This window comes from Homo sapiens, chromosome 21 (genome assembly GCF_000001405.40).
Source record: "Homo sapiens chromosome 21, GRCh38.p14 Primary Assembly".
In the NCBI taxonomy this organism is placed as follows: Eukaryota; Metazoa; Chordata; class Mammalia; order Primates; family Hominidae; genus Homo; species Homo sapiens.
Window position 1 is genome coordinate 32,050,278 of NC_000021.9, and position 240,159 is coordinate 32,290,436.

General features: G+C 42.9%; 1 protein-coding gene and 2 long non-coding RNA genes across 6 annotated transcripts, besides 7 other annotated features; 1 reads left to right on the forward strand and 2 right to left on the reverse strand.

Moving 5' to 3' along the window:
• Window positions 1–30,203: 30,203 nt before the first annotated feature.
• Window positions 30,204–36,018, reverse strand: LINC00159 (long intergenic non-protein coding RNA 159). The gene is made up of 2 exons (NR_038033.1): window positions 35,927–36,018; window positions 30,204–30,240 (listed from the first exon to the last, which is right to left on the reverse strand). It is a non-coding gene; the product is annotated as a long intergenic non-protein coding RNA 159 (long non-coding RNA).
• Window positions 83,877–84,378: an enhancer, noted in NCBI's record as "H3K4me1 hESC enhancer chr21:33506465-33506966 (GRCh37/hg19 assembly coordinates)". NCBI's record gives its function as "activates a minimal SCP1, AML or CMV promoter by ChIP-STARR-seq in primed H9 embryonic stem cells {active_cell/tissue: H9 hESC(primed)}" and the evidence as "EXISTENCE:reporter gene assay evidence [ECO:0000049][PMID:30033119]".
• Window positions 85,157–85,206: an enhancer, noted in NCBI's record as "active region_18358". NCBI's record gives its function as "activates an Ori minimal core promoter by ATAC-STARR-seq in GM12878 lymphoblastoid cells {active_cell/tissue: GM12878}" and the evidence as "EXISTENCE:reporter gene assay evidence [ECO:0000049][PMID:35858748]".
• Window positions 85,757–86,016: an enhancer, noted in NCBI's record as "active region_18359". NCBI's record gives its function as "activates an Ori minimal core promoter by ATAC-STARR-seq in GM12878 lymphoblastoid cells {active_cell/tissue: GM12878}" and the evidence as "EXISTENCE:reporter gene assay evidence [ECO:0000049][PMID:35858748]".
• MIS18A (MIS18 kinetochore protein A) lies at window positions 104,405–228,772 on the reverse strand. Of its 4 annotated transcripts, none has more exons than XR_002958619.2 (5): window positions 228,404–228,772; window positions 224,553–224,619; window positions 220,130–220,252; window positions 194,845–197,054; window positions 104,405–106,225 (listed from the first exon to the last, which is right to left on the reverse strand). XR_002958619.2 is itself a non-coding variant. In XM_017028400.2 (5 exons), exons 1-5 carry the CDS (start codon window positions 228,735–228,737, stop codon window positions 194,855–194,857), a joined length of 705 nt encoding a protein of 234 aa, XP_016883889.1. In that variant the 5' UTR covers window positions 228,738–228,772; the 3' UTR covers window positions 193,939–194,854. The 4 variants fall into 4 exon arrangements, 3 of the variants coding, with proteins under 3 accessions (XP_016883889.1, XP_016883890.1, NP_061817.1); XM_017028400.2 differs by lacking the exon at window positions 104,405–106,225 and having other exon boundaries at window positions 193,939–194,924; window positions 196,944–197,054; XM_017028401.2 differs by lacking the exon at window positions 104,405–106,225 and having other exon boundaries at window positions 194,893–194,924; window positions 196,948–197,054.
• Window positions 228,021–228,522: an enhancer, noted in NCBI's record as "H3K27ac hESC enhancer chr21:33650609-33651110 (GRCh37/hg19 assembly coordinates)". NCBI's record gives its function as "activates a minimal SCP1, AML or CMV promoter by ChIP-STARR-seq in primed H9 embryonic stem cells {active_cell/tissue: H9 hESC(primed)}" and the evidence as "EXISTENCE:reporter gene assay evidence [ECO:0000049][PMID:30033119]".
• Window positions 228,523–229,022: an enhancer, noted in NCBI's record as "H3K27ac hESC enhancer chr21:33651111-33651610 (GRCh37/hg19 assembly coordinates)". NCBI's record gives its function as "activates a minimal SCP1, AML or CMV promoter by ChIP-STARR-seq in primed H9 embryonic stem cells {active_cell/tissue: H9 hESC(primed)}" and the evidence as "EXISTENCE:reporter gene assay evidence [ECO:0000049][PMID:30033119]".
• Window positions 228,523–229,185: a biological region, named in NCBI's record as "H3K27ac hESC enhancer GRCh37_chr21:33651111-33651610".
• On the forward strand, window positions 228,928–230,722 carry MIS18A-AS1 (MIS18A antisense RNA 1). Its single transcript, NR_046576.1, has one exon. It is a non-coding gene; the product is annotated as an MIS18A antisense RNA 1 (long non-coding RNA).
• Window positions 228,966–229,185: an enhancer, noted in NCBI's record as "active region_18360". NCBI's record gives its function as "activates an Ori minimal core promoter by ATAC-STARR-seq in GM12878 lymphoblastoid cells {active_cell/tissue: GM12878}" and the evidence as "EXISTENCE:reporter gene assay evidence [ECO:0000049][PMID:35858748]".

Sequence of the window (240,159 nt, forward strand, 5' to 3'; positions counted from 1 at the left end):
CTGGGGCTGAGCTGAGCTGGGTGTCATGCCGGTCACCTATAGAGGCAGGCACCACCAGCTCAGGTGGGATTGTCAATAAAGCCAATTCTCTAATGACCTTCACAGATGGGCCCAGGAGAAGTGAGACTGAAACATCCCAGGCTAGGCAGACACTTGGCAATACCAGGAAGTCGGCTGATCCTATCTTCTAGGCTCTTGGATATTCCTTTTCCATTGTCCTCATGTGCCTGGAGCTTCCATGCCGCCTCCTGGCTGGCCAGAGGCCTCTGGTTGATCATCCATCTGAGCCTGACTTCTCCCTCCTGGGCTTGTTTAAAAATAGTACTTTCCCCTGCTCCTTCCTCTCACGAGGCCCCTATTCCTGGATACTTATCAGCTGGGCCTTGGATGAAGATAAACTGATAGATTCATACTTTATGGAGTGGCTGACAGCCCTCAGGAACACGTGCTTGAGGGTAGCACACCCCAGCTCCACTGGCACAGAAGCAGCTGTGCTTGGGATCTTTCCAGATCTTGCCCTATGTATCCTTCATCTGTATGTTTATTTATATATTTTAAAATATCCTTTGTAATACACTGGTGAATATAAGTGTTTCTCTGAGTTCTGTGAGCAGTCGTAGCAATTTAATCAAACTCAAGGAGGGGGTCATGGAACCCCAATTTATAGCCAGTGAATCAAAAAGCACAGGCAAAATAACCTGGGGCTTGTGATTGCCCCAGAAGCAGAGGGCAGCCTTGTGGGACTGAGCCCTCACCCTATGGGGTCTGTCTTATGCTAGCTCCAGGTAGATGGCATCGGAACTGAACTGGAGGACACCAGTTGGTGTCTTGTTGCAGAATGGATTGCGTCCTTGGTGTGTGGGGAAAACCACACACACATTTGATCACAGAAGTCTTCTGTGTTTGTTGTTGTGGAGTGAGAGCAGAGGAAAACCAGATTGAGTTTCCCCCCATCAATTTCTAACCTCAGTTCCCCCTCAGTTAGACATAGTGACCCAACACACATTTCTATCAACAAGTAGATACAGAGGCACAGTGACCCAACGCACACATTTCAATAAATAGGTAGATGTTGGGCATAGTGAAGCAACATACACATTTCTTATGCACCTTATACACATATTCATCATGTACCTAGCCTGCTTGGGCTGCTATAACAAAATACCCAGGTGGCTGGAGTGGCTTATTGATATGGTTTGGCTCTGTGTCCCTACCCAAATCTCATCTTGAATTGTAATCCCCACATGTCAAGGGAGGGACCTGGTGGGAGGTGATTGGATCATGGGGACAGTTTCCCCCATGCTGTTCTTGTGACGGTGAGTGAGTTCTCACAAGATCTGATGGTTTTGTAAGTGTTTGGCAGTTCCTCCTTTGCTCTCTTTTCCTCCTGCCTTGTGAAGAAAGTTCTTGCTTCTCCTTCACCTTCCACCATGATTGTAAGTTTCCTGAGGCCTCCCCAGCTGTGCAGAACTATGAGTTAATTAAACCTCCTTTATTTATAAAGTACCCAGTCTCAGGTATTCCTTATAGCAGTGTGAAAACGGACTAATACACTTACAAATAGCATAATTAATTTCTCACGGTTTTGGGGACTGAGAAGTCCAAGATCAAGGTACCAGCAGATTCTGTGTCTGGTGAGGGCCTGCTTCCTTGTTCATAGATGGTGCTTTCTAGTTGTGTCCTCACATGGTGGAAGGGGAAAACTCTGTTCTCTTTAGTCCTTTATAAGGGCACTAATCCCACTGATGAGGGCCCCACCCTCATGACCTAATTACCTCCCAAAGGTTATACTTGTTAATTCCATCACACTGGGGATTAGGCTTAGGCTTTACCATATGAATTTTGGGGGCAACAAACATTCAGACCATAGCATATCATAAATGTACAGTTCAATGAATCACCATAAAATGAATACACTCATGTAACCACAATCCAGGTGAATAAATGGAACCTTATCATTATCTTCAGCCTTCCTCCCCACCTCCACTCTGTGATCGCTACCCCTTCCTTCTCCCATGACTTCTAACACCACAGATTAGTGTCTGAACATAAGGTATTTGTCTTGTTTTGAGTCTGGCATCCTTCCCCCTATGTCATGTTTTGGCTTGGAGCAGTCATTCATTCAGTCACTTAAGTATTCCATATATGAATATATCACTATTTGTCTATTCATTCACTTGCTAATGGATATTTGGGTTGTTTCATCTTTCAGCTTTCAATAAATAATGCAGCTATGAACATTCTTGCTTATGTCTTTCCATAAACCTATATACAGGTGTGACTTTAGTAGATACTACCAAACAGTTTTCCAAAAGGGTGTACAGTTTTTCCCTTCTAGCAGCGTGTGAGAGTTCCAGTTGCTCCATATCCTTCAATAAATGATATTGTCAGTCTTTTTAAATGTAGCTTTTCTGATGGGTAAGGATGGTTTTTCTTATGGTTTTAATTTGCATTTGTCTGCTGAATAGTGAGGCTCCACATCTTCTTGTTTGTTTTTATGTTTATTAGGGTAGCCTCTTTTATGAAGTGCCTGATCCATTTTCTTACCCATCATTTTCCTTTGGATTGTCTTTTTGCTATTGTTTAAGTAGAAGGGTTCTTTATACAAGTCCTTCCTTACATCTTATCCTACACTGTGGCTTTCCACTCTCTCTCTTTTGTTGAGACAGGGTCTCACTATGTTTCCCAGGCTGGTTTTGAACTCCTGAGCTCAAGCAATCCTCCCACCTCAGCCTCTTTTCCACTCTCTTAATAGTGTTTATTGATGAACAGAAACTCAGTTTTTGTAAAATCCAGTAAATCAGTATTTTCCACTGTGGTTATTGTTTTAGGTGTCTTGTTTAAGAAAATTTTGCTTATTCCTAGCTCAGGAAGACATTTCCCTGTTGTATTTCTAGGATTGTTATTGTTTTGGTGTTGACATTTAGGTCTACAATTGACATGGAATTGATTTCTGTGTATGATGCGAGGTACCTGGCAAGAGAAATATTTTTCCTTAGGAATAACCAGTTGACTTGGAATCATCGATGGAAAAGCTCACATTTCTCCTCTGTTCTGAGGTGTGGATTTTTTTTTTTTTTTTGATGGATTTTCTCTCTTGTCACCTAGGCTGGAGTGCAATGGCACGGTCTCGGCTCACTGCAACCTCTGCCTCCTGGGTTCAAGGAATTCTCCTGCCTCGGCCTCCCGAGTAGCTGGGATTTTAGGTGCCTGCCACCACGCCTAGCTAATTTTTGTATTTTTAGTAGAGATGGAGTTTCACCATGTTGGCAAGGCTGGTCTCGAACTCCTGACCTCAGGTGATCTTGGCCTCCCAAAGTGCTTGGATTACAGGCATGAGCCACCACACCCAGCTGGATCTTTTTTTATAAATCAAAAACAAGTGTTTATATATATGTGATTCTGTTCCTGGATGTTCCATCATTAGATTTGCCTCTGTGCCAGTAACATGCTACCTTAATTACTGTAGCTTAATAATAAGTCTTGATTGACAGTACGGTAAGTTCCTAGGGTAACTCTTTGTTCTTGTTCTTCAAGGTTGTCTTGACTTTTCTTAAACTTTTGAACTTCTTTACACATTTTAGAATCAGCTTATGAATTTTCACAAATATCTACCTAGATTTTGATTTTTGGTTGCATTTAATCTACACTTTCATTGCATTAATTCATTTGGGGAGAATAGATATCTTTATGCTATTGACTCTTCCAATCTACAATATAACATATACCTTCATTTATTTAGACCTTCTTAATAATATTTTATGTTTTTCTATGTGGAGGTCTTATATATCTTTTGTTATATTTATTCCTATGTATTTAATATATTTGATCCTATCATCAATGGTACAGTTTAAAATATTTATTTTCTAATTATTTATTACTAGTATATAAGTACTATTGATTATTGATTTTTTAAAATAATGATCTAGTATTCAGTAAAATCTAAATTTACTTCCAAAAATATTCTGGGCGTCTGGATTTGTTTCCTAGGCTGCTACAACAAAGTATCACAAACTTGGTGGCTTAAAACAACACACATTTATTCTCTCACAGTTGTAGAGGCCAGAAGCCCCCAAACCAGGTGTTGACAGAGCCACACTTCCTCTGAGGGCTCTGGGGGAACATCCTTCCTTGCCTCTTCCAGCTTCTGGTGGCCCCAGGAGTTCCTTGGCTTGTGGAAGCCTCACTCCTGTCTCTTCCTCTGTTTTCACGTGGCTGCTTCTACGTACCTCTGTGTCTCAAACCTCCCTCTCCTTTCTCTTATAAGGATACTCATCAGTGGGTTTAGGCCCATCCTACATCCAGGCTGATCTCATTTTGAGATCCACAACTTGCTTCCCTCAGCAAAGATACTATTTCCAAAGAAGGCTACATTCACAGGTACAGGGAGTTAGGACTTGGATGTAGATACGGCCAATTGAGAGATACAATTCAACACACAGTAGCATCCAAGCAAATATATGTATTTGCTCTGTTCTTCACCCAAGTGGTCACTGTTCCATACCTTGCTTTCATTCACTTAGCAATGTGCCTCCAAGATTGTTCTGTATCACCCGGGAGGCGGAGCTTGCAGTAAGCGGAGATCGTGCCACTGCACTCCAGCCTGGGCGACAGAGGGAGACTCCGTCTCAAAAAAAAAAAAAGATTGTTCTGTATCACCCCTTCAAGAGTTCTGCATTCTCTCAAAGGCTGCACAGCATTGCACGGGGCGGAATACCACATTTTAGGGGACCCGTCCTCTATTGCTGGAAATTTGGGAGAGAGCAGAGCCTTAGAGCCCATCCAGCCATATTCAGGCCAGTGGCCTTCCCTGGATAGGTGCTTCAGTGTCTGTCCCCAGGCTCCTCCTCTGTAAAGCAGATGGTTGGGGAGATGATCACAGCCTACTTTCTGGCTGCCAGGTATTCGGGTCTACTCCTCCTAAATGATTCTTCCTGTATGTTTTACGTGGGGGTCGAGGGGATAGGAGAGGGTGGCCCTGACTTCCCCTGCTCCCTGACGGGGTCACAGATTGATGGTGGTTTGCATGTGTGGGAGGGAAGTGTGAGAAGAGGCAGAGGATCTTGATGCATTTGATGAAAGCCAGAGAAGAGGGCTGAGGAAGCTTTCTGAATGAGGTCCAGATGGCTGAACACTCAGGCACCAACTGCCACGTCCAAACCAAGGGCTTGGGGTGTTGGATGGAGCAAGTGTCCAGATGTCTGCTGCTTGCAGCATTGCCCCCTCTGAGAAGCAAAGCAGGATTGTCCCCAGCCTTCAGAAGTTCTGGCTTGCTTTTCGACTTCTTGCCTTTGCTTTTATAATCCTCTCAGCGACCTCCATGACTTACTAAGGTTTCTGAAATAAAAACCAGATGCCTGATGTCTTAGGCCTATGAAAGCTTTCCTAAAACTCCTTCTGAGCTGCTAAAGTCTCAGGCTGCTAGTGACTCGGAGGTGCTCAAAAACTCTGCAGCAAAAAGCAAGTGTCATAATATTATTCTCTAGCCTGGGTTAATTATAGTGATTTTTCTCTATTCAAGGCAGCTAGAAAATCCTCTGTGGCATGCAAAGATCTAGGTTGCTGGGATCTGGGTGCATCTTGCATTTATTGTCTTCCCTCTAGCTTTGGTTTTCTCAGCCTCCAGGGAGAGGCCACTGTCTTTCTACCTTTAGGTTACCTCAGGCTAGGTTTGTACAGACACCTATCCATCTCACTGTAAGCCACTCTGACCTCATCCACTGGCAGAGCTAGCAAATTCCAGAGCTTTAATAGGGGACTGATCAGCATAGGGTGCAGCAACGTATGTCCAAAGTGTCTTCCCCAACTTGTCCTTCTCACCTGGAAATGGTTCCTTTTTATTTGTAAGAGCAAAGTTTTCAGACACCAAAACCATCAGCCAAGGCGTGGGGGGTACACATGGCAGAGAGTCTGGGGCCAGGAGACTTACTTACCTTCTGGCCTGGGCTCAGCATGAAAGTTCTCGATCTTAGCCTCCACCAATACAGACATTGACTTTCTGAGCCCCAGTTTACCCATATAATTATTCAACCACAGGCTGAGGCTCCAGAGGGGAATCAGGAACAGCCCAAACTCTAAAAAGGCTCGCCGTTTAGGACGGGAGGCAAACACTCACACAAGGGTTCGAAGGCATTTTAGGTGCTTCGACAGAAGTACATAGGGGTGACCATGAAAACACAGTGGGGGAAAACTCAGTTCTCTCTGTCTGGGGAGACACACAAGACACAAGTGCAATTATGTTGAAAGGTGAGGCCAAGCGCAGTGGCTCACTCCTGTAATCCCAGCACTTTGGGAGGTTGAGGCAGGTGGATCATGAGGTCAGGAATTCGAGACCAGCCTGGCCAATATGGTGAAACCCTGTCTCTACTAGAAATACAAAAATTAGCCGGGCGTGGTGGCGCAGCCCTGTAATCCCAGCTACTTGGGAGTTTGAGGCAGAAGAATCGCTTGAACCCAGGAAGTGGAGGTTACAGTGAGCTGAGATCACTCCACTGCACTACAGCCTGGGCGACAAGAGCGAGACTCCACTCAAAAAAAAAAAAAAAAGAAAGAAAGGTGAGAGGGCATTTACCCAGTGACAGGAAGGGGAGGACATTCTTGGAAGGGACGGATGAGCAAAACCCAGAACTGTGAAGAGCCTGGCAGGCCTGGGAAACTGCAGGAGGCTTAGCATGGCTGGAGCAAGGGGCACAACAGGCAATGTGGGGAGGGAGGCGGGGCCAGGGGAGGGGCTTCGACACCACTCTTAGGGCAGAGGCTGTCACCCAGGGACGATTTCGCCATGCCTGAAGACGTCTTTGACTATCACTTCCAGGGAGTTGGAATGCTACTGGCATCTAATAGGTGAAGGTCAGGGATTCTGTTAAACGCACAGAACAGCCCCTACAACAAAGAATTATTCAGCCCCATATATCAATAGCGCCGAGGTTGAGAACCTTACTGTATTAGTCCGTTCTCACACTGCTACTAAAGACATACCCGAGACTGGGTAATTTACAAAGAAAAGAGATTTAATGGACTCACAGTTCCACATGGCTGGGGAGGCCTCACAATCATGGCAGAAGATGAAGGAACAGCAAAGGGACTTCTTACATGGCAGTGGGCAGGAAAGCTTGTGCAGGGGAATTCTCATTTATAAAACCATCAGATCTTGTGAAACTTATTCACTTCTTCTATAACAGTAGGGGGGAACTGCCCCATCATTCAATTATCTTCACCTGGTCCCGCCCTTGACACACGAGGATTATTAAAATTTAAGGTGAGATTTGGGTGGGGACACAGCCAAACCATATCACTTATTCTCAGGGTAATGGGGACTGCTGGGGGGTTTTAAGCTGGGGATTGGCGCTCCCAGCTTTTTTCTTAGGAAGATGACTGTAGTAGCACCACAGCACATAATCAGAGGGGAAAACCCTGGCAGAAGGAAGATCATTTCAGGCAGGAGCTGTTATGCCTTCAGGTAGGAGTTGCCCAACTGCGACCCATGGTCCAAATCTGGCTTGTCATCTGTTTTTGCAGGTCTACAAGCTAAGAGTGCATTTTACATTTTTTAGTGGTTGAACAAAATCAAAAGAAGAATAATGTGTCACGTAAAAATTATATAAAATTCAACTTTCAATGTTCATACATAGTTTTATTGGAACTCAGCCACTCTTATTTATTTACACATTATTTAGAGCTGTTTTTGCCCTACAGTGATAGAATTGAGTAGTTGCAACAGAGACTGCATGGCCTGTAAAGCCTAAAATATTTACTATTTGGCCCTTTATAGAGGAAGTTGGTCAGCCCCTGACTTAAACCAAGGCAACAGAGGTGAAGATGACAGAAAGATATAGGCCCAGGAGTGATGTAAGAGGAGTACCATTAATGGACTTGGCCAGTGATTGATTATGGGGTGAGGAAAGGAGATCATTTTCTAGCTTGGGAGCTTTGGTAAGAGAGAAAAAAGAGCCAGGTTTTAGGATTTAAAGACAGGTTGGCTAGGTGAAGTGGCTCATGCCTGTAGTCCCAGTAATTTGGGAGGCAAAGGCAGATAGATTGCTTGAGCCCAGGAGTTCGTGATCTGCCTGGGCAACATGGAGAGACCTGGTCTTTACAAAAAATACAAAAATTATCTGGGTGTGGTGGCATGTGCTTGTAGTCCCAGCTACTCAGGAGGCTGAGACAGGAGGATCACTTGAGCCCAGGAGGTTGAGGCTGCAGTGAGTTGTGATCGTGCCATTGCACTTCTGCCCAGATGGCAGAGCAAGACCCTGTCTCAAAAAAATACAATAAAGACTTAGGTTTTGGACATGTTGGGTTTGAAGTAACTGTGAGATGACTAGGCCAACCTATAAAAGGAAAACCAAAGCTAGTGGGAAGACAATAAATGCAAGATGCTCCCAGATCCCAGCAACCTTAATCCTTGCATGCCATAGAGGATTTTCTAGCTGCCTTGAATAGAGAAAAATCACTATAATTAACCCAGGCTAGAGAATAATATTATGACACTTGCTTTTTGCAGCAGAGTTTTTGAGCACCTCTGAGTCACCAGCAGCCTGGGACTTCAGTGGCTCAGAAGGAGTTTCAGAAAAGTATTCACAGGCCTAACCCATACACAGGACTGGGGCATAGGAAAGACGCACAGGTTGGAAATGAATATTAACAAATCTTCAGCCTGTGGAGTTGAGATGAAGCCAGGACAGCACATGACATGGCCTAAGACAATGGGTTGTCCTTGTGTAGGTAACAGCACCCTGGAGGAATCTTTTGAAAGCTTTGGCTTTCTCCTCAGAACAATAACACACTCAAAAATCGTCATATGGCTTCTGGTTCTGGAATCATGGGTTTCACGAAGTCCTGGACTCAAAATTAAGAACTTTTGACCTAGAATGAATTTATGAGTCAAAGGAAGGCCAAGCACAGGTAGATGGGCACATCAACATGCAAGGCATGGGCAGAGGGAGGGAGCCCACGTAGGAGACTGAGAGGGGCTGGATGGAAAGAGAGGAAGAGGGCAGAGGGAGGGAGCCCATGTAGGAGACTGAGAGGGGCTGGATGGAAAGAGAGGAAGAGAACAGAGGTGCTCTAAAAACCAAGCAAAGAAAAGCATGTGCCAAGAATGGATGGAAGGATCAACGGTGTTCTAGCTGCAGAGAATTAAGCCACATGGGCTGATGAGAGTCTACTGGGGATTTAAGCGTGGTGGTCATGGGTAAGCTTTGCCTGAACCTCTCTGGGGAAGGGGGAGGTGGAGACAGGGTAGGCTAACAACTGAGTGGGAAGTGAGGTGGAAGAGACATGAGTGCAGGCTCTTTTTTCAGGGGTTTGGGTATGAGGAAAGAGGAAGACTCCAGCAGGAGTAGTGGAAGGTGTGCAAAGAGCTGAAGGACGGACAGTTAGAGTGTACAGCTCATATTGTCTTAATCCCAGAAAGACTTGAGTTGTATAATATTTTGCCAATTACCAGCTGTATTAGTCTGTTTCCACGCTGCTGATAAAGACATACCTGAGACTGGGCAATTTATTAAAAAAAAAAGGTTTAATTGGACTCACAGTTCCACATGGCTGTGGAGGCCTCACAATCATGGCAGAAGGCAAGGAGGAGTAAGTCATGTCTTACATGGATGGTGGCAGGCAAAAAGATTGAGAGCTTGTGCAGGGAAACTCCCAGTTTTTAAAAGATCAAACCTCATGAGGCTCATTCACTGTTATGAGAGCAGCGCAGGAAAGACCCATCCCCATAATTCAATCACCTCCCCCCAGGTTCCTCCCATGACACATGGAATTGTGGGAGTTACAATTCAAGATGAGATTTGTGGGGGGACACAGCAAAACCTTATCACCAGCCAACAGGGAGAGACTGAAAAGACAGTAGAGAGCAGAGAGAACTGAAGAACACAATTTTGGTCCTAAGGAAGATGGTACAGGCAGGTGCTGTGGTGGGGGGAGTCGGCAGGTCAAGAGGTTTCATTACTGTCCCCGAACCCCAGTTCCCACATTCCCCTTTCCCTATCAGGCAACACCTCACCTGCCAGACTGACTTCAGCTGAATGTCTGTGGGCTACTCTGGTCATTCCTGCCAATTTGGGATAGACACTGATCTGGCTGGAAATGGTTTTTGAACTTGCATCCAAAACACATAGCCTAATTTGAATCTCACCAGAGAAGTCTGGCTCCAAAGCAATATTTGAACTCAAATTTATTGCTGCTATTAGCTCTTTCTAAGAGAATCATAAGTAGATGTTGATATTTTAATGACAGTTATGTCACTGGCTGGCATATTTAAAAGTAGTCATTTTAAGATGTTTCAACAGATCAGTCATGCACTGTGTCAAATGAGAGGTGCAAATTAGCAGTAAAATATATAACAAACTGTCCCTTTATAGGTATTGCCGAATTTGAGAAATCCAATAGAGGGGATATAAATTACTGTGACTGATACATTAGCAGTCCATCAGTCTGCATATCCAGAGAATCTGCTAACATATTCCTATAAATACTGAGTGTGGGAGAATGCTCTTCTGGTGATTCCCAGTGAACTGCACCTCCCAGAACTCACTTTAAATTTGGCCTTGCCTGGGCCTGCTTTAATGAGTCAAGTGTGTGGCAGAAGTGATACTGGGCCAATTCTAGATCTACATCTTTTTTTTTTTCTTTTTCATTTTTAGAGCCAACATCTTGCTCTGTTGTCCAGGCTGGAGTGCAGTGGCATGATGACAGCTCACTGCAGCTTCCCCTGCCTGGGCTCAAGTGATCCTCCCACCTCAGCCCATTGAGTAATTGAGACTATAGGCTCATGCCACCCCACCCAGCTAACTTTTGTATTTTTTTATAGAGATGGGATTTCGCCATGTTGCCCAGGCTGGTCTTAAACTCCTGGGCTCAAGTGATCCTCCCCCGACGGCCTCCCAAAGTGCAGGGATTATAAATGTGAGCCACTGTGCCCAGCCCGTGTCTTTCAAAGGCCCAACAGCATCTGCTTTTGTCCTCTGGGGGAAGCCAGCTGCCATGTAAGAAGTCCAGCTACCCTGAGATGTCATGCCAGGAGGAAAGCCCACACTCACCATGTGAAGAGGCCACAGCGGGAGAATCAAGGAACTACCCACTTCACACTGGGCAACCGTGACAGCCGAGGCCCCAGCTGATTACCCAGGTTGAGCCATTCTAGCCAGCTCTAGCTGGTCAATCTACCCAGGTTGACACCACGTGGAGCAAGACAAGCTCTCCCCATTGAACTCTTCCCAGATTGCAACATCTGGAGGGAATAATAAAATGATGGCTTAAGCCACTAAATTTTGAGTATATTGTTAGAGTATATTGTTTTGTAGCAATAAGTATGAGCATATTGTTTGAGTATGAGTATGGGTATTATGAGTATTAGGTATGAGTATTATGTTTGAGTATATTGTTTTGCAGCAATAGGTAACAGAAACATGGCGCTTTCTGGCATGTTTTGCTTGTTTGTTTGTGGAGTTGGGGTCTCACTATGTTGCCCAGGCTGGTCTTGAACTCCTGGCCTCAAGCAATCCTCCTGCCTCAGCTTCCTGAGTAGCTGAAACTATAGGTATGAGCCACTGCACCCAGCATTTGGTACATTTTAAATATGCAGAATGGGAGAGAGTCATGTACATGAAATGTTTGGAAAGGATTAGTCCATGAAGCTGGATCAGTTGGTTAGCCTGTGGTGGCGATGGGAGGGATAAAGTTAGATCTTTCACTTCAATCTAGATGAAAATTAATTCCAAATAATATTTGCACAACACTTCTGAAAAATGCTGTAAGACATGTCAGCCTGTATTTTCATCAGCTTTTAGTTTACTTCTGGGGATTTGGGAGTGGAAAGGGAGTGGGGGCATAAATAATGTATGTTCATTGCATAAAAATTCAAAAGTCCAGATGAGCAAAGAAGGAGAAAAATAAAAATTATCCATAATCTCATCACATAGAGGTAACCACTGTTAGCATTTTTGTTTATATTCTTTCATGGTTTTTCCATATATTAATAATCATAAAAAATAGGCTCGTATTGTATAATTGTTGTAACCTATTTTGTTTTACTTGACACCATATCACGAACATCTTTGAATGTCCATCAATAATGCATGTGTTATGAATGCATAATATTACATCGAATAGATGTTCCATAATTTGCTCAACAAATTCCTTACTGCTGGATGTTGAGGCTGGTTCCAATTTTCCTCGTAGGTAAATCTTAATGTACATACAGAATTATTTCCTTAGAATAAATTCCAAAAAGTGGAATTGCTTAGTAAATAAGTTTGCATATAGTGAAGGCTTTTCAATACAAAATTTCAAATTACTCTCAAAAGTGATCAGCCTTCTTGGTAATATAAGAGAATTACTTTCTCCCCCTTACATGGTCTTACATGTAGTTAATATTACTTTTTTTTTCCTTCGGTTTTCAAAGAAGGCACTACTGTTTGACAATTGTTATGAGTGTTTGGCTAAGGCACATGTGTTTCAACTCCAAATAACCAAACGCCAAGTCAGAGTGGTTGTGGGGGCGGGGCATGCATCTAGTAAACATTTTAGGTTTTGAGATCCAAGAGGCACAATTGAGAACATTATGTAGGTATTTATATAAGAATGCAAAAATGTAAAACACCTAGATGCCTCACAGTTACTTCAAACCCAACATGCCCAAAACCTAAGTCTTTATTTTATTAACTCATAACTTCTTAACTCCTAACTGTACAAAAACCAGTGGTGAGTCCGTTTGCCCACAAGCCATAGCTCACTGACTGCTGCTCTAAGCGGTTGCTCCTTCTGCTTGAAGCACTTCACTGGATAATTTTTACAAGTCAGGGTAGTGAGTCCATGTTGGGTAACGCTTAGGGTACAACTGTCCACAAAAGTCCCTTATGGAGGAATTTACTAGAATCCTAGGTTGCCATCATTTGGTGAACTTTATTTTGTATGACCTCTTAAAGAATATCCCAGCCATGGCATGGGTATATGGGTGGGTGGTGTGCAGGAAGAGTCACGTAAATATTCACAGCTACGCAGCATCCAACTTGCAGAGTCCCCTGTGCTTATCACCTTGCTGTTAGGAGATGGGGGCTCATGTAAGATTTTGTGTGTTTTACATTATAAAAATTGTTTTTTTTTCTTATTAAAGAAGTACTACATACTTGTAAAAAGTACAAAGAGTGTTAATACACTCACCCTGCTGACAGAACCTCTACTAATATTTTGGTTAATTTCCTTTTAAGTGCCTGTGTGATAGAAAGAGAGAGAGATAGGGAGAGATAGAGAGAGAAAGAGAGAGACTCCAAAACAGACATCATATTTGTATACAGTGTGGCATAAGTTTATTCACTTAGCGTTAGCTATGAATGTCATTGGCTAATTCATATCCCATCATGAGGAAGTAGCTTTTTCAAGTGAATTCCCAGCTGATGGGCATTTGGGCCTTTACTAGTCTTCCAGTGTTATAAATAATGCTATAGGAAATATCTTTAAATGCAGGTCTTCGTTCATGTTTTTATGTCTTTTATTATTTCCTTTGAATAGGTTCCAAAAGTGGGGGTTACAGCTCACAGAGTAGGAGTGTACTTGATATCTTTTATACATATTTCTACTTTACTTTGTTTTTCCAGAAAGGCTGCCGTCATTTAGAGCAGTGTACTAGTGTGATCATTATCACATCTTTAGGATAATATAATTTTCAAAATATTTGCTAATTTTGACAGGTTGAGTGATATTTTATTGTTGGTTTAAATTATATTGATTTAATTTCTAGCTTTTTAAAAACTATTTTCTTATGTGTTTTATTTGTATTTCTTTTGTGAAATATGTATTCAGATTCTTTTTTCCATTTTGTTGTTTTCCCCCCATTTTCTTATTGTTTTGTAAGAATTCTGTAAATATTCATAATATGAGCCATATTGCATATGTACCTACTGTATATGGTGTAAACTGTGTTGCAAACATTTTGTGATTTGCCTTTTAATTTTGCTTTGGATGTCTTTCTGGCATGCAGAAGTTTTGTATTTTTATGTAGCCAAATCTAGCAAGCTTTTTCTTTTTGACTCCTTTTCTTACTTTCATGTTTGGGAGGTTCATCTGTGGGATCATCCCCTAATCCATAGCACCTTTGAAGTTTCGTTTTTAATGGCTTCATGTTTTACATTTAATTCTTTAAGCCATCTGGAATTAATTTTGGTCTAGGTTGAAGTGAAGGATATAACTTTATCCCCCCAGCCTCCCAAAGCTAACCATCTGACCTGGCTCTATTGACTAATCCTTTCCAAACTCCTAATGTGCATGACTTTCTCCCACTCTGCAGTATTGGACTGGGGGAGGGGGAGGGAGAAAGAGAGAGGAGGAGGAGGAGGAAGGGGAGAGATTCTTTAGTCACACACCAAAGTTGCACAGCTGTAGGTGCTGCAGAGACTTTTGTCCCTAACTGTGTGATCACATGTGATCCCTAACGATGCACTGAAGGGCGCTGCTGACTCCAGAACTTCAATGCTTAGTGGAGCAACAAGCAATTGGCCAAGGCCGTTTCTGACCCCAACTCCAAGTCCTCTGACACAACTCAGATTTAAGCTGAATTATCAACCTAGGTTGGGGAGAGGTGGCAAGTGTCTTTGTCTCTCAAGCACTCGCATAAGTTCCAGAGTGCTTCGTTGAAGAATGGCGCTGGACCTTCTAGGAGGAGATGCTCCCTTCAGCCACCTCCCCCAACTATGTGTGGAAACAGATCCTGTTACCCAGAAATTTTCAGAGATGTGTCTTATCATCTGTCTCCCAGAGACCAGAGCCTTGGCCACCACCCTGGCTGGCTATGAACTCCCCTTGCTGGTTTCCACTCTGCCATATTATTCATTTAAATACTTACTGTGTGGACAATGTGGGATCTCAACCATGACACACAGCCCCTCCCTGTCCTCCAGGAATTCACAGTCTGAAATTGCTTGTGGCCAATAGACATTTTACTTGTACGCTATGCTAGAGGATGAATAGCAGGGGCTGTCTCCTTGGGACTGCAACCCTGGACCTACCTGCTAAACCTAAACATAGACTAAACCAGCATTTCCTAAGTACCTATGATGTACGTGGGCATGAGGGATTGGGGAAGAATGAGTGCATACACTTTATGCATATGTTTATTTATAAATATTATTACAATTATACTCGTTCTTATTTTGTATATAGATGAACAGAATCATGTATAAAGTCTTTCTGGGCTAGGTTTCTAAGGCATTGCCAAGTTAAGTAGGTACCTGCTCAAAATCACCCTGGGAAATGGCAGCCCTGGGGGTCAACCCTGAAGCAACCTGCTCTCCCAGGCTCGTGGTCCTTCCTCATGATGGATCAGTGCGTCTGACCCATCATCACTCCCCCTTTCATCCCATCCTCTAACGTATCCATCGCCATGCACCAGGCGCCAGCCTTTGCGTGTCCTAACTCTGAAGACCTCATTCAGATGTCTTCTCTTTCCTTTCAGTTATTTTGCTGTTTCCTCACATCCACCAGCATGACCGCCCATCCCCAAAGAGCTCCTTCTCCCTATACATTTACATTTGCCTTTGCGCAATGATGATATTTGCGTAAGATGTTTTTTGCCCTCAGCCCAAAAGGGTGCAGCCACATTACACATATAATCGGGTGTGGTGGTTCTTTACCTTAAGCCTTGATGGGTGTACATCGATAGCACACCGGGGCAGAGAGGTCACGTGTGCAAAGATTTGCACATTAGAAATAATATAACCCTTGAGGGATGTTGCTTTTATTTCTTCCCTATACACCCCCAGCTTAATTATTATTGACATTCTAGTGAAGTATTATTGTTATTTTCCAAAGAAAGACCCTTGTCTTCTGCAGTCTTCATGGAAGAATATTCAAGGAAAGTCTGGCTGTTACTATTGCCTGGAGGTGTGAAATGTGAAAGGCAGTTTGCAGTGTGTTCCTGACGTCTCTAAAGTATGGGCAGAGGGAAACAGACATAAGATATTGTTTAAAGCAGTTTCTTTTCTGGGGGCTCAGATCCCATGGGTTCAAGGAGCACCAATTTGCCTACCTCTCTGCTCCTCTTCCTCCCCTGACAGGGCCATGTGAGCTCAGCCTTGAGAACCCAAGCAAAAGGAATAATAATAGCAACAATGACCCTGTGACAGCAGCATTGTTCTGTTTCCTTCCTAGGTGCTGGGTACTATGCTTGGCGCTTTATATGAATCATCTCATTTACTTTCACAACAGCTGAGGCAGGAGCTCCTTTTGTCATACCCATTTTACAGATGGGCAATTGAGGATCAGAGAAATTAAGAAATGAGCCCAAAGTCACATAGCTAGCAAGTGGCAGAGCTGGGTTTTGAACCAGACTTTTTGGCTCCAGAGTCCTCACTCCTAACTATTAGAGCTCTTCTGCTTCTGACATTGAAGCTTAGTTTATGGGGTTGGTATAGAGGGTCTAACAGTATGTCTGACACCTACTAAGTGCCTCCAAATTTAATGGTGGTAGTTGCCATTCCTGGAATTTGTGACTTGCTTGTGAAACAGCTCCCCTTGGCCAGGAGTGGTGGCTCACACCTGTAATCCCAGCACTTTGGGAGGCTGAGGCAGGCGGATCACGTGAGGCCAGGAGTTTGAGACCAGCCTGACCAACAAGTCAAAATCCTGTCTCTACTAAAAATACAGAAATTAGCTGGGCATGGTGGTGGGTGCCTGTAATTCCAGCTACTTGGGAGGCTGAGGCGTGAGAATTGCTTGAACTCAGGAGGCAGAGGTTGCAGTCAGCTGAGATCGTGCCACTGCACTCCAGCCTGGGTGATGAAGCAAGACTGTCTCAAAAAAAAAAAAAATCCAGACAAACCGGAAAAACACAAAACAACCCCAGCTGTCCGTGGGCTATGTCCTAATGGGGTCCTGACTCCTGTATGCTACCTCCTTCTAGCAGTTGCAGCCACTCAATGTCCACTTGAGGGGCAGCCTCCATTTTCACGAGCAATGCTGAGCTGAGGGCTGGGGACAATTAAGTCCCTCCAGATGGATTGTTGACCCTGATTCCTCTGACAAGGATTCTCTCCTCCTTCTTCCTGCCTACTTGCCTCTGTTCTTCCAGTCGGGGCCTGTCTTGGTCTTAGTTCTCAACCTTCCACCTTTCCCAGACGTGAGGCCACACTCTTGCCCGCCGTGAACAGATGCTGCTCCCTGTGGACCTGGCTGTTTGCTGTGGGCTCTTCTGCAGATTATCTTTTTGTCAGGGCCCGGCTCTGGCCAACTTGTGGTGTTGGGAAGCATCACCTACCTACAGGCTGCCATAAACCAGAACGGAGAGACCATCAAGCTTCTGGGAACAATTTGGAATCTAAATGTTCCCTGGAGCCACTGTAATTTGGGCAGAGAGGGGAAAACCTCAGTAAAAAGTTGAAGGGAGAGAAATCAGGATCAGGGAGGAGAGCTGGGGGGCAGAGGGAGAGAGGAGGCACCTGGAGACACCTGTTCCTGCGGCAGGACGGCGGGTGGGAGCTGTACCTGCAGGCGGCTCTGTATCCTGGCCAAGATGCTCCGCCCATCACCTCTGTTGCCACCATGTTGCCAGGAAACATTTGGATTGCATTCTACCATTGAAGAAGCCCTGCCAAGAGGGCCAGTCAGGGCCAGGACATCATTCCCTCCTGCTCACGGCTGGCCGTGCCCAGCTGGCTATCCAGAGGGCACCAGCATCAGGGATCAGGAGCTCACCAGGTATTTCTTTGCATGGTGAGTGGTAACTTACAAAGCAGGGCCCTGCACTGTGAATAGGCAAGTTCAGTTTCGCTGGGTCTTGACACAGTGTGGTTAAATAACACCTGCAGATGGAATCACCAGGAGAGCCTGTTAAAATACAAATTCCTGGGACTACCCCTATGTACCCCCAAACTTAGTCAAAACTCCCACTCTGTGCCAAGTACTGCTCAACTCACTTTATATGTGTTAACTCACTTAGAGTTAATACCTGCAAGGTAGGTGCTACTATCATTGTTCCCATTTTACAGATGAAGAAACTGGTGCAGAGAGGGCTGGGAAGGCACCCTGGTCACACAGCTAATAAGAATTGGGATCTGAACTCAGGCTGAGTGGCTGCAGAGCCCTCTGCCAGGCCAGCCTGGGAGCCTCCTGTCTCAGACAGAAAAGCCTGTCCACTTGAAAAATGGACATCAGCAATGGCTTTTCAACCTACTGGGCTAATTAGTGCTCACTTGGAAGTCATCAGCTTAAACCAAATATTGTTAATCTATAAAATTCCTATGACCATGGGTCAGCCACCTTGCTGCCCTGTAAATGATAGGGTATTATCTTCCCAAACTCAATAAGGTTTTCAACCTATTTGGGAGTCAGTGACCTCCTTGACAATCCAATGAAAGTGTGGATCTTGCCCACATAACAAAAGACACCTATTCACATTTAATATGTAATAGCAAGAATGCCCAGGAAATCTGTGGATGCTATGTTGTGAACCCCAACCTACATGAATACATGAATCTTCCCTAAATTGAGGTTCCCCCCATCCCTCATCTCTTTGTCTCTTAAAATTCTCAGTAAGAAGGGAGGCACACCTAGGAAAATTATTTGATTGGAGTCAAAGTAATTAAGGCACAACTTTCCTTCCCTTTGGTACTTGCAAACATCCATCTTAATTAAAGTGTTCATTATGAGGCCAGTGCTCGGGGCTGCCAGGAGACTGGATAAGACAGAAAACCCCTTAGGATTATGAGAGGTCACTGCTTATTGAACCTGGGATTCTCATTACTGAAGCGACCCTATGCCTTGGGTAGCTTAAGGAAGATTCTCTGTGGCAGCAGACATGGGTTCTTTGAATTTTCTTTGAAGCCAGTTTTTGCCATAAACTGTAGAGTTACCTTACTTGTGTTATTCAATGAATGTTCTTTCCCTACAGTTCTACCTTGGGTAAGTAGGTTAACCAATTAAGAAATGTTCTGTGACAGTTAGTTTTATGTGTCAATCTGATGAGACTCTAGTACCTAGTTATTTCATCAAACACGGATCTAGATGTTGCTGTGAACATATTTCGTAAATGTGGTTAACATCTACAATCAGGAGACTTTAAGTACAGGAGCTTATTCTCAATACTGTGAATGGCCCACTCTCAATCAGTTGGAAGAGGCCTCATGAGGAAAGACTGACATTTCCTAGAGAAGAATTCTGCCTCAAGACTAGAGGATCACACTCTTGCCTGAGTTTCTAGCCTGCTGGCCTAACCTACAGATTTTGGACTTGACGGCCTCCATAATTGCAGAAGCTCCGTCCTTAAAATAAATCTCCTTAGATAGATGATAGATAGACAGACAGACAGACAGAGATCTGTATCTATCTCTATCTACCTACCTACCTATCAATCTATATCTACCTAACATCTATCTGTACATATGTATCTCCCGTTTGTTCTGTTCCTCTTAACTATAATATGCATCCGAAAGAGCACAGTCATCTATGTGGATGACAATTGCTTTGTAATAAATAAAAGAGCTGTATGTTATCAAATGTCACTCGATTACCCACATGCCCTGCTCCCGGCCCCTGGAAGGAGCGATGTGAAGTCAGAACGGTGAGCTGGGAGCAGGCAGTCAACTTGGTCCTTCTCAGCTTGACTATGTATCAGTGTCACTGTAGGGGGTGTGGGAGGTATGGGGTAGGAAGAGTTTGTTAAAAATGCAGCCTCTCAGAGTTCTACCCTCCAAAGTTCTGAATCTATGGGTCCGGGTCCAGAAGTCTGCATCTTAACAATCCCCCAGAGTGATTCTACTTCAGGCGGCCCTTTGAGAAATACAGCTTACAGGATGGCCCCCAAGCCTCCAGACCAGGCCCAAATCCATTCTCCATTTTCCCATTAGGTCCTTCAAGTGCTGAAGCTAAGAGCAAGGGGGGCCAGTTTTTACCCCCTGGTTAGTGCCCTGGCCTGGCTGTGCCTCTTGAAGTCCAAACACTTAATGCCAGGAAAGGTACATGTGAGGCCTTCTAGCTCCCATGGTGTACTGACTAAGCTGATGGACTCTTTAACCAGACCGCGCAGCGTTCAAATTCCAGCTTGGTCTTTTAATGACTGTTTTTACAACTGCATGTCACACTATTTCTTTGCTTCTGCAATTGTGGTATCATCTTCTGACGTGACATATGGTGGGCTTGCTCCACTTGCCAATCCAATAGCAGATTTGATTTTACCTCTTCCCACAATTTCAGGTTTAAACAGCAAAATATGAATGTGTTGGTCTGAATACCCTGGTGGCTTCGCAGTTTGATACTGATCTGCGGCCTCCTTTTATAGTACAATCCTCATCGAGTCAGTACGATAGGAAGAAACTCAAGACGCACTCCAGGCACTGGTCCTACAACAACCCCCAGCTTTGAGGCTTTCCTTCCCTCCCGAAAAGCTTCTCTGGGTACACGCAGAGTAGCTTTGTTCCTCCTCCAACAAAGAAAGCTGGCCCATCCCTTCCCAACCTCAAGGTACATTCCCATTAGCTGATGTGAACCTTGTTTGCCTGTGCTTGAGAATCAAGAAGAATGGGGCCGACCTTACATGTGACTGGATCTTTATCGAAGTCTTTACCAGGAAGACAGCTATCAGGATACTATGAAGGTTACGGGGGCAGAGCAAGGAGGACAGCGGGGGTGGTGGCGCTCATAAAACTTAAAGATAAGGAAGCAGAGGCCTCTTGCCGTGTTTGTTCAGAGGATCTTCCACCTTCCATGGCCTTCCAATAACTGATCTCCCCTACCTTCCAGCACTTGCTGACCTGCCCTCACCTCCTGCCTCTGGCCTCTTGCAGACACAGACCTGCAAAACATCTGCAAAAACAGTGCTGGGCTGCCCTGGCTGTTAACAGAGGACTCACAGAGTCTATTTAGTTTTCGAGTTCTGATTTTATCTTGTTTATAAAATCCATATGGAGAGAGAAGGAAAAAGAGAGTAGGGGGAACAAATAACTTCAGGCTATCAAGAGTAGGTTGATAATCAAGAGTACGTTGGCTTCTGGCAGATGTGGTGTCTCTTTTGGGCCTGGGGTTTGGCTTTGCCGATTCCATTGCTCACAGCTTCTCCTCCGGTCAGTCCAGCTGCTTATTTGAGCATTTTGCAGAAGAGGAAGTTTAAACTCAGAGCTGAACTCCAGGATTGAGGTTGTTATTAACTTTGTCATCTGAGCTTGTCCTCTCTCATCAACGGAAGAGAAGTTGGCTGTATCTAATCTGGACTAGGGCTCTGAAGACCCGATCCGGGTCTCTGGCACCTGCTGGCTGTGTGACTGTATTAGTACGTTTTCACATTACTGATAAAGAAAGTTTACCCAAGACTGGGTAACTTATAAAGAAAAAGAGGTTTAATGGACTCACAGTCCCATGTGACTGGGGAGGCCTCACAATCATGGTGGAAGGTGAAAGGCATGTCTTACATGGCAGCAGGCAAGAGAGAAGCTTGTGCAGGGGAGACTCCTATTTATAAAACCATCAGATCTTGTGAGACTTATTCATTACCACAAGAACAGCAGGGGAAAGACCCGCCCCCATGATTCAATTACCTCCCACTGGGTCCATCCCATGACACGTGGGAATTATGGGAACTACAATTCAAGATGAGATGTGGGTGGAAACACAGCCAAACCATATCAGTGACCTTGGGTGAGTCCAAGGCCAGGCTCTCTAAGTCTTGGTTTTTCATCTGGAAAATAGAGGTAATACAAGGAATGTTTGTGAAGAGCTGACACATAATGAGAGCTCAAAACATGTTAGCTATTTGGTCTTACTCTTTCTCCCTTGTAATGACTTCATCTTGTAAGTGCCACATGCCCTTCCCTGGATCACCTTCCCTAACTTATATGGCTGTTGGAGAATTAATTGCAACAAGGGTCACAAACACATCTTGTAAATGTGATTCAAACTCCACACTAATGCCCAGATCATCATAATTACCTCTCTAACCTTCATCTTGCTTTAGTTTATCTTTCCCTCCATATCTGGAATACCCTCCATTCTCCCCTTTTTTCTGCTTAAAAAATTCCTGCTGAAGATCCAATCAAGTATCCCTCTCTCTAAGAAGCCCTCTCCAGCCTCCCCAGGCCTCTGGCTGTTTCCTTTACTGAATGCATAGAGTTATATTTATAGTTTTCCATCCTGATTCCATCATTTGAATCCAAGTTCTTCTAAGGTCAGAAGCTAGACCATGTTCTTTCACAAATCCTAGGGTCTAGCAAAATACTTTACACAGAGTAAGGACCTGGTAAATAAATGGAAGGGTGGATGAATGGATGGGTGAATGGATGAAAAGATGATGAATGGACAGATGGATGGAAGGATGGACGGTTAAGTGGTTGAATGGATGGGAGAATTTTGTAGACACGTCTCAAGAACCATCAATAGTTGATATCCAGTCTCTCAATGTCTCTACTGTGCTAAAATGATTCCCTTGTCTTCAGCTGACATTTATCAGTGATTGGTACAATGAGCATAGGAGGACTGATGGACTTCTAGCAAAAGGTTAATTCACTCAACTCCACATCTAAAATATGATCTTAGGAGATTTTGGCCTGCAGTTGGTCTTCTCCAGGGGAGTCAGCCTATGGCAGGTTGGATGCTCATCCCAGCTGGAATCATGGTGTCTGTCCAACTCTTCCAACTCCTATAGAAGAACTGCCATGGCAAACTCAACCAAATATGTCACAGCCTTTGTGATCAGGAAGGGTTTCTCAGCATCCTTTACAAATCTCTAAAGCTACGGAAGAAAATTACTACCTCTTGTTAAGATGGACCATGGTATTTAACAAAGATCGCTGGGTTGGAAACCAGGACGTCTATGCTCTTGGCCTGGTTCTGCCACTAATTTGTTCTGGGATTTGGGACCAGCCACTTCACCTCCATAGACCTTAGCCTCTTTGTGAGAAAAATGGGGACTGTATGATTTCAAGGCCCTGTTCGGCTCTGCAAGGCATGATTTCATGTTCTGCAGGGCCGCAGGCTCTAAGACCCCAACTTAGCCCTGCAAGATGGACTTCAGAGGCCCTTCCCTGCAATCCTCCTGCTTGGCCCTGCTGTCTGCCCACAGACTTCCCACGGAGAGGAGAACACAGCCCACGGTGGTTACCAGCACGGAGCTTGGCTCTGTTGCCCACTAGCTCTGTGGCCTTCGGCAAGTTCCTTAACCTCTCTGTGCCTCAGTTTCCTGATGCATAAGATGAGATAACAAAGGGACCCACCTGCTAGGGCAGTTAGAGGATAAAAGGACAAAATGCACAGAAAGTGCTTATTATGGTGCCAAATGCAGAGGAAGTGCTGGAGAGATGGGAGTTATGATGATGGTGTTTATGAGAGACTGATGGCAGAAGCCACAGATTCTGGCCTCTCATCCATTGAGACCTCCCTGACAGCCGCCTCAATACCAGGACTCTTAGATCTGCAGGTCCTGGTTCTTAAAGGCACGTTCAGCCTCCACACTCCTGATGTGTGCCTGGGCCAAGGATAGGGAGCCCCAGCAGCTTGAATAAAACCATTGTCTGGATAAAGGGGGAGCCCACAGGGAGCAGGGGCCGTTCCTAGCTCTCTGGGCTGCCTGAGCGCCCCTTCCTCTATTTTCTCCCCTTGTTCTTGTGGCCCTGTGGCTGCTTTTATCAGAGCAGAGGGGCTCTGACCCCTGACGGGGGAAAATGGCCGCCCTCCTCCCACATGGCAATTATTCTCAACTGCATCAGAGCCAGAGCTCTGGGCCCAGGAGGGCTGCTTTAGCACAGGGTGGGCTTGGAGGAGGCAGCTGTTCCCCATCGGAACATTTTGAAAGTGGCTTTGTCTCCAACCAGCAACCCTTTGGCGCCGGATTCCTGTGCACCTTCGAGCAACAAGGCAGCAAAGTGGTCCATCCACCCACAGAGGAAGAAACTGCGGCCGTCCCGCTGATGCTGAGAAAAGGAGCGCTCAGCTGGTCTTTCGGTCTGCGGGGGCTGCCGTGACAAAACACCACAGGCCGGGGGCTCACACGGCAGAAATGGGTCGTCTAAGTTCAGGAGGGTGGAAGTCTAAGATCAAGGTGTTGGCAGAGCTGGTTCCTCCTGAGGCTGCGAGGGGGAATCTGTCCCAGGCCCTCACCTACCCTCCAGGGGTTTCCAGCAACCTTTGGCCTTCCTTGGTTTATAAATGCATCACCATGGTCTCTGGCTTCATCTTCACATGGATTTTCCTCCTGTGGGCCTGTCTGTGCCCAGATTTTCCCCTTTTATAAGGATACCAGTCATATTGGATTTAGGACCCACCTTACACCAGTACGACCTTGTCTTAATTAATTACATCTGCAATTACTCTATTTGCAAATAAGGTCACATTCTGAGGCACTGGGGGTTAAGACTTCAACATATGATTTTGGGCAGATGGTGGGGGCAAAATTCAACCCATAGCATTTGGCATTTGGCCTTTCCTTAAAGAAGGAGCTTTTTTTTTTTTTTTGAGATGGAGCCTGGCTCTGTTGCCAAGGCTGGAATGCAGTGGCGTGATCTTGGCTCACTGCAACCTCCGCCTCCTGGGTTCAAGCGATTCTCCTGCCTCAGCCTCTCAAGTAGCTGGGATTAGAGGCGGACACCACCACAGCCGGGTAATTTTTGTATTTTTAGTAGAGACGGGGTTTCACCATGTTCGTGAGGCTGGTCTTGAACTCCTGACCTCAAGTGATCTGCCCACCTCCGTCTCCCAAAGTGCTGGGATTACAGGTGTGAGCCACTGTGCCCTGCCTCAAGGAGGGGCAATATTAAGTCCACCTGTGTCTCTACGCTCATGCGAGGCAGCCAGCAGGTGTTTCCTAGGCCTCTGGGCAGAAAGGAGCCTGGAAGGTCAAGGTGATCCATCCTCCATTGGCTGGCTGCATCTCTGGCCCCCAGCTGGGGACTCTCCATGTGGAGTTTGCATATCTCTAGCAAGAGCAAACTGACTACTTCCCTTCTCCTTGGGCAGCTCTTTAATGCAGAACGGCCTTCCATGTAACACTTTTTTTTTTCTTTTTTTTTTCTTTTTTTGAGACAGAGTCTCACTCTGTCACCCAGGCTGGAGTGCGGAGGTGCCATCTCGGCTCACTGCAACCTCCACCTCCCGGGTTCAAGCAATTCTCCTGTCTCAGCCTCCTGAGTAGCTGGGATTACAGGCACCTGCCACCACACCCAGCTAATTTTTATATTTTTAGTAGAGACAAAGTTTGGCCATGTTGGCCAGGCTGGTCTTGAACTCCTGATCTCAGGTGATCTGCCCACCTCGGCCTCCCAAAGTGGTGGGATTACAGGTGTGAGCCACCCCCCGCCCCCCGGCCACACTTTGGTTTCTTACTTGAGCTCTCCACAGTGAGAAAGAGTTGAAGGGGAAAGAAAAAGGTGCTGTCAAAGTAGCTGAGACGGAAGCCAAGCGCAAAAAAGTCAATATTAGCTTTGCAGTCATCTTATTCCACTAAATTTGTTTTAAACTAAGATATTAGTTTACAAGTTCTCTCCAGAAATGACAGACTATTTATTCTTCCATGGAAGGCAAGCCGTTTGAAAGGTTTTTTAAAAAGCAAGGATAAAAGAACAATCTAATGTGCCAGAATACAAGGCTAAAATGATTTTTTTTTCTAGAAAAACAAAAGATCCCAATGTATTTATAGTGTATAGCTAATGGATATAAGAAAATCTTTTCAGGAAAATTAATGACAATGTGAAGAGTCATTCCTTCATTTGAAAACTGGGTTAGCTTCCTGAAGGGAGGGAGAGAGGCTTTCACGCTTTTGGTTCACTGAGAGCCAAGCTGGCTGGGACCACCAAAGCCGTCCCACCAACCCTTCTGATGAAGAGACTGTGGTCTCAGTGGCAACTGCCATTGATTGAGAGCCTCCCACCTTCCAGGTGTTTTACATGAACTTGCTCATTTAGTTCAACAGCTCTGCCCAGAGGCTTCAGTGCCCCTACTTTGTGGGGGTGGGGTGTGAGAATGTCTCACTTTAGAAGCTGAGATTCTAAGAACAACTCAGGTGCAGCAGACTCCCTGAGCCTTGCTCTGTGTATCCAGCTGTGTGTACATCACAGACAGGACTTGACGTGACTTCTCTCCCATCATGGGCTCCATGCTCCAGGCCGCTTGAGCTAAGCCCACTTCCATTCTGGAAAGTTTTGGGCTGGGAGCTGATGGCAGGAGACGCAGGAGGAGGCAAAGAAGGGCAGACACGTGGGCTGCTCAGACTGTGATCACAGGCCACCAGGAGAGGGGCTTGGGGACAGTCCTTGTGAAACCTCCCTGCGAGGCCGGCGAGGCCCCAGGGGTGCATTGGGCTCCATAGTCCAAAGGAGGCATGAGGGTCCCACTGGGTCTCTAGCTCCCCAGCTCTGGTGTCCGTAGGCTGCTCCCTTCCAAGGCTCCAGTGTCACCCTGTCTGGGAAACTCACAGCTCCTCAAGGTCCCCGGTCCCTCGCAAAGGGTCACATCCAGCCCTCCGTGATCTCCTTCTAAGACAGCATTATGACCCGTTTGTCTTTTCTCCCTGCCACAGGACAGTGGGATTCTGCGGGCTTCGGTGCCTTCTCCACGATGCTGAGGGCCTGAGCCTGCTCCACAGCCTTGAATGTTTAAGGCATCCTCGCTTCCAGCCCCCGTGTGGCGAGAAAGCAGTAAAGGAGCAGAGGGAAGGTCCGGACCCCCACGGCCAAAGGAGGCATCTGCGCAGAGCACACAGCACTGGCTGGCACCTGACTCTTCTGTGGCGGCCCTGAGGCCCGCACTGTGCGGGAAGCGGCAGCCGAAGGGCCCGGATTCAAGGCCGGCATGGACTCGGGAGCTCGTGACCTTGGGCCAGTCGCTCCACCTCTCTGGGATTCTGCACTCTTCTCTTTGACAATGTGTGGGTGTTCCCCAGGCACCTTCAGGGCAGCAGAGAAAGCCAAGATGACAGATGCTGGAGAATGACAGGAGGCACGGAATCGATGACTTTCTAACACACACCACAACACACACACATACACACACACACACACACACACACACACACACACACACACACGGCACTGCCCGCAGCGCCTCATTATTCCCAGATAGATAGGATCAGGGGGAGGGAGCCGGCTGCTCTATTTTTCTTTTAATTAAATAATTAATTTGGACTCTGCCTTGTTCTAGAAATTATTAAAACCAGGCAGCCAAAAATTTCCAGTAACATCTTTTCTTCATTACCAAAGCAATTCACTTTCAATGTAGAAAATTTTAAAAATACAGATAATTTTTTTAAAAAAACCAACCCACTCATCATCTCCTCAAGTCTCCTGCACAGCGAAATACTGGATGCTTCTGCTGTTTATTCTTCTGGGCTTCTTTCCCGATCCTCAATATACTTTAAGATATTTACTTAAAAAACATGGGATCTTACCTGGTTATTGTTTTCCAACTTTATGCTCTACCTAATTGAGTGGTAAATATCTTACAGTATCAATCAACATAACCATACATGCAAATTTGCAATTACAATTTTTAGTAGCGCCTAGTATTTTGTTCTAGGACCGTGTCATACATTAATCATTTGTTTTTCATGTATTGGATTTTTCTAACTTTTCACTACTGAAAGTATTAACATTAGACTGAACATCCTTAAACAGAGTGTCAGCAGACTTGAAGATAACAGTGAAAATATCATGGTTTCTTAGTCACTTCATTCCCTTGTCTCATTCAGATGAAAAAAGAAAAACAATAGTAAACCATAAAGAAAGTTCAACAAAATTCTGGTTTGTCTGTGATGCCTACTCCAATCTGTTTTTGAAATGTTGAAAATATAATTCTTTTAAAAAATTGATTCTTTCGTTTCGCAGATATCTAAACATCCTTATCTCTTTGTGCTTTTAACAAACAAAAGGACATTGCTGGGTCAAAGGACATGCATATTAGTATGACTTCGGAGACATAGTGGCAACCTGTTTTCCAGAAATGACCTATCAGTTTACATTTCTTGGGGGTGAACTGTCTTCTCCACACTCTCTTTGTCAACCCGTTAGGCAAAAAGTGTCTCCTCTTTGTTTCGTGTGCATTCTATTCATTCATGAGTTTGAATACTTTTTTTCATCCATTAATTGGCTATTTGTACTTACTGGAAGAATAGTTGGTTCTTATTCTATCCTATTTATTTATTTATTTATTTATTTATAGATGGAGTTTCACTCCTGTTGCCCAGGCTGGAGTGCAGCGGCACAATCTTGGCTCACTGCAGCCTCTACCTCCCAAGTTCAAGCGATTCTCCTGTCTCAGGCTCCTGAGTAGCTGGGATCACAGGTGCCCGCCACCACGCCTGGCTAATTTTTTGTATTTTTAGTAGAGACGGGGTTTTGTCATGTTGGCTAGGCTGGTCTCTAACTCCTGGCCTCAAGTGATCTGCCCGCCTTGACCTCCCAAAGTGCTGGGATTACAGGCGTGAGCCACTGCGCCTGACCTCCCATTTATTTTTTTACAGGGCTGTCTTTCTCTTGTTGTCTGTCAGAATTCTCTGTATTTTAAGGATATTAAACCCTGTTTTTGTAATTTGTCACAGCTATTTTCCCAGATGTAATTTACCTTTTGTGTTTTTATTCATGTTTTTTAAAAATTTATGGGTAAAATATTTTTTATAATCCTATTTCCCAATATGTTACTTTATTGATTTTTCCTTTGGTGTTATGCTTTAAAAGTTTTTCTTACTACAAGTTTACATAAAATTTTACTTCTTTTTCCTCTCAGTACTCTTATGTTTTAAAAAATATGTAAATCATATGCAAATTATCACCACATGTTATGAGGAGGGAATCTCACTTTTTTTTCCAGATAGCTAATTATTCCAAATCCATTTATCAAATGGTTCATTCTTCCTCACTTAATTGGAACAGCATCTTTAGCTCATCCTCATTACTTATACACGATCAGGGATGTAGCTGTGCTTTTTATACCTATCTATTGTTTCTAAGATAGTATCATTTTATTTATATTTTCTTTTAAAATATGTTTTAATATCTGGAAAAACAAATACCCATCTTTATTTTTTTCTTTTTAAAAAACTAACCAGTTTCACACATTCTGCCAAATTAACTTTAAAATCATTATCAAGTTCCAGAAATGATTTTATTGGGATAGAGACTGTAATTGTAATGAATATATATAGTTAGTTTGGGTTGAATAAACATATTTACAATGTTAAACTTTCCCAAACGCTGTTGTGTCTACTTTATGAAGTAGATTTTTAAGAAATTTAAAAATTATTATTCAATAAAGTTTTTAGATCTCTGCTTCTAGATTCTGTAGACTTTTTTTTAACCCCTCAATACCTTATATTTTTGTGAGCAGAATCTTTTCTTTCTGTTTTCTTAACAGTCACACAAATAATTGCTAGTCTCTTGTATTTCTCCTCCATGAGGACAGGGACTCGGGTCTATAGGCCATTTAAGATCATCTTTTTCCCCATTAATGTCAAAACTAAGAGTTCTGATAGAAGGTTTTTTATAGACTCAAATTTGTCTGAAGCTTCTGGGGATTTGGAGAACACCCTCTCGGAATCTCTCAGTACCCCTAGATGTGACAGCAAAACACAGCTGTCCTGAGCATCCTTCACTCGTTTCCCGGTGCCGACAGTTGGCACTCACTTCTCTTTGGTTTTTCCTTAAAGGAAGACCCAGACACCCCGGCCCCACTCTAGGATGTTCAGACTGAAAGCTCCCAGATGGTCTGTTTTACACTTCTGAGCATGTATCATGGCTACCGAGGATTTTGTGACAATGGTCACAAAATTAGGACTCCATAAAATAAATACCTGATTGGGACCACCAGGAAACCAAACTCATCTGGCGGTTCTCAACCCTGACTGAATTAAAAAAAAAAAAAAAGAATCATCTTTGGAAATTTTAAATACTACCAATGCCTTGGAGATGCTGTCAATCTGTCTGGGATTGGGCATCAGTACATTTCAACCCCTGGTCCCCTCCACTCCCTTGGAATTTGATTCTGATGTGCAGCCAGGGCTAAGACCCACTTCTTTAAATGGTGCCCAACGGATTCATCAAATGCTTATTTATATGCAACAGAAACAAATTATAGATGATTTAAGCAATAAAGGGGTTTATTTAAATGATATTTAAATAGATATCTTTGGCCTTTGGGAGAGCCGAAGAACCAGCCTTGATGTCTACATTCCAGTACCAGTTCCGCACATCACACCATAGAACTGACACAGCGATGACACACTGCCTGCTGCTGGGCTTACACACCCAGAGACACAACTGGGTTTTGGGAGCCATTCTAACGGAAAAATAAAAATCATAAACAGAAAATTAGGCACCAAAGTAAATATTCATCATGAGAAAAAAACCCCAATTTAATATCATTAAAGTTAAATATTTACACCTTATCTAAACCAAATGACCTCCCAAAGCCCCATATAGTCATCACGAAATTTAGAAATACTACATAATATTTTAATTTTTTGCCTGACACCACTCTACAACAGATTTTTTCTCTCTCTCTTTCCTTCTTTCTCCCTTTCTCTCTCTCTCTCTCTCTCTCTCTCTTTCCTCTCTCTCTCTCTCTCTTTTCTTTCTTTTTTGAGACAGAGACTTGCTCTGTCGCCCAGGCTGGAGTGCAGTGGTGCGATCTTGGTTCATTGCAACCTCCGCCTCCCAGGTTCAAGTGATTCTCCTGTCTCAGCCTCCCAAGTAGTTGGGATTACAGGCACACGCCACCATGCCCGGCTACTTTTTGTATTTTTAGTAGAGACAGGGTTTCACCATAATGGTCAGGCTGGTCTCAAACTCCTGACCTCAGGAGATCCACCTGCCTCAGCCTCCCAAAGTAGTGGAAATACAGGCATGAGCCACTGTGCCCGGCCTCAATGTATTTTTCAATTTTGCTCTTGGCTGTGTCTTAGTCAGCTTGGGCTGCTATAACAAAATGTCATAGACGAGGTGGATAAAACAACAGACATTTATTTCTCCCAATTCTGGAGGCTGGGAGTCAAAATTAGGGTATCAGGTTGGTCAAGCTTTGCCCCTCACAACCTCGTCTACACCAAGTTACTTTTCGAATGCCCACTTACAAATATAGTCACAACAGGGGGTTAGCTTCGATATATAAATTTGGGGAGGAGAAACAGTCAATAATAGGCTATGTAAGAATATGGTTATAAAATGTAATTTTATAATATTTTCTGTAGAAAGAATAGATAATTTGGTCTTTCTTTTAGCATGGTTTATCCAAATTTCTTTTTTAAGTAATCTTTTTAATATAGAATAGTTTTATACTTACAAAAAGTTGTGAAGATAGTACAAAGAGTTCTTTCATATTTCTTACCCAGTTTCCTCTGTTGTATATTTGTTACAATGAATGAACCAATATTGATAAATTATTATTAACTAAATTCCATATTTTATTTACATCTCCTTAGATGTTTTCTCATCTCTTTTTCTGTCCCAGGATCTCATTCAAGATAACATACTACATTTAATCATCCTATCTCCTTAGCCTCCTCCAGACTGTGCCAGTTTCTCAGACTTTCTATGTTTTTGATGACCTTGACCGTTTTGAGGAGTGCTGGTCAGGTATTTTGTAGAACGTCCCTCCATTTGGGTTTGTCTGACATTTTTCTCTTGGTTAGACTGGGGTTATGGGCCTTTGGGAGGAAGGCCACAGAGGCAAAATGCCATTTTCATCCCATCATATTATATGCTGTCACTGATAATGTCAATCTTGATCATCTGTCCGAGATCCAAATTTGTTTTACATTAATTATGATTTAGAAAAGTCTCCTTTAACTTCATACCCACTATGGGCATTGTCATGTAAAGTTATAGGATTGTTGTTAAATTTGGAACAGCTTCTATCAAGTTTCATCTGCAATCTGAGCATCTAGAAGGGTTTTCCACAGACTAGCTTCTAGCGGCATGCATTTTGGATCTTGTTTCCCCTCCACTCCCCACGTAATTCCACAGCCTGGTACTCAGGACATATTTATATTGCAACTCAATTTCTGTCCCAGAACCTTCATATCATGAAGTTTGTTAATTTGGCACAGTGGACAGTAGAAATTTCCTGGCAGCCATTCTGACCCCGGGGAGGCCAGCAGACTGTAGAAGTAATTAGGAACCACAGAAAAATGATGCCACACTGAACTCAAATGAAATGTATCCTAATGCATCTTCCCCTTAGTTTGTCCCCAAAAATGCCACAGCCACTCCAACACCACATGGCATGAAAGGAAGTGTGACAAATGGTACGTTGGAGTGGATGGAGACAATGATCAGCCTTAACAAATTACAGTTCAAATATCTCGCTTTTGCAGCTTTTATAAAAACATGTGAACACATTTCTGGAACACCCTCCTAGGCCTTGGAAGAGGCTTGTTATAGTAAGGCACCTCCAAATTTAAGTCATTAGATTAACCATTAATCTGGCTCTGCAAATGCCTTAGTGTATGCTGCAGACCCCCCCGACCCTGAACCCAAGATGCTGCAGCTTGAAACACTAGCGCTGCTGTCTCTGGAAATCAGATATGGCTGCTGCTGCCCTAGAGAATATTCTTCACTATGTCTGCTTCGGTTTGTCACCACCTTTCAATTCAAAGTCTGGGGAGGGTGTTTGGCATTGGTTGAGCCTAAATCTTATGCCTTCGCCCTAGCTGCGGGGGGAGGCTGGGAATGTATCTGTTAATTTGAGCTTATAGAGTGAAGACAAGTTCTGCCTTCTAGTGTGGCAGCCCTCAAATCAAAGCAGAAAGTTTATTGTTTGTAGTTGCATTAAAAAAAAGCATGAAATGATATAAAAGGAACTGATGAAAGTAGTTACCTGTGGGGGAGGGTAGTGGGAGGAGATTAGGAGCCAGACTTCTTAATGTGAGCATTTTCCTATCATTTTGAGTTTTAAAACGTGTGCATATATTATCTAGTCAAAAATTAAAAATTTTAAGGGTGATATAATCATATTAACAAATGTCACAAATCTAAGTAACTTCTCTCTTAAATAAACATTCTGAGCAAGGATTAAAAACATTATACTACTAAGTGCACTGCTACACTTCCATCTGTGTTATTTAATGCCACCAAATCCATCAGGCCAATTTGCTTTCCTCTCTTCTCTGCCTATTTTGGCATCCTCCCAAATGGCTCATTTTCACAACATCCCCATGAATTGGCAGTGATTAGCCTTACTGGTAGGGGGAGAAATGGTATGGATTTCCCATACAATGCAAAATACCGTGACTCACTTTCTTGTCGGGAGATTTCAGAACAGTTCCTCACACACAAAGGAGGCTTTTCAGAACCAAACACTGCATTAGGTGCTGAGCTAAAGTGAAGCCAGTGAAGATTTGCTCATTGTCCAGAGATGAATCCTTAGGGTTTGTGAAGTTCTGGGGAAGGAGGCAGGGGAGATCACCATCCAAGGAGTGGAGTGGAAGATTTCATAAAGTGCTTCTGGAGCAATCCTAGTCTATCAGAAAGACCAAGGAGTCCTCTCTGAGAAAAGAAAGCCCTTGATCGGGAAGATAAAGAAAGGACCCAGCTAGAAGTGATGTTCAAAATATTTAACCACTTTTATGGGATGGACCTGACCAATCAGAACCTGACAGGTTTCAAAGCTTCAGAGAAGTCTAGAATCCCTGGTGACCAAGAGAAAGTGATCAGGAATAGCGCCGAGAAAGCTGGAAACACACCTGATACGAAAGTCATGGTTGGAGTCTGTTCTGGTTAGGAGGTAGAGAGACAACTGCATCCTAAGTACTAATTCACTATTTATTACAGAGGTTGTGTTGGCTACAGTCTCTGCTAAAGTCTTCCTCCATCTCTCTCTCCCTCCCTCCCTCTCTTTCTCTTTCTTTCTTTCCTTCTTTTCTTTCTTTCTTTCCTTCCTTCTTTCCTTTCTTTTCTTTTTTTTTGACAGGGTCTCCCAGGCTGGAGTGCAGTGGTGCAGTCTTGGCTCACTGCAACCTCCACCTCCCAGGTTCAAGCGATTCTCCTGCTTCAGCCTTCCCAAGCAACCGGGATTACAGGTGTAAGCTACAGTGCCCAGATAATTTTTTGTATTTTTAGTAGAGATGGGGTTTCGCCATGTGGCCAGGCTGGTCTCGAACTCCTGGCCTCAAGTGATCCACCCGCCTCGGCCTCCCAAAGTGCTGGGATTACAGGCTTGAGCCACCACACCCAGCCCTGAAGTCTTTCTAGAAGGATTCTCCATCTTATTTTTGTCCTAGAGATACTCAATACTCAGTAATCTCATCCTGATCCAATATGGCCTACCCTGAGGAATGGAGGAAGAGCTTGGTTCTGGATTGGACTCTTCTGGCAAGGCAGGCATGACAGCAGACCTTGCTATTCACGAGTTTACGAATAATCTTGAGGAACCTTGAGCTCACCTGTGGTCACTCCTTCTTCCCACCCCAAGGAGAAGAGAAGCTTGTCTTCTTGGATGCAGTTGGGAGCCTACAGCCTACTCCCACACCCAGGCCTCTGTGGCTGTCCAAAGTCCACGTGTCCCCAAGACCATCCTCACTTGGGGAGGACGTCGGCATATTATGGGTTCAGTCATTCTAGGTATAACTATCTTCTGTATGACCAGGTCAAGCTATATATAGCTTAGAAATTTTCAGGTGCTCGATTAGTAATCACAACCAATGTGATTCAAGCATCTATCTGCTTGGATTTTTTAAAAAAGTGTTTTCAGTCTTCCCAGTCCTGGATATTTTAAGCAGAAGGACCCATCCAAGCATCATAGGATAAGCACCCAAATCAGAACAAGCTCCTGGTATCTCAGTAATGAGAAGCTCCTTTCTCATTACTGCCCATCTTCCCTGACCAGACTGAGCCTTTATCCCCTGTAATGATCCTGAGATTGCCCCTTGGATACAAGGACAGTTTCATTTTGGTCTGATATTCTGCCACAGATTTGATCCTCTGATCTGCCCTGGGAATAGATCTCCCTGATCAAGAAGGACTCCTGTGCAGTAAATAATTCACCTTGTCCAAAAGAGGTTTGACTTTTGCCCTCAGCACATGAGAGGTAACTTCTAAGCCCTTGAAATGTTTCTGAGGCAGGAGAATGTTGTGAACCCAGGAGACGGAGCTTGCAGTGAGCTGAGATCACGCCACTGCACTTCAGCCTATACGGTAGAGTGAGACTCCGTCTCAAAAAAAAAAAAAAAAAAAGAGAATGCCTTTGTTTATATGGGGGGCTTGGGATAGCCCAAAGGGTCTATGTTATCAATGTGATTTATGGTGGGGACTTTGAACCACACAGTATCAACCTGACCTCTGGAAGTGCTGGTGACCAAGGTCAGCCCAGCAGATGGTCAATCATGTCTACGTGAACAAGTCCCAATAAAAACTGTGCACACCAAGACTCTGGTGAGTTTTTCCTGGTTAATAATACTCTGTGCATGATGTCAAATGTTGTGTCTGAGAGGTGCTCTCTGCACGACTCATGTTTAATGACTTCTAAAATCTGACCTATATGCCTCTTCCCTTGGAGGATTTTAATCTGTATCCTTTCATGGTAATAAAGCATAACCATGAATATAATAACTTTTCTGAGTTCTGTGCATCTTGCTAGCAAATTATTGAATCTGAGATGGTCCTGGGGATCTTCAATTTGTTGTTGGTGTCAGAAGTGAGGAGGATCTTGTAGACACCCGAACTTTGCAACCTTCAAAGTAGAATCCCAGCATCAACTCACCTGGCCAGAACTCCCATGAAAAGCGATTAGCAATCTTCATCCTAGAACCTGGGGACATTCTGTTTTTCCTTCTTTTCTGGTCAATCGGTCTCTTCTCAGCCACTGCACTCTTAGAACAGTCTGACCTCCTAGTTTCCCTTTGGAGCCTTTCCTACCTCATCCCCAAACCAGGTTAAACCCTCCCACCTGCTGTTTATCCTCTTCTAGAGATATCTCCCTTTTCTGCATCATTACCTTCTCTTATCAGGCACATACCCCAGGTTCATACCTGCCCAAATGAGGTCCTCCTTCTGTCAGTCAATTCCTGAATTATCAAAGCTCACCACATCTTCTGAGCTGGCATTTCCATATGATATCAGTCTGCTGAAAATAAATTCCAATATACAGACACAAGGAGATCCAGTTAAAAGAGCCCAGGAAATTCTCTATTTATTACAGAATGACAAGTAGAGGTCTTGACGTAAACGCAGAAAAGCAGGAGGCCCCGGAATCTCACAGAAAGAAATAACATGAGAACTGGGAAGGACAGTTCTGAAGCTTTCATAAGACAAATCCATCAAACACAAGAGAGAAAATTAGATTTCCTATTCTGCTTTTTCAATAGTGATCCAATTAATACTTGAATACTTGAATACTTCTAAGCCCTTGAAATGTTTCTGAGGCAGGAGAATGGTGTGAACCCAGGAGGCGGAGCTTGCAGTGAGCTGAGATCACGCCACTGCACTTCAGCCTATACAGTAGAGCGAGACTCCGTCTCAAAAAAAAAAAAAAAAAAGAATGCCTTTGTTTACATGGGGGGCTTGGGATAGCCCAAAGGGTCTATGTTATCAATGTGATTTATGGTGGGGACTTTGAACCACACAGTATCAACCTGACCTCTGGAAGTGCTGGTGACTGGGGCAATAAAAACACAGTAATTTGGATCAATTGGTAAAGAGCTCAATATGAGTTAATGAAAGTTAGAATTGCAGAATATAGTGGAAGAAACACAATAAAATTACTTCCAAATATTTACATAGATTTTTAAAAAACAAGCAACCAAGTAGAAGTCTTATGGGTCGATTATAGTAAGTAGACAATTTTCATGTGCCAGTTCACATTATTTTAATCCAATCAGTGCTACTCAAGTGCTTTAATAATGTGAAAAATAGTTTCCATTCTTAATCAGATCAAATATTTTCCTTCCAAGGCATCTGAGATTGTGTTTAGTAAATTTGTATAAATAGTAATTCTCATCTCTCATGAAGGCAAATTTGAGGGAGGAGGTGGGATGGGAGGAAGGCCTAAGTTAATAAGGAATTACTTGATTAGAATGAGTTGGCATATTACAGATCTATAAAATCGAGAGGGCTTGTTTTTCATGGATAAAAGTAGATTCATACTAACAAATGTGTGGTCCAAGAAAGTACTATTAATACTTCATTTCGTTTATTTATGTATTCATTCACACATTGATTTGTTCAGCAAACATTTCTTTAAGACTTATTTCAGGCCCCATATTTGGTTTTGGTGATCAAAGATATGCAAAACACTATTTCTGCCCTCAAGGTATTTGCAGTCCACTAGGACTCTTCAAATGACCACAATTCCATGTGGCAAATAGCTCCTGGTGGGTTCTCAGAGAGCACGGAGTGAAGGACACTCCCCTTCTTCCTGAGTGTAGAGTTCAATATTTCCCAGCCTCCTCTGAGGTTACATGTGGCCACATGACTCACTTCTCCCAGTGGCATGTAGACAGAAGTCATGTCTACCTCTGCTGGGTCTAGGCTTAGGAGATGGGCATACCTCCTGCCTCTTTTCCCCTTGTAACTGGGGCAGAATATAGTCCAACATTGACCATAGATGAGGACAATGCCATTGGGTCTAGAGGATGATGCAGCAAAGACTTGACAACCTGGAAGAAATTGAGTCCCTGCCCACAAGCCTGGCACTCTTGAATGGGCAGATGGAACAGAACTGCCCACGAACCTGGCCCACTCACTTTAGAACTGTTACTTGAGGGGGAGGAGAAACAGCTATAATTTTAAAACCACTTTATGATGGGGTCTTTTTATTCATTTTTATTATGAAAATGTTCACACATATAGAAAAGCTAAAAAAAATTGTACAATAGACATTTATATATCCACAGCTTAAATTATACCATTAAAATTTTACTGCACTTTCCTTTTTAAAATTATAGACCTACCTATTTTTCCACCCATCTATTCACTCATCAGTCCTTCTTAATTTTTGAACAAAATTCAAAGTATATTGCAGACCTCTCTACATTTCAACCTAAATACTTTGGCATGCAAATTATTAACTAGACTTTTTCTTCTGATGAAAAAACTTACATACAATGAAATGCATAAATCTTAAGTGTGTAGTTGTTAAGCTTTGACAAATATTACACCCACATAACCCAAACCACTATCAAGATCAAGATCATTCAATTTCCCCAGAATTTCTATTAGGGTATTTCTGTTACAGCAGCTTAGCTTTACCTTAAATCATATACAGAGTCATAATATTAATAATAGTTAGAAGAGCTGAACATCTTTTATGTGTCAGGGATTATATAATGCATATTTTATTTTTCACAATAAAGTCATGGTGTAGGTATGATTAGCTCTGTCATATTGATAAGAAAAATTAGGTTTAAGAAATTGCCCATGTTCACTCAGCTAGTAAGTGGCAGAGATGAGCTCTGCATCTAGATCCCACTGATTATAACACCTGGCATCTTTCCACTACTCTCTTTGACTGACTCTGCCTGAGGGCTTCAGGGGGAGCTTAGCTGCACAAAGGAAGAATATTTAAGCTACATCTTGAGCCTCAACCCTGGAAGATTGAGCTGAATCCACTTATCAGAAGGACAAAGCAGGGAAGGGCTTTCCATGCAGAAGAAACATCACATCCAAAGCAAAGAAGGATGAGAGTGTAGCATTTGAACAATTGCTGATGTCTCCATCTGCTCAGAGCTTAGAGTAATAATGTAGGGGAAGCAGAAGATGAGAGTTAAAAACTGACCAAGATACTAATGCTTTGCTAAGTGGATTGGATTTGATCCTACAGGCAGTGAAGAGCCATCAAAAGGATTTAAGCAGGGAAGTGACGTAATTAGATTTGCAATTTACAATGCAACTTAGAATGCTGTTGATGCAGAAAAATGGTATCAGAAAGAGACAGGGGCTAAGGAAACCAATGATGAAACAGGTGAAGTAGTCCTTCGGCTTGAGGATCCAAATAGAGCAGTTACTATGGAGACCATGAGCACAAGCTGGAAGACAGGTCAGCTGGTGATTCCCACTTTCAGGACAAGCTTCCATTTTTTCTGTATGTGCTCTAGTTAAGAAATCTTTAAAGGCTAGGTGCGGTGGCTCACGCCTGTAATCCCAGCACTTCGGGAGGCCAAGGCAGGTGGATCATGAGGTCAGGAGATCCAGACCAGCCTGGCCAATATGGTGAAACCCCACCTCTACTAAAAATACAAAAATTAGCCGGGTGTGGTGGCATGCACCTGTAGTCCCAGCTACTCAGGAGGCTGAGGCAGGAGAATCACTTGAACCCGGGAGATGGAGGTTGCAGTGAGCCGTGACTGTGCCACTGCACTCCAGCCTGGGCGACAGAGTAAGATTCCGTCTCAAAAAAAAAAGAAAAGAAATCTTTTCCATTTATTATAGTGGTGGGGACTGCTATTGCCTCCCACAATATCTTTCACTCCCTTCTATAGTAATAAAAGTTTCAGCTTGATCAATCCAGTCAAAAACTAAGTTATCCAGCCTCTCTTGGGGCTAAATATGACTAATTGTATGGCCAGGTTCAAGCCCACTGGGATGTGAGGAAAACAGTGTGTGCAATTTCTAGGGTGTTCCTATAAAAGGAAAGGGGCATACACTGCATTCCTTCCTCTTCCCTCTCTCCTGGGCTGGGATGTGGAGGTGGTGGAGAGTCACCTTTGATCATTTGTTCAAGAAGAAGCCTGTACAGATGGTAAGGCAACAAGATGATAAGAGCCTGGGTCCACACAGAGTTCACCTGCGACCCTGGGCCTCCTGCCAGGACTTTTTCAAAGGGAAGAAACCTTTATCTCATTTAAGCCATTGTATTATGGAAAAATTTTGTTACAGAAGTCCAACGTGTAGCAATAAAATTCTTCAGAGTAGTAAAGGAGATGGAATCTCTCATGCAGGTTCTGACCTGGATGGCTCCCTAAGTGTAAGACATGGTGGGAGACTTTGTGGCAAGAATAGCTGTCCTGGGACTTAGAAAGATCGGGATTTGTACACCAGCATGCCACTGGCTAAATGGCCTCGAGCGTATTAGTTTACCTCTCTGGACCTGTGAGTTTTTTCTTGTTGCTGTTTCTTTGTTTCCTTCTATAGGATGGGGAAAATGGTAGTGCTATTACAAAAAGTCGAGATGGTATTTACAAAAGTCTGCACCTTAGTCCCTGGCACATGGTGGGCCTCCATAGTGGCAGCCATTGTCATTATGAATAACTCTGGGTGAAGTTGGCAGGGGCAGCTAGCTCACCAGGGAGGGGCATCCCAGGAACTTGAGCATATAGATGCACTTCTCTCTCCAATCTGCATCATACTTGCTCTTTGATTTTTCAACGCTTTTTTTTTTTTTTTTTTTTTTTGTCGACAGAGTCTCCCTCTGTCACCAGGCTGGAGTGCAGTGGCACGATCTTGGGTCACTGTAACCTCCACCTCCTAGGTTCAAGCAATTCTCCTGCCTCAGCCTCCCGAGTAGCTGGGACTACAGGCACGCGCCACCATGCCCAGCTTATTTTTGTATTTTTAGTAAAGATGGCGTTTCAAGATGTTGGCCAGGATGGTCTTGATCTCTTGACCTCATGATCCGCCTGCCTCAGCCTCCCAAAGTGCTGATTATAGGCATGAGCCACTGCATCCGGCCTCAATGCTTTTATTTCTTTTTGCCGTCTCCATAAGAGAGTAGGATTTGTACTCCTCTCTTATGAGTCTCACGTTTTAATTGCAGTCTTGTTCCTAGCAAGATAGGCTATCTTGGACAAGATCAATGAGGTTTGTGATCATCTGAACATTCAGGAGTTCTGCGAGACCAATAGCCCTGGTTTGGAGTTCTTCAGTTTGGAAACTGAGCTGCTTCCTCAGTCAGATTTATTGCACATGTCAAGAAGCAATTGACTCCATACCAGCTTCTTTTCACCCTTGTAAGGGCCATGGTTCAAACTGATGGGACTGTTCTTATCAATCCCGCAACCCTGACTAATCGGGGGAAACTTCTTGACTCATAAGCTACAAGGAAGAAAAAGGGAAACAAAGTTTTCCAGGAGGCCAATGGGTGAATGTCTTTTCCTTCTGGGAAGTGTTGCTCTGTATTCCTGCTCTAGAAAAAATCACCTTGGTAAGTAAGAGTTCTTCCTCTCTTTAACTTTCTGTAAACAGACCTTAGACCAGTGAATTTCATGCTCACAGTATATCAGAGTCACCTGGAAAGCTTTTGAGAAAACTCAGATCCCTGCACCCTATTGGCCAAGAAATTGAGACTCGATTGATCTGTGGAGGGGCTCAGGAAATGGTATTTTGAGAGAAGGACTCAAGTCAGTTTTTATAGACAGTATTTTTCATAGAGTGCATGGGCTTCATCCTTGGTTGACAGTTTTTATGGTGATTGGCACTCAAACAACATTTCTGATGGACAGAATGGGACTCCCATGCCTTGCCCTAGCATCTGGAAAGCTCAGAGCTCCTGCTCCATGAGCGCTGCTGCTGCACCTCCACCTGCACCCCCACTTCACTAATGTGGAGGGATTTCCAACCTATTTTAGAAGCAGAGGCCTATTAATGTGAAGGCCACTGAGTAGCCTTGAAGTCAGAGTTTCCATCCAGATGAACGTCTAAAAATTTTCAACCTGAGATTATTTTCCTGACCACAAGAAGAAGGAAGACATAATTTTTATGGTTGACTTGAGAGAGGCAGACTGCCTGCCCCACCCTCTCCTCTCCTTCCAAACTGATCTTTGTTTTTGGTGTCATTTGGCTCTTGGTGGGAGGAGGGGGGAGGAAACTCTTTCCCAGGCGAGAATATAAGCACCCCATCTCTTGCAAGGAGCAAGTGCATTTTGGAAGAAGAGCCTCCTTCCCCTCCAGGGAAGACTGTGGGAATGTGAGCCCCTATCTTTTTTTTTTTTTTTTTTTGGTAATTCCTGTGGTCTTTGATTTATTCTCCGATTCTAATAGACAACCAAGGACTCTGGAATTGGCTGCAAAATCAACTGTGGGAGAGGAGATGAGAGCTTTTGTGTAGAGAGGTAGAAGTGGAAGAAGCCAGAAGGAAGGGAGTTGAAGAGATTCCAAACACATGGCCACTCCAAAGCTGCAGGGCACTGTCCTAGTGTCCACTAGCCACTCTGCAGCAAGGGTCATGGTCAGCTGACTGCTCCAGCTGCATGGGATGCGAATGGTCCATCAACTGCCCATGCCCTTGCTCAGGGCTCACACTCTTCTGTCACCTCCCTACAAGTGGGGTCTTCACTGAGCACCATTCTTGTGGCTACAAACCCCCAAGAGGGGAGGTGATGACTGACCAGGATCTCCCAGCTCCATGATGGGGTCAGCTTCTTCAAAGTCCCCAGCTCTCATTCCAAGAAAACTGTAAGATTGAAGATAGTCAGAATACCTGGTATCCAGGTTCCCTAGGGCTGCCATGGCAAAGGTACCACAACCTGGGGGGCTTAGACCAACAGAAGTCTACTGCCTCCTGGTTCTGGAGGCCAGAAGGCCAAAATCAAGTTGTCAGGAGGGCCATGGACTCTCTGAAACCTGTAGGGGAAGGGTCCTTCCCTGCCTCTTCCAGCTTTTGGTAGCTCCAGACATTGGCTTGCAGCAGCCTCACCCTAATCTCTGTCTCCATGCTTACGTGGCTTTCTCCCTGCACCTCTGTGTCTTTTAAAAAGAAAAACAGTCATATTGGATGAGGAGCCCACTCTGCTCCAGGATGATCTCACCTTAACTAATTGCATTTGCAGTGACCCAATTTCCAAATAAGGTCACATTCTAAGATATTGAGGGTTAGGGCTTCAAATACCATTTTTTGGCAGGCAGGATGTAGTAGCCTGTTTTCACGCCGCTGATAAAGACGTACTTGAGACTGGACAATTTACAAAAGAAAGAGGTTTAATGGACTTACAGTTCCATGTGGGTGGGGAAGCCTCACCATCATGGCGGGAGGCAAGGAGGAGCAAGCAATGTCTTACATGGATGGCAGCAGGCAAAGAGAGAGAACTTGTGCACGGAAACTACCCCTTATAAAGCCATCAGATTTCATGAGACTTATTCACTATCATGAGAACAGCACGGGAAAGATCTGCCCCATGATTCAATTACCTCCCACCAGGTCCCTCCCACAACATGTGGGAATTCAAGATGAGATTTGGGTGGGGACAGAGCCAAACCATGTCAGAGGGAGGCACAATTTAACCCAGAACACTTGGGATGATGAGGAGTATGAATTGGAAATGCCTGAGCCCCCTAAACTGGGCTAAGGAGACAATCCCTCCCTCTCTCCTACCCTTCCTCCTCTCCCTCCCTTTTTTCCCTTCCTCCCTTCCTCTGCTCCCTCCCTTCCTTCCTTCCCCTCTTCCTTCCTTCCCTCCCTCCCTTCCTTCCTTCCCTTACCCCTTCCTCTTATCCTTTCCCTTTCTTCTTTCCCTCCCTCTCTCCTGTCCCCTCTCTTCCTTCTTTCCATTACTCCTGCCCCCATGTCCTCTTCCCCTTCATCTGTCCATCTCCTTAGAAGTCTGCCAGTGAGGTGCACAGATGAGGAATGTCAGGCTGCCCAGGATGGCATCAGCCAGCTGACTGCTTGCAAGTGGCTCCATGGGCCCTAGAGAAGGGAGGAGGCCAGCCTCCTCAATCTGAATGCCCTTCTGCTTTATGAGCCTTGCCTCTGCTGCCATTTTTAGCAGCAGCTTAACTTGCAGGGATACTGCCCTGGTCCTCAGCTGCCATCCCAGACCTGCAGGCGATGCCTGGGCGCTCCCTCCCTGCTGTCACAGGACACTCACCACCCGCTGATAGCCAGCCTGCTTTTTTGACATTGTGAGGCATCTGCCTGGACAGCCAAGGACAATGCTGCAGTTTCTGTGGAAACCTGAGTGCCTGTAAGGACTCTAGTGGGGACTCTAACCCACCATTGGGCAGGCTCTGGGAGAGGCTAGAGAATGGTGGTCAACCACCTGAGTGAGGTCTGTCTGATCTGTGACCCGAGGGATGTCACTCACTCTGGAGCAAGGGGCCCTCTCTGGGCCTCAGCTTGCTTCTCCAGTGAGAAATTGCCAAGCCTGGCCACCTGCCTGAAATGAGGGTAAGAGGAGACAGAAGCAGCACGAACACAAACTAACACTTAAAGGGATTATCTTGTCAGTTGCATGGGACTTTCTTTTGCTGTCCATGGAGATAGCTGTAGGAAGAGGGATGGAAAGGCGGAGGAGGGAGTGGGGCCTGATTCTTTGATGTAGAGAGAGGTACAAGAAGAAGTAGAAGGCTTGGTTTCGATAAGAGGCATTTTAGATTTGGCCATCCCAGGGGCCCAGATGATGCAGTAGTGGAGGAAGCCAATCTTGGACTCCCTCTTCTCCTCAATTCTTCCCTGGGTCATGGTGCAGCTCAGGACCTCTGAAGGCTTTGGCTGCTCTCCGTGGAAGACTTTGGGACCAGTCAGCACATGGCCTATTGGCAGATTCACAAAGGGCATCTCCCATCTCACTCTGCTGTGCAAGTAAATGGTTATGAAGCCTTCAGAGGTGCCACAGAGAGGCCCCAGGGCTGAAGACCATGCATGAACTCTTTTAGCATGGAAAAACACTCACGAAGGCAGTTATTAGTTATAGCACCCTATTTAGAGACTTTATAAGACACAATTTTTGTTTTATCAATTTGTAGGAACATAGATCATTTACTGTTTGCTGACTATGGTTCTCCCATGAGGACCTCTCTCTCTCATGCTTCCTTCTTCCTAGTAGTTATAGAACCACTCAGACTACATTTCCCAGTTTCCCCAGTGCCTAACCATGGTCATGTGACTAAATTCCAGCAAATGGGATGCTATGGAAGTGACGTGTGTATAGCTGCCAGGGAAGCTGCTTGCCCTCCACATCTTTTATCAAGGCTAGAAGGTGAACTTGGGGTAATGAACCAGTCCTAATGAGGATGTAACCAAAGGGAACGGTAGAACAGTGAAATGAAAGGAAGTTGGATCCCTGTATGACCTGCCAGATCAGAGCAGCTGCCCTCCATCCTCTCTCCCGAAACTGCCCTGTTCAGCTCAAACTTTAAAGGAGAGAAAAATGAACATTCCATCTTGTTTAAGTCACTCTTATTTTCATCTCTGCTAAAGCAACTGAACCAACATATACAAACTGGATCAATAAGTAATTTGCGCTGTGATTTTGCTTACTATCATGCACATATATTGGTGTCCAAAAAACATGAGTGTGAAATCTTGTCAAAAGTTTGCTCACATGTTACCTGTTTTTTCCTGCCAACCAACACCACACACCACTTTCTCATAAAGGTCTTCTTAGATCCAGGAAGCTAACCCAGAACCCTTTAAAAATGATCATATTCTCTGGCCGGGCGCGGTGGCTCACGCCTGTAGTCCCAGCACTTTGGGAGGCCGAGGCGGGTGGATCACGAGGTCAGGAGATCGAGACCATCCTGGCTAACAAGGTGAAACCCCGTATCTACTAAAAATGCAAAAAATTAGCCGGGCGCGGTGGTGGGCGCCTGTAGTCCCAGCTACTCGGGAGGCTGAGGCAGGAGAATGGCGTGAACCCGGGAAGCAGAGCTTGCAGTGAGCCGAGATTGCGCCACTGCAGTCCGCAGTCCGGCCTGGGCGACAGAGCGAGACTCCGTCTCAAAAAAAAAAACAAACAAACAAAAAAAAAACAAACAAAAAAAAAAACACATCATATTCTCAAACAGCTAATAGAAAGGTCAATTCAGAGTGATTTACCTTCAGAGAGGGACCCTCAGAGAGAACCTTGTTTTGGGGAGTTGTAAGAAGCCCTGTAGGCTCTATGACCTTATATCTCAGATTTTTAGGACAATTCTAATTTAAACTATTCTGGCTCAGTTCCCACAAATGTATTTGTAAGTGTACTTGCCATGGTTTTTGTTGAGAAATGTGGTCGCAGTCCCTACGGGCCCCTCAGCTGATTGTCATCCCTTCGTGTCATCTTGCCCTCTGGTCTTCCTCCTGCCAACTCAGGAAGGTCTAAACTCAGGGGACAGAGGACTGCTCCCTCTGAGCTGCTCCCCCCGAGCTGCTTCCTCTGAGCTGCTCCCTCCGAGCTGCTCCCTCTGGCCCCCTCTCTGACGGACTTTTTCTATTCTAGGAACTGTACCGCACTCATTCGTAGGGAAGCTTTTTTTTTTTTTTTTTTTTTTCCTTTTGGAGAAGTTAAGCTTCTTTAGAGATTAAAGTTGGTTTCCTCTAGCTTCCTTACAAACTCACAGTGTTAAAACTGGGTCATAGAGACATAGTTGTTCCATTTTCTAACCAGACAATAGCTTCAGGCAGTGCCAGAGTTCCCCTCCTCTCTGCCCCCTTTCTGGAGCCCCAGGAAGCCGCTGAGCAAGTCCCTCCTGCTGGGAGTGGACAGACCTCCTTTGCACCTGCCCTCCTCCCTGGGCCAAGGGCACTTGCCCTTGTCACCAGCTTAAGCTGTCGCCTTTTCCTTTGTCTCTAATTTATGCTACTGGCCTCCAGGGGGCTCCCCTCTGCTCCCGCTTCCCTCTCCTTCCCTCCTCCCCCTAGGATGCATTCTAAACAAGGGCAAGGACATTTTTTGGGGTCATGGGGCTAGGGGTGGAATTTTTGTCTGTCCTCAAGGGCTTAATGCGTTGAGACTGTCATAGATGGTATCATCATTCAAAAATATTTTCCGGCCCTTCCTGAAGGAGAGGATAGTTCCCTACCCCCTGCCCCCCACTGACATCAGATTTGACATTGTGACTTGCTCTTGCCAAGAAATGCAAGCAGAAGTGATGTGACACATGTCACTTCCAGGAAAAAGCTTTAAGAGCTAGTGTGTGGTTTGCTGTGTGTCTTTTCTCTCTTCCACAAGATGGACAATGGTCCAGAAAGGGGCTGCTTCATCAGCCTGGATCCCAAAGAAGATAACATGAAGCAGGGATATAGTTGACCCATGACAGATGGGCAGCTTGAGCAAGAAATAAACCTCTCTGACTGTAAGTCATTGCAGGTTGGGCATGTTGTTATTGTAGCATAATCTAATCTGTCCTGACTATTTTAGAACATACATAGAAATGATCTCACACTCTTTTTCTATGAAGCTATGGTGAGTTGGGCTTGGGTTGGACATGCAAGGAGACTGCTGCATCATGAGAATATAGTGTGGATAGATTAGTCTACCTCTGCTCTAGGCTTTAGAAAGAACCCCACCACTCCCCGCCCCCTACTCCACTCTCTTTTCTGGCCCTGGAATGACCTTAATGTTATCTGTTTCCATATGTACCTGTGTGTTAGTCTGTTTTCACGCTGCTGATAAAGACATACCTGAGACTGGGTAATTTATAAGGAAAAAGAGGTTTAATGGACTCACAGTTCCACGTGGCTGGGGAGGCCTCACAATCATGGCAGAAGGAGAAAGGCACGTCTTCCATGGCAGCAGACTACAGAGAACGAGAGCCAAGCAAAAGTGGAAACTCCTTATAAAACCATCAGATCTTGTGTGATTTATTCACTACCATGAGAACAGGATGAGGGAAACCACTCCCATGATTCAATTATCTCCACCTAGTTGCTCCCACATGTGAGAATTATGGGAGCTACAATTCAAGATGAGATTTGGTTGAAGACACAGCCAAACCATATCAGCCTATTTTTATCCCTGGTCCACCTTAAGGCAGGATGCAGTCTCTCTTCCCAGGCACCAGAAAGAGGCCATTGCATTAGAAGAACTGATGATAAATATTGATTTTACTGAAGATCTCACAGGGAAGATAGAATGTTTATATCATATCCTCAATGCCAACTGCCCATGCATGTCTGTAGCAGTTCTCCATGATACAATGAGCTCTGGAGCCAAAATACTTAGGTTCGAATCTCAGCTTTACCACTTAGTGTGTGATCCTGAGCAAGTGAATTAAATTCTATGTCTGAGTTTTCTCTTCTGCAAATTGGAGACAATGATGCTTCCTGTCTACTAGGGTTGTTATTCTCGGTCTCTGACAAGCATGAAAGTTCGACTCGAACTAACCTCTTCTTGGTAACTTTATTCTTTACCTGTCTTCTCCGCATGACCAGAGATACCTCTGTAAAATGAGGTTGAGCAGGAATATCAAGCCTGCCACACAGCAAATACATAGTAAATGTTAGTCATCATCATAATCATTATCATCACTGTTATTTCAGCTATTAACAATCTTCACCAGATATGCTTGCTTTTCTAAGTCCCTTCCTCCCCATTATGCTATTGGTGGCTGTGACTTTTTTTTTCTTTTCTTTTCTTTTCTTTTTTTTTTTTTTTTGAGACAGAGTCTCACTGTGTCACCCAGGCTGGAGTGCAGCGGTGTGATCTCGGCTGACTGCAACCTCTGCCTCCAGGGTTCAAGCAATTCTCCTGCCTCAGCCTCCCAAGTAGCTGGGACTACAAGCACACGCCACCACTCCAGGCTAATTTTTCTATTGTTAGTAGAGATGGGGTTTCACCATATTGGCCAGGCTGGTCTCGAACTCCTGACCATGAGGTTTTGGTCGGCCTCCCAAAGTGCTGGGATTACAGGTGTGAGCCACTGTACCCGGCCTGTGCCTTGCCTTTCATTTGATCTTCTCCTGTGTCGTGTCCAGCCTCATGGTCTCCTGTCCCTCCCCTTCTGAACTGAAGCTTCCCCACCACAATTGAGTCCCTTGTGTATCTGGGATCTGGCGTTCATGCCCTCCTCTCTCTCTTCCCTCCTACACTCCCCCTCCACCACCCCAACCACAAGCCCACATATCTCTAGCTCTCAACCATCCTACCTTGGAGACATTACTTGCAGAGAATAGCCTGCAATGCTGTGAAGTTCCCTCCCAGGGAGAAAGAGGTCATCTTGAGAACTTATATCCCACAGCCCCCAGTCTCCCATGCTGGGACCTTCTCACCTCTTCTGTCCTGGCAAGCAGCCAAGTGTGGCTCAGAGGCTGAGCAGAGGGAAAGATGTTGGCCCTTTGCTCCTCAGCATCAGTGGGCTTAAGTGCGGGCACAATCCAGACCTGGAGTGTTTGCATTTGAAGGCTTAGTTCTACTCGAATGAAACTCTGGTTCAAGGCCTTCCAGGCCAATGAAAAATTCCAGCCAACTGAGACCAAGCAAATGTGGCTGTATCCACATATTCAGAGCCAGGCCTTGGGCAGGGCAGGTGACAAGGAGCATGTCATTTGGGGGAACCTAGCACTGAGTGAAATCATCACAGTTAATTCTTTACTAGCTGTGTCAGAATTTCGGCTCATTTTAATCTTGGTGTTCAATGAACACCCTGAGGTCTTCCTCATGAGTCCCCTGCATTCTGATGAAATTGCCTTTAGTGTCTTAGGAGGCCGTGTGGTTCAGAGCATGGGTGTGGAGTTGAGAGATGTCCATTCCACTCCAGGTTTCACCCTAAAAAGCAGTGTGAGGTGGAACGAGTTATTCTGAGGCTCAATTTTTTCATCTATAAAATGATCATTATTATTATCACCGTCACCATCATAATCATCAATTGCCCTGCCCCCTGCCTCACAGTCTTACTAGGGTTCAACAGGATAAGCTATGTAAAATGTTCGGCCCAGGGCCTGGGACCTGTTTTTCCTGCTTCTGCTGTTGTTATTGTTACTATTATTATTGTTTCAGGTCACCTGGCCCTCCAGGGCCTCTTTGTAACTCTTATAAAATGATCTCTGACACTCTGAGCCTGTTTTTATTTGGAATCTTAGGGGAAAAAAGCATTTGTGAGGTCCAGGATTTAATCTTGTTTGTCCTCGGGGCATGTGGCTATTAACAAGGGTTGTTTACGGAGGGTCTGTCCATCCTGCTGAGCTTGTGTGATCCTCACAGTGGCCCTGCAAGGTCAGCATTATTATTTCCATTTCATGAATGAAGAAGAGGCCCAGGGAGGTTGAAACACTTGCTCAAATTCACACATCCAGAAAGGAGCAGGATTGGAGTAGGAACCTGTGTCTGATTCATTTTGCAAACACTTTTCTAGCACTTTCTATGCTCCTAGCACTGTTTCAAGTACTTTTTAAATAAGAATTAATTGATGTCATCCTCTTAACAACCCTATGAGGTAGGTGCCGTGACTGCCCCCTTGTGTAGATGAGGAAACTAAGGCACAAAGAGGTTAAGCCACTTGCCCAAAGTCACACAGGTTTGCATGGCAGTGACAAATTCACTTCGGCAGCCTGGCCCCAGCTGCCCCTCAAGGCTGTTCTTTCCCATACACGTCACTGTCTCTCACAGGGGTCCCGCTTTTTCAGTGGGTACATAAGCCTGCCTTCCTGGCACAGACATAGACCCCCTTCCCTGGTCCCCTTCGAGCCTCTTAAAAGGGGAGCCGCTGTTCTGCATTCATCCTCCATGACCGTGGCCTCTTCTGCTTCCTCCTCAGAAGCCAGTGGGTTTGTTCTGCAAATTGCTAGTCAGAGGAGGCCAGGCATTGTTTAGGCTGCTGGTGGTGAGGGTCAGTGCCAGCTACTGGACCAGAGCCAGACCTGCCCCCGTGCCAAACCCACCGCAGGGAGGCCTGCTGCACCTCCTCCTGGGAGGTCTCCCTAGGGCATCACCTGAGAGCATGCAAAACAAAAGCCACACAACCAAACCATTTTTCCAAGGAGGGCCTGCTTGCCCAACACAGTAAAATCCAACTCCTATTGGCCTGTATTCCAGTAGATGCATTCAGTGTGTCCCTTGGCAAAATAATGTGGTAATTGCTGTAAGAGACTGCCCGCTGCCTTCCCCAGTGGATGCTCTATCCTTCACCAGTGCTCATGAGCATTTGTGGAGGGGTCCTCTTCCATGGCCAGCCAACAGCCCCACTTCTGCACCCTGGCTCATACCATTCAGAGTCTGCACCCTGGACTGACTTAGACTAGCAAAAGATTTTAATCAACTGGTTCCATCTCCCCAGCCCACACGGATATCTGGGGACTCCTAAAAACACCATCTCTGCCTGAAGAAATTTCCCTAGCATCTGCTAAAGCAGGCTAGCAAAGAGGAATGGGGGCTTACTCCATCTTTTAACAAATTGACTTATTAGGAAGCGTTCTCACATCCTGAGTCAAATCTACTGTATTAAAATTTTCTCCCATTCTCTTCGTGCATGTTCTGGAGTAACAAGATCAAGACTGCTTTCTCCTCTACATGACAGCCCTTTAATATTTAAAAGCAGCTGTTCTTTTTCTTCAGTCTCTAATTCCCTAGGCTAAATATATCCAGTTCTTCCATCTGTTATTCCAACAGGATGGTTCAGAATTCCTCACCATTCGGGCTGTCCTGATAGGAGAACTCTCAAGATTGCCAATATCCCCTTTAAAATGAGGCCCCAGGAACTGAACCCACTGTCAGAGCTGACTGTCATCTGAGTTCCCTGGGCGTGAGCTGCATTTATTTTCCTTAAGAGCCAGGTTGCCCGGTTGGCTCACTCCAATCTGCTCTTCTCACATAAGCTGCTGCTGGTTATGTTTCTCCCACATTCTAAACTTGGACAAGAGAGTTTTTAGATCTAAATGCAGGCTTTTATATTGATGACTATTTAAAATCCTCTTAATCCCTTTTAAAGGAAATTCTAGTCAAATTCAACATGTTCCCATATCAACGGCATTATTCTATCTTTTCCACTTCATATTATCTTCAAATCTAAAAAAAAATTTCCCTTCACACATTTGCCCAAGAAAAATATTGAAAAATTCTGCCAGAGCACCTGGGTTACCCACTGAAGAGAATTCTCCAGAAGAAGGTCAACTGAAGAGATGGCCTGCCATGCTAATCATAAACAAATTCTAAGCAGATGGCTTGGAAATTCGTTAGAAAATGGATGATGTGATCACCATCAGTCAATCAGCTGGTTAATTCAACCAGCTATTAATACTCTGAATAACATTCCATCTCACCCACAAACGTATCATGGTAGACTTTGTCAAATGCCTCATGGAAATCAAATCATGTCAAGGATCAGTCTCCTGACTTTAAAAACTAATACCCTTGACTGGGCGTGGTGGCTCACGCCTATAACCCCCACACTTTGGGAGGCTGAGGTGGGCAGATTGCTTCAGGTCAGGAGTTCGAGACCAGCTTGGCCAACATGGTGAAACCCCATTTCTACTAAAAATACAAAAATTAGACAGGCATGGTGGTGGCGCACCTGTAGTCCCAGCTACTCGGGAGGCTGAGGCAGGAGAATTGCTTGAACCCGGGAGGCGGAGGTTGCAGTGAGCCAAGATCGTGCCATTGCACTCCAGCCTGGGTGACAGAGTGAGTCTCCGTCCCCCCCTCAAAGAAAAATCAAAAACAAAACTAATACCCTTAAAAAACAACAACAACAAATGATGTTGGTTTGTTTTTAAAAAACACATGCTGATTCCTAGTGATCATTTATCCACAAACCATCTGTTTCCTACTCAAGTCCAATGGGAGTATTTTATCCCCTTGCCCCATTGATTGAGTCAGAGATGGGCATGACTCAAGCCAGAAGAATCAGAGTCAATCCAGAAACTTGTACTGGAACTATTTGGAAAGAATCTTCTTTCCACTGAAATTGCTAAGGTTGGAGGATATAAGCCTGGGGATGTCAAGAGCCATCACATGAGATGGCTGAGAAGGGAGTCAATAGAGAAGCTAGCAGAGAAACTGGCTGGGATGCTACTAAGTCCTCATGGTGATATCTGACACCTGATCTAAATGTGCCTGAAAATAGAACCCCCATTTGGATTTTTCAGTTACAGGAGCCAATAATTCCCCCATTTTTGCCAAGCCTCAATCTTTTTGAAATTTGCATCTAGGCCATTTTTTCAACCCCTGCCCCAAATATATCCATAGCTGTCCCTCTAAGCACGGCTTCAGCTTCCACAAGCTCCAATATGTCACAACTTCATTAATTTTTAGTTCAGTATATTTTCTAATGTCCATGGGGATTTCTTATTAGACCCATGGATTATTTAGAAGGGTGCTGCTTAATTTCCAAGCATCTAGGGCTTTTCTAGATATCTTTTGTTATTATTTCCAGGGCTCACCGGTCTGTAAATATATGCACAGGATCTCATTTCCCTTGAGGTCTTCCTCAGTGAGGATTCTGCGGACTCCACATGGGTATCTTCCTTATGGTTCCTCATGTGATCATGACAGAGTTCATCTCCTCAGTGCCACCTTGGTCCCACCACATCCTTCTCAGATTTTCAGTATAGTGTGGTATTTGCTATCTCCCTTGGAAGCAAGGCCTCTGGAGCCCTCTAAATGTAAAGCTGCACCTCATTTAATAGTGGAGGGAGAAGAATGTCCTTAGTAGACATATTTAGTTTGTCCATCCAGCAGCTCTTCCTTGGAGGAACTATGCTTCCTCTCTTCCATATAGTTCTAGTGGGTTTGTCAATCACTGTAAAGCCCCTCCCCACCACACATGCAGAAATGGGCATGTGACTCAAAATGGCCAATCAGAGTTTTCCTTAGGAATTTTCTGCCCAGCTATCAAAGAAGACTGTCTTTTTCAACTGCAAGGTTATGTGTGGAGGGTTTCTAGGGGCCACCGTCACAGCCCATCAGAAAGGTCTGCAGAAGAAATAAAGTCAAATTGAGACAAGCAAAGCTGAGAAACAAAAGGTAAGATAGAAAAGAAACCTGCTAACATTGTTAGAGCCTTCCATCCACTGGAAACTTGAACCTCTCCTATGCTTTCCACTTTCATGAACTTGCAAGTTTCCCTTTGGCTTGTTTTAACTTGGGCAGTGGTCTGTCACATAAATCCAAAAGAGCCCTATATTGCTTGTAAAGGGTTGAATGGTGGCCCCCCAAAATGTATGTCTATGTTCTAATCCCCAGAACCTCTGAATGCGTCCTTATTTGGAAAAAGGGTATTTGCAGATGGAATTAAGTTAAGCATCTGGAGATGAGATCATCCTGAATTACCTGAGTTGACCCTAAGTCCAATGGCAAGTATCCTTATAAGAGACACACAGGAGAGACAGGGGAAGACGGCCGGGTGAAGATGGAGGCAGAGACTGGAGTTATGCAGCCACAAGCCTAGGAACACTGGCATCTGTCAAGTTGGAAGGGGCAAAGAACAATATCTCCCTTAGAGCCTCCTGAGGGAGTGCAGCTCTGCCGACACCTTGACTCCTGGCCTCCAGAACTATGAGAGAACAAATTTCTATTGTTTGAAGCCCCCAAGTCTGTGGGAATTTGTCAGCAGCCTCAGGAAACTAACACGTTGTTCCACTTTTGTATCAGCTGAGGGGAGGGTTATTTGGCCCTGATGTCTTCTGAGGCAGACTGGTACCTGTCCGTGGCCTGTTATGAACCAGGGCTGCACAGCAGGAAGTGAGCAGTGGGTGAGCAAGTGAAGCTTCATCTGTATTTACAGCCACTCTTCATCACTCACATCACTGCCTGAGCTCTGCTTCCTGTCAGATTAGCAGCATTAGATTCTCACGGGAGCACGAACCCTATTGTGAACTGTGCATGCGAGGGATTTAGGTTGCACGCTCCTTATGAGAATCTAATGCCTGATGATCTGTCACTGTCTCCCATCACCCCCAGATGAAACCGTCTAGTTTCAGGAAAACAAGCTCAAGCTCCCATTGATTCTACATTATGACGAGTTGTGTAATTGTTTCATTATATATTACAATGTACTAATATTAGAAATAAAGTGCGCAATAAATATAAGGCACTTGAATCATCCTGAAACCATTCGCCCCCAACCCCTGGTCCATGGAAAAATTGTCTTCCATGAAACCAGTCCCTGGTGCCAAAAAGGTTGGGGACTGCTGTTCTAAGGCTTCAGATAATAAAGACGGATACGGGACATACCACGCTATATTCCAGATTCCCTATCCGCTCTGACAACCAGTTTCCTAGCTGGCTTGGTGTGGGCATGCCTACCACGTTCTTCACTCAGAATGAGTTATCTCCTGGGAGATATCACAATCCCCTTACAAATGGACTCCTGATGAGTCCATCACCTGTCACACACACACACTTTGCCATAGGGTAATGTTAATATCTCAAGCATTAGAGTCAGTGAGGCCAAAATTAGAATTCTACATCTGCTAATTCCTGTGAGACAGTGGAGACAAATTGGTTTACATTTCCAGGTCCCAACTTTCTCAGCTTGCAAATTAGGAATCTCTAGCTCACAGGGTATTATAAATGTTAGGTAATCCACACAAAGCACAGAGCAGTCCATGGTCCATCTTCTCAGCAAATGCAAGCTAGGGTATGTTGCTAGATATTTTTAAAACCTGGCTTTGGGCTTTTTTCAGATATTGAGCAGCAATATGTTCAGGAAAGGTGTACGAAGCTTCATTGGGGTGAGTCATGATTTGCAAAGGATGGTTTAGGATTGGGCATAGGATCTCGTTTGGGCCAATGAGATGAGAGGGGAAATTTTTGCTGGGCTTTTCTGGGGAAAAATGATTTTAAAAAATTAGACACACAAAGAGACACCCACTCAGACTTTGTGTTTTGGACGCTGTGATGTGAAGATACAGTGCATAGAGTGCTGGCAGCCATCCTGTGGCCATGAGGCAAAAGCCCAGAAAATTTCAGTGAGCAGTCATAGAGCCTTGATATCAATAAGCTGCTAAATTCACCGATTCTGCAAATCTAGGCCTCCAGAACTCTTAATGTGTGAGGTCATAAACTCCGAATGTCTATGCCACTTTTGCAGCTGATAGCCTCCTGAAATGTTCCTCAAGGACTTTGTGTGTTGTACAGTTGTTTTTGTTAGTGATGCAGTGTTTTTAGGCTAAGCGAGTGTATTAGTCTGTTCTCACGCTGCTAATAAAGACATACTCGAGACTGGATACTTTATAAAGAAAAAGAGGTTTAATGGACTCACAGTTGCATGAGGCTGGGAGGCCTCACAATCATGGTGGAAGGTGAAAGGCACATCTTACATGACAGCAGGCAAGACAGAATGAGAGCCAAGCAAAAAGGGTTTCCCTTTATAAAACCATCAGATCTCGTGAGACTTATTCCCCACCATGAGAACAGTGTCGGGGAAACCATCCTAATGATTCAATTATCTCCCACTGGGTCCCTCCCACAACACGTGGAAATTATAGGAGCTACAGTTCAAGATGAGATTTGGGTGGGGATGCAGCCAAACCATATCAGTGAGCAACACCTTAAAGTGGTTTCATGACACCTATTACCATTTATGATTCTCTCCTCAGTGTAAAACCAAATAAAGTTTCATCCTCAGGGTTCTGCCTTCTGTTGCAACATTTTCACATCACCTGGGGAAAAACACCCTTTTTAACCAAATTTATTTGCCCCACAAATCTCAACACATGGGTGATCAATGTCAGCATTGGAAATGTTTTTCACATTAAAATTCAAGCACAACATTTGCTCCATCTGGGGACAGAGTGAGCAGGTAAACAACTTTGAAAACTATGTACCATGTGAGATACAGGGGCTTGGGTGTCTGGACCCTGAATCCTGTTCAGCTCTGACAGTGAGCTTTGTTTCATTTGTTTTCACTCTCCCCTACATTAGTTCTCTTGAACAGCGGCCAGGTTCTTCCTTCCTCCTCTCAGCAACAGGCAGGCCTCCCTGAAAGAGCTCAAGATCCAGGCTGCGGGGTGACTAATAGTCACTAATTTAAAGAGGAGAATCCTCTTGCTCTTTGGTGCATAAATTCTGTCTACTCTGCCTAATGCAATCACTAAGGGGTCACTCTCCCTGCCTCCTAGGAAAACACAAGGAATATGTTCTACTAGAGTAACAGTTAACCCTTAACAGCCACATCGAATATTAAGAGGGTTTAAACTAAAGGATGCTACGGCACAAATGCCAACTTTTCAGAGAACCCTTCCCTTGACCACATAATTACAAAAGAACTCTGATCATTCTCTGGTTCCTTACCTGACCCTTTTCTGAAGTCACATTTACCAAAGTATAATTTATATACAGTAACATTCACCCTTTAGGTGTACAGTTCTCTCTTAGTGTTGGGCAGCTATGCAGACCCCACTGCAATCCATCTGGAGAACTTCCTGTACACCAAAATGTTCCCTTGCACCCCTTGGTAGAGAATCCCTTCCTCCATTCTAAGTCCTTAAAAACCACCGATCTGATCTCTGTCCCTCTGCTATTGCCTTTTCCTGAATGTCACATAAAAGGAATCACATGGTATGTAGCCTTTGTGAATTGCTTCTTTCACTTAGCACAGTGCTTTTGAGATTCATCTGTGCCGTGTGTATCCACGGTTCATTCCATTTAGTGCTGGGTAGTATTCTTTTACATGGTGATACCATAGCGTGTTTAACTGTTCATGTATTGAAAAGCATTTTAATTGCTTCCAGTTTTGGTTTTGTTTCCTAATAATGATTGTTTCCAAGCTGCTATGAAGAATCATGTACAGGTTTTTGTGCTCATACATTTTTATTTATTTGGGAGAAATGCCCAAGAGTGCAACTGCCAAGTCATAGGGTAAATGTTTGTTTTTTTTCCAAAAATTGCCAAACTATATTCCAAAGTGGCTGACTACTTTATGTTAATTTTAATAAAGACCAATTTATTGATAATTTATTTTATGGATCAAGCTTTTGATGTCATGTCCAAGAGCTCTACCTAAGCCTAGGTCACAGATATCTTCTCCCACGTACTCTTCTAAAAGTTTTAGGCTGGGCTTGGTGGCTCATGCCTGTAATCCCAGCACGTTGAGAGGGGGAAGCAGGCGGATCACCTGAGGTCAGGAGTTCGAGACAAGCCTGGCCAACATGGTGAAACCTGTCTCTACTAAAAATACAAAAAATTAGTCCGATGTGGTGGCACACGCCTGTAATCCCAGTTACTCAGGAGGCTAAGGCAGGAGAATCGCTTGAACCCGGAAGGTGGAGGTTGCAGTGAGCCCAGTGAGCCGAGATCACGCGACTGCATTCCACCCGGGGTGACACAGCAAGATTCCATCTCAAAAACAAATACAATTAAATTAAAACGGTTTTAAAATATTACACTTTACACTTAGATCTATGATTCATTTTGAGTTAATTTTTTGTATGTGATGTTTAGGTTGATGTTCTTTTTTTTTTCTTATAAATGTCCAGTTGTTTAAAAACCATTCATTCTCTTTTCTCCATTGAATTGCCTATGCATCTTTATCAAAAATCATTTGGCTGGCATGCACCTTTAGTCCCAGCTACTTGGGAGGCTGAGGTGGAAGAACTGATTGAACCCAGGAGGCAGAGGTTGAAGTGAGCTGAGATCGCGCCACTGCACTCCAGCCTGGGTGACAGAGTGAGATTCTGTCTCAAAAAAAAAAAAAAAAAAAAATCAAGTGGCCATCCTAGCAAGTTATTTTGTGGATATAGACAAACTGATTCCAAAGTTTTAATAAAGAAGCAAAAGATCCAGAATATCCAACTGAATAGTGAAGAACAAAAACAAAGTTGGGTGACGGATACTACTCACCTTCAAGACTTCCTATAAAGCTACAGTAATCAAGACAGTGTGGTACTGGTGAAAGAATAAACAAATAAATCAATGGGACATAACAGAGAGCCTAGAAATAGATACATGCCCATATCATCAACTGATCTTTGACAAAGGAGCAAAGGCAAGACAATGAAGCAAAGTCAGCCTTTTCAACAGCTGGTGCTGGAACAGCTGGACATCCACATGCAAAAAAAAAAACTGAATCTAGGCCCAGATCTTACAGTCTTCCCAAAAGTTAACTCAAAATATATCACAGATCTAAATGTTAAATGCAAAACTATAAAACTCCTAGAAGGTAACAGAGGAGAAAATCTAGATGATCGTGGGTTTGATGATGACTTTTTAGATGCAAAATGGAACACATGATCTACGAAAAAACTAACTGTTAAGCTGGACTTTAATAAAACTAATCATTCCTGCTCTGCAAAAGACACTGTCAAGAAAATGAAACGATAAGCCACAGGATGGGGAAAATATTTGCAAAAGACCTATCTGACAAAGGATTGTTAACTGAAATATACAAAGAACTCCTAAAATTCAACAAAAACAAAAAAAAAACCTGATTTAATGAGATATACAGATGACAAATAAGCACATAAAAAGATGCTCCACTTCATAGTCGTCAGGAAAATGCAAATTAAAACAACAATGAGCTACTACTACACAGTCCAGAACACTGACAATACCAAATGCTGCTGAGGATGTGGAACAAAACGACCTCTCATTCATTGCCGGTGAGAATGCAAAATGGCACATCCACTTTGGAAGACAGTTTGGCAGTGTCTTATAAAACTAAACGTACTTTTACCCTATGATCTAGCAATTGTACAGCAAGTGTACGAGGGTTGCTTCAAAAGACATTGCCTTTTGAAAAGACATGTTGAAAATTATGTCCATGTAAAAACCTGCACGCAAATGTTTATAGCAGTTTTATTCATAATTGCCAAAACTTGGAAGCAACCAAGATGTCCTTCAGTAAGTGAATGGATAAGCAAACTGTGGTACATCTGGACAATGGGATATTATTTAGCACTAAAAAGACACATCTATCAAGTCATGAAAAGACACGGAGGAGCCATAGATGCGTATCACTAAGTAAAGAAGCCGATCTGAAAAGGCTGCATATTCTATGATTCCAACTACATGACGTCTGGAAAAGGCAAAACTATGGAGATAATGAAAAGATGAGTGGTTGCCAGGAGTTGTGGGGGAGGAAGAAATCAATAGGTGAAGCACAGGGGGCTCGGGGGGCAGTGAAACTACCCTGTATGATTCTGTAATGGCAGATACATGTCACCTTACATTTGTCCAAACCCACAGAATGTTACTGTAAACCTACAATACTCATAACGAACCCTAATGTAAACTACGGACTTTGGGTGGTTATGATGCGTCAATGTGGGTTTGTCAATTTAACAAATGTACTACTCTGATGGGGGATGTTGATAATGGGGAAGGCTATGTATGTTAGAATGTTGGGGGCATGTGGGAAATCTCTGTACCTTTTGCTCAATATTGCTGTGAACCTAAATCTGCTCTAAAAAATAAAGTCTATGAAAAGAAAATCACTTGGTCATATTTACATGGGCCTATTTCTGGACTCTGTGTTCTGTTCCATTGATCTATATGCTCATCTCTTCACCAATACCACAGCATTATTTCTCTAAATTTGTATTTCTTTTTAAAAATTGTTTTTGCTATTCAAGTTCCTTTTGCTTGCCATATAAATTTTAGAGTCCAAGTTACAAAAAATCCTCCTGTGATTTGGATGGAAAGTGTGTTAATTCTATAGGTGAATTTAAAGAGAATTGACATCTTTGCTATGTGAAGGCTTTCAATCCATGAACATAGTTTATCTTTATTTATTTGCTTCTTCTTTGATTTTTGCTACCAGGATTTTTTTTTTTTTTTTTGTAACTCTCAACATAAAGACTCTGTGCAACTTTTGTTAAGTTTCTGTTGTAGTATTTTATTTTGTGGAGGAGGAGCTATTGTAAATTTTCTTGACTTTTAAATTTCAGTTTCCAATTGTACATTGCTAGGATATAGAAATATGATTGATTTTTGTGTGTGTTGACCTTGTATCCCACAACCTTACTAAGCTCGGTTAATTTTTCTAGGTTATTAATAGATTCCTTGGGGTCTTCTATGTAGACAATCATGGTGTCTGCTAGTAGGGATGGTTTTCTCTCTTACTTTCCAATCTGGGTGTGTATTATTTCGTTTCTTGCCTCACTGCACTGCCTAGAGCCCCCAAAATAATGTTGAATAGGAGTAGTAAGAGAGGACAACCTTGTTCTCAACCTTAGGGGAAAAGCATCCCCTTTCATCATTAAGTGTAATGTTAGCTGTAGGTTTTTGTAAATACCACTTACCAGGTAAAAGAAGGACTCTTCTGGCTGGGTGCAGTGGCTCACGCCTGTAATCCCAACACTTTTGGAGGCCCAGGCAGGCGGATCATGACTTCAGGAGCTCCAGACCAGCCTGGCCAACATGGTGAAATCCCATCTCTACTAAAAATACAAAATTAGCCAGGTGTGGGGGCACGCACCTGTAATCCCAGCTGCTTGGGAGGCTGAGGCAGGAGAATTGCTTGAACCCGGGAGGTGGAGGTTGCATTGAGCCAAGATCATGCCACTGCACTCCAGCCTGGGAGACAGAGTGAGACTCCATCTCAAAAAAAATAAAATAAAATAAAAAAAGAAGTACTCTTCTTTACCTAGTTTGACAAGCTTTTAAAAAAGTCATTGATGCATTTCAAATATTATCAAATGGTTCTCCTACATAAATTGATATTATCATGTGGTTTTTCTTCTTTAGATTATTCATATGATGGAGTATTTTGGCTGATTTTTTAAAAATATTTCAATGTCATGATCTTTAGTTTATTATTGCTGTGAATACAATATCTTTGTATTCTCTGGGGATATAAAACATATTTATTCTAAAGTTCTATTCCTACTGTAATAATGCTCTGTCTTTGGGTATAAGTAAGTTTTTTTTTAATTTTGTTTTTTTCCTTTCCATCTTTTATTTTATGTTCAGGGGATACATGTGCAGGTTTGTCACATGGGTAAATTACATGTCATGGGCGTTTGCTGTACAGATTATTTTCACACCCAGGTAATGAGCTTGACTTCCTAGGATAAACCCACTTGGTTGTAGTATATTATTCTTTTTCTGTATTATTGTATTCAATTTGTTAATATCTCAAGATAATTTTTGTATTTATGTTCATGAAAGATACTGGATTTTAGGGTTTTTTTGTAACATTTTTGTCTGGATTTGGTATCAGAGTAATGCTAGGAGGTTTTCTCTCTTGTTCCTTTATTTTCCTTCAGAACATTTACATATCGGCCTCTCTCCATAGGAATATAAGCTCCATGAGGGCGGAGGTCTCCTCTCTTTTGCTCATTGTTCTAGCCTAAGTGTCCAGAACCATGCATGGACACAGTAAGCAATCAATAAATATTTGTTGCTGAATAAATAAATGTCCTCTGCCTCAGCCAAGCAAAAAGAAAAAGAAAGAAACTAAAAGGGAAAAGAGCCAGGAGGATCTACCAGGAGGGCTTTTGCTTGAATGGAACTTGGAAATGTGATGATATAAAAATGATATTGAAGACAGTGTGCATCAATAACGGAAGGGGAAAGACTGCTTTGGAGTCAAACTGCCTGGGTTTGGATCCTATCTCTACCACTGCCCAGCTGTGTGTCCTTGGACAAATTGATTAGCCTCTTGAAGTTTCCATCTCCTCTTCTGCAAAGTGGAGATAATGATAATACCTGCATAGCAGGGTTGAGATAGGTGATGATGTATGCAAGGTCCCTGGCAGTGAGCCAGCACTCAACAGGTGGAAGATATAGTAGCAATAATAGTAGGTTCTTTATTGAATGGCTGCTAGCAATCTCTTCTACAACCAGAAGTGGATCTGAGCTGAGAATGATCTGGAGCACCCTGGAGGGAACTATACCTAGCTGCTTAATACTCTTGAGAGCTAAGAAAGATTTTATTCTTCTTCAGTTGACCCCAGGTAAGACAGCAAAAGTCACTAGAAAAATCTGAGCTAAGTTATTGACAACCATATCTTCTCTCAGGCCCTATCTCTGACAATTGACCCACGTTCCAGCTTCTTGGACCTCACCCAGACCCACTTCTTCAGTAGCCTGTCAGGCAACTGGGAGAGCAAACTGCTGCCTTCCTGCAAAAGGGAGCAAAACCAGGCTCAGAGACCCTCAATAAGAATGCCTGCGTTTTTCAGGTGAAAACTGAAAAAGGGTTGGGAAACTAAGAAATCTGAGCCACATATTTGGTCATAGTTATCCTCCAGCTCTGCTGGAAGTCAAATGCCTAAGAGAGAAGACCTGGAACAAGACTAAGTCAGACCGTTCTTCTAGCCTTGGATCTGAAATGGATGTGGTTGAAGGAAGAGCAGTGGCCTAGAGGGAGAATGCAGGAGACAGGGAATCCATAAATCCACTGGCAGCATTGTGTGAAACATTAAGCCCAGGTCCATCTCATGCTGATCCTCATGGAAACCCCAGAGGCCGGGCTGAGTTCCTTAGCCACACTATGCTGCCACCAGCTTTCACGGGGACACCCCCTCTCAGCCCTCTACCTCACTGGATCCTGATACCCAGCATGGTGTGAACCCCTCTGCCACACACAGCACACACTTGTTTGCCATTTTGCCAACCAGCATGGGCAAAGCCAACTAGAGAGCAGAGTGTTAAATGGTCATTGCCCTTTTGGTTAGACTGAAACATCAAAATGACTTCTCTGAATACATTTGGCTCTAATGTAACTACTATTTCCCATGAGCAAAATCACAAGTAAAAGTCAACATCACACCAGGACTTTTTAATTTCCAAAGGTGTTTATTTTTCCTCCGAGGACAAGCAGTAGCTTTTTATTTTGTTTAATTACATACACAGGAGGAAAAAAAGAAACTAGAGATCACTTGAGGTTTCTGTGAGAAACAGGGCTTTCTCCCATCTAAAATGTAGGTTGCATTCCTGGCTTGACATTTATGCTCTCTGAGTTTGAAACAAGAACCTTGGGAAATTATTGTCCATTTGATGAAGAGCCAGGCTTCCAAGCTTTGGGAGTAGCTGCTGATTCACTGGAATGGGCATACTTGCTGCTCATGGTCTGGGAAACAGAGATAAAACTGGGGTTGACCTACTGTGCTGTTTTTGGGGCAGCCGAAATCACCGTCTGCTCTAACTCAGTCTTTCTTCTGATGCATACATGTTAGACCAGACTCCTAGGTCCTAGCCCAACTTGTTACAAGGAAGATATGTTTTTCTTCGTGTCAATACACCTTTCCCTGGTTGATTATTTTAGACTGGGCCGGGCGTGGTGGCTCACACTTGTAATCCTAGCACTTTGGGAGGCCAAGGCAGGTGGATCACCTGAGGTCAGGAGTTCCAGACCAGCCTGAACAACATGGTGAAACCCTATCCCTACTAAATACAAAAAATTAGCCAGGTGTGGTGGCGGGTGCCTGTAATCCCAGCTACTCCGGAGGCTGAGGCAGGAGAATCACTTGAACCGGGGAGACAGAGGTTGCAGTGAGCCGAGATTGCGCCATTGCACTCCAGCCTGGGCAACAAGAGCCAAAGTCTGTCTCAAAAATAATAATAATAATAATAATAACAATAATTTTAGACTGGACACAGGAACTTTTGACTCTGACTCTTACAGAGGAGACTACATAAATAAAGGTATTGTAAACAAGTATTTTGGAGGATTGCATGTGATTTCATAATTTTCCCCTTATGTTTTAACATTATATTACATTCTATCACATCTAAAACTATAAAATCAGATGGCTTCCCATTACCCTCAGCAATGGGAAGATCTTTTCTAAGCAATGGAACTTGTTTTCCTCAAGTGAAACTTTACACGGATCTCAAATGTATAAAACAGATAGAATTGGAGCTTAAACTAAACTCTTCAGAAGTCACAGAGGAGAGATTGGAACCTTGGCTGATTCAGACATTGCTTAATCTCCGCTAAAGGAAGAACTAAACATGTGGCAAGATGGGAAGCTTTAGTTGAGCCTAGTTGCTACCATGTTTAAATGATTAGAAGGCCAGAGAGCAAGGAGGAAGGTGGGCTGGGAGCGTGGCCAATGCATTCCCGGCCGAAGACCCCACCCCCCACCCCTACCCAACACGTGGAAGATCCTTCGTGAAGCTACATGCCCGCTTCTGGGTTTTGGTCATCCTGTGGAGAAGAGGAGGGGCCCGGACACATTTGCACATGTGGTTCCAATGACTGAAAACCCATCCAAGCCGAATGAGCTGAGTTTCCCAGAACAGCTGCTGCCCTCCTTTTCAGTCGAGAAATCCTTCTCTGCCTCCTGTGAGGAAGGGAAGCAGGCTCTATAGAAAATGTGCTCTCAATAATGTTTGCCCATCAAATGAAAACACGACAATCCCTGTGTTCAGGAGAATGAGAACAACTCACAGTGAAGTTGAGATTCTGTTCAAACAAAGTACTTCCTTCCCCACTTGGCCAGAGCAAACTATCATTTTGGAACCCATCACACTCTCTAAGAAAGACAAGATGTCTCACTCCCAGCAAAGATTTGAGTACAGGCTTATGGGGGGGGGCCCTACAGAGTCAGTTAACCTTTCCGGACCTGAGTCCTCTCCCCTGTCAAACTAAGCACAGGGTTGGGCTCAAACATTTCAGAATTTCCAATAACAGAAACCAAGGCTCAGTCTGCAGATGCTTTAAAGCACTTAGCTTTAAGACGTTCAGAGAATGAGCTCACATTCAAAAAACTACAGAACTGAAAAGAACCATGGATGTTCCTGTATTCAAAATCCCTACATCAGGTTGATGGTCTTTCCTATGTGTCACCTTGGCAGGCTGTAGTATCCAACGGTTTAATCCAACACTGCCCTAGGTGTTGCTGCGAAGGTGTTTTGTGGATGTGATTAACATCTACAATCAGATGACCTAAAATAATGGAGACTATCCTTGATAATATGAGTGGGCTTCATCTAATCTGTTGAAGACTTTAAGAGAAAAACAGGTTTTCCAGAGAAGAAAGTCTGCCTCGAGACTGTGACATAGAAACTTTACCTGAGTTTCCAGCCTGCTGGCCTGCCCTAGAGACTTCAGACTTGCCATCACCACAGTGGCATGCAGGAGCCAATTTCCTAAAATAAAATCTCTCTCCCGCTCTGTCTCTCTCCCTCTCTTTCTCTCTCTCTCTCTCTATATATATATCATATATATAATATACATTATATTATTATATATAATAATATATGTGTGTGTATGTTATCTATCATCTATCATCTACCTACCTACCATCTATAATTCTATCTACCTATACATCTATTATCTATCTATCTATCTACCTATCATCTATCTAGCCATCTATCATCTATCTACCTATTGTCTGTCTATCTATCTATCTATCTATCTATCTATCTATCTATCTATCTATCTACAATCCTATTGCTTCTGTTTCTCTGGAGAACCTTGACTGATATACCAGGACTCTTCAAGGCAAATAGTCTGAGATCATATTATTCCTAAGAAACAGAGGCAAGACCAGGGTCCAAATCTCCTTGGACTCATTCCATGTTCTTTCACCAGGATGCACAGCTTTTCAACTACCCTGCTATAACCTAAAAATACAACTTAAAAGGAACCTCATTTTCTGAAAGAATTAAGAGATAATTCCAGCTGAGCAGCATTTTTCACCCTGACCCATAGGAATGAAAACGCTGTAGTTTGCAACCTGAAATACACATATATACAGAGGCACATTTAGCATGTTAACAAAACAAAAAATTCCTGAAATAAGACTTTTCAGATGTAATGCATTTGATAACTTCTATGTTACTCTCTTTTCCTTCATTTTTTGAAAATGCTAGTCATAGCCATTAAATTACTTATGTGAGCCTAAATTGCCCACTGTGGCGGGTGCCTCTGGTGCTCATAACCCATCTGTGAGCCACCTCTGATTTCAGTCACAGTGGTGGTAGACTCCCATGTGAGTTCAGATTCACTTTATTCATAGCGTCTCCCCTGAGGCATGCTGTACACATCGTTCTGCTTTGAGCTCCAGGGTCTTGTGGTAGCTCCTATGGCTCCCACACAAGTATAGCCTGAGAGTGTGGGAGAGTTAATGTTCTACGGGGCAGTCCTCATCCAGTGGGGAGAGCAGTTGGTGTAGAGTGGCCCAGCCTCCCACCCTTCTAGCAGCCCATCTGGGGAGGTGTTCTGTACACTCCTCAGGAGGACTTGGAGAGCTGAGCTCCATGCTCATGGCAGTGACCTTGGTAATGCACCTGCTTCCTCCCTGCTGGTTCCTGGGATCACCTCTCGATCAATGAGCTGCCCCAAGTCTATGCCCCAGGCTTCACTTTCAAGAAAATCTGAACCAAGACCCAGCATCCCTGTCACTGAGGGAACTTTCTACAACCCCCCTTCAGATGGTCACCAGTATTTGCTAGAATCTCCAGGGATGACAGGAGTTTGTATACCTCAATTAAGTCTTACCATTGCTGGACAAAAGAGGGGGACAGGAAAAGGGAGCCTGGAGGTAACCAGGGCCTTCCACGGGTTAAGCACTGCTCTAGTTTATTTTTTCACTTTCATTGTCGAGAAGTAGTTTCTCTTTTTAAAACAGGCCAATTTTTTTTTATAAGAGCTTTATCGAGATATTTATGTACTATGCAACTTACCCATGGTAAGTGTTCAATCCAGTGGTTTTAAGAAGTAGTTAAGTAGTTTATTTTTTTAAGTTAAAAACAGACATTATTTTTTATAACAGCTTTTTTTTGTTTTGTTTTGAGACAGAGTCTCACTCTTTGGCTCAGGCTGGAGTGCAGTCGTGCAATTTCAGCTCATTATAACCTCTGCCTCCTGAGTTCAAGTGATTCTCTTGCCTCAGCTTCCCGAGTAGCTGGGACTACAGGTGCGCACCACCATGTGCAGCTAATTTTTGTATTTTTAGAAGAGACGGGGTTTCACTGTTGGCCAGGCTGGTCTCAAACTCTGACCTCGTGATTTACCCGTCTCGGCCTCCCAAAGTGCTGGGATTACAGGTGTAAGTCACCACACCCGGCCTTTATAATGGCTTTATTGAGAAATTTACATACTATACAATTCATTCATGTAAAGTGTTCAATTCAATAGTTTTTTTAATACAGTCACAGAGTTGTGCAACCATTGCCCCAATTTTAGAATGTCCTCATTACACCGAAAAGAAACCCCATACCCGTTAACAGTCACTCCCCATTTCCCTCCACACCTGAGCCCTAGGCAACCACTAATCTACTTTTCTGTCTCTATGGATTTGCCTATCCTGGATATTTCACATAAATGGAATCATGCTACATGTGGATTTTTGTGATTGGCTTCTTTTGCTTAGTATAACATTTTCAAGGTTCATCTGTGTTGCAGCATGTCCTGTAAGACAATGCCACCTTAGTCATTTTTGCTAGATCTTCTGGGTAACTTGCTGCAGCTTCTCCATCAGCACTTGCTGCTTTACCTCCTACTTTTATGTTATAGAGATGGCTTCTTTCCTTAAACTTCATGAATCAACTTCTGTTGGCTTCACACTTTTCTTCTGCAGCTTCCTCACCTCTCATAGACTTCATAGAATTTAAGAGAGTTAGGGCCTTGCTCTGAATTAGGCTTTGGCTTAAGGGAATGTTGTGGTTAGTTTGATCTTCTATCCAGACCATTAAAACTTTCTTCATATCAGCAATAAGGCTGTCTCTCTCTCTCTTTTTTAATCATTTGTGTGTTCACTGGAGTAGCACTTTTAATTTCCTTAATGAACTTTTCTTTTGTATACACAATTTGTCAAACTAGCACAAGAGATCTAGCTTTTAGCCCATCTTGGCTTTTGACATGCTTTCCTAAGTTTAATCATTTCTAGCTTTTGATGCAAAGTAAGAGATATACAATTCTTCCTTTCACTTTAACACTTAGAGCCCACTGTTGGGTTATTAATTGGCCTAATTTCAATATTTTTGTGTGTCAGTGAATAGGGAGGCCCACAGAGAGGGAGAGAGATAAGGGAATGGTTTTTCGGTGGAGCAGTAAGAACAGACACAACATTCATCAATTAAGTTTGTCATCTCATATAAGAATGGTTCATGGTGCCCTAAAACAATTACAATGATAACATCAAAGATCACTGATTACATACCACCATAACAGATATAATAACAATGAAAAATTTGAAATATTGTGAGAATTACCAAAATGAGGACAAGAAAGGAGAGGTGAATTCTTCCAGGTCACAGGAGTAGATGGTAACAGATCGAGAATTAGGATCCAGGTCTTACAATTCCTACTTTCTTCTTCTTTCGCATCCTTACTGAATCATTTCTTTCTTTCTTTCTTTCTTTTTTTTTTTTTTTTTTTTTGAGACAGAGTCTTACTCCGTTGCCCAGTGTGGAGTGCAATGATGCAATCTCGGCTCGGCTCACTGCAACTTCTGCCTCCGGGGTTCAAGCGATTCTCCTGCCTCAGCCTCCTGAGTAGCTGGGACTACAGGCACACGCCACCACCACCAGCTAATTTTTATATTTTTAGTAGAGATGGGGTTTCACCATGTTGACCAGGCTGGTCTCAAACTCCTGACCTCAAGTATCTGCCTGCCTTGGCCTCCCAAAGTGCTGGGATTATAGGCGTGAACCACCACATCCAGCCCTGAATAATTTCTTAAAGAACAGCAATCATCCCAAACACACTGTCATTAACCTCTAATGACAACTTCCTGGCAATCCAAGAGGAGCACCCCTGAGCACTCCAAATTCTCTTTTGTGTCTTTTTTTTTTTTTTTTTCAGTGAATTGGCTTAATGACAGGGGCTCTTGGCTCCTTGTAAATTCAGTTCTTCCAGATGGTTCTTTAGCTCCTGTTTTGGCCCCGTGGCTAATGAGTTCGAGATCTGCTGATGAGAATGGGAGTATTGGAGAGCCTCTGAGAGAAGCAAATGACGTCTCTGATGACGCATGACCTCATCACAGTGCTTGGTGGACTTAAAAAAGCTCTTCCAAGTCACTCAGATTATTTCCCCTGGTATAGATCTGGCCCAAAATATCCAACAGACCATTCCCAGTGTACTTTTCAAGGCTGAGATTCTGCTAAGATAGTGATCTTGGGAAATGCAGCCATTATTACTTAATAAGAGTTGGTACCTTTGTGCTTTGACAGACAAAATCTTCCCTGTTCATTAAGGGTAAAAATAAGAATTTATCAAAATTATTTTCTTAGCCCTGACACTAACACTTTTTGCTCCAATAATTCTTAAAGCTAGAGACGCACCTCATTTTTGTGTCTGGAGAAAAGCAAGCACATGGATTTGGGAATCAGAAAACCCAGATGATGGGAAAACTTTCCCAGTCCCCAACTGTATGATGTTGAGTGAGTCACCCAACCTAATTGAGTTTCAGATTCTTCAGCTGGGAAACAGCAATTGTAATAATAATAGCTATGTCACAGGCTGATATTACATGTAGCAAAGGAATAATTTAAATCAAAAATAAAAACATTAAATGTCTTCCAACTTGCTTGTTGGGAAAGGTTGATCAAAAAAGATGAGCAAATGGAGAAAACCAGGCACCCAGATCTTGAGGAACCAGCCCCAGCCAATTCTGCCTTGTCTGCGTGTAATCTATGTCTACTGCAAAACACTTCTTCCTTAGACCTCAGATGCCATGAAAATTCACTTCAGGATTGATTTTGTGCTTTCAGATTTTGCACATAAGGAAACAGTGGAGCAGGGACTAATGGCTCAAAATTGCACAGCAAATCAGCTGGGAAACATATGTGGATCCACCCACCTCCCGAGTGCTTTCCCATCTGAATCTCAAGGCCTCAGGATGTCATGTGATCTTTCTTGGTAGACCAGCTGGATTTCCATTTGTCTCTGGGCTCAGGATTTTGTATCATTTTTGACAGGCACTCCAGGGTCCTTTTGAGCGCAGGTATGTTTTTAAATATACTCCTTTTAAAAAGCAAGCTCATGAATCCAATCATTTATCAAGGGTGGCAAAAAAAAAAAAAAAAAGCTGACTCAATTTAACATATCAAAAGAAACAGAGTTTCCCCTCCCACCTTTTAGGCAACTTAAAATCTATCAGACTGGCTGGGCACGGTGGCTCACACCTGTAATCCCAGCACTTTGGGAGGCCAAGGCGGGTGGATCACAAGGTCAGGAGACTGAGACCATCCTGGCCAACATGGTGAAACCCCGTCTCTACTAAAATACAAAAAATTAGCTGGGTGTGGTGGTACGTGCCTGTAAGCCCAGCTACTCGGGAGGCTGAGGTAGGGGAATCACTTGAACCCTGGAGGCAGAGGTTGCAGTGAGATGAGATCATGCTACTGCACTTCAGCCTGGTGACAGAGCGAGACGCCATCTCAAAAAAAAAAAAAAAAAAATCTATTGGACCAAAACCACAAAGGTTTTTCTAGAATGCTGCAGAACAATGCAATTTCACCTTATGAGCTTCTTTCTCGTCATCTGTCCTCCCCAAGCCTTTCTCAGTTAAAACAGACATGTGGGATTTAAGACTTTGCCCCAAAGAGAAAAAAGACAGAATCAAGCAAAAACGGACTGAAGGGAAATTAGATTTTTCAGAGAAGTGAGAAAACCAGGGTGGCCCATGCAGAACAAGCTCTCTGCTGTCACGGGCTTGTTAATCACTCGAGGCACAACCTCTGAGTGCTGAGCCCCTAGTTGGTGCCCCCTCCATGGGCACTGGATGGTGTCCTGCAGGCCTAGCGGGAAGTCATCACCTGGGACTTCCCCTGAGCAGCTTCTGCAGCCTCACTCTGGGCTGCATTTAAAACTTTCAACCTGGAAGATAAACACTAGGACCCAAAGGGATTGATCTGGGGGGCCTGGAGCAAGCAGACAAGGTCAGGGGCTGGAGGGAAATGAAACCACTTTTGCAAAATTGAGACTGAGACAGTGAATGAGATCTAACTTAACCAAATCCATCTTGCTTCTAACCTCCAAGCTGTCCTTGTTCATTCCTGGGCATAGGCTGAACTAACTTTGGGAGAAACTTAGATTATAGTTTATAAAAACAAAGATGTTTAAAACTGCCCTTTAAAACAGGCCTTTCCCAAAGCAGACCTCCTTCTTGCCTGGGGACTAAGCAAGAATTGCCTTTGTAGGACTAACATTAGCCAGAAGATTAGAAATTATGGTTTAGGAGTCATGCAGCTGGAGGTTACAAGAGTCTGACCCTCCCTAAACCGCTCCTAAGATCAGTGCTTGAGACATTTTGCAGACGCTACACTTGATGGATCAGCTGGCACCATCCAGATTGATAAACTGAGTCGTCTGATCTTGTGGCCTCCACCCAGGAACTCAGTGCAAGAAGACAGCTTCCACTCCCTATGATTTCATCTCTGACCAATCAGCACTCCCAGCTCACTAGCTTCCCCCCACTCTCCAAGTTGTCCTTAAAAAGTCTGCTTTCGGAATGCTCAGGAAGACTGATTTGAGTAATAATAAAACTCCGGTCTCCTGCACAGCTGGCTCTGCATCAAGTACTTTTTCTCTGTTGCAATTCCCCTGTCTTGATAAATTGGCTCTGTCTAGGCAGCAGGCAAGGTAAACCCCTTGGGCAGTTACAGAAAGGGCAGTCAGATGTGGAGGTCTCCCACCTTCTGCTACCCCCAGGTCTACCAGCAGGGTGGAGGATGGGCTCAGAGGCATTGGGGAAAGGGAGAGAGAAAGATGGGATGAGGGTTGTGGAGAGAAGGAAGAGAGGGGAGAGAGATGAAACAAACAGGTACACAAAGACAAAGGGGAAATGAAAGATGGAAGAGGGAGGAGAAAGGAATCACTTGAGAATCACAAGTTAAAAGAGAAGTTTCTCTCAAGAGCTCTGAAACCAAAACCACACAAACTTGCCTTGAATTCTTATTTTCTAAAATTAACAGCAGAGCTTCAGAAATACCGTAGTTTCTGAGGAGTGCAGCTTTAAAGGTATCTGCATTCCCTTCAGGTCCAAAGGGGATCTGCAAAACCACCTCTCTCTCCCTCTGTACCCCAGAAGCAGCTTCCGTTTGCAAAAGAGGCTGCCTTTTATATTCTTTTACAATGTTAATATTTGTTTTGCTCCATTGGTTTGTTTTGGCTTTTCTAAAGTGCTGATGAGCCGCCGTTGTATGAGTTCTGCCGATACTCTAGTTTCAACCACAATTTGGAATGTTAGGGATCGGAAGATGATCCGAGGAAGGGAAGGGGTCACTGAGTAGAGGAGTATAAGGGCGAACTCTTAGCTATCCTTTATGCATGAAAATTTAAAGTATATCAAGTTCAGCCAACACTCTAAGCTCTAGTCACCTGCTCTATTCAATAGTCCTGTCCCTTAGAGATTATCTTGTGTTTCAAGTATTTGCTTACTTTTCATGGGCTTTATACTTTTGGCTGAAAATGTTGCTGCAAAGATGTGGGCAGGATTAAATGACCACATGAGGTTTCAAAGGGCTCCCAGTAATTCTCCACTCCCAAAGAGGCTGACACCTGATCTTTGAAAGACTTCTGCCCAAGCATTGGATTTGAGGACTGGAAAGGGTATCCGCCTTCAACCTATCATTTTACAGATCAGGAAATATTTACAAATCAGGAGCAGAGAGAGATTCTGTAACATATTCATACCCAAACAGCCAGTCCATGCCATGGTGAAGACTAGATGCTGAGATTCTTTGGGGAGGGAAGTCAGCAGTCCTGTGTTTATGTGTCCTACCACACTGCCCTCCAACAGGGGATGGTGCTTCGGAAGCAACCTCCCAGAGGAACATCTTAAGTCAAAAAGATGGTATCTTAGTGCTTGAAAGAAGCAATGCACAATCTGGTCAGTGGAGTGATGAAACCTAAGTGTCTGGGGGTAAGAAAAGGAACTGAGTATCAGGAAGAAAGTGGAAATTTGCAGTCTCAGGATTTGGAGGTCCAAGAACCCAGGACAGCAGGGATGTGGGTGAGATTAAAAATAAGATCAGTGCAAGGAATAGCTACATCGTCCCAGATCTATGCAGTGAAGGGACTGTATCCCTCCCTAACCTAGACCTCCCCAGATCTATGTAGCCAGGAGATTGTTCCTCCCTAACCTGGTAGAAAACTGCAGCAGAGTTTACTCCCTGGAGAGGTTGAACCCAAGTGCCTTTGACCTCAGAGACATCAGGAGTACCTCAGAGAGGCATGAGATTCTGTACTAAGAACAAGGGAATTAGGTGAAGGCTGGCATGCTCTTTGTCCATTCTTGAGCTCCCAAACACTAGATCCAGACTTATACCCCAACCCAGTCAGAAAAACACCCTTTGCCAGCAAGACTAAACTGTCTTGTCTAGTGGGAAAGGCCTACAGGTACTGACACTTAGCTATCCGTAGCGAAATGACAGGGTTCCTGGCCAATCTCCCAGGACCAGGTCTACCAGTCAATGGTGGACATTCCATACATGACAGAGATTTTACTCTCAATGCAGTTCTGTGCTTTGCTTTAAAAAAATTATTTGTATTGAGGTGAAATTCAAGTAACATAAAAGCAATCATTTTAAAGTGAACAATCAGTGGTATTTAGCACATTCTCAATGCTGTGCAACCACCACCTCTATCTAGGTCCAAGACATTCATCACTCTGGAAGGAAACCCCTGTGCTTCACCTTCCACTGTGGGCAACCGGGAGTCACCAAACATTAGAGGAAAAGCTTCTGACATGAATGACAAACGAAAAAGACAACAGACAGGAGGAATGCAAAGGAAACAGAGAGCGAGAAGAGCAGAATGAAAATTAAAAAGCAAAACTTCTGAAACTTCTCAGAAAGATGAGAAGTCATTGAATATTTGAAACAGAAAACTGGTGCTTCAACAGTGTTGGGGGGATATATCTGTAAAATGTATAGAATGAGAAAGAGCTCTTAGAAATTCAAAGTATGAGCATGGAAATTAAAATAATCTTACAGAAAAGATTTTTTTTAAAAATGGAAGACTTAGAAGTTGAAAAGATCACCCAGAAAGTAGGCAAGTAATGTAAATAGGAAAGACAAGACAAGACAATTAGAATCTATGAGTCAGTCTAAAAATGTCAACATTGAATAACAGGAGTTGTAGAAAGAAAGAAAGAACAGAGAACATAGAAAGATGTTATTAAAGAACAAATACAGGAAAAACTTCCTAAACTGAACACATTAGTCTCCACATTAAAAGGGCTGCCTGAGTTTCCAGCACAAAGAATGAAAAAAGAGACTAACACCAAGGCTCACTGTAAGATTTTAGAAGAGCTGGCACAGGAAAATATCTTAAAATTTCCTGGAGGAAAAAAACATAGGCCACATATTGAGGATTTGAAATCAGAATGACATCAAACTTCTCAATAGTAATAATGGAATCTGGAAAACAATGGAGCAATGCTTTTGAAACTTTGAGTGAAAATGATGTCTAAACTAAAATTTTTACCAGCCAATCTAGCAATCAGTCGTGGTGGTAGAATAAAGTTATTTTCAGACATTTATGAACTCCATTTATTAATATGCTCCACCAAAACAAGGAAGCAAATTTTTTTTTTTTTTTTTTTTTTGAAATGGAGTCTCGCTCTGTCACCCAGACTGGAGTGCCGTGGCGCGATCTCGGCTCACTGCAAGCTCCACCTCCTGGGTTCACGCCATTCTCCTGCCTCAGCCTCCCGAGTAGCTGGGACTACAGGCGCCCACCATCACGCCCAGCTAATTTTTTTATATTTTTAGTAGAGACGGGGTTTCATCGTGTTAACCAGGATGGTCTCGATCTCCTGACCTCGTGATCTGCCCCCCTCGGCCTCCCAAAGTGCTGGGATTACAGGCATGAGCCACCGCGCCTGGCCCTGGAAGCAAATTTTTAAAACAAGATGATATGAAGTCAAGGAAATAAAGGATTCAACATGGGGCTGGGCGCGGTGACTCACATCTGTAATCCCAGCACTTTAGGAGGCCGAGGCAGATGGATCACTTGAGGTCAGGAGTTTGAGACCAGCCTGGCTAATGTGGTGAAACGCCATCTCTACTAAAAATACAAAAATTAGCCAGGCATTGTGGCACACGCCTGTAGTCCCAGCTACTCAGGAGGCTGAGGCATGAGAATTGCTTGAACCCAGGAGGTGGAGGTTGCAGTGAGCTGAGATCACACCACTGCATTCCAGCCTGGGCAACAGAATGAGATGCCATATTTAAAAAAAAAAAAAAAAAAGGATTTAACATGGGAAAGAGGTAAAAGGAATCCCTAGAGTTTCTAGGGTAATGAAAGGGAATCCTAAGATGAGTAAAGGGAAGTGACAGAATTGCAATCTGGAATCTTTCCAGAGGCAAGTCCAAAAATGGTCCAGGAGAGACGTAGCTAAGACAAAAATGGAAGTTGACATGCTGGTATTCAAAGGAATTTTAAGATCTGGTAGACGCCATGAATTAACGTAAATACAAAGAAAATTAAGCAAATAGAAAAATGAGGCCATTATTAATTCTAGGAAAACAAAAGCTCTGCATGAGAAAGAAAAGGAAGCATGGTCAACTACATGGTTCAGAAGTATTTACGTGGTCAAAATAGTACAACATCTGGATATTGATTTTTTTTAATTTTTAATTTTTGTGGGTACATGGTAGGTGTATAGGTTGATGGGGTACATGAAATGTTTTGATACAGGCCTGGAATGCATAATGATCCCATCATGGAGAATGGGGTATCCATCCCCTCAAGCATTATCTTTGCATTACAAACATCCAATTATACTCTTTTAGTTATTTTAAAACGTACAAGTAAGTTATTATTGACTACAGTCACCCTGCTGTGCTATCAAATAGCGGGTCTTATTCATTCTTTCTATTTCTTATAGCCTGATTACTGATTTGATCAAACATTGTTGTATAACTATATCAGAAGGCTCCGAAGGCAGAGGAAGTGTGGGTGAGCACTGGGGGAGTGAGTCTGGTATAAAAGTATCCAGAGTGAAGAAATCAAGAAATGGTAATATACACATGTTATTGAGAAACCCAGAGGTAAAGACCATAAGAAGCGTTTAAAAAGACTTGGAGCCAGGCACGGTGGCTTGTGCCTGTAATCCCAGTACTTTGGGAGGCCAAAGCAGGAGGACTGTTTGGGCCCAGGAGTTCAAGACCAGCCCGGGCAACATGGTGAAACCCTGTCTCTGCAAAAAATACAAAAGAATTAGCCAGGTGGCACATGCCTGAAGTACCAGCTACTTAGAAGGCTGAGGTTGGAGGATCACCTGAGCCAAGGAGGTTGAGGCTGCAGTGAGCTGTGATCGCACCACTGCATTCCAGCCTGGGGTGACAGACAAGACTCTATCTCAAAAAAAAAAAAAAAAAAAAAGACTTGGCAGTGTTTGCCTCAATGGAGGAGGAATTAGCTGGGGGAGGAGTGGGTCAGAAGACTGCTATTTCAGTATCAACCTTTTAATACTGTTTGGCTTTTTAAACTAGGTCCATAAATATCTTTGATAGAAATGTAGATTAATTTTTTAAACTCCGTTACTGTAACAACTTGGCCCATCAACCAAGCTACAACAAATGAAGTTATACCCAGTGGCATGTGATGGTCCTCCCTGCTATAGCAAGTGGTTCACAGAGGAGAAACGCTACTCGCTGTCAAGTCCCATTTCTGAAAGAAGTGACCTCTTTTTCAACCCTGAGAAAATGCAGCCACTAAATACAAGTCAAATCTGGTTACCATCAAAATCCAAGTGATGTGTAACCAAAATATTTGTAAGCCCCAGGTAATGGCCTAGTTATCCCAGTATAATGTGTTGTAACAGCATCTTCAAATACTAAAAAATGTATAGTAGTTGCTTTCACTCTGGGCTCCTATAGCATCCTACTGCCCTTACCAATGGGTAATTTATCACATTTTTATTGTACTTTATTGTTGGGATTTTCAAAGTGTTTGTTAAATCGTCTGTCTTCATGAGGACAAAGACCATAACTAGTTAATTTTGTTTAATCCCCTGTGTCCAACACAGTAACTAATATATAGAAGGCATGAAGGAAATGTTCGATATATAAAGAAAGAAAAGACTAAATGAATTTAAAACAAATAAATAAAGCAGCATCCAAGATAATCAATGCATACTGAAAGTTTAGAGTGAAGAGGACCAAAACGAAGGGGCTGTTAAGAGTGACAAACACTGCAAAATCTGGGGAATAACAAGAATGGCTGACTCTTACACAGTGTTTGCTATGTGCCAGCATGGTTCTGGGAGAGGCATGGGTAAGAGCTCAATTAATTCTCATAATAACCATGATGCAGGCTATCACTATTCCCATTTTATAGAGAAGTAAATAATTGGCCCCAAATCACACAGTCCTCAAGCAACAGAGGGGCCATGCTTAGGACCCAGGCCACCTGGCTCCAGAGTCTGTGCTCATAAGCACTTCACATGAAGGACTGAAGTCCTCAGAAGCAAAGGCCTAAGGGATATGGCCCAGGGAGCTGACTTGGCTGGGTACATTCAGCCAGTTTGGACTCGTTAAGAAAGTTCTAAAGGAGAAGAGGTCTTCAGTAGAGAATAAGAGCTTGTAGGGTGAGAGCTACCTGGAACCTTTAGATTGGGAGCAAGGCCTTACCTCAGGTTCCTCAGCTGTGTAGGAGGAGGGCTACCCTTTTCCTCCAAGTTGTTGAGCTGGGTAAGGGCAGAGCCAGTTGATGGGAGAGAGTGCCCAGGCACAACTGGGTGTGAACCAAAGGACAAATGGCTATGTCTGGTGCTCTTAGGCAAAGGCTGATTGTCCAAGGTTCTTGTTCTCTCTGGACCCAGGAGAGAAGAGCAAGAAGACCAATCAAGTGAAAATAAAAGCTGGTTCCTGAGAATTTCTGCAGAAAACTGAGAGTGAGAGGACCCAAGGAAGCCCTGATTGGAGAAATAACAGAATCAATGCTGTGGGCTGAATGTTTGTGCCTTCCCAAAATTTATTTATTGAAACCTAATGCCCAATGTGATGGGGTTAGGAGATGGGACATTTGGGAGGTGACTAGGTTATGAGAGCAAATCCTTCATTTGTTCCCTTTAAAAAAGACTCTAGAGATTTTGTGCCCCTTCTGCCATGTGAGGACACAGTGAGACAGCCGTCTGTAAACAAGGAGGTGGGCACTTGCCAGACCCTGAATTTGCTGGGCCTTGATCTTGGACTTCCCAGCCTCTAGAGCTATCAGAAATAAATTTCTGTTATGTATAAGCCACCCAGTTTATGGTAACCTGTTACAGCAGCCCAAGCTGTCTAAGACAACCAAGGAGGTACAATTCATAAGGAAACAGATTTTCCACATGGTTGCTGTGGGCCAAGGTTGACAGAACAGAATCTCTTGGGTCCTTCCATGATGCCAGGGCACTGTGGTCTCCCGAAACATGAGATAGAAGCTGAGAGAGATTGATTATGAAAATGTCTGCTATTCTTCACCCTTCCTTGTATCTACTGCTTTCAATGTTTCTTTGCAGTTCTGATCCCCAAACATGTGAGAGAGCCCAGCCAAGATCAGCAGAGCCACCTCCCTGACCCTCAGCCAACCTCAGATGGATGGATGAGCCCAGGTGAAACTAGAGGGACCATCCAGCTTACCTGTAGACTTGCAAGCAATAACAATGCTTGTTATTTTATCCCACTGAGTTTCTGGGTGGTTGTTATGTAGGTATCATGAACTGATACAGGAACCATGTAGAATACCAGGAAGACAAGAGTTGCAGGACAACTCAGAGCTCCCCCTCTTCCTGCTCCTTGGGGAAGAGATATGGTAGGGAAACAGATGGACCAGCTAGCTAGTAGAGGCTATCAAATGAATTTAAAAAAAAGAAAAAAAAAACAGCTACTCTTTAATGAGCACCTACTATGCACATGGCAACTTTGTGAGGTGGGCATGGGGGCAGCAGTCACCGCTAGATGCCTACCCAATACATATTCTCCACTTCACTCTTCCTTTTTTACTAACAGAATCTTATTTGGGAGAGGAAACAATGTACCCATATTAAAAAATAATATTTCGTAAACTCCCTTGCAGTTAGAGGTGGCCATGTGACACAGTTTTGGCCAATGAGATGTGAGTGGATAGGGCTTCTGGGAAAGCTCTGTCAGAGGAAGGCTGTCCCCACTGAAGCATACCTTGTGCTGTTTGCTCTACCCATTTCTGGCTCTTAGAAAGACATTGAGGCCAGCCATGGTGCCTCACACCTGTAATCCCAGCACTTTGGGAAGCCAAGGCGGGTGGATCACCTGAGGTCAGGAGTTCCAGACCAGCCTGGCCAACATGGTGAAACCCCATCTCTACTAAAAATACAAAAAATTAGCCAGGCATGGTGGCGCATGCCTGTAATCCCAGCCAACCGGGTGGCTGAGGCAGGAGAATTGCTGGAACCCAGGAGGTGAAGGCTGCAGTGAGCTCAGATTGTGTCACTGCACTCTAGCCTAGGTGACAGAGCAAGACTCTGTCAAAAAAAAAAAAAAAAGAGAAAAAGAAAGAAAGAAGGAAAGGAAGGAAGGAAGGAAGGAAAGAGAGAAAGAGCGAGAGAGTGAGAAAGAGAGAGAGAGAAAGAGAAAGAGAGAAAGAAATAAAGAAAGAAAGAAAGAAAGAAAGAAAGGAAGAAAGAAAAAGAAAAAGAAAGAGAGAGAAAAAGAGAGAGAAAAAGAAAGAGAGAGAGAAGGCTGGAACTATTACAGCCATCTTATTACCATGAGGGAAAAGCCAAGAGAATTACAGAGACTTACACCATGATATTATTTAGCCTCTGAACTAAACACTACCAAATGCCAAACCCAGATATCATGTCGCATGAGGGGGAAAAAATCCTCAGTTTTTCACACCATACTTTGTTGGAGTTTTTCATGACATGGATCCAGCCTATTTCCAAGTAATACATCGAAGATTATTTTCATTTTACAGATCAGAAAACCAACACTTGGAGAAATTAAAAGCTTGCCCCGGGCTGCCAGTATATTATTATATTAATGATCTCCAGTGAATTCCACCTCCCAGTATCTATATCCTTCTATAATTCACCCTCCCTCCCATATTAACTCAGAACTTGACCATGTGACTTGCTTTGGCCAATGGGACATCAGTAAATGTAATGCAAACAAAGGCTTTATAAATGCACGTGCACTTATAAAGGGGCTTCCCTTTTTGGAATGGTCCCTCCCTCCACCATGGGAAGAAACCTTGTCTTCACATGTTTCTCACATGAGAGACCAGGATGAGAAAAGACCACATGGAGAAAGAGGCCCACCTGTCCCAGTGATTCTAGACATTCCCCCTGGGACCTGCCAGCCCTCGCTGCAGCCACACAAGTAACCCCTGCAAAGACCGGCAGAGGAGCCTCCCAACTGAGTCCCATCCAAACTGCAGAATTTTTGAACAAATACATGGTTGTTAATTCAAACCACGAAACATTGGGGTGGTTTGTTACACAAAAGTATATAACTGCTACGCCTAGCTAATAAATGGCAATAGCAGAACTTGAATTTAGATCTGTTTGACACCAAGGGCCACGTTTGTAACCACTCTCCTATTCCCCACCACCATACTCCTGTTTTACTTGTTTAGTCTACACGCTTCCCCCAGGCCTGAGGAAAGACTTGCATTTCCCGTTCAGATTCTGTAAAATCACTTTCCCACGTTGGTGGCTTTTCCTTTCTACTCTGAGCTCTGGACTCTAAGTTGACAGAGTTCCTGTCGGAAAACAAAGAGCATCTGATGCCGACTGAACCTCCAGACACAATCTTGCTCTGATCTCCATTCTCCCGGCTCCAACGCCTTCAACATGTGTGCAGAACTGAGTCAATGATGTCAGAGAGGTGGAACTATTCCCAGAGGGCATTTCATTCACCTAATAATAAAATGTGTGTGTACCTCTCCACTGCCAATCCCTTCTGCAATTAAAGTAGGAACATTTTGCATTCAGGGTGTTCTTGTCATGACTGAAGCCTCAAAGGGCTTTGCAACCCTGGGTGAACCCTCCCGATACCAAGGCCCGTATCTGCCAATCCCTGTCACCCAACACTCCCTTGAGATGACCTCAAGGCATGTATGCTGAATTGAATACCTTTTCCAAAAAGAACCTCTCTGAAGACATCTATTTAACTTGCATTTTCTATGGTACTAGCGTGGTTTAGTTAGGGACATGGACCCTATGTGTGTTGAGGATTTGGTGTAGGTTTCACAGTCTGGCTGTTGGTACTAGCTTCCCCTGTGGCACCTCAGTTCATCCCTGTGTGGCCTCTCATCTTCCAGTAGGTCCGGCCAGCTTCCTTATGTGACATCCACAAGAAAATGTTCCAGCTTTGTAAGTCAGACAGTGTCACTTTTACCACATTCATTTCATTAAAGAAAGTCGCATGTTTCCAAGAGTGAGAAAACAGACTCTACTTCTTGAGCTGCCAAGCACCTAGGGCCATATTGAATCTTCTATGCCTGTATTCAAGGTGAATTGTTGTTATTGACTATTACTTAGGCTGAAGAATGGGACTGACCTCTTTAAGAGTAATGCTGAGTCATCCAGTCAGCCTCAGCCCAAAGACAACACTCCAAGCTGACAGGCGATATTGAGGTCAGTGCAGACACACGGTTTTAGAGCAGAGCAAAAATCACAAGACAGGTCAACAAAGAGAAAGACTGGAGGTGTAAGGACTGCCCTGAAGAGGCACCTGAGAACCTTTCACGGGTGAGAACCACAAAGAGAAATTGAGGCGGCTGGGAGGAGTGGGGAGGGATGAGGGTTGGGCAAGTACCTACCATGTACCAGGTGCATGTCACGAAGGCCTCACACAACCCATCATCATCCTCGTTGCAAATCCTCACACTATGCTAGTGCCAGGGCTGTTGTGCTAATCACTTTATGCAAATGACTTAGTTAATATCAGCAACAATTCTGAGATAGGTGTCACTGTGTCTCCCATCTCACAAATAAAAGAAAACTAAGTCCCAGAGAGGTTAAGTAACTATCCCGAAGTCACACAGCTAGTAGCCAATGGAGTTAGGTTGGGCCATTGTACAGAGGAGAAAAATGAGGCTCAGAGAGATTAAATAACTTGCCAAAGAACACAGAATTGAACTAAGAGTCATGCCTAAATCTTTCTGACTCCCAAAAACGGGGCTCTTTCCTTAAGTGCACTGTGTTGCCTCTGAAGTATTTGCATCATGAGAAAGATTATTCCAGACCCTTCCAGAAAGAGAAGACTGGCTGCCATGGAAGAGGCAGACCCAGTCACCCAGACCTTCTTCATGAAGCAAATTTAACATGAAATTAAAAGTGGGCATTTAAGAATACACTTAAGCTATGAATACACTGTATGCTGCACCCCTAATAATACAAGTGAAGTCAGAAAAGGCAGTGTGTGCCTGGTGCTTACATTTCTTTTCTTTTCTTTCTATTTTGATGTTTAATTTCTTGGCAGTAAGGAGAATTAACTACTTCCTGTCTTAAACAAATGGGGACATATTTATGGGAAGCTGTGTGTAAACACAGGTAGGGTTTCACTGGGAAAGCCTTTGCAGTTTGATTCTCCTGTCACCCCTAAGCTCCCAGCTGGACAGTCTAGTCTAAAAACGGCACTGCTCACGCCTGTAATCCCAGCACTTTGGGAGGCCATGGTGGGCAGATCAGTTGATGCCAGGAGTTCAAGACCAGCCTGGCCAACTTGGCGAAACCCTGTCTCTACTAAAAATACAAAAATTAGTGGGACGTGGTGGTGGGTGCCTGTAATCCCAGCTACTTGGGAGGCTGAGGCATGAGAATCGCTTGAACCCAGGAGGTGGAGGTTGCAGTGAGCCAAGATCACGCCACTGCACTCCAGCGTGGACAACAGAGTAAGACTCTGTCAAAAACAAACAAACAAACAAACAAACAAACAGACAAACATCTCCGACTTCCCTAATGCCCAAGACAGAAGGAAGGGGCCAGTCTAGAAATCCCTACTCAGAGTCGGTCCAGCCTGCAGGCAGCGAGAGGATTTCCCCTGGATCCTGAGCCTATCTGTGCCTTCCTTGAGGCAGCGTTGGTGGGTTCTAGACGGAGAAGAGGGAACGAGGAATTTAGTGGGAAAACCACCGCTCTGGAAGGTGCCCTTGGGAAGGCAGCTCGGACCCTAATCAGACCTAACAAATTCCTGAGTAGAAAAAGAAGAGACGTTGGCATGGGGTCTTTCCAGTCTGTGCTTGGAGAAACGCCCACTTGGGTTTTGGCCATCTGCCTATTATGTTCTAGAAAATTCCACAGGACCCTGAGGGATGAGGCCATTCTGGGAGGGAGCTGAAAAGCAGGATGTGACAGCAGAGATAAGGGATCCTGGCAGGGATCTCCTGCAGACAGAGGGGTGCAGAGCCACCCTCCCTGGGAAGAGAGCTCGGGCTTCCCACCTTCAGACTGGGCCTCAGCTCATGACCCATTCCAAAGATGGAAAAACTTAACTGATTACCATTTTCATGAAACATCTTTGATTTTTCATTGTCTTAGTGAGCCTGGGTTGTAGTGAAGCTTGCAGTTGAGACAAGGATGGAGAACGAGCACTAGGGAGAAGGTGGCAGGGCTGTGTTAAAAATATCTGAATGGCCGGGCGCAGTGGTTCACGATCTGTAATCCCAGCACTTTGGGAGGTCGAGGCAGGTGGATCACCTGAGATCAGGAGTTCAAGACCAGTCTGACCAACAAGGTAAAACCCCGCCTCTACTAAAAATACAAAAATTAGCCAGGCATGGTGGTGTGCACCTGTAATCCCAGCTACTCAGGAGGCTGAGGCAGGACAGTAGCGTGAACCCGGGAGGCGGAGGTTGCAGTGAGCTGAGATTGCGCCACTGCACTCCAGCCTGGGCGACAGAGCGAGACTCCATCTCAAAACAAGCAAAAACAAACAAACAAACAAAACATTCTGTGAGTGCAGGGGACCTTGCCACGCAACAGGAGATGCTGGTTTGTGGGCCAGTGTCTCTATTAGCATTTCCCTGGAGTCTCCCTTTCCACCTGCCACCATGGCCCCCAGGACATGCGGGATCCCTGGGGACAGTGGGCAGCAGCCACAAATCCTCCCAGGGCTCCTCCTCGCTTAGCTCCCTCCTGCCCTCCGAGCCTCTTCCTTCCCTCCCCATCCCCTCTCTGAGCCGGCATTTCTTCCATCTGCCCAGTCCCTGTCTACACATTATTCCTCTTTTGTGATCTCAATGTAATGGAGTGAAATTATCACATAAACACAGGAAGAGTCTCTGGGCCTCTTCTCCTCTCCCCACCTCCTCTCCAGCATCCATCTCCCTCTGGCATTGTCTGTGTGGGCTGTTGGCCACATCTCACTCCCCGCTCCCTGCAGGCACAAACCCAAAAGCCTCACACATTTCAGGCCTCAGAGGGAGGGAGCAGGCCATGGCACATCTGTCCGAGACCTCCCCCTGCCTTTCGTTTTGGGACTGTTCAGACCAACCCACTTTTTTCTTTTCCCCAGTGCCCAAGGGTCTCACCACTTAAAATCACACTCAGATTTCCACGGCAAGTTGAAGCTTTGGCACCTCAGGTGTCCACTGAAATCTCAAACACCCCACAGTCACCCCCAGAGGATTAAGTAGCTTCGAGCTCAAACTTGGAGGATTTCTGGAGAAATGGGGTTCCAGCAGGTACTGGATTCAGTTCAGTCTAACTTCCCCGGAATCATTTCATCCCTCTAGAAAAGACTTGGGGTTCCCAAAGTGTAACCTGGCCCTCTGGAGAGGGCGTGAGGGAGTGAGGTGCTTGTAATGGCCCAAACACTGCTGCTGGACTTGAACTTGATCATCATCAAACAGTTTACTGCTAGGATTCTGATTTTCAAGGAGCTAGGAGTGACTCACTTCATTAAAAGCAAGCACACACTATGTACCCCAGCTTGCTCCGGTTTCTACATGACCCCAGCATTTCCCCAGTGCCTGCAGGAGTACCTGGCACATAGGGGGCTTCCCAAAACGTTTGTTGATTGAAGAAATGACCTCACCCTCTCAAGAGGCTGCCAGCCTCCCGCAGCCCGCAGGAAAGGAATCTGGAAGCTCCCTGCAGAGGGGAAGTTGTCTGATGGTCATCTTTTAGTTTGTTTTCTCTAAGCCTTCACAGTGGGTACTGACTACATTCACCGTTCATATTTTACAGAGAAAAATATTCATCACTTCCCTCTCAGAAAATCAAACGCTGCTTTGCATGTTGGAGAAGAAGCACGATCTAAAAATCCCCACTGGGTAGAGCCAGGCAGAGTGATTCATACCCTCTATTCAGAGGCAAGAATGACATATGTCGTGCACATGTGCCCAGCGCCGACCAAGCGGCCAAGCTGGATTCTCAGAGCAGCCCACTCAGAAGAACATTCCTTATTTTTACCCTTTGCCAAAAACAGAAACTCACACCAATGCTCCCTCATAAATAGCCTTGCCATTTCAGAAGGCTGCTTCGAAGTACAAGATGCTCAGTGGAACTGAGACCACGGAAGCACGACTGTGGTTTATAGAAACTGAATTAGACTCATTATCTAAGAATGAAAGCATTCAGCTTCTAAATATACAGTAGCATTTATTTCTGGCCCACCCTCCGTGTTTGTGTACTTTTTATTTTTTTTTTTAGAAACCTATACCTTTTTAAAGACACTCTCTACAGCACTTGCCACAAAGGACCAGTTTCTAAGTGTGGTTTAAAATAGCTGGTGGCCTCTGGTGCAGTAAAAGGGAAAATCGGAGGAGGGCAGCACCTGAGAAGTGCAGAGACACAGGTGTGTGGTGATCCAGAGGTCTGGGGGAGGATTTTTGTTACTTTGAAAAGCAGATGGAGACTCCACAGCTGTAAGAAGAGCAAGAAGAACAAGTTCTTGCAAGGAACATACTTGGTAAATATAATGATGCTTTATATCAGCACGATTGTCCCAAGACACAGGAAAAATGACAACAAAACCATTCCAATGGCTCCTTTGGGAAGAAGTAACTATGACGCATCACCCTCTTTTGATTTATAATTGGGGAAACTGAGGCTAACTGAGATGAAGCATTGTTCCCAACGTTGTGCAGTAGATGCGAGCCCTAGGTTCTGGCTGTTTTCCACTGATTCGTCAGCCATGAATTTCAACAGTTGGGTGAGATCTGGCTCTCATCCAAACCCTGTGCCAGCAGAAATGATCTTTGTTTGCGGGCAAAGAAGGCAAGAGTAGGAAGGGGACAATGATGGTGTCTGCCTTGACCCCGGTGGGAAGCATCACTGGGTTGTTTCTCCTCCGTGATTACTCACAGCCTAACTGCAATCCATTCTCTCCTGTTTTGCAGAGGTTCTCATCCTGAGTTTCCCCAAACAGCTCCTATTGGACCAAGTCTAGTCTTACAATCCCGTGGTGGGGAGAAATGGCCCCCCAGAGATATGCCCACATCCTAATCCCTAGAACTTGTGGATATGGCCTTATTTGGATAAAAGGTCTTTGCAGATGTAATTAAGTTAAAGATTTTAATGAGGAAATCATCCTGGGTTATCTGGGTGGGTCCTGAATGCAACACAATGTCCTTACAAGGCACTTATACAGGGAGGGAGATTTGACACAAAATAAGAGGAAAAGGTGATTTGAAGATGGAGGTAGAGATTGGAGTGATGCGGCCACAACCCAAGGGAAGCCAGCAGCCCCTAAGGAGCTGGGAGAGGCAGGGAACAGATTATCCCCTAAAGACCCTGTAGGGAGTGTGGCCCTGACAACACCTTGACTTCAGATTTCTGGCCTCCAAAACCGTCAGAGAATAAATATCTCTTGTTTAAGCCACACAGCATGAGGTAATTTGTCACGGGAGCCACAGGAAACTAACATAGACTACATCCTGTCTAGAATTCTGTTAGATTTGCCTAAGGGCTAAATTGCAACTCCCAAAATCTGATACAATGGAGGCTTGCTTTCCTGTTTTGTCATTCTCTCAACAGTTACTTAGGAGTGCTTACTAGGCACTAACAGTGAGCTAGGTGCTGGGATAATGATGGGCAAATAGACACAAACCCTGATTTCATGCAGCTTACAGCAGGGGAAATAGTCAGGAAGCAAATACCAACACCAACTGCATTATAATCTGTAATAAAGGCTGAGAAGGCAGAGTGCAGGTGGTGTGACAGGTGATGGCAGGTAATGGCCTCATGTGAAGAGGAAGAGAGTGAGCTTGAGACTGAGCCCTGAGGTCTAATAGGAAAAGGGGCTTTCCAGTTAGAGAAAACAGCCCGTAGGGAGACCCCCAAAGCAGGAAGGATGTGGAAGCTTTCAAGGATCGACTACAGGCAGAAAGCAAGGAAGGGAATTTTAATCTCTGTCCTTAGGACATGGGGAAGCCAAGTGTTTTATGCAGAGGGGTGGCCCAATGAGATGAAAGTTTCCAGCAGCTCAGTCCGGCTGTGAAGGAGATGGGAGTGGGCCAAGACCAGTGAGGAGACTCTTGAGAAGCCCAAGCAAGAGATGGTGGTGGTTTTGATACGGGAGGGGGGCAGGGAAGTGCTGGGTAGAGAAGGGCAGGGCTCCTGGTGAGGGCTCCACCCTCGGTCTTGTGCCCATGGACCTAAGTGATAACCAGCACTCCTGTTTCCACGCCCAAATGTTGCATTGTCCAAGACTACTCCTAACCACTTCACCCCCGATCCTGTGCCCATAAAAACCCTGAGACCCTAGCGGGCACAGACACAAGCAGCTGGACGTTGAGAGAAGCAGAAGATCACGCAACGGACACCAGCAGACACTGGCAGGCCACTGACAGCAGGACAACATGGAATTCAGTCAGGGGCAGTCAGAGGAGAGTCCGGCTGCTGAGCGGCCCACTCCAGGGAAAGACCACCTTTCCACCCCAACCCCCTTCTGGATCCCCATCCATCTGCTGAGAGCTACTTCCTCCACTCAATAAAACCTTGCACTAATCCTCCAAGCCCACGTGTGATCTGATTTTTCCAGTACACGAGGGCAAGGACCCGGAATACAGAAAGGCCTCTGTCCTTGCGATAAGGCAGAGGGTCTAACTGAGCTGATTAACACAAGCTGCCTATGGATGGCTAAACTGAAAGAATTCACTGTAACATGCCCACTGGAGTTTCAGGAGCTGTAAACATTCACCCCTAGACACTGCCGTGGGGTCAGAGCCCAAAAACACTCTCCACAACCTGCCTGTCTGCATGCTTCCCCTAGGAGTTTGAGCAGCAGGTCACTGACAAAGTGAGCCACACCCCTGTCACACACCCTGTGAGGGGGATAAGGGAACTCCTCCCATTTCAGTTTGTACTAGGATGGGAACTGCTGAGATGGGGAGAAGTGGGTGGATTCCAAAGGAGTTGGTGATGGGTTGGAGGTGGGTGGTGGAAAGGATACAAACCGGGTTTCTCAGTTGTACCACAGCCAGGATAGAAGTGCCAGAGCCATTGGGAATATTCAAGAAGGACTCAGATTTGGGCAGAGAAAACAACAAGTATTTTCATTTGGAATGACCATGCATCTTAGTTTTCCAGGGACAATCCAAGTTAAGCCTATCATCCCAAAGTCTTGTCTGGTTTAGTTTAGAATTTGTTATTCTCAAAAATGCCCTGGTTTGGACCAATACATTTAACAGTCACTCTAGGCTAAGATTTGTGTGATTTGAAAGGCCTTGGAGACATCTGAGAGAAGATTTTGAGAATCTAGAATGAGAAGAGAAGGAGCCCAGGAGTGAAGCTTCCTGAACTTTAGTATCTGAGGACAGGCAAAGGTCGCCAAGCAGGCAGGGTCTGAGAGTAAGGAGGCCAGAAATGTTACGGGAGGTGCATGCCCTGTGTTCTAGTTTTCCTAGAGAGCCTTCAAACTTTTTCTATAAAAGGCCAAATGAACATTATTTGGCTTCCCAGGTCAAATGGTGTTGGTCGCTGATATGATTTGGCTCTGTTTCCCCACCCAAATCTCATCTCGAATTGTATTCCTGTAATTCCCACATGTTGTAGGAGGGACCCAATGAGAGATAATTGAATCATGGGGGCTGTTTCTCCCATACTGTTCTTGAGATAGTGAATAAGTCTCACGAGATCTGATGGTTTTATCAGGGGTTTCTATTAGCTCTGCATCCCCACCCGAATCTCATTTTGAATTATACTCCCATAATTCCCAAGTGTTGTGGGAGGGACCAGGTGGGAGATAATTAATAATGGAGGCGGTTTCCCCCATACAGTTCTCGTGATAGTAAATAAGTCTCATGAGATCTGATGGTTTTATCAGGGGTTTCTGCTTTTGCGTTTTCCTCCTTATCTCTTTGCCTGCTGCCACATATGTAAGACAGGACTTGCTTCTCCTTGCCTTCCACCATGATTGTGAGGCTTCCCCAGCCACATGGAACTGTAAGTCCAATTAAACCTCTTTCTTTTGTAAATTGCCCCATCTTGGGTCTGTCTTTATCAGCAGTGTGAAAATGGACTAATACAGTTTCTAATACCCAACTATGCCATTGGAGCAGCTTTAGGCACTGCATAAATCAACCAGTGTGGCTCTGTTCCAAAAAAACTTCATTTACAAAAACAGGTATGAGCTACATTTTGCCCACAGGGAGTAGCTGGCAGACCTCACTTTAGAATAACACTCTGGGCCTCTCCCTTCTTTATTCCTCTCCAGTGGAGGTGGGAAGGGGAGCAGGGCATTGGCACTGACGGGTTTTACTGGAGAGCTTAGGCCACCCCCTCTTTGGGGAGCTCTGTCTGAGTGCAGAGAGCTCCACACTGGAAGTCGTAGGGGGCGGGACTTCTAGGAGGGCCCTAAAGCTGTTCAGTGCTGACAGAAACAGATCTATGATCCAGCCTGATTCTAGGGTGAGGCATTAGTAGTCCCACTTGGCTAAGAGCACTAACTATGGTCTGCAATCCTAGTTTTGTCAGAAATGGAAGTGAAATTGTGACTCCATCTGCATGATATTTTTGCTCCAAACTGGGACGGGGAGGACTAGGTACATTGACCACCGCCCTGGCCAACCCCAACAGTAAAGGAAGTGTCTATTTCTCAGTTCCACTGTATTTTGGGTTGGATCTTTTTGTTGATGACTTGCCACTCTTTCAGGCAACTTCAGAAATAGTGTAGTCACTGTAGAGTCTGGTAGCATCTATTCTCTCTTCTGCTAAATGAAAACACATGACGGCCTGGTTGCTAAGTAATACAAGTAATGCATGTTGATGTAAACGGTGGTCGAGAGGTGGAGTTGGGGTGAGACACAAATGGGGACATGACCTTGAAGGCTCTGGAGAGTCTCCCAGGTGGGGGTGGGGGCTAAGTTCCCTCTCGCTTCTGTCTCGCTTTCAGATGCCCACCCTCACTCAAAAACATCATTAGGTTTGCAGCAATTACCCAAGGACTACACATCCTTTATTATTATTATTACGAAATACAGACAAGCAAAGGAGAAAATAAAAACCACCTTTAATCTCCACCCAGAGATACTTATTAATAACGGTTTGGCATGTATTTTTCCAGATGCAAAAATGAGATCATATTATCCATGTTGTTTTGTGGTCTGCTTTTGGCATTTAAAATATAATAAATATCCTTCCCTGTTGCAGAGAAGAACATACACCGTGATTTTTATGACACGATTCATTTACCCAGTCCTCTGTGATTGGCCATTTAGCTTGTTTCCAAGTTTTCCCAGTAAAAACAATGCTACAGTGTGCATTCTTATAGCTAGTTCTGGGAGCACTTTTTGAATTATTTTCTTAAACTGAATTCCAAGAACACAAGCATGATTGTAGAAGACCTCATCCTTCTAAGGGAGCCGTGACTTGAAGTAGGTTTAAGTTTCCTATAGAGGAAGAGCAGGCTTGGCTGTGCTTACATGTTGTTTCCAGCAATCTCTTGACAACTGCCGTGGTGGGTTATGGACTTAGAGCCTCACTCTAGAGGAATCCCTGACCTGCTAGGAGAGTATAATAGTGTGGAATCTCTGCTTTCATCTCTCCGGGGAAGATGGGCCTTGTCAGTTGCAATGGAGAGACCAGAAAAATGCAAAGATCAAGAGACTAGGTGAGTCCCAGCCATTTAGAAGAAGATGAGGTGAGAATACCCCAAATATTCCCTCTCTCTGCACTGCGAGAAGTGGGGAGTCTGAAGTTTTCTCCCTCTTTTTGCCATATTTTAAACTATGTCATCAGAGCTTGGTAAGGTTCCCTTAGGGGCCAGAAATGGCTCATTGGGAGGCCCCTCAGTTATTCAGAACTCACTGAAGCAGGGGTCTAGGAGAGGGGCAAGCACCTGGCTCCGGGCTTCATGGAGGAAGGAAGTGAACCCTAGGACTTCCTTCTGGACCATCCAGCCCAAGTCAGCAGGTCAGGAAAGAGCTAGACTCAGGGCAGAAGTCCTACCAGGAGTAAGGAACATGTCTTTGGCTTCCATCTTCCTTATTATTCTTTCAGATTCAAGGAGATGTGGCAGGTGGGCTGCAGCAGCCACCTCAGAGGGAAGGGCTCCCTAAAAAGGGGCTGGATCTCCACATCAACTCCAAAACTCTGCATCACCTAAGATGCTCCCACAGAGGTTCTCAGCCCCACCATGCATCCGGGTCACAGTGAGCAAATTTAAGGCACAGGTGCTTAGACCCCAGAGGTTCTGACTTAATAGGCCCAGGGAGAAGCCTCAATGTTGGTAAGACTTTAAAAGGCTTCGAAGCCACTGAGTAATTGCTTTAGATGGCAGGGAATGGTGTAAAGGTAACTCAGTGGGCTTTGGAATTGACTGATTGATCTGAGGGCCTGGATAATGGGAATAAAAATAAACAATAGTATGTACCTCTATAAAGTGGCTTCCACACAGTAGGTACTCGAATGGCAACTAAACATGATGAGCATTAATTATTTGCATGGCTGCACGAGGAAATATAAAAGGGAATGGAAGAACAGGTGGTGGGAGAATACAGCACAGTCACTCTTGCTTGTCAAATCTGACCTAAGAGTCTTGGCATCAAAAGAGAACTGGAACTATTTTTTTGCAGCAAACGAAAGGTAAAGGGCTAGTCTTAAATGTTGGCCCTGGGATCCAGAATTCCTATTTGTACCAATGTGCTGTGCAAATGGTTTACGGATGGAGTGGCCATTTAGCTTTATCTTGCCTTCCTGGCCTGCTGTTAGATTGGAGGGCTGGGGTCTGCCTTGTGTTAAAGATTATCTCCCTGGAGGGAATGTAATCTGCTATTAGTATGTCTTGTAGGTGGAGGCCAACTGCTTTCCCACAGTCTAAATCTGAATCCTGTTTACCCACCATTCTATTTAGTAACAGCCATTGGCCAAGGGGAAGAGAATGAAGGATTCCAAGACAGGCTTAAAGCTTTCAGTCTAAAATGAATAGGTGTTTCCTCCTGCAGGTTTAGGATGATCTCTTTGTGTAACTCACAAGGAGGCTAATCCAATTCCAGGTCTAAGGTCGTCACATCACCGCTTTTAAGGTCCCCTGAAAAGTCCACGGTAACTCAAGCAGTCTTTCTCCCTTAGATGCTTTATACTTCAAGATTCTGGTCTCTTGACTTTTTAATTGATCTTCACTTGGCACTTCATACTTGGAACACATCAGCTGGAAGGTTCTTTGTCCCCTCCCTGAGAAATTAACGATGTGTGGGGAAACTTTTAGATGCACCAGGGGAATGCTAATTAAAAGAGGCCTGCTCCGAGACCTTCCGCAAAACAATCATCCTTTGAATACGTGGCTGCTCACCCTGCCCCAATCTGTCTGCTTTGTACGTTTGGGTTTCATGTATTAAGAGTTGCTTAGTGTAGGACTCACTTTTGAACCTCCTTCAGGCTCCAAGATAAAGCCTTGAGCTGGGTCTGCAGGGAGCAGTGTGAGCCAGTTAGCATGTGGTGGTGACGGCCACAGCCTCTTGCTGGGCTCTAAATCATGGCTAAAACCCCAGAGCTAAAAGCATCACCCCTTTCTGGCACTTTCAATTGAAAAACCATGCTATATTTTTGTTTCCAATTATAGAAGGAGAAAAATAAAAGCATCTGGAACTCATTACTGTCCCTTTATTCCACGCCATAACTTTAAGAAAGCAAAATAAGCACTCTCACAAATGCACAGGAAAAGAGAGGAAGCAATGACTCCAGAACTAAGCCCTCACACCCCAGACCCCACTCCCCTGTGCATCTCTGTGCCCATATTGCAAACACATGGAGCGTGGGGTTTATGACGGAAATCTTGACAGCTCGCCGGCTCACAGGTCTCCGGCTCTTGCAAGGAGGAAGCTCAAGGGAGTCTGCAAGTCACCCGGCTGCTCAGGACACTGGCTCCCTCTGTCTGGCCGTTCCTAATGTGCAACACTTGACCCCAGCCCAAGAACTCAAGCCCAAAAAGGTCAGGCCTTCTCCCGAAACGTCTGCGTGGATGGCAAGGATCCTGGTTCCAGGAATCCAAGACTCCAGTGGATGATAGGAAGAACTCAACTTGCAAAAAAGGCAAGGTGGTATCTGCTTTCATGCCACACAGAAGAAGATTGACACATGACTCCTGGGGGTCTTGGGACCCAAACCTGAACTCCTTGGCATGCCACACAAGGGCCTTCCTGGTCTGCTCCTTGTTGCTGCCCTGGAATTGTTATCATTGTGCTCCCTGAGCACACTGTCCTCTCCCAGATGATAATTTCTTTCTCTAAACAAACCGTGAACAGCCTTGTCCTTGCCCAAACAGCTCCCCAGTCTTCAAAGCCCTTCCTCGACCCATTTCTATGCCTTTGCCCATGCCTGATAACATAGTTCATAAATAGTGCCTTCGTTCGAAAGGCACTCTAAATAGTTACTGACCTCTAACTCCATGCTCAGTGTAGTGGTGGGGTTGGGGCTCAGAAATACAATACCCCCAAACATGGCATCTTGGAAATTAAGAAAACAGCAGAAGCAGAAAGGTCATTCTCTGGCTTTTTTCCACCTTCCTGTGTAAGAGCTGGCCATAAAGGAATTCTCTCATCTACCTCTTCTGAAAGTAGGTCACAAGACCCTATGTGACAGGTGTCCTGCCCTATACCCAGAGGAAAGGAATGCTACACAGACAGGCCAAGAAGGATCTGAAAAAACAGGCCATGCTAATTCCCTTTAATTTATTATTATTAGGTCATACCCCTCTTATCTGATCATATTTCTACCTAACTGCCCATTCTTCATGAAACATAAGCATAAAAATACAGTTTTCCCTGGGTCTTTACTTGTTCATTTCTTTAAAAAAAAAAAAAAAAGCCTTTAGGAGACTGGGTTTTACTCTGTCACCCAGGCTGGAGTGCAGTGGTGTGATCATAGCTCACTGTAGCCTCAACTCTTGGACTCAAGTGATCTTCCTGCCTCAACCTCCCAAGTAGTTGAGACTACAGGTGTGTGCTGTCTCACCCAGCTAATTTTAAATGATTTTTTTTTTTTTAGAGACGGGATCTTGATGTGTTGCTCTGGCTGGTCTCAAACTCCTGGCCTCAAATGATCTTCCCAGAGTGTTGGGATTATAGGCTTGAGCCACCACATCTGGCCTAACTGTTCATTTCTGAAGACTCTCATGTCATGGGAAAGCTTGGTTAAATAAATTTGCTATGCTTTTATCTTGTTAATTTGTCTTTTGTTATGAGGCTGTCAGCCAAGGACCCCTTGATGGGTGAGGAAAAGATATTACTGTTTCTTTTTTTTTTTTTAGACGGAGTTTCGCTTTTGTTGCCCAGGCTGGAGTGCAATGGCATGATCTCAGCTCTCGCAACCTCCACCTCCCGGGCTCAAGCGATTCTCATGCCTCAGCCTCCCGAGTAGCTGGGATTACGGGCATGTGACACCTAGCCCAGCTAATTTTTGTATTATTAGTAAAGATGAGGTTTCTCCATGTTGGTCATGGCCTCGAACTCCTGACCTCAGGTAATCCACCCGCCTCGGCCTTCCATAGTTCTGGGATTACAGGTGTGAGCCACTGTGCCTGGCCGATATTAGCTTTTCTCGGCTGCAGTAGACACTAGAGCTACAGGAGAGAAAAAGACAGGGTCCTTGGCCTCAGAGAACCTAAAGGGGAGTGCACATTCAGTTTGGTTTATTTTTAGCCCGTGACTACGAGGTATCTGGCACTGTAGGGGTGTTTTGGTTTCCTATGGATGCTATAACAAACTTAATAGCTCAAAACAACCACAAATTTATTAGTTTACTATTCTGTTGTCCAGCACGAGTCTAGGCTAAAATTAAGGTGTCAGCAGGAGTGCATAACTTCCTGGAGGCTTTAGGAGAGAACTGGTTTCCTTGCCTTTTCCAGCTTCTAGAGACCATACTTTCCTTGGCTCCTGGCCACATCCTCCATCTTCAAAGCCAGTAAGAGCAATAGGGGCCTTTGCATACCACATCACTCTCTCACTGTCTCCCTCTTCTATTTCTAAAAACCCTTGTCCAAACCCTTGTCTAAAAACATTTGGTCCACATAGATAATCCAGTATAATCTCTTTAAAGGCAGATGAGTAGCAACTCTCATTCCATCTGCAATCTTAATTTCCCTTTGCCATGTAATGTAAAACATTCCCGTGATTAGGACATGGACTGGACGTCTTGTGGGGATGCATTATTCTGTCTACCACAGAGGACCGAATGATAAAGGGAATACTGTCATTCCCCTTAAAGAGACATTTTTGCAAAGCCTTCCTTAAAAACACAAGCAGGATTAAGAAACTCCTTCTATATTCCCATTACACTGTCTGCACTTTAAAAACACCTCTTTTATAACATTTAACATGCTTAAAGCAGTGTTTGTCAGAGCGTGGGACAAGTAATACTTGATAGTTTGCATTTAGTCATTTTGCACTTTAATAATTATGCATTTATTTTAATGTGAGTGAAGAGCATAAGCAGCATATCCAACCTGTGATATAATCTTTCCTTTTAAATTAAATCCATTTAAGCTTTTAAAGAGTGAGATGTAAAATATGAATTAGTGGTACATACTGTATAGGCCAAGGCAAAAAAAAAAAAAGGAAGGAGTACTTGAGATGACTGCAATATAGGAAAATTACAGTTAATGTTTTCTGGATAAATTCTGAGTTCCTTAAGGGCAGAGATTTGTCCATCTGCTTATTACTGTATTAATTTTCATATTTCTGGAATCTGACGTCTATGATGGCATAGGTGCTCAAATGTTTATTGAATGAATAAATAAAGTAGGATTGTCTTGTAGACTTCTATTTGCTTCAACTTTACACCTTTTGAATTACTTTCACATTATGGAAATGCAGCTAAAGTAACAGTTGAACAATCATCATCTGATATTTTAGTTAGTTCATTTTAGTGAGATTTTGCTATAATGTGTACTCTGTGGAAATAATATATGAGGGCACAAATATTAAAGATTAAACGTGGCTGAGGCTCAGATTGTTGTTAGTGAATTAACAAGTGAAAATTATACCAAAGTATAGGAAGGTGGAAGCTGATATATACACTAGATTTCCATCTTTTCCCTCTTGGTGCCTGAATCTTAGTAAAAGTGTTCTGGTTTGGGGGATGTTTCTTGAATTACATGGTTCATTAGCTCGTTCATGCATTCAGCACTATGGCAGGTCCATTGTCGCTGAGAATAAGCAAGATGTGGAGGACACAAAAATAAGACCCAGTCACTGCCTTTGAGAAGCTTTGATAGCAAGATCCACACTTAAACCTATTACTGCCACATAATCAAAGAGCTATGCCAGGAATGACAGTTCCTGGGCTTGGAAGCATTCAAGCTGAGTTTGCAGTTTGAGTTCAATCAAGTTAATTAATGCTGCACCAAAGAAAGCAAAAACAAATAAACTCCTGTGAAAGAATATAACAGAATCCAGAATTCTACAACATAAACTTTGTAATATGCAGGGTACAATAAAAAAAACTATTCAACATATGAAAAGCCAAGGAAATGTTACCCATTCTTGAGAGAAAAGACAATCAATGGAGATCAAAACCAGATGGTGAAATTTGCAGACTTGGGTTTTAAAGCACCTTTGAGCCACATTCATTGACTTAAAGGAAAATATGCTTGCAATGAATGAAAAAATAGGAAATCTCAGTGGAGAAATATAATCTATAAAAAGACCCAAATAGAAATTCTAGAACTGGGCCGGGCGAGGTGGCTCACACATATAATCCCAGCACTTTGGGAGGCCAAGGCAGGTGGATTGCCTGAGCTCAGGAGTTCGCACCAGCCTGGGCAGCATGGTGGAACCCGGTCTCTACTAAAAAATTCAAAAACAAATTAGCCAGGCATGGTGGTGTGCACCTGTAGTCGCAGCTACTCAGGAGGCTGAGGCAGGAGAATTGCTTGAACTCAGGAGGCAGAGGTTGCAGTGAGCCGAGATCATGCCACTGCACTCCAGCCTGGGTGACAGAGCAAGACTCTGTCTCAAAAAAAAAAAAAAAAAAAAAAAGAAAAGAAATTCTAGAACTGAAAAACACATCTGAAATTTAAAATGTACTGGATGTGCTTGAGAGCAGAATGAGAATGATACAGGAAAGAGTCAGTAAACTTTAAGATAGATCCATGGAAATTATTTAATCTTGAAAAAAAAAGGGAGAGAAAAAAAAGGTTTAAAAACTAAATAGTCTCAGGAACCAGTTAAAAAAAGTTTAACATATATGCATTTGGAACCTCAAAAGGAGATAAGAAAGACTATTTATCTTTCTTAATTATTTTTCTACTGCCCTTATTTGGAGGTAATGGTTCAAAAAAACAATTGTAATAAATAATGGATGAAATTTCCCCAAATTTTGTGAAAGACATAAATTTACAGATTGAAGAAACTCAGCAAACCCCAAGCAAGTTAAATATGAGTAAATATGAAGAAAACCATGCCTAGGGGACATCATAGCTAAATGCTGAAAATAAAAATAAAGGGGAAAAATCTTAAAAACAAGCAAAGAAAAATAATATAATACATAGAGGAGACAAAGATTTGAATGATTTTTGACTTCTCATTAAAAACTCTGGAGGCCAGAAGACAGTGGAAGAACATCTTTAAAGTGCTGAAAGAAAATTCACTTGGCAAACATTCAGTGAAAATATTCTTCAAAAACGAAGGTGAAATAAAGATATTTTTAGATAAAAAGAAAAGAGAATGTGCTAACAGAATGACACTACCAGAAATAAAAGAAAAATTTTAAGTTGAGGAGAAATAAGAAAAGCTGGAAAATCAAGTCCTTAAGAAGGAATAAAGACTGTCAGCAATGACAAATGTCTGTCTAAATATCAACCCTATAACTGGGAACTATATCCCTCCTTCCCTATATGAGTTCTGTTTAAAGTTGAACACAAAAGGAATTCCATGATATCTCTGACATGGAAAGGAAGCAGTAACCATTACTCCCTGAAGGCTTAGAGTCAGATGCAGCGACTGAAGAAGAAACAACTTGGGCTTGGTTTACAGATGGTTCTACACAATATACTGGTACCGCAAAGGAGAGCTGCAACACGACATTGCCACTGAAGGACAGGGGTAAACAGAAATTCTCTCCGTTGGCAGGAATTCAAGCAATGTACTTGTTGTTCATTTTGTCTGGAAGAAGAAGCGGCTAGAGATATGTATGTATACTGGCTTATGGGCAATGGCAAATGGTTTGGCCAGATGGTCAGGGACTTGAAATACAATTGGGAAATTAGTGACAAGAGGATCTGGGGAACAGATATGTGGATATGTGGATAGGCCTCTCTGAATGGACACAGAGGACAAAGATATTTGTGTGCCACATGAATGCTTGCAAAAGAGCAAACTTACCCGGGAAGATCTTAATAGACAAGACAGCCCATTCTGTAGATGTCAGTCTCGTTGCCACCTTTCCCTGGCTTCGCCCAATGGACTCATGAACAAAGTGAACATTGTAGCAGGGTTAGAGACTATGCATGGGCTTTTGCTTACCAAAGCTGATCCACCTACAGCCACTGCTGGGTGCCCAACCAGCCAGCTGCAGAGATCAACAATGAGCTCCTGATAAGTTATCATTCCCAAAGGAATCAGCCAGGCACATGGTAGCATATTTTTTACATTCTCTATCACTTCCATATGGCAGTGATAGCACTTTGGTCTCACCAAAATAGACATTTACTCTGTATATGGATTTGTCTTTCTTGCCTGCGAACCTTCTGCTAAAACCATCGTCTCTAGGCTCACAGAGTGCTTTATTTAGTGCCATGATATTCCATGTAGCATCACTGCTGATGGGAGGGCTCATTTTATAGCACATGAAGTGCCACAATGGACTCATACTTATAGAATGCCCAAGTCTCACAATCATCCTAAAGCAGCTGGCCTGGTAGAATGATGGCATAGCCTTTTGAAGACTCAGTTGTAGCGTCAGCTGGGTGGCAACATTTATGGGCCTCCAGAATGTGATACTTGCTCTAACTCCATATTGGCTGATGTTTCTCTCAAAGCCCGAATTAAGATGTCCGGGAATCAAGGGGTGGAAAAGGGAGTGATTTCTCTTACTAGTCCCTTAATAATTCACAAGCAAAGTTTTTGCTTTTTGTCCCCATTATTTTGGGTTCTGCTTGTCTAGAGGTGTTTGATTCTGACAGAAGACACAACAGTGGTTCTATTAAACTGGAAGCTGAGACTGCCACCTGGCTCCTTTGTGTTTCTCGTGCCATGAACCAACAAGTGGAGAAAGAGCTTACTGCACTGACTGGGGTGCTCCATCCTGACTCTCAAGTGGAAACTGGGTGGTGACCTCACATGAGGGCAGATGAGCGGATGTCTGAACCATAGGAGATCCTCTTGGGCACCTCTTAGCACTCCCATGTCCTGTGACAAAAGTTAGCAGGAAACGACAACAAGCCAGCTCAGACAGGATTGCCAGTGGCACAGAACTTTCAGGAATGATGAAAGCATGGCTGCTGAGGTGCTTGCTACAAACAAAGAAAATATGGACTGGGTGGGGAAGAAGTAAGTGATGAATGTCAGCCATGACCATGTGGCCAGTTGAAGAAAACAAAGACTGTCATCATGATTAGTAATTTCAAAAAGGGACCCAGCTAGAAGAGAAATGAGTATCACACAAAGATGGATAAGAGGAAGATTTGTGTATCCTCTTTTGGGGAAAGGATGACATGTTTGGGGTGTTCAAGTTGTGCATCCTGTTAGGTGGAGGCATTATTTTTCTACTGCCTTTATTTGGAGGTAATGGTTCAAAGAGGTGTGTGTGGATACCAAGTTGATATAGAGTCCAGGGGTGTCCAATCTTTTAGCTTCTCTGGGCCACATTGGAAGAAGTATTGTCTTGGGCCACACATATGACACATTAACACTAATGATAGCTGATGAGCTTTAAAAAAAATTGCAAAAATAATCTCATAATGTTTTCAGAAAGTTTACAAATTTGTGTTGGTCCATATTCAAAGCTGTCCTGCGCCGCATGCAGACCTCAGGCCACAGGTTGGGCAAGCTTGGTGTAGCCTGTGTTAGATTGTCCTATTGACAACTTGGTTGAGTTGGAAATTTCACTCCCAGAATCCTCTTCTCTATATGATTCTGCGTTAAATTTGGCCAAAAGGGGAACTTGAAAAAGATCTGGGAGGCAGAGGCCGGGCACGGTGGCTCACGCCTGTAATCCCAGCACTTTGGGAGGCTAAGGCAGGCAGATCACAAGGTCAGGAGACTGAGACCATCCTGGCTAACACAGTGAAACCCCGTCTCCACTAAAAATACAAAAAAAAAAAAAGAAAAAAAAAATTAGCCGGGTGTGGTGACGGGCACCTGTAGTCCCAGCTACTCGGGAGGCTGAGGCAGGAGAAAGGTGTGAACCTGGGAGGCAGGGCTTGCAGTGAGCCGAGATAGCGCCACTGCACTCCAGCCTGGGTGACAGAGTGAGACTCCATCTCAAAAAACAAAAACAAAAACAAACAAACAAACAAACAAAAGATCTGTGAGCCAGAAGTGAAGCAGCATCATTTTTGCAGGGCATCACAGTTACATGCAGAAACAACAGCACAGAGGTGCCAGGGATCCCAGCTTGGCCTTGCTCCCCGCCTGCTCCATGCCCAGCACATCCTCCTGACAGTAGATCCCCTGACCAATAGTGGCCCTGGGGCCACCACCAGACTCTTGGTGGTGGACCCACAGAGTGGTGGTTGCGCTCAGGCAGCAGCCTCCCATCAACATGTCCCCCACTTCATGGTCCCACTTGGTGGCTGGATGTACCTGTTCTCTCACATTTCTCCTGAAAGCTCCAACTTGTCCACCTACACCAGTGCTTCAGGGAAAGCTGGTTAATGACTTCATCTCTAGCCCTCTAACTCTCCTTAACTACCTTCACCTCCCCAGTTCCTCTCATCATTATGTAAGGTCTAATTCCTGAACTAAATGTCTTATTAGGTTGCTGCAAAAGTAATTGCTGTTTTTGCCATACTTTCAATGCCATTACTTTTGAAAGGAATGGCAAAAACCGCAATTACTTTTGCAGCAACTTAATATCTAACAACATTGATAGTGGTTCCACTTCCCTGGATGTATTTTGGCTTCCATACTAGGTGGCATGGGGGAGGGGAGGTGGGGATATACTAGAGTTCCTTAGAGAAATAGGGCCAATACTATATATATAATATAATATTATACATATATATGATTTCTTATGGGAATTGGCTCATGCAATTATGGAGACCAGGAAGTCCCATGATGTACTGTTGCAAGGTGGGGAACCAAGAAAGCCAGTGATGTAATTCAGATTCCACAGGCCTGTGAAACAGGGGAGGCAATGGCCTCCTAGTCCGAGGCCAAAGGCCTGAGGACTGCAGTGGGACAGGGGAGGCCTGGAGGGTAAGTTCCAGGGTCCACTGGCTGGAGAAGCAGAAGCACAGAAGTCTAGATGGAGGTCCCAGTGCAAGGAAAAAGAGAATGTGCCCTTCCTCCCCCTTTTTGTTTTATTTCAGGCCTGCAATGGATTAGATGATGCCTACCCACAATGGGGAGGGTGGGTCTTCTTGACTCCATCCACTGATTCAAATGCAAATCTCCTTCAGAAACACCCTTGTAGACACACCCAGAAATAATGTTTTACCAGCTATCTTGGCCACCCTTAGCCAGGCAACTGGACAAGTAAAATTAACCATGACTAGTAGTGAATTGCACACTTGTGCTGGAAGTTTCCATCCATCAAGAGGTACATCATTTCTGCTTAAGCCTTATTAGCCAAAGCAGATCCGATGGCCACACCTAACTTCAAAAATGGCAGGGAAATGCGATCCTATTGAGCCTAAAAGGAACTTGAACCAGAATATTTGTGAACATGTGAAGGTGACCACCATGCATAGGAAATAAGTAAATGACCAATAGATATTTGGATATTTGGATGAATGTATAGATGTGAGATTTTAAATATTTATAAAGGTCAGTAGAAATCAACAAAGAGGAAAACAAATTTTATTGGTCAGGTCTCATGCACTATGCACTAACCTTGTATAAAATCACTTACAAGCTTTTCGTTAGACCTCAAAAACTCCTATAAAATAAATTTCCTTCTCATTTTACAAACTCCATGAAATCAGGAACCATGCTTTTTTTAATGGGCTGTATTTTTTAGAGCAGTTTTATGTTTACAGGAAAAACATTGAGAAGATAGTCTGGAGAGTTTACATAATGTTGATGAAAAGAGTCAAACTCTGTAAAATATTTGAAGAGATTTATTCTGAGCCAAATATGAGTGACCATGGCCTGCGACACAGCCCTCAGGAGGTCCTGAGAACATGTGTCCGAGGTGGTTGGGGTACAGCCTGGTTTTATGTATTTTAGAGAGGCATATTTTAGGGAGCAATCAAATACATTTAAGAAATACATTGGTTTGGTTTAGAAAGGCGGACAACTCAAAGCAGGGGCTTCCAGGCTATAGGGAAATTTAAACATTTTCTGGTTGACAATTGGTTGAGGTTATCTGAACACCTGGGATTGATAGAAAGAATGTTCATGTTAAAGATAAAGGATTGTGGAGACCAAGTTTTATTGTGCAGATGAAGTTCTTACCAGACTTTAGAGACAGCAGGTGGTAAATTGTTTTATATCAGACTTAAAAGGGCACCAGGCTCTTAGTTGATTATCTCCTGGATTTGGGAAGGAAGGAAGGAAGGAAAACCAAGGGGAAAAGGGATTCTCTACAGAATGTGGTTTTTTCCCACAAGAGACTTTGCAGGGCAATTTCAAGGTATGGCAAGGAAATATATTTTGGGGTAAAACATTTTGATTTTCTTCCTTGTTATGCCAGAGTCAGATTGGAAAGTCACGAGATACAGGATTAAATAAAATCCATTTGATAAAAATTTCTGGTTTTTAGGACCTCTTAGAAAGGAATTTGGGTAAGGTAAAAAATCAGAGTTTAGTCTTCAGTCCTCCCTCTTGGCCAAAAAGCATTCACAGAAAGCATATGCAGGCCAACAGCGGCAGATTCCATGGCTCTAGGAGCACTTATTCCTAGAGTTGTCTGATCTGTTCATTTGGCGAGGTCCCACGGTGCTAGGAAGGCTTATTCCTAGTGTAGTCTGGTTGATGGTAGTTTTAAATATTAGCGATTTGGATAATGGGGGGAGGACATGGTCTGACCTGATGCAATAGCCAATTGTTTACCGAGTGAGATGGAGTCAGGCCTAGGGTTTAGCCTAAAAAAAACCATCCCGGATCAGATCTATTTTCTGAGTTATTATGATCCAGGTTTTTAATTGTGTCTTTCCTTTTGCTGTACCTGGCATAATATTTGCAAGAAAATGTCTAATGTTAATATAGTAACAAATATAAAGATAGTGAAGGTTTGGGCGTCCAAGGTTGTAGTTAGAATCAGAGGACACTAACCAACCCAATCAGCCAGAAAACCCCGTATGCATCATCATATTTTTGATCAAACTCACAATGTGTTTACCTTCCTTATTAAGGGTTATTTGGACCTTGTGATAAATCTTACTTGAGAATTGTGGGACAAACATTAAATTAGAATTTAATAAATGTAATCTCTTTTCTAGCCAATGTGTTTCCATAGGTATAGCATCCTATGCATATAACATAAATTAAATACCAGAAACACCTGGTCCTCAGTGTTTAAATTGTGATAGACTTGTTAACAGTAGACAAATCTATTTCCCGCCCACCACCCCCACCAACCGACTTTTGTGTTGCACCATATACTGGTATTTGGAGGGAAAAGGTTTTGTCGCAGGAGAAGTTATATAATTCTACAGTGTTATTTTTTTCCTTGGCAGGACTATCTATGGCTGAGGACCATAAGAGTTAAAAGACTTATAGCCAATTAATTGTTCTAGGCCAGATAGGAAGGGTTGTGGACAGCCATTTGTTACTTTTAAAAATTATTAGTTTAAGTAAAAAGGCCAGCAGAAAAACCAAAAGGCAAAGTTGCAAGACTGACTTATTTTTAACTTCTATGTGTTGAGCTGCTGTGAGTTTGGTTTTTGTTACAGACTTACAGCAATTAGCTATACAAAACATAAGCACTGCTCTGAAAAATTAAAAATATATATGGATAGATAGGTTTATTTTTACCACTTATCATTGGGAGTATTATACCCAGGAAGCTTTGTGGTAAGGTATTTTATCCTGTTAGTAAATGTTTTTCTTTAATTTTACAGCAAAATTTTATGGTTGGGATGGATGCAAAAGTGACAAATAATAGTTTAGAAGACAAGCAAACTTGTTTTACCAGCTGTTTAGGCATTTTTTTTTTGGACCTCCTTTTTGATTTGGAGGGTTTGATCTTGTCCTAATTTTATCCCTCGAAACTGGCCCTTACAAATTGTACATGCCCACCTCTTCTGCGATAGTCCCTGGACCTAGAGGGAGGCAGCTTGTATAGCTCTGGCAGCAAAGCATTAGCAGTGAAACAGATCCAGACCCAGTGGATGTCAAATGAGGGAGATTCCTATCTCTGGTCTTCAGAATACCATGATTTTGGTTTGCTTGGAAGTAAAACAAAAAGAGATAAATAACAGTTATAGTTTGACAGTTATAACAGTAATTTGTATGTTAGAACAGAAAAAGGAACCTGTTCCATTAGGGCACCAACTGAAAACATGAAGAAAAATTATAATCAGGTACTTTTTAGAGGATTATTGTAGCCAAGAAATAATGATTTCATCTGTATGTAAAAAGTTAGGGTTGAAATGTAGTATTAAGTGTTACACTTTGCCCTTCAAACAATTTTTTTGCTGCCTTTTTTATTAAAGAGAATTTTATAGCCAGGCCAATTTGTGTGCAATGCTAGTTTTAGGCTTATTATGCTTGCCTGATGATTTGCATAAAATGCAGCAAGAAATCGACTGGCCATATAGACTTCTTTTAAAGTTGATTTTGCTGAAACTTTACCTAAAAATAGGCTATACTAGTTTCAGTCTTGGTAAAATAACCAGTGTCACCAATTGTTAGGAAAAAAAAAACTATTATTGAACTTATGCAGACAACTATATTGCCATAAAATTACAATCTGAATTTTGGAGGATTCAGAAAGGGAAATTTGCTTACAAAAACATACTTTACCCAAATAATTTAAAAGAAAAAGATTTCCTTGACCCTTTTTTAACCAGAGCAGCAGCTTTGAAAACGAGATGTTTGCTTACCTTGGAAATGTCATTTACAAATCAAACAGCTCAGGAGAGCTATTAGGCATTGTGGAATTTAGCAGCTCCTTACAATTAGTTCTAGAAAAGAGCCTCTCTGCTTATTAGGTAGCAAGATTTTATGTAAACCATTTTTATTTTATTATGGAACTTTTTGGGAAACATTATTTCCATTAATATAGAGGTAGCTTTAGTTAATATTCCATAGCAAGCCAGTAAATGCCCCATCAAAATACCTCAGTTGTTGTTATTGAAAAGTACTCACAGTTTTTGCCATCAGTCCGGATAAATGCTCCACACAAAAGGCTATGCAGTGGAGGATTTACATGAGCAGATTTACATGTCTTCAGTTTTATGGTACTAGAAAGGGGAAAACATCCCCCAGTGAGTTAGATATAGTACCCACTTTTATAAGACATTTAGGTGAAAGGGGTTACAACTACCTTACATAAAGCTTGTTTAAATATTTCACATTTTATAATTCTATTAACCTATATATTTTTATGTTCTGGTCCCAGGAAGCGTTTTTACCCCCAGACCATTTTACCTTTTCTGGAGAAAAGGATTTGGGTTTCCAGCGGGGGGTTGCATCTGTGAGATCTATGAGGGATATCAGATTTGATAAGGCTTCTTAAACAGACCTATGATTCTGTGGGAGGGGCACCATGTAAAAGAGACCCCCTTAACCCCCAAATTGACCATGACCCAGGTAATAGACATATCAGGTGGGAGGATATCCCAGTTATAAAGCTAGTCCAACATGGCTTGCATATGAGAGATATTAACTGCTTCATCTAGGTACTTCACTTGGTATTTTATAGGGAGATTTGGGCAGTCCCCTTCTCAGGGCAAACAGAACTTATATGGCCCACTAGGCTGATTGCATTTCCTTTCTTTTCCTTTCTTTCTTTCTTTTTTTTTTTTTTTTGAGATGGAGTAGTCATATTCTGTCGCCCAGGCTGGAGTGCAGTGGCGTGATCTTGGCTCACTGCAACCTCTGCCGCCCGGGTTCAAATGATTTTCCTGCCTCAGCCTCCTGAGTAGCTGGGATTACCAGGCACCCGCCACCGTACCCGGCTAATTTTTTTTTTTTTTTTTGGTAGTTTTAGTAGAGACAGGGTTTCATCATCTTGGCCCAGGCTGATCTTGAACTCCTGACTTAGTGATCCACCTTCCTCAGCTTCCCAAAGTGCTGGGATTACAGGCATGAACCACCGGGCCTGGCTGTTTGCTTTTTCAGGAATAAACCTTTGTCCATTAGTGATTGTTCAGTAGTGAGCTCTGGGTCCTGCAAGCTCTTAAATTTTGTAGCATTTAAAATTAAGAATTTTGTCCTTAAAGTGGTTAAGTGGTTATTTTTCAATTTATTATAGTAAAGTTTTTTTTTGTTATTGTTGTTGTTGTTTTTAAAGAAGCTAAATGATACCAATCTACAAAGTGGAACAATTCCTTTACATGACACCCTTTGGTTTTAAATAGTTACTTGGTTTTGCCCTTCCCCCATATCAACTATTTTCTTGGTAACCATGGGGCTCAGAGTTTTGTTGCCCTAGATTGTTTATTTTTTTCATTTAGTTTTATTTGTATAACTTCCTTTATTATAAAGCAACTCTTAAATAGTTTCTTAACCAAAAAGAAACTTAGATTTTTTTGAGAATTGATACTATGTTTATAAAATTTTAACAAAAGCATATTTTATATTTCTACTATTTTAACTGTTTAGTAACCCAAATTTCCAGTGGGGGAAAAGAAAAAACCAGAGGGTTGAACATGACTTTGAGAATTTTAAATTACTGGAGAGTTTTGAGATTAAATTTACCAAATTAATTTTTACCAAAGATTACCAAGGTCATGTGAATTAAAAGGCATCTGAGCTAGTGTTTACCAATTTGATAAGCATTTACAATTTTTTAAGTTACTTGATTAGAGCTTTTTCATGTGATTTGGTAGCGAAATATCACTTCCACATGACACATATAGAAATAGAGATATAACAGGCATGCAGAATTAAAAGGCAGGTCTTTACTTGTCTGTTTTCAAAAATAATTTTTTTCCTTACTTAGATAATTAGTAAAAGTTACAGGAGCCAACAAAATGTGAAGGAGAGAGCCATCATTCAAGGCCTTTTCAAAAGAGAAATGGTGGCACTTTAAAGATATCAATCTGAAGAATGTTAAAGAAACACATTATAGAATTTAAAAATTTTTAAACTTTTTGCATTGAAAAAAAGTCAATATTTGTAATAAAATCTTGTTTTAACCAATTGTTTAGTTTTGTATTAGTGCGCTTTTTTAGTATTAAAGACCCATCTCTAGAAAGATTATTATGATTTTTTTTTTTTTTCTTTTTGAGACAGAGTTTTGCTCCTGTTGCCCAGGCTGGCGTTCAATGACACAGTCTCGGCTCCCCACAACCACCGCCTCCTGAGTTCAAGTGATTCTCCTGCCTCAGCCTCCCGAGTAGCTGGGATTACAGGCATGCACCACCATGCCCAGCTAATTTTTGTATTTTGAGTAGAGACGGGGTTTCTCCTTGTTGGTCAGGCTGTTCTCGAACTCCTGACCTCAGGTGATCTGCCTGCCTTGGCCTCTCAAAGGGCTAGAATTACAGGCATGAGCCACCACACCCGGCCTGATTTCTTTTTAATTATAGCCAATACCAGCTGAATTATACAACACCCTTAAAAATTTATTTTACTAACCTTATGACTTACCTAGACCTTTAACAATGGTTAGACTTTCTGTTTTATCCTAAATATCTCTCTTCCTTGAACAACCCAGTTATTTTATTTTAGGGCAAAAATTCACCACACAAGATTCTTTCTTATATAAAATCACTTTCCTTTTTACTTTCTTTACCAAAAATACCTCCTTATATCTTTAACTTTTTTCATCTTTTATTTCCTGATTTCTTTACCTTGTTTTATACATAACCCTTAAATAAGGTTTGAATTGGACAAAGATATTGTACCTCTAATAAGAATGTTAAAAAAATGTTTTCCTACAATTCTTAAATTGGAAATTACCCAGATACTTAATATCAAATAATAACCTTAGGTCCTAAATTATGACAACTTTGTTTACAAGCATTTATTCCATTACATTTACCTCATTAATTTTGTAGTTTGCCTAGATTGTTTACTAAAACTGTGAGAGCCAATATTTAAAGTTATTTTTCTATTAACCATTTTTATAGCTGTGAATTTCAGGTATTTACTTTAGTAATAAAACTTATGGTTAGTTTTAAAAGTATTTATACCAATAACTCAGTATTTAGCTGTTGTCATTTAAGCCAACAATATTTCATAAGCATATACAGGCAAAAATCATTTTGTCTTGGTCTGTGTTTTATAGTTTATAACCCTTATGGCAAAAATTATAGTATTCAAGAGTCAAACTCTATAAAATATTTGAAGAGATTTATTGTGAGCCAAATATGAATGACCATGACCTGTGACACAGCTCTCAGCGGGGCCTGAGAACATGTACCCAATGTGGTTGGGCTACAGCTTGGTTTTATGTATTTTAGGAAGGTGTGAGACATCAATCAAATACATTTAAGAAATACATTGGTTTGGTTTGGAAAGGTGGGACAACTCAAAGTGGGGGCTTCCAGGCTATAGGGAAATTTAAACATTATCTGGTTGACAATTGGTTGAGGTTATCTGAAGACCTAGTCAACAGAAAGGAATGCTCAGGTGAAAGAAAAGATTGTGGAGACCAAGTTTTATTGTGCAGAGGAAGCTCTTAGGTAGCAGACTTTAGAGAGAGCAGGTGGTAAATTGTTTTATATCAGACTTAAAAGGGTGCCTGACTGTTAGTTGATTATCTCCTGGATCTGAGAAGGAAGGAAGGAAAACCAAGGGGAAAGGGGATTCTCTATAGAATGTGGATTTTTCTCACCAGAGACTTTGCAGGGCAATTTCAAGGTATGGCAAGGAAATACATTTTGGGGTAAAACATTTTGATTTTCTTCCTTGTTATGCCAGAGTCAGATTGGAAAGTAAGTCATGATATACAGGGTTCAATAAAACCCATCTGATGAGAATTTATGGTTTGTAGGCCATGAGTCCCCAGACCCCTCAGAAGGGAATTTGGGTAAGATAAAAAAATCAGAGCTTAGTCCTCAATAAACACCTCTGCAACACACACACACACACACACACACACACACACACACACACACACACATACACCATTTCCTCTATTATTGATATCTTACATTAGTACAGTATGTGAACCCCAAATATCTGAGACAGGTCACAGTTAATATAGAAAGTTTAGTTTGCCAAGATTGAGGATGGGCGCTTGTGACACAGACTCAGGAGCTCCTGACAACATGTGTCCACGGTGGTCAGAGCACAGTTTGGTTTTATACATTTTAGGGAGGCATGAGACATCAATCAACATACATAAGATAAACATTGGTTTGGTCCGGAAAGGTGGGACAACTCTAAGCAGGGAGGGAGCTTCCATTCCAGGTAGATGAGAGACAAGTGGTTGCATTCTTTTTTTTTTTTTTAAGACAGAGTTTCGCTGGAGTGCAATGGCGTGATCTCAGCTCACCGCAACCTCCGCTTCCCGGGTTCAAGAGATTCTCTTGCCTCAGCCTCCCGAGTAGCTGGGATTACAGGTATGTGCTACCATGCCCAACTAATTTTGTATTTTTAGTAGAGACAGGGTTTCTCCACGTTGGTCAGACTGGTCTCGAACTTCCAACCTCAGGTGATCCGCCTGCCTCAGCCTCCCAAAGTGCTGGGATTACAGGCGTGAGCCCCTGCGCCCGGCCAGTTGCATTCTTTTGAGTGTCTGTCTAGCCTCTCCAAAAGAGGCAATCAGATACACATTTATCTCAGTGAGCAGAGGGGTAATTTTAAATAGAAGAGGAGGCAGGTTTGCCCTAAGCAGTTCCCTGCATGACTTTTCCCTTTAGCTTAGTGATTTTGGGACCCCAAGATTTATTTTCATTTCACAGTACATTCATCATAATTAACGAATTGATAGTGATACATTATTATTAAAGTTCATACTTTAGCTTGATTTCCTTCGTTTTTATCTAATATCCTCTCTTCTTCAAGAATCCCATCGAGGATACAAATTACATTTCATTGTTGTGTCTCCTTTGTCTCTTTTCGGCTGTGACCACTTCTCAGATTCTCAGGCTGTCCTTTGTTTTTGGTGACCTTGACAGTTATGAAGAGCACTGTTTGGGTATTTTATAAAATGTCCCTCATTTGAGATTTGACTGATGTTTTTCTCAAATCAGACTAGTGTTATGGGTTTTGGGGGTGACCATTTACTTAGGCAACACAGGGCTGCATTTGGAAGCTTGTTTTTTGTTTGTTTGTTTGTTTGTTTGTTGTTTTTGAGACGGAGTGTCACTCTGTCAACCCAGGCTGGAGTGCAGTGGCGTGATCTCAGCTCACTGCAAACTCCGCCTCCCGGCTTCAAGAGATTCTCCTGCCTCAGCCTCCCAAGCAGCTGGTATTGCCGGTGCCTGCCACCACACCCGGCTAAATTTAGTATTTTTAGTAGAGATGGGATTTCACCATGTTGCCCAGGCTGATCTCGAATGCCTGATCTCAGGTGATCTGCCCACCTTGGCCTCCCAAAGTGCTGGGATTACAGGCATGAGCCACTGCACCTGGCCGGAAGTTTTTAAATAAACGTTTTTTGACTAAATGAATATTTACCAGTAAGAAAATACATTCAGAAAGTTTAAGAAATGTGTTGAAAGATATCTTGCTCATCAGAGGCAAAACTAGGATAGAACCCAGGACTCTGACTCAGAAACTCTACTTTCCACTAGATTATATTAACCTCAAAATAATTATAGCAACAGCTTCTAGACACTGTCCTAGTTAATACAGTATATATTGTTTCTAATTCTCTCAACACCATTTCAAGGAATGCATTATTATCCTATTTTCCTGAAGCTCAGGGGTATCTGGAGCATCTTCTCCAAGGTCACATGTGAAAAAGTGGCCTGGGTTTTGAACCAACTGTGGCTGCCTCTAGAGTTTCTGCCCACACCATTACCATCGCAGCGAGCTCTCAAAGACGACCAAGTGATTCTTCCCGCCTCAAAACTCTCCAAAGCCTCACCGACACTGCCAGTGAAACTTTGCCTGCCCTACGCACCCTCACTTCCCACTTTCCCAACTGCACTTCCTACTCCAGGCATGGGAAGCCCCTGGCCACTCCCCTAATGGGCGCGCTGCGTCGAGGATCTTTGTAAGTGCTCTTGTCATGCTTAGAACACCTTTCCTCTCCCATCTCTTGCCCCTCTGTGGGAGACGGGGGATCTTATTTATATTTCACCCATCAGTTTCAACTCCCAACTCTATGAAACAAACCTCTGATCCATCCAAGTGGACTTCATCCTCCCAACATTGTGCACCTTAGTTCATAGTGCATGCCACTATTATTGTACTGATCGTATCATAGTGATATTGTTCAAGTATAGCTCTTACTCTCTAATCAGACATGGAACTTCTCTGGGCAAGGATACTTTCCTATTCATCTTTATACCTACCATAACCTAGTAGAGTGCCTGGCATATCACCAGTGTTCAATAATGAGTGAATGAATGAACAAATAAATGAGTAAATATGGAAGAGTATATAACAATCTTCCAAGCAGGAACGTACAGCTCCCGAAAGTGAACTGAATGCTGCCTCCAGACTCCCTTCTCCTCCAAAGCCAGGGGCACATGGCCAATCGCTCCAGGAGTTTTCCATCTTGCTATTAAATGCATCTTGTTGGATCCATGGACGAGTAACACCAAGGACCTTAGAGTGAAGAATTGGCTTAATCTCAGTATCTAAGCAAGTTAATGAGCCAGAAATCCAGCAGAGCCTCTTCTGTCATTTCGCAAAGAAAACACAGGAAAAGTCCCATCATAAACTACCTTAAGGCCAAGTATCTGTTCCACAAAGACATTCTCATCAGCTCTGTATAGAAGAATCAGATGCTGGTTTAATCCCCTTTCGCTTTTGCTGTCCCTGAGCAATTCAAAGTGGAGTGGAAACCTGGCAGTTAACCAATTAGCTTGATTGGAATAAACAGCCAAATTAGATAATTAATGACCATGTTTGCCAAATTTCCACTTCATTTTTTGCTGGGTAGATACATCCCTGAGGCTACAGATACATTTACAAGCAAATTGCCCAATTTTCCTGCTGAATCCTCCTGTTTCATGAATCTCACATCTACCCCTTCTGGTTCTTTTCCATCACTTTAGAAAACAACTAGAGAAAGAGTCATGCTCACAACATCACAACACTGGGAAACTAACCCTCACACCTGGTTCTTAGAAGGAGACTGGTGTCCACATCTGGCAGGTCAACCCAGGCCAAGGTTATGACCTTGCCTTTGCTTTCTACATCAGCATCCGCAAAATGACTGCTCTGCCTGCCCTTTGACACAGGAGCCAAGAAAAGTGGGAGATCCCCTCCTACAGGTCACATACTGGATGTGACTTGAGGAATTGATATCCTTCCTCTCCAGATTGTTTCATCTCACTATTTGCATGACTGGGAGAAGCTACGTCTATTGCTTCCCAAAGGCTCTTTTTGGCCACTATTGCATTGATGGAAAGTTGAGTGGCAGGACATTTCCAGATCAAAAAAAGATTTCTGGAGGTCTAAAGGAGGCAGTTTTTTGTAATGGAAGTAACATGGTGGTTGTCTTCATTTGTTTGTGTTGCTATAAAGGGATACCTGAGGTTAGGTAATAAGGAAAAGAGGTGTGCAAGAAACTTGGGGTCAGCATTTGTTTCTGGTGAGGCCTCAGGAAGCTTCCACTCATGGTGGAAGGTGAACAGGAACAGTCATCACATGATGAGAGAAGAGGCGAGAGAGAGGAGGTGCCAGGCTCTTTTCAACAAGCAGTACTTGTGAGAACTAAGAGTAAGAACTCATTCATTACCATGTGAGGACTGCACCAAGCCATTCTTGAGGGATCCACCCCCATGATCCAAACACCTCCCACTAGCCCCCACCTCCAACATTAGGGTCAGATTTTAACATAAGACTTGGTGAGGCCGAGCAAACCATATCCAAACCATAGCAGTGGTCAACAAGATAAGGAGTATAAAGCATCCTGCACAGATTTTAATCAGGTGCTGGGAAGCTAGAAGATGGGGGATAAAGAGAGTTGCAGAGCCAGTATTAGCACAGTCAGTCCACCCCGTAGCTATATTCAATTACCGGCGTGAGAGTACTCAGGAATTCTCAAACCTTTCAAGAAGCACACTTTCTTTTTTCATTATTTAGAGGATACTTTATTAGTTTCTGTAACCAAACTCATGTAGATAAGACCTTACATATTTAATATAGTGTGTTACCCCTGTACAAATGGAAAAATATTAAGTTTAATGTTTCTAGACCAATATGGCTGTTAATTTCTGTACAACGCCAACTTAACACAGTAAACTGGGATACTTTTTCCAAAGGTCACAGCACAGCTGAAGTTTCCAAAAATTCAAATTATATATATATATTTGTATATATATTTTTATATAAAAAGACCAATAATAGCAGTATGTTATACATCAATAACAGCAACAGCTTTTCTAGGTTCTGCGGTCATCTGAACAAAATTATAGAGACATCCAGCACACTCCATTTAAAAAAAGTCAGGGGGTTGGGGAAAGGTAAAAAACAAATCCCCAGAAAATTGCAAAGTTCTGTTACTGTTATGGTACTGGCACCATTTTTTAAAATTAGCTTCTGAATCATCATCTGGAAAGAAAACATTCTAGAATAACATCCTTAAAAATAGCTCTGATAAAGCATGGTCACTACTACATATCAATAAGCAGGTACAAGACATTTTACAATCACACAGGTATGACACAGAACTGTCCTATGCCAATAGATAGAGGATACAATTAAAAAGGCATTACTTGGCCGGGCACGGTGGCTCATGCCTGTAATCCCAGCACTTTGGGAGGCTGAGGCAGGCGGATCACCTGAGGTTGGGAGTTCAAGACCAGCCTGACCAACATGGAGAAACCCTGTCTCTACTAAAAACAGAAAATTAGCTGGGCATGGTGGTGCATGCCTGTAATCCCAGCTACTCGGGAGGCTGACGCAGGAGAATTGCTTGAACCCAGGAGGCGGTGAGCAGAGATGGCGCCACCGCACTCCAACCTGGGCAACAAGAATGAAACACATGAAGAACATAGAAGCCCAAATTGAGAGACATTCCACAAAATAATCAAAAATCCTCAAAACTCAATGTCATGAGTACTAAATTAATTAATTAATTAACTAAGTAACATGATCTAAAAAAAAAAAAAAGGCATTATTTGAGACTTGATTCTACTTTTCCAGCAGAGGGCCCAAAGGATGGCATGACACAGCTCTGTAAAGAAAGGCACTTTCTTAGGATTTCCTTTAATTAGTGACACAGTTCTAGGTCTCACTGTTCTTCATGAACACCAGCTAAAAACTGGTTTAAAAAAAAAAAGGAAAGAAAAGGGAAAGGAAAAAAAAGAAAAGAAAAAAACCCCAAAACCATGGGATTCATACAAAGATGACTGAGTGGGGGCAAGAAAGACTCAGCCTAACTAGTATTTTACCAAATCTGACACGTTTGAATGATGAGAGCTCCATGGAAGAAAGGAGATGCTAAGAGGTGAATAAGCACACTTTTAATGGTCACATGTCTACATTACACTGGGCCCTTGTTGGGATTTTTTGCATTAAAAAATATCTTTTTAGTGTCTACCTACTTCATGCTAACTGCTATTCTACAGACACAATGATAAACAAGACCAATAACTTACAATCTAGTGAACAGGCATTATCACCTTCTCACTCCTGCAAAGCTGATATTAAAACCCCATCTTGGTCATCCCTGAGCACTCCAAGGTCTACAAACCAGGTAGAGATGCTAGGACGGGAACTAAATGCAGAAAACAGATCAGAGTTGCCAGGGGGTGAGGGGCAGGGTGGACAACTACAAAAGAGACGCACAGGACAATTTTTAGGTGAATGTAGTGTTCTACATGTACTATGGTGATGGATACATGCTTCTATGCATTTTCAAATGCCATTGCAATGTATCTCACAAAGAATGAAGTTCAATGTAGGCAAAAATGTTAAAAATCAACCAGGAGGTCATGGAATCTCAGGAGGTAATGCAGACAGTGATAAATTGTATTACAAATGTATCACATAATCCAGTTAGCAGCAAGCACACCAACACCAGATATTGGCTTCTAAATACCATTCTCTGACAAAAGAAACCAGAGCACTGGAGAAATGTTTGATTCTAGGGCTGGGACAGGGAAAATGCAAAATGAGCCTGGAGTATTGTGTAGTATCAAGAAAGGAAGTGCTCAAAAAACAGAAGGATGGAGGCAGGTCAAAAGGACATGACAGCCAAACTGAAAGAGTTCCCAGTGGCCAAAGCTGGAACAAATTGAGTACTAAATTAATTAATTAATTAACTAAGTAACATGATGCTAAATTGCAATCCAAAGCATAAAATAATTATACATGAGTCCATACTGATATAAATTTATTCATATAATTAAATAAATATGTAAATAAGGGAGAAAAGATATAGCTTTCTTAAAAAAGAATTCGAAATAATTATGTAGATACTCCCCTTCGAGAGATGGAGTCTAGTGCTACCTCCCTGTGCTTGAACCTGGGTGGATCTTTATGACTTGCTTCCAAAGAAGAGAATATGGAAGGGAGAAAGGGTAACTTTACAGTGGAGAAAACTTCCAATTACTACCTTGACTGAGTGATCAAGGAGAGGCAAGGGCTGAAAAACTACCTGTTGGTTAGTAGTTCACTATTTGGATGATGGGCTCGAGAGTAATTCAAACCTCAGCATGATATAATGCTTAGCATTTATTACCATGTAATAAACCTGCACATTTATCCCCTGAATCTAAAAGAAAAAAAATTTAAAGAAATTTCCAAGTTCTCAAACTGAGCTTAATGAAGACCACAAATTAGTCTTGACTTTTCTCAATCCCTGACTGTATTGAGATGTTCTTCTCTTCTGTTGTCTGCCAGAGTATAGGGTGAATCTTCTCTGGAGGTAGATAATATGATCCAGAGCTCTATAATTTATTATGTACAACATCCAGCCTTCAATTGAAAATTATCAGACATACCAAAAAACAGGACCAAAAGAACAACTAGAGAATAGACTTACAGGTTCCCATATGCTGAAATTATCTGATATAGATTTTAAAATAACTGTAATTAATATGTTGAGAAACTAGATTACCAGATGAAGTTTTCACCCAGATAATTGGAATTTATTTTTTAAACACAATGGAAATTATAAAACTAGAAATTACAAAACTGAAATTAAAAACATAACATGAGGTTAATAGTAGATTAAACATAGCAAAAATGAAGATTGGTGAGCTGCAAGATAGGTCAGCAGAAAATATCCTTACTGGGGCATAGAGAGCAAAATGAATAAAAAAACCAAAAACAGCATAAGAGACATGTACCACACAGTGAAAGACTTAACATCCATGTAATTGTAACAATATATGCAGAAATAATGGTCAAGGATTTTTCCAAATGAATTAAAGACATCAAACCACAGATTCAAAAAGTATTACAAACTCTAAGCAAAGCAAGCAAAGAAAATCATACCTTCTCACATAATATTAAACTGTCAGAAGCCAAAGACAAGGAAAAAAGTCTGTTTAACTGCCTGAGAAAAATATATATATTATTTTCCAAGGAGAAAACATAAGACTGACATCTCAGCAAAAATAATGGATACAGAAGACAATAGGACGTTGTTATGGACTGAACGATTGTGTCCCCCCAAAATTCTCATGGTGAAGCCCTAGTTCCCAATGAATGATGTTTGGAGGTGGGGTCTTTGGGAGGTAATTAGGTCATGAAAGTGGAGCCCTCACAAATGGCCCTCATATATATCTCTTATGCTTCCCTTATATGAAGAGATGTAATAGAGATGATCAATCTCTCTCTACCACATGAGGAGACAGCAAAAAAGGCAGCCATCTGCAAGCGAAAAAGAGGGCTCCAACCAGGAACCACATTGGCTTGCATCTTGATCTCATACTTGCTGGCCTTCAGAACTATGAGAATTAAATGTCTGTTGTTTAAGCCACTCAGTTTGTGATATTCTGTTATCCCAGCCCAAGCAGACAAAAACATATGTCATCTTCAAAGTACTAAAAGAAAATAAATGTCAACAGAGAAATCTACATCCAGAAATAACATCCAATAAAAATGAGAAAGAAATGAAGGAGTTTTTCTAATGTCTACCAGGAGACTTATGTTAAAAATGGACTTATTTAGACAGACAGAAATGTATGAAGGAATTAAAGGGAACAGGAATGGTAAATATATTGCTGAAACTAAATTTTATATTGACTAGATGAAATAATAATAATATGTGGTACAGTTTCTTATATTGTAAAATAAAAATGCATTGTAAAGGGTAGAAAAGAGGGAAATCAAGTCAAAGTGTTGTAAGGCCCTAGCATTAATCTGGGAAGGGCAAAGGTACTAATTAATAGTAGTCTTTAAAATGACAGTTGTGATATTTAAAGTGATCACTGAAAGAGTAGTGAAAAAATATGCATGTAACTAATAAGCTAGCATTGGGAAAAACACTAAAACACAATCCTTTTAAAGCATAAAATGAGGAAAAAAGGAAAATAAGAAATAAGCAGCAAACAGAGTATAACTAGTAGGATGATGGATATGTACCTGAATATGTCAGTAATTTAATCAGTGTAAACAATCTACATACTTCAATTAAAAATCAAAGATTGGTAAGGCACTTCTGGATTGATGGGGCCCTCCAAAATTCCACTCCTCCATAAAAGCGCAGAGAACAACAGAAGCAGAATTGGTCAAAATCACCTATGTCAGAACTCTGGAAATTAACCAAAGGCTAACCAATATGAGGTGCATTTATTCAAGAAAAATAGCTGAATCTTAGTAAGGATAACAATCTTTGTGGTTTTTTAACTTGCCCTGGTCCCACCCCCACCCCTACCTTTCAGCTTAAAAACCAGCAGCCTCACAAGCACGGCAGCTGTGAAGAACAGCAGTCTAGCAGCCACTGGAAGGGGCATAACAGATTTGAAACCCTCTAAAAAAACTCATTCCCAGAGAGTTGTCACTATATGGCCCTTCTAGCAACTCCCTGGAAAAGCCCCATTCATAAAGCCCCTCTTTATTTGACCTGACTCAGAGCTCACTCAGTGGGCATTTGTCAAAATCATCAGTGCCAATTAATTAACATCACAGCTGCCTCAAGTGGCAAAACTAGTTGGGCCAAATGAGAGGCTGGCAGAAAACTCAAAAGGAAAATATGGAAAACGAGATGTCCATAGGGAACTTTGAAAAATCTAAAAGGCCATGAGCATGGCTAGGATTTCATGCATGCCCAGGAAATATCTGAGAAAACCCTAATCTCTTACCGGTGTCTAACCTTGAGGCTTTGTACAAGCAGGAAATGAAGGCAAAGGCAGAATTGTAAGCCACTGAACACTGAAGATATACCCCGACACACACACACAGAGCCCCTCAACTTAAAATGAGAGCTATACTGGTTCAAGGCATTTGAGGAAACCTCTGTCTAATAATCATATGAACATTAAGTTAGTCAAGTAGAAGCTTTAGTGGCCACACACAACAAAGAATAAAACTTCACGGAATAAGCCCAGGAAAGTCACTAGAAAAACAAACAACAACAACAATAAAAAACAACAACAAAACTTGAAGAGCAAGGAAGAATCTGACTTCCAGAGTGGCTGCATTCTATTATTTTTAATGTCCAGTATTCACAAAAAAGTATAAGATATGAAAATAAATAGGAAAATATAGCCTATATATAGGAAAAACAGTCAACAGAAACTATCCCTGAATAAGCCCAGATATTGAACTTGCTAGACAAATACTTTAAACAAACTATTATAAATATGTTCAAAGAACTAAAAGAAACTGTATCCAAAGACTTAGAGAAACATCTCACCAAAAAGAAAATTACTGGGTATATACCCAAAGAAAAATAAACTATTCTACCAAAAAGACACCTACACTCATATTTTTATCACAGCACTATTCAAATAGAAAACACATGGAATCAACCTAGGTGCTCATCACTGATGGATTAGATAAAGAAAATGTGGTACTTTGGAATACTACAGAAAATCCCCATTCATAAGGCCCTTCTTTATTTGACCAGACTGAGAGCCCACTCAGTGGGCATTTGTAAAACACCATCAGTGCCAATTAATTAACATCACAGCTGCTTGTGATGTTATATTTATATAGAAAATATAAGAAATGGAAATTCTGGAGTAGAAAAGTAGAATAACTAAATTGAAAATTTCAGTAGAGGGGCTGAATAGAAGATTTGAGATGGCAGAAGAAAAAAATAGAAAGACTGAAGATATATCCATTGGAAGGACATAAGGAATAGAAAGGGGAAAAAATTAAGAAAAACTAACATAGCCTCATAGACTTGTAGGACAACATCAAGCCTACCAACATACACATAATGTGAGTCCCAAAAGGAATATAGGTTATTCTATATTATAGAATAGATATAGAATAATGTCAATAAAATACTAGTGAACGAAATCAAGCAGCATATAAAAGGATTATACATCAAGACCAAGTGGGATTCATCCCAGGAATGTAAGGTTAGTTTAATACCCAAAAATCAATCAACATAATATACAATATTCATAGAATAAAGCTGAGGGGGGAAACATATGATCATCTCAATAGATACAGAAAAAGCATTCGACAAAATCCAACATCTTTTTATAATAAAACACCCTACAAACTAAGAATAGAAAGAAACTTCTTCAGCCTGATAAAGGGCATCTAGGAAAAAACCTACAGTTATCATTATACTTAATGACGAAAGACTGAATGCTTTCCCTTAAGGTCAGGAAGAAGACAAGGATGTCCATTCTTGCCTCTTCTATCCAACATTATACTGGAGGGTTTAGGTAGTGCCATTAGGCAAGAAAATGAAATAAAATGTATCCAGATTGAAAAGGAAGAATTAAATATCTCCATTAGCAGATGGTATGATCTTCTGTATAAAAAGATCCTAATGAATCTGCAAATAAAACTGTCAGAACTAATAAATGAATTCATCAAAGTTGAATTCAACAAGATAGTCTACAAGATCAATATACAAAATTCAATTGTAGTTCTATACACTGACAATAAACTGTTTGAAAAACATTTTATAAACAATTCTATCTATAATAGCACCAAAAAGAATAAAATACTTAGAAACAAATTTAACAAAACAAGTACAGTTATGTTTCACTTAATGACAGGGACACATTCTGAGAAATGTCTTTAAGACAATTTCATCATTGTATGCACATCATAGAGTGTACTTACACAAACCTAGATGGTGTAGCCTGCTACACAACTAGGCTATATGGTATAGCCTATTGCTCCTAGGCTACAAACCTATATAGCACATTACTTGACTGAATACTGTAGGCAATTTTAATACAATTATAAGTACTTGTGTATCTAACCCTCTAAACACAGAAAAGCTACAGTAAATATACAGTATTATAATCTTATGGGATCACTGTCATACATCCAGTCCACAATTGACTGAAACATTGTTATACGGCACATGATTGTACAAGATTTGCAAACTGAGAACTAGAAAACATTGTTGAAACAAATAAGAGAAGACCTAAAAACATGCAAAGATACCATCCCATGTTCATGGATCAGAAAACTTCATACTGCCAGAAGGACAAGACTCCCCTATATTGGTCTATGGAACTTAGTAGCAAGAAAACAAGCTTATTTTAAAATGGGCAAAGGACTTGAATAGCCATTTCTCTGAAGAAGACATAAAAATGGCCAAAAGGTATATGAAAAGGCACTCAATTTCACTAATCAACAGAGAAGTACAAATTAAAGCCACAAGGAGATATCACCTCACACCTTTTAGGATGGCTATTATCAAAAAGACACATGATAACAAGTGTTGGTGAGGGTGTAGAGAAAATGAAACCCTTGTACTCTGTTGATAGGAATATAAATTGCTGCAACCTTCATGGAAAATAGTATGTAGATTCTTCTAAAAATTAAAAATAGATCTATCATAGGATACAATAATCCTTTTTCTGGGCATATACCCAAAGGAAACAAAATCAGTGCTTCATAGAGATATCCGTGCTTCCGTGTTCATTGCAGCATTATTCACAATAGCCAAGATATGGTAACATCCTAAGTGTCTGTCAACAGATGAATGGATAAAGAAACTGTGAATAATATTCCATTTGACTATAGTAACACTTCACTATGTATATCAAAACATCATGTTGTACACCCTAAGAATATACAATTTTTAAAAACCAAATTGATGTATAGCTTCAAAGGAATTGCTATCAAAATCCCAGATGCGTTTTTTTTCCTTTTCTTTTTCCTTTCCTTTTTTTTTTTTAACAGAGACTAACAAGATGATCCTAAAATTCATATGGAAATGCAAAGGACCAAGAATAATCAAAACAATCTTTAAAAAGAACAAAGTTGGAGCACTTACAAATCCCAGCCTCAAAACTTAACAATAAAACAGCATGATACTGGCATAAGGATAGACCAAAATATCAATGGAATAGAATTGGGAGTTCAAAAATAAACCTTCATATTTATGGCAAATTTATTTTTGACAAGAGTCTAACACAATCCAATAGGGAAATTGTCTTTTCAACAAATGGTGTTGGGACAACTGGTTATCCATATAAAGACAACAGAAGTTAGATTCCAACCTCACACCATAGCCAAAATTAACTCAAAATGGATCATCAACCTAAATGTGGGAGCTAAACCTATAAAACTATGAAACTGTTAGGAGAAAACTGTTGGGGTAAATCTTTGTGACTTTAGGTCAGGCAGTACTTTCTTGATTATGACACCAAAGCATAACAAAAAAAAGATAAATCATACTTCATCAAAATTAAAGTCTTTGGTGCTTCAAAGAAGACAATCAAGAAAATGAAAAGGCAACTCATAGAAAGGAAGCAACCATCATAGGAATGAATGCTCAGTATCACTAGTCATTAAGGAAGTGCAAATCAAAACCACAATAAGATACCACTTATTAGAATAGCTAGAATCAAAATCGACCATAACAAATGGGGGCAGGAATGTGGAGAATTTGGAATCCTCATGCAATGCTGGTAGGATTATAAAATGGTGCAGTAACTTTGGAACACTGTTTGGCAGTTCCTCAAAATGTTAAGCATAGAGTTATTGTATGACCCAGCAGTTTCACTCCTACAAATATACCCAAGAGAAATGAAAATATATTTTCACACAAAAACTTGTATTTGAATGTTCCTAGCAACATTTTTTATAATAGCCAAAAAGTGGAAACAACCCAAATGTCCATCAATGGATGAATAAACAAAAGATGGTATATACATACTCTGGAATGTGATTTGGCAGTAAAATGAAGTACTGATGATGAACCTTAAAAACAATAAGTGGAAGAAGCCAGTCACAAAGATATATTGTATGATTCCTTTTATAGGAAATACCCAGAACAGGCAAATCCACAGAAACAGAAAAAATACATCAGTGTTTACTAGGGGCTAGGGGATGGGGGTAATGAAGAATGACTGCTAACGGATATGGGGTTTCTTTTGGGAGTAGCAATGAAAATGATCTAAAATTAAATAGTTGTGATGATTGCAAAACTCTGTGGATATACTAAAACCACTGAATTTTATACTGTGAAGTAGTAAATTTTACTGTATGTGCATTATATGTCAATAAAATATTACTTTTTAAGTTTTTTTTTTTTTTTTTTTTTTTTTTTTGAGACGGAGTCTCACTCTGTTACCAGGCTGGAGTGCGGTGGCACGATCTTGGCTCACTGCAACTTCCACCTCCCGGGTTCAAGCGATTCTCCTACTTCAGCCTCCAGAGTAGCTGGGACTACAGGTGCCCGCCACCATGCCCAGTTAATTTTTGTATTTTTAGTAGAGACGGGGTTTCACCATGTTGGTCGGGCTCATCTCGATCTCCTGACCTCATGATCCGCCCGCCTCAGCCTCCCAAAGTAGTGGGAGCAACAGCACCCAGCCTTTTTAAGTAATTTTTAATACCAAAAATTGTCAGACTGCGTTTTTAAAACATGCATGCTGCTTATAAGATGCTCTGTATAGAAGAAAGTTGAAAGTAAAATAATGAAAAATATATACTATGCAAGCACTAATCAAAAGAATGCTGACATAGCTCTCAAACAAGGTAGACTTTAAGACAAGAAGCACTGCTAGAGCTATAGATGAACACTACCCATGGCATATGTTTACCTATGTAGCAAACCTGCACATCCTGCACATGTACCCCGGAACTTAAAATAAAAAGATGAACATTTCTCAATGAATAAGTGGTCAATTTCCCAGGAAGATACAACAAAACTTGCATGTGTTTAATAACACAGCTTCAAAATATACAAAACAAAATTGAAAGAGCTAAAAGAAATAGTAAACAAATCCACAATCACAGTAAGAGTCATTAACACACCATCCTCAGTAACTAATAAGACAAGCAGAAAAATGACAGTAAGAATGATGAAAACTTGAACATGATTAGCCAACTTCACAAGTGTATGACATACTGGGAACATAATATTCAATGACATAGAATATACATTCCCTTCTCAAGGACACATAAGATATTTATTAAAACAGACCATATCCTGGTCATAACACAAGTCTCAAATATAAGAGAACTGAAATCACTCAGAGTAAATTTTCTAAACACTATGGAATTAAGCTAGAAATAAATACAGTCATGCATTGCTTAACAACAGGGATACATTCTGACAAATATGTAGTTGGACAAGTTTGTTATTGAGCAAACATCATAGAGTGTACTTACACAAACCTAGATAGTATAACCTACTACACACCTAGGCTATATGGTATAGACTATTGCTCCCAGGCTACTAACCTATATAGCAGGTTACCAGACTGAATATTTTAGGCAGTTGTAACACAATGGTAAGTATTTGTGTATTTAAACATACCCAAACATATAAAGATACAGTAAAAAATGATATTAAAAATATCAAAATGGTACATCCATATATGGCACTTACCATGCCTGAACGGAGCTTGCAGAACTAGAAGTCACTCTGAGTGGGGAGTGAATGTGAAGGTCTCAGACATTCTTGTACGCTACTGTAGACTTTACAAACATTGTACACTTAGGTCACACAAATTTATAAAAATATATTTTATTTCTTCAAGAATAAACCTTAGCTTACTGTAACTTTTTTACTTTATAAACTTTTTAATTTTTTTTTTAACTTTTTGGCTCTTTTGTAATAACACTTAGTTTAAAACACAAACACACCGGCTGGGCACAATGGCTCACTCCTGTAATCCCAGCACTTTGGGAGGTCGAGGTGGGTGGATCATGAGGTCAGGAGTTCTAAACCAGCCTGCCCAACATAGTGAAACCCGGTCTCTACTGAAAAAAAAAAAGTAGCTGGGCGTGATGGTGGGTGCCTGTAATCCCAGCTACTACTTAGAAGGCTGAAGCAGGAGAATCACTTGAACCTGGGAGATGGAGGTTTCAGTGAGCCAAGATCACACCATTGCACTCCAGCCCAGGTGATAGTGAGAGACTCCATCTCAAAAAAAACAAAAACAAAAACAAAACAACACATTTTACAGCTATACAAAAATTTTTTTTCTTTATATTCTTATTCCATATGCCTTTCTGTTTTAATTTTTTTATTTTTAAACTTTTTTGTTAAAAACTAAGACACAAACACATACATGAGCCTAGGCCTACACAGAGTAGGATCCTTAATCCCACAGTCTTCCGCCTCCACATTTCACCCCACTGGCAGGTCTCCACACAATAACATGCATGGAGCTGTCTATGATAACAATGCTGTCTTCTGGAATACCTCCCGAAGGACATGCCTGAGGCTGTTTTACAGTTAACTTTTTAAATAAGTAGAATGAGTACACTCTAAAATAACTAAAAAGTATAATATACTAAATACATAAACTAATAACATAGTTGTTTATTATCATTATCGAGTATTATGTACTATACGTAATTGTATGTGCTATACTTTTATACAACTGGCAGCATGATAGGTTTGCTTACAGCAGCACATAGTTCATTGAGCTATGATGTTACAACGGATATGACATCACTAGGTGATAGGGTTTTTTCAGCTCCATTATAATCTTATAGAACCATCACTGTATATGCAAACTATCATTGACCAAAATGTTATTATGTGGTGCACAACTTTAGCTAAAAATCCCTAGGAAATCTTCAAATATTTGTAAGCTATATTGTTTAATTTAAAAAATTCCATTTTAAATGAATGATAATGTAAACATGACCTATCAAAACTTGTGAGTTACAGCTAATGCTGTAAAGAGGGGGAATTTATAGCTTTAAAAGTGTACGTATTAGAAAATAAGAAAGGCTGAAAAATCAGTTGTCTAAAGATCCATCTCAAGAAGTTAGAAAACAGCAGGAACATAAAACAAGAGAAAGTGGAAGGAAGGTAATAATAAAGAAAAGAGCAAAAATTAACAACATAGAAGAAAAGCGTATAACAACTGAATATCAACAAGGCAAAACTTGATTCTTCAAAAATCAAGTGAAAAAAAAAGTGAAAGAAGAAATAGCACAGATACTACACAAAACTATCCCAGAGAATAGAAAAACAGAGTATTCATACAAAACCATTTTATGAGGATGAAATAATATGGGTACCAAAGCGTGATGAAGACATTACAAGAAGAGAAAATTACATTCCATGGGTTGAGCTGGGGGTAATAAAAGACAGTAAGAAAGAGAGAGAAAAAAAATTTCAGGAAAATCTCTCTCATGAAAGCAGATGCAAAAATCCTAAATAAAATAGTAGCAAGTCAGATCCAGTGATAAATAAAAAGGAGAATCCTTCGTGATCAAGTGGGTTTATTCCAGATAGACGATGCCTGTTTAAAAATTAAAACTCAGTTAATGAGTTTACCATATTAACATAATAAATAAGTTAAATTATAAGACCATCTTAATAAATGCAGAAAAGCATCCAATAAAATTTCATCTCTATTCATGGTAAAACCTTTAGCAAACTAGGAATAGAAAATAACTTTCTCAATCTAATAATAGTATCTTTAAGAAAAACACCTACATCAAATATGATACTGATGATGCATTACTGAAAACTTTCCATCTGAGATCAAGAATAAAACAAGAATCCCTGCTTTCACTGTAACTATATTGTACTAGAAGTTCCAGCCATTGAAAAAAGGCAGGAAAAAATGCAAGTATTGGAAAGTAAGAAATGAAACGTCATTATTCCCACACAACATAATCACAACATAATTGTATGTATAAAACTCTGAAGAACTTGCAGACAGTTGAGTAATTTTAGCAAGGTCATTGGATATAAGGTCAATTTAAAAATCAATTGTATTTTATATATAAGGAATGAACAATTAGAAAATGAAATTTTAAAAACAGCATTTACAATAGCACGGAAAATCAGAATCGTGGGAATAAACCCAAAGAAAATTTTTCTATACAGAAACTACAAAACTAATATTGCTAATATTATATTATTAATTAGTAATTATTAGTAAGTAAAGAGAGAGATGATGTTCATGAATGGAAAGAGTCAATATTATGCAGATGTCAGTTATCTCCAAATTGATCTATAGATTCAATGTAATCCCAATAAAAATCCTGGCTTTTTTTTTCTTTTGTTTTCTTTTCTTTTTTTTTGAGACAGTATCTCGTTCAGATACCCAGGCTGGAGTAGAGTGGCACAGTCATGGCTCACTACAGCCTTGACCTCCAGGGCTCAAGAGAGCTTCCCTCCTCAGCATCCTGAGTAGCTAGCTGAGATCACATGAGCATGCCACTATACTAGGCTAATTTTGTTTATTTTTTGGAGAGACAAGGTCTCACTATGTTGCCCAGGCTGATCTCAAACTCCTGGGCTCAAGCACTCCTCACATCTCCGTCTCTCAGAGTGCTGGGATTATAGGCATGAGCCACAGCAACTCATTTCCAGCAATTTTTTTTTATTCCTGGAAATTAAAAAAACTGTTCTAAAATTTACATGGAAATGCAGAGAGACCAAAAAAAGCCAAGACATTTTCATAGAAGAAATTAGACATTATTGCTGTCGTTGTCATTTTTATATAGTCATTGTTTTCTTAGGTTTATTCACATATTTACATTTTTGTTTTTCTCTATTTTTTCTTGCATTTCAGACTTTCTTCTGGATTCATTTCTTTTCTTCCTGAATTATATTTTTTAAAGTTACTAATAAATGTCTACTTACTAAACTATCTCAAGCTAGCTCTCCAATTCTAGGTTTACAATTATTTCTTTAGCATTTTGAAGACAGAGTATCTTAATGTTGTCTTGATGATTTTGAGAAGTCAGCTATCAATCTGTCATCACTTAATAGGTCATCTATCTTTTCTCTTTTAAAATCTTCTTTGTCTTGGTCTTTGACTAAGTACAAGGTACTCTTTCCTTATCCTATTTGGAATACATTGAGCTTGTTGAGTCTATTAATTCATATCTTTCATCACTGAGGGAAAATCCTAAGCCATTATCTCTTCAAATATTGCCTCTCCGCCATTCTGTCTAGTCTCTCCTTTTGATTAAACTCATGTAAAACCTTTTCGATCTGCCCTCTGTGTCTCTTATCTTTCTTCTTTTATCCTTTATTTCTCTCTGCTGCACTTTCAGTAATTTCTCAGCATCTATCTTCAGCTGCTTCAGCTGCTTCATCTGCTGTTTAACCCAACCATTTGAGTTCCTAATCCCAAGTATTATATTGTTTATATTTAGAATGTTAGAATTTTATTAATCTTCCCAGTTCTTTATAATAGTGTCTTGTCCCTTAGTTTTATTTTCAATACTCTCTTTTATTTTTTTAAATATATAAAATATATATATCTTATATTTCTCTTTGCTGATTCCAGTATCTGGAATATGTATCTCAGTGTGATGTTACTGGATTTCAGTTCCCAACCCACACAAGAACTTGAAATTAGGAACTCTCTAGACTTTCTCTTTCCCCCTGTACTCAAAGCGAAGGCCAAGATCACCAAGAATCTTCACTTTTTACTTCTGTGAGACAGGCTTCCTTCTTGGGATTCTTGGCTGTCTTTGGGAGAAGTCCCAGGTTTAGTGGAGGTGAATGGTCTCTGATTCAACTTCACACTTTGTGTGGGCCAAGATCACCTCCTATGTCCCCCTTCATGCACACATGCACACACACACACAAGCACACAAATGCACATATACACACATCTACACTCTAGTCTTCCAGGAGCCTGCAGATGACCCCAGGGTAACCGCCAGTTGCAGCACTGATGTGCCCTTCTAGATTCACACCTAACCTTGAAGGATTTCCCTCGCTTTACTGCCAGATCACCCATGCATTCATTTTTCATCTATTTTATCAGTGTTTTAGCTGCTATGTACTGAGAGTTTCTCTCCAGACATCAATATCACCAATTTTATTGAAAAGGAAATACAAGCTTAAGGGTTTCTATTAGATAAATGAGGAGTAGCCCATTGTTGGGTCAAATGACTTTCTCGAGTTCAGACAATGTCACTCACTAAGGAATGTGGGATAAAAAACAACAACAACAAAGAGGAGTGTGAATGGGGTGGAGGTTGGGATGTTCTCATGAAACTCTGCATACAATGTTCCAGTAATGGAGTTACGAATGAAATCTACACCTCCTAATTTCCAAGGTTAGTCCTTAGCCTAGGCTTTCTGACAGCTCTTTCTTCAGGAACACAGGTAGAATACCGTACCAGAGATTCCACAATAGAGCGGACACAGCCAATAGCCTATTGAACACGGGTGTGTTTCAAAGAAACCCAGAACTGGCTTATCAAGGTGAAGACTTCAGAAAGCCCTAAATTCAGCAAAGTAAGCAAAATGTATTGGGGGGAATTATTGAGACATGTTCCCTCCTCAAGGAACTTCATATACAGACTCACCTAGGCCAGTTCTTCGCTTTCAGACAGGTGAACCTACATTGAAAATACAGCATGGTCTTCTGTGGATCAATTTCAGAAGTCACCCAAGCTGGAACTCTGCTTCTACTGAAGCCAAAGCTCTCTTCATCCAAAAAACAGGACAGCAGCCCAGCTCCTAAGGTCTCTGCTGCCAGACCCCATTATGCCACTTTCATTTCCCAAGGCTTCCCTCTGCAACCCACCCTGCTTTCCGTCTATAGTTGACCATCCTTTTCCCTTCCCCACCAAACCTCCACAGTCCCTCTCTCTCACAGCCCTCTTCTCCATGATCTTGTGAATGCATTGTTGTTTCTAATTTTCACTATCACAGCTGCAATACACGTTCTTGTGCACATGTGTCAGTTTCTCCAGGAAAAATGCCAATGAGTGAAGTTGGTTGATCATAGAGTGTGCACATTGTTCACTTTCCTAGATATCACCAAAGACCTCACCATAGTGGTTTACCAACTGCACTACCAACCACAGCATATGGTGGAATCCTGGTCCTCCATATCCTTGCCAACACATGGTGTTATCAGAGTTTAATTCTTAAGGAGCTTCTCCCTACGAGCCTATCCAGTGAACTACTCCCCTCTGACCTGCTGATGGGTAGTGAATAACACATTTGCACTAGTTCAGTCTCTTCTGAACATTGGATCTTAGAGCAGGGGTCTATAACACTTTCTGAAGAGTGAGCTGAGATCTGTCAATTCCTCCCAGTGGCTGACTGGGAGAAGGGAATGTGATGGTTAATTTTTGGGTCAACTTGATTGGGCCATGGGATGCCCAGATAGCTGGTTAGACATTATTTCTGGGTGTGTCTGGAAGGTTGTTTCCAGGAGATGGTAACATGTGAACTGGCATATAGAATCAAGCAGATGGCCCTCCCCAGTGTGAGTAGGCATCATTCAAATCACTGAAGGCCTGAGTAGAACAAAAAAGCAGAGAAAGGTTGAATTAATTCTGCCTGACTGCCTGAGCTGGAACATCAATCTTTTCCTGCCCTCAGCACTCCTGGTTTTCAGGCCTTCAGAGTCAGACCGGAACCTACACCACACTCTCCAGTTCTTAGGCTTTTGCACTGTATCCCTGGCTTTCCTGGGTCTCCAGCTTGCAGGTAGTAGATCGTAGGACTCTTCAGCCTCCATAATCGCATGAGCCAATGACTTATAATAAATCTCTTTGTAGATACAGATATAGACATTAATATGCTCTGTTGGTTCTGTTTCTCTGGGGAACCCTCACTAATACATGGGGAATAATGACTCTATCTTAGTTTGAGTGAGAGCACATGCCAGTGAGAAGGAGAAATGAGGCTTCTACCACCCACACTGCTTACCAGCATGGGTCTTGGAGATAAGGTCAGAAATAGCACTGACTCTTGAGCCAGGGAAACTGCCCCGCCTGCTGCTGCTGGGACACAGTGCCCAGATAATGGGAACACCAGGTCCTGGAGCCAAAGGGTAGAGAGACATCTGGCCTCAATGATAGATGGCAGGGCAGAGGAGGCCAAGCAAAGAAGGGACAAAGAAACAGGAATGAGGGCAGTGAAAGGCCTGGGAGATCTCTGTGCACATCTGGATCTGAGACATGTGTTTGCCCATCATTCTTGTCAGTGTCAAGAGGCAGCAAAGGGGGCAGAGTGATTAAGCATGACCTCAGAAGGTAGCTAAGCTGAGGTCTTCTACCTACGAGTCCATGATCTTACACTGACCACTTACCCTCTCCCTGCCTCTGGTTCCTTGTTTGTAAAATGAGAATATTCATACCTGTTTATAAAGTTGCCATGAAAATAAATGGGATAATAACAGTAAAATGCTTAGCAAGGGTCTGATGCATAGTGAGGACTCAGTAAATATTAGTTGTTATTCTTATCACCATCATTATTGCTATTTCAAATTATAGCCTATGACCAGCTTCCTTGGAGCAAACCGCAAATCAGGACTGGCATCTTATCCATCAATTCTGATTGATAGTGGTTGTCTGCTGAGGATTCCATGGTCACCCTTGTGCTCATCTGAAAAGAACAGTGAACTGTGATCCATTGGCAATGTCTGCCATGGCTCTAGATAGGGAGCAATAGCAGAGGCACCATGCACTTGATTCCCGTGGTCTACATTTCACAATTTATCTGGCAGGAAATACTGATTCAGGAATGTTCCCATTTTAAGTTTCTAAGAGAGTACCTATGAACAGCATCCCCCCCACAAACACACACAAAAGGGCTGGTTTTTAAATGAGGCCAACTGCACATGGCTCTTTTTAAAACTGTACGGAAAGCAGGTTCTCCCTCCTTTTCTGCTCTGTAGACAATATCCATTTCATCATTCCCGGCTGCTCAGCCACATTCCTGCCTGCAGTGGCAGGTGAGCCTCGGGTGGGCTCGTCATAAGTGGGGTCCACACATAGCTTTCCACAGCTGGAGCTACTAAAGCAGACAGCCCTAGGGTGCCAAGAGATTCACATAAGAACACGGTGCAATAAAAAATGCCTGGGAATCCACAGGCCTGGATTCCAGCTTCAGCAGAAACCCACAGTGTGAAGCTGGGTGGGGCAAGTGACTTCACAGAGGCCTAGTTTCCTGTCACCAAAATAAAAGTCAATGATCTCCAAGATCTCTTCCAATTTTATTATTCTGTTCTAGCAAAGGGAATGCACTCCTGTAGTTACTGTATGTTTGAAAGAGGGAGAAACAGGCAAAGACGTACACGTTAGTAGACCCTTGACTTTCTTGAAGGGGAAGCTCCAAAATTTTCTTAGATTCCCAAATGGCGAAATAGCACTCCAGCCCCATTTCTTCTGGGGATTAGTTTTTCACAATGATCAAAGGGTTTATAAGTATGAAAGATGATATTATAGAAAAGCAAGAATTAGAAAAATGGATTCTGGGGCAGGAGCTGGTCCTGTCTTAGTATCTATTCCCCTGCCCATCCTGCCCCACACACTTGTACTCACACACACCAACTTCTTAGTCCATTGAACCAATGTCATATTTCAATAAAATTATAAATTAGTGCCTATCACGGACTTCTGCTATTAACACTACAACTGTTAAATTCCTCACCATGAGGCAAGCATCCATTGAATACACACATACACAAAGTACCTAGACAACCATAGCTGTGTAGCCTGTTTTGGTAATATGTCATCAAGCAAATGTGCAATTGCTTTTGCCAACAGCTATATACTGAAAACATCATGATAATTTCCCAAAACCATAATGGATTTTGCACCTGTCTTTTCTCATATACAATAAGTATAATATGTAATGATTCATTAGCACAAACTCATATGAATGACTTCTCAGAACCATCCAGGTCCTCTCATCTGAGTGAGAAGTGTCCCTTTCCAAACAACCCCCTCCTTGGGAGTAGCTGTCCTCACTGACATGGTGTGGTCATTTTTGGCCCTTCTCCTTAGAAACTGCTTTTCAGAGCCAGTGAAGGAGTCTCAGAAGGAAACTGTATCCCAGCTGCTGACACACCTTGTTTCAGATCCAAAACAATATTTGCAGATCCATCACAATGACACAGTTCACTTCAAGTCTCAAAAACCATGTATAGAGATTTGCCTCTGAATGGCTCTTTGCTGTTGTCCAAAACCCACATCTACCCTTTATGGAAGGAAGTGGTCACCACTAAGGTTACTGGAGAAAGTGCACCACACCTGAATGCAGTTCCTCGCAGACAATATCAAACATGTTTTAGACTTGGGCAGCACACACACGATCTGTTGATACCATCCTTAAAGGGGCTGTATTTAAGGGAAGGACATTCATCTGCGTTTTTCAAAATACCAAGTTATATATGAGTCTCAGGGATTTCCGAGTCAATTTCTAAACCCCCACTCTGTCTACACCCATTCAGCCTCACCCTCTCCCTGACTCCTGTTAAAGTGGCTGTGTCAAAACAGCCACTTCAGAAAGCCCCCAGCATCACAACTGCCACCTGGGCATGACTGGGATATCATCTGCTTATCATCCCCGCTCAGGAAATTATGTAGATTCTGTTACTGCCCTCCAGACGCGACTTGCTTGTTTGGCCGCCTACTCACAGGGTGAGGCTGCACAGCAGGGCATTTTCAAAGACATCATCAGGAGAAGCAACAAACCAGGATCTCACTTCCATACTGAGAAGATAAAAGAGGAGGCGACAAATAGCATGTCCAAATGCCACCTTCTGAATCACTTATAATTCTGCCACCAAACTGAATAGAAAATGCCAGACCCAGGTTACATGGGCTCCTCCTTTAGGAAATAGGCCATTTGAAATTTTTTCACAATCTCTGTTCTTACATGGGCTGTGGAAAGGTCATCTGAGACATCCCAATTATCACCCTTAATGGTTTCCAGTCTGCACTCATCTGACCTGATATCCGTGATATGTGACACCTCCCCACCTCCTTCGGCTTCCTGCATCCCTTTTCAGTTGCACAACCCCCTCCTGTGTCCCAGTCTCATACGACCAACAGATGTCCCACTTGCACTTCATGCTGGAGATGCACAAATGCGCGCTCATCCCCGCCCACTACAGGTTGGGCTCCCTCCGCTGACACCTTAGTTGCTGTCCCTGTAGCATCATGCACTGAGTCCTCTGGGCACAAAACCTCAACTACTCATTGCCACTCTCTCCTTGTCCCTCACAACCAGCCACAGGGTCCTGGTGATTCTGCCTCCTCTGTGGCTCCCGGCCACCGCAGCCAACTCCCTAGCTTGGGCACTTACAGCCTAAGCTCAGGGTCGGCTCCCACCAGACTTTCTCTTACTGTCCCTTCTCCCAGGATATCCACTTCACAGGTCTGTCATAGATTCATCTCCCTCAAAGGCTGCTTAAAGCATTTCCCAGAATTTTCCATGGCTCCCATTGCCTACGATGTAAGTACCCCAGCCCCTCTCTGTCAATCAAGGGACTCTTCACATAGCCCCCATTTAACCTTACCCCTTCAGACGGGTCTCTCCACTGCTCCCTGCACACTTACTAATGGGGATCCCACCTCCCCCACAGCTGGTTTCCACCTGGGGCAGTTTCTATAAACACCCTGGTCCTCCTCCCCCTCACTCACTCCTCCCCAGGAGGGACTTAACTGATTGGTTAGTTTGGGAGAAAAAACGGAGCACTCCCAGCCCAGCATTTTTCTCTTCCCTCTTTACCCTGGGAGCTGAGCAGCCCATTGGGCTCCTCCAGGCCATGCTTCCAGAGGTAGTGCTCCCACAGGGAGGCCTGTGGTGCTCCCATGGGGAGGTCTGTGGTGCTCCCAGGCTACCTGTGATGCTGTCAGGAGCCCCCTTCCCTGTCAATGTGGCATGCATCCTCCAATATCAGACTTCTCAGTAATAAAAGTGATCATGGTTTTGGACTCCCAGGTGCCATATTCCTTTTGATTCATTCTCAATTAGTGTAGAACCCCAGGGAAGAGAGGAGCTCTTGATAGAGTCCTTTTACACACCAACAACCCTGGAACTTTGCTGCCTCTGGGTCTGGCACCTCTCATTCCTCCCTCCCAGGAGCACCTTCCCCTCTCGCTCTGTCTAGTTCTTACCCACCTTCAAGACCCTCCTAAAGTCCAATATCACCTGAATGTGAAGGTCCTCCCTGGGCCCCTGCCACCTCCCCTCCCTCTGAACTCACAGTTCCTGGCTAGACTCATCACTTGGCAACCATGCACCGCCACATCGTATTTCCGGTAACTTCATCCTGCATTCTAGTGCAGGGGTCTCACCTGTTTACGTTTTGGCTCCCTGGTAAGTTACACCTGAGGACAGGTTCATTCCCTTCAGCCTCATTATCATGCTTCCCCTCCACAGCACCTGCCCAGGGTCTTGCTCAAGGTAAGCTCTGGGTGACTGTTTAATTTTGCTGCTGACAATGCACAGGCGGCTTCCCACCTTCTCATCTCAGCCCTAGACAATGTGAAGGTCCAAATTATGGCATCACGGCAACATTGGCATGGTCCTTTTTAACTCCTAACACTTTGATTGTGGCCTTGGACAGTAACTCTACCTGACAGATGGAGAAATGATCATAACGACTTGAGAGATTTTCAGAGACTCTGTTCTCTGACGACGTGTCTATCCTGTACCAAATAACTTTGCCTTGAATAGTGAGTAAAATAGAAGAAGACAGCAAACACAGAGCACAGGCATGCTAGCTTTGCCTTGCCCATGAGCCTGCAGGCTCCTTAAGGCTAGGCCTTATGTTCTTTTCTTCTCCCTAGTACCCTAGTAGCATGGATGCTGTGTCCAAGGTAGGTGCTCAGGAAACACTTGTTAGCTCAACTTAGTTAACAGTGGGAACGATCTCCAAACTCTGACATCAGGGTCACCTTTGCTTTTGATTATGTAATATGGTATTTTGTTACTTGAGGTTAAAGTTTATGCTTCAGTTGCAGATAAAATAAAGAAGAGGGCGATACATCTACAACTAGCTTGTTGGGGGCAGCTGTGTGAAAGAGAGAGCGCAAGAGTGAGAGAGAGAAAGAAATTAAGAGCAATAAGGCCAGTCTTTAAACAAAGTACCATTCACACGAGCAAAATTGTTCTCATTACAGTTATTTTGCCCTCCCCTAAGCCTCCATGAGCACTGAATGGGTAGAAATACCTCTTTGATTCAAGGCAATGGTTGGCGAAGTAAACCATATGCTCCTGGCTGGTGCAAGGAGCTCAGAGAGAGCCCATTCTAACCGAGAACAAAGGTTCGGGGAAAAGCAGTTTCCCGCACAATGCAGCTGAATGATTGACAGGCAGATTATTATTAGGCTGAGTTGGCCTCATCTGGCCTTTTTTTAAGTGCAATATGGTCTGCATAACATGACATATGAATGCTAAACTCCTGGCAGGTCCTGCGAAGGGGACAATGGAGCTGGCAGCCTGACACCGGTGCAGCTGGGAGGGGAAGGCTTGGTTTCTGCACATTAACACATTTGACATTTGGTATCTAAAGGGAAGGGCTAATAAATAACCCGCCAACGATGACACTCTGTAATGACAGCTTTTACTACCAGCCAGTTAATCCTCCACTCCAGTTCTGTCCTTTCAGGCCATCTGGTGTTGAATTCTTATTTACTTATTTTTATTTTCCTGTAGCTTGAACTTAGGACATTTGCCTCCTGCCAGTGTCACATTTTGAAGTCAATTCAAGGGCCAGGAGGGTGGCAGACTGATTGTGGATGATTCCGCACCAAGGTCTGCAGAAAGTGGAGTGAGTGGAGTTTTTACCAGGTGACCTTGGGTTTGGGGTTCAGCTGCATGAAACCAGTTAGTCATCTTGGGTCCAGAGGGATGGGGGAAATTCACCTCTTCATTACCACCTCTTTCTAGAAACAATATGCATGGTTTCTGCCTCAATGGATCTGACATACATTTTCTGAGCATCCACTCTGTGCCCCATAAAAGGATGTGTTCTAGGGATGTTAGTCCATCCCTTTAAGGCCAAAGCTGACAGACAAGAAGGTGAGCCCTCGCATAATAAATCTGCATAATAGGATCTGGACTCTAATAGGAAGAAGCATAAAGTGCTAGGGGGTGGGAGATGACGAAGAAATCCCTTCTTCCTCAGAGGATTTCAGGAAGTTGCCCAGAATTATAAAGGATCTGAGGTTTTACCCTATTTGCATGCTAACAGGTTAGCTGGCATTATGGACTGAATGCCCCAAAATTCGTATGTGAAATTCCCAACCCCCAGTGTGATAGTTTTTGGATGTGGGGCCTTTGGGAGGTGCTTAGGTTTAGATGAGGTCATGAGGGTCGGGCCCCCATGATGAGATCAGGGTCTTCACAAGAAGAGAGACCAAAGAGCTCCCTTTCTGTCTCTCTCTCTCTCTCTGTCCCTTTCTCTCTCTCTCCATCATGCGAAGACACAGCAAGAAGGTGGCCATCTGCAAGCCAAGAAAAGGGCCCTCACCAGGAACGAACCATTCTGGGACCTTGATCTTGGACTTCCAGCCTCCAGAGCTGAGAAAAGTAAATGTCTGTTGTTTAAGCCACCCAATCTGTGGTATTCTGCATTGGCAGCCCAAGCTGACGAAGACAGCCAGCCACAGTTTCATGCATGTTGGCAGAACACACAAGACACCAGGGTCAGAGACAAAGGACTTTACTACTCACAGCATTGGCAGTAGCCAGAATATCAGCTTTTGTATGGATTCTCCAAGCTCATTTCCCACAGAGTGACACAAAGAAGGCCAGATGACACCTGCACACATGGCAAGTTACATTGCAAGAGAGGGACCCTGGAGCTAGGGAACCCAAATCTTTCACAGTGGGCAGTAAACATGCCCCATTTTTGCACTGGAGAAAGACACTAACTCTGTCTTTAGTCCCTTGTAAACTCAGACCCATGACATCAAGCGCTGGGTGGAAGAGAAAATGAGGGTTATTCCCTTAGTGAATATTTGTTGGGTAAGTGCTCAGGGCTGGGTCCTTTGCTGGGAGCAGAAAGAGGAAAAGACGTTGCTCCAGGTATCCCAGTGACTGGTGTGGAGAGAAATACATGCAGATAACTAAGAATGGTGTGGAAGGGCAGTGACAGGCTGGGCACAGAGGATGACAGGAAGCACAAAGAAAGGCATCTCCTGTAGCCTGAGATGATCAGAGATGGGGTGTCCACTGGACAAACACCCATGAAAAGAGAATGGAGAACGAGGCAGTGAGTGCCTCTGTTGACAGATGTGCAAAAACACAAGAGACCCATGGAGAATTGTCTCCCAGAAGAGGCCACCAAATCAATGGATATCAGTTCCCAATCAAACGATTTTTATAAAGGCCAAGATGTGTTCAAAGAAGGAAACAGAAATTTTCTCAAGGTTGTGTTTCTCTGTGGTTGGGCTGTCTATAGGACCCCCTTAAAATACAACCCACAGTGGCATTTCTGGACAAACTCCCTCAGCTTCCTCATGGAAGAGGGGAAGCGGCCATGGAAAAGCAGGCGGTGTGCGGACACCGCCATGACTCCATGTGCAGGTGCATCAGAAGGGAGACAGGAATTGGTATTCAAGGCCCTTCACGATGTGGTCCTTGCCCAACTCCCCTGCCTTGTATCTGGGAACTCCCTGTCTCATACTTCACTTTATTTTATTTTTTATTTTATTTATGTAAGTTTTGAAACAGAGTCTCACTCTGTCACTCAGGCTGGAGTGCAGTGGCATGAGCATGGCTCACTGCAGCCTTGACCTCCCAGCCTCAGGTGATCCTCCCATCTCAGCCTCCAGAGTAGCTGGGACCACAGGTATGCACCACCACACCTGGTAAATTTTTATAATTTTTGTCAAGAAGGGGTTTCGCCATGTTGCCCAGGCTGGGCTCAAATTCGTGGGTTCAAGCAATCCACCTGCCTTGGTCTACCAAAGTGCTGGGATGACAGGCGTGAGCCACCACTCCCAGCCATGCCTCATGCTTTGTACTTTGCCATGATCCTGATTCCGCACCTTGCTGTTTCTCCCATCCCTTTACGTTTTATCATGCAGTGCTCTCTGTCTTTCCCACCCCAAAACTCAGCTCCCTTGACTCACCTGTGTCCTTTAGGACTGAGCTCCAATACTGTCACCTGCAGGCAGTCCTCCTAGATCACCTCAGGTGGGAGACACCTTTCTTTTGCTTCCTGCCATCCTCTGCATCCACCCTGTCACTGCCCTTCCACACCATTCTTAGTTATCTGGGTGTATTTCTCTCTGCACCGACTCTGGGATACCTGGAGCAACGTCTTTTCCTGTTTGTGCTCCCAGCGCAGGACCCAGCCCTGAGCAGTTACCCAACAAATACTCACACAAGGAACAACCCTCACTTTCTCCTCCACCCAGCCCTTGACATTATGAGTCTTGGTCTACAAAGGTCTAAGGATCCATCAGCAAATGTGAAAATTACAGAAGAAGGTAACCATGTGCCACAGAAAACTCTGTTATTTTCAAATAGCCCCCAAGGGCCATGAGATAGTGAAATTGATTTTTTCCACTACTTTATTTTCACCTTCTTCCTCTCCTAAATGCAAACAGCAACTGCAGCATCATCTCACTGTCTCTCTCTCTCTCTTTTCTTCTTTTTCCTGCTTCCCTTCTCGTGGCATGATTATACTAGCTGCATGCAATGGTATTGCACAACCCCTCTGGTAGCTAAAGGTGCCACCCACCTCTGTTCTACAGAGAAAAATGAAAAATGGAAGATGCTCGATGATTAGATGGTTCCAAACCTTTGTCTGTGTTTTGAGAATTGGTAGTGAGCATTCCTGATAGACACCCCTGAGAATCTGATGAAGTACCCAGTTCCCTCAAAATGCATATGCCCATTTACCCACAAAATTTCACAGACCATTGCTGGGAGTTCATACAAGCCTGTGGTCTCCAGCAATAAGAACACATTTTTTAAAAACACTAAACAAGACACCCACATATTAAACCCACATATGTTTAATTTTCTAAGCTTCCATAGCGATGAAGCACACTGTCTCAGAAGAGGGCCAGGTCCTGCAGCTCCTGTCAAGTGAGCCAACCGTGGGATCTAACAACGGGGACTGAGGAGCAGATGGCATGTGACTGTTTGCTGTGGCCTCACTGCATGTGGGTGATAAATAGGCAGAGAAGCTATGAGAATAGTTTTCAGTAATCTTTAGACCAACGAAAGTTCAGCCCAACCTGGAAAGTCCGCATTCATTAATTCTACCTCCTCCTGCTCCTGGACACTTCGATGTATGTCTGCCACCGCCAGTTGTATTGAATATGCAAAATGGAGTCAGCTGTGTCATACATACATTCCCCCACCTGTGCCCACATCCTGTGAGGCACACGGCTTTCCCTGAAATTGAAACAAAAGATGTGCAGAAAGAAGGAACCAGGTGGATTATATTTTGAATGTGTAACCTGAGTTCAGCCCTCCAGGCTATCTGTTCTTGGAGAGCCGTAGCCATCTCTTGTTCATGGCTGCACTTCCAGTCAGCACCTGGCATATAATAAGTGCTCAACAAATAAATGTCCAGGGGATAAATGCATGAATGGACAACGTAAAGCGCACCATAAATTCCCAGTGCCCCCACAATATCTTTTCTCTATGAAAGCACAGAAATTTACTGTATCCCAAAGCCCGAAATCCACCTCAAATTTTCAGCATAAAAGTTCTGCCCTTGGCTGGGCATGGTGGCTCACACCTATAATCCCAACCACTTGGGAGGCTGAGGTGGGAGGATTGCTTGAGCCCAAGAGTTCAAGACCAGCCTGAGAAACATAGCAAGACCCGATTTCTACAAAAAAGTTTAAAAACTTAGCCAGGCATTGTGGTGCAAGCCTGTAGTCCTAGCTACTAAAGAGGCTGAGGCGGAAGGATCATTTGAGCCCGGGAGTTCAAGGCTACAGTGAGTTATGACCCATTCCAGCCCTAGGTGACAGAGCAAGACCCTTTCCCTTAAAAAAGAAAACAAAAACAAAAACAAAAACAAAATTGGTCAGGCATGGTGGCTCACGGCTGTAATCCCAGCACTTTGGGAGGTCAAGGCGGGTGGGTCACCTGAGGTCAGGAGTTCAAGACCAGCCTGGCCAACACGGTGAAACCCTGTCTCTACTACAAATACAAAAAATTAGCAGAGCGTTGTGGCGGGTGCCTGTAATTCCAGCTACTTGGGAGGCTGAGGCAGCAGAATCGCTTCAACCCGGGAGGTGGAGGTTGCAGTGAGCCAAGATTGTGCCATTGCACTCCAGCCTGGGCAACAAGAGTGAAACTTCATCTCAAAAAAAGAGAAAGAAGGAAAGAAAGAAGAAAGAAAAAGAAAGAAAGAAAGAAAATTATCTCCCCTTACCCCCTTTTACCCATGCTCTTTCTCCTTCAAACAAAGGTGACACAAATGTTTGGAGACAGAGTAGAATAAAACCCATTGGAAGGAAGGGAAGATATCTCACCAAGTCCTGATGCCATCAATCATGGTGCTGATTGAATTGAGCTTGTATCCTCTTTCTGGACTCAGTAGACTCCTGTGCCCAGATGCACCCCACTCACTGTTCCAGTGGAGTCCCCTCTGTTCCCATAGGCAGCCCCAGGACAGGACAAGCAGTCTGGCATTTGCCCTGTGGATGTATTTTGCAAATGCCATCACAGGGACCCTCACACCAGGCCCTCCAACCCGACTGCAGAACTGCAGCCCCACTCCAACCCTGCCCTGGGGTCTCCTCGCGTGGCTGCGTCTCCCCTCTGCTCAGGAACAATGTCACTGAGGTCTCCTTCCTGGCCTCCATATGGGTACTCCTTTGTATCTGTCCCCCACTCCCCACACTCCAGGAGCTTGGCAAATTCTGCTGGGGAGCCCAGGACCCCCAGGCCACCAAAGCCACACTGAAGTTGTAGGGGGGGTCAGAGACTAGCCCCCTTTCCAACTCCATCATCTGGTTATGCTACAGTCTCACATGGTCTCTCGTGGATTCACCTCCCTCAGCCTCTTGCCCTGACCCTGCCCTCCAAGAGGCATCGTGCTGCCCATTAGCAGGGAGCAGGGGGAATCATGGCAGGAATATCAACGCTTCACTTCTCCCCACTTCCCCCTCTACATCTCAGGTGCCTCCAAACTCCTCCTTCCTCTTTTAATCCAAACAACCAAGCGTGGCTGAATAACCCTCTCGTAGGAGCAACCTCTTGCAAGGTGGGAGCAGTCACCCATGTGGCCCACCTAAGAAGCTCTGGCGGTCTTTGTGAGAGCTGCTTCTAGGAGCTATAAGATGTCACTAAACAGATAACTGCATCCCCAGCTTGAGGTTGACCGTTATCCCCATCTCTTGTTTGCCTGATTAAATCAGATTAAAATCAACATCAAAGGCTGCCTGTGGACACACGGGAAAACAGACGGTCAACACTTTGGTTTTTTGATCATGAAAAATGAGGGAAGACAGCAAAGGTTCCATGCCCAGAATCTGCCTCACATTTTCATTTCATTTTGTTTTATTTTAACATGAGCTGAAGCAATTCCCTTGCGCTCTGTCCCCTAAGCCACTACCAGGGACAGGCAGCGCAGCAAGAGGTGAGGGCATGAGGAGGCCAGGCCTGGGGCTCCTGATGCTGTTTCCCAGGGACAGTCCTGTCCTTAACTGCAAGGAGAAAAGGCCTCCCACATCCTTAAGAGTTCATGGACAAAGGACTGTGTTCGTGGGTTCTTCCCACGTGGCAGATTACAATCAGATATGCACAGCTAGATCCTGGGTCAGCAGTGGAAACAGAAACTCGCACGTTTCAGCCCAAAGAGAAATTACCTCGTTCCATTTTACCAAAGTTCAAGCAATCTGTGCTTGATATAATAGGTTGATGATAGATAGATAGGTAGATAGATAGATAGATAGATAGATAGATAGATAGATAGATGGATAGATCGATCGATCTAATCGAGCTAAAACCATAATGAGCTCTGGAATTGCGTAAATAATTTTAAGAAAATAAATCTGTAGAAACTAATGGTTTCTGTTTCATTTTTGCCCTCAATCAGCAGCCATTCTATTTCTCTAAGAAATGTGTTTTATTTAAGAGGTCCACTACTGTCAACTATAATCTGTTAAACTATTTCTTTTTTTTTTTGCACAGCAGATTTGTCATGCTTTGGTTTTATTTTTCTGACGTTTTAATGTGTACTTCTGCAAATGACCAATAAACAAACTAAGAAAGATTTGGTGACAATTTTGGCATAAAACTCTGAAATGGCTTCTCAGCATTGGCTCTACTGGTATTTGCAGTCTGCTCATTTTTTGTTGTAGGGTAGGGGGCTGTCCTATGATTGTGGGATGTTTAGAACATCCCTCACCTGTACCCACGAGAGGCCAGTGGTACCCCCTTGCCAGCTGATAACCAAAAATGTCTCCAGACATTGTCAAGTGGGAAACCCCCAGCTGAGAGCCCCAGTTCTGAAATGATGAGGCTGTGGAATGGGGAATCTCAGTCACCCAAACTGAAATTTGGGCACCAATATTTCTAGACTCCCTGGAAGTTGGAGGACCCACACGTGTGCCTTTCCACGCAAGCCCTGAACCTGTGTGGAAAATGGGAAAACAACCATTGTCTTCATGAGTAGGTCCTTCTGTACTTTTGTTTATCACAGCACTATTCCCAATGGCAAAGTCATAGAACCAATCTAAGAATTCATCAATAATTGGATAAAAAATATTGCATATATATATATTCCATATGTATGATATATATATATAGTAGATAGATAGATATAGATATAGGCCAGGCATGGTGGCTCACGCCTATAATCCCAGTACTTTGGGAAGCTGAGTGGGGCGGATTACCTGAGGTTGGGAGTTCAAGACCAGCCTGGCCAACATGCAGAAACCCTGTCTCTACTAAAAATACGAAATTAGCCAGGTGTGGTGGTGCATGCCTGTTATCCCAGCTACTCGGGAGGCTGAGGCAGGAGAATCGCTTGAACCTGGGAGGCAGAGGTTTCGGTGAGCCAAGATCGTGCCATTGCACTCCAGCCTGGGCAACAAGAGCAAAACTCCGTCTCGAATTAAAAAAAAAAAGATATAGATATAGACACCATGGAATACTACTCAGCCATAAAAAAGAATGAAATCATGTCTTGCAGCAACATGGATGGAACAGGAGGCCGTTATTCCTAGTGCAATGACTCAGAAACAGAAAGCCAAAAACTGCAACTTCTCACTTACAAGTGGGAGCTAAACAATGGCTACACACAGACATACAGAGTGGAATAACACACATTGCAAATTCCAAAGGTGGGAGGGTGGGAAGGGGGTGAGGGATGAAACACCATCTGTTAGCTACAATGTACCGTGTTCGGGTGATCCTGCGCTAAAAGCCCAGGCCTCTCCAGTCCATAACATATTCACATAACACAATTGCACTTGTAACCCTAAACCCATTTAAGAGTTTTAAATAAAATAAAATAAAATAATAAAATTCATAAAGTAAAAAGCAGAGGGTTACAAAATGCACCAATTCTACGAAAAGACAGTTATCAAAAAGATTTGAATCTGTCATATGGCAGGCCTCATCATGACTGTACTTTTAACATGCTGAAGAGCTCAAGAAATATTTTGAGATGCCTGTCTTAACTGTAATGTGATACAAAATATGTCTTTGGTGTCTATTGGTTTCAAAGTCACAGGCACTATTCATATTACTGAGCTATGTGGCCTATGTGCGTCATTCAAGAAAATCCTCGATTTCAGTTAGAGGGATAGTTGAAATTAAAATGCAAGTTCTCAGACCAAGTTCGCACACCTCCTGAATTCTGAGGCCTTTAAATTCCAGTGGCTTCCATGTCCCAAGGCAGGAGCTCTTCTTCCCTCACCACGGGGGCTGGCTGGTGCCCCATGCTAGCCAGTTGGAAGCCCCTCCCTGGAGACCTAGTGAGTTTTCCAGGGATAGGCACTTGACCTGGACCAGACCAATCAGGGTCCTTTCTGGAACTTTCTGACAAATTTCTTAACGTAGATCCTCTCTTTGCACAGGGGATATTGTGAGTGTGTTTATTTATTTTTAATTATGAGCTCCGTGCTCCAGAGCAGCTTAGAGGAATGGAGGTGGGAAGCAGGTGCCTCAAAATTCTAGTCTATCTGGGCAAGGCACAGTGGCTCACACCTGTAATCCCAGCCCTTTGGGAGGCAGAGGCAGGTGGATACCTTGAGGTCAGGAGTTCGAGACCAGCCTGGCCAACATGGTGAAGCCTTGTCTCTACTAAAAATACAAAAATTAGCTGGGCATGGTGACACATGCATGTAGTCCCAGCTACTCAGGAGGCTGAGGTGGGAGGATCGCTTGAACCTGGTTGGAGGAGGTTGCAGTGAGCTGAGATTGTTCCACTGCACTCCAGCCTGGGCAACAGAGTGAGACTCCATCTTAAAAAAAAAAAAAATTCTTGTCTGTCTGTGATGGTTACTTTTATGTGTCAGCTTGACTGGGCCATGGGGGTGTCCAGATATTTGGTAAAACGCTATCTGGGCATGTCTGTGAGAGTGTTCTGGAGGGGATTACCATTTGAACTGGTACACTGAGTAAAGCAGATTGCCACCTCCGTGTGGGTGGGCCTCGTCCAACCTGTTGAAGGACTGAATGGAAAAAAAGGCGGAATAAAGGAGAATTTGCTCTCTCTCCCTGCCTATCTTCAAGCTGAGACATTTGGTCCTCTCCAGTCTTTAGACTGAAACTCAGACTGGAACTCACACCATCAGCTCTACCACCTCTTAGGTCTTAGGACTTAGGTCTCAGCTCTCCTGGTTCCCAGCTTGCTGCCTGCAGATCTTGGGGCTTCTCAACTCCCATAACTGAGTGAGCTAATGTCTTTTTTTTTTTTTTTTTTTGAGGCAGAGTCTCTCTCTGTTGCCCAGGCTGGAGTGCAGTGGCACAATCTCGGCTCACTGCAACCTCCCAGATTCAAGCAATTCACCTGCCTCAGCATCCCAAGTAGTTGGGACTACAGGTGCATGCCACTGTGCCCAGCTAATTTTTGTATTTTTGTAGAGATGGGGTTTTGCCACGTTGGCCAGGCTGGTCTTGATCTCCTGACCTCAAATGATCCGCCCGCCTTGGCCTCCCAAAGTGCTGGGATTACAGGCATGAGCCACCACGCCTGGCCAAGCTAATGTCTTATAATAAATTCCCTTAGAGATAGATTGATGATTAATAGAGAGATAGGTCGGATAGATAGATAATTGATTGACAGGTAGTTAGGTAGATTGATAGAAAGATAGGCATCCTATTGATTCTGTTTCTCTGGGGTGCCCTAACACACAGTCTAAACCTAAAGTCCATGGTTCACACGTGTTTGTATAAGATGCAGTATACACACACAGAAAGTTTACATTTTTCCCAATGTACAAGCCTGTCATTAATATTTTAATCTCAGGACAGCAGGATTAAAAAAAAATAAAGACCTATTGAGAATAACAGAACCTATTGTACGAAATGAACTGATACGGGTTTATTACATGGTAAATACATAGTCCCATAAACTGAGTATAACCTACCAAGTAGTTCTGAAGTTCAGTTCCGATCCCTCGGGATAGCTTCTGGAAAGAAGGAAATTTTGAAGCCAAGCACCTTCTTCACAATGTCTGTCCTTATTAGGTCAAAAAGACATTACCCTTTGGTAGTTCCTTATGTCATGCTATCACATTTATTATCCCCAGAGCTGTAGCTGTCTGAGGTTTTGCTACCTATTTCCTACCCACCCACGTGGGGCTGACATTTAGACATTCACTGCCCATCTATAGTTCTTGCATGATACATGGATTTGAATCTCCGCATCTGACCACCGGTTCCAGCCATGCCAAGCAGATAATGAACCCAAGGATCCAAGAAGAAAGGTTTTTTAATGGATTCAATATTTCTGGTTCACTTGTAGCATCTGGGAAAAGGTCTCAGGATCCCTGAGGCTGAAACTGAATATTTTGAGCAACTATGCACTAATGAAATAATCAAATCAAAATTAGAACTATTTAGATCATTTCTGTAGAGACCGTCTGCCTGCTCTCTGATGAAAGCACAGCAGAGGAAAAGTTTCCTTGTAACTTCCTCCCTTTTCATTTTGAGGGTGGGAAGCATGTTTCAAAGACCCATTAGAGCTTTAAATCAAGGAAAGATAAAAGAATCCACACCTGAATTCTAGGAGGGCTCATTCCAGACACAGAGCTGTTTTCTCCACCAGCACTTCATGGTTGGCCCCAAACAGGCTTCAGTTGTTTTTAGTGCCTTGTGCATCTAATTCCAAAGAAATGGCTATTTTATTTGGCTTTTATTCTATTACTCATGCAGTGCAACATGTCTGTGCAACCACACATCCAAGAAAGTGAAATATAAGAGATTAAAAACAGATCTGTCTAGTGAACAGGTGTCAAGCATTATCTAATAGCAAACTAAATATAAAAACGGAGCCTAATTAGAGTTCTGGCATCTCTCCTGCTGTGGGCTTCACAGCTCTTTAACTCTTGAAGTTGCTTCTCAGATCAAAGACCAGAATTCATCAACAAAGGGAGGCTGTGATTTCTGTATTTAGGAGGGTGTGCACGTGCATGTGCACATATGGGAAGGGAAGGAAAGAGGGCCTGGGAAGGGGCAGTTTTGCCAGGCAGTGCCAAAGAGTGAGCTACACTGATGAGAAGTTGCTTTTCTATCAAAGGCATTGAATGAGAATAAAAATAAAATTAAAATAAATTTTAAAAAAGAAATTGCTTTTCCTGAAAAAGACTTCTAGACACTTGTTCCTCAAAGTGTGTTCCTTCCCGGGTGTGTATCAAAAATGAGAATAAGAATTTACCAGCGACTCTTTTGGCAGAGACCTGGGCACACTGGCCAGCAGAGAGCTGGGACCTGTTAGTGCAGAGAAGGCAGGGTCCATGCTGCCACCGCCTCCCCTCGGGTGCTGTTGCCCCGGGCCCGAAGCACTAGGCAGTCTGCCCGGTTCTGCCCATGGCTTCTGCTCCAGAGGAGCCCAGCAGGGATACTCACAGTGGAAGAGTGAGGGGCTGTCCCTGAGGAGGCCCTGGCTGCTGCCCCAAGTGGCACTGTCTCCCAAAGGCTTTGGAGGCCCCAGAGGGCAAAGGGGCCGAAGACCCAGCTTTGAATGTAGTTGAGAGATTCTTGGAACAGTGATGCTTGTTACAGAAGAATTTACTGGGAATTGAAAAGGTGGCTTTAGTCCATATGTTATTAGCCTGAGATGATAAGGAGTTTTAACCAGTGGACCCCATGGTATGGCATGGGCCTGGGCAACAGAGTGAGGCTCTGTCTAAAAAAAAAAAAAAAGAAAGAAAGAAAGAAATACAGTCGTGGGCACCATCCCAGAGGCACTGAGTCAGAACGTGTATTTCTAAGCACTGATTGCCAGTTGATTCATATGCACATTAAGGTCACAAAAGTGTGTTTCAGGAATTGGAATGGATTGGATTGGGATTTGCAGCAAGGCGGGCATGGGGTCAGGCTAAAGTAGGCGTTTTTCTCATGGTATGGAAAAAATTCCCAACGGGAACATATTTTATATGGATTTGCATATTTAACAAATGTTTGTAAAAGCCTATATCTGCGCTTTTAACAGGTTTAGGTATTTTAGGGTAGGGTGTGGAATAGATTTCCAAGACAGGAGCCCTGATTTATACCGTCGTGCTGTGGAAAAGGATTGACTTGCCTTCATTATTCAGGACCAACTGGAGTGGGAGTTGGGGCTACCTTTGCTTACATGCTCCCTCTTACTTCTTCCATTTGAATCCTGTTACACTTGGGTTGAAAAAAATCATAAAATATTTTGCCTTGAAAACAGAAAAAAAAATTTAAAAAAAAGAAAAGGAACTAAAAAAGAGGGTGGCCTCAGACCACAGAATGCCCTAGCAGCTTGTTAGAAATACAGTCTTGGGGCCGGGCGTGGTGGCTCATGCCTGTAATCCCAGCACTTTGAGAGGGGGAGGCAGGCAGATCACCTGAGGTCAGGAGTTCGAGACCAGCCTGGCCAACCTGGTAAAACCCCGCCTCTACTAAAAATACAAAAATTAGCCAGGCATGGTGACACGCACCTGTAATCCCAGCTTCTCTGGAGGCTGAGGCAGGAGAATCCCTTGAATCCAGGAGGCGGAGGTTGCAGTGAGCTGAAATCACTACTGCACTCCAGCCTGGGCAACAGAGCGAGACTCTGTCTCAAAAAAACAAAAACAAACACAAACAAACAAACAAAAAAAGAAATACAGTCTTGGGCACCATCCCAGAGGCACTGAGTCAGAACCTATATTTCTAAGCACTGACTGCCAGTTGATTCATATGCACATTAAGGTTACAAAAGTGTGTTTCAAGAATTGGAATCGATTGGATTGGGGTTTGCAGCAAGGCGGGAATAGGGCTGGGCTAAAGTTTTCCTGAAGAGGCAGATTTGAGTGGGATACTCGGCAGTTGCCTGAGGCTGAGGTCAGCAAGCTTTTCCTGTAAAGGTCCAGACAATAAATACGTAGGCTTTGCAGGTCATACAGCTTCTGTCGCAACTAGTCAACTATATCACTGTAGCGCAAAAGCAGCCACAGACATAATGTAAACAAGTAGGCATGGCCATATTCCAATAAAACTTTATTTGCAAAAACAGGCGCTGGGTCCAGTTTGGCTCATGGGGAGTAGTTTGCTGACCCCTGGCCCAAGAGAACAAGTGTGTCTTCATAAAGTGTGGAACATTCTAGATCAATTGTGGGTTGGGTTGTACCTGGTCCCAAGACTCAAGCTCTCACTAGCTTCTGAAGCCAGCTCTGTTAATGGAACAGAATACTTTATATCAAGGCTTTTTCTTTTTTTTTTTTTTTTGAGACGGAGTCTCACTCTGTTGCCCAGGCTGGAGTGCAGAGGTGCAATCTTGGCTCACTGCAAGCTCCACCTCCTGGGTTCATGCCATTCTCCTGCCTCAGCCTCCCGAGTAGCTGGGACTACAGGCATCTGCCACCATGCTCGGCTAATTTTTTTGTATTTTTTTTTAGTAGAGACAGAGTTTCACTGTGTTAGCCAGGATGGTCTCGATCTCCTGACCTCGTGATTCGCCTGCCTTGGCCTCCCAAAGTGCTTGGATTACAGGCGTGAGCCACCGTGCCCCGCCCAAGGCTTTTTCTTTAAAAATTAAGGAGATGTGATGTAGTTCTATTCCTCAACCATGCTCCTTATTCTGAAAAATGTTCAAAACTCAGGTTACTGTACACTTAGAGCACTCCTAATTATCTACTGCTTAAAACTCTCCTAATTATCTTTTGATAACCCTCAGGAGGCAGGAGAACCAGAGGATGACGAAGTCAACCTACCTGTGCCTCTCAGTCCCTTTTGCCTTGCTATAAAGGAATACCTGAGGCTGGGTAATTTATAAAGAAAAGAGGTATATTTTGGCTTATAGTTCTGTGGGCTGTGCAGGAGACATGGCGCCAGCATCTGCTCCTGGTGAGGCCTCAGGAAGTTTACAATTGTGGCGGAAGGTGAAGGAAGAGCAGTCATGGTGAGAGAGGGAGAAAGAAAGAGAGGGGACAGGTATCAGATTATTTTTAATAAGCAGAGCTCACATGAACTCATTGCTGCTGGGAGGGCACTAGCCACTCATGGGGATCCGCCCCTATGACCAAAACACTTCCCACCAGGCCCCACCTCCAACATCGGAGCCGACCCCGAGACAGAGGATAAATAGAGGAACCAGGTGGAAAAAAAACAAAATACACTGAAAGTCTGTTTACAGACTGGTGGAATCCTTATATTCGTCCCCCACTTACCCTCAGAACTTCGGAAGGCAATTTAATAAACTTTTCTCTTGAGATTTTAAAAGCCCCAAAATAAAGACCTCCAGTATTGACATTTTGGGATCCCCAGTTGTCCCCCAAGGCTACAATGACATCTACCCATCAAAAAGTTCCTTGCAGGCTGGGCACAGTAGCTCATGCCTATAATCCCAACACTTTGGGAGGCCGAGGCGGGAAGATCACCTGAAACCAGGAGTTTGAGACCAGCCTGAGCAATATAGTGAGCCCCTGTTTCTACATAAAATTTAAAAATTACCCTGGCATGCACCTGTAGTCCCGGCTACTTGGGAGGCTGAGGCAGGAGAATCACTTGAGCCTAGGAGTTCAAGGTTGCAGTGGAGCTATGATCATGCCATTGCACTCCAGCCTGGGTGACAGAGCGAGACCCTGTCTCTAAATAAATAAATAAAATTTAAACTAAAAAAATTTTTTAAAAAAATCCTTGCAACACAGGAAATGTCCTTTCAACTTTGCGTTACCTTTCTTAAATATAAATAGAAAGCCGAGTATTAGCTGATATTCAAGGAAGGCCATCAAAATTAAAGGCATATACCCAAACATACAAATCAGGAATAAAGAAACCCTGAGGCCAGGTGCAATGGCTCATGCCTGTAATCTCAGCACTTTAGGAGACCAAGGAATGTGGATCACTTGAACCTAGGAGTTTAAGACCAACCTGGGAAACATGGCGAGACGTTGTCTCTACAAACAATTAAAAAATTAGCTGGGCGTGGTGATGCATGCCTGTAGTCCCAACTACTTGGGAGGCTGAGGTGGGAGGATCACCTGAGCCTGGAGGTTGAGGCTGCAGTGAGCCGTGACTGTGCCACTGAACTCCAACCTGGGTGACAGACTGTGACCTTGCCTCAAAAAAAGAAAAAAAACAGAAAAGAAAAGAAAAAAAGAGCTCTGAGTTCTAGAAATTTGTTTTAAACTTCAAAGGAAAAAAAATCATTACTATGAAAGATAAGAGTTTGAATTCATGAAACAAGCACAAGATGCTATGTAAAACAATTAGAAAATAGCAAAGAGCTCTTGGAAATTTCTGTAATCAAAATACACATAACATAAAATGTACCATCTTAACCATTTCTAAGTGTTCGAGGGTATCAAGTACATTCATATTGTTGTGCAACCATCACCACCACCTTCTATCTCCAGAACGCTTTTCATCTTGCAAAGCTGAAACTTTGTACTGATTAAACAATAATTCCCCATTCCACATCCCCCCTTGGCAAAAACCATTCAACTTTCTATGTCTATAAAGTTAACTACTCTGGAGACTTTACCTAAGTGAAATCAGACAGAATTTGTCTTTTTATGACACACTTATATCACTTAGTACAATGTCTTCAAGGTTCACCCACGTTGTAGCATGTGTCAGAATTTTCTTCCTTTTAAGGCTGAATTAATATTCCATCATATGTATATACCACAGTTTGCTTATCCATTCACCCACTGATGGACACTTTGGTTGTTTCTACCTTTTGGCTATCGTGAATAATGCTGCTATGAACTTGACTATACAAATATTTCTTTAAGACCCTGCTTTCAATTATTTGGGGTATATGCCCAGAAGTGGAACTGCTGGGTAATATGGTAATTCTATTTTTAAATTTTTGAGAAATCACCATACTGTTTTCTTAAAAATTTGTAATGTAATAGAAAATTTTAAAAGTACCCCCCAAATAAAGATGAAAGAAAACATTAAGAAACTCTTCCAGAAAGTAGAACAGAGACTAGAAATATAAAACAGAAAAGAGAAAAAAAAAATGAGGATTGCTCCATAAGGTCAATTATCCTAAGAGGAACTCCAGAAAGAAGGAATAGAAAAAATAAAGAAGAAAAAATTATTATCTAAAGAAATGCAAGACATTTACCCTAAAACTTAAGAAAATTAGTTTCTAAAATGAAAGGGTCACTAAGAGCTTAGTACAAGTCATGATGAAATCTCAGAACCCCAGAGATAAAGAAAAGATATTACAGTTTTTAGAGAGTGATGGGAGGAATCAGTTTACATGCTAAGGGGTGAAACTCAGAATGGTACCTTACTTCTCAATACCATCCTTGGGAGCTTAAAAAAAAAAAAAAGGTAGTGTTACTTTTAAAATTCTGCATAAAAACACATTTCCCACCTAGCAATCTATATCTAGCTAAACTATCAATCAAGTGGGATAAAACATTTTTTAAATGCTTTTTTTTTTTTTTTTTTTTTTTTGAGATAGGGTCTCACTCTGTCACCCAGGCTGGAGTGCAGTGGCATGATCACAGCTTACTGCCTCTAATTTCTGGGCTCAAGTGATCCTCCCACTTCAGCCTCCTGAGTAGCTGGGACTACAGGAACATGCCACCATGCCCAGCTAATTTTTTGTATTTTTTTGTAGAGACAAGGTTTCACTATGTTGCCCAGGCTGGTCTTGGACTCCTGGGCTCAAGTAATCTGCTGACCTCAGCCTCCCAAAGTGCTGGGATTACAGATGTGAGCCACTGTGCCCAGCCCAGCAAATTTTTTGAAGAATGGGTGAGCTTATAAATGGAAGACAAGGCCCAATCATTAGACTCATGGATTCAATCCTGTAAGAGAGAGGAGCACAAGAATGTCTCAGGAAGGAAGTAAAGGGCAGGACAAGAACAACTAGTCCAGCTGAAGGTGTAGAGAAGCCCTAGAAGAGAGGTCAGCAGGAAGAGGATATGAATCAAATGAATCGACAGACATATTGCACATTTGTAAAATAACAAGCTGCTGATGGAGCAATTAGAGGGGTTCATAGAAAATGAAGCAAATGAAAAAAAGGAAGGCCAGGCACAGTGGCTCACGCCTGCAATCCCAGCACTTTGGGAGGCTGAGGTGGGTGGATCATGAGGTCCACAGTTCAAGACCAGCCTGGCCAAGATCATGAAACCCCATTGCTACTAAAACTACAAAAATTAGCCAGGCACCGTGGCAGGCGCCTGTAATCCCAGCTACTCAGGAGGCTGAGGCAGGAGAATCACTTGAACCTGGGCAGCAGAGGTTGCAGTGAGCCAAGATCCCGCCACCGCACTCCAGCCTGGGTGACAGAATGAGATTCCATCTCAGAAAAAAAAGAAAAAAGAAAAAAAGGAAGCAATTATTAACTCTGGGGAAAAAATCCAAAGGTACAAGAAAGGAAATAGAAACATGTAATTGCTACACTGAATGTTGCAACTTGACATGTAATTTAGGCCAGACACAGTGGTTCATGCCTGTAATCCCACCTCAGGTGGGTGGATCACCTGAGGTCAGGAGACCAGCCTAGCCAACATGGTGAAACCCTGTCTCTATCAAAAATACAAAAATTAGCCAGGCATGGTGGCAGGTGCCTATTGTCCCAGCAACTCGGGAGGTTGAGGCAGGAGAATCGCTTGGGCTTAGAAGGCAGAGGCTGCAGTGAGCCAAGATCACGCCACCGCACTCTAGCCTGGGCGACAGAGCAAGACTCTGGCTCAAACAAACAAACATGTAATTTAAAACAACAGCAACCCTAGACTATAACTATCAACAATGAAGAACTGGAGTTGAAGGATAAATGGCATAGCCTCCCATTCATTGGATGGCCAATTCTAGGAAGTATTCTCCATTCTCCACCAAAGTCCTGGCAAGATTGCCTTTGCCTACCTCAGTGACTTTACTAATTACATCCTTATAAGAACTTGTCCTTTTTTTTTTTTTTTTTTTTTTTTTGAGACAGAGTCTCACTCTGTCTCCCAGGCTGGAGTGCAGTGGCTCGATCTCGGCTCACTGCAAGCTCCGCCTCCCGAGTTCACACCACTCTCCTGCCTCAGCCTCCTGAGTAGCTGGGACTACAGGCGCCTGCCACCACGCCCGGCTAATTTTTTGTATTTTTAGTAGAGACGGGGTTTCACCGTGTTAGCCAGGGTGGTCTCAAACTCCTGACCTTGTGATCTGCCCGCTCGGCCTCCCAAAGTGCTGGGACTACAGGCGAATTCATCCTTCTTATCTGTCTCATTCTCCCTGCTCCCTCATTCCTAGTTTCTGGGATCATATTGCAGATAGAGCACCTGCAATGAAAACAAACCCCATTTTCATTTTTCCCCCACCCCTACTTAAATCCAGCCTGCACAGCCTCACCATTTGAATAAAATCTAAGACAAATCCAATGATCTCTGTGTGTGTTTTGGGGGTGGAGAGGGTCTTTATTAAGTAATTTAAAAGCTTCTTGGCCATCTAAAATAAGAAAAAATGACTTGTTTCAGTGTTAAAATCTCCAGATCTACCTAATGATATGTATTTTACTTAAATTTAGAGCTCCACCTTCTCTGACTGTCCCATTCTGGGCCGGTTGGCTGCCTGAGGGGGTTGGCAGCTCAGCCTTGCGTTTTCTGCTTTCTACTCTCAGCTTGTTAAGCAAGGTTGCTGGCCCCTTCAGGATGGGAGAAAGGAGAGGTAAGGTTCAAGGGAGCAAGAAAGGTCAGATTTGCCATAAGATGGCCAAGCTGCTTCTGGGCTGGATAGGGGGGTTTGAGAGACCCCCCCCATTCCAGTCGTTCTTGGGGTTTTTCTCACCTGCAATTCTCTTGATACTGGCCAATGCCTTTCCCTGGCTGGCCACTCCTTGTTTTCCCTTCAGCTCCTGGGAATCCAGTGGTCCCCCCATCCACTGTAGTCACCAGGTCCTCCAGGCCAAACTCAGAATTCAGATGACCCCTCTCATGTGGTCCCATCTGACTCAGTCTCACTTTTAGATTTTTTTAAGTGTGATTCAGGCACCACCTAATAGGTCTCCACAGGCTCTTGGAGACTTGCATCAGGGACCCCTGGAAACCCCTTTCCCTAGGCTGGGGGTGAAGGAAAAGTATTTTCCATCCCTTCCATGTGTGTTAGGGTGTATATTGGGTGAGGGGGGATTACTCTGACAGCTCTCTCCAAAAGGACTCATCTAATCTCCAACTCCCTAGACTTCTACAGTCTCTTTGTATAGACTGGAGCCGGGTGGTCAGTTAAGAGCAAAATCTCATTATTGGATTCTCCATTGCAAGTCCTGCTTGGCGGCCTCTTTCCTCACTTTGAAATGTGGGATTCATCAGCCTCTTTTGTCTTGGAGTTTTAGCTTAAATGGAGGGAAAAAGCATCCTATTTTAACATCCTGTTACACATAATACACAACTTGGTTCAGCACTAAATAACATTTACATGGTTGTAATAATGTAAACACTGAAGACTGATTTAACAAAAAATGATGATGGCACCGTAACGGGAGATGGGCAGAAGGATGAGAGAGCCGCAGCTTCATCTACCAAGTGTGAAAGTCAAGGCTCTGAACTGCAAACAGCAGACTTTCCCTGACTAATGAAAGCAGGAAATGAGGTTATTAAAGGAGATCAGGTCACTCTCCAGCATCTTAAGGAACAATGCCCAGCCACACTGCGGGCTGCTCTGTGAATGCCCCGCTGTCTCTAGTGCCCAGCACCCACACTACACCTGATACATCACACCACTGATGCCTGGGACCATATACCAGAGGCTCTACCCGTTCAGTTTCACAAACGCCAAACTGTGAGCCACCCACCACGGCTGCCAGAAGATTCCTTCCCCTGCACGCCCCTTTCCTCATGGGCTTACTTTGGGATCAAAATCTTAATAAGGGGCATCTGATTGATGAAGTCTAAATTCCACGCCTGCGCCCCAGCTGTAATGTAATGACACATTTTTTTATGACTTCTATCTTGGGAACTCAGGAAATTACCAGAATACGAGGCGTGTTCAAAAAATGTTGAGCTTCTACAAGTAACAAATATCTGCTTCAGGAAGTCAACAGATAATGAGGAAAATGGATAAATGCAAAAATTGCAGATAAGCATCTCGTCTAGAAAGATAATGATAAATACCAAAAGAAACAGCTCAGGGTTGAAAGTCCTGAAAAGAAGGATGAGGGGAGACGATGGTGGGTCAAGGGCAGATGTTTTTTACATAAGTCGTTGGGAAATGTTAAATTTTTTTATACCATGCACATGTGATACCCTGATAAATATAAAACTGAGAAAGGGGTCACTTTCATAAGCATCAGATTTTAAAGGTACTGCACCTCAGGTACTGCAGTCCAGCTGGCCTGGTACAGCCGCTTGCCAGGATATCTGGCATGTTGCCATATCATGCATTTTCTGCTAATCTGCCTGCAGCTGTCTACGGTGGAGGGGCTGCAGCCTCTCTTGCTAACAGTTCAACACTGGCATAAATGGGGAAACAGATTGGTTTGTTGGAATTTTTTGGTTTCTTCTTTTCTTTTTCTTTTTTTTTTGGGTTATCCACCATAAATATAAAGGTCTTGTTGAAACTTTAAAAATTATAATACCAAGTTCACCAAACATCTATTAATGCAGGATATTACATTTTACAAGGCTGCGCTTTCAAAAACAGACCAGAGAGTCCAGTGGACCTCTTGGCCTCCTGGGCCCGGGGTCTACTTCATGGGCAAGGGATCTGTGCAATGGCATAGGGGCCTATGCTCAAGCTTGGTTTAATGTTTAATGCTTGGTATTGCTGTCTGGAAATCCTTAATGATGTTTGAACAAGGCACGCTGCATTTTCATTTGGCACTGGGTCCTGCAAAATATGTAGCCAGTCCTGCATGGACCTCAAAGTCCAGCACCAAATGTAGGCATAAACACACAGGTCTCATTAGTCAAGCTTTAGTGTACTTCTTTTCTCCTGCTTCCTCATCTGCCTTTCGTCTCTCTCTCTCTCTCTGAGACTCTTAACTTGGGGACTCCACAAACTGCAGACAAACATTTCTGTGGACATGTGAATGTGAATAACATGGTTTGGATCTGTGTCCCCACCAAATCTCTTGTCGAATTCTAATCCCCAGTGTTGAAGGTAGGGCCTGGTGGGAGGTGACTGGACCATGGGGGTGGATTTCTAATGAATGGTTTAGAACCATCCCCTTGGCTCTGATCTCAGGACAATGAGTGAGTTCTCATGAGATCTGGTTGTTTAAAAATATGAGACCTCCCCCCTCTCTTGCCCTTGCTTCTGCTTTGGCCATATGAGGTGCCTGCTCCCCCTTCACCTTCCACCATGATTGTAAGTTTCCTGAGGCTTTCCCAGAAGCTGAGCAGATGCCAACACCATGCTTCCTATACAGCCTACAGAACCATGAGCCAATTAAACCTCTTTTCTTTATAAATTACCCAGTCCAAGCTATTTCTTTATAGCAATATGAGAATGGACTAATACAGTGCATTTTTCGGGAAAGAGTATCTCCTTAGCCTTTATCAGGTTCTCAAAAGTGCTGTGGCCTCCAAAATTTGAGAACCACCAATTTACAGGAGCTTTGGCCTTCTAGTTTCTCTTTAACTACTCAGCATAAATGTGGATGTCATCCTATGTCACCTCCAAGCCTTATTGATAGCAGGTGGCACATAAATGATAACTACATGGAGTGTTCACTGAGTAGGCGGAGCCAGGTCCTTGCATTTCTCATCACCAGGTGTCCCTCCCAAAGGAGAAGACTGCACCAAACAGTGGGCAAACCTCCTTTGTTTAAAATGGCTAGAAATGGTATAATCACTAGTCAAACTCTCTCCTGAGATCAAAAAGCAGTTGCTTGAAAGCAAAGTTCTCGCAGTAGCTCTCTATCTAGAAGGAGGCATTTTATTTATGTAAGGAAGTCACCTAAAAGAAAATTCATTTGTTATGGTGTGGCTTTAAGAGTTACTTACTTTTAATGGAATCCCCCAGATAATAATAAATTCTGAAAAAAAAAAATCAGAATCATGGCATGTTAAAACTGGATACATTCCTAGAAATAGATGGAAACTGCTCTTGCAAAAAGCTTAGCACATGTTAAAGCATTTTAGAAACAATTTGCCAAAGTTTATTTAGTCTAGTGATTTCGACAGGTTAAATGGACCCTTTGAGATCTTTTTTCCTCAAGTACAAAGGCTCACTTGCTTAATGAACACAGTCCCAGAAAAGCAGGGGGCTGAACCTTGGCTCTACCATCTTACCTAAGATTCTAGAGTTAGCAAAGGGTTTCCACAAGCCCAAATTATTATGTTTAATCTTTTCAATTATCTGTGAAGCATTAGGTTGGTGCAAAAGTAACTGCAGGTTTTGACATTAAAACTGGCAAAAACTGCAATAACTTTTGCACCAACATAAGAACACTATCCCCATTGTTCAGGTAAAGAAATTGATATGGTTTTGCTGTGTTCCCACCCAAATCTCACCTTGAATTGTAGTCCCCATAATCCTCATGTGTGATGGGAGGGGCCCACTGGGAGGTAATTGAATCATGGGGGCGGTTACCCTAGTGCTGCTGTTCTCATCATAGTGAGTGAGTTCTCATGAGATCCGATGGTTTTTTAAGGGGCTTTCCCCACTTTTGCTCATTCTTCTACTTCCTGCCACTACATGCAGAAGGACGTGTCTGCTTCCCCTTCCACCATGATGGTAAGTTTCCTGAGGCCTCCGCAACCCTGTGGAACTGTGAGTCAATTAAACCTCTTTCCTTTACAAATTACCTAGTCTTGGGTATGTCTTTATAGCAGCAGGAGAATGGACTAATACAGAAATCAAAACTCAGAGAAGTTGTATAACATGCTCAAGGCCAAGAATGCAGCAGGATGAACAGAGTTGTTGGACTCTGAATCAAGTGCTCCTTTCACTACCAGTGACAGTGATGCTTTCCCCAAATAGCTTCTCTGCAAAGTCTCTGCTGAATGGCTTCATAGGGAGGTGCTGGCACTCACTTCTTAGCTGTGTGATCTTAGGCAAGTTACTTAACCTTTTCTTGCCTGTTTCTTCATGCTTACAATGGGAATAATAATAATCTCCATCTCACAGAATTATTGTGAGGATTAAATGAGTTGTTATTTGTACAACCGTATTTTAAAAGGCCCTAGCTTATAGTAGGCACCATGGTGTTGTCATTATTAATAATACTATTATTACCCTTATAGCTCATCAGTATTGGAAATTACTTGATTTGCACACTTGGATACCTAGAGAGGCTAAACTCTTCATCTCTAGCAGCCATTTGTGCTGATTTTGTGAGTTGCCTCAAGTGTCCTCATGCATTTTCAACAGTCGAGAAGGGCTTCAGGCTGACGGTGTGCATCAGATGGGATCAGTGTATTTTAATGTGCCTCCTCCCCATTGCCCCCCATCTGCATATTGAACATTGACTTTATGATGTCATGAGCACAAAGGTCCCTTGAAAATTAAATTCATTGTTCACTTGGAACAGTGTCGGGGGAGCAGGAATGTTTGTGCTGACAACTCGGGGCGTTAACAGTTTCATAACTGTAAGGGAGAAGACAAATAGTGTAACCCACTCATTGTTAATAGAGGCATTAAAAGGTGGATGGACTTCTATTCCTATAAAGGTGACTTTTAAATTCATATGCAATCTGCTGCCTTTTTATCACATCACCATTCTTGCCTTCCTTCTGACCAAACCATGAGTGTGGGGTTTATCCTCATCTCCTACTCAGCCCATTTTCTTCTCTTCCATTAATAAAATAAATTCTGGAAAAAAAATACTTTCCTGAGTCTGCCTCCGAAATAACTCTCAGGTCATCTTGATAGCCCTGTGCCAAGCCAGTCACCAGTCCACAAAAGCCAACCAATAGGCAAGATTTTTTCTTTTTTTCCTTGAGATGGAGTCTTGCTCTGTCGCCCAGGCTGGAGGGCAGTGGCGCGACATGAGCTCATTGCAACATTTGCCTCCCGGGTTCAAGCAATTCTCCTGTCTCAGCCTCCCATGTAGCTGAGATTACAGGCATGTGTCACCATGCCTGGCTAATTTTTATATTTTTAGTAGAGATGGGGTTTCAACATGTTGGTCAGGCTGGTCTCGAACTCCTGACCTCAGGTGATCCACCCACCTTGGCCTCCCAAAGTTCTGGGATTACAGGCGTGAGCCATCATCCCTGACTGGGCAGGATTATTAATTGGAGAAAGGAGGAAAGGGGAAACATGTAACTGTTCCACCAAATCATGCCTCTCTCTTCTTTCTCTTTCTGAATTTCAATCGGGAAATGACATGCATCCCCTGCCAGCTGTATTACTTAACTGCCACCTCAGACACCATCTCCTAATGATAGGCTGTTTCGGGAGATGGCTATCACCTCCTTATGATTCTGTTTCCAAGATCCCAAAAGACAGATTAGCTCAGTGTCCTCCCTGCCACCACTGAGTTACAATCTGAGAGAAATCCTAGGCATGCAACCCATGATGGAAGTCTTAGGAGAGGCTCTGTTTTGAACTAGAGATTAGAAACTTCTCATTGGTAGTTTCTGGTTCCTCTCACTGACCATTAGGCCAGACATTTCCATGATGGACTTCATAATCATGCAAGCTGCAATAGCAAAAATAGAATGAAAAGAAAATGACCAGAATGCTGCATACAAAGGGCACAGCCCAAATTACATAATTTTGTTCCCATCTGCATTGAGAGAATCACTGCATTTTTCAGAGACTAAATATCTAAAACCCAAGACTCCATTTTCTCCCCTCTCAGGCCTCTCCCCAGGCCCATACCCTATCTCTCCCCTGGCACTCTGATTTTGATGCAATGAATGCATTTGAGGGACTACATGATAAATAAGAAGTTTTTGGTATGACAGAAAGTCTAAAATTAATAATGCCTTTTTACCAGCAGTGACTATGGGCTGATGATGCTACTCGTGAAATAAACCTGGTGGAGAGAGGCAGGACAGAGGTGAGTTAAGTCAGAGAGGAGAGGTTTACATCAAGGCAACCCAGTATGCTTTTTATTTGAATAACTGGGTGGCTTCCTCTTACGTAAAGTTGTTACTCAGATTACCAGGAGAATTTGAAGAGTGTCAAATGCAGCACAATCAGAAGGCATGACTTTAATGTGTCCTGAAAACGCAGTCATGCCTCCGTCCTCCTACTTCTCGTGGTTGGCAGGAACCTGTAGCAGCTCACTGCCTCCATCCTGTCCCTGAATGCCCTAGACTTTGCATTCTCAGCTGCAAGGGTCTACATTTTATCCAGCCATGAAGAATGCTGTCAAAGAAGGAGCTGGAGAAGTCAGACTCTCACACCTGCACCTCCAGGAGGGCTGAAACTGAAGGGGGAAGTAGGGGTGCTGCTCAGGTGTGCCGTGACTGAGGACACAGGACAGGGGCCCTTCTGGGTTTGGATGCTGGTGATCCTTCTCCAGCTGCTGTTTCAAGAGTGCATCAGGTCCCCAGGCTTTCACCTATTGATATGGTTTGGCTGTGTCCCCACCCAAATCTCACCTTGAATTATAATAATCCCCACATGTCAAGGTGGGGGCCAGGTGGAGATAATTGAATCATGGGGGCAGTTTCCCTCATACTGTTCTCAAGGTAGTGAAAAAGTCTAATGAGAGTTGACGGTTTTATAAGTGGGAGTTTCCCCTGCACAAGCTCTCTTGCTCATCACAGTGTAAGAAGTCCCTTTGCTCTTCCTTTGTCTTCCTCCATGATTGTGAGGCCTCCCCAGCCATGTGGAACTGTGAGTCCATTAAACCTCTTTCCTTTATAAATTACCCAGTCTCGGGTATATCTTTATTAGTAGCATGAGAACAGGCTAATACAATTATCAAGCTTGTAGAAAAGACCAGATCAGATAACTGGGGCTGGGGAGCAACTACTTTCAAACATTGTTGCTGGGAGTGTGAATTGGTACAACCTTTAAGGTGGGCAACTCAGCCATATCTAACCAAATTTTAAAAAAATGCACATACCCTTTGGCCATCCCCCTTCTGGGGTTTAATCCTGTAGATAGGTTTATACATATACAAAATATAACATTACCGAGATATTCACTGAAATATTATTTGGAAAGAGATTGGAAACAACCCAAATGTCCGTCACTAAATGGCTGATTGTATGAATGACAACACATAGATAGACAAAAGGAAATTAACACTGTTATTAAAAAGAAGAATCAGCACTGTACGTTCTGACATAGAATTCACTCCATGATAATATAAAGTAAAAAAAGAAAGTGCAAAATACTGTGTATAATATGCTACTCTTTGGACAAAGTGTACTTTATGTACATATATGCTTGTTTATGCACGGAATACCTCTGGAAATATCCACAATAAACTGATTAACTACAGTTCCTTCTAGGGAGGAGAAACCAGTGGCTGGGAGATGGGAGAAGAGAGTCTTTCTGCACTCTGTACCCTTTTCTACCTTTCAACGTGTGGATCATATTCAAGTGTTAATTTTTTGACTGAAAAAGAAATTAGCTATAAACAGCATTATAAAGACTATTACCAGGAACTCTTCTAACGTTCTCAGGGTCAGAAGTCCAAAATCAGTCTCATGAGGTTAATGTCAAGGTGTCAGCAAGTCTTGTTCCTTCTGGAATCTCTATGGGACAAGAGGCTCCTTGCATTCCTTGGCTTGTGGCCACATCACCCTGACCTCTGCTTCTGTGCTCACATCTCCTCTCTGACTCTGACCCTCCTGACTCCCTCTTATCAAGATCCTTGTGGTTACATTGGGATCTTGGGTAAACCGGGATAATGAACAGATTCTGGGAATTCTAGGACTGAATATCTTTGGGGGTTCATTATTCAGTCTACCACAGGGGGTATGGGAGGAAACACTCCTGTTCTCTCTTCATTCCATTTCCCCTGTCCCCTAGGAAACCAGAGTAGACACTCTGACATCCACCAGCCAGTGCTCCCCAGTGGAGGGATTGCTGTGTTAAAGGCTGTGGTCCCTCACTCCCATGGTGCCCACGCCCTTGACCCCACACCCCACCTCTCTTCTCTGAGGAACATAGCTATCAGGTCCACCTTGGAGGCCAGAAACCCCCATTCTCAGATGGGACATGAGAGGATCCACCACATTCCTCAGGAGGTTGATTCAGAGCTCCACATCTTGGCAGTTGGTGGGGTCTCATCTAGAGAGTGCATTGGACCTAGAAAATTCTGACAAAGTCACTTCCTTTGGCAAGAACCTTGGAGAGGCGAGAGCTGGGATGCAGACGGGTTGCAAGGGTCCCAGTCAGGAAGGTTTGGTGCTGCGCTTTCCAAACTTTTATACATATGTATGGTTGACTAGTGATCTTGTTATTATTTTTCTTCCATGAGCTCTTGGGTTTTAAAAGCTTTTTGTCTTCTTAACCATCTACATTTAGTAAGTAGTAGCCTATATGTTCTAATCACAGATTAAGGCATAATTTCCATTAAACTTTTAAAAATCTTGAAAAGAAGCACACAACTCCCATTACCATATTTCAAAATAAACCCTTGACAGTCTCTGGAGTCCAGATTGGAAAACAAGGATACAGAAATAACAGCAATGACAATAGCAATGTTACCTACAGCACAAGGAGCTCTGGGCTGAGGGACAGGATACCTGCAGCCCGGCCCTTGCCCTGCCACTCACTCACTGTGCCAAGCTAAGAAATGACTCACCTGCCCAGTGATCACAAGCCCCAGCCCCGGAGCCTCTGGTTTAACTGGGTCAGGGTGGGATTCCCCCAGGTAAGTCCAGTGTGAGTCAAGACCACTGGCTGGACAGGGTCTAGCTGCCCCAGAGAACACTCCAGGCTGAGTCTCCCGGAGCCAAGGGGACAAACTCAGGACTCTGTGAGAGGGAGGGCAATGGGACGGGGACATAAGCAAGCCAAGCTGCACCCAGGGCCTGTGAATGTTGACATCTTGTGGGCTCAGGCCACCTGGTGAGGCTAAGCAGGAGAGTGCTTGGCTGTTCTGACACTGTTCATTAAGCCAGGGACAGACAGAGACTAACGTGATTTAAAAGCCTCCAAAAGACACACTGCAAATCAGGGTCACAGCAAGGGCCAGCCAGCAGCCAGCTCAGGCTTGCCCTCTCTCCCTCTCACCCCTCCTTTCCCCCTGCACTCACCTTGTCTGAGCCAAATTGTTTTTCCACCAAAATTTACAGGGGTAGCACTGTGGGGAAACATTTGGGAGAGATCTCCGGCTGTGACCCACTGTTAAAAGCATCTCCACTGGCTATTGCTAAACAGAAAAGATTGTGGCTTCCCAGCAAGGCTGATTTCCCAGAAAACAGCCCTGGTAGGCCAAGGGGTAGGAACGCGAGGTAAGTGCTTATCTCCATGTGCTGATGTTCACTAGGGAAGCCAGGGACGGTCAGGATATCTCACCCCAGCTGAAATCAGATGACAAGCTGGTATCCATCTCAGAGGGAGCTCTAGAGGACAAGCAGAGGCAGGCTGAACATAGGTATCTTCTTTTTGTTGAAACACAAAGATAGCCGCTGCCTTTCTTTCTTGCCCTCTTACTCATAATTTTGTCCTGGAGAGGATCAGGAGGAGCCTCCCTGGATTATTCCAATTAGTCATTAGTCACTTGTTTCTCTGGTATGGGATAATCTGGTTCTATGATTACAGTGACCTAGAGTACCTGAACCAAAAACTGAGAGGCACATTTTAGTAAAAATTATTTTGGTGGGAGGTTTTTCCCACTATTTGTCATTCTATGAAAACAAAAAGTTTGCAGGCTAGAATACAAAAATTTAGATCATAACAAAAAGGTCTAACATTCTAAGATGAATTTCTAACACTCTGTGGTGCCATCACCATAAGAAGATGTGGGGGATGTTAGTGGATGTGGTGGACTAAAGACCTCTAAAACTCCTCTCCTCCATAAAAGCAACAAAAACACTAACCAAAAAAAAGTCAGAATCAAATTTTTCAGAAATTTAGAAATTAACCAAAGGCTTGCAACAATCTGAGGTGCATTTATTCAGTAACAATGGCTGAATCTTGGTAAAAAAATAGAAAGCTTTGTGGTATTTTAATTTGCCTATTCCCATCCCTTACCCGTACCCCCAGATTTGCAGTACTCTGGAAAACCAACAGCCCACAATCGCAGTGAAAAATCTCAAAAACCTAGTCTGACAGCCACTGGAAGGAGAAGAACAGTTCTGGAGCCCCCTCAAAGTTCCATTTCCAGAGAACTGTCATCATTCCACCTGTCTACTTTCCTGGAAGACCCCACCAACAATGCTGTCTTTATGTGATGTGACTCAGAGCTCTTCCAGTGCAAAAAGCCTTTTCTTCAGAGGATATTTGTCTAAAACAAAGCATCTTGACTGCCTGAGGCAGTAGATAGCAGTTGGGGCAAATAATAGGCCAACCAAAGAGCTTAAAAGGAAAAGCTGGAGAATGACTTGTTCAAAGAGAGCTTTTAAAAGCTCTGATATATTCCTGTTAATCTAAAATGCCACATATATGCATAGGACAGTAGGCATGCCCAGAGCTATATCATGCCCAAGAAAGACCTGAGAAGGGCTGGCTGACTTTGAAGCTCTGTGGAAGCAGGAAGTAAAGGCTAAGGCAGAGTTTTTAACTTCTTGACTGAATGTTAAAGGTGGGCCCCCAATACACATACAGAACCTCTCAGCAAAAATTGGGAGACTTATTGGTTCCACGTACTTAAGAAATATTTGACTAATTATTAGTGTACCACTAAGCCAAATGAGCAGAGCCTTCAGGGGCCACCTATGACAAAGAAGACAGACTTTACATAATTAGTTCAGAAAAATCACTGAACAAACATTTACAAAACAAACAGCAAGAACAAACCCTGGAGAGGGGTGAAGATCTGATTTCCAGAGTTGTCATATTATATTATGTAAAAATTCCAGTTTTTAATAACAATAAAAAATTATGAGACATACAAAGAAACAAAAAGTATGACCCATACAGGCTGAAAGAATCAGTCAAGAAAAACTGTTCCAAAGGAAAAACTAGATATTAGACATACTAGACAAGGACTTTAAACCACCTATTTTAAATATGTTTAAAGAACTGAAGACACATCTAAAGAACTAAAGTATGAAAATGATGTTTCACTATATAGAGAATACCAATAAAGAGACAAAAAGAATAAAAACGACCCAAATAGAAATTCTAGAGTGGAAAGTACAAAAACTGAAATGAAAAAAAATTCACTCAACAGCAGACTTGAGCTGGCAGAAGAAAGAAACAACATACTTGAAAATAAGTTGATTGAGATTATTCAGTCTGACTTACAGAAAGAAAAAAGAAGGAAGAAAATTTAACAGAGCATAAAAGACCAACAAATACATAATTGGAATTCCAAAAGTAGTGAAGAGAGAGAAAGGATCAGAAAGAATAGTTGAAGAAGTAATGGCTGAAAACTTTCCAAATTGGATAAAATACATTTACCCACACATCCAACTAGCTCAACAACCTTCAGGTAGGATAAACTCAAAGAGACTCACACAGAGACTCATCATGATCCAACTGTCAAAAGATAAAAAGAGAATCTTGAGAGCAGCAAGACAGTAGAGATCCATCATGTATAAGGGATCCTCAAGAATGTTAACTTTCTCATCAGAATCCATGGAATCGGGAAGGCAAAGGGTGACATATTCAAAATTCTGAAGGAAAAAAAAACACTATCAACCAATAATTTTACATTCAGCAAAACTATCCTTAAACATGAAGGTGAAATTAAGACATCAAGATAAACAAATAAGCTGGGTGCAGTGGCTCACACCTGTAATCCCAGCACTTTGGGAGGCTGAGGCGGGCGGATCACAAGGTCAGGAGATCGATACCATCCTGGCTAACATGGTGAAATCCCGTCTCTACTAAAAATATAAAAAATTAGCCGGGCATGGTGTTGGGCGCCTGTAGTCCCAGCTACTTGGGAGGCTGAGGCAGGAAAATGGCATGAACCCAGGAGGCGGAGCTTGCAGTGAGCCAAGATCGGGCCACTGCATTCTAGCCTAGGCAACAGAGTGAGACTCCATCTCAAAAAAAAAAAAAAAAAAAAAAAGATAAACAAATAATGAAAGAATCTGTCACTTGCACCTAAACTACAAGAAATACTAAAGGGAATCCTTCCAGCTGAAGTGATAAGACACAAAATAGTAACTCATGAAGAAGCAACCACATGAAGAAATAAAAAGCACTGGTGAAGATAACTACGTAGTAAGTATGAAAGACAGAATAAATGTATTCTTCTTTGTGTTTTACTCTTTTTTCTCCAGATTTAAAAGACAACTGCATGAAGCAATAATTATAAGCCTGTGTTAACAAGTAAACATAATATAAATATGCAATTTGGATAATAAAAGCACAAAGGAGCAGAGAGGAAATAGAGCTATAATAAAAAGAGTTTTGTATGCCTTTTTAAGTTAGGTTGTTATGAATCCTAGCTTGTCATAAATTAAGATGTTAAATGTAATCCCTAGGGCAACAAATACGAAAAAACTAAAAAACATACAGTAAAAGAAGGAACAAAGGAACTAAGTTGGTACACTAGAACATGGCTGCTTAACATAAAAGAAGGGAATAGTGGAGGAATAAAAGAACAAAAAAAGATATAAGACTTACAGAAAACTAATATCGAAATGGTAGAAATAAATCTTATCAGCCACTTTGGGAAGCTGAGGCTAGTGGATCACCTGATGTCAGGAGTTCAAGACCAGCCTGGCCAACATGGTGAAACCCCGTCTCTATTAAAAATACAAAAAACATTAGCTGGGTATGGTAGTGCGCACCTGTAATCCCAGCTTCTAGGGAGGCTGAGGCAAGAAAATTGCTCGAACCCGGGAGGCAGAGGTTGCAATGAGCTGAGATCGTGTCATTGCACTCTAGCCTGGGTGACAGAGTGAGACTCTGTCTCAAAAAAAAAAAAAAAAATCTTATCAGCAATTACATTAAACATAAATGGATTCACATTCCAACCAAAAGAAACAGATTGGCAGAACTAATTCTTAAAAATGCATTATTCGGGGGCTAGCAAGATGGCCGAATAGGAACAGTTCCAGTCTGCAGCACCCAGTGAGACTAACACAGAAGGCAGATGATTTCTGCATTTCCAACTGAGATACCCGGTTCATCTCCTTGGGACTGGTTACACAGTGGGTGCAGCCCACAGAGGGTGAGCAAAAGCAGGGTGGGGTGTTGCCTCACCCGGGAAGTGCAAGGGATTGGGGAAGTCCCTCCCCTAGCCAAGAGAAGCCATGAGGGACTGTGCTGTGAGAGATGGTGCTATCCAGCCCAGATACTATGCTTTTCCCACGGTCTTCACAACCTGCAGACCAGAAGATTCCCTTGGGTGCCATACCACCAGGGCCCTGGGTTTCAAGAACAAAACTGGGCAGCCATTTGCGCAGACACAGAGATAGCTGCAGAAGTCTTTTTTCATACCCCAGTGGTGCCTGGAATGCCAGCAAGACAGAACGGTTCACTCCCTGGAAAGAGGGCTGAAGCCAGGGAGCTAAGCGGTCTTTCCCAGAGGATCCCACCCCCACAGAGCCCAACGAGCTAAGATCCACTGGTGTGAAATCCTCTCTGCCAGCACAGCAGTCTGAAGTCAACCTGGGATGCTCAAGCTTGGTGAGGGAAGGGGCATCCACCATTACTGAGGCTTGAGTAGGTGATTTCCCCCTCACAGTGTAAACAAAGCCTTAGGGAAGTTCGAACTGGGCAGAGCCCACCACAGCACGGCAAAACCACTGTAGCCAGACTGCCTCTCTAGATTCTTCCTCTCTGGGCAGGGCATCTCTGAAAGAAAGGTAGCAGCCCCAGTCAGGTGCTTATAGATAAAACTCCCATCTCCCTGGGACAGACCACCTGGGGGAAGGGGCGGCTGTGGGTGCATCTTCAGCAGACTTAAACGTTCCTGCCTGCTGACTCTGAAGAGAGCAGTGGATTTCCCAACACAGCACTTCAGCTCTGCTAAGGGACAGGCTGCCTCCTCAAATGGGTCCCTGACTCCTATGCCTCCTGACTGTGAGACACCTCCCAGCAGGGGTCAACAGACACCTCATACAGGAGAGCTCCAGCTGGCATCTGGAGGGTGTCCCTCTGGGACGAAGCTTCCAGAGGAAGGAGCAAGCAGCAATCTTTGCTGTTCTGCAGCCTCCACTGGTGATACCCTGGCAAACAGGATCTGGAGTGGACCTCCTGCAAACTCCACCAGACCTGCAGAAGAGGGTCCTGACTGTTAGAAGGAAAACTAACAATCAGAAAGCAATAGCATCAACATCAACAAAAAGGACGCCCACGCAAAAACCCCATCCGAAGGTCACCAACATCAAAGATCAAAGGTAGATAAATCCATGAAGATGAGGAAAAACCAGCACAAAAAAGCTGAAAATTCCAAAAGCCAGAATACTTCTTCTCCTCCAAAAGATCACAACTCCTCACCAGCAAAGGAACAAAACTAGATGGAGAATGAGTTTGACAAATTGACAGAAGCAGGCTTCAGAAAGTGGGTGATAACAAACTCCTCCGAGCTAAAAGAGCATCTTCTAACCCAATCCAAGGAAGCTAAGAACCTTGATAAAAGGTTACAGGACTTGCTAACTAGAATAACCAGTTTAGAGAAGAACATAAATGACATGATGGAGCTGAAAAACACAGCACAAGAACTTTGTGAAGCCTAAACAAGTATCAATAGCTGAATCGATCAAGCAGAAGAAAGGATATCAGAGATTGAAGATCAATTTAATGAAATAAAGTGTGAAGACAAGATTAGAGAAAAAATAATGAAAAGAAACAAACAAAGCCTCCAAGAAATATGGGACTATGTGAAAAGACCAAACCTACGTTTGATTGGTGTACCTGAAAGTGATGGGGAGAATGGAACCAAGTTGGAAAACATACTTCAGGAAATTATCCAAGAGAACTTCCCCGACCTAGCAAGATAGGCCAACATTCAAATTCAGGAAATACAGAGAAAACCAGAAAGATACTCCTCGAGAAGAGCAACCCGAAGACACATAATCAACAGATTCACCAAGGTTGAAATGAGGAAAAAATGTTAAGGGCAACCAGAAAGAAAGGTCAAGTTACCCAGAAAGGGAAACCCATCAGACCAACAGGAGATCTCTCTAAAGAAACCCTACAAGCCAGAAGAGAATGGGGGCCAATATTCAACATTCTTAAAGAAAAGAATTTTCAACCCAGAATTTTGTATCCAGCCAAACTAAGCTTCATAAGTAAAGGAGAAATAAAATCCTTTATAGACAAGCAAATGCTGAGGGATTTTGTCACCACCAGGCCTGCCTTACCAGAGCTCCTGAAGGAAGCACTAAATATGGAAAGGAAAAACCGGTACCAGCCACTGCAAAAACATACCAAAATGTAAAGACCATCAACACTATGAAGAAACTCCATCAACTAATGGGCAAAATAAACAACTAGTGGTCCAGGTGTGGTGGCTCACACCTGTAATCCCAGCATTTTGGGAGGCCGAGGCGGGTGGATCACGAGGTCAGGAGTTCAAGACCAACCTGGCCAAGATGGCAAAACCCTATCTCTACGAATAATACAAAAAAAAAAAAAAAAAAGATTAGCTAGATGTGGTGGAGGGCACCTGTAATCTCAGCTACTCAGGAGGCTGAGGCAGAGAACTGCTTGAACCCAGGAGGTGGAGGTTGCAGTGAGCCAAGATCATGCCACTGCACTCCAGCCTGGACAACAAGCAAGACTCCAAAAAAGAAAAAAAAAGCTAGCATCATAATGACAGAATCAAATTCACACATAACAATATTAACCTTAAATGTAAATGGGCTAAACGTCCCAATTAAAAGACTCAGACTGGCAAATTGGATAAAGAGTCAAGACCCATTGGTGTGCTGTATTCAGGAGACACATCTCACGTGCAAAGACACATATAGGCTCAAAACTAAGGGATGGAGGAATATTTACCAAGCAAATGGAAAGAAAAAAAAAAGCAGGGGTTGCAATCCTAGTCTTTGATAAAACAGACTTTAAACCAACAAAGATCAAAAAAGACAAAAAAGGGCATTACATAATGGTAAAGGGATCAATGCAACAAGAAAAGCTAATGATCTAAATATATATGCACCCAATACAGGAGAACCCAGATTCACAAAGCAAGTTTTTAGAGACCTACAAAGAGACTTAGACTCCCAAACAATAACAGTGGGAGACTTTAGCACCCCACTAACAATATTAGACAGATCAACGAGACAGAAAATTAACAAGGATATTCAGGACTTGAACTCAGCTCTGGACCAAAAGGACCTAATAGAAATCTACAGAACTCTCCACACCAAATCAACAGAATATACATTGATCTCAGCACGACATAGCACTTACTCTACAATTAACCACATAATTGGAAGTAAAACTCTCCTCAGCAAATGCAAAAGAACAAGAATCATAAAAAACAGTCTCTCAGACCACAGTGCAATCAAATTAGAAATCAGGATTAAGAAACTCACTCAAAACCAGCCAGGCGTGGTGGCTCATGCCTGTAATCCCAACACTTTGGGAGGCCAAGGCGGGCGGGTCACGAGGTCAGGAGATCAAGACCATCCTGGCTAACATGGTGAAACCTGTCTCTAATAAAAATACAAAAAAATTAGCCAGGTGTGGTGGTGGGCACCTGTAGTCCCATCTACTTGGGAGGCTAAAGGAGGAGAACAGTGTGAACCTGGCAGGCGGAGCTTGCTTGCAGTGAGCTGAGATTGCGCTACTGCACTCCAGCCTGGGTGACAGAACAAGACTCCGTCTCAAAAAAAAAAAAAAAAAAAAGAAAGAAAGAAAGAAACTCACTCAAAACCTCACAACTACAAGGGAACTGAGCAACCTGCTCCTGAATGACTACTGGGTAAATAACAAAATTAACGCAGATATAAAGAAGTTCTTTGAAATCAATGAGAACCAAGACACAACATACCAGAATCTCTAGGACACAGCTAAAGCAGTGTTTAGAGGGAAATTTATAGCACTAAATGCCCACATGAGAACATGGGAAAGATCAAGAACTGACACCCTAACATCATGATTAAAAGAACTAGAGAAGTAAGAACAAACAAATTCAAAAGCTAGCAGAAGACAAGAAATAATTAAGATCAGAGCAGAACTGAAGGAGATAGAGACACAAAAAACCCTTAAAAAAAAATCAATGAATCCAGGAGCTGGTTTTCTGAAAAGATTAACAAAATAGATGGAACGCCAGCCAGAGCAATAAAGAAGAAAAGAGAGAAGAATCAAATAGACACAATAAAAAATGACTAAGGGGATATCACCACTGATCCCACAGAAATACAAACTACCATCAGAGAATACTATAAACACATCTACACAAATAAACCAGAAAATCTAGAAGAAATGGATAAATTCCTGGGCACATACACCCTCCCAAGACTAAACCAGGAAGAAGTCGAATCCCTGAATAGACCAATAACAACTTCTGAAATTGAGGCAGTGATTAATAGCTTACCAACCAAAAAAAGGCCAAGACCAGATGGATTCACAGCCAAATTCTACCTGAGGTAAAAGAGGAGCTGGTACCATTCCTTCTGAAACTATTCCAAACAATAGAAAAAGAGGAACTCCTCCCTAACTCATTTTATGAGGCCAGCATCATCCTGATACCAAAACCTGACAGAGACACAACAAAAAAAGAAAATTTCAGGCCAATATCCCTGATGAACATCAATGCAAAAATCCTCAACAAAATAATGGTCAACCAAATCCAGTAGTATATTAAAAACTTACCCACTACAATCAAGTTGGCTTCATCCCTCGGATGCAAGGCTGGTTCAACATACACAAATCAATAAATGTAATCCATCACATAAACAGAACTAATGACAAAAACCAGATGATTATCTCAATAGATGCAGAAAAGCCCTTCAATAAAATTCAACTTCCCTTCATGCTAAAAACTCTCAATAAATTAGGTATTGATGGGACATATTTCAAAATAATAAGAGCTATCTATGACAAACCCACAGCCAATATCATACTGAATGGGCAAAAACTGGAAGCATTCCCTTTGAAAACTGGCACAAGACAGGGATGCCCTCTCTCACCGCTCCTATTCAACATAGTGTTGGAAGTTCTGGCCAGGGCAATCAGGCAGGAGAAGGAAATAAAAGGTATTCAATTAGGAAAAGAGGAAGTCAAATTGTCCCTGTTTGCAGACGACATGACTGTTTATCTAGAAAACCCCATCGTCTCAGCCCAAAATCTCCTTAAGCTGATAAGCAACTTCAGCAAAGTCTCAGGATACAAAATCAATGTAAAAAAATCACAAGCATTCTTATACACCAGCAACAGACAAACAGAGAGCCAAATCATGAGTGAACTCCCATTCACAATTGCTTCAAAGAGAATAAAATACCTAGGAATCCAACTTACAAGGGATGTGAAGGACCTCTTCAAGGAGAACTACAAACCACTACTCAAGGAAATAAAAGAGGATACAAACAAATGGAAGAACATTCCATGCTCATGGGTAGGAAGAATCAATATCGTGAAAATGGCCATACTGCCCAAGGTAATTTACAGATTCAATGCCATCCCCATCAAGCTACCAATGACTTTCTTCACAGAATTGGAAAAAACTACTTTAAAGTTCATATGGAACCAAAAAAGAGCCTGCATCGCCAAGTCAACCCTAAGCCAAAAGAACAAAGCTGGAGGCATCACACTACCTGACTTCAAACTATACTACAAGGCTACAGTAACCAAAACAGCATGGTACTGGTACCAAAACAGAGATATAGATCAATGGAACAGAACAGAGCCCTCAGAAATAACGCCGCATACCTACAACTATCTGATCTTTGACAAACCTGAGAAAAACAAGCAGTGGGGAAAGGATTCCCTATTTAATAAATGGTGCTGGGAAAACTGGCTAGCCATATGTAGAAAGCTGAAACTGGATCCCTTCCTTACACCTTATACAAAAATCAATTCAAGATGGATTAAAGATTTAAACGTTAGACCTAAAACCATAAAAACCCTAGAAGAAAACCTAGGCATTACCATTCAGGACATAGGCATGGGCAAGGACTTCATGTCCAAAACACCAAAAGCAATGGCAACAAAAGACAAAATTGACAAATGGGATCTAATTAAACTCAAGAGCTTCTGCACAGCAAAAGAAACTACTATCAGAGCGAACAGGCAACCTACAACATGGGAGAAAATTTTCGCAACCTACTCATCTGACAAAGGGCTAATATCCAGAATCTACAATGAACTCAAACAAATTTACAAGAAAAAAACAAACAACCCCATCAAAAAGTGGGCGAAGGACATGAACAGACACTTCTCAAAAGAAGACATTTATGCAGCCAAAAAACACATGAAAAAATGCTCATCATCACTGGCCATCAGAGAAATGCAAATCAAAACCACTATGAGATATCATCTCACACCAGTTAGAATGGCAATCATTAAAAAGTCAGGAAACAACAGGTGCTGGAGAGGATGTGGAGAAATAGGAACACTTTTACACTGTTGGTGGGACTGTAAACTAGTTCAACCATTGTGGAAGTCAGTGTGGCGATTCCTCAGGGATCTAGAACTAGAAATACCATTTGACCCAGCCATCCCATTACTGGGTATATACCCAAATGACTATAAATCATGCTGCTATAAAGACACATGCACACGTATGTTTATTGTGGCATTATTCACAATAGCAAAGACTTGGAACCAACCCAAATGTCCAACAATGATAGACTGGATTAAGAAAATGTGGCACATATACACCATGGAATACTATGCAGCCATAAAAAATGATGAGTTCATGTCCTTTGTAGGGACATGGATGAAATTGGAAATCATCATTCTCAGTAAACTATCGCAAGAACAAAAAACCAAACACCGCATATTCTCACTCATAGGTGGGAATTGAACAATGAGATCACATGGACACATGAAGGGGAATATCACACTCTGGGGACTGTGGTGGGGTGGGGGGAGTGGGGAGGGATAGCATTGGGAGATATACCTAAGGCTAGATGACGAGTTAGTGGGTGCAGCACACCAGCATGGCACATGTATACATATGTAACTAACCTGCACAATGTGCACATGTACCCTAAAACTTAAAGTATAATAAAAAAAAAAGAAAAAAAAAAGTTTTTCATAAAAAATGCATTTTTTAATGCTCAACTATATGCTGCCTACAAAAGACGCATTTTAAACTTAATGACATAAATAGGTTGAAAATAAAAGGATAGGAAAATATATACCATTCATACAAAAGAGAGTTAGAGTGGCTATACTAATATCAGACAAAATGGACTTTATACAAAAATCGTTACTAGAGACAAAGAAGGACATTTTATAGTGATAAAAGTATCAATCTATCAGAAAGAAACAACAATTATAAACATAGAAGGACCTAAAAACAGGGCCTCAAAATATATAAAGCAAAAACTGACAAAATGGGCAGATATGAAAGAATAAATAGACAAGTCAGCAATAACAGTTGGAGACTTTCAACCACACTTTCAATAATATAGAGAAAAACTAGACAGAAGATCAACAAGAAAGTAGAAGACTTGAACAGTACTATGAACCAACTAGACCTAATAGACATCTACAGAACACTTCAGAATACATATTTTTCTCAAGCACACATGGGATATTTTCTAGGATAAACTATATTGCCATAAGACAAGTTTCAATAAATTTAAATTGATTAAAAATACACAAAATATGTTCTCCAACCATAATGAAATGAAATTAGAAATCAATCACAGAAGAAAATTTAGACAATTCACAAATAGGAAAACAACACAATTCTAAAAAAATCAGTGGCTCAAAACTAAAATCACAACAGAAGTTGGAAATTGAGCAGATTGAAAACAAAACACAACATATCTATGGGATGCAAATAAAGCAGTGCTTATAGGGAAATTTATAGTTGTAAGTGTCTATATTTACAAAGTAGAATGATCTTAAATGAATAACCACTGGCTACCTTAAGAAACTAGAAAAAGAACTAAACCCAAAGCAGAAAAAGGAAGGAAATAATAAATATTAGAGACAAAATAAACGAAATAGAGAATAGAAAGTAATAAAAATAAATCAATAAAACCAAAAAGTAGAAGTTGATAAGATCAACAAAATTGACAAATGTTTCTCAAAACTGAACAAGAAAAAAAGAAAGGATTCAAATAACTAAAATTAGAAATGATATAGGGAATGTTACTACTGACCTTACAGAAAAAAAAAATAGGATTATAACAAAAAACAATGGGCAATTGTACACCAAAAAATCAGATAACCTAGATGAAACGGACATATTCTTAGAAAGATAAAACAACCTAAACTGACTCAAAAAGAAACAGAAGTCTGAATAGAGTTATAAAAAATACAGAGATTGAATTAGTAGGGAAAAACATTGCAAAGAAAAGGTCAGGCCCAGATAGCTTCACTGGTGAATTCTACCAAAACTTTAAAGAATACTTGACGTCAATTCTTCACAAACTCTTCCAAAAAATAGAAGAGGGAGAACGTTTCCCAACTCATTCTATGAAGCCAGTATTACTCTGATACCCAAATCAAAGACATCACAAGAGAAGAAAATTACATACTAATATTTATTGTGCATATATGCAAACTTCTGAACATACTATTAGTAAACCAAATCCAACAACATATGAAAAGATGTGTACACTGTGACCAAATGAGATTTATCCCAGAAATGCAATATGGATTCAACATAAAAAATCAAGCAATGCAATATGTCATATTAATAAAGGACAAAACCACATGGTCATCTCAGTAGACGTGGAAAGCATTTGATAAAATCAACATCCTTTCATGATAAAAACACTCAATAAACTAGTAATAGAAGGGAATTTCCTCAACCTCATAAAGGGCATCTACAAAAAAAGTTAACATCGTCTTTTTTTGTTTGTTTGTTTTGTTTTATGAGATGAAGTCTCTCTCTGTCACCCAGGCTGGAGTGCAGTGGCGCCATCACGGCTCACTGCAACCTCTGCCTCCCAGGTTCAAGTGATTCTCCTGGCTCTGTCTCCTGAGTAGCTGGGATTACAGGCATGTGCCACCAGACCTGGCTAATTTTTGTATTTTTAGTTGAGACGGGGTTTCACTATGTTGGTCAGGCTAGTCTTGAACTCTTGACCTAGTGATCCGCCCACCTCGGCCTCCCAAAGTGCTGGGATTACAGGCATGAGCCACTGCACCCAGCTATTAATATCGCCTTTAATAGTGAAAGGCAGTGCTTTCTGCCTATGATCAGGAATAAGGAAAGTATGTCCCCTCTCTGCATTTCTATTCAACATTTAGTGGGAGATTCTAGCCAGGGCAACAGGCAAGAAAGAGAAATAAAAGACATCCAGATTGAAAAGGAAGAAGTAAAACTCTCTAGTGGCAGATGGCATGATTTTGCATATAGAAAATCCTAAGGAATACACACACACATGCACACACACCCCAACCTATTAGAGCTAATAAACGAGTTCAGCAAGGTTGCAGGATAAAAGATTAATAAACAAAGCTCAATTATATTTTTACACACTACAATGAATAATCTGAGAATGAAATTAAAAAGCAATTCCATTTATAATCAAAAAGAATAAAATGCTTAGGAGTAAATTTAACAAAAAAAGTGCAAGGCTCGTACAGTGAAAATTATAAAATATTGTTGAAAGAAATTAAGGAAGGCTAAATAGATGAAAAGACACAATGTGTTCATAGATTGGAAGACTTAACATTGTTAAGCTGGATTATGAAAAAAAATCACCTATATATGCTTCTAGTTTTCATTTTTAAGTATTTAAATCTTTTATTTTCTTTTATTTCAGCACAAGCAATCTAGTTTTTTTTTCCAAATGGCTGCCACTAATTCTAATGTTATGTATTAAATGTATCTTTTCCTCACTGATTTGAAATACTGCCCTCTAAATTCCCAAAGTATTTCTTAATTACTATGTTTCTTAGTCCCTTGGGATTCTTACAAAACCTGTGTTAACTGGATATATGTCAAAAAAACAAATGAGATAAATAAGAGAATGGAAATATTCACCTAAGGGTAAGTCAGCAGGAAAGTTCTTCAAGGACATAGTCATTTTAACCAAGTGCTATGTCTAAAGTTCAGTTAGATGGTCTGCATCTGCAGCAGGTGCCAGGCAAACAAGCAAGAGGGCAAGGATCTAGGGCAATCTGGGGTTTTGTGGCCCTCTTACTGTAAAATCCTTCCCATTAGAGTTCTTGGATTTTTGCGAGAGCATGGTGGTTTTTAATAAGCGCATAACCGAAAGAAGGCTTTGCACTTCAAAGCCTGTTGTAATTACCCGCTGCATTAGTAAAGTAAGACCAGTTGCAACAAGAACTTTAAGTGTTTCATGGCATCTCTTTGCAGCAAGACAGCCTTTCTGAAGGTGACTGCAGACAGACATGGTCCCGCATCTTTGCCAAATACAGAATCAACTCAGCATCTCACTGACACTAATTATCAGCTTGTGTTTATTCACATCACAGAAAAGAGCTTAATTTACATAATACATATTGGTCAATTCTTTGCTTTTGAACTTCACCTTTGCCCATCAGCGGATCAATATGTATTTAATCTTCTGTTTTAGAACTGATTTTAAGACTCACAGTAAGAGGCCCAGATTTCACAATCATTAATTGCTATTATCAGCCCCTTTTCATTTCCTAAACATCAGCAATTTCTTAAAGTTCTGCTTTCATTCCTTTATTAAGTTATCCCTTCTTGTTCATCACTTGGTTCTACTGTGTCTTTCAACAAAGTACAGAGTTTACAACTAGCCAATAATGTAAAACAAAAGAATGCTCTGAAATTTTCCATTGATTCTCCAGTCTATCTGACCTCATCAACAACTGCATGCAAAACTCAAGTCGTCTGACCATTTCCTGATGGATGCTATCAAGTACTTCCAAAGTTCCAGATAGGTCTGCCAAAGGGTAGAGGACTCAGATTCTTCCTTTCTCTCTTTTAAATAAGAACTGAATTATCATCTTTGGATGGCTAATTATTCTATATATTACAGTGTAACTGGTTGCTCCCTAAATTTTCATATTTTCAAGTATATCAAAATATACTATACTCCTGACTAGCATCAGGAGAATCTGCCATTCCTTCATCACCTAATTCAGGCAAGTCACTTAATCTCTCTGGGTCTTAGTATCCTCATCTATAAAATGGATTAACAATAGAGCATTTTTGGAAATTATACGATAACCTGAATAATGTATTTTACACAGAGCCTGGCTCCCAGGACAAATAAGGGACTTAAAGCCCAAATGAAGGACTGTCCTGTTAACAGTATTGCTATCACTGCCATCACGTAGACTAAATAAGGGGTAGTTACTGAACGGAAGGGAGTCATCTGACTAAATGGTCAGTTGTGTTCCTACCTGCCCGTATATTTACCCTCAACTGATTTTCAACAAGGGAGCCAAATTAATTCAATGGAAAAAGAATATTATTTTCAACAAATTATGCTGGAACAACTTGGTATCAATCATGCAAAAGAATGAAGTTGGACTCCTATTTCATACCATATACAAAAATGAACTCAAAATGGATAAAGACCTACAAGTAAGAACCAAAACTCTTACAAGAAAACACAGGGGTAAGTCTTTGTGAGTTTGAATTAGCAATGGTTTCTTAGATATTACATCAAAAGCACAAATAACAAAAGCAAAAATACACATATATGATTGCATCAAAATTAAAATATTTTGTGCTTTAAAGGACTTCATCAAGAGAGTGAAAAGACAACCCACACAGGCTGGGCGCAGTGGCTCATGTCTGTAATCCTAGCACTTTGGGAGGCTGAGGTGGGCAGACCACTTGAGGCCAGGAGTTCGAGACCAGCCTGGCCAACACAGTGAAACCCCCGTCTCTAACAAAAAATACAAAAATTAGCCAGGCATGGTGGTGCACACCTGTAGTCCCAGCTACTCGGGAGGCTGAGGCAGAGAATCCCTTGAACCTGGGAAGTAGAGGTTGCAGTGAGCCAAGATTGCAGCACTGCACTCCAGCCTAGGCGACACAGCGAGACCCTGTCTCGAAAAAAAAAAAAAAAAGACAACCCACAAAATGGGGGAAAGTTATTTGCAAATCACATATCTGATAAAGACTTGTATCTAGGATATAAAGAATTCCTAAAATTCAATAATAAAAAGACAAATAATCTATTACAAATTGGCAAAGGATCTGAACAAATAAACCATGAAGATAATACAAATGGTCAATAAACACACATGAAAAGATACCCAACCTCACTAGCCATCAGGGAAATGCCAGTCACAACCACAATGCGATATCACGTCACACCCACTATGATGGCTAGAATCTAAAAGACAGATAATAAGTGTTGGCAAGGATGTGGAGAAATTTGAACGCTCATATGCTGCTGGTGGGAATGTAAACTAGTGCAGCTACTTTGAAAAACAGTCTAGCAATGCCTCAAAGTGTTAAACATAAGAGTTAATACCAGCACTTTGGGAGGCCGAGGCAGGCAGATCATGAGGTCAGGAGAGCGAGACCATCCTGATAAACACGGTGAAACCTCGTCTCTACTAAAAATACAAAAAATTAGCCGGGCGTGGTGGCGGGCACCTGTAGTCCCAGCTACTCAGGAGGCTGAGGCGGGAGAATGGCGTGAACTCAGGAGGCGGAGCTTGCAGTGAGCCAAGATTGCGCCACTGCACTCCAGCCTGGGCAAAGAGCAAGACTCCGTCTCAAAACAAAACAAAACAAAACAAAAAAAAGAGTTACCATATGACCCAGCAACCTCTCTGCTGGGTATATTCCCAAAGGAAATGAAATCAGCATCTTGTAGAGACATCTGCATGCCCATGTTCACTGCTGCATTATTCACAGTAACCAAGATATGGAAACAACCTAAGCATCTGTCAACAGATGAATGGATAAAGAAACTGTGGTATGTACATGTATGTATATATCTATCTCTATCTCTATATATCTATACCTATAGCTATATATCTAGATATTTCTAGGATCTGAGCAAATATACCATGAAGATCTATATATTCAGATATAGAGATCTATAGATATATCTAGATATATAGATATATGTGCATACCACAATTTCTTTATCATTCATAGATATAAAGATATATCTATAGATATAGCTATATAGATAAATATATGTGCCTACCACAATATATGTATCTATGTGGTATGCATAAATAGATACACATTATATATCTTTATATTACATATATCTTTATATTACATATATAAAGATATATATATCTTTAGAGTATCCATCATTTTTAAGGCTGAATAATATCCATTGTATACTGAATAACTTCCATTGTATACAGAATAATATTCATTTTGTGTATATATATAATTGAATATTATTCAGCCTTTAAAAAATACAAATATTATTCATCTTTGTGACAACATACATGAACTTGGAGGACATCATGCTACGTGAAATTAACCAGACACAGAAAGAAAAATGCTGCATGATCTCACTTATATGAAGAAATTTTTAAAGAGTCAAATGCATAGAAACAAAGAATTAAAACTGTGGTTACCAGGAAGGTGGAAGGAGAGGGAAGAAATGAAGAGATATAGGTCAAAGGAGACAAAGTTGCAGATAGGCAGGATGAATAAAACCTAGAGACCTAATGTACAACATGAGGACTATAGTTATAATATTATATTGTATACTGGAAGCTTGCTAAGAGAGTAGATTTTAGGTGCTCTCTACAGGGTATTAGAGTGAGCAGAGATGGAGAATCAATGGGAACCTGAAAATGATCATTTTACCTGGTCCAGCTTTGACATACACAGTGAAATTGTTTCTATTTGAAAACAGGAAAGGCAGTAGTCTAAATTCACTTAACCTCTATATTCTGGGCAAACAAATAATTGTCCAGTTTACAAAAGAGCAACAGGTTTCTTTAAATAGGCCAGTGTTTAATTGCTTTCCTGGATGAATTCCTTGTTTTCTGAATAAAGGCATGAGTCAATGAGTTCAATGAGTTCAGCTCAGTTCAGTGAGCACCACAGCTCTTTGCTATGTAAATGACCTATTTAGAAATGAATTGCATTTCTGAATTTTTCTCAGCAGCAGTTGTTTTTAACCAAGGTCTTGCACATCAATTGTTCTGTAATCTTCAGGGTTGGGATGGGGAGAGAAACAAAAGAAATAGCAAATTAATTGTACCGTGTAATCGTAAGAATCTACACTTTGAGGGTTTGCCATTTTGTTGATAGGAAAAAAAATTGCTATGTGCAGTGATACTGTAATCAAAATGACAAGCAATGGAAAAGGAATTTCAGGCATACTCTCCTGTTTTAAGCTGAAGCACAGAGAATAAAGTACGTAGCAGCCACGGCTTTGATTCTGGTCAGAATTACTCAGGTTTCCTCTCTACAATTGCTTAACCTTGGCCATCAAATTTTGTGCCACTTCTTATGCTACCATTGTGGGCATATGGAATCATCCTCCTGGGAGCTGTAATTCGTTTCATCTTATCTTGCAGGCAGGGGACCCTGATTTCATTACCAAGGTTGTAGGCACAAAATGGGATGGCTAGGGTTCACAATGACCCCCACCCCAACCATGGACTTGTTCTGCTCCCACTCTGCCCCTGGCCATGGCAAATTGATCCAAGGAGGAAGACGCTGGACTCAAACTGAGCCAAAATTAAAGGGGAACAGAAAGTAAAGGATATTCTACAAACACCTCACCAATACTCCTCAAAACTGTCCAGTCATCAAAAACAAGGAAAGTCTGAGAAATTCTGTCTAGAGAAGCCTCGGGAGATATGACTACTAAATGTAATGCAGTGCCCTGGATGGGCTCCTGGGGCAGAAAAATGATATTAAATAAAAACTAAGGAAATCTGAGTAAACTGTGGAATTTAGGTAATAACAATGTGTCAACATCCGTTCATTATTTGTGACAAATGTACCATAGCAGTGTTAACAATAGGGGAAATAGTACAGGGACTCTTTCTAATATTCTTGCAACTTTTCAGTAAACTGAAACTATTCTAAAATTATAAGTTGATCAAAAAGAAGGAATCAGAGAGACCAGAGGTGGTTGGAGCGGAGGGTTCTGGCCCCACCCTAGAAAGCAGTCCTGATGCTGAGGATGCTGGAGTGGCCCCAATTCCTGCTCAGCCTTACGGTCTTTCTTTGATCCCATGAGCTCCCTCAATGTGCTTCCCATAGTCCTAATGCCTAACGTGCTGAAGTTACCCAGGAATGAAATCTGTTGCTTGCAACCAAAGGTTCTTACCAGAAGCTCTGCTTCTGAGTCCTTAGGAAAGAGGTAGTGCCAGATCTCAATTTATAAGGCAATGGTTGGGCCATGATGTGGTGTGGATGTTTGTCCCCTCCAAATCTCCTGTTGAAATATAATCCCCAATGTTGAAGGTGGGACCCCCTCATGACTGGCTTAGCAGCATCCATGGTGATGAGTGTGTTCTCACTCGGTTCATGTGAGAACTGCTTGTTTAAAGGAGTCTGAGACCTCCCCCTTGGCTCTCTGGCTCCCTCTCTCATCATGTGACATGCAGGCTCTGCCGTGATTGGAAGCTTCCTGAGGCCTCACTAGAAGCCCAGCAGATGGCCGGCACCACACTTCCTGTACAGCCTACAGAACCATGAGCCAAGATAAAACCTCTTTTCTTTATAAATTACCCAGCCTTGGGTATTCCTTTATAGCAACACAAGAACGGACTAACAGTAAGCTGTAATGCAAATCTTATTCTGTAATTTTCATAACTTTCCTCAGTAAACATTTTACCAGAGCTCTTGAGACAGAGGAGCACCTATTTCATTCTTTCCTCTCCTCTCCTCCCAGCATGGGTCTCCACAGAGATGACCCATGCCCATGGCAGATATAGCTAATTGATCACAACACTCATTCCCTGAGCATGAATGCAGAGGAGTAGATGCTGTTGGTATTGCTCCCAGGTCCCTTTTATCACTAAGGGCACCCATTTCCTGGCTGCTATGAATGCCAATACTGGATACTCACAGCTGCCCCCACCTCCACAGAATTGTCTTCAGCGGAATTGGAGGATCTTCACCTGAGGCGGCCAGCAACCAATAACTGACTAATAAAGTCCAGCCCTCTTGCCTCGAAGTGGGTACAACTCTGAGGTGTGATTTATGCTCTACAGGCCTGCATGGGATTAAGCTGAAATTGGGCTGCAGCTGAGACCACATCCCTACATAGCTCCTTCCCCTGCCCTATCTGGTTGCCCTCACTCCCTTCCTCCAAAGAGCCCCTTTCAATAAACCCAGTGCATCTGAATCCTTGCCTGAGGTTCTGCTTCAGGGAACCCAACACAGTGACTCTGGCAGCCACTACCACCAATACATAAGTGTTGACACATGAGGTGAAACCTATTTGACATCTCTACTAGGAAAAATACGAACAAATGGGAGAAATTGTGCCAGCAAAAAAGGAAACATCAACAAAGAAGCTAGAAGCCTATTTAACCACTGGCCCCTGCAAAGGCCAAGGCGAGTGTATAGCCTGCACGTTCTCTGTGGAGACACCGCGTTCAGGCACGGTTTGAGACCTGCCCACCATCATCCATCATTGGACTGCCTGTCCTCAACCCACCATGGAGAACAAGCTTTTCTAAGGGAAGGACATCTGCAGGATAAAATGGGAAAAGAGGAAGGTAAAGAGGGACAGCTCTTACTTCCAGGAGCTGTCCTGTCTGATCTCGGAAGGCATTTCTCCTTCCCTTTGAAGAGTGTCCTGGAGAAGAAGCAGGCTCACTGTCTCAAGAGCCCCCCTGCAAGTGGCATCAGAGAACTCTCACGCAGTTGGGCATTTTTATTACTAAATATAACCTGGCCTTTTTTTCTCTGCTATTGTTTAATGCCAACTGTGTTTTATTTAAAATAAAAAAAAGAGTGGGCCGGGTACGGTGGCTCACGCCTGTAATCCCAGCACTTTGGGAGTCCGAGGTGGGTGGATCACGAGATCAGGAGATCGAGACCATCCTGGCTAACACGGTGAAACCCCGTCTCTACTAAAAAAAAAAAAATACAAAAAAATTAGCCAGGCGTGGTGGCGAGCACCTGTGGTCTCAGCTACTCGGGAGGCTGAGGCAGGAGAACGGCGTGAACCCGGGAGGTGGAGCTTGCAGTGAGCTAAGATCGCACCACCGCACTCCAACCTGGGTGACAGAGCAAGATTCCCTCTCAACAACAACAAAAAAAAGAGTGTACTTGGGCAGGAAATGTGTATGTGAGACTGATGAAACAGAAACCCAAAATAACACTGGTCAAAAAAATAAATTCAAAATCTATTTATCTATTTCTGTCTTATGTAGAAGTCCAGGCTAGTATGGCAGCTCAATGGCATAGCTCTTGAGAGGGTACAGATTCCTCCTCATGTTGCTTTGCCATCTCCAGAGCATCACTCTTGTCTGGTGAGTCCAGCGTGGTTCATCATTGCATCTGGACTTCAGCCAGCAGCAAGTGGGAACAGGTAAAGGGGTGGATATGCCCCTTCCTTTTAAGGGCATGACCTGGATCACACATCATCTTAAGGCTATATTTCCATTCACCAAAAAGTTAAATACACAGCCACATCTACCTGCAAGGGAGGCTGGCAGATGGAGGGTTTAACTTGGGAGCCATGAGTCCAGCTACCAATGGACTGTTCTATTGCTATGAGTGAAAAGAGAATGGATATGGGGGTACAGTTTGCAGGGCAATGAGATATCAGGAATGCAGGCAAGGGTTTGAGAGCAGTGATACCTTCTTAGGGAAACTGGGCTGACTTGAGGGTCTCAGACACCCCAATTCATTGCCTCCATTGGATTGTATTACTGTTCCCCCAAATTCTACTTTCCTCTCATGGTGCAACACCCCCCACCCCCGCCCTGTAAAAATCAACTTGCTTCAGCCAATGAGATGTGGGCAGAAGTGACGTGTGTTGCTTTCAGAAGAAAGCTATAAAGGCCAGGCCATGATTCATGGTCTCTTTCTTCTCTTTGCCACAAAACCAGCAATGTTCCAGACAGGCTGTTCCATCAGCCTTGGAACTGCAGATGATGTGGGCAGAACCAAGCCTGCCTGAGAGGGTCATGCAGCATGAGAGAGAAACAAACCTTGATGCTGCTGCAAGCCCCTGAGGTTGCCAGGTTGCTGATGTGTTAGCACAGCATAACTCAGCCTGGCCTGCCAGGTACAGTCCCATGTCCGCCTGCCAGTGAATCCACAGTGGAGTCCATGTCCAAAAAGTACAGCCAATTGCCATAGCTTAATAGTACTAATGGCTGCCTTTCACTGAACACTTACAATGGGCTAAGCCTTAATAATTTTAGTAACATTAAAGAAATCATTTAAGCTTCATTTGGAGTTGATAAGCAAATTACAGATAGTTCCTAATGCTTTCATTTCATAATTGATCACTGAAATGCACATGGGTAACTGGTATTTGAAACAACTCTAATGAGTCCTTTTATAAAATAAGAGTCTTTGAGGACGAAGCCCTGCCCCTAAATATATCTTATGAGTTTAGCATTTTACAAATTGCAAAATTGTAGAATTATATTCCTGATGATTAGGAAAAATGATCATTTTAATTATTTTATTGTTAACATACTATTAGATGGACAGCTAGGATACTCTGACTGTGAGTAGGGGAGGAACCAACCAGAAGTAGCTAAAAGGCTAAGGATAGTCTTAACAGACCCAATCAGAAGTACAGAGGCAGGGAAGCTTCAGGCTTGGTTCAGTGGCTCTATGGTGTCATTAAGGACCCAGATGCTCTCCATCTTTCTGCCCTGTAATCCCTGTGTCAGTAATGCCTCCCCTTATGGTTACAAGGAAGCTGCCATAGCCCCAAGTACCATATCTATATAATATGTCAACATCTGGCAAAAGGAGAGGGGAGAATGGCAGTGTCTCCACACTCATCTCTTCTTCTAAGGCAGAAAAGCCATTTTCTAAAGCCCCATCATAGATTTCACCCAACCCCTGTGTCACATGAACACTTTGCCCATGCCTAGCCGCAAGCAAGACAAAGAAGGCAAATTTCTTGTAAGAATCCACATGGCTAAATTAGTTAGGATAGGATAGGTTGTGCTGCAGTGACAATAACCCCCCAAATCTCAGTGACTTTATACAACTTAGGTTTGTTCCACATATTCATACTACAAGTCCAAGAAGTCTCTCAGGGATCCAGGATACACCATTTTTAATGTGAGGCCTCCCCATTTCCTACAGCAGGGGATGAGACAGCTACAGGGTCATACACCAGCTTTTCTTTACTTCAGTCTGGAAATAATTTATGTTCCTTCTACCCACTTTAATCATAACTTGCTCCATGACCCCACCCTGCTGTAAGTGCTAGACGATGCACAGGGACAGATGAAATTCTGTCTCTGCTATGCTGGCTTTTCCCCACTATCACCATTCCCTCTCTGTTATCCCTTTGCCCCTTCCTCAATCAACCCCCAATACCATCACCTCTATGCCCTTGTTTGTGTGGTCCATGTCACTCCTCCCTTCCTCAGAACTCTGTGGGTCCCAAGCCCTTCTTGTATCTTTGTGACTGTACCACTCTAGTGACTTCTGTAAGTCAAAAGCATTCTTTCCTCTGCCTGTTGCTGCTGTCAAGAAGAGGGAGGGGTGATTTTGGGGAACCATGAATAGAGGAAAAAGGACATCAGAAATTCCTGTTCCAATGTACAATTCGACGTTTGTCAAAGTGTCTAAATAATCATTCCAACCTCACAGTGTGAGGATTTGTTTCTTGGGGGAAAAAAAAATACCTCTTTTAGTTTTACATAAGAGATACGGATTCCACCTAACATAACATTGTCTTTAGAATTTCAATTGTGTAAGAAAAAAATTATATATGTGTACTGGGAAAAAATCTTAGCAAAATATTAACAGCATTTACACCTGTGCAATGGGATTATGAGTAACTTATTTTCTTCTTAACATACAAATGCCATGCTTCAATAGTGGGGGAAGAACTATTTTAAAGAAGTTAAGCTTTTTCATCCCCAAGGTATCACTTCTCTACACTTGCTTTCCGTCCGACCTTGAGAAGTTAATTCCCAGCACAAATACCAAGTATTATTATTATTAGGGGTTAGTTTTCTGGTGGGGAGGCAGGAGCTAGGGACAAGGGGAAGGATATTTTACCTGAACTTAAAGTGGAAAGCATTTATGCAATTTTTCATTCCCAGGAGCAATCTTCCAGCTGGACTAAAAATTCCTCGGAACCTAGCTGATACTGATAAGGTTTGACAGAAAATAAAATCCCAATCATTTTCACCCAGAAATGTTGAGCAGAAAACTGAAGTGAGAAAAGAATTTCTATCACCAAAAGCTTTCTTGTGCTGCTCTTTGTTATTTATAAGATTCTCACCATGAAAGGTTCCCCACGAAGGTGCCATCGCAACCAGGTATGTGCGAGCCGCCTCGGAAGAAAAATGGATTCTTTGACTGACTGTGAGCCATAGGAGGCTTTTATAATATTCTGACCACAGAAGAGCCACGAGAAAGAAAACAGAACGGGAAAAGGGCTCAGCATGAGTTCCACCCTTAGGTTTGGTATTTTCTGTTGCTGCTTTTAAACAAAGGAAGCTCAAACTCTATTTAGCCCTCTGAGGAAGAAAAGTGCTACGGGATTGGCACATTAATTACATGCCAAGGACATTTTCCTAAGGAGAAAATCTTTGGTGGTTTCAAAGAAAAATACACTGCTGTTGACTGAAAGGGGCTGCTGGGTTATTCCTGATCACCTTTCCTGAACCACAGACATCTTTTTCTTCTGGGTACTATTGAAACAAAAGAAGTTATAAATAAATAAGTAGGCATCCTTAAAGCAGAATTCCATTTGAGTTGTTGGGAATTACGTACAAATACGCAGTCCAGGTCTGTGGGGGACACAATGATGTCAATGTCACAGTGCTGCGAACGTTGCATCGCATTGCTGCAATGTTGGTTCTGGAGACAGCAGAACCAACATCAACCAATTACATGATGCATGGACTGAACCTCTGTGTCCCTTAAATTCATACGTTAAAACCTAATCCCCAACATGGTGGTACTGGAATGTCTCTGGACAGGTGATTAGGTCACGAAGGTGAAGCCCTCACGAATGGGATTAGTGTCCTTGTAAGGAGCTAAAGAGAGGAGAGTTGTCCCTTCCGCCACATGAGTACCCAGCAAGAAGATGCCATCTAGGAACCAAGAGCAGCTGCCACCAGATGCCAAACCTACGGGGCCTTGTTCTTGGACTTCCCAGCCTCCAGAACTGTGAGAACTAAATTTCTCACAGTTGTTGTTTATAAGCCACCCAGTTGGTGGTATTTTCTTATAGCAGCCAAAACAAACTAAGACCGTGACCCTGGGCAAAATCAAGGGATACAGCCAGACTTGGTTTCTTCTCCATCTACAGGATGGTGATAATAATAGCACACAAAAATGTTGTCACGATTAAATAAGACTTGGATGTACAATATATGTTGCTACACTTACTTGTATTTATACATGAATGCCCTGGTCTTTGTACACAAACATCTGTGTCTGCAATGGACTGCCACAGACACTGACGCCCAAAAGATGTGGTTTTGGTTTTTTTAAAGTACCTACTCAAGGAAATTAGTCCAGCCTCCCTTCTCAGTGAACTCGTACTGCAGAGCGTATTTGCATCCCTCTCCCTTGGATTCATTTATTTGCAGTTTATTTTTCTAGCAGTCACTACAATCCCCATAATACAGGAAGTCTCATTCATGGCTCATGTCTGGGAGACTTGACAGATGCTGCTTAAATATTTAGAAATTTCTCTTTAAAGAAAGCAGCTGAAACCGAAGCCTGTCAAGCTGTTAAAATGTGGCCCTATTCCTCAAGTTCACATTTAAATGTTAAGATTATATTTGGCTTTCAGCGTTTCTAGAGAGACCGTAGTGATTTTTATATGTATATTTTTTCAGAGTCAACATAGATGGCACTTACTTTTTCATAACTTTCATATACAATGTCATGACTGAAAACTAAACATGTAACTGACTGTTCACTTTCAGTTTAAGTAAATCATTTGGTGTGGTTATTACGAAAGTAGAACTTCAAATTCTTTTCCATCCAAAGAAAACACAATTAAAATCCGAGCAACATTCCAGTGGAGTACTGCTTTATTTGAAGAAGCAAAATGTCTAGCTGACAATAAAAAAAAAAAAAAAAAACTCAAGAAAGCAACAGAGCCAACTGTCAAGGATGTGACCCCAAATGGTAACTTAAGTGTCATCGTTCTTATGATTCTGTCTCAGTGAAGATGGTGTGGCAGGGTGATGGGCTACATCCTATTTCCCTTTCCTTGGAAGGAACATGGAGTTCCTGAGAATTTAGGAAGACTTGGAGCCAGCTACCTCGGCCTTGTTGCCTGTCTGCTAGACCAGACTGTCTGAAGCAGAGATGTAAGAAATTAAACATCAGAGAAGGAACTAGGGCTTCTCAGGCTGGGTTTCTGACATTCTTTCCTCCCCTGGCAGGTGTAATAAAAGACACACATGTCAACCCTTAACAGCTCAGAGGCAAAGCGGTAACATTTCACTATAAAGAGCACAATTATGGAAAACTGCCTTATCGAGCTATTTTCTTGTCCCACAGAAGACTCAAAGAAATTCTTCTGTGTTGCTCTCTTGACAATTTCATACCAGAAAGGATTTTGGGTTTTTTGTTGTTGTTGTTGTTGTTGAGACGGAGTTCGCTCTGTCGCCCAGGCTGGAGTGCAGTGGCGCCATCTCGGCTCACTGCAAGCTCCGCCTCCCGGGTTCACGCCACTCTCCTGCCTCAGCCTCCCGAGTAGCTGGGACTACAGGCGCCCGCCACCACGCCCGGCTATATTTTTGTGTGTTTTTAGTAGAGACGGGGTTTCACTGTGTTAGCCAGGATGGTCTCGATCTCCTGACCTCGTGATCCACCCGCCTCAGCCTCCCAAAGTGCTGGGATTACAGGCGCGAGCCATCGCGCCCGGCCAGAAAGGATTTTTACAGCAGCAAGAAGCAGCCTGAGAGCGATTGAATTTTCCAATATAAACCTGAATCCACATCAGGAGGAGGGATGATAAGGCTCCATGGCCTGTCACTTTCCAAAGATGCCTGGATATGGCCATTTCGGAAGGTGAAAGCCAGTGCCTGTTTCCTCATCATATTCTTCTACTGAGTAAAATAGATAATCTTAGGTATAAATATACATCATTTTTTTCATGGCATTTAATATAATTATTTCATTTTGGTTGGGGAAAAAGGTCATAGCCCATAAGTATATTTTCTTCATCTGAATTAGACTGTACTTAAAAAAAAAAGAAAAAGTTTTTGAGTGCTGGAGCACAGCAAAAATGTCTCTGCTCCCTGTTTGTAAAATGGTCACTCTGTGATTAAAAGCCTCCTTCTAAATGTGACTTCTTGTCTGTATTCTTGAATGTAGACAGTATTTAGCCAGTGAATCATTAGTCATTTTTTTCCCCACAAATATGATTGAGCACCTGCTATGTGGAAGGTCCTGTGCTGGGCTTATCAAAAAGAATGTCCCTATCCCTGCCCTCCAGAAGCTCCCAGTGTTGTGGGACTCTGATGGATGGACAGGGGTAGTGAAGACTCAGACATGGTGGGGCCATGTCGAACTGGTAATGTTTTAAAACACTTCTTTCAGCAAAAGTGTAGCCAGACTCCTAACAAGTGAGTGAACTATTTATCTACCTCCCCAAGACAGTGTGGTACTGGCAGAACAAAAGAGAGCACCTGGAAACAGACCCACACAGACAGAACCAACTGATTCTTGACAAAGGTGAAAAGCGATTCACTGGAAGAAGGATGGCTTTCCAACAAACGGTGTGGACTTATTGGACATCCAGAGGCAAAATAAATAAACTTCAGCAGAAACCTCACACCTTATTAAAAAAAATTCAAAATAGATCACAAACCTAAATGAAAAACGTTAAACGTTTTAGAAGCAAACACAGGAGAAAATCTTTGTAATCTGGGATTAGGCAAAGAGTTCGTAGATATGACACCAAAAAAGATAAAGTTGCTAAATTGGACTTTATCAAAATCAAAAACTTGCTCAGTGAAAAGTTAAGAGAATAAAAAATCAAGCTACAGACTGGGAGATAATATTTTTTAAATACCTAAAAAAAGAGTTGGATCTAGAATATAAAAAGAACTACCAAAGTGCAGCAGTAAGAAAATCAGACAACCCAGTTTTTAAAAAATGGTCAAAACACTAGAATAGGTGTGTTACCAAATGGTATATATATGTGACAAGCATATGAAAAAGATGTTTATCATAGTCATTAGGCAGATGCAAATGAAAATGATCATGAAGCACCACTGTACACCTAAAACCTGACAGTAACAAGTGCCGGTGAGGATGCAGAGAAACTGGAACATCTAAACATTTCTTATAAAGTTAAACACAGACTTACCATATGACCCAGCAATCCTACTCACAGGGGTTTACCCAAGAGAAATGTGAGCCTGTGTCCACTCAAAAATTTGTATGCAGATACTTATTAGAAGTTTTATTCACGACAAGGCCAGGCGCGGTGGCTCACACCTGTAATCCCAGCACTTTGGGAGGCCAAGGCAGGCAGATTACCTGAGGTCAGAAGTTCGAGACTAGCCTGGCTAACATGATGAAACCCTGTCTCTACTAAAAATACAAGAATTAGCCAGTGAGCCGCAATGAACTGCAGTGAGCCGAGATCGTGCCACAGCACTCCAGCCTGGGCGACACAGCGAGACCCCGACTCAAAAAAATAAAAATAAAAAAGAAGAAGAAGTCATAACACTATAAAACTGGAAACCACCCAGATGTCCATCATCAGTGGGTTAACAAATTGTAATACATCCATACAATGGATAACCAGCAGCAATAAAAAGGTACGACCTAGTGATTCCTGCAATAACATGGATGATCTGAAAAGCATTCTGCTAAGTGAAGGAAAGTCAGACACAAAAGACTACATACAGTATGATTTCCTTCATATAATATTCTAGAAAAGGAAAAACCATAGCGACAGAAGAAAGCACAGTGGATTGCGCGGGGCCAGGGCTGGGGAGGAAATTGACTCCAAAAGGGCACACGGGAATTTTTTTTTTTTAGGTGCTGTAAATATGCTACATTATAATTGTGAGGTGGTTACATGAGGGTGTATATGTGTCAAACTCATCAAATTGTACATTTCATTTTTTACTAATTTGATCCTTTGTAAAATATGCCACAAAAAGCTGACTTTTACTAAATCAGTGGGGGCCAGGCATGGTGGCTCATGCTTGTAATCACAACATTTTGGGAGGCCAAGGTGGGAGGATCACTTGAGTCCGGGAAGTTGAGATCTGCCTGGGCAACATAGTGAAACCTCATCTTTACAAAAAATCAAAAAAGTAGCCAGGTGTGGGGGTGCATGCCTGTAATCCCAGCTACTTGGGAGGCTGAGGTGGGAGGACTGCTTGAGCCTGGGAGGTTGAGGCTGCAGTGAGCTATGATTGAGCCACTGCACTTGAGTCTGGGCAACAGAGATCCTGTCTCAGAAACCAACCAACCAACCAACCAATGGGAAGTAAAAATCCATACATTAAGCCAAGAGTTTTTTGGAAAAGGCACAAAGATGGAAGGATTTTATATAGAAGATATCAAAATATGGTAACTATAAAGCAACCATATTTTAAAAGTATGCTCCTGGTACAGCAATAGACAAATGGATCTCTTGACATAAAATAAAGTCCAAAAACAGAGCAATGTACATATTCAGTAAACACTTTAGGCAGCAATTTAAATTTGCAGGAAAAAATGGACTGTTCACAATTCAATAAATGGAGTTGAAATCTGGATTTCATTTGGAAAAAGAATTGTTAGTTCCATAATGCACATCGTTCTCAACAATAAAACCTTAATTGATTAATTGATCATTGACTTACTTGTGAAGGCTCACGCCATTGATTTCATGATCCTATTTAATGTCTGGAAGACCACCTCCTGGATTATGGTAGGCAGGACCCTACAATAAATTAAAAGAATGCTCCTGAACACCCAAACTGATGGTGTCACTTCTGCCTTCTAGCGGGCATCAGTCATCGCACTGGGAAGATAAATACCTGAAGTGTTCCCTTCCGCCTACACAGATAAAGCAGAGAGAATGGAAACCCTGAAATGTCAACATCCCTGCTCGCTCTTCCAAGATGCCGAAATAGATATGTGATCGTGTGTGAAGCTGAGCCCTTTAATGTTACTTAGATGTCCAACAGAGGGACGAAGAGTCAAAATTCTCTGCATTATAAGAGGAATTCAGGAGAAGCACCTTCCAGGAGGGAAGGCTCTAGCAACACCAGAGGAAGCTGCAGCTGGGAAGGAGGCAGCCAGGGAACAGTTCTTGGTGGCAGGGCCAAAGGACTTCCAAGACAAGGAGGCCAATGGCTAATACTCAAGGTTAAGCCATCAGTGTCAAGCAGTGTGAGCCCACCCTCTGTCCTTCCAAACCTTCAGTAAAGACCTAACACCTGACTATGCTGGGTGAGTTGTTCTGGGGTAAGTGGCAGTTTTGTGGGAAAGCTTTTCTTCCTATTCCTGATCTTTCCTTCTATGAGTCAGGACATCCATTCACCTGACACTCAGCCTCCCTCTGCCCCTGGACACCTGTGTTAGGCCATTCTTGCATTGTTATAAAGAAATACCTGAGACTGGGTAATTTGTAAAGAAAAGAGGTTTAATTGGCTCACGGTTCTGCAGGCTGTACAGGAAACGTGATGCTGGCATCTGCTCGGCTTCTGGAGTGGCCTCAGGAAGCTCAGAATCATGTTAGAAGGCAAAGGGGAAGCAGGCACAGGCCCAGAGCAGGAGCAAGAGATGGAGGGGTAGGTGCTACACCCTTTTAAACAAGCAGATCTCACAAACGGACTCGCTCTGGTGAGGACAGTATCGAGGGGATGGTGCCAAACTATTCATGAGAAATCCGCCCCATCATCAAATCACCTCCCGCCAGGCTCTACCTCCAACACTAGGGATTACATTTCAACAAGAGATTTGGGCAGAGACATGTGTACAAACTCTACCACCACCCCTCATTTGCTGGAAAGAGAAGCTGGGCCAGCAGAGCTCAGCTGCTGCTCCTGCTTGTCTTTCAGAACCAGCCAGGTGTAGACCTGGGACTGCACACGCCCTTCGGTACGCCCCTTCTTCCCTGGCCTCTGAGTCTCTGGTTTCTGTTAGGAAACCCACTACTGTGCCTCCGAGGCACATTCTCCTCTCCTTTTGTCTTGGTTTAGGAGTCTGGCAGGGGGGAGAGGGTATGATTTATGGAGCCCCTCAAATCTCAAGAAGAGGTTCCATGTGTAAAGGAAAAGCCCCAAGATTCATCCAAGCACCCAGGAAACTGAGGACACAGTGTCCTTGTGGGAACTCCCTGAGAAATTTTCATTCCAGAACTCAGAGTTGAGGGCATCTTCCTTCTCTTTATCTTATCCGACTCTTGTCCTAAATCCTTCACTTTGTCACTGGAGTCCTGACAGACCCTTTCCAGCGCCTTCTCTTTCAGTCACTGGCCTTCAGAATCTCAAGAGCAGCAATCCCAGCTCTGCCAAGCCCCCAGCAGTGTCTGCCAGAGCGGGAGCTGGGGCAGACAAGCTGATGATGGAGGGAAATGAACAGAAACGGCTTTTCTCTGAGACTTCTCTCCAAAATATGTGCTGCTTTGGCTCTGAAGGGCGGAACTTTATTTTATTTTATTGTCAGAAGAAAAAGAGACGAGTTGCTTCTGACCAAAAAAAATTCAGTCAGTCATAGATGATGACTGGCTCCAACCCAAACGCAGATTATGGGAAACACTCCATTTTGAGCAAGCATGAAGGCTTTCCCAGCAACTCTCGTCAACACCAATTATTTACCCTTCACTTTGGCGCTCTGTCCTTAACCAAGGCAAGATTTAGAATCACTGAATCATGGGATCATTGGGCCCACTTGCCTCTACCTACCCACCCCATTTCATCCATGAGAAACTGACCCAAACGATGACATCTCTTACCTACTTGGTAAGCAGTGGCATGATCTGGACCAGGATCCCAAACTCTGGAGTCTCAAGTCTACACTCATCCCGTGGCTCAGGATTTGTTTCACAGCTCCAGGCATCATCTCCCTTGGGGAAAAGGAGTTCCTTAGTGGCAGAGAGCTAGTGCTTTGCAGAGAGAAGAAAAGAGTACCAAAATTTGAAGAGAGCCTGCCATGTTCCTGTTGCAAGGCTAGTGACATGGCTAGAGTGGACCCCTTTGGGAATGTCTTCCTAACAAGCCTGTCAGTTGGAGGACATTGTTTTGGGCTGAATTGTGGGCCACAAAAAATTCATATGTTAAAGTCCTAACCCCTGGATCTCCTGAGGTAACCATATTCGGATGTAGGGTTATGAAAGAGGTAATTAAGTTAAAATGAGGCCGTTAGGGTAGGCCTTAATCTGACCACAGTCCTCATAAAAAGAGGAGATTAGGACATAGACCCATACATGGAGGAAAAATGTGTGAAGACACAGGGAGAAAGTGGCCACCCGCAAGCCAAGGAGAGAGGCCTCAGAAGAAACCAACTCTGCCCGCACCTCGATCTTGGACTTCCAAGCTACACGGCTGTGTCTAAACAAAGCCCAGTTGTTTCAGCCCCTCAATCTGTGGTATCTTGTTGGGGCAGCCCGGAAGATTCATATAGGCACCCAGTCCCCATCCTACTCAGGCTTCCAGGCTGGGAGCCTGCCCCTCTGGCCAGAGCCAACTGAACCAAACAGACTCTATGTGAAGAGCTGGAACTGAGAGTGGCACAGAGATCGCTGCATGGAAGAGCTTTGTTAGTGGAGACTTTGGGGTGAAGATACCCCCTCCTTGCTGCTGAGAGCCCCAGAACGGCTCTGGTCTTCTCTGTCCTCCCTGTGGCTCCCAGGCTACACTTCCTGGTAAAATCCAGGAGAGACCCCAACACCCTTCCAAGAAATTCCCTTTCTTGGTTATGTTTGAAGTGGGTTTTGTTACTTGCAACCCAAAAGACTTTAGCCGTGACATTGACATGTGTCACCTCATACAGTGTAATTTCTCCCTGAGATATTACTGCCCCATCTTACAGACCAAGGAACTGAGATTCAAGGATATTAAGCAGCCAGTCCAAGGTCACAAAATGGTAGAACTATAGGGATCTGCACTCAAGCTTCTTCCTCTCTCCACACTGTCCTGGATGCTACACTTCTTCCTTATCCCCCTGAGCGCTCAGCTAGGAGTCAGACATATGGTAGGTGCTCAATAAAAGCTTGTTAAATGGAATAGAGCCCACAGGCATATGTTCCATCTTTAGACTAAAACATAGATAAATACGCTGCCTGTTCACACAGTCGGAGCCACAGGTAAACAAAACCAGTGTCGGGAATTCATTCGTCTCGCTACCCTTCTCTATTCAGACCTAATGAGGCCAGAGAGCTTAACCCAGGCTTTCAGTGGAACCCTTGCTTCACTCAGTAACACCAAGATAGTCTGGTCTCATTGAATTCACAAATTCCCTCTAACTCTTCCCATCTGTTCCATGTTTATTTAACCTGCAGACCAGGGCAGCTACTTCCCCAGCGGAACTTCATAGTCTCCAGAAAGAAAGATCTGAACTTCCTTCCCTCCCCCTTTTGTCTTGTAGCAAAAGGACATAAACCACCCTTTGTTAGGAACAGTAAACTTGCCTTTTTTTCAAGGCTTAGGGCTTTGCAGGAAGCAAGTAGCTGGGGAGAAAAATGAAGAAAGGGCTCCACTGGCAAGGGCTTTCAGGGTATTTTTCTCTTCTTTATAAAAATGAAATTACTTTTCCCCTGTTGCTTTGGAAAGGCCCCAAAATAAACCTAAGAGCACTTGCATAGCTGTCATTAAACTTCCCAGGCTGATCGAGACTCTGAGGCTCCCTGGCAGAGAAAGATGGTTGATCTGGCCCTGCCATCTTGTATTTCAACGTGGATGCTTCAAGCTCGGGAGGGGGCCCTGGCCTCTTAGTGCAGCATCACAGAGCAATGAGAGAGCAATGCGTTATTCTCTGACATTTTACAGACTAGAGGAGTGAGTGTGGGGGTGCTTTTCCCCACCATGAAACCCTCCATGCGGGGCCCTCAGTCGAGACATGCAGCCTGTGCCTCCTTGTCTTCCACCCTCTAACAGGCTGCCCGGGCGGGGAAAGACAGCACAGGTGCAGTGAGCATGCCGCGCAGGCACTCATCCACACTGTTTGTGTTTCTATTATACATAGCCATAATTAACCATGAAGACTTCTGGGAGGAGCCATGGATTCCAGCCTCAGCAGGGGAAAAAACACACCAAAATTATATTCCAGAATTAGAGCCACTGACGTTTACGTGGCAATTTACAAAGTAATTTTTATGGGGCTGTGTTAGTCCATTTTGTGTTGCTATAAAGGAATACTCGAGGCTGAGTAACACATAAAGAAAAGAGACGTGGCACCGGCATCTGCTTCCGGTCAGAACCTCAGGAAGCTTCCACACATAGGGGAAGGGGAGGAAGGGCGAGAGGGAGCTCTTTTAAACAACCAGCTCTCCAGTGAACTAATAGAGCTGAAAACTCAGTATCATGGGGAGGGCACCGAGTCATTCATGAGGGATCCGCCCCCATGGCCTAAACACCTCCCCCAGCCCCCACTTCCAACATCGGGGGTCACATAGCAACATGAGCTTTGCAGGGGACAAACATCCAAAATATATCAGGGTGTTTTCATGGAAGCCTCTCAACCACTCTGTGAGGGAGGAATTCTTGGCACTCCCATTTCACAGAGGAGAAAACCGAGGCTTAGGACACAGCTGCCTCCTGAGAGAAAGGAGCAGCCAGAAACAGAAGTGCTATCTCCTAAGCTGGGACTCGACTTTCCTTCCCGTGGCACTATGCCCAGCCCACGAGCCAGCCAGCAGTGTGGGTGTCACCAGCCCCCAACATCTGAACCTAGTTCAACCCTGATTCTTGCCCCTTTTTTTTTCCAAATTGGAAATCTTGATATTAGATTTTTCCTAATTATAAAAGACGCACTTCTAAAAGAGATTTTAAATAATACAGAAATTCTATACTAACCAACTCTCCCTGTCCCAATTAAAAAATAAAACCCTAAAGATAATCAGTTATCTTTATAGATATGTAGATGTAATCAGCAATTTCCATTTTCCCTTTTGAGCAGCTGGGATCCCAGCAAGGTCACCCTCACACTCATGATCAGATTGCCAGGACTCTGAGCCCCAATCCACGTGACTATGGGACCTCACATCCCTCTCCCATCCCCAGGTTGTTTCTCAGTTCCCAAAGGGCTTGAATACTGGCTGTCCCCTACAGCTTATGGGGCAGCTGCCTCCACTTTCTTCTCCAGCTCTGACTCCCTAGGCTGTCCTGAGGAACTCTCAGACCTTCCAGAAGGAGCCTTGCTTCTCATAGGTGGATTGGACAGATGTGTGTAAAATCTCATTTCTGTGTAGCCATCTAGACGCCCTTGGCCAGGCCACTCTGGCAAAACCCTTGGACAGCACCCATCCCTCCTCTCACCTATTTCCCAGCATGAGAAAGCCCAATAGAATCGTGAGCCCTGGATGTGGCAGAGGGGAAGGAGGGCTTTTAAACAGATTTCTTGAAGGCTGTCTCTTAACAGGTGATATGGTTTGGCTGTGCCCCCACCCAAACCTCACTTGAATTGTAGTTCCCATAATCCCTACATGTGGCGGAAGGGATCCAGTGGGAGGCAATTGAATCATGGGGATGGTTACCTCCATGCTATTCTCATAATAGAGTGAGTTCTCATGAGATCTGATGGTTTTATAATGGGCTTCCCCTTTTGCTTGGCTCTCATTCTTCTCCTTCCTGCCACCATGTGAAGAAGGACCTGTTTGCTTCCCCTTCTGCCATGATTCTAAGTTTCCTGAGGCCTCCCCAGCCCTGAAGAACTACGAGTCAATTAAACCTTTTTCCTCTATAATTTACCCAGTCTTGGGCAGTTCTTTATAGCAGCATGTGAACAGACTAATACAACAGGTAACACAAAAATCTCAGTGATTCTTTCTCTCACCTGCATGAAAGCAGCCTTGAGAAAACAGTATTTTGGGAGGATTTTTGTGGCTCTTAAATGTACCAATTCAATACCCAGTCTCTCTCTCTCTCTTTCCTTTTCTCTCTCTCCTTCCCTCTCCCACCTCCCAGCTCTCTATCTCTGATTATCTCTTCCTTTCTCCCACACTCTCCCTCTTCAGGTTGGCTAACCCCAAATCCTTAAATCGCTAACCACTCCTTCTCTTAAGAAACTATCATGTATCCCTCCCCCACCACCCAAGCACCCCATGCCAGCGTCTAGGAAGCTCAGATAGGGGTGTGACCTTTAACCCTGTCAGCCCCCAAAGAGAACTTGTGCATATCTCTTCTTGAACTTGTCATTTAAGAGAATGAACCCAAATAAAATATGTCCCTCCCTCTATGATTTGTCAACAATGAAAAGATGAATCACCAAACAAAAATACAAACTTCATATTTGAAGGCAACCAAAAAGTTAGATATTTACTCCAAACTAATGTCTTTTGCCAGGCTCTAATTACCGAAGGTGGGAGACTGTCTAAGAGCACAGGGTAATGTCTCTCAGAAACATTTATGCACTTGTGTTTATGGTCCATAATATAATTCTGTCTCTCATATTGATCAGATGCTACAGTCCTCTCTTTGGACTGTAGTAGCAACTAAAAGTCCATCTTACAAGCAGCACTCCTCTTCTTCCAGATTTTCATCAGTATAGTTTTAGAAAATTTCCAGCCTAGGCAACATAGCAAGACCCTGTCTCTACAAAAAGAAAATGAAAAATTATCTGGGCATAGTGGCATGTGCCTGTAGTCCCAGCTACTCAGAAGGGTGAGGCCAAAGGATCACTTGAGCCCACAAGTTTGACACTGCAGTGAACTAAGATTACACCACTGCACTCCAGTCTGGGCAACAAAGTGAGATCCTGTCTCAAAAAAAGGAAGAGGAGGAGAAGAAGAAGAAGAAGAAGAAGAAGAAGAAGAAGAAGGAGGAGGAGGAGGAGGAGGAGGAGGAGGAGGAGGAGGAGGAAGAGAGAAGAGGAGGAGGAAAAGAAAGAGTAAGGAAAGAAGGAAGGAAGGAAAGAATGAATGAAGGCAGGCAGGCAGGCAGGGAGGGAGGGGAGAGGAAGAGAGAAGAAAGAAGGAGAAGAAAAGAAGAAGAAGAAGGAAGAGGAGGAGGAGGAAGGGGAGAGGAGGAGGAAAAAGAAGAAGACATGTATGTATTAGTACATTTACTTGATCAGCATTGGATAACTGCAAGGGAGATATCTACAGCAAAGCAAAAATATATTTTTTAATGTAGTATTTATTCATCTCTGCTTCTGAAGAATGAGTGTACTCTCATCCCCTAGGCTCCAGCATACCCGCTGTCAGAAGTATCCCTTCCTTTCTCCCTCACTTAACTAAGTTGACCCCCTACCACACTGAGTTCAAGTTTGGGGGCCTGACCAGGAAAGAAATATATGTCAGCTTTACAATGTGCCTTTCAGAAAACTCAAGTGTTGTCTTTATAAATTTAGATGTATCTGTTTTTTTCTAACCCAAGATTTCTTCCTTCATGGGTGAGAATACAAACGATTTTGTTTAGGGATCCCAGAGAATGACTGTGAAATTTCTGCATCGTTGGCAGACAGGTGGTGCAGAGATCTCCCACTTCGGGGTCTGATGCTACTCACTCGTCCATTTGGTGAGTGCACAGTGAGCATCTACTCTATGCCCAGATCCCTCCTAGGCTTAGAGAACTAAGGAAGGAGCTGCCCTTGGGACCTCTCCAGCTAGGAAAGGATGGAGGGATGGGATGTGCTTTAGGGGAGCTGTGCTCGGGACTTCTCCACCTGGGCGAGGACGGAAGGGTGGGATGCGCTTTAGGGGGCCACTCCATAGAACACCATGCAGATGGTGCCCCCCCGCACGACCCCCAGCATCAGAGTTGTGCACTGATGGCCTGCAGATGAGCAGGGGAGGGAAGGAAGGCTCTATGCCGCTTTGCGTGTGGTCAGAGGCATTTCTCCCAATGCTTCTGCATCCTATTGGTGAGTGACAGGTACACAGCGGGCATGCGCAGTTTCCAGCTGAGGATTGTCCCTTTGGAGCTCATTTGGCCTGCAAGCTTTCCATTCATGTTACCTAATCGCCCTCCCCCCACCCCCCATTAGGCCTGCTCCCAAGGGTGGCTGAAATTCCCAGAATTCATTATTAACATATTTTTGTTCTGACTCCACTTTCAACAGCCATTTTTATCTCTGACAGCAAGCTGGCCTCTGTCTCTGGGGCTGGACAGCATCATGCCCAGATCACTCCATTTTCAGAGCAGGCTTTAGCAGACTCCTGGCTGATGGGAGCCCCAGGGAGGGGAGCGGGAGAGTGAGCGACCTGCCCCCACTGCAATCACACAGCAAGGGTTACTTCCCCCTCCACCAAGTGGGACCCTTTGCAAAGCCTTTGCTCCCTCTGCCTTTGGGTTGTCATAATTCAGAAGGCAGGCTGCTATCTGATTAGCCCAAAACGCTCCTAGAAGCTTCTCCCCAAAAGCACCCATTCAAGCACCACAGCTTCCAAATTACTCAACATTCAATTGGTTCATAAAAATTTGTATTCCTGGAGAAAGTCAAAAAATTGGAAATAGTTTTAGTTGATTTAATAGAGTTTTTTTTAAACAGCATTTTGAAAAAAAAATCATAAATCCCTATAGAAGTAAATTGCTGGCTGGGCGGTGGCTCACGCCTGTAATTCCAGCACTTTGGGAGACCAAGGTGGGTGGATCACAAGGTCAGGAGTTCGAGACCAGCCTGTCCAATATGGTGAAACCCTGTCTCTACTAAAAATACAATAGCCGAGTGTGGTGGTGTGTGCCTGTAGTCCCAGTTACTTGGGAGGCTGAGGCAGGAGACTCACTTGAACCTGGGAGGCGGAGGTTGCAGTGAGCCAAGATCATGCCACTGCACTCCAGCCTGGGCGACAGAGTGAGACTCCAACCCCCGACCCCAGAAAAAGTAAATTGCTTTGGCCAGGCGTGGTGGCTCACGCCTGTAATCCCAGCACTTTGGGAGGCAGAGGCAGGTGGATCACCTGAGGTCAGGAGTTCAAGACTAGCCTGGCCAACCCTGTCTCTAAAAATACAAAAAGAAATTAGCCAGGTGTGGTGGCAGGCACCTGTAATCCCAGTTACTTGGGAAGCTGAGGCAGGAGAATCACTTGAACCCGGGAGGTGGAGGTTGCAGTGAGCCAAGATTGCGTCATTGCACTCCAGCCTGGACAAGAAGAGTGAAACTCGGTCTCAAAAAAAAAAAAAGTAAACTGCTTTATAACTTTAAATGGTTTTTCACACCTTTACCATATCTAATCCTTTCAGTAAACCAGTTCAAGATTTCATTAATTATGTCTAACTTTTGTCATGTTGTTATAAATAAGAAAACTAACCAGAGGGAGGTTAAGTAACATGCTTAGGGTTCTATGCTGGGCCGGACCTAGAATCCGTCTCCTCTTTTATTCTCATTGTATGTTCATTCCACATCTTAATCCGGGCCCAGATTTAACAGCCTCAGTTCTCCCACCAAATTCACACAATCCAGATTCATTCATTATATGGCACAAAGATTTCACTAGATGTTCAAAACTACATTGTTTGTAGTACAAAAAAGTCTAGAAACAGCCTAGTACATAACGCCGAGAGTTTGGTTAAGTGAACTATTCAATATTGTGAAATATTATGCAGTCATTGAAACAAAGTTGCAAAAGTATATTTGGTGATATATCAAACTATTCATAATATAGTAATATAGAATATGCACAGCAAGCTGTCCTTTTTATAATTATATGTATAAATAAAATGCATAGGAAATCATGTGGAAGGATATACCCTAAGATATTAATAGTGGTTACTTATGGAGATACTTGGATTGTAGATACTTTTACTGTCTTCATTTCAGTTTTCTGTAGAATCTTCTAATTTTTCTACGGTAAAAATACATTTCTTGGGTACTTTTTTTTTTTCTTGAGACGGAGTCTTGCTCTATTGCTCAGGGTAGAGTGCGGTGATGTAATCTTGGCTCACTGCAACCTCCGCCTTCCGGGTTCAAGTGATTCTCCTGCCTCAGCGTCCTGAGTAGCTCGGATTACAGGTGTGTGCCACAATGCCCGGCTAATTTTTGTATTTTTTTAGTAGAGATGCGGTTTCCCCATGTTGCCCAGGCTGGTCTTGAACTGCTGACCTCAAGTGATTTGCCCACCTCGGCCTCCCAAAGTCCTGGGATTACGGGCGTGAGCCACCGCGCTTGGCATTCTTGGGTACTTTTTGAAGTTTCAAAGTTATTTCAGCAGGAAGACCCATCTAGTTAAAGAATAAATGTGTGCTTGGCCAGGCGCGGTGGCTCACGCCTGTAATCCCAGCACTTTGGGAGGCCGAGGAGGGTGGATCACGAGGTCAGTAGATCGAGACCATCCTGGCTAACACGGTGAAACCCCATCTCTACTAAAAATACAGAAAAAATTAGCCAGGCGTGGCGGTGTGCGCCTGTAGTGCTAGCTACTCGGGAGGTTGAGGCAGGAGAATGGAGTAAACCTGGGACGCAGAGCTTGCAGAGAGCCAAGAACGTGCCACCGCACTCCAGCCTGGGTGACAGAGCGAGACTCTGTCCCAAAAAAAAAAAAAAGAACAAACGTGTTTACGCCTGGGGTAAGTACATTTAATAGTGTAAAAGTTCAGCCATTTCCATCTATTTTATCTCATCCCTAACTGGCTATGGATGGTAAACTCAGTTGACTTCTTTGAGGATAACCATAAATGTGTTTCACAAGCTTACTGATGTCTACTTTTAGCGAATTTCTTCAGGAAACAGAAGATTCATTATTAAACATTTTTTTGATGTCTACTATGTTGGGATTGTTCTCCCCAGAAACCTCGTGTATTGCTGCTCAAACCTAAAGAGAATTACTCTACTCTTTACTGGACAAAATCACAAAACCATTGACTGGGCCACCCCAAATTGTGCTCCCTCAGAGAGTACCACTGCCTCGAAGTCTTTTTAATCTATTTCTGCTTGATCTATCATCAAATTTCCCTGAGCTGCTGTTCAAACCTGTCCACATTTCTTTCATTTCTCTATTCCATTCCCACCCGACTCAGTTTCATCGGATGACTTGGCATCCTCCTCTCTCACTTGAGCCTCGTGGCTGTCACACTCCGGTAGCTAAGGCCACCTTTGTTCAATGGCTCTCTACCGGGAGGCATAAAAAGTACGGTGACACGTGTGCTGGTTTTCCCGGGACAATTGACATCTGTCATCCCGACTTAATTATTAGACATTCCCTGTTTCGCGAATGTGCCCTGATTTGGACAATAATTTTTATAGTCCTACTAATGATGAGAAAAACATTGAAGATGGAAGCTGTTCTCAGTGGGGACTGTCCCTTGCCCCTTTTTCGGCCTCTGTGTCTTGGCTCATGCTAATCTTTCTTGTACTCAGTGACAAAAATGATCTCTTGTTCCTGTGAGAATTCTGACTTTATTACTTCTTAATCTGCATGATCATCTAGTGCTTCTCAGACTGATGATCTGTGTATATTTTCTTTTAACCACCCATCTCAAACAGTTCAATTCAAATCCTCATTTCAGAGCTACAGAAAAATGCATGTGAATAAGACTCATTCTTACAGAGGAAAAAAAAACAGGCTAGAACGAAAGTCTGCTCATTCACAGATTGTTTTCCCCCACCCTGGCTCCCTTAACAGCCACATCAGGACTGGATTCTCCCAGGTTTTCCTTCAGAGTGGAGAGAAACACAGCAGTTGTTGCCTTGGAAACTCTGTCCAGGGGCTGGCATCACGGGACTTGGCTCGCCTGCTCTATGGCTGACATCCAAAGCTGACTCACTTAAGTTTCGACTGGTTATGGCTTCGCTAAGGGGGACATAGCGATTGAGGAGAGAGGACAGGGGAACTTGAGCAAGTGAAATGACTATAGCAAGACATCTGTCTTCTTCACAGAGAGTAACTCAAATGATGGCAAAAGGAATAACCAGTGCACTTTAATAATGAAGATTCTTGGTGAAATGTTGGCAGCCAGAGATGCTGTTAAATAAAATGTTCACGTGCCCATGTTTTAATCCAGTTCAGAATTCCATGAGCTGATTCAAGAATTTCTTCAAGACATGCACCTGGTGCCACCTACAACTGTTCATTACACAGCAGCAGCAAATGTGGGCGGCTCTTCTATTCTAAGCTTCTTTTGTGGTCTTGGTTCTCTAATGGGCAGAATATTGTCTATGTCCATCAGATTACAAATGCCTTAGATGAGCCTCTATCAGCTATCAATCGAGGTTTCCATTTCAAATCAATACCTAATTAAAATAACAAAACATTTCTGATTGCTTTTTTAGATTACTTTTAAAAGGAAACCTACGGAGCATCCTAATCCAACCCCTTCTTTCTACAGATGAGGAAACCTAGCCTGGGAGATGGACGCCAGGGATGTGAAATTGCTCCAGTTGTTGGAGGCTCCGTAGGACACACACCCCAAGGCTCCAGGACTCCCAGTGTGCTGGAACCTCACAGAACTACCACTTTGCCTCTGCATAATCACTTAATGCACGAGTATTTTTTTAATCTGTTTCAGCAAATGGAAGTCTGGCATAAAATGTAGTTGCCTGAGTTCACTTTAAAGCTTTGGACAATGTTGTCGTCTAAATAATGTGCTTTGGATGTCTTGACCCATAACAAGATAGCACTGTTCCTTAATCTTTCCAAAGGAATCTATAGCATTAATACAGATAGAGGGTTCCTGCCAAGTCTCGTGTGAGTCAGACACATTAGCAAGGTGATCAGAAATGTCCTTATTCCGGAAGACTGCCACCTCTCAGCCGGCAACTCCAAACTGAGCTGGCAAACACAGCATTAAGGACTCAGAAAGCATTGGGGGAGGGGATTTAGTAACAAATCTGAGTCATGAAAACAGAAAACGACTGAAAGAGAAAACATAATTAACTTCCAGTGTAGAATGCTAGTGCCTTGGGGAAAATCCTGTGCAAGTGTAGATGTAAGCAATTTTAGGGACGAATACCGAAAAAGCTGTTAGCAGTCTGATGGGGGCTGCATCGGGGACGGGGGGCCTTGACTATTATTTTATTTTAATTAAGAATGTTGGTTACAGGAGTGAAGGGATAAAGTCAGGTTGCAATGAGGCAACCTTCCTGTTGGACAGGGCCTCCTGCAGCTACTGAGTTTCCCACTGTGGTTGTGAACAGGCTGGACACGATGAATGTTTACATGGTGAAATGCGGCCCCTTGTGGCCTGATTGGGGAAACAAAACAAAAAGTCCGACTCACAGCCTGAGAGTGATACTAACCTACTTTACAGCATGTCAAACAGTGACACTGAAAAAATGACTACGGTACTCAGCAAAATTAGTAATCACACCAAAACGCACCAACATATAAAAGAACCATTTTATTCAAGAAAGCCGGGAAGAACTGTCCCCTAAGTCAGCTCGTGTCACACTTGAACGTGCCTGGGGACCACCTAGCATCTTGTTGCAGCAGCACAGGTTTGGTTCAGCGGGCCTGGATGAGGCGTGAGGGTCTGCATTTTATTTATTTATTTATTTATTTATTTATTTATTTATTTATTTACTTACTTACTTACTTACTTAGAGATAGGCCTGTTGCCCAGGACGGAGTGCAGTGGTAAGATAACAGCTCACTGCAGCCTCGACCTCCCAGGCTCAAGCAGTCCTCTCACTTCAGCCTCCAGGGTGGCTGGGACTGCAAGTGCACGCTACCACTGCTAACTTTTTAATTTTTTCGTAGAGTCTTGCTGGTCTTGCTATGTCGCCCAGGCCAGTCTCGAACTCCTAGACTCAAGCGATCCTCCTGCCTCGGCCTCCCAAAGTGCCAGGATTTCAGGTGGGAGCCACCGTGCCCAGCCAGGGTCTGCATTTCTGATAAGCCTCAGGCAATGCCCACCCTGAGAGTGGCCAGGGGCTCGAGGGAAGGGTTGGCCAGGTCTCCTCTGTCAGGGCCTCCTCGCTCCAAGACCGCAGGCCTCTGGAGGGCATTCTCTGCCTCGCCTTGGCCTCCCAGGGGTTACAATTCTTTCCCACACCCAAGCACTGAGAAGGCTGGGGAGCCACTTTTCTTTCGCATCTTCAAGCTCAAGGGCCTCCTTACCTCAGCTCAAGGTCATCATTTCCCCCTAAGAAAGAGTATCCTGTGAGGAGACAGCCCACTCCCTGACACCTTCCTAGCCTACTCTGGACCTTCCTACTTCAGGAAGCAACCATTCCAGGACGGCATCTGACTGTGTCTTATGGATTCCGCATTCATGAAAGCCACAGGTTTCTTTCTTGATCACTGAAAGCAGCAGGTGGTTTTCAATGCCATTGCCTCCAAGTCTCCTCTTGGGATGTGCCTGTCTGAAGGTGGCGTTAATGTGTATCTGCCGGGCTTCTCCCTTGCACCCAGACAGCGCGCACTGAGGCCCACTCCGGCATCTTGTTTCCAGTGTCAGAGTGGCATTCACACCCCACCCCACCCCCAATCCCAAGAATTCATTGTATTTGGTTATGAAGAAAATCTTTAATACAAAGTATTTTTAACCCAGTGTGGGAGGAGAAAGACAGAATAAATAGAACAGTAGAATGATCACAGATGGGTAATTACACATGTAAATGAGCTCAATTTGGTAAATTTCCTTTGAGTTCCTATTTACCTGATTAACATTTTATGCTAGCCCCACAGCACCACTGCAGTTTGGGTTACTTTCTTTTTACTCTTATATGTCAATTCTGAAATATGAAAAGCAATTTTGAATACTTTGGTGGAACCATTTTTCTCAGCTTTTTTTTTTTCAGATTTTTCCATTTACCATCATAACTGGTCTACAAAGTATGAATTGCCTCCAGTGTACAAGGTCCCACAACATGTTGGATCTCTGGAAAACACAACCCTAGTATTCCAGGAACAGTTCCCACAAAACTAGAATACAAAATCTAAGTAATAAGGTCAGACCATGCTGAAGTCATTTAAGAATAATGAAGTGGGAGAAATGACATCTGACTGAGAAATCAGCAAGGGCTTCCTGGAGGAAGTGGCACTCAAGCAAGATCTTGAAGGACAAGTAAGAACTGTATATATACAAAAGGGTCAGGTGTGAGACAGAGAGTACACAGGGCATATCCAGGGGATGTCGGCAGATCATTAGAAACTCAGGACCAGGGACCCGGGGAGACAATTGAGGGCTGTGGGAATTAGAGACACAGGAATGATCACTGAAATCCTGGCAGGGCGGAAGTAGCCAAGAGAGACTGCAGAGAGAGAAAGGAGGGCAAAGGCAGAGCCCGGGAGAAGCAGGAGGAAGGTGAACTCCGGCAAAGCAGCAGCAAGGAGGCAGGAGGCCACTGGGCAAGTCGGACGCCATCAATGCCCAAGGATGAAAGCAAACTTGTTTGTTTTTGGTTTCATAAAAATTTTCAAACAATACACAGGCCAGGTGCAGTGGCTCATGCCTATAATCCCAGCACTTTGGGAGGCCAAGGCAGGAGGATCACCTGAGGTCATAAGTTCGAGACCAGCCTGGCCAACATGGGAAACCCCATCCCTACTAAAAACACAAAAATTAGCCGGGCGTGGTGGCATATGCTTGTACTCCCAGCTACTTGGAAGGCTGAGGCAGGAGAATCACTTGAACCCAGAGGCGAAGGTTGCAGTGAGCCGAGATGGCACCACTGCACTCCAGCCTGGGCGACAGAGTGAGACGACCTAAAATAAACCATACACACTCAAAAGTGCAGATATAATGAACCCCCACCCGTGCCCATTCATAAATAATCAGCAGAGATTAAGATGAGGGCCATACTATCCCTTTTGCTGTGTGGTTACTTTACCGACATTTTACCACAAACCCCAGGCCCCATGGCATCCAGCCCCTGCATACATCATTATGCCTCGCTCAGAAATGCGGGCAATCAAGAAGAAAATGTTAAAGGGGAGAACAATTTTAAATTGTTGGAAATTTTAGGGATTTCAGACAGACAGTAACACTTTGTAGGAACTCACTGGCGGCCTTCAAGAGAGTAGTTTCAGCAAGATGCCTGGAGGACCAAAAGCCCAGAGTTGAAGTGTTGAGTGGGCAAAGTCAGTGCGGTTAAAAATAAGAGAGCAGTTCAGCGAGGTGCCTGGGCCACGGGAGGGCTCTTTGTCACCAAGATGAGACGTAAGTATGCTTGCGGGTCAAGATAAAGAATCAATAGAGTGGTTAGAGAATGAAGATGTGAGTAAACAGATGCTCGATGCAGCAACATTCATTTGTTCCATTGAAGATGGAATGAGCACGTATTACGGGGCTGCATTCTTTTTGGCCCAGGCCATGAGATGGATAAAATCCCTGCCCTCGTGGAGCTAACACTCCAATGGCAGGACAGACATTAAACCAACAAACAAATGTAAAATATAATGCCCAACAATGATAACCGCAATAAAGTAAAATAAATGACTCAAAGGAGGTGGCACACGACACAGCCAAGAAGACACACGGAGAGGTGAGAGCTTGAAAGAGAGGCCAGACAGTACCTCTGGGCAGAAGAGGGGCTGGGGGATCTGGTAGCCAGAGAATCTCAAGGGAGGGACAACTGCAGGGAAAGGAACTCATGCTGAGTTCACTGTGTTCTACAGAAGAAAAAGAGAGAAGCTCAGGATTTCTAAACCCTTCTAGACGCTAAGATTGCTAATACTATATTAACTGACGCAATGTCCCTTTATGTGTTTTACTGCTAAAAAACAAGCTCAGAGTGAGGGAAGAAGGCAGCCATGCACAGAAGGAAGGCACTAGGTCTGCTTATTAGCCAAGTGGGACTTCAGGCAATTTAAAGTCTCTGAGCCTCAGTTTCTGCATGTGTAAAATGGGTATGATGCTTCCTACGGAAGAGGGTTCTGTGAGAATGAGGTAGTAACATACATGGAGCCCCAAGCACAGTGCTCCGCACCTCCTAAATGATCGTTAAGTGCTATCTTAGAAAAGAAAAGCCATCCCTAGGGAAGCAGTTGTGACAGTCAAAAAGCAGCTGTCCTGTTTTGAGAAAAACCCTTGGAAGGCTTCCTAAGGTTTCTCCTCAAAATGGCTACATGCTCTTCTTTTTGGTTTGGAAAATGTTATGCAATCAAACACACGTTTTACTTTCTCAAAATTTCTACTGTTCTCAAGAAGCCCCCAAAATGACAAGCCCCGCAGCTCCTGGTAAGGGTGGACAACGGTTAATGGAGAGAAACGTGAAAGTGACGACATCCTGGAGAGACCTCAATTATCCCATTTCCTCAGATCCACACAGTTGGTTCATGGTCTCACTTCCCCCCTTTCAACATTTCTCATTTCCTTTCAGGGTTACGTGAATTAGAAGGTTGAAGAGCCCTTGAAGGGTCACCTTGTCCATCTCTGCCTTAAAATTAGATAAGAGAAGAACTAAAAACCATGGTGGTAATTGTTCAGGGAAAAAAAGAGTTATAGAGTTCATTTAATTTTGTTAAGCTAATTAGTAGAGGTCCACAGAGCCAACTTGAATGAAATGAGGCCAGTTCTATTTGAAATCACATTTAGGCCAATAAAACTCTAGGCCCCAGCACATCCATTCCTCATCCCAAACTCCCCTCCCTTCTCTACCTTCGAGCTTATCACTGGGATTTAAACAGGTGTGACTATCCCAAAGAAACTACAACTCTATAGACTGGCCATGACTGCACTCGTGCCCTCGTGATTAGCTGCCTAAATAGTGAATTAGCCTACAGATAGAACTCAGCTCTCACTAAAAAAATTAATGATCAATACCCAAAATATGTCAGATTAGATCAAAAAATAAGTTATTCTCCCTTAGTTCAAAAGTCATTGCTAACAAATTGTCTCTGGGTGTTCACTGGCAAGCAACTGCCCAGTTATTTATCCTATCTGGGGAGAGCAAAATAGATGTACATAACATCAACTACTTATATAAAATTTTAAGTCATTTGTTTCAGGTATTTTGGGTTTTCTCCAGGAGAGGTGGAGAATGTGGCTGTAATCCCTAAAGTCTTAGAATGAGACTGGACACAGTGGCTCACGCCTGTAATCCCAGCACTTTGGCAGGCTGAGGCGGGCGGGTCACTTGAGGCCAGGAGTTTGAGACCAGCCTGGCCAACATGGTGAAACCCTGTCTCTACTATTATAAAAATACAAGAATTAGCCAGGCGTGGTGGCACGCGCCTGTAGTCCCAGCTACTTGGGAGGCTGAGGCCCAAGAACCGCTTGAACCCAGGAGGCAGAGGTTGCAGTGAGCCCAGATCGTGCCACTGCACTCCAGCCTAGGTAACAGAGTGAGACTTTGTCCCAAAATAAATAAAATCGTATTTCCAGACATGGCTAACTTTAAAAAAAAATGAGTTTCATTTTAGACGTACTAAACGAAAAGATGTTAGGACTTGTTCTTTTGGGTGTTGAAAAGAGAAGTCACTTTCTCTTTTCAACTTTAAGTCAAACAGTATAAAAGGAATACACAGCAATATGCTGCAAACCCAGCTGGGGTCGGGGAAGCCTTCTTTTTTTTTTTTTTTTTTAAGCACTTTCTGATTTCTCAGGTGTAAATATCCCCATTATGGCCAATTTCAAGCTACCAACAGTTTAATGACCAGCTGACAAAATTCCTGAAAATTTCATAATTGGCTCTCCCCTGCACACCACTGGAGCTAGACAAAGAGGTGAGTGGTCTAAGATTTCTTTCATGCCCTGTCTTTTATTTGGTTAGTAAACTCAGTTGTTAAATAAACCACTAAAAAGTGTGAATTTCATACTGTATAATCACATTTAAACAAGCTTTTAAATATGGTTCTCATCCTAGGTGATCATTAAAACTCAGGTTATAAAATAATATTCGATTATATAGAAATATTTTTAGGAAATATTTTAAGTGAAAATAGTGTGACCAGTATGACCCCAAATTTGCATATAAAAATGACTAGAAGGATATACCTCAAAATGTGAGTAATTATTAATTGTAAGATTATGTGCTTTATTTTCTTCTTTGTGCTTTTTTCTATTTTTCAGATTTTGTGCAATGTTTACAACTGGGAAAAAAATAAAGCCAATAAATGTTATATAGTTTAGAAAAAATATATAGCATTTCAGATTATGTATAGACTGGCTACAAGACTGAATCAGATTGACTCTATTTAAATAAGGCTAAATCTTTATCCTTTATTTTTATGATGTTTTACTGCTTTCAAAGTAGTGTCATATGCATTATCTAATTTGATCATCCTTGACGCAGGGAAGACAGGTTATTATACTTTCATTATACAGATGCAAAAACAGATGATTACATGATTTGCCCCTGATCACATGGCTAATAAAGCAGTTAAACTGGGACTTTGACCCTGGATTTCTGGTTGCTACCCCCAAGACCCTCCTTCAAAAACAAGCTGGGGGAAGCTTTGCTCATGGCTCCTTGGTTTAAGAAGTTCCTACTGAAAACCTAGATCTGATTCTGCAACGGGTCCCTCTCCTGGTCTTGAGCATTTTAAATGTCCCATGCTTGACTAGAATCATCCGGGTAGGACACATGCCATTCAGGCATCGATGCTACACAGAATGGTGCCTCCAGTGGACTCTTTAGCTTGGAAATGTATGAGCATGACTGGAGAACTTGCCAAGGACAGCACCCACACTCTGGGATGAAAAACAGGCACAATGTTCTACAAACATCCAGTTACAACAATCTTTAAAGGCCGCATACCAGGTTCTGGAATCAGTTTCCCTATCTTCTCCCTAAAGAACTAGGGAGTGCCCTTTATGAGAATGGCCGAAGGAGTAACTTCTGGGGAGATCTGTCTGAAGCCTCTGCTGGGTCCCGTGTGGTTTGGCCTGGGACATCCGCCTCCTGCTGAGAGGTGACAGCGTGCTGGCAGTCCTCAGAGCCCTCGCTTGCTCTCGGCACCTCCCCTGCCTGGGCTCCCACTTTGGTGGCATCTGAGGAGCCCTTCAGCCCCCCACTGCACTGTGGGAGCCCCTTTCTGGGCTGGCCAAGGCTGGAGCCCACTCCCGCAGCTTGCAGGGAGGTGTGGAGGGAGAGGCACGAGCGGGAACTGGGGCTGCGTGTGGCGCTTGCGGGCCAGCTGGAGTTCCGGGTGGGCGTGGGCTTAGTGGGCCCCGCACTTGGAGCAGCCAGCCAGCCCTGCTGGCCCCGGGCAATGGGGGACTTAGCACCTGGGCCAGTGGCTGCGGAGGGTGTACTGAGTCCCCCAGCAGTGCCGGCCCACCGGCGCTGTGCTGGATTTCTCGCCAGGCCTTAGCTGCCTTCCCGCGGGGCAGGGCTCAGGACCTGCAGCCCGCCATGCCTGAGCCTCCCACCCACTCCATGGGCTCCTGTGTGGCCCGAGCCTCCCCGACGAGCACCACCCCCTGCTCCATGGCGCCCAGTCCCATCGACCACCCAAGGGCTGAGGAATGCGAGCACAGGGCACAGGACGGGCAGGCAGCTCCACCTGCAGCCCCGGTGCGGGATCCACTAGGTGAAGCCAGCTGGGCTCCTGAGTCTGGTGGGGACGTGGAGAGTCTTTATATCTAGCTCAAGGATTGTAAATACACCAATCAGCACCCTGTGTTTAGCTCAAGGTTTGTGAGTGCACCAATCGGCACTCTGTATCTAGCTGCTCTGGTGAGGACATGGAGAGTCTTTATATCTAGCTCAGGGATTGTAAATACACCAATCAGCACCCTGTGTTTAGCTCAAGGTTTGTGAGTGCACCAATCAACACTCTGTATCTAGCTGCTCTGGCAAGGACGTGGAGAACCTTTATGTCTAGCTCAAGGATTGTAAATACACCAATCGGCACTCTGTATCTAGCTCAAGGTTTGTAAATACACCAATCAGCACCCTGTGTTTAGCTCAAGGTTTGTGAATGCACCAATCAACACTCTATCTAGCTGCTCTGGTGGGGCCTTGGAGAACCTGTGTGTGGAAACTCTGTATCTAACTAATCTGATGGGGACGTGGAGAACCTTTGTATCTAGCTCAGGGATTGTAAACGCACCAATCAGCGCCCTGACAAAACAGGCCACTCGGCTCTACCAATCAGCAGGATGTGGGTGGGGCCAGATAAGAGAATAAAAGCAGGCTGCCCGAGCCAGCATTGGCAACCTGCTCGGGTCCCCTTCCACACTGTGGAAGCTTTGTTTTTTCGCTCTTTGCAATAAATCTTGCTACTGCTCACTCTTTGGGTCCACGCTGCTTTTATGAGCTGTAACACTCACCGCAAAGATCTGCAGCTTCACTCCTGAGCCCAGTGAGACCACTAGCCCACCGGGAGGAACGAACAACTCCAGACGCGCTGCCTTAAGAGCTGTAACACTCACCGCGAAGGTCTGCAGCTTCACTCCTGAGCCACCAAGACCACGAACCCACCAGAAGGAAGAAACTCCGAACACATCTGAACATCAGAAGGGACAGACTCCAGACGCGCCACCTTAAGAGCTGTAACACTCACTGCGAGAGTCCGCGGCTTCATTCTTGAAGTCAGTGAGACCAAGAACCCACCAATTCCGGACACACTGCTTCTGGACCCTTACTCCTGCTCACAGGCAGTGCTTCCCCAGGGCTCATTTACCAGAAACGACCACACACTGGGTTTTCCAATTATAAGAAACAAAAACTTGTTGCCTCAAGTAGTAGGTTTTAGCAGGTGGATATATGGGACAAGTTAAACACACACACACACACACACACACACGTTCTGATGAGACCTCACAGAAAGCCAGAAAAGCCATGCCACCAGGCTTCAGAGAAACAAGCGGCCCAGGACAGGGTGGCCCACAACAGGGGAAGTCCCCTCTCCTGCCAGTGTCACCATGCAGCACAGACAGGATGCAGCACTCCCACCTGGACCCCAGCCTTGGAAGTCCCTCTCACTGTGATGGCAAGGCCACCCCTTCAGGGATGCCACAGGTTGAGGCCAAAGATGAAGACTGTCTTATGAAACACAGTATTTCCTGGATTGACGTTCAGATGCTTCAGTGGAGACCATGTAATACAAATGTGTGCTGGCTTCTGTCTGCAGCCCAAGGGAGCCTCGTTAACTTCATGTGAAGAACCCTAACAGGAATACACGTGCAGAGATGGAAAGGTAATCAAAGGCCCACTCTAGAGGCAGCCACTAAGGCATGAGCTACATTTATCTTCTGATCTGTAACAGAATCTTAATTAGTACCAAGATATTAGAAATTACTTTTCATTGGTGAAATGAGTTTTCAAGATGAGTGAACTGGCTACAAATATTGTACAGCCCCTTCCTTCCCTAGTATGAACAGGGTATAAGGAATCGGGGAGCCAAATTGCCTATGGCTTTGGAATGGAATCTGAAAATGCTTGCTGGAGTACTCTGTAACCTGCACAACCAGAGAGTCAGCTGAGTCTTGTGGCTAAAATACTCTCTCATCTGTTTAGAATGCATTTTCACACAAGGTGCCACCAAAGCACCTAAGAGGACAGACACCTGGGACTACATCGAGCTTACTGCAGCTGGATGCTGCCTTGTTGCCAGCGGGTGTTGACGTTTGCTTCCACAGCACCATAGTCTGTTAGTGGGAGAGTAGCCTGCGAGAGAGAACGCCTAAAGGACTCACTCAACGTTAACTGAGGCTGTCGACAATCTCTCAGAAAGAACAGAAGAATCCTGCATGATCCAGTCAATGTGACTTAGGACCTTTTGCTCTGAGAACTTTAGTATTCTCACAAGTAATCAGGGAACTTCGGAGCAAACGCTGAGTTACTCATACCACTGAGTACTGTTCCGTGACCTCACTCACACCCAGAAACAAAGGGGTCTGGGGAAATTTGGGGTTACCTTTATATTCCTGAGCAGGCCTTCCACACTGCCATGCTCAGTAATGTGTGGATTTCACAGCACCAGGATTTCTGATCTCAGTTAAATACAATTCAGTTTGTAAAAATCAATCTTAAAGCACTTTGTTTTAATCTTTATTCTCTTCAATTAGAAAAATACATACTACAAAAGTTTCACATTATAGAAAACAGAAAAAAACAAAAATTCCCCCAGAATCCCACCCTCAGAGATGGTTACTCCTCTTTGGTAAGTATTCCTCCAGGTTTTTTAAGCATATAGTAGTACATAAGCAGGAAAAAGTAAAATCCTACTATATATAAGCAACTGCTCTTGAGCAAGTTTTCAAATGGTTCTGACAGATCATTCTGACCAATTTCTCCAGGGAACTTTATGGATTAGTTTTCAGAGAAGATTCCATGACACTGTGGGTAGACAAACCTCTAAGATTTTTCTTATCATTTATAATAAATGTTGTCCCAAGTGTTAAATGTCAAAGTTTTTAAAAATAGTAAATAAATGTGATACAGAGGAAAAAAAGTTCAGAAAATTATCCCAGTTTCTTATCAAAATCAAAACTCCTAAGTCCCAATTCCAACAAGTACCATAAAACGTCTTTAAAATGCGATTTTGAGAAACAATCACTTCTTTATCATAAAATATAGCTATAGAAGTAATTCTACAATTTTGGGTTTTTTTTTTGAGAGAAGGTCTCACTCTGTTGCCCAGACTAGAACACAGTAGTGGCATGACCAAGGCTCACTGCAGCCTCAACCTCCCAAGCTCATCTGATCCTCCCACCTCAGCGTTTCGCATGCCTGGCTAATTTTTTTTTTCTTTTTTTTTTTGTAGAGACGACGTCTCACTATGTTGCTTCATTTAACAAATAAGGGGAGGAAGGGCGGGGGCAGAATGGAGGACACAGACTAGAGTTCAGCTTTTACAAGTGGCAAAGGACAATTTGGATTCGGCCTCCCACAGCTTCATTTGTAATGCTTTCAAGACATCTTCCATCTATTGAATTTAAAAAATAAAAAAATAAAGAAACACACATATAATTAAAAATTATACATGGTTAAATATAATTAAGATATACACTTAATGCAATTTTGGATATGTCATACATTACAAGGTAGATATTCAGTGTTTAACAAAACTATTTAGAGGCATAAATTTTTTAAAAATAAAGCATAATTCTATCAACAGTAGTTCTCAACCTATAATCTACATCTCTTTTATACAATCATCACCATCTCACCTATCTGGCAATGAGAAAATGTTAACATCCAACAACAAGGCTATTTATACCACAAGAATTGAATCAAACAAAATACTGATTTGAATCAAAGATGTATTTCTAGCTTTGCAGTGTTTTAATATATAGTTTTGATTTTGACATGACATGTCTTCCTCATTATTTTGTTGATTAAGCTTTAGCTTTTGAGTTCCCCAAAAATCAACTTTACTAACAACTGAAATGAAATAAGCACACTCTTCCTGCAATCAACACAGATGACGTTATGAGAATTATCGTTTGTGGGGGAGCACTTCTTCACTGACAAACTGTTCATACAAAGATATAAAATGTACAGAATAAAATTACCTGTGTTAGAGACTTTTCTATTTCAACTCTGCTTTCAAGATTAAAAAGCTCTTTATCTTCTGACACAATTTGCTTTTCAGAGGACCCTAAAACATAACTGAAGTACGGTACAAGGTTAAAATACAAGCTGGGTGTGGTGGCATGCACTTGTTCCCAGCTATTCAGGAGGCTGAGACAGAAGGATCATCTGAGGCTAGGAGTTTGAAACCAGCCTGGGCAACACAAGACCCCGGGCAATATGCCTGTAGTCTTAGCTACTTGGGAGGCTGAGGCAGGAGGATCGCTGGAGCCCAGGAGTTCAAGGATGCAGAAAGCTATGACCACAGCACTGCACTCCAGCCTGGGCGACAGAGTGAGACCCCATATCTTAAAAAAATAAGTTTTAAAATAAATAAAAATAAAAAGCTGGGGGCAGGGGGCAATATCCTACTGAACTACTTTCAATTTTTAAAAACAACTGAATATACTTTTATTCCAAAAATTTTCTCACAGTGTTTTCTCCTACAATTTAGAGTGTCTGACTTTTCCAATACCAAATAAAGAAGGAGGTCAAAGCAAAAAAAAAAAAAATTACTGGCTTGTTAGAAATCATTACTTGAAAATATATTTAACCAAACAGTATTGATTTAGTTCTGACAATTCCGTGCCTTAACTTTCTGAAACACCAGTTGTGAGGTAAACATTTATATATCAAACTTACCTTTCAATGGCTTCAACACTGAGGCAAAACAAGTCTCTCTTGTAATCAAGATTCTTGGGCGTGCATCTGTACACGTAGCCAAGATTGAGTGAGCACCCCGCGCAGCACAAAGTCTCAAGGACGCTGCAATAAAGAAATGTCTTGCTTTAGGAAACGAAGCAGCAACTCATTATAATAAAAATCTCACTGTTAAAATCCATAAACACCTCAGTTTCTCAAGTATGCTATTCTGACCACACTAGGTCATACATAAAGGATAGGAAAAAATGATAGTAAGATATTTACAATAAAAATGTAAAGACAGCCACGATGCCTTAAGTATCAAATGACAAGGGACATACAAAAAAGTGACAAGAGAGAATATTGAGGTGGTGTTTTTCTAGAATATAAATTCCTCCATCTGGTACTAATGTAACAAAGTGGAGAATAAATATTTTAGCCTCGCCAGCCATCTGGTGTCTGTCACTACTCACCTCTGCCATTGTAAAACGGAAGCACCTATAGACAATACTAACTGAATAACCTGTGTTCCAATAAACTCGTATTCACAAATGGGTGCCCGCCCCATGGGCCATAGTTTACCAAACTCTGCTCTAGTGGAAGGTAATACTGCTTGGCTTAATAAAAAAAAAGTCTCTAAAGTTAGATGACAACCCATGTAATTGTTTCTTCATTCTAGTTACCTCTCAACTCAGGTTCCACACACTTGAATATACCCTCCCCCAAAGCCTATTCATGTCTCCTTAAAACCTGGCTTAGAATCCAGTGTCTCCCAAACGCCTTGTTGAACTGACCCATCCAAATTTACCATTCTATAAATATACTAAAATTACCATTCCAACACATAGCAAAATGATAACTAGAGATTTAAATCTAGTAGTGATCACAGTAGTAAAACATACACCACAAACGATTTTTATTACAAAAGTATTCTAACTCCTACTCAGTATGTGAAACACTTGTAATCACTAAATATCCATTCCTGCTATCAAGCAAAAGGGAGCTACCCAAGACTCACAGATTATAGACTACATCATTGTTTACTTACAGATACTGAGACACTGTTAATTATTACAGCAACATATGGAACAAAGAACAAAATGGATCACCATCTGATTAAGTCATGAATTCTCACTGATGATGTGATTAGCTGGATAGTATGCCACTGATTACATATTAAGTGTCTACGGGCTTTTATAAGCTTCTATATTTTAGTTTTATAGTAGAAATAGTCTCGCTATGTTGCCCAGGCTGGTCTCGAACTCCTAGCCTCAAGCAATCCTCCACCTTGGCCTCCCAAATGTGAGATTACTGGCAGGAGTCACCATACCCAGCCAGCTTGTTTAAATGTTTATATGAGAAATAAAAAGCATGTCGGTAAATCCCACTTAAATTACTCACAGTGAACAGGTAAACCTCCATGCTATATATCAAACCTCATTACCATTATAAGACCGCCTCACACCATTACCAAGACTGCAAACTAATATCTAATGTCATCAGCCAAGAAAGGACACTCAGAGAAACCAGAGGCTTGAACTCCCCAAATCCACTGAGCCATGAATAAGACTGTTTTATCCCGAGTTATCAAAATCAACCTAAACACCACCAAAAATAGGAACAAACCCATTCACACTTCTAGAATCATCTTGTGGAGCAATGAAGAGATGGTAGCTAGTATTAAGGCAGCAACTTTCCGCTTTCACAGTTGGCAAGAATTTGGCCAGCATTCACCCCTTTCATTGAACAGTAACATTGAGAAGGCAGTGCCAATAATCGTAAGGTGATGTTAGACAAGGAATAATCCGATTGTTAAGATCCTCAACAAAGGACAAAGTCAGACTTAACAGAGAAAACAGCACTGGCACCTTCACAACATATTTCTAAAGCCCACAGTGCTCTTGCTGACCATCAGCAGAAAGGCTCAGGCAGGTATCAAAAAATTCACAAGCATCCCAAAGCAACACGGGAGTGTGCAGCACACAACCCTAGTGAAGTCCAAGACAACTGAAGGCAGTCTAATCGATGGGTTTAGGTGATACAAACAGTATTAATAACTCTGGATCAAAGAGAGTGAATTCTCTATCAATCCTGATTAGAAAAAAGAAGAAAGTCTCGGTTTGGTGCTAGACTGTCTTTGACACTTGTCTCATAGTCGCAAATCTTTTAATAGTAACAGAACAGACCTCAGGCAGAGAACCAGCCAGGCAACAACATCTCAGCTAGAACTAATAACATTTGTTTTCACTGTAATTATCTTCAGAGTTACTTTCTAGTTATGGCAAGTATGTATTTATGATAGTAAAAACAATCCTTTTAAGACAAATTTAAATAAAAATTTTGAGTTGATTTAATTTTAAAAATTTAGTATGTAATAGCACAGTTGGTACCTGGTACACAAATAGGACAAAAATGATGGTGATATCAAAATGGCTAGAGCTAGAGCTAGAAAGTGGAGAAGAAAGAGCACTTCGAAGGCAGTAAGGAAGGGTAACAAGCATCATCCTAGCTCTTACTGCTAATTAGTCCTGTGACCTTAGCAAAGTTCTAGCCTCCCTGGGCCTAACTTTCTTCAACTACCAAATGAGAAATGATCTGAGGTGGGTTTTCCAAATTTTTATGGCCTGCATGCCGGCACCACAATTTCTGTCACATCCACAAACCATCTGTACTATTACTAATTTATCTTAAATGGAGAAACTTTTTTTCTTTTTTTTTTTTTTTCACTTTTATGGAAGAGATACATAGGGCAAAGGTTACAGAAGGGGGACACAGAGCTTCCAAGACCTTTCTAGGTACACCACCCTCCCGGCATCTCATATTCACCAATCTGGAAGTTCTCTAAAACCCATGGGTTTTTTGGAGGTTTTATAACACAGGCATGATTAATTACACCATTGCTGATAATCTCTAGCCCCTCTGCCCTCGATGGAGGTAGGAGAAGAGGTTGGGGTAGGGCCAAAACTTCCAACCCTCTAATCATGCCTTGGTCCTTCTGGCCCCCAATCCTGAAGCTACATAGAAGCCCCCCAGCCACAGTCACCTCATTAGGATTAAAAACGACATTATTATCACTCCAGAGATTCCAAGCATCTTAGAAGCTCTTCTGTCAGAACTGGGGACTAAGACCAAACATGGTAACAAAAGATACCCTTATCACCCCATCACTCAAGAAATCGAAAGGGTTTTAGGAGCGACTAAGTATTGAATGTTTCTGTCCCCTACCACATGTATAAGTTGAAATGGTAGCTCCTAATGTGATGGTATTGGGAGGAGGGGTCATCAGGAGGTATTTGGTCATAAGTGCACAGAGTAATTTTTTTTAAATTGAAATATACTTTATTTGATAGGATACTCTAGCATCACTAAAAATGAAAAGCCAGTATTTTTAATACACATTAAAATATACACATAATTAATTTTTGTTTAACTGTGTACCACCTAAAGTTATTTCATACGCAAGTGTAAGATACAGTTTACATTTGCAGCAACAATTATATAGGGCAGCGCTTCCCACTCAGTTTGCTCAGGCGTCACTATGGCACATGGGTGGCAGGTATGGCAAGATATTTGTCCCCTCTACCCTTAAAGTGGCCACACAGGGCTTCAGATTGCTGGAGCTCCTGTGTTGTTTGCTCTTGCCACAAACAGCCTTGTCTGTTTACCCCAATAGGCTGTGTGTGTGACAGCAGCATTTTATGTGTGTGCCATAACATGAGAAAGTTGGGCAGCATTAGCCTAAGGCACCCTTTAACATTGAGATTTTATAATATAGGTATTTCCTTTTCTTCTTTTTTTTTTTTTTTTTTTTTTTTTTTGAGACGGAGTCTTTCTCTGTTGCCCAGGCTGCAGTGCACTGGCGATCTTGGCTCACTGCAACCTCCACCTCCGTAGTTCTAGTGATTCTCCTGTCTCAGCCTCTTGAGTAGGTGGGATTACAGGCCCGCACCACCATGCCCGGCTAATTTGTGTATTTTTAGTGGAGACGGGGTTTTGCCATGTTGGCCAGGCTGGTCTCGAATTCCTGACCCCCCGGTGATCTGCCCACCTTGGCCTCCGAAAGTGCTGGGATTACAGGCGTGAGCCACCGTGCCCGACCTTCTTTTTCTATTTTTATTTTTGATTTTCTTCAGCACCAAGCCCAAAGATCCAAAAAGGGAATGTCAGCATATGCTTTTAGAAATCTAGAAACTCTAACTTTTCAATATCTAAAGGTGACCACAACCACTCAAGAACTAACATATTCCTTTCTAAAACAGGATATAGAAAAAGCAAAAAAAAGAACTGATATATGCGAACGACTGATTTTTTTACTATCATGAAAAGTTTTATCCCAAGTAATCTTACTACTAGTAATGACCTTTTAAAGATTTTTATTAAAGAAAATTCTCTAACATATTCATATAAATACAGTTTTACTCACCAACCATTTTCCTTTTCACGTTTGGATAGCTTCTGTTCCTTATCCACAGAAACATTACAGGAAACACCTAGAAACAGAGAAAGTAACAATAATTTATTAATGTAGTTCGTTATAACATACCTGCAGACAGAGAGTTTCTAATCCAACTTTTTAGAACTCGGAGGACAAAAAATAAGCCCAAAGTCAAACACACAAAAGAGCGGTTTAAAACTAAATGTACTGGGGTCTTCTGGGAAAAGATAGCAGAATAAGAGTTATTTCCAACCAGGCGCAGGGACTCACACCTGTCATCCCAACCCTTTGGGAGGCCAAGGTGAGAGAATGGCTTGGGGCCAGGAGTTCGAGGTCAGCCTGGACAACATAACGAGACTCCATCTCTAAAAAAAAATTTTTAAATAAAAATTTAAGAAAAATTTTAAAAGGTTATTTCCTCCCTTTCCCTGAAAACCACTAACATTAATAGAATGGCTAAAATTAGAGGGGAAAATTCATTCCACAGTAAACTTGGAACAAGTAGAACCTCAAATCACACACTGCAAAGAATTATCTGCCAGATAGTGAAATTGGGTTCCAAACCTAGGAAGATGCAAACAGCCAACACATATATCTCCAGATTTCAAACACAGGGCCCATTTCTCTAAAAGTAACTGAGAGGGTCCTCAGGATCCCAGCCACACATCTTTTACTTGAACAATGACTTGGACAGAGGTCACTGCTGGACTTCAGAGGCAGCAGCAAACATTCCCAAAGAATCCAGCTCTAGGAAACACTAAAGGACAGGGTAGAGGGTGAAGAGAAATGAAGAAGGGACATCTGACCTAAAATGGCCAAAACAGACTCTTGATTTCACGGCCTCCTACAGTCTACCTTAACTCGGTAAACTCCAACTCCATCTACCTGCTTGCTGAAATCAGAAACCAGGGTGTCATCCTTGATTCTTTGTCTCCTCATCCTGCTCCCCTGTATCTACTCCACTGATCCATCCCATCAATTCTACCTCACAAACTTCACTCCAGCCCCCAAACCACCAGCACCACCTCTTGCCTGGACTACTGCCCTGGCTCTTCACTAACCTCCCCACTTCCATACTTGTTCCTCCTTCAATGCTTTCTCCAAAGAAAATGCGGGGTCACATTACTCCCCTGCCTAAGCTAGCATAATAACGTACTCACTAGAACAGATTACTACTCTTTAGAACAGACTACAACGCCTTGCAGTTTCTGATCTCTTCCTTCCTCCCTAAATCTTATCTTTATTCTCTTTAACCAGTCTCAAGGCTTTTGCACCAGCTGCTCAGCACCTGTCAAAAGCAAAGAGCGTGACCAAGAACTGTACCTGCAGCCAAGCTAGCATTCACTTATAAATACAGGAAAATAATCCCAGCACTTTGGGAGGCCGAGGCAGGCGGATCATGAGGTCAGGAGATCGAGACCATCCTGGCTAACATGGTGAAACCCCGTCTCTACTAAAGATACAAAAAAATTAGCGGGGTGTGGTGGCGGGAGCCTGCAGTCCCAGCTACTCAGGAGGCTGAGGCAGGAGAATAGCGTGAACCCGGGAGGTGGAGCTTGCAGTGAGCTGAGACTGCACCACTGCACTCCAGCCTGGGCAACACAGTGAGACTCTGTCTCAAAAAAAAAAAAAAAAAAAAAAAAAAGGAAAATATTTTCTAGCACATAAACTTGAAATTTTCTTGGAGATGTGGACGTGGGGAGCACTAATGATTAATCAAACAATTCAGGAATGAAAAAGCTATTAAGAAGCTTTTTTATGTTAATGAGTACTGGAGTTGGGAAAACAATTTATATAAACTTTATAGGATTGGGTGCTGTAACTCACATCTGTACTCCCAGCACTTTAGGAGGCCGAAGCAGGGGATTGCTTGGGGCCAGGAGTTTGAGATCAGCCTGAGCAACATAGCAAGACTCTGTCTCTACAAAAAATTTAAAGATTAGCCAGGTGTTAGTGTGTATCTGTAGTCCCAAGCTACTTGGGAAGCTGAGCCGGGAGGATAGTTTGAGCAGGCGTTCAAGGTTACATACAGTGAGCTATGATTGCGCCACTGTACTCCAACCTGGGCAACAGAGGGCTGTTAACCCACTATAACCCTATTAAAAAAAAACCTATTAAATAAATAATCCTATTTTAAAAAATCATAGTTAGGCTGTTATAGCTACAGAACAGAATGTAAATGTACAGAATGTAAATGTATAAACCTTGACAAAATGAAAATAATTAAACTAATTCAAATTGGGTAAGGAAGGAATGGAAATGAATCCGAGTTCATTTATTTGTCTTTACTGGGGGGTGTGGGGAGGTGTTAAATCCTATTATCTAAATCTGATAAATCAAAAAATGTATAGTTCTTTAAATTTTAAACTACTATTTTAGAACTATGTTTTAAATTTAAAAGCTATTGTTATAAAAATTAAATAACAAAAACAGTCTTTCTATAAGTAACGCAAAACAACGAAAAGAGCCCACATGGCAAAAAATACACTCTATCGAAACAAACAAATAAAATGAAAGATGTAACATCAAACACGTTATTCCTTAAAAACATGTAAACAAGGGAATCTCATTCAAACAAAGAGCTTTTCCTACCTAACCAAAAATCTGCTTTTTTCTTTTTTTTCTTTTTTGAGACGTTGTCTCGCTCTGTCTCCAGGCTGGAGTGCAGTGGCGCAATCTCGGCCCACTGCAACCTCCGCCTCCCGGGTTCAAGTGATTCTCCTGCCTCAGCCTCCGGAGTGGCTAGGATTACAGGCGCACACCACCATGCCCGGCTAATTTTTTATTTTGGCGAGGCTGATCTGGAATTTTTGTATTTTTAGTAGAGATGGGGTTTCATTCACCATGTTGGCAAGGATGGTCTCAATCTCCGGATCTCGTGATCCGCCCACTTCGGCCTCCCAAAGTGCTGGGATTACAGGCCTGAGGCACCGCGCTCGGCCTGGTTTGATTTTGATAGGTGCAAAGAGTTAATCTCAACTTTCAGTTAACTACTGGACACTGGTGTGCTCCTTTATTCCCAGTATTACACCAAGGAAAACGTTCCAGAAACGTCGATAAGCCGGTGGTGAATTACTGCCATCGGAACATTTACGGCATTCAAAGACAGAAAAAACTTCATCTTGAAAAATCACAATCCAAAAACAACAGCCATTCTTACACCAATTCATAAAAAATATGTGAACCACTTTATCCCTAAATACTGCAAAAACATCAAAATGAGGGAACAGTGGAACAACAGAGGTAAGAGGTAACTGCTAGAACCAGGATTAGAAACTAATTCCTGCCTTCTTCTGAACTCTTTTGCTACATCCTCCTTCCTCGCCAGTTTTCATGGGGTTGTTGGTGCTTTTATTGCAAGTTTCCTTCCCTTTCTTCCCTATAGCACTGTGTTCCGTCAACTCTGCGGCTCTATCACTGGAGGCTGTAGAGGCATCCGCTGATACACCAACAGCCTGCTAATTTCTATGGGGAGTAATAGTACTGGCTGCACCTCAAGTGCTTACAGTCTAGTTGACCATTTGTTTCTCTTTTTTTAGGGTCTTTAAAAGTGTTATTCTTTGTCGCCCTTTGTTTCTGAGTAATGCTCACGATGATGCTGATTCAACCACTGCTCTTCTGGGATCGGGGACCCCAGAAAAGAACCCACCGCCCGAGAGCCAAAGTGGAGGGGTGACCCTCCTCCCCTTTTCCTGCCACAGCTCACACTCTCAGACTTTTTGCTCTTAAAGTCCCTGGGCAGCCCCAAGGAGCCCCCGCCTCCTCCCGGGCCGCCCACGCGCGGCACCCCTGGAAGAAGGCGACCCCACGCCCCCCCTGCCCGGCTCGACCCAACTGACAGCGAAGCAGGATGCAGTTGGTGTCCTCCTGGCTGGCCACCCAGCTCAGCGAGTCGCCCAGCGGCCGCCGGCAGCCGGAGCACAGGAACACCAGCGGCCTCTCCTCCGCAGCCGCCGCCTCCTCCTCCAGCTGCGCCCTCTCCATGTCGGCCACCGACGCGTCTTCGCTCATGGAGCTCCACATGCTCGCCCACTTCTGCAACAGCTGGTGGCGGCTCGAGTCTTCGGAGAGTCTCTTGCCCAACAGCGAGGAGTCGCTGCATTTGCCCTTGTCGCCGCACTCACAGCCGCCAGCGCATCCTCTGCTACACCTCAGTGACCGAACGCCTGCCATTACCTACAAATCGCCCGCGCCCCAGAGCGCCATGGGAAAAAAAACCGCCGCTGCTCATGCGCGGGGCGGGGAGCGGTGGCGGAGGCCGAGAAGGGGCAAAAGCCTGAAGGGGGCGGGACGGCGGGCGGCCTCTAGTGCGCATGCGCGCCGTGCGGCCTTGGCCAAGCGTGATAGTCACTGCGCCTGCGTCAGGTTTTCCAGCCTGAAGAAATTGATGATGCAGACCTGTTTGCTTGTCTTCCTAAGGATTATTCACCCCTTTCCGTGGGAGGGGCAGCGTCACTGAGAAAGTTACGGGTTGCAAGCTTGAGTGTCTAAGAACCGCCTGGCGAGCTTCTTAAGCAGATCGCCAGGTTCCATCTTCGCAGACTCTGGTTCAGCAGGTAGCAGGTTAGCCCGAGAATCTGCATTTCTAACAAGCTCCTAGGCGTGCCCACGCTGTCAGTATTGGCAGCCCAACCTTTTTTGGGGGGTGGGGGGGGGAGTTTTTCTATGTTGCCGGTCTCGAACTCCTAGCCTTAAGCGATCTTCCCTACTCGGCCTCCCAAAATGCCAGGATCGCAAGCGTAAGCCACTGTGCCAGACCACCACCCTTTTTCTTCTTTTTTGTAAGTGGACTAATTATAGTTGTATATAAGCAGCTCCACTTTTGATGACCACTGCTCTATTTTGTCGGCTCCTGGGGACCTCCTTTCCATGAAGTGGAGAAGGAAGGGGATAGAGGAGTCCCTCATCACAGGGTCCTTTTGCGCACTGCTATCCCTGGAATGAGACCCTGGGAAGGGCCCCGGATCACTCAGGCTGTCACTGCAAGGAAAAAGTTGAGGAAGCAGCAGTGCCCCTGGAAAGCCTGGAAGTGTCCCTGCTGCTTGGATCAAGGAACAATTCGTCCTTGCAAGGAAGAAGCATCCCTTGTTGATGATAAGGACAGATTTCCTCAGCTGCCCCAGAAAGCCAGCCTCTGCCTAAAACACCGTAGGTCAGGAGGGAAAGCTGGCGGGGAACCAGCCAGCTGCACCACAGACAGTCTGGTGGTATACCTGGGAAGAAAGCTACCTGCAAGGACCTACTCTGTTCCTACTACGCTCTGGGTGTCCCCCAAGTCACTGCCTATTTTGCTTGGTTGCATAAACTATTTATGTAAATGTACTTCCAATTTTAGTGCTTACAGCCACTAGCAAAAAGCAAAAGCTTTGGAGTCAGTGGTCCTGGTTAACTTACCCCTCCCTCCACAAGGTAGTAACAGTGTAGGGAACTGTGGAAAAGGCTGTTTGCCTTCCCTGAGTCTAATTCTTCATGGAGTAAATGGAGTCTGTTTCTTCAGTACTACACCAAGTTGTTCATGAGGATCGAGTTTTCTAATATTCATGAAAATACTTTGTAAACCCTGGCACACCATGCTCATGTTAATCACCTTCTTACTGGAAGAAAATGCTTTAGATAATTTAGGCTTTTTTTTTTTACCCATAGAATTCCCTTCCTTCCTTCTGCTTTTTTTTTTCTTTTCTTTATTTTTTCAGAGATGATGTTTCAGTATGTTGCCCAGGCTGGTCTCGAACTCCTGGCCTCAAGCGATCCTCCTGCCTCAGCCTCCCAAGTAGCTGGAACTACAGGCATGCCTCACCATACTTTGCCCCTTCTACTTTTGTAGAGCCAAGCCTGACCTTCCTGGACTGTTGTTTTCAAGCATAATATCTCTGGTACAACATTGATACAATCCACATGAGTTCTTTAAGTAAGTGGCTAGTTACTTGGGGATTCAAAGGATCATCTTGTCTCAGACTTTGGGTTCCTATTGTCAATACTTAAATTCTATGATAGGATGCCCCAGGAAAGAAGGAATACAAGGCCGAGCTGCGTGGTGACTTTCAGGGGCCCTATTTTTGCCTTAGTAGGCCTTTCTCTCCATAAAACAGTTAATAAAAATTTCATTTTATAGTCACATTGCTATGAAGATGATTATATTAAAATGATATCATAAAACATTTTTAGACCTGTAAGTTCATTTATTGCTCTTGATTAAAAAAATTGAAACATTTTCATGGTCCTTCAGAATATCATGGTTTGTAGGCATGATGCCTCCTGCACATCATGGAGAAGTTGGCTGATGCAAAATGAATTCCTCTATAGGCACAAGTGTGTTTGTATTAATATTATGAATATAAAAACAAGGCTAGCCATGGTGGCTCATGCCTGTAACCCCGGCACTTTGGGAGGCTGAAGCGAGAGAGTCACTTGAGCCCAGGAGTTTGAGAACAACCTGGGCAACATAGAGAGACCCTGTCTCTACAAAGATTTCAAAATTAGCCAGGCATGGTGGTGCGCCCCTGTAGTCCCAGTTGCTTGTGAGGCTGAGGCAGGAGGATGGGTTGGGCTTGGGAGGTCGAGGCTGCAGTAAGCTGTGATTATGCTATTGCACTCCAGCCTGGGTGACAGAATGAGATCCTGTCTCAAAAAAATAAAAAACAAAACAAAACCTCAGCTAACCACAAAATCATCATATTTATGGGAGGACAAAATGAGATGCTTGAAAAAGATGACCTCGTAGTTTGTGGTTGTGGTTGCTTCCTAAACTACATTCTCACCGTACTTCCTAGTTATCTAACTAGGAGATTTGGATAAGGTTGAGTCCATCTCCACCACTCTCACCACCAGTTCCGGGAATGAGTCCCTAGAGGTTTAACCCGATCAATCAGGATGACCATGACTCTTCCATAGCGATTGGGGCAGGGATGGCACCTACCCCTGGCGACCCGTGCTGCTCCCCTGGCAATAGGGATTGGCTCAGAATAAAAACTTGGCCTTGTCAAGTTCAATTTTGCCCAATCTGAGTAAGGGAATCACAGAGAAACAGCACCCAATCTCTAGATCCTTCCAGTTGTGTGAGCCAACCAGTTCCAGTTATTGTGGAAGCCAGTTTCAATTGTTGTTTTGTTTTTACTAGCAACCAAAAATGTATGTAGCAATCTGTTACAGTATGTTAAAATTGAAGTTTCCACTAAGACTCCAAGATGAAGTAAAAATGAGATATCAAAGTGTGTGTGAGAGAGATTGCCCTCCTTCCTGGGGGAATCTTCAGAGTAGATTTAGGAGAGATGATTTCCTCCTGCTTATTATTATTTTTTTTTTTTTTGGAGTCTCACTCTGTCACTCAGGCTGGAGTGCAGTGACATGATCTCAGCTCACTGCAACCTCCACCTCCCAGGTTCAAGGGATTCTCCCACCTCAGCCTCCCGAGTAGCTGGGATTACAGGCACGTGCCACCACACCCAGCTAATCTTTGTATTTTTAGTAGAGACGGGGCTTTACCATGTTGACCAGGCTGGTCTTGAACTCCTGACCTCAGGTAATCCACCCACCTCGACCTCCCAAAGTGCTGGGATTACAGGCATGGGCCACCATGCTAGCTGATTTCCTCCTTCTCTTAAACACCTCTCTCACACACTTTGGGAATATAAAGGAAGGGAGAAAATCGTGACCAAGATGACTTCACTGGAAGGATCTCTTTGGAGATGGGCCCCTCCCCAATAGAGAAAATGAGGGTATCTGCCTCCTTGCCTCAATTTGGCTGATAAGAGACTTTGAGGAGACACTTACATACCTGTTGGTTCCCAGGCACTTGGGGACAGGGTGACCTGCAGGAGCGTCAAGCTGCGTGTGTTTTGGTAGCACAACAAAGGCAAACAAGGTAGGTTGTCAGCCAGATCGGAACTTTGCTGGCAGGATGTCACCTAGAGTCTTAATTTCTGCCTAAGGAGCTAACCTGGAAGCACGAAGACTCCCCAGTGGTGAGTCAAGTGTGAACAGCACTCCTGGAGAACCAGGGCAGAGGGAAAGCCAGCCTGAGATGAGGCCTTGCCCAGTGGGTCATGGGCATGCACTGGGATTTGGGATGTGCAGGGAGTCCCCGAGGGGACTAGGAGAGAGGGTCAGGTCTAACTAGATCTTACCTAAGAGTGCAAAACAAAGTTAGAACAAGTTCAAGTGTGTATTAGTCCGTTCTCATGCTGCTATAAAGAACTACTTGAGACTGGGTAACTTATAAAGGAAAGAGGTTTAACTGACTCACAGTTCTGCATGGCTTGGGGAGGCCTCAGGAAACTTGCAATCATGGCGGAAGACAAAGGGGAAGCAAAGCACGTCTTACGTGGCAGCAGGAGAGAGAGAGAGCAAGCCAAGGGGAGGTGCCACACTTTAAAACCACCAGATCTCGTGAGAACTCACTATCATGAGAACAGCCTGGGGGAACTGCCCCCATGATCCAATTACTCCCACCACGCCCCTCCCTCAACACATGGAGATTGCAATTCAAGATGAGATTTGGGTGGGAACACAGAGCCAAACCATATCAAAGTGAAAACTGTCCTATCCCCCACTTTCCCCATCTCAGGCTAGGCAGAAATGAAAACCGCAGGGAACAGGTGAGGTGGGAAAGAGCAGGGCCAGCCACAGCCCCTTCCCCACCTGAGGCAGGGAAGGCTAAGGCGGCCTATGTCCTACCTGGGGCAAAGGGAAAACAGTTCTCATCCTGTAGTGAAGATTGCCATGTTGATTAGTATCTTGGACTGACGCTACCATTTCTTCACTGGGATTCTGTTTGCAATGAAAGTGCCTACAGAATTGTCTATTCCCTAAGAGGACCTTAGAAGAACACAGAGAGCATGCACTAAAATTCTGCTCGTGTGGGGAGGGATTCTTTGCAAAGGTTTGTAGGAGAGAACCATGAGGGATGGTACAGGAATCCAGGTTAAAAGCAATGAGGCCAACACCACCCCTCCCTCGACCTAGAGGGATGCTGGGCGAGGTTACCAGAAAGAAGGAGAGTTGCGAAGAGCAGACCACCTTGAGACAATCACCTTCCATCCAGGGTCACAGTCACCAGCTGGGGTGACCTCATAGGGAGGGAGGCAGGAGATTAAATTCTCTGACCTCGCTCTCTTCTGTCCCTCCAGTTTCCTGCTGGAACTCGCCATTGCCCATATCCAGCCAGAATCCACAGGGCACGTAGCATATTGATGTAATCCATACAAGTTCACCATGGTCAAGAGCAGGGTGGAGCGTGAATGGGAAGGGATCCCACACACAGACTGCCCTTGTGCTCATCTAGGGCCACAGGGAAGGCGGTCGTCACCGAAGAAGGTCTAAGGGCGTAGCAGAAGGCAAAATGTGAAAGAGAGTTCCATTTTTATTATAACCTGCAGTCTTTTCTTGCACAACATATGGGTTACTTGAACTACCTGATTCAACCCTAATTTTTGGCTTGATTCGAAAGCTTTAGTGTAAATAACAAACAAATGCTCATCTAATTTATATCAATGGCTAGCACTAGAGGGGAGAGAGACAGAGCAAGAAAATATAACTGGGGGAGAGAAGGAAAAAGAGAAGAAACAAATGAGATCTTAATAATTTGGGAGAATTGTGGCCTTTTAAGAGTGCTCTGGCAATTGAGGAAAATCAGAAATTAATGGCTATAGGCCGAGCGCAGTGGCTTATGCTTATAATCCCAGCCCTTTAGGAGGCCAAGGGGGTGGATCACCTGAGGTCAGGAGTTAGAGACCAGCCTGGCCAACATGGCGAAACTCCATCTCTACTAAAAATACAAAAATTAGCCAGCTGTGGTGGTGGTCCCCTGTAGTCCCAGCTACTCAGGAGGCTGAGGCAGGAGAATCATTTGAACCTGGAGGGTGGAGGTTGCAGTGAGATGAGATTGCACCACTGCATTCCAGCCTGGGTGAAAGAGTGAAACTCTGTCAAAAAAAAAAAATTAATGGCTACAGAATGCAATCAAATGGCTATATTTTAATTTCATTCGCTTCCTTACACTAACATGATGGGATGACAGGTAGCTGGAATCAGTGAGCTGGCTCCTTTAGTGCATAAAGAGTCGGCTGCAGCTGCATCTGAGGACCAGTTGATCCAATTCTTTTTCTTTTTTTTTTTTTTTTTGAGACAGTCTTAGTCTGTCACCCAGGCTGGAGTGCAATGGCGTGATCTCAGCTCACTGCAACCTCCACCTCCCTGGTTCAAGCAATTCCCCTGCCTTAGCCTCCCGAGTAGCTGGGATTACAGGTGCACGCCACCACACCCGGCTAATTTTTTTGTATTTTTAGTAGAGACAGTATTTCACCATGTTGGCCAGACTAATCTCGAACTCCTGACCTCAGGCAATCCGCCCACCTCGACCTCCCAAAGTGCTGGAATTACAGGCGTGAACCACTGTGCCCAGCCTCTCAATGTAAAATTCTTCTATCAGCCCCTCACTTTCTTTCTGAGCTCTCCTTTGTTTCCCCACAGTTCTGTTCATTTTTTTTTTTTATACAACTGGAGGAAGATGGCTAAGACTGATCACCAGGGCTATGCTATAGCCCTTAGGGAATAATAGGTTTTAGCGTCTATGCCAAACATGTAAATCTCCCTTTTAACTAAAAGGGTATTTTCTAAACACAGCACAGACTAATCAGAAAGTGAGTTTTGTGACTTCTGAATCTGGAATAATATCAGAGATGCTTAAGATTACAAATCAAGTATTCTTGGAGAGATTCAAGAAACATCGTATCCATAGCTGAAGGATTGAAAGATAAAGGAATTCACAGAATATATAATCAAATAAGTAAGAAATGTAAATGGCCAAAGAAAAGACAAGAGGCATAGGTCCAGGAGGTCCAACATCTGACTAATAGGTGGTTCAAATATACAGGGAACACAAAATAAAGAGAAAAAATCATTAAAAAAAAATACAGTTGACTGAGCACAGTGGCTCATGCCTGTAATCCCAGCGCTTTGGGAGGCTGAGGTGCGTGGGTCATTTGAGGTCAAATGTTCGAGACCAGCCTGGCCAACCTGATGAAATCCAGTCTCTACTAAAAATACAAAAATTAGCTGGGCAGTAGTGACGCATGCCTGTAATCCCAGCTACTCAGGAGACTGAGGCAGGAGAATCACTTAAGCCTAGGAGGCGGAGGCTGCAGTGAGCCAGGATCATGCCACTGCACTCCAGCCTGGGCGACAGAGTGTCAAAAAAAAAAAAAAAAGAGAGAGAGAGAGAGAAAAGAAAGAAAAGAAAAGAAAAAGGAAGGAAGGAAGGCAGCAGGCAGGCAGGCAGACAGACAGCAATTGTCACTGCACTCCAGCCTGGGCAACAGAGTGAGGCCCTGTCAAAAAAGAAAGAAAGAAAAGGAGAGAGAGAGAAAGGAAAGAAAGAAGGAAGAAAGGAAGGAGAGGAGATGGAAGGGGAGGGGAGGGAAGAGGAGAGGAAGAAGGGAGGGAATGCAATTGCCCAGAGCTAAAAGATGAATCTTCAGATTGGAAGAGCATACTAATTTCCTGGCACAAGAAATGAAATAATCTCACACCAAGGCTTAACATTGTAAATTATCAGAACTCCAACCTTCAGAGAAATTTCTAAAAGTTTCAGAGAAGAGGGAAAAGGTGCAAGAATCAGATCACATTAGACTTCTCATCAGCAACCTGACTTCAGAAGCCAGAAAGCTCAAAGTTCAGTGGGCAGGTGATTTTCAGACTAGAGTTATATACCCATTCCAATCATGATCCAGGTATAATTGACATTTTCAGATGTAACAGAACTTGAAAATTTTATCTTTTACGTAGCTTTTTTTTTTTTTTTTGAGACATAGTCTTGCTCTGTCACCCAGGCTGGAGTGCAATGGCGTGATCTCGGCTCCCTGCAACTTCCGCCTCCTGGTTTCAAGTGATTCTCCTGCCTCAGCCTCCTGAGTAGCTGGGATTACAGGTGTCCACCACTACGCCTGGCTAATTTTTGTATTTTTAGTAGAGACGGGGTTTCACCAGGTTGGCCAGGATGGTGTTGAACTCCTGACCTCAGGTGATCCACCTGCCTCGGCCTCCCAAAGTGTTGGGATTACAGGTGTGAGCCACCGCACCCGGCCACATAGCTTTTCTTATTTGAAAATATGCTACAATAAGAAATGTAGAAAGATAGGTCACTATAAAAGAAAAGCAAATATTTAATATATGAAAAGATTCTCTGCCATGCTCATTTTTAAACTACACTAAAAACTAATAGCTCACCTGTCACCCTGATAAAATCCAGAAGTTTGACAACATGATCTGTTTTCCATACTGTTGCCCAAGAAAACAGGCACTTTCATACATTGTTGATAGAAATGCAAGATATTATAACCTCTATGGAAAGGAATTTGGCAATATCTAACACAATTGCATACATATGTATCCTTTCTCTCTCTTTCTCACACACACACACACACACACACACACACACACACCTCACATCTAGGAGCTGATTCCAAAAGTACACTGGCAAAAATATGGTAAAACATGAACACAAGACATTGCAGCACTACTTGAAATGGAAAAGACTGAAAACAACCCAAACATTCATCAACTGGGAAGTGAATGGATAAGCTGTAGTACAACCACATGATGGGAACATTACGTACCTGTGAAAAAGAAAGAGGCTTATCTCTACATGCCATGGAGGGGACACCAGAATAAACGGTTAAGTAAAAAAAGGCAGGCTGGGCGCAGTGGCTCAGTCAGGCCTGTAATCTTAGCACTTTGGGAGGCCAAGGTGGGAGGATTACTTGGGTCCAGGAGTTCGACACCAGCCTGGGTGACATGGCAAGACCCTGTCTCTACTAAAAATACAGAAAAAGTTAGCTGGGCATGGTGGCACATGCCTGTAGTCTCAGCTACTCAGGATGCTGAGGTGGGAGGATTGCTTGAGCCTAGGAGGCAGAGGTTACAGTGAGCCAAGATTGAGCCACTGCACTCCAGCCTGCACAACAGAGCAAGACCCTGCCTCAAAAAAAAAAAAAAATGTTTTTTTTTAAATGTAATTTGCCAATGGACATCTAAAAAAAGGTAGGGGGAAGACATTAATACACATACATATTTACTTATATTTTTAAAAATTGAAGGATATACCAAAAACATTTTTTAAAAGTGCCTACTTAGCTGAAAGTAACAGAAACACAGAAGAGGAATAGGAACTACGGATCCACAAGTGTACCTTGTCTTGTATATTTGACTTTGGAATCATGTAACTATTTGACATAAATATAAAACAAAATCTTTTTTTAAAAAAGCAATCTCTAAATATGTAGATATTGAATATATCTAGTGGATGGCATAGCTGCATGGAGAAGAACTATTTTGAGTAATTTTAAAACATGAACTTGACTATACGTATCTCATGAGATATACCCTAAGTACCAAAATAAATAAATACATTTCTACCATCTCTTTCCCAAAAAGATTTTAAACCATTTTTAGTAAGCATGTTGTTGTTGTTAGAATTGATATTGTTAGCTGCAAAAAAATAAAATAAAATACTTAGGAATATACCTAACCAAAAAGGTGAAAGACCTCTACAAAGAAAACTACAGAACACTGCTGAAAGAAATCATAGATGACACAAACAAATGGAAACACATCTCATGCTCATGGATGGGCAGAATCAATATTGTCAAAATGACCATACTTCCAAAAAGCAATCTACGAATTCAATGCAATTCCCATCAAAATACCACCATCATTCTTCACAGAACTAGAAAAAACAATCCTAAAATTCATATAGAACCAATAAAGAGCCCACCCAGCCAAAGCAAGACTAAGCAAAAAGAACAAATCTGGAGGCATCAAATTGCCTGATTTCAAACTATGCTATAAGGCCATAATCACCAAAACAGCATGGTACTTGTATAAAAATAGGCACATAGACCAATGGAACAGAATAGGGAACCCAGAAATAAACCCAAATACCTAGAGTCAACTGATCTTTGACAAAGCAAACAAAAACATAAAGTGGGGAAAGGGCACCCTATTCAACAAATGATGCTGGGATAATTGGCAAGCCACATGTTGAAGAATTAAACTGGATCCTCATCTCTCACCTTATACAAAAATCAACTCAAGATGGATTAAGGACTTACATCTAAGACCTGAAACTATAAAAATTCTAGAAGATAACATTGGAAAAACCCTTCTAGACATTGGCCTAAGCAAAGATTTCATATCCAAGAACCCAAAAGCAAATGCAACAAATACAAAGATAAATAGGTGGGACTTAATTAAACTAAAGAGCTTTTGCATGACAAAAGGAAAATCGGCAGAATAAACAGACAATCCTCAGAGTGGGAGAAATCTCCACAATCTATACATCTGACACAGGACTAATATCCAGAATCTACAAAGAACTCAAATCAGCAAGAAAAAAAAAAAAATTTCATCAAAAAGTGGGCAAGGACATGAATAGACAATTCTTAAAAGAAGATATACAAATGGCCAACAAACATATGGAAAATGCTCAACATCACTAATGATTAGGGAAAGGCAAATCAAAACCACATTGCAATACCATCTTACCCACACAAGAATGGCCATAATCAAAAAATCAAAAAATAGTAGATGTTGGCACGGATGCAGTGAACAGGGAACACTTCTACACTGCTGGTGGGAATGTAAATTAGTACAACCACTATGGAAAACAGTGTGGAGATTCCTTAAAGAACTAAAACCATTTGATCCAGCAATCCCACTACTGGGTATCTATCCAGAGGAAAATAAATTATTATATGAAACAGATACTTGCACACACATGTTTATAGCAGCACAATAGCAATTGCAAAAATGTGGAACCAGCCCAAATGCCCATCAATCAATGAGTGGATAAAGAAACTGTGAGAGAGAGATATATATATATTCCATTATATATATATACTGTATATATATACAGTATATATATTCCATTATATATATATACTGTATGTATATACCATTATATATATACTGTATATATACAGTATATATATTCCATTATATATATACAGTATATATACTCCATTATATATATACAGTATATATATTCCATTATATATATACTGTATATATCTACTGTGATATATATATTCCATATATAGTCCACATATATATAGTCCACATATATATATAGTCCACATATATATAGTCCACATATATATATATTCCACATATATATAGTCCACATATATATAGTCCACATATATATATAGTCCACATATATATAGTCCACATATATATAGTCCACATATATATATATATAGTCCACATATATATATCTTCCACATATATATATCTTCCACATATATATATCTTCCACATATATATATTCCACATATATATATTCCACATATATATATTCCATTATATATATAATGGAATACTACTCAGCCACAAAGAGGCATTTGCAGCAACCTGGACTGGATTGGAGACTATTATTCAGGAATAATAGTAATTCCTGAAGTAATTCAGGAATGGAAAACCAAACATTGTATGTTCTCACTCATAAGTGGGAGCTAAGCTATGAGGATGCAAAGGCATAAAAATGATACAGTGGATTTTGGGGACTCAGGGGGAAAGGGTGGGAAGCGGGTGGGGGATAAAA

Coding starts and splice junctions, on each gene's coding strand:
- MIS18A (XM_017028400.2), bottom strand. CDS start 228,737: ATGGCAGGCGTTCGGTCACTGAGGTGTAGCAGAGGATGCGCTGGCGGC. Junction 224,620..228,403: donor CAACTGCATCCTGCTTCGCT/GTCAGTTGGGTC, acceptor CTCTGTTTCTAG/GTGTTTCCTGTAATGTTTCT. Junction 220,253..224,552: donor CGTGAAAAGGAAAATGGTTG/GTGAGTAAAACT, acceptor TCTTTATTGCAG/CGTCCTTGAGACTTTGTGCT.